General features: G+C 41.4%; 4 protein-coding genes and 7 long non-coding RNA genes across 19 annotated transcripts; 8 read left to right on the top strand and 3 right to left on the bottom strand.

Moving 5' to 3' along the window:
* The first annotated feature begins 8,903 nt into the window (after positions 1 to 8,903).
* On the top strand, positions 8,904 to 17,123 carry LOC123725650 (uncharacterized). Its single transcript, XM_045692123.1, has 10 exons — positions 8,904 to 9,203; positions 9,427 to 9,711; positions 9,898 to 10,209; positions 10,758 to 11,066; positions 11,655 to 11,717; positions 11,854 to 11,907; positions 12,149 to 12,196; positions 13,553 to 13,606; positions 16,800 to 16,847; positions 17,032 to 17,123. The coding sequence occupies exons 1-10, from the start codon at positions 9,128 to 9,130 to the stop codon at positions 17,121 to 17,123; spliced, it is 1,341 nt and encodes a 446-aa protein (XP_045548079.1). The 5' UTR covers positions 8,904 to 9,127.
* Positions 17,124 to 40,378: 23,255 nt separating this feature from the next.
* Positions 40,379 to 129,761, top strand: LOC106565146 (mucin-3A). 3 transcript variants are annotated; one of them, XM_045692016.1, is made up of 18 exons: positions 40,382 to 40,633; positions 40,979 to 41,005; positions 43,214 to 43,498; positions 43,769 to 44,050; positions 92,423 to 92,707; positions 121,598 to 121,909; positions 122,051 to 122,107; positions 122,631 to 122,693; positions 122,833 to 122,886; positions 123,386 to 123,439; positions 123,634 to 123,690; positions 123,819 to 123,905; positions 125,482 to 125,500; positions 125,609 to 125,640; positions 125,753 to 125,793; positions 126,455 to 126,521; positions 126,907 to 126,947; positions 127,212 to 129,761. In XM_045692016.1, the coding sequence occupies exons 1-18, from the start codon at positions 40,576 to 40,578 to the stop codon at positions 127,302 to 127,304; spliced, it is 1,914 nt and encodes a 637-aa protein (XP_045547972.1). In that variant the 5' UTR covers positions 40,382 to 40,575; the 3' UTR covers positions 127,305 to 129,761. The 3 variants fall into 3 exon arrangements, with proteins under 3 accessions (XP_045547973.1, XP_045547972.1, XP_045547970.1); XM_045692014.1 differs by lacking the exons at positions 40,382 to 40,633; positions 40,979 to 41,005; positions 43,214 to 43,498; positions 43,769 to 44,050 and adding exons at positions 88,511 to 88,786; positions 89,132 to 89,158; positions 91,323 to 91,610; positions 91,876 to 92,145 and having other exon boundaries at positions 126,907 to 129,761; XM_045692017.1 differs by lacking the exon at positions 92,423 to 92,707 and having other exon boundaries at positions 40,379 to 40,633; positions 126,907 to 129,761.
* LOC106565152 (uncharacterized) lies at positions 85,620 to 88,469 on the bottom strand. Its single transcript, XR_001319621.2, has 3 exons — positions 87,581 to 88,469; positions 86,862 to 86,972; positions 85,620 to 85,723 (listed from the first exon to the last, which is right to left on the bottom strand). It is a non-coding gene; the product is annotated as an uncharacterized lncRNA (long non-coding RNA).
* Positions 116,860 to 121,588, top strand: LOC123725597 (uncharacterized). The gene is made up of 3 exons (XR_006758138.1): positions 116,860 to 116,886; positions 119,132 to 119,419; positions 119,690 to 121,588. It is a non-coding gene; the product is annotated as an uncharacterized lncRNA (long non-coding RNA).
* A 1,674-nt stretch (positions 129,762 to 131,435) lies between the features above and the next one.
* LOC123725596 (uncharacterized) lies at positions 131,436 to 134,960 on the bottom strand. The gene is made up of 3 exons (XR_006758137.1): positions 134,190 to 134,960; positions 131,707 to 131,814; positions 131,436 to 131,489 (listed from the first exon to the last, which is right to left on the bottom strand). It is a non-coding gene; the product is annotated as an uncharacterized lncRNA (long non-coding RNA).
* Positions 134,961 to 135,029: 69 nt separating this feature from the next.
* Positions 135,030 to 159,832, top strand: LOC123725592 (uncharacterized). 5 transcript variants are annotated; one of them, XM_045692019.1, is made up of 17 exons: positions 135,030 to 135,331; positions 135,677 to 135,703; positions 137,950 to 138,237; positions 138,503 to 138,784; positions 139,063 to 139,347; positions 143,736 to 144,044; positions 144,760 to 144,822; positions 144,962 to 145,015; positions 145,513 to 145,566; positions 145,757 to 145,813; positions 145,942 to 146,028; positions 146,190 to 146,208; positions 146,317 to 146,348; positions 146,458 to 146,498; positions 147,147 to 147,213; positions 147,603 to 147,643; positions 147,884 to 148,258. In XM_045692019.1, the coding sequence occupies exons 1-17, from the start codon at positions 135,274 to 135,276 to the stop codon at positions 147,974 to 147,976; spliced, it is 1,857 nt and encodes a 618-aa protein (XP_045547975.1). In that variant the 5' UTR covers positions 135,030 to 135,273; the 3' UTR covers positions 147,977 to 148,258. The 5 variants fall into 5 exon arrangements, 2 of the variants coding, with proteins under 2 accessions (XP_045547975.1, XP_045547976.1); XR_006758133.1 differs by lacking the exons at positions 145,757 to 145,813; positions 145,942 to 146,028; positions 146,190 to 146,208; ... (3 more) ...; positions 147,603 to 147,643; positions 147,884 to 148,258 and adding exons at positions 155,435 to 155,491; positions 156,287 to 156,658; positions 156,766 to 156,870; ... (1 more) ...; positions 157,226 to 157,292; positions 157,840 to 159,832; XR_006758132.1 differs by lacking the exons at positions 145,757 to 145,813; positions 145,942 to 146,028; positions 146,190 to 146,208; ... (3 more) ...; positions 147,603 to 147,643; positions 147,884 to 148,258 and adding exons at positions 155,435 to 155,491; positions 156,287 to 156,870; positions 157,094 to 157,119; positions 157,226 to 157,292; positions 157,840 to 159,832.
* Positions 159,833 to 180,648: 20,816 nt separating this feature from the next.
* LOC106565149 (voltage-dependent calcium channel subunit alpha-2/delta-3) lies at positions 180,649 to 186,316 on the bottom strand. Of its 2 annotated transcripts, none has more exons than XM_014131946.2 (11): positions 186,206 to 186,316; positions 184,916 to 184,977; positions 184,660 to 184,704; positions 184,405 to 184,465; positions 184,240 to 184,310; positions 184,004 to 184,079; positions 183,566 to 183,606; positions 183,396 to 183,451; positions 183,148 to 183,265; positions 181,927 to 182,037; positions 180,649 to 181,286 (listed from the first exon to the last, which is right to left on the bottom strand). In XM_014131946.2, exons 5-11 carry the CDS (start codon positions 184,272 to 184,274, stop codon positions 181,058 to 181,060), a joined length of 666 nt encoding a protein of 221 aa, XP_013987421.1. In that variant the 5' UTR covers positions 184,275 to 184,310; positions 184,405 to 184,465; positions 184,660 to 184,704; positions 184,916 to 184,977; positions 186,206 to 186,316; the 3' UTR covers positions 180,649 to 181,057. The 2 variants fall into 2 exon arrangements, with proteins under 2 accessions (XP_013987421.1, XP_013987422.1); XM_014131947.2 differs by lacking the exon at positions 186,206 to 186,316 and adding an exon at positions 185,178 to 185,254.
* A 604-nt stretch (positions 186,317 to 186,920) lies between these two features.
* LOC123725598 (uncharacterized) lies at positions 186,921 to 190,686 on the top strand. 2 transcript variants are annotated; one of them, XR_006758139.1, is made up of 5 exons: positions 186,921 to 187,294; positions 187,843 to 188,151; positions 188,742 to 188,994; positions 189,236 to 189,283; positions 190,631 to 190,686. It is a non-coding gene; the product is annotated as an uncharacterized lncRNA (long non-coding RNA). The 2 variants fall into 2 exon arrangements; XR_006758140.1 differs by having other exon boundaries at positions 186,923 to 187,294; positions 190,634 to 190,686.
* A 3,197-nt stretch (positions 190,687 to 193,883) lies between these two features.
* Positions 193,884 to 194,311, top strand: LOC123725604 (uncharacterized). Its single transcript, XR_006758147.1, has 3 exons — positions 193,884 to 193,937; positions 194,121 to 194,174; positions 194,270 to 194,311. It is a non-coding gene; the product is annotated as an uncharacterized lncRNA (long non-coding RNA).
* Positions 194,312 to 195,147: 836 nt separating this feature from the next.
* Positions 195,148 to 195,555, top strand: LOC123725603 (uncharacterized). Its single transcript, XR_006758145.1, has 3 exons — positions 195,148 to 195,241; positions 195,404 to 195,422; positions 195,531 to 195,555. It is a non-coding gene; the product is annotated as an uncharacterized lncRNA (long non-coding RNA).
* Positions 195,556 to 197,392: 1,837 nt separating this feature from the next.
* LOC123725599 (uncharacterized) lies at positions 197,393 to 199,399 on the top strand. Its single transcript, XR_006758141.1, has 3 exons — positions 197,393 to 197,496; positions 197,802 to 197,842; positions 197,983 to 199,399. It is a non-coding gene; the product is annotated as an uncharacterized lncRNA (long non-coding RNA).
* Positions 199,400 to 224,634: the final 25,235 nt, after the last annotated feature.

The following is a 224,634-nucleotide window of genomic DNA, read 5'->3' as shown; positions in this document are numbered from 1 at the left end:
CTTCAATGACGAGCATTACAGCGGGGACCACACAGGTGATCAAAGCAGAGAGACCTAGTGACATGCTGATGACGTTGATGTTTAGTACTGTTTGTAACGACGACCAACCCCGCAAAGTAAGAGCTGTGAGAGAGCAACAGAGGGAGGTGTGTTGCATAAAGGAGTTGAGGAGGAGTTAGTTCATGTTCAGGAGTTAGTAGGCTAGACTCACTCGGACTTGTTGAGGGCCAGGCCGGTCCAGTAGGCCTCCAGTGGGGCTGTGACCACAGCATCAAACAACACCTCCTGGATCAGCTCTCTGTCACCTACGGCAGAGAGGGAGTGGTTCAGTCCTGGAAACACACTACCACGTCCTCTACAAACAGGATATAGGGTTAGGGTTAAGGGTTGGGGTTGAAGCGAGGGTTACGGTTATGGCTAGGTTATACGATTTTCCAGGATATATAATGAAACCCCCAGTAGCCTTTAGATCCCAGTGTGGTGTAACTTATATTTGATGTGTGGCTTGCGTCCGGTCAGGTAGAGTTTAATGGCCTGGATCTGGGAGAGGGAGCGGTGCTCATGGTGCTCATCAGTGTTGCAATACGTCCTGTCAAATTAATAGGTAGACACACACCCAAAACAGTTGAGGAGCTGATCAACAGAAACTAAAGTAAATAACAGAAAGACAAGTATACTTTACTTTTTATCCAGTAGTTCTGAAAGTAATGCTCACGACCAAAAAGTTCTCTGCGAAAATCGTGTACTACGTCACATGCAGTGCATTCGGAAAGTATTCAGACTCTTTGACTTTTTCAAAATTTCGTTATGTTACAGCCTCATTCTAAAATAAATAAATACAAATCCTCATCAATTTACACATAATACCCCATAACAGTTTTGGGGGAATTTTTTGCTAATTTATAAAAATGTAATGAACAGAAATATCTTATTTACATAAGCATTCAGACCCTTTGCTATGAGACTTGAAATTGAGCTCAGGTGCATCCCGTTTCCATTGATCATCCTTGAGATGTTTCTACAACTTGATTGGAGTCCACCTGTGGTAAATTCAATTAATTGGACATGATTTGGATAGGCACGCACCAGTCTATATATGTTCCCACAGTTGACACTGCATGTCAGAGCAAAAACTAAGCCGTGAGGTTGAAAGAATTGTCCGTAGAGCTCCGAGACAGGATTGTGTCGAGGCACAGATCTGGGGATGGGTACCAAAAAATGTCTGCAGCATTGAAGGTCCCCAAGAACACAGTGGCCTCCATCGTTTTTAAATGGAAGACGTTTGGAACCACCAAGACTCTTCCTAGAGCTGGCCGCCGGACAAACTTCGCAATCAGGGGAGAAGGGCCTTGGTCAGGGAGGTGACCAAGAACCCGATGGTCACAGAGCTCAAGAGTTCCTCTGTGAAGATGGGAGAACCTTCCAGAAGGACAACCATCTCTGCAGCACTCCCCCAATCAGCACTCCCGCTCTGTAAAATGCACAACAGCCTGCTTGGAGTTTGCCAAAAAGGCCCCTAAAGGACTCTCAGACCATGAGAATCAAGATTCTCTGGTCGGATGAAACCAAGATTGAACCCTTTCGCCTGAATGCCAAGCGTTACGGCTGGAGGAAACCTGGCACCATTCTTATGATGAAGCATGGTGGTGGCAGCATCATGCCGTGGGGATGTCTTTCAGCAGCAGGGACTGGGAGACTTGCCAGGATCGAGGGAAAGACGAATGGAGCAAAGTACAGAGAGATCCTTGATGAAAACCTGCTCCGGAGCACTCAGGACCTCCGACTGGGGCGAAGGTCTACCTTCCAACAGGACAACGACCCTAAGCACACAGCCAAGACAACACAGGAGTGGATTCGGGACAAGTCTCTGAATGTCCTTAAGTGGCCCAGACAGATCCCGGACTTGAACCACATCTCTGGAGAGTCCTGAAAATAGCTGTGAAGTGATGCTTCCCAACCAAGCTGACAGAGCTTGAGAGGATCTGCAGAGAAGAATGGGAGAAACTCCACAAATACAGGTGGCCAAGCTTGTAGCGTCATACCCAAGAAGACTCAAGGCTGTAATCGCTGCCAAAGGTGCTTCAACAAAGTATTGAGTAAAGTGTCTGAGTACTTATGTAAATGTGATATTTCTGTTTTCCTTCTTTTTTAAATGTACAGATATTTCTAGAAACGTATTTTTGCTTTGTCGTTATGGGCTATTGTGGATAGATTGATGAGAACATTTTTTTTAATCCATTTAACAATAAGTCTGTAAAGTAAGAAAATGTGGAAAAAGTCAAGGGGTCTGAATACTTTACTAATGCACCGTATGTACACATACTGTACATGCAACATGTCACTGCGCTCTCTCTCTCTCTCTTGCTCTGCTTTATGTGCATCTTGCTACTGTTCCCTCATATGGTGAGGGGCTGAAGCTCATTGGCTAGACCACCAATTGCTAGGAGGCTGACCCACGTGGGGGAAAATAGTGCAGCACAGCTTCCAGAAAAACAAACTAGGGATTTCATGGTTAATTGAGGTAAGACAGTAATTCTGCTCATAGATTATGCATGTATGAACTACACACTGACACATCCGGCCCAAAGCGGGAAGTAGTCGCTTAGTAGTCACAAAAGTTCCGGAACATGTCTTTAAAGGCAGCCATTTGTATCTTAATATCAAATCATTTCTGGGTAACAATTAAGTACCTTACTGTGATTGTTTTCAATTAAAATGTTCAAAAAAATGATAAAAAATAATTTTGTTAGGACTCTCTGGGAGGAGTTTGAGTGGGGAGGGGAAAACTGCAATGTACTATAGATGTTTAACCACTCCAGAGGTTGGTATGTGTAAAGGCTGTGCGGGTTAGGGTTAGTGCATTGTGGCAAGGCTCGGGTTAGGGACAGGGTTAGGGTCAGGGGTAGGGTCGCAAAATTCAGGCAACTTTCCCAGAATTCCCAGGTTTTCCAGAAATCCTGCTGCGACGATTCCTGGTATAAAGGCGGGAATAAGCAGGAAATCCTGAATCCTCTAACCATTATTTCTGAGGAAACCTTTGATTTTACAACCCTAGGCAGGGGACATAGTGTATGAGTGGGTTTTAAAGACAGTGTGTTACCAGTGGCTTCAGGTCCGGATGGGTCAGGATGTAGCTGTTGTTTGTGATGGCAAAGGCGTAACCGTGGATACCCAGCTGAAGGCACAAAAACAATATATAGAGATACTTACATTACATGAAATAGAGTACAGAACAACAGGAAATGACAAGGCATCTAATGGGTCATAAACATGGGTTAGAAAACCCAGTACCAGGTGTTTAGGGATGATCTTCATGAGTTCCTGAAGAGGAATGTCTGTGCCCACTACCCCTAGGAGAATACCCTGGTGCTTCTGTAGAGGAGAGAAGAGAGAATGAGTGAGTATAACACAGAAAGACAGACAGACAGACAGACAGACAGACAGACAGACAGACAGACAGACAGACAGACAGACAGACAGACAGACAGACAGACAGACAGACAGACAGACAGACAGACAGACAGACAGACAGACAGACAGACAGACAGACAGACACACACACTTACGGTCTCGTTCTTGGTGCTGAACACAGGCATGGCCACAGTGGTCATCAGGCTAGGGCCCTTCTTGTTTCTTTACTGAGATGGAACACAGTGACAGTGACAGACAGTGGCAAAGACCGATCTCGATTGCATACTCCTCGCGTCCTCTTTCCTTGTCTCCTTCTCAAAAGCCATTGGATAAGAAAGCCATGGTAATTTTTATTAAAATGTATGTTTATTACCAAATCAGATGTTTTTCACCTGAAATCATTTCCTAATACATTAATTAGTGTTTAACCTTGTAAACATGTTCTTAAGTAGGTACAGAGTTTAGTCGTATAAACTATTTTGAATTAAATAACCTACATCTTGCATTGGACATGTGTAGACCTCAGAATGACACAAAACCCACAATGACTTCCTGTGATAGAAAGGAGGGTGCAGTTCATGTCACGAGTTAGAGATTAGAATAGACAGACAGTTTGTTAGACTGGAGGATAAAAAGTCTCTCTCTTCTCTCTCTTCTTCTCCCTCTCTCTCTACTACAGGTGGATTCAGGAGATGCTGGAATCGATTCTCAGATAACTTCTGTATTGTTCACGTTCATGCCCTCAGGTTTGTCCCTCAGATCTCGGGACCATCTTCAAGTGCACAGCTACTGTACATGCTTAAACTTTGGGCCTAACCTTATCAACCATATCAAAACACATATATGACACTTATAACAGAAATGAATGTGTCAGAGCATCTGTGGAGCGTGAGAATAGAGCTGTAGATCTGCAGGGTGGTTTGAGTCATGAGGAGAAGTGTGAAATGACATCAAGCCTTGTTACTTGCACTTCTTCTATTTGGATGTTACCAACGCAATAGGGCAAACTCGACTAAGTAACACACATGCAATGTACACATGTAATATACACATGATCCCCCCTCAAACACACACTCATACATACATACACAACCTCTTACTCATGGAATTGTCTCTCTCTGTGATGTGCAGGTAATGTTGATGTGGATTCACAGGCATTTGCAAATTAACATGTAAGTACAGTACAAATGATATTGTTATATTATATATAGCATTGTTCTCACATGCAGACTGACTAGAGGATTAAAGTCTCTCTCTCTCTCTCTCTCTCTCTCTCTCTCTCTCTCTCTCTCTCTCTCTCTCTCTCTCTCTCTCTCTCTCTCTCTCTATCTCTCTCTCACTTCTGGGTCTCCCGAGTGGCGCAGCACTCTAAGGCACTGCATCTCAGTGCTAGAGGCGTCACTACAGACACCCTGGTTCAAATCCAGGCTGTTTCACACCCGGCTGTGATTGGGAGTCCCGTAGGCCGGGGAACAATTGTCCCAGCGTCGTCCGGGTTTGGCCGGTGTAGGCCGTCATTGTAAATAAGAATTTGTTCTTAACTGACTTGCCTAGTTAAAAAAAGGTCAAAACATTTTTTTTTTATCTCTCAATGTGTTTTATGACTTTCAGTTTAAGATTGGTGTTATATCCTCATAAAATACCCCTTATCAATTACATGTACTATTATGTCACCTGTGTTATACCTCCTTCCATAACGGTTGGATACAATTAATTTCCTATTGAGAAAAACATAATCCTAAACACAACCAAAACAATCTGCAAATGCATCCAACAGGTTTGTTGAGTTTCAAGCTTGATGTATTTATTGCGTGCAAGGAATATGGTACCAAAACACTAAATGTTTGACCACTTTAATACACTATACATGAATTTGTCCAAATGCTTGTGACTTCTTCAAATGGGGGGACTATATACATAAAATGCTTTTATTTCTAAATGGTAAAACATACACTGTCTTCAGAAAGTATTCACAGTCCTTTACTTTTTCCACATTTTGTTGTGTTATAGCCTGAAATTAAAATGGATTAAATTGAGATGTTTTGTCACTGGCCTCCACACAATACCCCATAATGTCAAAGTGGAATTATGTAAAAAATAAATAAAAGAGTCAATAAGTATTCAACCCCTTTGTTATGGAAAGCCTAAATATGTTCAGGAGTAAAAATGTGCTTAACAAGTAACGTAATAAGTTGCATGGACTCTGTGTGCAAAAATAGTGTTTAACATGATATTTTAATGACCTGATCTCTGTACCCCACACATTCAATTATCTGTAAGGTCGGTCTGTCGAGCAGTGAATTTCAAACACAGATTCAACCACAAAGACCAGGGAGGTTGTCTAATGCCTCATAAAGAATGACACTTGTCAGCAGATGGGTAAAAAAAGAAGAAGCATTCTGAATATCCCTTTGAGCATGGTGAAGTTATTAATTACACTTTGGATACTGGCATCATTCATAACTTAGTTGCCGGAGAGGAAGAAACCCGCTCAGAGATTTCACCATGAGCCCAATCATGACTTTAAAACAGTTACAGAGTTAAATGGCTGTGATAGGAGAAAACTGAGGATAGATCAAGAAGAAATAGCAAAAGAAAAATGGGCAAATGTTGCACAATCCAGGTGTGGAAAGCTCTTAGAGACTTAGAGACCCAGAAAGACTCACAGCTGTAATCTCTGCCAAATGTGCTTCTTCAATGTCACAACGTCTACAGAAGGTGGCGCCTCTCCCCGTTCGGGCGGCGCTCGGCGGTCGTCGTCGCCCGGCCTACTAGCTGCCACCAATCTCCTTTTCATTTTCATTTGGTGATGTCTGTTTTATGTAAGCACCTGTTTTGAGTTAGTTCGTTAGTGGGGGTATTTAGTCTGTCTGTTTAGGTTTGGGATTGTGCGGGATTATTTGTGTCTACTATTGTAAGGTTGGGGATTGGGTTTTTCTCTGCCGTTCATTTATTTTGGCATACGAGTTTCCTGGGCTGTGTTCCGACTCGGTTTGGGGGTTCTTGCCTATTGCTGGATTTATTGTTCCCTGCCTTGTATTCGGCATTTTGGACTGGTGTCTATTAAACGTGTTTTCACGTGCCTTGGTCTCCTGCGCCTGACTTCACCCCTCCTGCATGTATGGAGTTCCTTGACATACAAAGTATTGACTCAGGGGTGTAAGTACTTATCTAAATGAGATATTTCTGTATTTTATTTTCAATAAATTAGCAAAAATTACAAAAAATATGTTTTCAGTTTGTCATAATGGGGTATTGTGTGTAGATGGGTGAGTCATGTTTTTTTTTAAATACATTTTGAATTCAGTCTGTAACACAATAATAATAATAATTATAATAATAAGTCAAGGGGAATGAGAACTTTATGAAAGTATCCTAAAATAAAGGGGAAATTCTGTACTGTCACCTTATACGAAACATTCTATCTCAAATCTAAAATACTGGAGTAAAGCGTCAAATATATATTTTTGGTTTCACTGTCCAAATGCACATGGAGGAGAGTGTATGACCAATAAATTATTCTGATTATTCAGATACCCTTACTTCTGCAACATTAGCTCACACTTGCTGTATGAGACTGTTGTTTACGTTTCTGCTCTCTGTGGTTTTGTAGTGAACAAGCTCCACATCTGCTTCTCTATTCAAACAATCCTCGGACTCAGTCACACACCTTACTGTGAAGTCAGACTAACAGTATGTAGCTGTCTGACAAATGGCATTGTTCATCCCTGATATGGCTGGTCATCTGTTCTTGGTCATCCTCCTTTTTGGTGAGTTATTTCTACATTTCTACAGTTTCATCATCTGTTTGTGCTACAGGATATTCCTCTTCTTCTCTCCCCTCTTTTAGTCTTACTTTTTACTATTTTACTTTAGGAACTCTTGATATTTCTGAATCTCATGGCTATGATTAGTGTCTTGTATCTTATTCCATTCGTCATCATATTTATTTCTCTCTATCATTATTTTACATTTTGTTCAGATAAGAATGACCATTGCTTGATCCCCATTAATGCATTACAGTAGGTTATGCTACTTTACCAACTTGTGTGAAGTGTTCAGGTATCTCATGTAGAATTTATTTTTAGAATGTCAGACGATAACCTATTTTATAATTTCTAGATACCTTCCAATCCATCAAAGCCCAAGGTCAGTATCATTATTCTGAGTTTTTAGTTACCCAGTAAAAATATAATAATAATCATGGTATTTATTCTTATCATTCAAACATAACATTAGCTGATAACGTATCCACCTGACACTATGAATTCAAAAGGAATTACGGATAAATTTTTAATACAATACAGTGTTGAAGGTTGGCAGTTTAAATCCATATACAGTGAACCTACAGAAGTAAGTTCACTGTATATGTCCAAATTCAGGGTAAAAACAAATGTCTATAGCTGTAAACACTGCAAACACTCTACTGCTCAATTGGTCCTCTAGAAATACGTTATTATTGTCTTTTGGAAAGAGCCGTTGCATGAAGCAATATATTATATCACCTTTATTTCTCATACTATCGCTGGGAATTATTCTCAAAGATCTAGGGTTTGAAAAAACAAAGTGTGATTGTTTTATGTTTAACGGCTGACAGTACATTTCCCAAACCAGTAACAAAATACTCAGTTCCTCTGTCCTCTCAGATCTTCCTCAGCCCCGTCTGGAATATTTTTATGCATGATGTAATAAGCCATTACTTAAAACAATATATATTTCACATATTATCATTATATGAAGGAATGGGCCTTATTATCAAAATCCTTTAGTCTCAATAAGCATGAAGATAATTGTTTTTAAACATTAAATGTTGATAGATTTACTTGATTTTATAATAGACATGCATATTTAAATCCAATTGAATGGTTGTCAGTAAATTTCTCAAAACAAGTCAAACATTTTAAATACTCCTCTCTTCTGATCTTACAGGCCCTCCTCTTCCCAGGTTGACAGTGAGTCCTGCTTTCATCAGAGAGAGCGACTCAGTTCAGCTGAGCTGTGAGACTTCTCCATCCGTCTCCGTGTCTCAGTGTTATCTCTTCTACTGAGAAAAGAGACTTTAAACTCATCGTGTCGGCAGACACTCACAGGGACTGAGCTCCTGTCGTGGTCAGATCAAACGTTCACCTGCTTTGGTCAATGTGAGATGTTTCTACTATGCTATTGGTAGTCTTTCCCACATCCTCCTTGACAGCAACCCTGGCTCAGTCACTGTCCAAGGTAAGTAGGTTATTTACATAATTGTAAACATGACCCTCCTTTTGAATCTTAACATGTTATACATTCGGCAACAATGCACTCCTGCAACAATATTATTCTGATTTCAACGACTTCACTGTTTCACAAAAGGATGTTCACTGTCTTTTTAAAATCTAGAATTAATTTGAAGTGATGAGTCCATGCTCTTGAAATGCTCAGGTCTGTTACACATGAGGATTTTATGAACATAGCAATCCGTTGAATTTAGATTTACATACTATTTCTCTCTGAACTCACAGACCCACCTCCTCCCAGGTTGACAGTGAGTCCTGAAGTCATCAGGGATACAGACACAGTTCAGCTGAGATGTCACACTTCTCAATCTACCTCTGTGTCTCAGTGTTACTTCTACATAGAGGAAAGACAACATCTCCAACAAACCACATCCTGTCAACAGTCACTCACAGGGACCAAGCTGCTTGAATGGGCAGGTCAACGTAGAACCACCAAGGTCAACATGAGATGTATCTACTATGCTGTAGAGATGTCTATCTACTCTCCTTACAGTGACCCTGTCTCAGTCACTCTCCTGGGTAAACGGGGTAGTTTATGTATTATTATACCCTGTGTTTTTCTATTCTGGTCCAAGATTAACACACCAGATTATTGTATATTATTTATATAATATACATTTTAAATACTGACTGAAGCAATAAGAGATGAAGTTATGCACTTTTGGATTTTGAGGGATTTTTTCATGCAATGTATTTTAGCAAACTGTTAAAAGTGGTTTACTTCTTTATTCTGATATTACAGACCTCCCTCCTCCCAGGCTGACAGTGAGTTCTACAGTCATCAGAGAGAGAGACTCAGTTCAGCTGAGCTGTCAGACTCCTCCATCTGTCTCTGTGTCTCAGTGTTACTTCTACACAGAGGGGAGAGATCCTAAACCCTCACCCTGTACGAGGTCACTCACAGGGGCTGAGCTGCTCTTGTGGGCAGGTGAACGTTTATCTGCTGAGATCAAACTGAGATGTTTTTACACAGTAGAGGCTCACTATCCATCGACGCACAGTCATCCTGCTCCTATCACTATTCTTGGTAAAATAGTATTATTATTATGAATACACTGATCTGATTGGCTCACTGTAATCAGATTGGAATACGTAATGTCATGCTAACATACAAACTATTTATTTCTTACTCTTTTAGTTATCTAGTACAGAAAGAGGTTTGTTTTCTCATGAACCTACAGTATGGACAGTTATTGATGTGTTCTCCTCACAGGTGAACTTCAGAAACCAGACATTAGTGTCAATGACGAATCTTCTCATGACATCACCATTATTTGTGTACTTCCTGAGTCTGTCAGTGATGGTCATAGCTGTAACCTGTACACTGGAGACCAGACTCAGGCCTACAAAGAGGCTTGGGTCAGGAGATTTAACACAGCATTATCCAAACTATTCTGTACCTTCACTGTTACTAAGAATGATCTGTTCAGGCATCTGCAGTTGGAGAGAGATGTGAGCTGTGACTATAGAGTGAACACAGGATCACCCTCTCTGTCTCCCCGCAGTGATAAATACATTATTATAGGTAAGATACTTCCATAAAACTACAGAAATATGTATTGTATGTACATTTTTTAAGTGCAGACTTATAAGTATGGGCAAAAACTGTCTTTTCAACAAAAAATAGTTTTCCTTCTGATGACATTAAATCAATGTGGAAAATGTATTGGATTTGCTGAAATAATTTGGGGAATGTTTGTCTTTTTTTCACCCAACTTGAACCTCAATCCAATGACATGGCTGAAATGTTGTTGATTTCTCTTTGAATTCACATTATCTGACAACTCAATCAAATGTAAATCAACACTAGGTGTGGAACTGACGTCTGTGCCCATTGGACAAATACTTAATTTATTGCTAACTTATTTTGAACAAATCAATTAATTTTAATTAATGTTTTTAAATCACAGTCCAAGTTAATTCAAAATAGTTAAACAAATCACAAGTCCATGTTATGTTTATGACCATCATGATTTGAACTTGCATTGTGAAAGACTGTAGGCTCTACAGTATATTTTTATATGCAGAATAGTGTGCCTTGTACTTCATTAAGTCGTTGTCCTCTCCCAACAGGTCAGAAACCAAATATTACAGTCAGTCTGAAAGAGAACTTCATCATCACCTGTTTAATTCCTGGCTCTGTCAGTAATGACACCACCTGTAACCTGTATGTTGGAGAGCAGAGTAAGCGTATTTTTAGAGCACACATCAGGAAGAAGAAACACACAGATTCCAATTGCTGCTTCTGTCAATTCTCTGTGGTTGAGAGTGATCTGATCAGACGTCTTCAGACAGTGAAACGTAAGGAGGTGAGCTGTGACTACAGAGTGAGCTCAGGACCAAACTCTCTCTCTCCACGCAGTGATGGGTACAGCTTTACAGGTGAGTCATTATCTATACATTATAAGAATCTATCAGGGCTGCAGGTCTTCATGATCTGACTACCCTTTGATTTGTTTAATATGACTATATTAATTCTGACCCTCCCTCCCCCAATAACTCAATCACTCACTTTTGCTCGCTTCTTGGAGCATAGCACTTTGACATATGGATCTCCACACTGCCTTATTCTGGGCCAGATCCCAGGTTGATCTGGTATTGAGTCCCAGGTTGTGTAGTTTAAATTCTTTGTTGAACTGGTTCAGTGTTTAGATCGTATCTATGTGCTGTTATACTTCTGCTGTTAGATAACATGGTGACTTCATTCTAGGAAGCTGTCAACAACAATCAGCACCTTATCTGTCCTGAAAGACTTTATCACCTTATGAATTGGTCTTATCATCTCTATAATGAGGAGAAATATAATCTACCAGGACTAGAAGCAATCTGTCCGTAGTGATTTTTATAGTCTTACTTTGCCCACTTTGAAAAGACAAGTCATAAAGGAATTTAAAAAGGCCAACAACAACATGATAATCATTAATACGATCTTTAATAAAATGCTAATTTCATTAATATGTGTTATCTCAGTGGGTTTGACTCCAGGTCCTAGATCTACTTTGCCTCCCAGCACAACAGTGAGTCCTACAGAAGGTGTGTTGGGCCACTAAATTTCCATCTCTGCAAATAGTAATTATACAGTCGAGAGTTTAGATTACGGGCCTGTAAAATTAAGAGACGAACATTATGTAATACCTTATTCTTGTGTAATCATATTGCTTTCCACTAGTTTCAACTGTTACTTCTACTTTGACCCCAGACACCACAGTGACAGCAACTTCCAGTAAGTAGATCCACTAATTTTAACCTACATGTATATTTTTGTTCACATTAATTCACTAAAGCTCCATCCAACTTATGAATTGACCCATTCATTGCTGCTTGTAATTTCAGTCCAGATTTGTGTAATTTTAGTCCATCTGATTTGTAAGTAATGTGTAGTGTACTTCTCTCTTTCTGCTTATTGAATGACCTTAGATATGAAATTAATTTACATTTGTTCTTGTGTAATCTCTTCTCACCAGGTTTGACCTCTCCTTTGACCCCCAGCACGGCAGTGAACCCTACATCAGGTGTGTTAGTCATCTTTCTCTAGTTAGCATATAGGACCTAAACAAATAGACTAGATTTATTTTACCCAGGTTTTTCCTCTTAATTTCCCCTGATTAAAAAAAGAGGTTTATATCTCGTTAATTAAATCAACCCATTTAAATACCTTCATTTTTGTATAATCAGATCCAATGACTTTGCTTTGCACCAGGTTCAACTACTAGTTCTACTTTGACAACTGACACCCCAAAGTGGCCACATGATTTTAGTTTAGTGGCGTAATAAGTTGTGTTGTGTGTTAACTGTTATTAAACAGTCTCTCTCTTGCGTGTGCCCAGGAGGTCAAAGCTCCACAGAAAGCGTTCTGGTTAAGCATCCATCTCTAGCTGACTGTCTTTTCTCAGACAAATGAGACATTTCCAGGAAGGAAGTGAAGTTTACAATTAAAAATATTCTATATTATTCTCAGAAGATAAAACGTCGTCCCCCAACTCCCCTTACCATGTAGGTCCATTGCTTGTTCAAGAGGTGTTGATATCTGATAGAGTTTTGGTTAATACATCCCATGCCTCAATAGTATTTGCCAGAGCTTTGTTTATCATGGCCACTGATCGCTCTATACGACCAATATCTTGAAAATGTACTAACCATTTTTGAGGCAAGAGGATTGTAGGGGTAATCCACTAAGGATAAACTTTTTACTGCTGTTACGCCACATAAATGATTATTTTCTGAACCAGTTGCAGTACATATGAAGAGTTTCAGAGTTCAACAAAAATAAAGGTGGATCTTCACAGGGAAACACATTTTTGCAAGGAAATCTGAGACATGTGACCAGAACTGGGACACCACAGGACATTCCCAAAACATTAGTGTTCCAACAGCATTCATATGACATCTGTCACATATTGTAGTAGGAGTCAGCTTCATCTTAAAACTTCTAAATGTGGTTGCATAACTTCTATGTCTAAGCTTATAATGTATAATCTGGTGTGCTGGGTTTTTAGAGGTAAAAAATACATTTTCCCAAACGGTATCCCAGTTCAGGTCGTGCCCCAGCCCTGCATTTCACGGTTCCATACTAGAGTGACACCCAATGTAGAGCATTTAACAGACAGCAGGCAATCATAAGTGGCAGAGACTATTCTAGAAGTTAATGAAGGGAATATCCATGTAAGCATTATGTGGGATGTTAACGGGGCATCCCATGGTACACCATAAGCTTTTAAGGGTCTGGGTTTTAATAATAATATGCCAAATTATGAAATTGTGAACATTTCATCTTTCTACTGACTGAGTTGTGTTGTTCTCTATCAGAAATAATGAATACCTTTCTTCTTGTGTAATCAGATACATAATTCACTTGTATTACTTTCCAGCAGTTTCGACTGTTACTTCTACTTTGACCCCTGACATCACAGTGAGACCAACTAGTAAGTATCCCTTACTTTGCAATTGCATTGTTAGTTCACTCTAATTCACTAAAGCTCCAACAGGTTTACTCATAGACTTATTCATGGCTGCTTGTACGCTAAATTGTTCTACCTGTGTTAAATATGAATGGTGCCGGAGGGGATGGCTGCCGTTTTATGGGTTCCTAACCAATTGTGCTATTCTGGATGTTTTTTTGCGTTGTTTGTAATTTGTTTTGTACATAATGTTTCTTCCACCGTCTCTTATGACCGAAAAGAGCTTCTGGACATCAGAACAGCGATTCCTCGCTGGGCGAAGATTTTTTCTTTAATGAATTGAAGGAGAAAGATTTACGTCTCTTCACAGACCAGGCCCAAAGCCCCGTCATTCGCATGAAGAGGAGACGCCGATACAGGGGCCGCAGATCCTGATGCCTGGTGAGAATTCGTCTGCAAGTGGATAATCCTGCTTTACCATCCGTATCTTATGTTTCACCGAGTCATGGCTGAACGAGGACATGGATCATATACAGTTGGCTGGGTTTTCCCTGCATCGGCAAGACAGAACAATAAACCTCCAGTAAGAAGAAGGGTGGTGGTCTGTGTCTATTTGTCAATAACAACTGGTGCACAATCTCTAATATTAAGGAAGTCTAGAGGTTTTGCTCGCCTGAGGTAGAATATCTCATGATAAGCTGTAGACCACACTATTTACCAAGAGAGTTTATCTATATTTTTTGCAGCTGTCTATTTACCACCACAAACCGATGCAGGCACTAAGACCTCACTCAACGAGCTGTATAAGGCCATAAGCAAACAAGGGAATGCTCATCCAGAAGCGGCGTTCCTAGTGGCTGGGGACTTTAATGCAGGAAAACTTAAATCCATTTTACCTAATTTCTACCAGGATGTGAAATGTGCAACCAGAGAAAATAATCTCTAGACCACCTTCACTCCACAAACAGAGATGTGTACAAATCACTCCCTCGCCCTCCATTTGGCAAATCTGACCATAATTCTATCCTCCTGATTCCTGCTAACAAGCAAAAACTCAAGCAGGACTTACCAGTGACTCGCTCATTACGGATGTGGTCAGATGACACGCTTGCTAAGCTACAGGACTGTTTTGATAGCACAGACTGGAATATGTTTTGGGATTCATCCGATGGCATTGAGGAGTATACCACATCAATCACCGACGTCATCTGTACGTACATATGCCAACCAGAATCCATGGATTACAGGCAACATCCTGTAATAGAGCTGCCGCTTTCAAGTAGAGGGACACTTATCCAGATGCTTATAAGAAATCCTGCTATGCCCTCAGACGAACGATCAGACAGGCAAAGCATTAATACAGGGCTAAGATTGAATCCTACTACACTGGCTCTGATGCTCGTCGGATGTGGCAAGACTATTATGGATTACAAAGGGAAACCCAACCGTGAGCTGCCCAGTGACGAAAGCCTACCAAACGAGCTAAATGCCTTCTATGCTTGCATCAAGGCAAGCAACGCTAAACCATGCATGAGATCACCAGCTGTTTCGTACGACTGTGAGATCACGCTCTTCTTAGCCGATGTGAGTAAGACCTTTAAACAGGTCAACATTCACAAGGCCGCAGGGCCAGACAGATTACCAGGACACATGCTGAGAGCATGCACTGACCAACTGGCAAGTGTCTTCACGGACATTTTCAATCTCTCCCTGACTGAGTCTGTAATACCGACATGTTTCAAGCAGACCCCCATAGTCCCTGTGCCCAAGAACGCCAAGGCAACCTGCCTAAATGACTTCTGGCTCGTAGCACTCACATCTGTAGCCATGAAGCGCTTTCAAAGGTTGGTCATGGCTCACATCAACACCATAATCCCAGAAACTCTAGAACCCACTACAATTCACATACCGCCCCAGCAGATCCACAAATGATGCAATCGCTATTGGTCTCCACACTGCCTTTTCCCAACAGAACAAAAGGAACACCTGCATGAGAATGCTGTTTGTTGACTAAAGCTCAGCGTTCAACTCCATAGTTCCCCTTAAAGCTCATCTCTAAGCTAAGTACCCAGGGCCTAAAATCCTCCCTCTTCAACTGGATCCTGGAATTCCTGACGGGCCGCCCCCAGGTTGTAAGGGTAGGCAACAACAAAATCTGCCTCATTGATCCTCAACACAGGGGCCCATCAGAGGTGCGTGTTAAGTCTCCTTGTGTACTACCTGTTCACCCATGACTGCGTGATCATGCACGTCTCCAACACCATCATTAAATTTGCCGACGACACAATGGTGGTAGGCCTGATCACCGACAATGATGAGACAGCCCATAGAGAGGAGGTCAGATACCTGGCAGTGTGATGCCAGGACAACAAGCGCTCCCTCAGCACGCCCCCATTCACATAGACGGGGCTGTAGTGGAGCGGGTTTGAGAGCTTCAACTTCCTTGATGTCCGCATCACTAACAAACTAACATGGTCCAAACACACCAAGACAGTCGTGAAGAAGGCATGACAATGCCTATCCCCTCTCAGGAGACTGAAAAGATTTGGCATGGGTCATCAGATCCTCAAAAGTTATACAGCTGCACCATCGAGAGCATCCTGACTGATTGCATCACCACTTGGTATGGCAACTGCTCGGCATCCGACTTCAGAGGGTACTGTGTACGGCCCAGTACATCATTGGGGACAAGCTTCCTGCCATCCAGGACATCTATACCAGGTGGGGTCAGAGGAAGGCCCTAAAAATTGTCAAAGACTCCAGCCACCCAAGTCATAAACTGTTCTCTCTGCTACTGCATGGCAAGTGGTACAGGATTGCCAAGTTTAGGTTCAAAAGGCTCCTTAACAGCTTCTACCCCCGAGCCATAAGACTGCTAAACAGTTAATGAAATGACTAACCAGACTATTTGCATTGACCTCCTTTTTATTCTGCTGCTGCTCGCTGTTTATTCCCTATGTATAGTCACTTTTCATCTTCCTACATATACATATTACCTGAATGACCTCCTATATATAGCCTCGTTATTGTTATTTTATTGTGTTACTTTTTAAAATTTTATTTGTTTACTTACTTACTTAATAAAACGGCATTGTTGAAAGTAAGTGTTTCATGGTAAGGTTGTATTGTAACACCTGTTGTATTCGGCGCATGTGACAAAACCATTTTATTTTATTTGAAACAAATTTACATTTCTCTTCTCATCTCTTCTCACCAGGTTTGACCTCTCCTTTGGCCCCCAGCACAGCAGTGAATCCTACATCAGGTGTGTTGGTAATCTTTAGTTAGTAAAAAAATTGACTTATATTATCTTACCCAGGTATTTCTATTCTTTTTTTCATCACAAATGTGCCTAATTACTAGAAAAGAGGTTGATATTGGATTGATTAAATCATCCCATTAAGATACCTTATTGTATAACCAGATCCAATGACTTTGCTTTGCACCAGATTTGACTGTTAGTCCTACCTTGACAACTGACACCCCAAAGAGTCCAACTGAGAGTGAGTCTGGCCACACGATTTCTGTTTATTGGTGTTGACTAAGTTGTGATGTGTGTTAACTGTTAACAAACCGTCTCTATCTTGTATGTGAACAGGAGGTCAAAGCTCCACAGAAAGCGTTGTGAATTCAAACAGTCAAAAAGAGTTTTGGGTAAGTATCCTTATTTAGTAATCCCACAGCAAAAATACACTTGTCTTTTCCTTCTAGAACTGACTTTGCTGATAACTACTTTGTTGAGGGAAAATGTACTTGTTGTGATTGTGATATGTTGTTGCCTCACCAAGCTATCTTAAGAGGAATGCACTAATGTAAGTCACTCTGGATAAGAGCCTCTGCTAAATGACTAGTCGTGGAAATTTCCATCAGTGACACCTGAAGTCAATATTAAATGAATCATTCTTTATTATCAACAAGCTGGAGAGGTTCCAACAAACTTAATGTACCATAGTAAACATCGGTCGGGAGCTCCGCCGGAGAAGTCCCATTAGTTCTCTTATATAGTGCTTAAATAGACAAGTTATATTTGCAAGATTTAGCTTATTCTTTATTTATAATTAATTCATCATTAACGTTTGGTTCATGCATGTGACCAACCAATACCTCACGAGGCTTCTTCTCTTCAAGCTGAGACTTTGAAACTGATACACAGCCTTTCGGTTTTCAAAACAATGTTCTTGGCGTACTGCCAAATTGCTTATACTGATAGTGAGGATTCCTCCCAGTCACGATCAATCAGTCATTTACATGAACCCAGTCGAATTGGTTATTAGAAAAGCACAAACAACATTTTCCTTCACAGACTCAAATGTAAAACGCTTAGCTGACTAGCTGTCTTTTCTCACATATATGAAAACGGAAACGTTTACCAAGACTAATAATAATGTGGTATTCTAACACCTGTCTACCATTGAAGTATTTACATTTGGATTAAGAGATAATGACCTCTCCTGATGTCATCATGTCACCAAACAGCGGTGCAATTATGGCAGGCAGCAGTGGGTATGGCTTCTGGAGTGGGCGTGTTCCTGATGGGATTGACAGCTGTCTATCTCTGCAGGAGGACCAGTGAGTACTTCTGATTCTGCATAACAAATCATTTGCAAACATTTTCTTTCTCATATTAATGTAAGTGCCTTTGACATGGGTTAATCTTTCAACTCCTTTTGGTGATATTGTGTAGTGTAGGCTATATTCAACATCATTCATGTAGCCTAATTTGTTTTTCAGAGAAAACCAATTCTCAGAGGTAAGAATTCCCCTTGTGAATATGATGCAGATTGTATCAACCTTTAGTTCTGTACTGTCCATGATGAGATGTTCTTACCACAACCTTCTTATACTTTTATGTTGTACAGACCTACAGCCAGACAGGATGATCAGAGACAATGTATGTTCCAAACAAAATACATCAAACACTGCACACACTACTAACACAACTACACACATGCATGTACAAACACATATTCTAATTTAATTTTTATTTATTTTCTGTTGTAGGTGATTTGGTGATGGGAGCTATGAGCAGTGCAGGCATGTTGGATTCAAGGGATGCTGGGATCTATTCTCTCATCACTTATGTACCGTCCACGTTTTTGCCCTCAGGTGAGTTTGTAACAGAATGTCTTCTATACCCGTCTTCCTGACCTGGGATGTGAATTTGGGACCCTCAGCACAATAACACTTAATCACTCAATGCCAACCATACTGACCTACATTTTTCAGTCAGAGCATCTTGAAAGCGTGAGAACAGAGCTGTAAGCCTCCAGGGTGGTTTGAGTTCAGGAGGAGAAGTGTGAAGTGACATCAAGCCCTGTTATTTTAACTTCATCTGACCCCCCCCCCACCACACACACAGACACACAACCTCTTACTTTGTCTCTCTCTGTGAGATACAGGTCCTGTGCAGGTATCTACAAATGAAGATGTAAGTACAGTAAAAATAATAGCCTTGGATATAGATACATACTTGTTTTCAGACAGACAGACAGACAGTCTGAGGGATAATAAGGACCTGTCTCTCTCTCTTTCCTCCAGGCTGATTCAGAGAATGCAGGGGTCTACAGCCTGATCACTTCGGTACCATCCACATCTGTACCACCAGGTTTGTCTATTTAACTCTATCCCATAGATTCATATTGGTAGGGCTTTTTATAGGACTCAAAGTTGTTTAGGCTTAGATTTTGGTCTGAGGTAGTCATATCAGTAAGCATGTATGTATATAAGATAATGTGTTACAGCATGAGAATAGAGCTGTACAGGATGGTTTGAGTCAGGAGTAGAAGTGTGAAGGGACATTAAGCACAGCAAAGTGACACGCAGAACCACACCCACACTGACACGTGTGCACACACACACACACACACACACTCACTCAGGCTCCTTCTGTGTTGTACAGGTCCTTTTGAAGAAAATGGAAAGTCATCTGAAAACGACAATGTAAGTTTAGAATCACCCACTGTGTTTGGTGATTGTGAACGGCTCTCAGTTTCAGATTGATGTTACATCCTTTTAAATGACATTACATTTACAGTACTGTAGAATTAAAGGACTGAAGTTAAACTGTCTGTTTCTTTTCTCTAGTCTGATACGTACCACGTATACAGCTTTATCCCCGACAGACCAGCAACCTCAGCCCAGCCAGATGGGTTGTACAGTCTTCTGCAGACACACTGAAACTACACCACTGGCTCTCTGTATGTCTCACAGAAATACTCCTTCTTTCAGGATGTCCTTTATTTATCACACATCATGTTACTGTAAATAAGTATCTAATACATCTACTGCAGTGCCGTTTCTATTTATAAGCGACATACAGTAAGCAGCCGCTAGAGGCCCCTCCCCCCTCCAAAAAAACGTAGGATAGTAGAATACACAACGTGCAGTTTAGAAATGTGATTCTGCATCAGCAGTTTTCCTCTTGTTATGTCAGTCACTGACAGTCACTCAATTATCCCATGTCAGCTAAGATTTTATAGATTGCTAGGCAAGTTAGTCTCACCAGCTATCTAAGCCTTGTAGTAATGTCCAAATTACTGCCCAGGGGCCCTGACCTCCAGGGGGCCCCCAATGATTTTGTTAGTCACTCTCACTCAGATATCAAATGAACATGGCATAAGTCATGCCAAAATGTGTAGAATTGCAGGAAATTTGCTTTAAAACAGAATTTTATTATTTCAACGACAATGGCACAACGAGTTGAATTGCAGGAAATGTGCTTAATTACGTGCAAAGTTTTCTCCGCCCCATGGCAAAATGAGTAGAATTGCAAGACATTATCTTTAAAGCTCCAAATGTTTCTCTCGAGCGGGACCACTAAAATGTTTTGTCAGCGAGGTGGGCAAGTCTCGCTTAGGGCCCCCAAAATGCTTGGAACTGCCGTAATTTACTGTATCACACATGGACACCTGGCTTGTGTTACATGCCTATCCATAATATCTGTTAATGTGTTAGTATTTTTATTTGGGGATTTTGGAGGGGTCCGGGGCATACTACCCTTTAAACATTTTTAAGTAAATTCCCAAGTAAATATATACTGTATTTATATCTATTCTGTCATCTGTGTGATGTCTCCCTCCATAACGGTTTGATACAGTTTACTAAATAAAATATATTTGTGATCAAAATCGATAGATACAGACAATTTAAAATCAATAAATATATAACATATTCACACATAATGCAAAATGCAGGTAAATAGGAAATTAAGATAAATTAATTGAAATTAAGTTATTAAGATCCAAAGTGGTATTGCTAAGACATTTTTCTTGGTGAAATTCATCTTGCATTGAAATTTGCTTATAATATAAGCCAGATGCACCCAAAAAATCTGGGGAAAATGTCTAATGTTATTTTAACAATTTTGCGCAAAAGTTAGCAAACCCCAAAAACCTGATCTTGTAGCAAAAGTATTGATATTGATATTGCCCACATACTTTGTTACAAGCTGCAAAATATAACATTTCGGTTTTAAAAATGTTTACATTGTTGGCAACATCAGATCATCAAAACTGAAAAATATAGATTTCCTAAATGCTATTCAAATCTCCCAATTTCTCCATGTTTACTTGTTAACTTGTTATTTCCCAAGTTCCCAGTTGACTTTCAACTTACTCAGCACCTCAGTCACTCCATCAATGTGCAGTGTTATGGACACATTCTAGCCTTGAAGTCTAATGACTGCGGAGTGGTTTAGATGTAAATGGTGTGAGAACACAACTTCATTACATTTGTTTCCAGTTAACATGAGCTTATATTCTGTTTCGATGCACACTTGAGCCCAGCGGTCAGGATGGTCGATTATGCTATGGGGGACGGCTTTGTTTGTTGAAAAGGGGTGGCTCCCCCCTCACCTCCCATACACACTGTACATAGATCTTTCTATTGTGTTACTGACTATACGTTTGTTTATGTGTAACTCTGTGTTTTTGTTTTTGTCGCACTGCTTTGCTTTATCTTGGCCAGGTCGCAGTTGTAAATGAGAACTTGTTCTCAACTGGCCCACCTGGTTAAATAAATGTGAAATAAAATAAAATAAAAAATAAATCCCTCTTCTATAAGACCTGGCAAATTCAAATTCTATGTTTTTTTCTCTGTTTGAAATGCTCTCTTCTGTAAAACAAAAAAGTAAGCAGAATAAATTGACTTTTACCATTCCCTCATCTTTGTTAGTATTTTACATGATTTGATTTTGATCTTGATTATTCTAGATAATGCAACAACTATGTACTGTTGTCTATGTCACCTTTTTCTGGCCATTGGTGAAGATCAAGGTGCTATTTTCCTTAAATGTTTCTTTCAGTCCATATACAGTGCATTCAGAAAGTATTCAGACACCTTGACTTTTTCCACATTTTGTTACGTCAAAGCCTTACTCTAAAATTGATTAAATAGTCCCCCGCCCCCATTAAGCTACACACAATGCCCCATAATGACAAAGCAAAAACAGATTTTTAGACAGGTTTATAAACATAAACACTGAAAATGATATTTAAATAAGCATTCAGAGCAATTACTCAGTACTTTGCTGAAGCACCTTTGGCTGCAATTACAGCCTCAAGTCTTCTTGGGAATGATGCTACAAGCTTGGCACACCTGTATTTGTGGAGTTTCTCCCATTCTTCTCTGCAGACCCTCTCAAGCTCTGTCAGGTTGGATGTGGAGCGTTGCTGCACAGCTATTTTCAGGTCTCTCCAGAGATGTTTGATCGGGTTCAAGTCCGTGTTCTGGCAGGGCCACTCAAGGACATTCAGAGACTTGTCCCAAAGCCACTCCTGCGTTGTCTTCGCTGTTTGCTTAGGGTCGTTATCCTATTGGAAGGTAAGCCTTCGCCCCAGTCTGAGGTCCTGAGTGCTCTGTAGCAGGTTTTCATCAAGAATCTCTCTGTACTTTGCTCTGTTCATCTTTCCCTCGATTCTGACTAGTCTCCCAGTCCCTGCTGCTGGAAACATCCCCACAGTATGATGTTGCCACCACCATGCTTCACCATAGGGATTGTGCAAGGTTTCCTCCAGACGTAATGCTTGGCATTCAGGCCAAAGACTTCAATCTTGGTTTCATCAGACCAGAGAATATTGTTTCACATGGTCTGAGAGTCCTTAAGGTGCCGTTTGGCAAACTCTAAGCGGGCTGTCATGTGCCTTTTACTGAGGTGTGGCTTCCATCTGGCCACTCTACCATAAAAGCATGATTGGTGGAGTGCTGCAGAGATGGTTGTCATTCTGTATGCTTCTCCCATCTCCACAGAGGAACTCTGGTGCTCTGTCAGAGTGACCATCGGGTCCTTGGTCACCTCCAGGACCAAGGCCCTTCTCCACTGATTTTCCCAGAGACAGATAATGCTTAGTCCTGGACTAAAAATATTATTCAAAGGACATTTTAAAGATGATCTGTATTGTGGTTGGTTCTACTGTGAGGGAGGCAAAGTGGCCTACATTCTCCTGCAGCAGTCACAGAGTCTACAGATCACATACCAACCAGTACATGTATGCTGTCACGTATCCACACCTGCAAACAGGTGCACGAGTGCACACACGCACACGCACACACACACACACACACACACACACACCACACACACACACACACACACACACACACACACACACACACCACAGTAGGGTGGAAAGTTAGACGAGACTCTTACCGCATCCTGTCCTTCTGAAACTTCAGCCTATCATATTTCAGAGACTAGTTGTCCTGAGGAGATTGACAGAAGTACTGTTGAACCAAACCTCAGATACATCTAACTGAAACTGTGCATCTACTTTACCAGACATTTTTTGCAAGATATAAAAAAACGAAACTAAATTCCCCCTCCAAAAACACCAATATGAGAAATGTATTCATGCTTCTGACCATTACAACAAGCATGTCATGAGTAATGAAACCCCACTTGTCATGCTATATTTCCATGTAAATGTTCAATGTAGTTGTTTACTGCTTATGTATCTGCACCTCTATTATCTTATTAAGCTAATAACTACAGTAGATAGGAAAAATATTGCCTCTAATGCACAATGTGGAGAGTCATATGGAGCCACAGCAAGACTGTTTCTTATTTCTTGCTTTTGGATGTTGGCAATATATACTATAGTTGTACATGAAACCTGCTTTTTATTGTGCAGTGTAGTTAAAAAATTAAATATTGTTATTTCCTCTGACAGATAAGCAAATGGTTTTGGCTCATGTTAGGAGCAGGAGACATTTACCTCTAATCACACCAGTTGATGGACTTTCTATGTGGTTTTCCTGTGAGCAGGCTCCTCGTCTTCCTCTCTATTAAAAGCATTCTCTCAGTCACAGACACGGTACTTATTATGTAGTTTGTGATCGTCTGTTTCTCTGAAACATTGCGTTATTCACCCCTGATCTGGCTCGTCATCTGTTTTTGATCATCCTCCTTTGCTGTGAGTTATTCCTCTGATCCAACTCTTGCACTACAATATATACACTGTATACAGCTATATCGTTGGTATTGAGGGTCTAATTTGATCAATTTCATCATATTTCATTTGGATGTTGAGTATACAAAACATTAAGAACACATGGTCTTTCACCAATTTTATTAGATTTAGATGAAAAGCCGGGTGAAAAGAGATCAGTTTTCCAATCAGTTTTCCACATTGATTCAACGGAATCACATTGCATTTTTTGTTGAAATGATGTGGAAACAAAGTTGATTCAACCAGTTTTTACCCAGTGGGTAGTTACTAACATGATGTTACTCGTGCACTTTGACTGATGCTAATCGATACAAATGTTTGAACGTTTGTTCTCATGAATAATACCACACCATGTTTTAATTTCCTTTTCTCAGTCTTGAGTTCGGTCTCGATACCACATATTGAGTGTCTCGGTCTCGAATCCATTTTCATTCGGTCTTGACTTGGTCTTGGACAATGATTGAATTTCTTCCTTAAACCAGCTGAGTCTTTGGAGGTGGCAAAATGTTTTCTTTTGCAGTGACCTTTGCTGTTTTGGACCTGTAAACAGATCGTTTGCATTCAATAATGTTTGCTTTTTGCCTGAATATGCTGGACTGCCTTCGAATTCTGAAATATTGCCTACTCTAAAAAAATTATGAAAACTAAAGTAGGCCTACTTGCAGTGGCAGTCTACACACTTCAATGCAAAAGATCAACTGTCTGTTCAATTGACGAATTCTACTGTAGACCTGTGTTATCAACCATGCTCCCTTTCGGATGCATAGAGCAAAAACAAATGATGTAATATCCTGTAATAGATCTAATAGGCCCAATGAAATGAGATGTGCATGGTAATTTGTCGTATGGTTACTTCGTGAATGTGAACTCTTCATGGCCAGAAAAGGTGAGGAATTGATTATGCAATGGTTATGATATATGTATATATTATGTTTAGAAATTAATATTCTGCCCTACCAAGCAAAAAGGCAGTAACTACTCACAGTGTGGAACTGAGAAAAATGGCTTCCAAGTTTTTTAATTGTCCAGCCAAATGAATTCTGAGGAGATCATTTGAGATGTGGTGATCTGTTGCCTTACTATTAGTTAATATTTTATTCACGTTGACCCTGACCTCTGACATGACCTTTGACCCTTAAACAGCAGTTACTGCCTTCTTCCTTGGTATGATATGTTGCAAATGGCAGGGTAATACCAAAGCAAAGAGCAGTGTCTGCCATTTTCATTTGTTAGTTTACTATTCTTCTCATGTATGTTATTAATAAAAGAGCAGTGTAATTACTGACAGTGAAGCGGAGTTCAAACTGCATTCTTCGTGTGTCTTCCACTAAGATACCAGTTGCATTTACATGGAGATGTAGGTTCTGCGTCAGTCACATTACATACTGTGTTTTACAACTAGCCCATGTCTTGTTATAAGAATACATGTGAACAGCAGCACTGCAATTGTTTGAATTATATTCAATGATTACCTATCTTAAATAAATGATAAATGATGCATTAGAACATGGTAGAAGAATGACATAGGGTAATACTAATTATAAAAAATGACCATGAGATTGCAAAGTTAATGATTTGTGTACACTACCGGTCAAAAGTTTTAGAACACCTACTCATTGAATTTTTTTTTATTTTTTTTACCGTTTTCTACATTGTAGAATAATAGTGAAGACATCAAAACTATGAAATAACACATATGGAATCATGTAGTAACCAAAAAAGTGTTAACCTGTTAGGGCTAGGGGGCAGTATTGACACTGGATAAAAAACGTACCCGATTTAATCTGGTTACTACTCCTGCCCAGTAACTAGAATATGCATATAATTATTGGCTTTGGATAGGAAACACTCCAAAGTTTCTAAAACTGTTTGAATGGTGTCTGTGAGTATAACAGAACTCAAATGGCAGGTCAAAACCTGAGAAGATTCTGTACAGGAAGTACCCTGTCCGACCATTTCTTGGCATTCTTTGCCATCTCTATCCAAAACAAATGATCTCTGCTGTTACGTGACACTTCCTACGGCTCACATGGTCTCTCAGAAGGCGGCAAAAAGCTGAATCGTGGCTTTGCAGGCTCTGGCTGAAAAAAAGTAGCGCGTTTGGGTAGTGGCTGGTTACAGTACTGTGAGCTTAGGCGCGTGCCCGCGTCGACCGAATGCTTTGTTTTCTTTCCTCTGTTTACCTAAATGGAGATTCCCGGTCGGAATATTATCGCTTTTTTACGAAAAAATTGCATAAAAATGGATTTTAAACAGCGGTTGACATGCTTCGAAGTACGGTAATGGAATATTTAGAATTTTTTTTGTCACGAATTGCGCCATGCTCGTAACCCTGATTTACCATTTCGGATAGTGTCTGGAACGCACGAACAAAACGCCGCTATTTGGATATAACAATGGATTATTTTGGACCAAACCAACATTTGTTATTGAAGTAGCAGTCCTGGGAGTGCATTCTGACGAAGACAACAAAGGTAATCAAACTTTTGTAATAGTAAATCTGACTTTGGTCAGGGCTAAACTTGGTGGGTGTCTAAATGGCTAACCGTGATGGCTGGGCTATCTACTGAGAATATTGCAAAATGTGCTTTCACCGAAAAGCTATTTTAAAATCGGACATAGCGATTGCATAAAGGAGTTCTGTATCTATAATTCTTAAAATAATTGTTATGTTTTTTGTGAACGTTTATCGTGAGTAATTTAGTAAATTCACCGGAAGTTTGCGGTGGGTATGCTAGTTCTGAACGTCACATGCTAATGTAAAAAGCTGGTTTTTGATATAAATATGAACTTGATTGAACAAAACATGCATGTATTGTATAACATAATGTCCTAGGATTGTCATCTGATGAAGATCATCAAAGGTTAGTGCTGCATTTAGCTGTGGTTTGGGTTTATGTGACATTATATGCTAGCTTGAAAAATGGGTGTCTGATTATTTCTGGCTGGGTACTCTGCTGACATAATCTAATGTTTTGCTTTCGTTGTAAAGCCTTTTTGAAATCGGACAGTGTGGTTAGATTAACGAGAGTCTTGTCTTTAAAATGGTGTAAAATAGTCATATGTTTGAGAAATTGAAGTAATAGCATTTCTAAGGTATTTGAATATCGCGCCACGGGATTACACTGGCTGTTGAGTAGGTAGCCCACGATTTCGTCCCACCTACCCTAGAGAGGTTAGATACCTCCTTTGTCCCACCTCCCACACATGCGGTGACCTCACCCAGTATAACCAGCATGTCCAGAGATGCAACCTCTCTTATTATCACTCAGTGCCTGGGCTTACCTCCACTGTACCGGCACCCCACCATACCCCTGTCTGCACATTATGCCCTGAATCTATTCTACCATGCCCAGAAATCTGCTCCTTTTTTTCCTTTTTTTCTCTGTCCCCAACTAGACGAACAGTTTTGCTAGCCTTTAGCCGTACCCTCATCCTACTCCTCCTCTGTTCCTCGGGTGATGTGGAGGCTAACTCAGGCCCTGCGTGTCCCCAGGCACTCTCATTTGTTGACTTCTGTAATCGAAAAAGCCTTGGTTTCATGCATGTTAACCTGTTAGGGCTAGGGGGCAGTATTGACACGGCTGGATAAAAACCGTACCCGATTTAATCTGGTTACTACTCCTGCCCAGTAACTAGAATATGCATATAATTATTGGCTTTGGATAGAAAACACCCTACAGTTTCTAAAACTGTTTGAATGGTGTCTGTGAGTATAACAGAACTCATATGGCAGGCCAAAACCTGAGAAGATTCCATGCAGGAAGTGGCCTGTCTGACAAGTTGTGTTTTATCTTGGCTCTTTTTATTGAAGACTGAGGATCTTTGCAATAACGTGACACTTCCTACGGCTCCCATAGGCTCTCAGAGCCTGGGAAAAAGCTGAAGGATATCGAGGCAGGCTCTGGCTGAAACACTTTATCGCGTTTGGCAAGTGGCCGATCAGAGTACTGTGGGCTTAGGCGCGTGCCCGAGTCGACCGAATGCTTTATTTTCTTTCCTCTGTTTACCTAAATGCAGATTCCCGGTCGGAATATTATCGTTTTTTTAGAGAAAAATGGCATAAAAATGGATTTTAAACAGCGGTTGACATGCTTCGAAGTACGGTAATGGAATACTTGGAATTTTTTTGTCACAAATTGCGCCATGCTCGTGACCCTTATTTACACTTCGGATAGTGTCTTGAACGCACGAACAAAACGCCGCTATTTGGATATAACGATGGATTATTTTGGACCAAACCAACATTTGTTATTGAAGTAGCAGTCCTGGGAGTGCATTCTGACGAAGAACATCAAAGGTAATCAAACTTTTGTAATAGTAAATCGGAGTTTGGTCTGGGCAAAACTTGGTGGGTGTCTAAATAGCTAGCCGTGATGGCTGGGCTATGTACTCAGAATATTGCAAAATGTGCTTTCACCGAAAAGCTATTTTAAAATCGGACACCTCGATTGCACAAAGGAGTTCTGTATCTATAATTCTTAAAATAATTGTTATGTTTTTTGTGAACGTTTATCGTGAGTAATTTAGTAAATTCAACGGAGGTTTGCGGGGGGTATGCTAGGTCTGAACGTCACATGCTAATGTAAAAAGCTGGTTTTTTATATAAATATGAACTTGATTGAACATGTTGGTGCTGACATCTTCAGGACAGGAATACCGGTTTACTTAACGGAGGAATAAACACACATGTTCATCATTGGTGTTTTAACCAGAACGGGGGAAAATGCACTTTATTTATTTTCGCACATGCGCAGTCATACATCTCTCATAGGGCATGACTGTACGAGTGTAAGAACACAACTCAACAACATATTAGTCCACATGCCAACACCCCCACTTGCTCTTATACTGTACAAGTCGTATTCAACCTAACTTTATCAACACATTTAGCTTACAGTTATTCATCTCACAAATGTCAGTTTATATTCCAAACATGTAACCCAAGAATTTTTCATTTTTGAACTTCGTTACAGGTTTAGTCAAAACATCTGCAGCCATGTCTGCCGTTGGACAATATTCAATACTTATTTTACCATCACTGAGTGCAGATCGAATGAAATGATATCTGATGTCGACATGTTTACATCTCTGACGACATACTGGGTTCTTTGACAGAGCAATTGCACCTTGGTTATCTTCAAAGATTGTTACTGGTGTATATTGGCACTCACTATCCATCTCGCCCAATAACTGTACAAGGTACAAACTTTCTTGTGTAGTAGCAGCCAGTGCCATGTACTCTGCTTCACATGTAGATAAAGCTACTGTTGGCTGCTTCTTAGACCTCCATGAAATGACAGGTCCACATTTAGTTAAACTAAAACAATACCCTGTTATGCTTCGTCTGTCACTTTGATCTGCTGCCCAATCAGCATCACTATATGCTACGAGGTTGAGTTTTTCCACCCCCTTTTTTGTAACACAACTCCTGATTCATTGTTCCCTTCAAGTACCTCAACACATGTTTAGCTGTTATCCAGTGTTGCTCTTTTGGTTCTGATAGGTATTGTGACAGCTTGCTGACAATCCAACTGATATCCGGTCTTGTACATGTCATCACATATATCAAGCTGCCTATCACTTCACGATACCTTTTTGAATCAATAAGTTCACCATCACCATCAAAGTTTAGTTTTTGTTCACATGGTGTTGACCTTGTCTTACAGTCTGACATACCAAACCTTTCCAGTATCTTTGTTATGTACCTTGTTTGGTTCATCGTTATTTTCCCTTCACTTTGTGTAAAATCAATGCCTAGGAAATGTCCAAGCCTCCCAAGATCTTTCATCTTAAATTTTTCACTTAACATTTCTTTTACACTTGTGAGTGAGTCACTATCACTAGCAGCGATAATTAGATCATCGACCCAAATTATCAAAATGATCCTTTCTGTTGCAGTTTGTTTGTTATAAACACAGTGATCAGCTGGGTTCTGTGTAAAACCATTTTCACTAAGGTGATCATGCAACATTTTGTTCCAGTTCCTTCCTGACTGTTTCAGGCCGTACAATGACTTGTTCAGTTTACAGACTAGTTGCTCACCTGTATCTGACCTGACTTCGAAACCCTCTGGTTGCTCCATGTACACTTCACAGTCAATAGGAGCATGTAGATATGCTGTTTTGACATCCATCTGATGTAACTCTAAGTCATACTGAGCTGCTAGCTGCATCAAACAGCGTACTGATGTCATATTTGCAGTTGGAGAAAAAGTCTCCTTATAGTCTATTCCTGCCACTTGACTATACCCCTTTGCAACATATCTTGCCTTGTATGTCTCAGTCTCATCTGAATTGTTTTTGACCGCATAGACCCACCTGCCCCCCACTGCATTTTTACCCTCTGGCAGTGTGGTTAATGTGAATGTATCATTTTCCCTAAGGGAATCCATCTCCTCCTTCATAGCAGTAGCCCAAATCTCTGATTTTGGTGAAATCATTGCTTCTTTGAAGGTTTGTGGTGCATTGCACATTACTCTGTAGCAGTAGTCAACACTAGGTGGTATCTGGTCATCACATTTCACTTTACACTCATAGTCTTTTAAGTACTGGGGTTTCTTCCTCGCTCTGTCTGGATAGCATGGACTCTGACCATCTGAAGTCTCAATTTGCACATCTTGTGTCTCTTCTGAGTTTTGATCTGCCATCTTGGCTTTCGGCATGGGGTTTTCAAATCTCTCCCCATGAAGATCATCACTGTTTTCCAAATCTGTCTGAGTTTGGTGTTCGACTACACCTTTTGTAACACACTTGACTAATCTGTTTTTAAGAACTTTCCCAGTGTCTGGGTAGTAGACTAGGTATGCTGGACTATTTTTATCATACCCGACAAAAATACCCTTTTCACATCTTGAGTCTAACTTTTTCTTGTTCTGTCTATATGCATAGCAAACAGATCCAAATTCTTTCATCTTTGAAAGATCAGGCTTTCTCCCAGTAAACATGTAGTGTGGAGTCTGTCCTACACGCTTATTGTAACACCTATTGCGAATTACTGCAGCAGTCATTACAGCATATGTCCACAAGTTCTTTGGTAGGTTGCTTTCAAGTAGCATGCATCTTGCCATTTCGAACAGTGTTCTCCAATTTCTCTCAGCGGTCCCATTTTGATGGGGTGAGTAAGGGGCTGAAGTTTCATGTCTTATGGCGTTCTTACTGAGCAGTGACTGGAACTCTTTGGCTGTGAATTCTGTGCCATTATCTGACCTGACACACTTTATTTTCCCATAAGGGGCCACATCAGCAATAAACTTCTCAGTAGCTTTTACAGTATCACTCTTTGCTTTTAGGAAATACACAAAAACTGCCCCTGAATAATCATCCGTAAATGCTAGAGTATATCTGAACCCATCTTTCGCCTCTGGCTCAATAGGGCCAGCCAAATCAGTGTGCACAAGCTCAAGAGCCGCTTTTACCTTTTCATCAGGCTCTCTGTTTCTGCTCTGAACAAATTTTCCCTGAGTGCAGATTTCACAGTTGAGGGTAGATTTGTCAATCTTACCTGTGATTTTCATTCCCTCTGTCACATTTTCTAACTTTGACACATCCTCAAAATTACAGTGGCCAAGAATTTTGTGCCATGTGTGAATATCATAGCACCCATGACATCCATCATCATTTTCATCACTTACAGTGTTAAGATAGACTTTACTATCGTACTCCTTAATGTCAAAAGTGGTACCGTTCTTGTGGATGAGCTTGTTACACCCCTGTCGAAAGTTGACTGAAGCTCCGTTGGCTGTCGCTGCTTTAACAGAGAAAATGTCCTGTGGAAACGACGGCACGTACAGCGCCTTCGTCAGCGTTGTTTTTACCCGACGACCCGTGTTGTCTCTCAGGTAAACCTCCGCTGCACCTCTCCTCTCCGCGACACCATTCGTTCTTGTTCCGTCAGCCAGCTCCACGGAATGTTTTTCCGGTTTGAAAGTCTCGTCAAACTCCTTAAACTTCCCGATGTCCGTGACTATATGTGACGTTGCTCCCGTATCAACCATCAGCCCTTTCTGTTTCAGTCCACTAACCTGACAGTCACTTATTCTGAATGCAAATGTGTGGCTTTCAGCATCTGTTGCTTGTTTCACATTGTCTCTTCTTTTTCGTCTGCAATTTGCGTCAGTATGAGTGGATCTCTTGCAAAAACTACACCACTGTCTCCGTTCTTTGCGCTCTCCAGTAACGGTACATTCCCGGGCCTTGTGCCCTTTCTGGCCACAGTTGAAGCAGGTTATCTCGGTCCCTTTATCTCTCCCTCTTGGCCAGCTAACTTTAATGTTACTTGCCTTCATCACGTTGTCGTCAGTGGAAATGGCGCTAAACTTCTCGGTGCTTTCATAGCTCCTCAACTTGGTTTTGAACTTGCCAAAAGTTGTCGGCTCGTCACTCTGCGTAATGTGGATGGCAAACGGCTTAAATGATTCGGGCAAACCTTTCAGAATCATTGCAATCAACAGCCCATCACTTAAAGTCTCTTCAGCATTTCTCAGTGCTGTAATAGCCGTCTCAGCACGAATGATATAGTCCGTAACACTTTCGTCAGCGGCTTTCTGAAGAGAAGTTAGTTCAGTGTAGAGGCTAATCACACGTGGCTTCCCTTTACCTGCATAATGTTCCCTCAATATCTTTAACGCTTTTCTCCCATCATCTGCTGCTTCTCTCATTATCAGGGAAAGACTTTTATCATCCAAAACCTGTATCAATTCGGCGTAGGCTTCTTCATTTTTCTCTCCGTCTTCTTCATCTTCATCCACGCTCAATATGGCGGCCTTTAGCCCAAGCAAACGCAAGTGCCCCAAAAACTTTGTCTCCCATAACTCGTAGTTTTTTTCATCTCCGTCGAAATATAATCTATTCCATCGGCTTCCATGTTCCCTCCTGGGCCCATAACCTGTTGGTGCTGACATCTTCAGGACAGGAATACCGGTTTACTTAACGGAGGAATAAACACACATGTTCATCATTGGTGTTTTAACCAGAACGGGGGAAAATGCACTTTATTTATTTTCGCACATGCGCAGTCATACATCTCTCATAGGGCATGACTGTACGAGTGTAAGAACACAACTCAACAACATATTAGTCCACATGCCAACAGAACAAAACATGCATGTATTGTATAACATAATGTCCTAGGTGTGTCATCTGATGAAGATCATCAAAGGTTAGTGCTGCATTTAGCTGTCTTCTGGGTTTTTGTGACATTATATGCTAGCTTGAAAAATGGGTGTCTGATTATTTCTGGCTGGGTACTCTGCTGACATAATCTAATTATTGCTTTCGTTGTAAAGCCTTTTTGAAATCAGACAGTGTGGTTAGATTAACGAGAGTCTTGTCTTTAAAATGGTGTAAAATAGTCATATGTTTGAGAAATTGAAGTAATAGCATTTCTAAGGTATTTGAAAATCGCGCCACGGGATTACACTGGCTGTTGCGTAGGTGGGACGATTTCGTCCCACCTAGCCCAGAGAGGTTATCATCAGAAGCCTCCTCAAGTTTGTCTTTGCCGTGTCTGAATCCTGGCTTAGGAAGGCCAACAAAAATTTGGAGATTTCCATACCCAACTACAACATTTTCCGTCAAGATAGAACTGCCAAAGGGGGAGGAGTTGCAATCTATTGCAGAGGTAGCTTGCAAAGTTCTGTCATACTTTCCAGGTCTATGCCCAAACAGTTCGAGCTTCTAATTTTAAAAATGAATCTCTCCATAAATAAGTCTCTCACTGTTGCCGCCTGTTATAAACCCCCCTCAGCTCCCAGCTGTGCTCTGGACACCATATGTGAATTCATTGCCCCCCATTTATCTTCAGAGCTTGTTCTGTTAGGTGACCTAGACTGGGGATATGCTTAACCTCTCTAGGGTAGGTGGCACCAAATCGTCCCACCTACGTAACAGCCAGTGGAATCCTGTGGCGCGTTATTCAAATACCTTAGAAATGCTATTACTTCAATTTCTCAAACATATGACTATTTTACAGCATTTTAAAGACAAGACTCTCGTTAATCTAACCACACTGTCCGATATCAAAAAGGCTTTACAACGAAAGCAAAACATTAGATTATGTCAGCAGAGTACCCAGCCAGAAATAATCAGACACCCATTTTTCAAGCTAGCATATAATGTCACAAAAACCCAGAAGACAGCTAAATGCAGCACTAACCTTTGATGATCTTCATCAGATGACAATCTTAGGACATTATGTTATACAATACATGCATGTTGTGTTCAATCAAGTTCATATTTATATCAAAAAACAGCTTTTTACATTAGCATGTGACGTTCAGAACTAGCATTCCCACCGCAAACTTCCGGTGAATTTACTAAATTACTCACGATAAACGTTCACAAAAAACATAACAATTATTTTAAGAATTATAGATACAGAACTCCTCTATGCACTCGATATGTCCGATTTTAAAATAGCTTTTTGGTGAAAGCACATTTTGCAATATTCTAAGTAGATAGCCCGGCATCACAGGGCTAGCTATTTAGACACCCACCAAGTTTAGCCTTCACCAAACTCAGATTTACTATTAGAAAAGTTTGATTACCTTTGGTGTTCTTCGTCAGAATGCACTCCCAGGACTTCTACTTCAATAACAAATGTTGGTTTGGTCCCAAATAATCCATAGTTATGTTCAAACAGCGGCGTTTTGTTCGTGCGTTCAAGACACTATCCGAATGGTAAATAAGGGTTACAAGCATGGCACATTTCGTGACAAAACAAATCTAAATATTCCATTACCGTACTTCGAAGCATGTCAACCACTGTTTAAAATCAATTTTTATGCCATTTTTCTTGTAAAAAAGCGATAATATTCCGACCGGGAATCTGCGTTTAGGTAAATAGACGAAAGAAAATAAAGCACGGGATCGACTCGTGCACGCGCCTAAGCCCATTATCCTCTTATCGGCCACTTGCCAAAAGCACAAATGTGTTTCAGCCTGGGGCTGGAATGACATCATTCAGCTTTTTCCCGGCCTCTGAGAGCCTATGGGAGCCGTAGGAAGTGTCACGTTACAGCAAAGATCCTCAGTCTTCAATAAACAGAGACAAGAAGAACAAGATCTTGTCAGAGAGGGCACTTCCTGGTCAGAATCTTCTCAGGTTTTTGCCTGCCATATGAGTTCTGTTATACTCACAGACACCATTCCAACAGTTTTCGAAACTTTACGGTGTTTTCTATCCAAAGCCAATAACTATATGCATATTCTAGTTTCTGGGCAGTAGTAATAACCAGATTAAATCAGGTACGTTTTTTATCCAGCCGTGCAAATACTGCCCCCTACCCTAGAGAGGTTAAACTTCCAGGGAATAAAGAACCAGGAGCACCAGCGGACAGCAATGCTCTGGTTTGGGTACCTTTGAATATCAAACTGAAGACCCAATTAGTTCTTGCACCCCCATGTGGACAAACTGAAGTGGTACAACATGTTGCATTGCACCATTGTGGGCACTGACCCATAACAGAAAAGTTTTGAATAATTTCCCATAGCTTCATAGTTATGGGAAATGTTTGTTTTGAGATGGTTAGTTATAACTGCAAAGAAAGAATGCTACCACAAACCAGCAGCATCAAAAATTCCATGGTGGAGAGAACAGTGAAAAACCAGTATCAGGGCCGTCCCTCAGGAGACTGGTACCAAGATGTCATGTCCAGTGTGTTCCAAGCTCAGATGGATCTCAACCATCTGCACACTCACTGTACCAGATTATCCCAATGAATCGTGCCATGGTCATCAACCTATGGTGGATGAACAACAAAGTCCTGACTGTATAGAAAACAACTTAACCATCAACATTTTCCAGGAACCGGGAAGTCACTGTACTGGTGATGTAATTAATCTGGCAGAAGAGGGTACTGATTAAGCAGGTGCAAGAAATAAGAACTTAACAGATTTATATATATATATATATCTTGCATCAGTGAATCATTAAACATCTTTACAAACCCCTAGCCACCATCAACACTTATCTACATCTACAGGAAAAGTGGAGATTACATTTTACAGCAGTTAGGTCTACACTTAAATGCCACAAACAAGTAGTACAAAAACGGCTTTATTTAAAAACATATAAAGTGGATAAAAGGAGTGCAGTCACTCTTCTGCTGCCCCCATTGCCTCGTTTCCCTGGGGTTTTAGCTTCAGGAGCAGCAGTGTCCCCTTCATCACCCTCTGCAGGCTTCTGGAAAGCTTTGGCCTTTACACCCTTCTTGGCTGCCCCTTCACCCTTGGTAGTCTTCTGTGCTTTGGGTTGATCCTCAGCTGTCCCCTCTTCCCCACTGTCCTCTTCAACTTGGGCTTCTTAGCAGGGGGCACCTTGGAAGCAGATGCTTTTGCGGATTTCCTGAGGTTTGCATCCTGAAAGATGAAAATGACAGGTTTGCAATATAATACCCCATTTAAAATTTGAGATTCAATTTTACCATGATAAAGCCCAAATAGGGAACAGTACCCATGACAAAAGTGTAAAAAGAGTCCCTATACACCAAAACCACTTGAACAATGCCAATAGTCAGAACATTACTGAAACCACACTTGCCTCTGAAGGTTTCTCCTTCTGTGTTTTGGCTGTAGCCTTTTTCTTCTCAGCTTCTAGAGACAAGAGTTAGTGATGTGTGTGTATGCATGCAATCATGGACACCATGAGGAGAAGTGAGATACCCATACAAGTCATTGAATGAGCAATGTTAAATGTCCTCCATTGCAATGGGAGTAGCTCAATAACAATGATCCCATACAATTGGGCAGATTATAGGGTGATGTCTTAATCCTAGGAGTGATGAGCACAATCAAATCAGTGGATTCAGTTTACCGGCTTCCTTGTTCTTAGTCTTCTTGGCTCCAACCTTGGCAGCCTTCTCCACATTGGGATCAGTGTTCTCAGTGGCCTTTGGCTTGGGCTCCTTCACCCTACCCCTGACTGCAAGATGTCAAGGGAGGGTGAACACATATTGAGCTACATTATATTAAAACGCAAACCCATGTTCAATATGTTTGTCATATAATGTTGACTAATCTAATAAACACACCACTTTATATTCAGAACTGGTACCATGAAGTTTGGCTCATTTGTCAGGAAAGCTACTATCACATTCAGAAAATAAAGTCCATTCACCTTGGAACACATTTTTCTTGATTTAATTACTTGGGTTAACAAAGCCTAGTTGCCACAAGTAGCCTTTGAAGTAACTGTCCAGTGGAGTTCTCACTTTAAAAAAAGTTTATATTCTGTTAATTCGTACCCAAATAATGTTGTGGACTCATCCTGTATAGTGATGTTACGTTTGATGCCTGAGCTCTGAGGCATGCGTTGAAATCGCAGTGTGCTGATGCTCGTATCACTTTATCAGAAGCACATGATCATTGACGTCCAAAGCTTCGTTTCTTCGAACAACCACCTGATTGGTAGAAGACTAAAAGGCTACACTGCACACACTCTATGGGGTTTGGGACATAATCTATAATAATGTGGCTGCTCTATATTCTTTAGACCAGCAGGTGCCACTAGTGTGCACTTGATCAAAGCCTTGAGAATTTGACCTATTTCAGACAATTAGCTGGAAAATCTCAACGCTCCAGGAAGCTTTGTTTCCCCATCACTAATCCTATACTAGTATTTGTAGCCAAAGCATAATTTGAAATAAAACACAAAAAAAAAACATCTGAACTTGTAACAAAAACAGACAGTTTCGATAATGCTTGCCATTTCCTCATTAAACATTATATCATGTTGGGTCATTGGCTGAGCTGGCCAATCAGCAGTATACTTGATTTAATATTTTTTATAACAGGTATATGCCCACACCATTCTGTTGTTGGGGTACGTCCAGGGCCGGCTTAACAAAGGGGCTTCCCGGGGCTGAAGCCCCTGGGCCCAGAAGGCTGAAAAAAGTCACAAATATATACATACATTATACAGTACATATTAGATATGTAGTATATATTTTTACTGCAACCGCAAACCACAGGAGGATTCTGGAGCCCGCTATCAATGAGTGTAGACAGCTTCCTGCTGCCACTATGCTAATCACCAGATTGAAGGAGGAGAGGTATGGTCCCCATGTGGGTAAATGGGGGGCCCTGCCTTGATTGGGTAACTGAACAAATAAACTGCATAATAACTAAATGTGACTGGTCAATTATGTGAGTCAGGGGCTGGGCCCAAGAGGCAAAAAACAAATAACTTTTTTTATATCCAACCAAGGGAGCCTGTTGTCAATGTTCAAAATACACCAGAGAACATATTTAGCCACTGACGATCAATAGTTAGGCAACAGTGAGATACTTATTTTTGGAAAGGTGGATTTTTAAAAGAAGAAGCTCGAACTGTTTGGGCGCAGACCTGGATAGTATGACAGATCTCTGCAGTAGATTGCAACTCCGCCCCCTTTGGCAGTTCTATCTCGACGGAAAATCTTGTAGTTGGGGATGGAAATTTCAGAATTTTTGGTGGCCTTCCTAAGCCAGAATTCAGACACGGCTCGGGCATCAGAATAGATTCAGGGCATAATGTACAGACAAGGGTATTGTAGGATGTGGGGACAGTGGGGGTAAACCTAGGCATGTGTAACGATTGGAGAGCTTGCATCTCTGGAGACACCAGCTAAGCCAGATGAGGTCACCCTATGTGTGGGGTGTGTGACAAAAGAGCTATCTAAGGCATGTTGAGCTGGACTAGGGGCTCTACAGTGACATAAAACAATAACTAACCGAAACAGCAGAAAACAAGCCATATTGACATTAGAGAGAGGCATGTGTAGCCGAGTGATCATAGGATCCAATGATCAGCAATATGTGAGTCCGGGAGCCGTTCGGTAGTCGCTACTATGCTAGGCAAGTGGGAGGCATGGCATTCAGAAAGCTAGCGGGCCGGGGATAGCAGATGGGTCTTCGGTGACAACGCAACGGAAAGCCTGTTGAAACCACATCGGACAATTACGTCGGCAGACCAGTCGTGATGGATCGGCGGGGCTCCCTGTCGGCAATAAAGGGTCCAGGCAAATTGGCAAAAGAGGTATTGTAGCCCACGAATTAGTGGGTATACCTCTTCGGCTAGCCGGGAGATGGGCCTGGCTCGAGGCTAGCTCAAGGCCAACTGGTGCATTAGCCAGCGGTAGCCACACTATTGCAGCAAGCTAGCTGCGATGATCCGGTGTATTGGCCCAGAGCTTGCGGCAGGAATCCGGTGATGTGGTGGAGAAAAGCAGTCCGATATTGCGCTGTGCAGACTGGCAGGTATTGACCGAGCTAAAGCTGGCTGGTGACCGAGCTAAAGGTGAAGACGGTTAGCCGTGGCTAACAGTGACTACTAGCTAGTAGCTAGTTAGCTGGTTAGCTTCTGATGAAGGTTCCAGTTATAAAGTATAGAAATAGCAGATCCGTACCACATTGGGTGGGGCGGGTTGCAGGAAAGTATATTTAGATCGTAGGTGGAAAGTGAGATTAAAATATATTCAAAAAAACGATGAGACCAACTGTTTACATGGGATAAGACAAACACACGTCCGACTGCTACGCCATCTTGGATGACTCCTCTCCCCAGGACCCCAGATGGATATTTCTCTGTTATGTAGCCGTGAATGGCCTGCGATTAGACCCGCTTTCGAGAGTCCAAATCCTTCAGCGCTTCATTAACCATCACCATCGTACGTGGATGAAGAGGGTGTTTCCGTGCCACAGCAGGTGCTTTGCTGGATTCTAACAATGAAATTGACAAATGTATCAACCGTAATCTAACCAAATAGCCATAAAATTAGGCTACTCAAATTGGCCTAAACCGCACATGGTTTTACAAACCTGATTTATCTTTTCCCGACACTTTTTCATATTTATGGGCACGTCAGAAGATGAAGTTACTTCTTCGGCGGCTGCTGCTTTTTTTTTAGGAGGCATGATCAAACGGTTAATCTCAAAGTTAGGCTATATAAAAACGTTAGTTTAAAAACAGCAACTGCATTCTCAGACTACACACGTTCAATGTTATGCACTTCAAGCAACACCGCCACAACGCACGAGGTTTACATGAACAGGCGCTGATATTTAGGTACCAGTTAGAGCATTCAAGGTAAACTGATCAGTCCGAGTAGTGTGAACTCGCTTCTTCTTCTCTCCTCCGTTCCTTCCTTCCTTCCTTCCATCCTTTCCTTTACTGCGTTTATCAGTTTAGCTTCACTGCTCTGGCATATTATTAAACATGACTCACCAAACATAAATTAAATATGAAAGTAGAAGATAAATATTTTTCTCATACAGACAAGTTAGTTTGGTTTTAAAAATCGAATTGTCGGCAATAATGATACAAAATAACATCTGCTAAAGATAGATAGCTTGAGAACTTAAAAATAATGACCGATAAATGATTCTGAATGTTCAGCCTCCTTGTCCTCTGCAACATGACATTAGCCCACAGTTGTCATATGAGACATGTGGTTTTCCTGTGAACAAGCACCACATCTACTTTTCTATTGAAACATTTATTCTTTGTCCCAGTCACAGCCACCATCTTCTGTGAAGTCAGACTAACAGTATGTATGTAGCTGTCTAAATAATGACCTTGTTCATCCCTGATATGGCTGGTCGTCTGTTTTTGCTCATCCTCCTTTTCGGTGAGTTATTTTTCCGTTCCAAGTTCCATCATCTGTTTGTGCTACAGGATATTCCATTCTTCTTTCCCCTCTTTTAGTCTTTTACTTTAGGAACTCTTAATATTTCAACATATTATGGTTATAATAAGTGTGTCTTATTCCATTGATCATCCTATTAATTTATATTTCTCTGTCATTATTGTACATTTTGTTCAGATAAGAATGACCACTGCTTGATAACATGGCTGTGAATGCATTCCAGGCTATTCTGCTTCGCCAGCTTGTGTAAAGTGTTCCCATCTCATGTTTTCTTATTTTTCATAATGGCTAAAAGAGCATGATAATGACCCATTTTGTTATGTCTAGATACCTTCCAGTACCTCAAAGCCAAAGGTCAGTAGCATTATTATGAATTTAAAGCTGCATTATGGAACATTTTAGGCTACCAGACAAAACAACGGGTTAGCAAAATATTGAAATAGTGATTGAAATATTTTCAATAAAAACGTTATTTTGATGAATTCATCGGAGTCAACATTGGTCAGCATCCCCATGGAATGCTTTCGACACTTTGTAAAATCCATGCCCCGACTGTTTGGTATACTCCGTGTAGTCCCGACACAAATCTAGGGTTGGTACCCAAGCCAGCTGGTGGATCATTCTAAATGTTCCGTTGCCAGGATGACTGTCAATGTTCTTATCCCTAGCTTGCTAGCTAGGCAACTTCGGCTAACACAGTCACGTCAAACAGTGCAGCCAGAATAACAGCAAAGAAGCTGTATTTGCATTTGTTTAATCTGTTTTCTACAGATTTTGGGGGGGATACATCCATAACAATGAGCTAATGACTCGATGCGAGATTTCGCCTGGCATAGAAAAGGTGCTCTCTCTCCAGGACACTGTTCAGAGGAGCTAGCCAACTACAGTACACAGTTAACATAATCACTTTAAACTGAAGCTGGAATGACAGTAAACTTGCTGCATTTTGTGTTTTTCTATTGGCATTTCTTTGAATATATCCATAAAAATGATACTGATTCATGATTTTGACTGGCTTAGAAAACCTGCCAGACTGTCTCATCCCGACACATTCGTTCATTACTATGTGACAGCAGGAGATGATCGAATTTCAATATTGAAACAATGTTGCAAATATCAGAGACAGACAGCAAGGTTAATGCAAATCTCCGCTGTTGAAAACCAAATGCTAGTCTACAATAAATGGGATATAATATCTAAATGCTTTTTACAGTGGAGATCAGGTTTATAAATTGCCTGGCTGTGCTGATGAGATAGTGGACTGAGCAGTCAAATGGAATAGTGAATAGACCATTTTTTGTGTTTGCAAACGTTGCACGCATCGCCCTCGTGCGGCAACGTTTACAAACACAAAAAATAGTCTATTCACTATTCCATTTGACTGCTCAATCCACTGTGGTGACAGCACAAACAAAAGCCTCTATTTACATGTTGCATATGAGTCCATTTCACACTACTTTTGGATTATAATTGGAGTTTAAGGCTCGTATGAATGTCCTGCTTAATATAATGTTTGTCATCATTGCAAATCAACTGCATTATACTTAAAAATAACTTCAACTTCAACCAGTAAAATGGCTCTTTGGCTATCATTTGCTACAGCCTATGGCTATGTCAGTGAGTGTTTAGCATTCTAGCTAACAACTTGCTGCATCCAAAGATCATGACCAAATATAATCTTAGTGGCTGTTCAAGCAAGAATCAAAACATCATTGTTAGCGTAGGAGAGCCCCCAAAAGGTTATTTTGTTTAGAAGTAATAAAAACGTAAATCTAGGCTATGTTGAATGGGAGCAGATGGCGTGGCTTTCTTACTGCAGCCAAGAGTCACGCGCATCTGTACGTGATGTCAGTGTGTCGTGCACTGGAATGTATGGAATGCCATTTGGGTCTTCGCATTTCAAAAAAGATACACGAGAAATAACACTGTTTGATGTGTCAAATAACACTATTTGAAGCGTAAAATAAGCTTGTTGACCAATCAGGACCTGGATATGACTGCACGTCACAATCATTTAACACGTTCGTTACCTTTTTACGTAGTTATTACAGATTGATTACACTATCACTTGTATTTCATATGTCACAGCGATTCACCGATATGTATGATGCTGGTAAAGCGCAGACACACCTCCACAAGCTCTGGGACAGTTCTGGTCAGAACAAAATCCATCACTTCCGTTGTTTCGCTGTGCCCATATAGCAACGTTCCACAATGAGCATATGTCCTGGTGGAAGGATGAAAATAAAACACATTTACTCAGAACAATAATACGTCTTTAATGAAAGACATGTTCTTAATCTTTTGTTTAAATGTTGGCAACCGTTTTACAAAAGCAAAATGCCCATCGAAGCCGAGGATTATTGTGTGATAACTCCCTCCTAAGGGCTGTTCCTGCCACAGGTTCTCATTGTTTATTGTTAAATAGACAACAGTGTCTTAATTGTTTTCTCTTTCAAACTCATATAATATTAAGTGGTACATTATCTGTATGAGTAGTTAAACATTGAAAATGAATTTATAATTCAATTAAAAATACACTCCATCATCCCTCTGTCACAGATCTTCCTCAGCCCAGTCTGACAGTGATTCCTGCAGTCATCAAAGAGAGAGACTCAGTTCAGCTGAACTGTCAGACTCCATCTGTCTCTGAGTGTTACTTCAAAATGGAAGGGCAAGTGGAATTCACCCTACCATCACCCTGTCAACAGACACTCACAGGAACACTACTGGTGAGGTGGACAGGTCAGAGTTCACCAGCTGAGGTCAAAATACAATGTCAGTACAGTGCTACAGGTTCACAGTTTAGATCCATATACAGTGAGCCTTCAACAGTCACAATTCAGGGTAAGAAGACTATTTTAATGGTTGTAAACAATGTACTGGTGTGCCATCATTACCATGTTCCTCTTGTGATATGTTATCATACTGTTTGTTGTCATAAACTATTACATGAAGCATTCAAGGAATGTATTATATCTCCTTAACTTCCCATACTGTCGCTGCATGAGGTAATGGACTCAAGATCCTTAAGTGTGAAGTAACAAGGAGGGACTAGGCTATCAGTACATTTCTCAAAACCACAAAATGCTAAATGCTATATTCCCCTATTCTCAGACATTCCTCAGCTGACAGTGAGTTCTACAGTCATCAGAGAGACAGAATCAGTTCAGCTGAGTTGTGAGACTCCTCCATCTCGCCATGTGTCTAACTGTTACTTCTACATAGAGGTGGGGAAGAATTTTCCAAGGTCATTGTGTACGCAGACAATAACAGGAACTGAGCTGCTGAAGAGGGCAGGTCCAACATTTCCAGCTGTGGTCAAAGTGAAATGTTACTATGCTGTAGGGAGGTCTCACACATCTCCTTTAAGTAACCCTGTCTCAGTCACTGTTCAGGGTAAGTAGGTGGTTTATAAAATGATACACTTCACTGTTATACCGTATTAATTATGCTCGTTCTGAAAATGAGATCTTCTGTCGTATTTCCTAAACGTCTTCATTTGACATAATGATAGGATTTACTGTACTTTGTACAAACATAAATGCTGACATAGTTGAACATTTTATTAATGGATCTACCATACTGTTAGTATGTATGGATTAGCTGTAATGTTTTTAAATGCAACTTTCAAAGAGACACACCTCCTCCCAGGCTGGCCGTTCTACAGTCATCAGAGAGAGAGACTCAGTTCAGCTGAGCTGTCAGACTCCTCCATCTGTCTCTGTGTCTCAGTGTTACTTCTACACAGAGGGGAGAGATCCTAAACCCTCACCCTGTACGAAGTCACTCACGGGGCTGAGCTGCTCTCGTGGTCAGGTCAAAGTTCATCTGCTGAGATCAAACTGAGATGTTTTTACACAGTAGAAACTCACTTTCCATCGATGCAAAGTGGTTCTGTTTCGCTTACTATTCCCACGGAAAACAACCACAGAGACAGGCCAAAGTACAATCAAAGGTTCTTTATAAACTCAGCTTTACACAGAAATACACAGTATCACTACGGCCCTATTAGAAACGTATAAATAGGCTGGGATTTGGGGCTGTAGACTAACTAGAAGCAACGGGCCAAACTAACACAGAAGTTAATTCGCGATCGGTGGCCAATGTTCATTCGGGTCCTTCCGAGCAGGGTTTGTTCGTTCTGTTCTACCCGAGCAGGATCAGTTTGGCTCTACCCGAACAGGGTTCGGCTCTTCCTCCCGAGCAGGGATCGTTAGTTGATGGCTGGTCTGGTAGTCGATGCTGGTTTGGTGTTCAACGGCAGGTCACCTTCTGTCCCTCGCTCCTCACTGGCCTGGCTGCGTGGTAGAGTTGGGTGTAGCCTCTCAGCTGCGTCAGGCGTGTCCCCCGTGTCTGTAGTCGTGGGGGACAGAAAACATACAATTAGAGGATGTACTGGCCAACAATTGGGGACTGACTGTCACACTCACACGTTTGAAACAAGCACTTTCCTTTAGTAGTGCTGTAGAGAGCGTTGTGATTTGTGTCTTTCCTACAGCAGGGGACCAGCGGAGAGGTGCAGGGAGTCAGTTGAGAGGTCCCTGGTTCAGCTCCTTTTAACTCTAGTTCTGGGGCGTGTTTAGCAGTTGTTTGGGGAAGGAGGAGGTGATAGAGAATTGGCAACAGCTGTTTCAATGTCACTTTAGTCCATGCTAATCTGTGGAATCACAGCACACCATACAAGCAAGCAAAATAGTCCATGCGATTCAATTTGATTTCACACGTCAGAATGTAAGGAATTAAGTGAAAGGCAATCGTTGTAAACACACAGCACACATGATTAAATGGCACTCATAAATAGGCATGATATCAAATAAGACATGCTGATATGTAATATAAAGAGAATAGCAGGCTCTAGTTTAGTAAGAGTCAGTGTCACTTGTCACATATACATTACATTCAAATAGAGTGATGCAAAAAGGAGTCTCTGATGGGTACAGCTTTACAGGTGAGTCATTATCTAAACAAATCTATCAGGGCTGCAGGTCTTCATGATCTGACTCACTTTGATTTTAGCATCTTCTTAGTATGACTATATTCATTCTGACCAACAAACTAAATACCACATTTCAATCCCAAATGATTTCAGATCTGGTGGGAGTTCACATCAGTGATCCAACAACTGTACAGACACCTTCTACAGCAGGTAGGCCACACATTTGTGCTTTTATAGTGGCGCTGCTGTTATTTTAAAGCAAAGCACGTTTCAGCAATAAGAATAGTTGTGTTCATGTGTAAATGAAGCTGTTCTGTTAGATAATTAGGCTGTTCTGTAGATATGACACCAGCCTCAACACCAATGTCTGGGATCATCAGCACAAGTAATAGAATGTCTGTGTTCATCTAGTGGAGTGTTTAGATCGTATCTATGCTCTGTTAGGCTACTGCTGTTAGATAACATGGTGACTTCATTCTAGGAAGCTGTTGTAACGGGGTGAGTGACTGGTTGCCGGGAAGTCAGGCGCAGGAGAGCAGAGATGGGTGATAACAGGGGAACTTTTATATACACCCTGGCCCAAAGGCACAGGCGAGGCAGCACAAAGCACAACCACGGTAACGTGAACCGGATTAAACAAAACAAACAAACCTAGGGCAAGCCAGCCTGTAGCGTAACACCCTACACAAAGAACAATTCCACACACAGACATGGGGGAAACAGAGGGTAATATACATTTAGTATCAGACTAGGGAATGTGAGCCAGCTGTGCGTGTTGAGTCCCCTCGTGTACTCCCTGTGTAGTCTCCTCGTGTACTTCCCTGTTGACTCTCTATTGGTTACAAAGACTTTTGGCCTCCCATCCTATTCGAAACCACCTCTCGCCAGCTTTATATTCATGTTACCTGATGAAATTGCTGTACAATATGATCTTGTTGCCATCTGATGCACATTCAGATGCCATAATTCAGCACTGCAGAGCTCTCCCTGTCCTATGCAGTGCCCTGATTGTATTACTGTTGATGATATCTGGAAATGTGCATGTACACTCTGCCCCATCTACAGTTGCTAGCCCCAATTCTAACTTGTGCTCTGATATCTGCTTCACTGATTTCTGCTCTCGTAAAAGCCTGGGTTTTCTGCACATTAACTCTAGAAGCTTTTTACCTAAAATGTATAAATTGAAAGTGTGGATTCACAGCTCCAATCCAGATGTGTTGGTCATTACTGAGACGTGGTTAAGAAAGAGTGTTTTGAAAACTGATGTTAACCTTTCTGGTTATAACCTTTTTCGGTAAGACAGATCTTCTTACCGAAAAAGTAAATTTCTCTTCTCACCAGGTTTGACCTCTCCTTTAGCCCCCAGCACAGCAGTGAATCCTGCATCAGGTGTGTTGGTCTTCTCTTCAAGCTGAGCCCTTGAAACTGAGAAACCCCTTTCGGTTCTCAAAACAATGTTCTGGGCATACTGCCAAATTGCTTATACTGACAGTGAGGATTCCTCCCAGGCACGATCAATCAGTCATTTGCATGAACCCAGTCGAAATGGTTATTAGAAAAGCACAAACATAACATTTCCCTTCACAGACTCAAATGTAAGTGTAAAATGTTTAGCTGACTAGCTGTCTTTTCTCACATATATGAAAACGGAAACATTTACTCAGGCTAATAATAATGTGGTATTCTAACACCTGTCTATCCTTGAAGTATTTACATTTGGATTAAGAGCTAATGACCTCTTCTGATGTCATCATGTCACCAAACAGCGGTGCAATTATGGCAGACAGCAGTGTGTATGGCTTCTGGAGTGGGCGTGTTCCTGATGGGATTGACAGCTGTCTGTCTCTGCAGGAGGACCAGAGAGTATTTCTGATTCTGCATAACAAATAATTTGCAAACATTTTCCTTTGTCATATTAATGTAATTGCCTTTGGCATGGTTTAATCTAGCAACTCCTTTTGGTCATATTGTATAGGGTAGGCTATATTCAAAATAACAATAATGATATGGCCTAATTTGTTTTTCAGAGAAGAACAATTCCCAGAGGTAAGATTCCCCTTGTGAATATGATGCAGATTGTATCAACCTTTAGTTCTGTATTGTCCATGATGAGATGTTCTACCACCTTCTTATACTTTTATGTTGTACAGACCTACAACCAGACAGGATGATCACAGCCAATGTATGTTCCAAACAAAATACATCAAACACTGCACACACTACTAACACAACTACACACATGCATGTACAAACACAAATTGTAATTACATTTTAATTTAGTTTCTGTTCTAGATGATTTGGTGATGGGAGCTGTGAGCAGTGCAGCCATGTTGGATTCAAGGGATGCTGGGATGTATTCTGTCATCACCTTTGTACCGTCCACGTTTTTGTCCTCAGGTGAGTTTCATCCTGACCTGGGACGTGAATATTGGACCCTCAGCACAATAACACTTGGTCACTCAATGCCAACCATACTAACTTAAAATGTATTAGTCAAAGCATCTTAAGAGTATGAGAACAGAGCTGTAGGTCTCCAGGGTGGTTTGAGTCAGGAGGAGAAGAATGAAGTGACATCAAGCCCTGTTATTTTCACTTCTTCTGACCCCCCCCCGTCGTGTCTTTGGGGGTACCATTAAACTGAAGATATGTTTATCAATTAGCTCCCTGTAATTATTATCACGCGATTAAACTGATTAATCGTTTAATTGTAATTAACTAGGAGGTCGGGGCACCAAGGAGAATATTCAGATTACAAAGCTATAATTTTCCTAATATAACTTTCCTTTACTATAATATTATATTCTATTATAGTATAGGTCGATTATCTTCTAAGTTTAAATGGTGTATTTACCTCTAGTCCAGTCTCATTCCAAAACGTCGTAAATTGTATCTGCACGAACCCAGTCTTTACTAAAATCATCCATACATCAATTGTCTTAAAATCATTTATTTACTACACTAAGTAATTAACAGAAAAACATACAAACAGTAATTATCGTCAACAAAGGATTGGTATCGGAATGTGCCCTTGTGGGCTAAACAGGCTGGTCGGCCTGTTGAACAATGGGTCGTAAATGGTCAGCTGAGAAGTTTACACAGAGTTCATTAACAATTGAAGGCTCACTCATTCGGGAACAATTGCAATCAATATATATATTTACGCTCAGTGTGTCGTTCTGATTCTTGTTGGAGAGTAGTTCTGTTGGGGAGTTTTGTCCGCGTTCTCTCTCTCTCTCTCTCGGTTAGAATGGATCTTTCAGAGCGACATTCATTAATGTCGTCATAGAATGGTGGTTTCGTTGGTCTTCGCGTTCGATGATATAATTTACTTAGCTGCAGACTAATAATTAATATCAAAGACTTGTTCTTATTCTGTCGGTATCAATAGTCTAAAAGTTAACCACGTGGTATGGTTCACTTTCAGTAGAGGAATTGGAAGGTAGAACCTATGTGCCAACGGAGTGTAGGCCTGGTCTGGAGAAATGTAAATCAGGGAGTGTTTTATAGTGCACATCGAACAGGCTGGTCAAATGACGCCTGGTCCTGTATATGTCCCTGGGGCGTGCCTATGACTGAGTTAGAGTTGGTTACAGAAATACAATTCTATCACATTACATCAGTACATAGCATCTCAATGTCTTACAAAGGCTTTATCCTTATCAATACATTCCATACACCCATATGAGGCAAGTCTTAAACTGAGTCTATTATATAAACAGTTTTATGGTAATATGGCTATATTGTCTCTTCTGAGTATCACAAAATGGTACCAGCGGATCAGTTCGTAGCTGGATTCTTCAATTCTATGAGTTGGAAGAATTTCCTTTGTCTCTCTATGAAACATGGGGTAGGAGATTCTCCTCAGAGGGTTTTTTACAACCCTGGGTTGGGGGGAAGGTAAGTTGGGTGATGGTACAAAGGGGAGGGGGTCAACTGTCCTTCCTGTACCCAAAGAGGCCAACGTCATGACACCCCCACACACACAACCTCTAACTTATGGCTTTGTCGCTCTCTGTGAGATGCAGGTCCTGTGCAGGTATCTGCAAATGAAGATGCAGGGATCTACAGCCTGATCCCTTATGTATCATCCAAATCTATACTATCAGGTTTGTCTATTTAACTCTATCCCAAAGATTCATAACATGTGGGGCTTTTTATAGGACTCAAAGTTGTTTAGGCTTGGATTTTGGTCTGATGTAGTCATATCAGTAAGCATGTATGTATATAAATTATACATAAGATAATGTGTTAGAGTATCTTGAAAGCATGAGAACAGAGCTGTAAATCTGCAGGATGGTATGAGTCAGGAGAAGTGACATTAAGCACAGCAAAGTAACACACACAACCACACCCACACGTGCACACACACACAAACACTCACTCAGGCTCCCTACAGGTCCTTTTGAAGAAAATGGAAAGTCATCTGAAAATGAGAATGTAAGTTCAGAATCACCCACTGTGTTTGGTGATTGTGAACGACTCTTAGTTTTAGATTGATGTTACATCCTTTTACATGACATTACATTTACAGTACTGTAGAATCAAAGGACTGAAGTTAAACTGTTTCTTTTCTCTAGTCTGATATGTACCGCGTATACAGCCCAATCCTCGACAGACCAGCAACCTCAGCCCAGCCGGATGGGTTGTACAGTCTTCTGCAGACACACTGACACTACACCACTGGCTTTCTGTAGCTATGTATGTGTGTGTATGTGTGTATGTGTGTCTCACAGAAATACTTTTTCTTGCAGTATGTCCTTTATTTATCAAACATCATGTTACTGTAAATAAGTATCTAAATCATCTACTGCAGTGCCGTTTCTATTCATAAGTGAAATAAGCGGCCGCTAAAGGCCCCCCCTCCCCCCAAAAAAAGTTGGGAAGTCAGTCGGGGTCTCAACATACTGTTACTTAGGATAGTAGCATACACAACGTGCAGTTTCGAAATGTGGTTCCGCATCAGCAATTTTCCTCTTGTTATGTCAGTCATAGACAGTCACTCAATTAGCCCATATCAGCTAACATTTTATAGATAGCTGGCGAGACCAACTTGCCTAGCAATCTAAGCCTTGTAGTAATGGGCGAATTACTGCCCAGGGGCCTGACCTACAGGGGGCCCCAATTGATTTTGTTAGTCACTCTCACTCAGATATCAAATGAACATGGCATAAGTCATGGCAAAATGTGTAGAATTGCAGGAAATGATCTATAAAATGTCTAAAATGTCTCTCCATCCCATTGCACAATGTGTAGAATTGCAGGAAATTAGCTTTATAATTGCAACTTTCTCTCCGCCCCATGGCAAAATGAGTAGAATTGCATGACATTAACTGTAAAGCTGCACAGTTAAATTGATTTAAATTAAGTCATTAAGATCCAAGGTGGAATTTTCTAAAAACAAATGCAGAAATTCTCCATGTTTTTTTATGAAAAATATGAAACTGCTTGGCCATAATGACCATTGTTATGTTTGGAGGAAAAGGGGGAGGCTTGCAAGCCAAAGAACACCATCCCAACCGTGAAGCACGGGGGTGGCAGAATCATGTTGTGGGGGTGCTTTGCTGCAGGAGGGACTGGTGCACTTCACAAAATAGATGGCATCATGAGGCAGGAAAATTAGGTGGATATATTGAAGCAACATCTCAAGACATCAGTCAGGAAGTTAAAGCTTGGTCGCAAATGGATCTTCCAAATGGACATTGACCCCAAGCATACTTCCAAAGTTGTGGCAAAATGGCTTAAGGACATCAAAGTCAAGGTATTGCAGCTGGACTTGTACCTGGCAACCATCCACCCGGCTCCTTTGGGCCGTGAGAGGGTGTCCGCCCTCATCTCGTGCCTCATCGGGAAAGCAGATCGGGGTCTGTTGGTTCCATCCTCCTGCACCCAATACCCATGGGTACTCTCCGATACCCATGGAGCTGGGAGGGGCGGTGCGCAGGGAGACTGGAGGGGGTTCCAGCTCACTTTTTCCCCGCATTTTTCCCCGCATAAGGCGCTCGTTGATTCAGGTGCGTCTGGGAATTTTATAGATAGATCGTTCGCCCATAGTTTAGGGATCCCCATTGTTCCCGTGGCTGTGCCTTTCCCTGTTCATGCCTTAGATAGTCGACCATTAGGGTCAGGGTTGATCAGGGAAGCCACCGCTCCTCTGGGCATTGTGACGCAGGGGGGTCACAAGGAGAGAATTAGTCTCTTCCTTATTGACTCCCCTGCATTTCCAGTGGTGCTAGGCCTACCCTGGTTAGTTTGTCATGACACCACTGTTTCTTGGCCACATAGGGCTCTCACGGGGTGGTCGCGAGAGTGCTCGGGGAGGTGTTTAGGGGTTTCCATTGGTGCTACTACGGTGGAGAGTCCAGACCAGGTCTCCACCGTGCGCATTCCCCCTGAATATGCCGAATTGGCTCTCGCCTTCTCCAAAAAGAAGGCGACTCAATTACCACCCCATCGACGGGGTCATTGCGCGATAAATCTCCTGGTAGACGCTGCACTTCCCAGGAGTCATGTGTATCCCCTCTCACAGGCGGAGACGGAGGCTATGGAAACATATGTCTCCGAATCCCTGCGTCAGGGGTACATTCGGTCATCCACTTCACCCGCCTCCTCAAGTTTATTTTTTGTGAAGAAGGAGGAGGGAGGTCTGCACCTGTGTATTGACTATCGGGTTCTGAACCAGATCACTGTGAGGTATAGTTACCCGCTACCGGTCATAGCCACAGTCAATGTACGGGGCGCGCTTCTTCACCAAACTAGATCTCAGGAGCGCTTACAACCTGGTGCGTATCTGGGAGGGAGACGAGTGGAAGACGGCTTTCAGTACCAACTCAGGGCACTATGAGTGGGCCGAGATGTCACAGAACTCGCTTTGCCACTCCTCCACTAACCTGTCGCCCTTCCAGTGCATACTGGGGTACCAGCCGGTTCTGGCACCGTGGCATCAGAGTTAGACCGAGGCTCCTGCGGTGGACGACTGGTTCAGGTGCGCGGAGGAGACATGGGAAGCTGTCCGTGTTCACCTTCAGCGGGCCGTGCTGCGCCAAAAAGAGAACGTGGACCGCCACCGCAGTGAGGACCCGGTGTTCGCACCTGGGGACCGGGTCTGGCTCTCGACCTGAAACCTGCCCCTCCACCTGCCCTGCCGGAAGCTGGGTCCGCAGTTTGTGAGGCCATTTAAAGTCCTGAGGAGAGTGAACGAGGTTTGTTATAGGTTACAGCTTCCCCCCGATTACCATATTAACCCCTCGTTCCATGCGTCTCTCCTCAGGCCGGTGATGGCTGGCGCACTCCAGGAGTCTGAGGTGCGGGAGGTTCCTCCGCCCCCTCTGGACATCGAGGGGGCTCCGGCATACTCCGTTCGCTCCATACTGGATTCGAGGCGTCGGGCGAGAGGCCTTCAGTATCTCGTGGAGTGGGAGGGGTACGGTCCGGAGGAGAGGTGCTGGGTTCCGGTCGAGGACGTGTTGGACCCTTTAATGCTGCAGGAGTTCCACCGTCTTCGTCCGGATCACCCTGCACCTCGCCCTCCGGGTCGGCCCCAAGGCCTTGTCTTCTTTTGTCTTGTCTTCCCACACACCTGGTTTCAATCCCATCAATTACATGTTGTGTATTTAACACTCTGTTCCCCCCATGTCCTTGTCCGGTATTTTTTTCTGTAAGTGCTTGTGCACGTTCTGTCTGGTGTGCATCGTGTTATGTACCCAATTATTGATTGTTCTGTTTTCCGGTGGGTTTTTATTATTAAACTGCGCTGTTGGAAACACAGTTTTTGCTCTCCTGCGTCTGACTTCTCTGCCGCCAGTACGCACCCCTTACAGTATGTAAACTTCTGACCCACTGGGAATGCGATGAAAGAAATAAAAGCTGAAATAAATCCTTCTCTCCACCATTATTCTAACATTTCACATTCTTAAAATAAAGTGGTTATCCTAACTGACCTAATTTTTACTAGGATTAAATGTCAGGAATTGTGAAAAACTGAGTTTAAATGCATTGGGCTAAGATGTATGTAAACTTCTGACTTCAACTGTATATATTTTTCAAATGACACTTACATAGACAACAACTTTAAGAATTCATTTTAGACATATTTATATTTTCATATTCATAAGACGACACAAATGACATTTAGCTACAATTGATAAAATGCTGAATAGTTACACTTCATTTTTAAGTATCACTTCAATTTAATTTTTAAGTAAAACTTCTTCAGTGCTCTTCCATATCACTCCTCATCCTCAGCAATGCTGTTCACAGCCAAGGCATTCCAGAACTGCCTTCAATTTGCATGCATCAGAGGACACAGCTTGGTGATGATGTCCATCTTCTTGGACTCTTATAGCTCTATTGCTTATTTGGATTTGCATTTTACAGACCTACATTTTACAGACCTTGTTACTTTCATCCTCATTCTAATCACATTGGCCTACGTTAGCTCAACCGTCCTGCGGAGGGGGGCGGCACACCGATCCTGTAGAGGGCCTATAAGCTATTTTGCAAGTATGAAACCATCACAGTCAGGAAAGGTGAGGAATTTATTCTGCAATGATACAGTAGATGCCGATTTCCAATTATTTTAGAATCCAAAGATAAAATAAATAGGCCTAGACTTGACACTTCTCACTAAAGGCACATTATTTAGCTACCTGTTTTTTTGTTATGACTAAGAGTGACATCATAAGCTGAGTGTACAAAACATTCCTAATATTGAGTTGCACCCCCTTTTGGCCTCAGAGCAGCCTGAATTCGTTGGGGCATGGACTCCACAAGATGTCAAAAGTGTTCCACAGGGATGATGGCCCATGTTGACTCCAATGTTTCCCACAGTTGTGTCAAGCTGGCTATATGTTCTTTGTATCAATCCTGATACACACGGGAAACTGTTGAGCATGAAAAACCCACCTTTCCCAGTCAGAGGAATGCGGCAACTGCACAGAGTTCCACACACTAAATCACTTTATTTCCAGAGGATATATGAGATGAATGTGGTTCTGGACAGAGAATAATATGAATGAATATACTAATAAAAATAGCATGAGAATAAATGCGTAACAGCACATGAGCAATAATAAAGGACTGTATAATACACAGCATCAACTACTATTAACCACTAGGCAATAGTAATGAACAACAGTAAATGCACAAGTTTCAATAGCAACATCACTAACTTCTGTCCACGCACTCCATCACTCTTGTCTACTTGGAGAGAGACTGAGGAGGCTCTGACCTGAGCAGGCAGAACGAGTGTCAGGTGTCCTGCTCCCAAGCAACCTATTGGTTGCCTGGTAGCAGAGGTCACTAGGAGTTTGGGGAGACAGTTTGTGATCGCTTAGTCTCTCTGGCAACAGTGGGGGATGATGGGTGGAGTGAGCTGCATGAAGTTATAAAACTCACAGGCAGGGAAATCCGTAACAGTGGGAAGGAACATTGCTGAAGCCCAGATCTTCAGCCCTACAAATTAAATTGAGCCCCTTGATACCCTTGTTTCATTATTAGTTCCTCAAGAAAAAAAACGTTCAAAGAAAAAAATCATAATATATTTGCAAAGCTTCTTGGTATCTTCTAACAGACAGATTCATGAAAGCTTCGATTCATTTGAACAGAATGAATCAGATCACACACACACACACACACACACACACACACACGCACACGCACACGCACACAGAGAGAGAGACAGAGTTTGGGAGAAACTGATACATACCAACCAGTGTCCAGTTGCAAGTACTGTACGGTTTATGGTAAATAGTTAAGATACTGTAAAGCGGAAGATATCAAAATACTGTTGCTGTGATAAATAATGAAGATGCTTTTTTGTCACACCCTGATCTGTTCCACCTGTCTTGTGCTTGTCTCTACCCCTCACCAGGTGTCTCCCATTTGTCCCCATTATCTCCTGTGTATTTATACCTGCGCTTTCTGTTTGTCTGTTGCCAATTCGTCTTGTCACGTTAAGTCCTACCAGCGTGTTCCCGCATTTCCTGTGCTCTTGTTTTTGTTTTTCTCAGTCTTCCCAGTTGTGACCTTTCTACCTGTCCTGACCCTGATCCTGCCTGCCGTCCTGTACCTGCCTGACTCTGATTTGGATTACGACCCTTTGCCTGCCTTGACTTACCTTTTGCCTGTCCCTTATACTTAATAAACTCTGAGACTCATACTATCCGCTTCCTGTGTCTGCATCTGGGTCTCAGCCTGAGTCCTGATAGTACAAACTGGCCATGACTGAGCCAGCAGACTCGGACCAGCTCCGCAACTCTGTCTCCTCCCAAAGAGCCACCATTGGAAGACACAAGGAGATACTTCAAGGTCTTATGGAAGGATTCCAGACCTTGGCGGAACACCATGACTGTGCCTTCAATACATTGCTGGAGCAATTTCGCGGATTGTCTGCTAGGCAGCCCGCCACTACAGTAACCCCCCAGACTGTAAGTTACCCCGCGACCAGTGGCGCTTCTCCCCAATCTACTCTGGCTTCCTGAGAACCCTGCTTACCTCCTCCGGAGCGTTATTCTGGAAATCCAGGATCCTGCCGGGCATTTCTCTCCCAGTGTTCTCTCATCTTTGAGCTGCAGCATTCTTCATTTACCTCGGATCGCTCGAGGATAGCATACTTGATAACACTGATGTCTGGGAGTTCTCTCGCCTGGCATACAGCGGTGTGGGAGCAACAATCCACCGTTTGCCTCAGTCTGGAGGAGTTTGTGGCAGAGGTACGTAAAGTGTTCGATTCTTTGCTGTCCGGGGGAGAGGCGGCTCATAAGCTGCTCCAACTACATCAGGACTCCCGGCATGTGGCAGACTACGCTGTGGATTTTTGCACGCTGAGAGTGCCTGGAACCCGGAAGCCCTGTTCTCGTACCCCTCTCCATTCCCATGGACGTCAGAGTGCTGGATGGGCGCTCTATTGGCAGAGTCACCCACACTACGTTTCCCATTAACCTGAGAGTGTCAGGTAATCACAGTGAGTCTATGCAGTTCCTGCTCATTGAATCCCCTCATGTACCTGTGGTTTTGGGGTTTTCATGGCTCCAGAGGGACAATCCTGTGCTACTGGTTCTATCATAGATTGGAGCCTCTTCTGCCATGCGCATTGTCTGAAATCGGCGCAGCCTACCCCAGGACGTCTTCCTGCGGGCTTGGGAGAAGCCTCGGATCTCTCTGCCATTCCCGCGGAGTACCAGATCCTCCGGGAGGTTTTCAATAAGGCCCGTGCTACATATCTCCCTCTGCATCGACCCTACGACTGCGCAATCGACCTTCTCCCGGGCACTACACCGCCTTGCGGGCGGCTTTATTCCCTGTCGAGTCCGGAGACCAAGACCATGGAGAGGTAGATTGAGGATTAAGTTGCTGCACGGAGTATTCGTCCATCTGCCTCCCTCGCCGGCGCAGGGTTCTTCTTTGTGGAGAAGAAGGACAAAACCCTGCGCCAGTGTATCGACTACCGGGGCTTAAATGACATCACAGTTAAAAACCGTTACCCTCTACCAATCATCTCCATCTCCTTCGAGCGTCTCCAGGGGGTGACAATCTTCTTTAAGTTGGACCTTTGGAATGCCTACCATCTGGTTTGGATACGGGAAGGAGACGAATGGAAGACAGCTTTTAACATGGCAAGCAGGCCCTATGAGTACCTTGTTATGCCATTCGGACTGACCAATGCTCCTGCAGTGTTCTAGGCCCTGGTCAATGATGTGCTCCGTGATATGTTAAACCGGTTCATGTTTGCCAACCTTGACAACACCCTAATTTCTTCCTGGCCTGCTCAAGAACACGTCCTCCACGTCCAACAGGTCCTTCAGTGTCTCCTGGAAAATCAGCTTAAAAAAAAAAGTGAACTCTATCACTCCATCATCTCCTTCCTTGGGCACATCATTGCTGCTGGAAATATTCAGATGGACTCTGACAAGGTGAGAGCGGTGGTGGATTAGCCTCAACCCAACCCAAAAGTTGCATCCTTGTGCTTTCCTTTCTCATCGTCTTAACCCTGGTGAAAGGAACTATGATACGGGAAATGGAGAACTACTCGCGGTCAAGATGGTGTTGGAGGAGTGGAGGCACTGGATAGAGGGGGTGGAACATCTATTCATAGTGTGGACTGATCACAAGAACCTGGAATATCTCCTCACCGCCATGCGCCTCAACTCTAGGCAAGTGCGATGGGCCCTGCTTTTCACTCAGTTCAACTTTACCATCTCCTACCGCCCGGGGTCAAAGAATGTGAAGACAGATGCGCTCTAACACCGCTCTAGCCCCTCTGCTACACTGTCAGGCCCCGAAACTGTCATCCCTACCTCTTGTCTAGCAGCTGCACTCATCTGTGGTATAGAGAACCAGGCCCGGCTAACCGGATGTTTGTCCCGGACTCTGCCTGTTCCCCGGTCCTGGAATGGGCTCATTCCTCCAGACTTGCCAGCCATCCTGGCTCCCGTCGGACCCTGGCCTTCGCACGACAAAGCTTTTGGTGGGCCACCATGGTTCCTGATGTCTCCACGTTCATCGCCGCCTGCACTGTGTGTGCTCAGAATAAGACTTTGCGGCAAGCTCCAGCTGGCATTCTTCAACCATTCCCTGTGCCTCACCGCCCCTGGTCACATATAGATCCCTGGACTTCGTCATTGGTCTCCATCCATCAGATGGCAACAACACTATCCTTCCAGTGGTGGATAGGTTTTCCAAAGTCGCCCATTTCATTCCCCTTCCCAAGTTATCCTCTGCCAAGGAGGCTGCCCAGCTCATGGTGCAGCAAGTCTTCCGGATCCATGGACTTCCGGTGGACATGGTCTCTGACTGCGGTCCTCAGTTCTCTTCCCAGTTCTGGAAGGCGTTCTGCACCCTCATTGGGTCATCAGCCAGCCTGTCCTCCGGTTTTTACCCCCAGTCCAATGACCTGTCAGAGCGAGCCAGTCAGGACCTGGAGACGGCTCTTCGTTGCCTCGTCTCCGCCAACCCCACCACTTGAAGCCAGCAACTTGTGTGGGTGGAATACGCCCGCAACACCCTTCCCTTCTCGGCCACTGGTCTCTCGCCTTTCGAGTGTTCCATGGGATATCAGCCCCTGCTCTGTCCTGAGTAAGAGGAAGAGGTCAGCATGTCTTTGGCCCAGATGTTTGTCCGCCACTTGTCACCATACATGCAAGAAAACTTGGTTTGCTCTTCTCAAGACGCCCTACAGGTATCGGCAACAGGTGGACCGCCACCGGACCCCTGCTCCCCGCTATCGTCTCAGGCAGAGGGTATGGCTGTCCACTCGAGATCTGCGGAGGGTGGAGTCCTGTAAACTTTCCCCCCGTTTTCTCGGCCCTTTCCCCATCTCTAAGATCCTTAGCCCCTCTGCTGTTCGTCTTCTGTTGCCCCGCACTCTCCGTTTACATCCCACTTTTCATGTATCTAGAATTAAACCCCTGTCTCAAATCTCTTTGTCTCCTGTTTCCAGAATCATCTAGAAAGTCATTGTATGCTGTATCTTTAAAATGTCCCTTCACTGGAACTAAGGGGCCTAGCCTGAACCATGAAAAACGGCCCCAGACCATTATTCCTCCTCCACCAAACTTTACAGTTGACACTATGCATTGGGGCAGGTAGCGTTCTCCTGGCATCCGCCAAACCCTGATTCATCCATCAGACTGCCAGATGGTGAAGTGTGAATCACCACTCCAAAGAATGCATTTCCACTTCTCCAGAGTCCAATGGCAGCAAGCTGACACCTCCCCAGCCGACGCTTGGCATTGGGCATGGTGATCTTTGGCTTGTGTGCGTCTGCTCGGCCATTGAAACCCATTTCATGAAGCTCCCGACGCACGACGCAAAGTCATTGCGCTGACGTTGCTTATAGAGGCAGAAATTGGGGCAGCCCTAGCAGGGCAGAAATTTGACGAACAGACTTGTTGGAAAGGTGGCATCCAATGATGATGCCACATTGAAAGTCGCTGAGCTCTTCAGTAAGGCCATTCTACTGCCAATGTTTGTCTATGGAAATTGCATGAATGTGCACTCGATTTAATACACCTGTCAGCAATGGGTGTGGCTGAAATAGCCGAATCCACTAATTTGAAGGGGTATCCACGTACTTTTGGCGATGTAGTGTATTTATAAGTGACTATTTACCAGTTGTGCACTCATTCTTAGAGAGTCGGTTTTTGCTTGTTTGGGGGATGTCTACAAATGAAAGGAGTTGCAGGTTGGTTTTAAAAATGCCTTTTGTCCGGTATCTCACAAACACACTGTCAGCAGCGTCTTGAGCCAACTCCGAGCTGGGGTAGTTCATTTAAAGTCTAACCGTTTGAGAGAGTGGCACAGCCACAGGAAGTAGGGGTGCCCCCCCCAAAAAAGAAAATGTAAAAAAAAAATAATAATAATAACAAAATCTTGTCCTTAAACGTTGCAAAGTTATGGGCAAAGACACAAAACATCCACATCAAATTAAATATTTTTCTTGATCAAATAACATGGAAAATAACCACTTTTTGTTTAGTATTAATTTACCATCCTTACAAACCACTTAATGTAAATGTACATTACTGTATTGTACATAGGCTGGTCATCTAGGTGTGTACCTGTATACTTTCCATCACCATGAGGAAAAACAATGCACAATACAGTAATTGAGTACATTGAGACACCAAGTGGTTTGTGATGATGTGGCTCAGTTGGTAGAGCATGGTGCTTGCCATGCTAGGGTTGTGGTTCCGATTATCATGGGAGACCGGTATTTAAATGTATGCACTCACTACTGTAAATTGCTCTGGATAAGAGTGTCTACTGAAAATAAATTAATAGACCATTTTAGTTTTCAATAGTAGCATTTTCTGACTAGATCTTTCATTTAATCAGTAGCGGGCGTGGGTAAAATCATTGGGGAAGCCAATCCAGAAAAAAAGCCATATTGCAAACCTTGTGTTGTGATAATTGTGTTGTTTGCTCTATAACTATAATTGTGTTGTTTGCTCTTCATATGCCTTGCGTGTCACGTCCTGACCAGTATAAGGGTTAATTGTTATTGTAGTTTGGTCAGGACGTGGCAGAGGGTATTTGTTTTATGTGGTTCGGGGTGGTGTTTTATTTAGTGGGGCATTTGATTTGTGTATTCCGGGGTTTGGGCACTGTTTTGTATTCATGTATTTCAATGTTTGGTTAATTGGGGTGGGGACTCTCAATTGAAGGCAGGTGTTGTCTATTTGCCTTTGATTGAGAGTCCTATATATTAGGGGGTGTTTGTAATTTGTGGGGGATTGTTTCTTGTTTAGCGTGTGTGAGCCTGACAAGACTGTTTCGTTGATCGTGAGTTTGTCGTTATTATTATTTTGGTGTTCACTTTTGAGTTTAATAAACGTCAAGATGAGCATCCACATACCTGCTGCATTTTGGTCCTCCTTTCCCGACGACAACCGTGACATTGCGACTGTGATATATAGGCCTAAGGCTGAGACAATAAGACACAGTGGCAGAATAAATTCAATCACACCTTTGTTTCATCACAAAACCGGAGTAAACTCTGTCCAGTGAAGTATACAAGGCATATTGCATGTAACAAACAGTTACATGACCTACAGTATGGTCAAGTAATTAATGTTTCTGACATTTTTGGACTACTAAACAACTACGGATTTAGAACCACAGAGAGTTACCGCAAGTCACAAAGAAAACAGGAGCTGCCTCCACTATTCCAGCACCATTTCAACATCATCAAATCACCTATGCTTAGTCTAGTACAGTGACAACTAAAAGATACCAAAAACAATTTATTCCAATCAACGTAAGCTAAATATGATGTGGCTGTTCTGATTTGTGTGTGTGTGTGTGTGTGCGTGCAAGTACAAAAAACCTGTCAACTCACCCTGCTTGTAGAGAAATGCCAATGCCATCCTCCTCTCTTTCATGTTCATGAAACGTTCTATGACTGTCATACAGTACACGCTATTATTTTTTGTTGTCCTAGGCTGCCTGGATAAAATGCTAGCTAGCTCGCTAGACTAACTTCCTTTTATGGGCAACGTTAGCTAGTTAACACTAGCCTCCTATATCTCAAATCAAATTTTATTGGTCACATACACATGGTTAGCAGATGTTAACACGAGTGTAGCGAAATGCTTGTGCTTCTAGTTCTGACTATGCAGTAATATCTAACAAGTAATCTAACAAATACACAACAACTACCTTATACAAACAAATACACACAAATGTAAAGGGATGAATAGAATATGTACATATAAATATATGGATGAGTGATGGCGTGCGACATAGGCAAGATACAGTAGAAGGTTTTAGAATACAGTATATACATATGAGATGAGTAATGTAGGATATGTGAACATTATTGAAGTGGCGTTATTTAAAGTGACTTGTGATACCTTTATTAAGTCAATTTATTTAAGTGGCCAGAGATTTGAGTCTGTATGTTGGCAGCAGCCTCTCTATGTTAGTGATGGCTGTTTAACAATCTGATGGCCTTGAGATAGAAGCTGTCTTTCAGTCTCTCGGTCCCAGCTTTGATACACCTGTACTGACCTCACCTTCTGGATGATAGCGGGGTGAACAGGCAATGGCTCAGGTGGTTGTTGTCCTTGATGATCTTTTTGGCCTTGCTGTGACGTCGGGTGCTGTAGGTGTCCTGGAGGGCAGGTAGTTTGCCCCCGGTGATGCGTTGTGCAGACTTCACTACCCTCTGGAGAGCCTTGCGGTTGAGGGCGGTGCAATTGCTGTACCAGGCGGTGATACAGCCCAACAGGATGTGCTTGATTGTGGATTTGTAAAGGTTTGTGAGCATTTTAGGTGTCAAGACACATTTCTTCAGCCTCTTGAGGTACTATGGTGTTAAATGCTGAGTTATAGTCAATGAACAGATTTCTTACATAGGTATTCCTCTTGTCCAGATGGGATAGGGCAGTGTGCAGTGTGATGGCGATTGTATCGTCAGTGGACCTATTGGGGCGATAAGCAAATTGGAGTGGGTCTAGGGTATCAGGTAGGGTGGAGGTGATATGATCCTGGGGCGATAGTCATTTAGTTCAGTTACCTTAGCTTTCTTGGGAACAGGAACAGAGGTGGCCATCTTGAAGCATGTGGGGACAACAGACTGGGATAGGGTTTGGTTGAGTATGTCTGTAAACACACCAGCCTGCTGGTCTACGCATGCTCTGAGGATGTTGCTAGGGATGCCGTCTGGGCCGGCAGCCTTGCAAGGGTTAACACCTTTAAATGTTTTACACACGTTGGCCACAGTGAAGAAGAGCCCACAGGCTTTGGTAGAGGGCCGTGTCAGTGGCACTGTATTGTCCTCAAAGCAAGCAAAGAAGCTGTTTAATTTGTCTGGGAGCAAGACGTCGATGTCCGCGACGGGGCTGGTTTTCTTTTGTAATCCGTGATTGACTGTAGACCCTTTCACATATGCCTCGGGTTTGAGCAGTTGAATTGCGACTCTACTTTGTCTCTATACTGACACGTTGCTTGTTTGATTGCCTTGCGGAGGGAATAGCTGCACTTTTTTTGTATTCGGTCATGTTTCCGATCACCTTACTATGATTAATTAAAAGCGATTGTTCGCTCTTTCAGTTTTGCACAAATGCTGCCAACAGTGAAGAGGCGACTCCGGGATGCTGGCGTTCTAGGCAGAGTTGGAAAGAAAAAGCCATATCTCAGACTGGCCAATAAAAAGAAAAGATTAAGATGGGCAAAAGAACACAGACAGTGGACAGAGGAACTCTTCCTAGAAGGCCAGCATCCCGGAGTCGCCTCTTCACTGTTGATGTTGAGACTGGTGTTTTGCGGGTACTATTAAATGAAGCTGCCAGTTGCCAGTTGAGGACTTGGGAGGCGTCTGTTTCTCATACTAGACACTCTAATGTACTTGCTCAGCTGTGCACCGGGGCCTCCCACTCCTCTTTCTATTCTGATTAGAGCCAGTTTGCGCTGTTCTGTGAAGGGAGAGGTACACAGATCTTCAGTTTCTTGGCAATTTCTCGCATGGAATAGCCTTCATTTCTCAGAACAAGAATAGACTGATGAGTTTCCGAAGAAAGTTCTTGGTTTCTGGCCATTTTGAGCCTGTAATCAAACCCAGAAATGCTGATGCTCCAGATACTCAACTAGTCTAAAGAAGGACAGTTTTATTGCTTCTTTGAGCAGAACAACAGTTTTCAGCTGTGCTAACATAATTGCAAAAGGGTTTTCTAATGATCAATTTGCCTTTTAAAATGATAAACTTGGATTAGCTAACACAACGTGCCATTGGAACACAGGAGTGATGGTTGCTGATAATGGCCCTCTGTACGCCTATTTAGATATTCCATTAAAGATCAGCCGTGTCCAGCTACAGTAGTCATTTACAACATTAACAATGTCTACACTGTAATTCTGATAAATGTGATATTATTTTAATGGACAAAAAAATAGCTTTTCTTTCAAAAACAAGGACATTTCTAAATGACCCCAAACTTTTGAACGGTAGTGTATATCAAGCAAGTATTTTTATATTCCACAGGTATTATCAGATTAACTTTTTCTACAGATATTTATCAGACTCAAGTAAAAATGCTGGTAAACACACAAATACGTTTAGTAAAAAAGATTCTCACAAAAGTAGTGCACTGAGCCTTTACTAGTCTTGTAATAGCGGACCGATATAGATGTCTTCAACAAGGCTAACTACTTCCCCGTGGCTATGGAGAGTGGTGAATGTTCTGCTAATGAACTAATCACTGTTAATGATTCCACTCGTTCGCAGAGGCATGCACGATTAGAGCTCAGACAGATCAAAAATATAAGCGTTCTGAGCTTTGATCACAGCTGGGAGCAATATATAGATGTTGACCAATAATTGATTTTCTTTATTGTGTACAAAATATATATTTTTATTATTATGTATGTTAAAAAATAGAGGAAATTACAGAGGTCCGGACCTTGGTGTCCTCCTATGTTTTTACGGCCCTGCGGGGAGGGGTCTATATTAAAGAATTAATTTGTATTTTTCCCCAATTTCGTGACTATGATCTTTTCTCATCGCTGCAACTCCCTTACTGGCTCAGGAGAGGCGAAGGTCAAGTCATGCGTCTTTCAAAACATGACCTACCAAGCCACGCTTCTTAACACTCGCTTGCTTAACCCGGAAGCCAGCTGCACCAATGTGTCGGAGGAAACACAGTTCAACTGACGACTGGGTTCAGCCTGCAGGTGCCCAGCCCACCACAAGGAGTCACTAGAGCACAGTGAGCCAAGTAAAGCCCCCCCAGCCAATCCCGGACAACGTTGAGCCAATTGTGCGCCGCAATATGGGGAGGGCCGGTCACAGCCAGTTGTGATACAGCCTGGGATCGAACCCCAGTCTGTAGTGATGCCACAACACTGCGATGCAGCTCCTTAGACCGCTGTGCCACTCAGGAGGCCATTAAACAGCATTCTAAAAGAATCCCACCCTTTTAGTATGCCGTTCACTTGAGGATTCCATTGATCATTTGGTGTGTCTAAATACAAAGTGCCACTCAGTGTAACTCAATTTAATTGTGAGCAAAACGATAAATCATATTGATTTAGTCAATTATTTTTAAAGGGTAATTAACTAAAACGACCAAAACATTCTCATTGGTGTTACTCTACTGGAGGCACAATGTTACCATAATGGTAAACATGATTTAAAGTTATTAAGCCGCCATATCAGTTTATTTACAATGGGAAGATGTACCTAAATACATTTAAATTTATAAAAAAATCTACAAAAATGTATTAATGCCCAAATGCCACTGCAAATCAAGAACGTCCCTTGAAAATTCAAAGTGTCAAACGAAGAGTTGGTTGACTGCAGTTCCAGACAGACAGACAGGATAACTAAGATCTATTTTTCTCTCTGTCTCTTCCAGGTGGATTCAGGGGAAACAGGAAGCTACAGTTTGATCATTTCTGTACCATCCACATAAATGCCCACTGTTGGAGTGGATACGCAGGCATCTCAAAAAGTACAGCACAAATAAAAATGATAGCCATAGTTTGTCTTATTCACCATCACCCATGTGATTGTGTTCTGCACTTCTTTAAATTGTTCTTACCATATCATTTATATGCCAAACTGTCAAACTGTCTGTTTCTGTCTTGTTGTGTGATATGCACCACATGTACAGCTCAATCCCCGACAGACCAGAAAACTCTTAGTGAAACCACAACTGTCACTTTCTCTAGCTACAGATCCCAGAATACCCCTCTCATATAACGGCATATGTCTGTTCCGCTCAACAAGTTAAATGCTCGTCTCTCACAGGATGCTGTATATAGAGCATGTCTTGAGTTTAATGGTCAGACAATAAGACTTTCTGTTAAACACCTACCTATCTCTTACGCCTGTATCTGTGAATGTATTTTTGGTATTTCTATTTCTCATGTTTTTATTCTGATAAACTGAGGTGGCTTAATAAGTATATTGGCTATTTATTCATCTGTTTAGCTAATTCCATTAGGTGTCAGTTAAACAAACTGTAAAACAACACCAACATCCACCTTACACATAAAAGCAACTGTTGAAGTTGAACCAAACCTCAGAAACCTCAGATACCTTCAACTGACGCTATGGTTACATTTAATTAACATCTTTACCAGACTATTTCAGATATGAAAACCCAAACTAAATACGCCCTCTAAAAATACCAACATGAGAAACATATGAATGCTTCTGACAATTACTGTAAGCACCTCAAGATGTCAACAGAAATGTAGTGTTGTTGAGTTACAGAGCCAGACATGGAGTCACAGCCAGAATATTAACTTGTGGGTGTTGCCAATGCTGTACATTAACCTTACTTCTTTTTATCAGAGTTGTCACAGTCAAATAGGCCTCAAATAAAACATATGAATTTACTCTGACAGTGAAGCTAATGCTTTTGGGTTCATTTGATATTTTAGGAGCAAAATATAACTACAGAACATTGGCTGATTGACATTCCCCCAACCTCATGATGTGAGACACTACTTGATAGTTAATGGAGTTAATTTGTGGTTTTTCTGCGAGGAAGTTTCTCATCTATCTCTCTATTCAAACCGTTCTATCAGTCACAGACACCATACTCCTAGTAGTTTGTGAGAGTCTGTGAAAATGGTGTTGTTCACCCCTGATATGGCTGGTCATCTGTTTTTGGTCATCCTCCTTGTCTGAGAGTTATTCCTCCATTCCAAGTTATTGTAATAGTCTACAGCTATAGCTGTGGTAAGTTGATGTCTCATTTTATCAGTCCATTCTAATTTGATATGAATTTGTAATTTTTTGCCTAAAGGGGTATTGCCATTGCTACTAAATAACGTGAGCTCAATAAGATGTCTGATCTGAAGTAATAATGTCATGAACGTGTGTAAATAGTTACTAACATTATGTTACTATAGAACTGTGACTCATGCTAATCGATACTGGTTTTGAAAAAATGTGTCTCAAGATTTTCTTAGAATGGCTCATTTGCATAGTGACCCTTTTTTTATTTCTAGATACCTTCCAAATCAAAGCGCAAGGTCAGTATCATCGTGGTCAAATAACTCAAGCATAGTGTCACGGCTGTTATAAGAAGCGGACCAAAATGCAGCGTCTGTTTCGTTCCACATATTTGTTTGATCGTGAAACTAAATGCAAGTAACAAAGTAAACTTAATGCCAAAACAACAAACCGTGACACAGGATGAACAAACACACTCACAAAATATAATCACCCACAAACAGGAAGAGGAAAAACCCCTACTTAAATATGATCTCTAATCATAGGCAATGAGGATCAGCTGCCTCCAATTAGAGATCAACCCCAAACAATCCCAACATAGAAATAGACAAACTACAACTTAAACATAGAAATAGAAAACATAGAACAACCCAAAACACCCCCTGTCACGCCCTGCCCTACTCTACTATAGAAAATGACATCCTACTAGGGTCAGGACGTGACACAGATTGGTAACTCTTTTTCTAATTTGTCACACAGAAACGAGAGGCCATGAGTAATTGGTCAAAAAGAATGGCACCGATTGGTCTATAGGTGGAGCTGTTATAAGAAGACTCACTTAAACCCTCATTTCCACTGCCCCATTTGACCTAGAGCAGGAGTGTCAAACATACGGCTGGTTTGAGTGGGGAAAAACAAACTCAATATACAGTGCATTCAGAAAGTATTCTAAAAACCCGTTTTTCCTTTGTCATTATGGGGTATTGTGTGTAGATTGGTGAGTGAATTATTTTTAAATTCAATTTTAGAATAAGGCTGTAACGTAACAAAATGTGGAAAAAGTAAAGGGGTCTGAATACTTTTTGATTTCATTGTACTTTAAAGTGACTAAAATCAAATCTAAACTTTAGAAACAGTAATAGACCTACATTCATACAGTTTCTTTACTGTCTAGATTGCTTATAATCACCGAAATGAAAGCTAGACAGTCAGGGAGCTTAAACATTTTTTTAAACGATGGATAGAGGACTATTTAGGGACATTTTTCATGGCGAGGAAATATAAATAATTGTCATCGCTGTCCTCCGGACCTCGTTTATGACCGAATGCAGCCCCCGGGTTAACATTTGTTTAATGCCCCTGACCTAGATACTTGAAACTTTGTATGTAGGTGTCTGTCCTCATGCTGAACATATTCGCCTCAAGGACAGGGTAGATTTACCTCCATCTTGGAAATCTTTTCAAACCTTTGAAAAACGTATTCTCAGGAAGGGTCTAAATAACACCTAATTCGGTATGTAGGCCCATGGTACATCTCTTAATTTAGCTAAGCTAAGTGATTGGTTCAGAGATGGCTGAGTTATTGATAAATCAGGGAATCCGATTTTTCCTTTTAAATACTTCTCAAATTCACTTCACAATGACCTATCAACTTGACAATGTTTAGGGTAAACAAAGACATTACCAAGATAACTTAAAAAATAAGGAAAATATTAACTATTTATTTTATATTTCTTAGATCTAAAATGTCCCCTTGACATCCTTTTCTGGGAGATGTAGGCAAAGATTTGTATAACTAAACCAAGATAGACCACAGCCTGTCATTTCATATGGGAGCAAAATAATCCTAGTGGATCATAGTTGGGCAGAACAAGCAAGGAGGTGGGCAGAGCCAAGCATGAACTAGCGAGATCCTATTGGCGCGTTTTAGCATGTATTTGCATATTTCTGTTAGGGAACACCTACTCTGTAAAGTGCACGTGTGCAATAACTCAATATGCCCTTGCACTCCTTCTGAACAAAGCCTTTGCCAAAGGATAGTCTGCAAAACTTAGTCCACTCTGTTCATAACAGATTTTCGTTTTCGGAACAGAAAACTGTTTGAGATCAAACGTTTTATCGGTGATAAAAATTAGCAGAATAACAGAAAAAAATCCATTTCACTCCACCTTCTCAGTCAACATTTCCATGTGGGACCCATATCGGTTAATGAAGGGCTGTTCCACGGGCCCCATTAGAGAAACCCAACAGTGGGCCCACTAAGTTTTGTCCTCAGTATCCACGCTGGCCCCACATGTGGTTGCCATGTTGGTCTTTATGTCGGTTCATGTTGGTCTTATTGAGGGACCACAGTGGGCAAATGTATGATAACCCATGTGGGCCCCAGATTTTAACCCAAGTGGGTTAACCCTTCCTTAACACTTGAGCCCTTATAAAGAATAACCACAAGGGGCCCACAAAGGTTTGTCCTAAATAACCACGTTGGCCCCACATGTGGTTGCCATGTTGGGCTTCATAAGTTGTCCTAGCGGGCGAATTGAGGATTTACTTGCATGGGTCCCAGGTGTTTACCCAAATGGGTTACCCAGATGTAACCCATTTGGGTAAACACCTGGGACCCAAGTCCCCAATTTTCCCGCTAGGGCAATAAGTAGGCTGTAAATGTTGATTTCAAATGGGCTGTCAACCTGGGACCAAATTGGTTTTATTCTCAGTCTCCAAGCAGGCCCCAGATGTTGCTGCCCAAGCTTCTTTCTTAAGAGATGACAAAATCATAGTTTTCTTTAAAATAAAGTGTATTTATATCACATCAAATGCATTGTAGGAACTTCAATTAGAGGGATAGTTCAAAATAATTACACATTTACACACTGGTTTCCTTACCCTGTAAGCATCCTTTTGACAAGGTATGACAACAATCCATGCTTTGCTTTATTTACCTGGCTACTGTTTCCAAATGCTAACTTTTTACAATTTGTAGTACAAATCCAATGCAAATAAATGATACAAACTTAAGCATTTTTCGCGCTTCATGTCTAAATCATCTTAAATCAATAATACAGTATGTGCAGTGTGTATTTTCAAAGGTCTAAAGTGAAACTGCCTGTTTCTTTCCTCTAGTCGGATATGTACCACGTATACAGCTCAATCCCCGACACACCAGCAACCTCAGCCCAGCAGGACAGCCTACTGATGTAGTTATGAAACCACAACTATGACTTTCTCTACAGTGCCGTGAAAAAGTATTTTCCCCCTTTCTGATTTTCTCCATTTTTGCATATTGTTGATACTGAATGTTATCAGATCTTCAACCAAAACCTTATATTAGATAAAGGAAACCTGAGTTTACAAAAACAATATATATACTTATTTTATTTATTTAATGAACAAAGTTATGCAACACCCAATTCCCTGTGTGAAAAAAAATTGCCCCGTTACACTCAATAACTGGTTGTACCACCTTAAACTGCAATGCCTGCAACCAAACGCTTCCTTGGTTTTCATCAGACATAATGGGACCCATCTCGTCCAAAATGTTGACTCAAGTTTGCCAAAAAGCACCTGGAAGTACCTGGATGATCATCAAGACTCTTGGAAGAATGTTCTATGGACAGATGAGTTTAAGTAGTATAACTTTTTGGACGACATGGGTCTCATTATGCCTGGCGAGACCTTATAACAACGGTCAATCATGGTGGTGGTAGAGTGATGGCTTGGGAATGCTATGCTAATAGAAGGAACCATGAATTCTGCTTTGTATCAGAGAACTCTACAGGAAAATGTCAGGCCATCTGTCTGTGAGCTGAAGCTAAAGCACAGCTGGGTCATGCAGCAAGACAATGATCCAAAACACACAATCAAGTGAAAATGGCTAAAAAGCAACAAATGTGAAGTTTTGGAATGGCCTAGTCAAAGTCCAGACCTAATTCCAATTGAGATGTTGTGGCAGGACTTGAAACGAGCAGTTCATGCTTGAAAACCCACAAATGTCACTGTGTTAAAGCAGTTCAGCATGGAAGAGTGGGACAACAATCCTCCACAGCTTAGAGACTGATCAACAATTACAGGAAGTGTTTGGTTGGAGTCATTGCAGCTAAAGGTGGCACAACCAGTTATTGAGTGAAAGGGGGCAATTATTTTTTCCCACAGGGGTATTGGGTGCTACATAACTTTGTTTCTGAAATAAATTAAATAAATATATAATTGTTGTGGTATTTGTTCACTCAGGTTTCCTTTATCTACTATGAGGTTTTTGTTGAAGATCTGATAACATTCTGTATCAAAAATATGCAAAAGTAGAGAAGATTTGAAAGGTGAAAATTATTTTTCACCGCACTGTAGCTACTGATCGTAAAATGTCTTATGTCTGCACCTCACCCTTTGAGCCTCTTACAGGATGTTGTATGTAGAGAATGGCTACAGTATTATCACTGCTCTCTATTATCACCTGGCTCCGTGATTGTATTTATACTTATTTTATGTTTTGCTAGTTCTCATGTTTTTGTGTACGATCATTATGATAAACCGTAAGGGTTAAATACAGTAGCTTTTTTATTCATTTGCTTAGCTAATTCCATTAGGGTAACTGTAAATCAACACCCACATCAATGCAACTGTTGAAGTTAAGTAAAGAATTAGAGCTGAAAGACAGATGATAGAAAATAGGTATTTGTGTTTATTTAGATAGTAGCAGTGTCCTCAAACATAGGGGTTTGGGATCGGGGTAAGCATTAAGGGTTATAGGTTACAATAAAAATGTAAAACATGCAAATGTTCATATTTTCAGTTTACAGACAGAGCTCTGAACTTTATTCCTTTCCCGTAACTTACATTTTTTATTTTTTTTATTTATTTAACCTTTATTTAACCAGGAAGGGCTCATTGAGATTTAAAATCTCTTTTTCAAGAGCGTCCTGGCCAAGATAGGCAGCGCCAAGTCATTACAAAATTTACAGACAAACAACATAAAAAACTACAATTAATCTAGTAAAAACCATAGAATTTACAAAGAATACAACAAAATCAAAAACAGCAAATTAAAAACATTGACATGTCAGGGAATCAGTCTCCAGATCATTCATCAGTGATTTAAAAATACCAATCGGGACACGTTCTTCCAGTTTAAAAGTATTTTGTAAGGCATTCCAAGACGATGGCGCAGAGTACATAAAAGCCCTCTTACCAAATTCAGTTCGGACATTTGGAACAGTTAGCAGGATAAAGTCCCGCGAACGAAGAGAGTACCCACCACATTTCTGAACAATAAAATGCCCAAATAAAAAGGTAGTAGACCCAAAATGGCTTTGTAAATAAAAGTATACCAGTGACTGAGCCTACGAGTGACTAGAGGAGGCCAGCCAACCCTGGTATACAAAGTGCAGTGGTGCATAAGGGTTTTGCAATTTAAAATAAATCTCAAAGTACCATGGTAAAGGGTGTCAATTGATCTCAAACACTGAGCGGAAGCATTCATATATTAAAATATCCCCATAGTCTAGTAAAGGCAGAAATGTAGCTGATACTAGCCTCCTTCTGGCTTCAAAAGAAAAACAAGCCTTATTCCTAAAATAAAATCCTAATTTCAGCTTCAATTTTTTTGTAAATTGTTGAATATGCATTTTAAAAGAGAGGCCATCATCAATCAAAATTCCAAGATATTTATATGAGGTTACAACCTCAATCTCCTTGCCCTGACAGGTAGTAATAGGTGAAAGGTTCAGAGGTCTATTTCTTGCTTTAGAAAACACCAATAGTTTAGTTTTGTCAGTATTGAGGATAAGCTTCAATTGAGACAAGGTATGTTGAACAGTATTAAAAGCAGTTTGCAAGTTCTGGAAAGCTTTTGTAAGAGATGAAGCACAACAGTAAATAACAGTATCATCAGCATAAAAATGAAGTTGTGCATTTTGGACATTTTTGTCTAAATTATTTATATTAATAGTGAATAAGAGAGGACCAAGTACAGAGCCTTGGGGCACACCATTTAAGACAGACAATTTAACAGACCTAAGCCCATCAAATTGAGTGCACTGAGTTCTATCAGACAGATAGTTAGCAAACCATGCAACTGCATGCTCTGAAAGACCTACACTCGACAATCTCTGCCTTAGTATAGCATGATCAACTGTATCAAAAGCCTTAGAGAGATCAATAAAAAGTGAGACACAATGCTGTTTTTTGTCAAGAGCTTCAGTGATATCATTTAAAACCTTCATGGCTGCTGTAATTGTGCTATGCTTCTTCCTGAAACCCGATTGGTACATTGATAAAATAGAGTTAGTAAATAAAAACTATTTTAGCTGTTCACTCACAAGGGTTTCAAGTATTTTCACCAGGGGTGACAGCTTTGAGATTGGCCTATAATTATTTAAAAGAGTTGGATCTCCCCCTTTTAAAAGTGGCAGGACAAATGCTGATTTCCAGATCTTTGGAATTTCATTACATTCCAGGGTTAGATTAAACAAAAATGTAAGTGGTTCAGCTATGAAATCAGCTGCCAGATTTAAAAAGCAGGGATCCAAAAGATCAGGACCTGCAGGCTTCCTCTGATCTAAGGATTTCAGGGCTTTATGTACCACCTGCACTGAGAATGGCAAAAAACTAAAAGTTTGACCAGCTCTCACTGGTTCATCCACACAGGGTTGTACAGAGACAGAGGACACTGAATCAAACAGCCTACCAGATGATACAAAGTGCTCATTGAAACAATTCAGCATTTCAGTTTTGTCATATATAGCAACAGAGTCCTTCAATACACATGACGGTAATTCATTTACATTACTGTTACCAGACATAGACTTAATAGCCTTCCAAAACTTTCTAGGGTCATTCAGGTTATCAGTGGTAACAGACATAAAATATTCAGACTTGGCCTTCCTAAGAAGAAAAGAACACTTGTTTCGTAACTGCCTAAAAACAAGCCAATCAGCATCAGAACACGATTTCCTTGCTTTAGCCCAGGCTAGATTACGGTCGTGAACAATGCAAGAAAGCTCAGACGAAAACCATGGATTATCCCTCCCTTTAACCCTGAACCTGCGGAATGGAGCATGCCTGTTTACTATTTGGAGAAAACCATCATGAAAGAATTTCCAGGCAGTTTCCACATCACGGATAAACTCAATCTTGCTCCAGTCAAAATAAAACAAATCATGAAAGAAAGCCTGCTCAATGAAACACTTCAGATTTCTCTTACGAATAAAACGCGGGTTAGACTTAGAAATCTTAGTATTTCTAATAGCAACAACAGCACAATGGTCACTTAAATCATTACAAAAAACACCAACCGCAGAATATTTATGAGGAACATTTGTCAATATCAAATCAATCAGGGTAGATTTATCTGGGCATTTTAGATTTGGGCGAGTGGGTGAGTTAATCAACTGGGTAAGATTCATAGAATTACAAAACATTTTTAAATCATCAGACACCGGCATTAACCAACACCAGTTGAGATCACCAATCAAAATCATTTCACTGTAAAGAAGTTTAGACATGAGGTGCGTCAAAGAAGAAAATGCATCACCGAGAGCAGAGGGGGGTCTATAACAGCCAATCACAGTTATAGAAAGACCCTTTGAAACCTCAATATTCAAAGCAAGAAATTCCAACTGTTTTTACATATATAGCCACAACCCTTTCTTAACCCGATCAGTGCGATAAACATTGTAACCAGTTATACAAATATCCGTATCAAGAACAGACTTGCTGAGCCAGGTTTCAGAAAACACAATTATATCAGCATCAGTTGATTTAGCCCAAATCCTAACCCCATCCATTTTTGACAACAGGCTGCGTACATTTAAATGAAAAATACCAAGACCAGATCTTGATTTAAAATCAGAGGGGGTTTGGAGGCATTGCATTTCAGGGCCAGGGTTAGGCTGCACGTTACCTGATATCAACAATAGAAGAATAACTAGGCACCTCTGTTTAATAACTTTGCACAGCTTCTCTTTTTTAAGAGACCTACTGCAAGCGAAGTCTACAAGTGAGTTTCCAGACAATACAAAACAGTCATTTAAAACCATTAGACTTTGGTAGTGACACAAATTCGTAATGTTAACATCATGCCACAAATACATCGGCACTTGGACGAGTGGAACGAGTGAAAAAGAGCGAGTTCCTACAAACAAAATGTCCAATGGACGGGAGAGCACATTGTCAGATGTACTCACCCAGCGACAATGTTCGTTTTCTCCAGATCTCGTTAAAGTCAGTGCACAAAGCAATAACACGAAAATTGTCATTTTCTCTAACAAATGTAAATAATAGAGCCCAATGAAGGTAAGGGGAGAGAGGGGCAGCGTATATGTAAGTCTGAATGTGAGTATTTGCACGTGTGAGTAGATTGGGTGTTGAGGTCGATTGAGAGAGCGGGTTGGGGATTGTTGAGCTGCCACTGACAGCCAGACGAAGAGCAAAAAGGAGCGGCTTAGACGAGACACTCCGTGGATGAAGAAGGAACTCAGGCCAGCCAGAGATAGGGTTACTTTGGTAAACTTCAGTGCCGAGTTGAAGTGCCAAGTTGAGGAAGACCCGTGATCTTTACAGCAGCAAAAATAAAATAGTTTGCACTAGACAACAAGGAAGTTACTCAGCCATAAATAAATAGGTTATTAGTAGGTTAAAATGTACTAGTCACAGACAAACGACTTGACATGCTACCATCTTGGATGTCATAAATGTATTTTTTTTATCCTACACATGCATCTTTTTAATCTGTTTAAGATGTTCTCTGCTGTAATATTTAAAGCAGGCAGAATAAATTGACTTAAACCATCCTCTCGTCTCTGTTATTTTACATGATCCCTTCCATATCCCAAAAGACAGAATAATATTTGTCAAAATAAAGCTACAAATATTTACCTCTAAAATCGTATAATCGCGTCTCTATACCATCTTTTTTTACAGTTTCTTTTCAATTGTATAGTACTCTTTTTTTTAAAGCTGGAATTTTTTTTGTTCTTTTAATTCATATAACTACGTTGACCTAACTCTTGTTATTTTCTACAGTGCATGTACAGTAGTACACAGGGATATTGGTTTCTTTGCTCTGGCATCCACAGAGGGGTCTGTAATGTGCTCAGGATCTCATCATTGCTGTCACATTGCTTTCTCATCCTTTATTAGTGATCCAGAGCGAAGCTGTGAAACCTTTTGTTATTCTTACATTTTTTACCCCTTGACATGGTCAAATAACTCAAGCATAGATTGATAACTGTTTTCTAATTTTGCACACAGAAACTAGAGTAACTTGGTAAAAAAGAATGGCACTGATTGGCCTATAGGAGGCGCTGTTATAAGCAGTCTAACTTAAACCTTCATATCTGCTGCCCCGTTTCACCTAGAGGCAGGAAACTTTGTATGTAGGTGTCTTTCCTCATGCTGCACACATTTTCCTCAAGGACTCATAATGTCTGTTAGGATAGATTTTCCTCCATCTTGGACATTTAGGAAAATCTTTGAAAAAGGTAATCTCATGAACCATAGGTCCAAATAAAACCAAATTCAGTGTGTAGGCCCATGGAACATTGTTAAATTTAGGGTTATTGATAAATCTTGAAATCAGACTTTACATGTCCATTTAAATCCTTTGTAAATCCACTTCACAATGGCCTATCAACGTCAAACATTTTAGGGTCATCAAAGACATTATTGTGATGATCCATGTTAAGTTCCTGTAGCACATTGTCAAGACAACCATGAGACCAGACATAACCCTGGTCTCAGAGTCCACAAAGACCATCATTATTTTGGAGCTGTCAGTCCCTTGGGAAGATCGTCTTCAGGAGGCGTACAAGAGGAAGAGGGCAAAGTATGAGGGACTGGTCATCGACTTTCAGAAGCAGGGTTGGAAGGCTAGGTGTATGCCTATCGAGGTAGGCTCCAAGGGTTTTGCTGGGCAATCCCTCTACAGAGCCTGCAGCGCACTTGGCATCAAGGGAGTGAAGAGGAGAAGAGCCATCAGCAGCACAATGTCCCTGGATCAAGAGAGGAGATCCATTGGGAGCAGCGTAATGCTACCTGGAGACAAGTCAGGATCTGATCAACCTTGGTTGGGTCGCCTGTGCAAGGGTGTGTGATGTTGACCCGAAACACCCTATGACTCCAGGTTACATCACTGATTATGTGACCAGGAGCATCAAAATATGTATTCATTTGATTAAAAAAACAAAGAAACAATTAACAATTCCCTGTTCCTTATCTGTCGTGATTGGTTTTGAGGCTTCTTTGGTGCGTGACGTCACTCTGAGCCCTTCCCAAAACACCAAACATGGCGGAGAGTTTTAATCGTCATCTGAAACCAGTAGTGACCACCAACTTCAATGACAGTAAATAGCATTGCTGCTGAGGAGGCCTAGCTAGCTAGCTACAGTGTTTGCATAATCTCAGCCGTTTCCTTGTAAAACAGAAATAGCATTTTGCTAGCTAGCTAATGCGTTAGCTAAACTGCTTCTAGATTTGGGATCTCATGGGGGCTTCAGGAGCCAGCAGGTTTAAATTTAAAACTAGATCCGTGTTTAGACACCTGTGCACATGTGTTGCTATTCCTTGCTAGCTAGGGAGTTATTTGCCCAGTTATAGCGGATTTTTGGTCATCAAACAGGGTTTGTTTGGTCAGGAAATGTCAAGCGGGCTGTTGCTCAAGGAGAGAGAGACATTGCAGCAGCAGGTAGGCTAGCCTATAGAATAAACAATAATAAATAGATAGCCAATTCAAATCATATAATGTAGCCTAGTCTGGCTACTTACGTCGGTGTTTAACTACACTGAACAAAAACATAAATGCAGCATGTAAAGTGTTGGTCCCATGCTTCTTGAGCTGAAATAAAAAAAATCCTAGAAACTTTCTATACACACAAAAAGCTTATTTCTCTCAAATTTTGTGCACAAATTAATTTACATCCCTGTTAGTGAGCATTTCTTCTTTGACAATATAATCCATCCACCTGACAAGTGTGGTGTATCAAGAAGTTGATTAAACAGTATGATCATTACACAGGTGCACCTTGTGCTGGGACAATAAAAGGTCACTCTAATATGGGCAGATTTGTCACACAACACAATGCCACAGATGTCTAAAGTTTCGACGGAGCGTGCAATTGGCATGCTGACTGCAGGATGGTCTGTCCACCCAAGCTGTTCACGGAGAATTGAATGTTAATTTCTCTGTTTTAGAGAATTTAGCAGTACGTCCAACCGGCCTTTAGCAACACAGACCACATGTATTGCATTGTGTGGGCGAGCGGTCTGCTGATGTCAGCGTTATGAACAGAGTGCCCATGGTGGTGCTGGGGTTCTGGTATGGGCAGGCATAAGCTACGGACAACGAACACAACTGCATTTTTATCAATGGCAATTTGAATGCACAGAGATACTATGATGAGATCCTGAGGCCCATTGTCGTGCCATTCATCCACCGCCTTCATGTTTCAGCATCATAATGCACGGCCCCTTGTCTCAAGGATCTGTACACAATTCCTTGAAGCTGAAAATGTCCCTGTTCTTCCATGACCTGCATACTCATCAGACATGTCACCCACTGAGCATGTTTGGGATGCTCTGGATCAACGTGTACGACAGCGTGTTCCAGTTCCCGCCAATATCCAGCAATTTCGCACAGCCATTGAAGAGGACTGGGACAATATTCCACAGGCCACAATCAACAGCCAGATCAACTCTTTGCGAAGGAATCGTGTCGCGCTACATGAGGGAAATGGTGGGTTGCACCACATAGTTTAAGGTTTTCTGATCCATGCCCCTACCTTTAAGGTATCTAGATAGATTAGGGCTTAATGAATTCATTTCAGTTGACTGATTTCCTTAAATGAACTGTAACTCAGTAAAATATTTGTAATTGTTGCATGTTGCGTTTATATTTTTGTTCAGTATATTTAGCCATTAGCAGAATGTATTATTGTCATGTCCTATGTTCTGTCCCTGTTTTGCTGTATGATCTCACTCTCTCTCCCTACTTTGTGCGCGGAGTGAAGGGAGAGACTCATTCTGAAAGTGCAAGCACATGACAGTTGAGCAAGATTTCAAAATGTAATCGCAGCTTAAACACTGTTTTTAAAACAACTACTGTTACTGTTTTTAAAGAGAGGAGAGTCTTAGCTTTCGGTGAGTAGAAATATTACATTTAAACGTTCAATGTCATGTCAGATGTCCTCTTTTGTTGGCCTAGTCTTGTTAAATGTTTTTAAAATATAACGTAGGGTATGTGGGGCGAACAGAAAGAGGATTCCAGACTGCGTAGCTCAAAGTAGGGGGTTCTATGAATTTAGTAGGTCACCTAGCATTTCATGCACCCTGTCTTATGAAATGGTGTCGTTAATAAAGATCATTGTTTTCTATATCTGTGTTGAGTGTTGGTGTCCTAACCTCGCTGGACCATACCATACCGGTCAAACAAAGATGGTGGCTAACAGTACTCTGCTCAATCCAGTACTTGCCCCACCTATCAGGTGGTCTAGCGAGCTTTATTACACTTGTGGGATATACACTATATGTCAGACCATGAGGACACAAACTTAGGCACAGGTGCGGCCCAGATTGCAGCCCCCGTCCCATATAATGGTCAGCCCCTTCCCCCCAACATGCAGTCGGTGCACCCTGTCTTTATGCCAGAAACATTTACTGGTATGGGGCTGGAATGGTCTGTTTGGGCTGGACAAAAGGTAAACAATTGGAATTATGGGCTCAAGTTAAAATATGTCTTTGTTACTATCGGGGCGGGCTCGAGACATTTCTAGCGGTCTCTCCGTTGAGGATAGAAGTGACTACACACAGTTGAAAAATGCTATTGGGAAATGTTTAGACCCTTGTGACAGTCACAATGGGAACTGTGCTAACTTCCTGGCTAGGAGGAGGCTGCATAACGAAACAGCCCGTGAATTTGGTAATGCTCTACGTCGGTTAATGGAGAAAGCGTACCCAAAAGCAGATGCCACTACTCTGGATATGTTTACACGTGATCATTTTATTGATTATGTATGTAGTGGGGACTGGCGTGTCAGTCTTCGGTCTGCTAGGCCCGCTACTAGGGAACAAAGCGGGTTTGCTTATGACCGAGTGAACAGAGGCCGAAGCAAATTCTGCTAGGAATGTGGATGTAACCGTCATATGAGAAGAAACTGCCCCTACCTGCCGGGAAACTAGAGCGGGTGTGCACGGCAGGCCAATTGCTCGCCCCCCTTCCTCCTTCTTCTAGACTGGCCTCTCCATGTGACAAGAACTAAGCGGGTGGGACTATCGTCTACCAGTTGATACCGGGGCTCAAGCTTCAATTGTTTCCATACCTAAAAATAACTAATGGAGACACTGAGTTGATGGGATACCAGGGCTAAGTTGCTGTAGCTAATGGGTGGGAAATTGAGATCCTGAGCCGTTGGCAGACCATTTGTCAATTTGAGTCTTTAGCTGTAGTTACTGAATTCTTATGGTGGATATCCTGCCCTAAGACATTTTGCTTGGCACTGACTTTCTAGCTACATTTGGGGATGTGATTGATATGGAGGAAGATGATACCGACTAATGGGAAAGAAGCTACCTCTCTTGTTGTTGTATGATGCTAACCAACCCAAACTTGTTACTGTTCACTATGATACAGTAGTCTCAACCCACTGCGAAGTAATTATCCCGTGGGCAGTTGAAGGTCTTCCCAAGAAGTACACCAAAGGTATGCTGGAACCCTCTTCCTCTTTGCTCAACCATTGTGATGTCAAGGTGGCTCACGTCTTGTGTACAATTGACCAGGGGGTTATGCCAGTACGTGTAATTAATATGACTGATGAGAACCAGATTCTAAAATGGGGCATGGAAATTGCCACTCTGTTCACTGAGGTGGAGGTAGATAGTGAAACAGTGGACTTCGAAAAGCGGAGTGAAGAGGGCATCACCCCTTCCTGGTCTGTAAACACCATTGTGGTGCAATTTAGTTTGGAAAAGAGAGGTTTTAAATGCGCCGAACTTCATTCCATTCGTGAACTGCTCCATCGGCACACTTCTGTTTTTAGTACAGGAGATACGGATCTAGGGCAAACTCACCTTACGATGCATCAGATAGATACCGGTAACGCAAAACCCATTAAAATGGCCCCGTGCAGGATCCCCCTCCAACTGCGACAGGAAGTCGTAGACAACATTTAGCAGATGCTAAAGCACGGCGTCATCCGCCCCTCATGTAGCTCCTGGACAGCCCCTGTCATTCTGGTAAAAAAAAGAGACTCAATGATGTCACTGAGAAAGATGCTTACCTGCTCCTGAGAATTGACGATGCTCTTGACAGTTTGAACAAGGCTCGCTGGTTCTCCACCATCGAGACAGTCGGGTTGGACCCCAAAGACAGATCAAAAACGGTGTTTCCTACCAGATGGGGCTTGTTTGAATTCAATGTTTTCTGTTTTGGTTTATGCAATGCACCTAGTACCTTCCAGAGGATGATGGATGTAGTCCTAGCAGATTCACAGTAGACCACCCGTTTAGTTGATTTGGATGACATTATTGTGTCCGGTCGTACCGTTCAAGAACAACTCCTCTATTTGGATGAAGTTCTTTCCGAGCTGCACCAGGTAAATCTTGCCCCTCTCTGCATCAGCTTACTGAGAAAGGAAGACAGTTTCAATGGCGGGAAAACTGCCAGCGGGCATTCACGCAGTTGAAAGCTAGCCTCACTACTGCATCAGTCGTGTCCTACCCAGATCCTAACAAGACCTTTAGCCTAGATACCGATGATAACAATGAAGGAATAGGAGCTGTACCATATCAAAGAAGAAAGGATTGGAGTGTGTGGTAGCATATGCTTGTCGAGCTCTGACAAAGCAAGAATGCAAGTATGCTACAACGAAGAAGGAGCTGTTGGGCATGGTTACTTTCAAGAAGATACTTCAAACATTACCTCTTAGGCAAAGAGTTCATTCTGCGTACAGACCACATCTCCCTACAATGGTTGCACAACTTTCAAGGTTTAGAAGGGCAGCTAGCTCGGTGGGTGGAACAGTTGGCCAATTTTCAGTATAATATTGTGCACTTTCCTGGAAAGCAGCATGCGAGTGCAGACACCCTGTCGAGGCTACCAGCATTCTCTGCCGTGCCCTGTGTTGCGTCAAGCCCTCCCTCTGATCAGTGCCCTGTGGTTTGCGCATTGATGCATGTCAACCAGCTGGCATGGCTAGAACAGGAAGCAGGGGTGGGGGATCACATGGCAGAAGCCCAACAAGAAGACGCGGAAATACGCCTTCTCCTCTAGCTTACAAGAAGTACAGTATAGGGGACAAGCGCAGGGAGGTAGAGTAATCAAGCCTTAATATGCGCCAGTATGGGATCAGCTTCAGGTGCAAGGGCTGAGTTTAGTGCGTCCCCCCTTGCCTAATTCTGATGCCATTTGTAAGATACAAGTTGTCCTCCGCAAACCTGTGGCGCCTACAGTTTTGGACATGCTACAAAGCACAACAATAGGGGGTCATTTAGGAGTGCAAAAGCTATAGGGGAAAGCCAAAGATCGTTTCGACTGGCCGGGGTGGTTTGACAATGTAGAAAAATGGTGTAAGGAGTGTGTGGACTGCACGTCCCGTAAACCCCAAGGGCGGCCGTCCTGTGCACCCCTAAACCTGTCTGTCACCTCTTGGCCGTGTGAACGTATAGCAGTGGATATCTTGAGTCCCCTCACTAACACCGCCAACGGGAAAAGTGCATCCTGGTAGACTGAGATTATATCTCAAAATGGACAGAGGAGTTTGTGGATGTGTTGAACATCCATAAATCTCGAACCTCTGCTTACCATCCCCAGTCAGATGGGTTGCTCACGCGCATCTAGCACACGAGAGAGGTCATCTGGCCTCCAGCATCCACGAGAGGGGTCTTCCGGTCTTCTTCAGCAATGGGAGGCGCCAGCAGCGTCTCCTTCAATGGGAGGGAGGTCAACGGTAGCCCAACTTTCTCGGGGAGCACGAGCAGTGCGAGACCGGAAGCCACTAGCGTGGTCCAAAGTTACCACATGGCTTCGGAGTGACTCATGGACGGTCTTTTCCATCCAGGATGGGGGACAATGTGTTGAACTGGGATGTTCTTCTACCGTATGTCATGATGGTCTATCATAGTAGTGTTCATGCAAGTACCGGGTTCAACCCATTCAAAGTGCTGTTTGGTAAAGAAATTGTTCTTCTAGTCGATGTGATGCTTGACATAGATCACAGGAAAAATGTAACATCTGTCAGTGGATATGTATTGTGGCTGGATGACACTTTGTCTACATTAGTGCGGTCAGTGAAAAGACACCAAGCTAACTTTGATTTTCGTGCCAATTATCTATATTAATCAGTGGTTGAATTGGTTTGGGTTCGAAATAAGGCTAAGAAGCGTGGGGTATGTCCTAAGTTACAGAGGTGCTACAAACAACCTTTCCAAGTGATAGAGCAGGTTTTAGATGTCCTCTGCCGTATAGAACTGGATGGAGAGAGGTCCTGAAACTGTGGTGCATTTCAAACAACTCAAACCCTTTGTTCCTTGATCATTTGCAGAGACTCCAGTACGACCCGGCTGGGTGGGAGAGAGAGAGAGATTTCCTGCCCAACCTCGCAGGCCTTCCCGCCGACTGGAGGTCAACCCATGACCCAGTTGGGTTATCACAGGCCGGGGTTCCAGTCGGCTGTGGATTGTCCCGGAGAGAGGCTGTTCTGCATCCAGGGCTGCTGTTGCCAGCTGCATCTAGCACACGATAGGCGTCATCTGACCTCCAGCATCTATGAGACGGTACTTCCGGAATTCTTCAGCAATGGGAAGCACCAGCAGCATCTCTTTCAGTGGGAGGAAGGTCAACGGGAGCCCAACTGTCTCGGGGAGCATGACCAGTGCAAGACTGGCAGCCACCAGCGTAGTCCAAAGGTACCACATGGCTTTGGAACAACTCAGGGATGGTCTTTTCCACCCAGGATGGGGATAGTGTGGTGAAGCTGTAGGACAGCTTGTAAGGGAAGATATCACTAAATCATTAACTAATTGCTCACACCTGTGCCTGCTTACAAGACTCTGACCAAAACTCTGAGAAACTGATATAAGACAGAGCCGAGAGTGCAGGCAGGTCGTGGCAGGGGAGCTGTGCTTTGATGAACGCTGGACTTGTAGCCTTTGCAATTATCTGCATTGTACTCACCTTAACAGAGGGAGGTTTTGGCCAGTTCTCCTTAACCGTTCGGACAAGTAAAAAAATCTGTCTTACTTGTCTGAAGGACAAGTGGCAGAAAAAGTTAATGTCAAGCCCTGCAGATAATTCCACCATGGGCAACTGGCAACAAGAACTGAGCCGATGGACAAGGGGCAATGAAATGTGGTATGTAAACCTTATGTATGTCCTTAGAAGCTATGTGAATATAAAGTCACTGCAACCTTAGATGGCTGCACCAGACCAAATGGTGGCACTATAGATATCATCGTCACCAGTGCCACCATATGATACTAGAGCAATAACTATTGATCAAGTGGACTTTGTCTCATGCAAATAAATTATGTCAAATATTGTGATTAGTATATCTGTATAATCACATATCGTTGCCCATGTTAGGGAAAAGTGGATCTTTTATTCTGTAAAATCCTGTCCTGCCGCTTGCAGTCAGCGTACTACAGCTGTGAGAGTGTATTGAAGTATTTAGGAACGCTAATGTGGAGTGAACCAACTGAAATTTAAATCAACATGGTAATGCTTTTACTGACTGCACATAAAGGAAGATAGATCCTACATCACAGAGGGCTGGCTTTGTTATCCAACTGATCTTGTGTCCTTTCTGTCATCCTGTGAAACCCGTTCATTGCTGCTCGCAGGTATCTTTTTTCTGTCTAATGTCCATATTGTTTTCCCCTTGGAATATTGTTCTGTTTCTCTTGCACAATGTCTAATTTTTTATTTCTCTGCTGGTCAGGGAGATGCTTTACAATTGGTCTGTCTCTCTGTTGGTAATAAGCAACTCAGTTAGTTGTGAGCAAGTTCTTCTTGTTGGCGAGGCTCCCTGTGCGTTGTCAGCATTTGATGGTGCGCCTGTCTATCAATCTCTCCAGTGTTAGGTCTAGTGTTGGGTCCAGGACGGTGGGCCTCAAGGGTGGTGTGGTCACCTGCTAATGAGAGTGGCCAGTAGGGGGAGCAGTGCTGCTGTAAGGGGGGCAGAGAGGCCTGCTGCTCCTCCACACTCCATGGCATTCTCCTGCATCAGACACATGGGGCATCACAGGAGTTTCAGACCATAGAAATGAATTAATACATACACTATATATCTATATGCTTCAGACAATATACAGATGGTCACATATATGCTTAATGTCATGTTATTAAACACTCATAAACAGGCGTTCTTGTACTTTCCGTGTAATCACAGAATTGTGACGCAGACGCACACATATCTACACACTGCGTACCTCGGGGTGAAAAGGATGACACGATTCTGGCCGCTTTCTGTCTTTCTGAAACTTCAGCCTATCACATTTCAGAGACTCATTGTGTGCAGAGGGGTTAAGGATAGAAATACTGATGATGAACCACACCTCAGACACCTCAGATACATTTAACTGATACTGTGGTGACCGTTTCTGCAACATCATTCTAGCATGATGAGACAACCAAACCGTAATGCACGCTTCATAAATACCTACATGTATGAGAAATGTATTAATACCTCTGACAATGAAGAAGCTATTCACGCTCTCAGAACACTAAAGTCTAACTTCAGAGTTCACTTACAGTTAACTTACAAAACCCATCTACTTACAAAACATTTATACTAAAAAACACTCACAAAAGCTTTGTACTAAAAATACACTCAAACTTATTGAGGGTTAGTAAAGGATATACATCATCTCAATGGGATCCATGGAAACCAGGGGGGCAGAGCTGCAGTCACACTTGTTGTCCACGACAACCATGAAGAGATTACTGCTGGGAATCTGCTGAATTACAAAAGATCTGAGTTGATTCAGTTGATGCTTTTAACATAAGGCTAGTCCCCTATTTTCTCCACTTCCTATCTGACTGACGTGCCCAAAGTAAACTGCCTGTTGTTCAGGCCCTGAAGCCAGGATATGCATATAATTGGTACCATTGGAAAGAAGACACTTTGAAGTTTGTAGAAATGTTAAAATAATGTAGGAGACTAACACAATAGATATGGTAGGACAAAATCCATAGAAAAAACAATGTTTTTTTTTTAGAGAGCCCATGCTATTACAATGGAGCGTATAGGGAAATAATTAAATCTAGCTCCCAGTATGCAATTCCTATGGCTTCTACTGGGTGTCAGTAGTCTTTGTGTCACATCCTGACCAGCAGAGGGAGCAATTGGATTAGTTTTGGTCAGGATGTGGCAGGGTTTTTGTGTGTGTGAATGGTTGTGTTGGTGATTAGGATTCCCAATTGAAGGCAGGTGTGTTGAGTTGCCTTTGATTGGAGTCCTATATAGGAGTGTGTGTTTGTCTTTGGGGTTGTGGGTAATTGTTTCTTATTTAGTGTGGTTGCACCTGACAGGACTGTTGGCTGTCAGTTTCCTTGTTTTTGTAGAGTGTTCTTTCTATTAAATTCAAGATGACGAACACTAACTCTGCTGCATTTTGGTCCTTTCCTGAAGACAGCTGTGACACTTTGTTCAAGGTTTCAGGCTTGTTTCTTCCTATCTTGGCATGTTGAACGAGTGGATTACTCAAATCAATGGCGCCAACTAAAAATACTTTTTGGGATATAAAGAAGGATTTTATCTAACAAAATGACACTACATGTTATAGCTGGGACCTTTTGGATGACAAATCAGAGGAAGATTTTCAAAAAGTACGTGAATATTTAATATGACAGTGCAGTTAGATTAACAAGAATTTAAGCTTTCAACTGATAGACGCTTGTATGTACCTAAATGTTTAATATCCATAATGTTTATGATTATTTATTTGAATTGCGTGTCCTCCAGTTTCACCGTAAATTGTCCCGCTAAAGTGGCACCTATCTCAGAACTAACACATGAAATTACCCTGTATTGTGTATACACAATCAACACACAGGTTAAGTGAGTTTATCGGTGCCTAATACACAGGTAAGGGAACTGTGTTACAAGTACCTGGCACAGCCCTCACAGTCGATGTTTCCCGTGGTCTCTTCGATGGTACGCTCAGAGACGAAGGCAGGGTACTCCGTGTCACATGGCACCATCATGGTCTTTCCCCTCGACCTTGTTGTGTTGTGGCCATAGACACAATACATCGATTTTTGGAACCTCTTACCCTGGCAATTTGAGTGGTAACTCATGGGTACACTAGCAATGGATGCCAGTCCTGATTAAAAGGGAACTGCCGTCCATGGATTATATGTATATATTTGGTTGCAGTTGTCTGTTTGCACATGTCAAAACAAAAATCTTGGGAAAAAACAGTTTGTAAACCAAATGCCTACTGCTGAAAATAGAAGACTGACTGTAGAACCAATATAATTCTCAACTCCCATTTTTTAGTGACCAGCAGCACTGTTTTTCAAAGTAGCTCATCTTGAGATAGGCTATTGCCAAGAGGAGCGCATTGGCCCTCACCGTGAGTAGTAGCCTATGGCTTCATCATTACGTGAGTCAGTGTGCCACTGGAAATTGTATGTAATTGCTCAATGTAGTAATATATAAATAAAAAACACAATTCAAACAGGAAAGCTGCTTTAACATACTCAATTAGAATTGTTGGGAAGGAAAACCATTTCACTCATGTTGTAAATTATAGGTCATATTTCATAGAAATCTGGAAACACTGGGCATTTACTTTAAGAAGATTTAGACATGCATGGGTCACTTACCCGAAACCTCCCCTGTGCGCCGTTTGCTATCGAGTTGGTGTCCTCACCAATACCCCGCCCTCGGTTCCTTTTTTGGGGGTCTTGTGTGTCATGTACTTCAACCTCATCAGGTCCACAGATGGATATTTCTCTGTTATGTAGCCGCGAATGGCCTGCGATGAGACCATTCGAGAGTCCAACTCGCTTCTTTAACCATCACCATCGTAGGTGGATGAAGAGGAGTTTTCCGTGCCACAGCAGGTGCTTGTTGGATTCTAACAATGAAATTGACAAATGTATCAACCGTAATCTAACCAAATAGCCGTTACTTCTTCGGCGGCTGCTGCTTTTTTTTAGGAGGCATGATCAAACGGTTAATTTCAAAGTTAGGCTATATAAAAACGTTAGTTTAAAAACAGCAACTGCATTCTCAGCCTACACACGTTCAATGTTATGCACTTCAAGCAAAGCACGCGGTTCATCTGAACGGGCGCTGACATTTAGGTACCAGTCAGAGCATTCAAGGTAAACTGATCAGTCCGAGTAGTGTGAACTCGCTTCTTCTCTCCTCCGTTCCTTCCTTTCCTTCGCTGCTCTTGCATATTATTAAACATGACTCACCTAACATAAATGAAATATGAAAACCCTTCTACATTTTAGAGATCATCAAACTCTCCACTACAAATGCAGGGTTTTTGTAGTTAAACTTTGTGCAGCTGTAAAAAAGGTGAAACAAAAAGTCGAAGATAAATATTTTTCTCAGACAGACAAGTTAGTTTGTTAGTTTTAAAAATCGAATTGCCGGCAATAATGATACAAAATAAAATATGTTAAAGACAGTTAGCTTTAGATCATATTGTAAAGTGGTTGTTCCACTGGATATTATAAGGTGAATGCACCAATTTGTAAGTCGCTCTGGATAAGAGCGTCTGCTAAATGACTTAAATGTAAAAATGTAAATGTATAATGACCGATAAATGATTCTGAATGTTCAGCCTCCTTGTCCTCTGCAACATGACATTAGCCCACAGTTGTCATATGAGACATGTGGTTTTCCTGTGAACAAGCACCACATCTACTTTTCTATTGAAACATTTATTCTTTGTCCCAGTCACAGCCACCATCTTCTGTGAAGTCAGACTAACAGTATGTATGTAGCTGTCTAAATAATGACCTTGTTCATCCCTGATATGGCTGGTCGTCTGTTTTTGCTCATCCTCCTTTTCGGTGAGTTATTTTTCCGTTCCAAGTTCCATCATCTGTTTGTGCTACAGGATATTCCATTCTTCTTTCCCCTCTTTTAGTCTTTTACTTTAGGAACTCTTAATATTTCAACATATTATGGTTATAATAAGTGTGTCTTATTCCATTGATCATCCTATTAATTTATATTTCTCTGTCATTATTGTACATTTTGTTCAGATAAGAATGACCACTGCTTGATAACATGGCTGTGAATGCATTCCAGGCTATTCTGCTTCGCCAGCTTGTGTAAAGTGTTCCCATCTCATGTTTTCTTATTTTTCATAATGGCTAAAAGAGCATGATAATGACCCATGTTGTTATGTCTAGATACCTTCCAGTACATCAAAGCCAAAGGTCAGTATCATTATTATGAATTTAAAGCTGCATTATGGAACATTTTGGGATACCAGACAAAACAACGGGTTACCAAAATATTCAAATAGTGATTGAAATATTTTCAATAAAAACGTTATTTTGATGAATTCATCGGAGTCAACATGGGTCAGCATCCCAATGGAATGCTTTCGACACTTTGGAAAATCCATGCCCGACTGTTTGGTATACTCCGTGTAGTCCCGACACAAATCTAGGGTTGGTACCCAAGCCAGCTGGTGGATCATTCTAAATGTTCCGTTGCCAGGATGGCTGTCAATGTTATTATCCCTTGCTTGCTAGCTAGGCAACTTTGTCTAACACAGTCACGTCAAACAGTGCAGCCAGAATAACAGCAAAGAAGCTGCATTTGCATTTGTTTAAGCTGTTTTCTATAGATTTTGTTGGGGGATACATCCATAACAATGAGCTAATGACTCGATGCGAGATTTCGCCTGGTATAGAAAATGTGCTCTCTCTCCAGGACACTATTCAGAGGAGTTAGCCAATTACAGTACACAGTTAACATAATCACTTTAAACTGAAGCTGGAATGACAGTAAACTTGCTGCATTTTGTGTTTTTCTATTGGCATTTCTTTGAATATATCCATAATAATTATACTGATTCCTGATTTTGACTGGCTGAGAAAAGCTGCCAAACTGTCTCATCCCGACACATTCGTTCATTACTATGTGACAGCTGGAGATGATCGGATTTCAATATTGAAACAAGGTTGCAAATGTCGGAGACAGACAGCAAGGTTAATACAAATCTCCGCTGTTGAAAACCAAATGCTAGTCTAAAGTAAATGGGATATAATATCTAAATTCTTTTTACAGTGGAGATCAAGTTTATAAATTGCCTGGCTGGGCTGATGAGATGGTGGACTGAGCAGTCAAATGGAATAGTGAATAGACTATTTTTTGTGTTTGCAAATGTTGCACGCATCGCTCTCGTGCGGCAACGTTTACAAACACAAAAAATAGTCTATTCACTATTCAATTTGACTGCTCAATCCACTGTGGTGACAGAACAAAAAAAAGACTCTATTTACATGTTGCATATGAGTGCATTTCACACTACTTTGGATTATCATTGGAGTTTAAGGCTCGTATGAATGTCCTGCTTAAAATAATGTTTCTGTCATCATTGCAAATCAACTGCATTATACTTAAAATAACTTAAACTTCAACCAGTAAAATGTCTCTTTTGCTATGGCTTTGTCAGTGAGTGATTAGCATTCTAGCGAACAACTTGCTGCATCCAAAATAGTTATTTTACAAAGATCACAACCAAATATAATCTCAGTGACTGTTCAAGCAAGAATCAAAACATCATTGTCAGCGTAGGTGAGCCCCCCAAAAGTTATTTTGTTTAGAAGTAATAAAAACGTAAATCTAGGCTATGTTGAATGGGAGTAGATGGCGTGGCTTTCTTACTGCAGCCAAGAGTCACGCGCATCTGTACGTGATGTCAGTGTGTCGTGCACTGGAAAGTATGGAATGCCATTTGGGTCTAATAACACTATTTGAAGCGTAAAATAAGCTTGTTGACCAATCAGGACCTGGATATGACTGTACGCCACATAATCATTTAACACGTTCGTTAGTTTTTTACGTAGTATTACATATTGATTACACGATCACTTGTTTTTCATATGTCACAGCGATTCACCGATATGTATGATGCTGGTAAAGCGCAGACACACCTCCACAAGCTCTGGGACAGTTCTGGTCAGAAAGAAATCCATCACTTCCGTTGTTTGGCTGTGCCCATATAGCAACGTTCCACAATGAGCATATGTCCTGGTGGAAGGATGAAAATAAAACACATTTACTCAGAACAATAATACGTCTTTAATGAAAGACATGTTCTTAATCTTTTGTTTAAATGTTGGTATCCGTTTTACAAAAGCAAAATGCCCATCGAAGCCGAGGATTATTGTGTGATAACTCCCTCCTAAGGGCTGTTCCTGCCACGGGTTCTCATTGTTTATTGTTAAATAGACAACAGTGTCTTAATTGTTTTCTCTTTCAAACTCATATAATATTAAGTGGTACATTATCTGTATGTGTAGTTAAACAATGAAAATGTATTTATAATTCAATTAAAAAATACACTCCATCATCCCTCTGTTGTCACAGATCTTCCTCAGCCCAGTCTGACAGTGATTCCTGCAGTCATCAAAGAGAGAGACTCAGTTCAGCTGAACTGTCAGACTCCTTCATCTGTCTCTGAGTGTTACTTCAAAATGGAAGGGCAAGTGGAATTCACCCTACCATCACCCTGTCAACAGACTCTCACAGGAACACTACTGGTGAGGTGGACAGGTCAGAGTTCACCAGCTGAGGTCAAAATACAATGTCAGTACAGTGCTACAGGTTCACAGTTTAGATCCATGTTCAGTGAGCCTTCAACAGTCACAATTCAGGGTAAGAAGACTATTTGAATGGTTGTAAACAATGTACTGTTGTGCCATCATTACCATGTTCCTCTTGTGATATGTTATCATACTGTGTGTTGTCATACGCTAGTACATGAAACAATCAAGCAATATATTATATCTCCTTAATTTCCCATACTGTCACTGCATGAGGTAATGGACTCAAGATCCTTAAGTCTGATATAACAAGGAGGGACTAGGCTATCAGTAAATTTCTCAAAACTGCTAAATGCTAAATTCCCCTATTCTCACAGACCTTCCTCAGCTGACAGTCATCAGAGAGACAGAATCAGTTCAGCTGAGTTGTGAGACTCCTCCATCTCTCCCTGTGTCTCACTGTTACTTCTACATAGAGGGGAGGAAGAATCTTCCAGACTCATTGTGTACGCAGACAATAACAGGAACTCAGCTGCTGAAGAGGGCAGATCAAACATTTCCAGTTGTGGTCAAAGTGAAGTGTTACTATGCTGTAGGGAAGTCTCACACATCTCCGTTTAGTAACTCTGTCTCAGTCACTGTTCAGGGTAAGTAGGTGGTTTAAACAATGATACACTTCACTGTTATACCATATTAATTATGCTCGTTCTGAAAATGAGAAGAAAAAAAATAGAAAATGAGATGTATTTCCTAAACGTCTTCATTTCACATAATGATAGGGTTCACTGTACTTTGTACAAACATAAATGCTGACATAGTTGAACATTTGATTAAAGGAGTATCCATACTATTAGTATGTATGGATTACCTGTAATGTTTTTTAAATGCAACTTTGAAAGAGACACTATTCTCCTGATCTCACAGACCCACCTCCTCCCAGGCTGACAGTCAGTTCTACAGTCATCAGTGAGAGAGACTCAGTTCAGCTGAGCTGTGACTCTCCTCCATCTGTCTCTGTGTCTCAGTGTTACTTCTACACAGAGGGGAGAGATCCTAAACCCTCACCCTGTACGAAGTCACTCACGGGGACTGAGCTGCTCTCGTCGGCAGGTCAAAGTTCATCTGCTGAGATCAAACTGAGATGTTTTTACACAGTAGAAACTCACTTTCCATCGATGCACAGTGGTTCTGTCTCTCTATCTATTCTTGGTAAGAAATTAATATTCAGATTGTCTTGAATGATTCTGTTAAAATCACAATTTCACCCAATGTCATTTCAAAATAGTTGTTGTGAAGACAATAAATCCATATAATATTTGAAATGTATATGTCAAAAGTAGAGTTCTAAGATCCCTCAGGAAACAACCACAGAGACAGGCCAAAGTACAATCAAAGGTTCTTTATAAACTCATCTTTACACAGTAATACACAGTATCACTACGGCCCTATTAGAAACGTATAAATAGGCTGGGATTTAGGGCTGTAGACTAACTAGAAGCAATGGGCCAAACTAACATAGAAGTTGATTCGCGATCGGTGGCCAATGTTCATTTGAGTCCTTCCGAGCAGGGTTTGTTCGTTCGGTTCTACCCGAGCAGGATTAGATTGGCTCAACCCGAGCAGGGATCAGCTCTTCGTCCCGAGCAGGGATTGTTAGTCGATGGCTGGTCTGGTAGTCGATTGCTGGTTTGGTGTTCAACGGCAGGTCACCTTCTGTCCCTCGCTCCTCACCGGCCTGGCTGCGTGGTAAAGTTGGGTGTAGCCTCTCAGCTGCGTCAGGCGTGTCCCCCGTGTCTGTAGTCGTGGGGGACAGAAAACATACAATTAGAGGATGTACTGGCCAACAATTGGGGACTGACTGTCACACTCACACGTTTGAAACAAGCACTTTCCTAGTAGTGCTTTGTGATTTGTGTCTTTCCTACAGCAGGGGACCAGGGGTCGAAAGGTCCCTGGTTCAGCTCCTTTTAACTCTAGTTCTGGGGCGTGTTTAGCAATTAGTTTGAGGAGGGAGGAGGTGATAGAATATTGGCAACAACTGTCTCAATGTCACTTTAGTCCATGCTAATCTGTTGAATCACAGCACATCATACAAGCAAGCAAAATAGTCCATGCGATTCAATTTGATTTCACACGTGAGAATGTAAGGAATTAAGTGAAAGGAAATAATTGTAGACACACAGCACACATGATTAAATGGCACTCATAAATATAAATGATATCAAATAAGACATGCTGATATGTAATATAAAGAGAATGGCAGGCTCTAGTTTAGTAAGTCAGTGTCACTTGTGACATATAAACTCATCAAAAAAGAAATGTCCCTTTTTCAGCACCCTGTCTTTCAAAGATAATACGTAAAAATCCAAATAACTTGCAGATCTTCATTTTAAAGGGTTTAAACACTGTTTCCCATGCTTGTTCAATGAACCATAAACAATTAATGAACATGCACCTGTGAAACGGTCGTTAAGACACTAACAGTTTATGGTTCATTGAACAATGCTCCGTTCATTGAACAAGCATGGGAAACAGTGGTTAAACCCTTTACAATGAAGATCTGCAAGTTATTTGGATTTTTACGTATTATCTTTGAAAAACAGGGTCCTGAAAAAGGGCAAAAAAATATTTTGCTGAGTTTATATGTCACAAGTGAAGCAATTAAGGTCACAGTTAGGACACTAAAGAACTTGGACCTTTCTACTGACTATGTGTCATGCCCTGGCCATAGAGAGGGTTTTTATTCTCTATTTTGGTTAGGCCAGGGTGTGACTAGGGTGGGCATTCTATGTCCTTTTTTCAATGTTTTTGTATTTCTTTGTTTTGGCCTGGTATGGCTCTCAATCAGGGACAGCTGTACATCGTTGTCGCTGATTGGGAGCCATACTAAGGTAGCCCTTTTTTCCCACCTTTCCTTGTGGGTAACTTTGTTTGTGGCACTTTGCTCTGTAAGCTTCACAGTCGTTTTGTAATGTTTATTGGTTTTGCTGGCGTTATTTCAATAAAGAGGAAAATGTAGGCTCACCACACTGCACCTTGGTCTACTTCATCCGATGGTCGTGACAGAACTACCCACCTTCAACGGACCAAGCAGCGTGGTAAGGAGGAGCAGAGGGTTCAGGACTCCTGGACTTGGGAAGAGATACTGGACGGAAAGGGATCCTGGAGACAGGCTGGAGAATACCGCCGCCCGCCAGAGGAGATAGAGGCAGCGAATGCAAAACGCCGTTTCTGGGAGGATCGGCTGGCACGGCAAGAGGAGGAAAGGCAGCCCCAAGATTTTTTTGGGGGGGAGGCACACGGGACGGTCGGCGGAGCCGAGGATGGAACCAGAGCCAGTCGGGGTGAAGTTGGAGGTGAGCGAAGGGAGCGAAGCAGAGACAGTGAAGGAGTTGATGGGGAGATTTGAGGAGAGAGCTATGAGACAGCTGCTGTGTTGGTGCATGAGGCACAACATTTGACCTACGGAGCGTGTCCTTGAATTGATGTCACCTGAGTCAGCTCTCCATACTCATCCTGAGGTGCGTGCTAGCCGTCTGGTGAAGACTGTGCCAACCCCACGCACCAGGCCTCCTGTGCGCCTCCCCAGCCCTGCACGTCTTGTGCTAGCTTTGCGCTCCAGACCTCCAGTGCACCTCCACAGCCCGGTGAGTCCTGTGCCCGCTCCACGCACAGTTTCCCCAGTTCGCCTGGAGAACCCAGTGCGGCTTGAGCCAACTCCCCGTGTTTACCGTGGCGAGCATTTGACTGGTCAGGCCCCGTGCTATGGGGTGATGCGCACGGTGTCAAGGCCGAGCATCCACAGGCCAGTGTGCTCGGTGCCAGCGTCCTGCATTTGCCGGGGGGAAGCGGGCACCCAGCCAGTAGGGGTGGTGCCAGTCCTGCGCTCGTGACCGCAAGTGTGCCTCCACGGCCCAGTGTATCCGGTGCCGTGGAGGCTCCCAGAGCCAGGCCTCCTGCAAGTCTCCCCAGCCTGGTGAGTCCTGTGCCTGCTCCCAGAGCCAGGCCTCCTGCATGTCTCTCCAGCCGGGTGTGTCCTGTGCCTGCTCCCAGAGCCAGGCCTCCTGCATGTCTCTCCAGCCTGGTGAGTCCTGTGCCTGCTCCCAGAGCCAGGCCTCCTGCATGTCTCCCCAGCCTGGTGCATCCTGCGCCAGAGCCGTCTGCCTGTCCAGAGCTGCCAGAGCCGTCCGCCTGTCCAGAGCTGCCAGAGACATCTGCCTGTCCGGCGCAGCCAGAGTCGCCCGCCTGTCCGGCGCAGCCAGAGCCGTCCGCCTGTCCGGCGCAGTCAGAGCCGCCCGCCTGTCCGGGGCATCCAGAGTTGCCCGCCTGTCCGGCACAAGTTAGGCAATTAAGGTCACAGTTATGAAAACGTAGGACACTAAAGAGGCCTTTCTACTCACTCTGAAAAACAGCAAAAGAAACATGCCCAGGGTCCCTGCTCATCTTTGTGAACGTCCCTTAGGCATGCAGCAAGGAGGCATGAGGACTGCAGATGTGGCCAGGGCAATAAATTGCAATGTCCGTACTGTGAGACGCCTAAGACAGCGCTACAGGGAGACAGGACGGACAGCTGATCCGGGATTGGTACATCCAAACATCACACCTGCGGGACAGGTACAGGATGGCAACAACAACTGCCAGGGTTACACCAGGAATGCACAATCCCTCTATCAGTGCACAATCCCTCCATCAGTGCTCAGACTGTCTGTAATAGGCTGAGAGAGGCTGGACTGAGGGCTTGTAGGCCTGTTGTAAGGCAGGACTTCACCAGACATCACTGGCAAAAATGTTGCCTATGGGCACAAACCACAAAAGCTGTTCTATTAGATAATTAAGCTGTTCTGTCGATATGACACCAGCCTCAACACCAATGTCTGGGATCATCAGCACAAGTAATAGAATGTTTGTGTTCATCTAGTGTAGTGTTTAGATCGTATCTATGCGCTGTTATACTCCTGCTGTTAGATAACATGGTGACTTCATTCTAGGAAGCTGTCAACAACAATCAACACCTTATCTGTCCTGAAAGACTTTATCACCTTATGAATTGGTCTTATCATCTCTATAATGAGGAGAAATATAATCTACCAGGGCTAGAAGCAATCTGTCCGTAGTGATTTTTATAGTCCTACTTTGCCCACTTTGAATAGACAAGTTATGAAGGTATTTCAAAAGGCCAACAACACCATGGTGATCATTAATACGATCATGAATAAAATGCTAATTTCATTAATATGTGTTTTCTCAGTGGGTTTGACTCCAGGTCCTAGATCTACTTTGCCTCCCAGCAAGACAGTGAGTCCTACAGAAGGTGTGTTGGGCCTCTAAATGACCATCTCTGCAAATAGTAATTATACAGTCAAGAGTTTAGATTACGGGGCTGTAAAATTAAGTGTCCCAAATGTGAATGTAAAACCTTATTCTTGTGTAGTCATATTGCTTCCCACTTGTTTCAACTGTTACTTCTACCTTTACCCCAGACACCACAGTGACACCAACTACCAGTAAGTAGATCCACCAATTTTAACTTTTTTGCAAATACAATATCTTTGTTCACATTTTCACTAAAGCTCTGATCGGTTAACAAATAGATGTATTCATAGCTGCTTGTAATTTCAGTCCAGATTTTTAACCACTTTTAATCCATCTGATTTGTAGGTAATCTGTAGAGTACTTCTCTCTTTCTGCTTATTGAAAGACCTTAGATATTACATTAATTTACATTTGTTCTTGTGTAATATGAGTAATCTCTTCTCACCAGGTTTGACCTCCCCTTTGACCCCTAGCACGGCAGTAAATCCTTCATCAGGTCTCTTAGTCATCCTTATCTAGTTAGCATATAGAATAAAACAAATAGAGTAGCTTTATCTTCTCCATGTTGAGTTTTTTCCCATCACAAATTTGCCTCATTACAAAAAGAGGTTGATATTTGATTGATTAAAATCAACCCATTTAGATGTATTTTTGTATAATCAGATCCAATGATTTGCTTTGCATCAGGGTCGACTGTTTGCTGTACTTTGACCACTGACACCCCAGCGAGTCCAACTGAAGGTAAGTATAGCCAATAGATTTAATTTAGTTTGCTTAATGTTTGTGTCTACTAAAGCATAAACCAGTTTTGCAAATATAGCCAAATGTAAATTCAGTCAGGGCTTTAGGATTAATCAAACAATTTGTCTCTTCTTAGAAATATTTACTTAACTCTGTAATTAAACTGTCCTTCTCTCTTGCATGTGCCCAGGGGGTCAAAGCTCCACAGAAAGTGATGTGGAATCAAACGGTAAAGAAAGCATTCTGTGTAAGTATCCTTTTCTAGCTGTCTTTTATCACACATATGAAAACAGAGCTGTGCACCTTTTCTTAGAAGAACAATAATGTGGTCCAAGAGCTAATGACCTCTCCCGTTGTCATCATGTCACCAAATAGTGGGGCAATTATGGCAGGCAGCAGTGGCTTCTGGAGTGGGCGTGTTCCTGGTAGGATTGACAGCTGTCTGTCTCTGCAGGAGGACCAGTGAGTACATTTGATTCTGCATAACAAATCATTTGCAAATTTACCGTGCTGACAATAATGTAAGTTCCTTTGGCATGGGTTAATTTGTCAACTCATTTTGATCATATTGTATAGATTAGACTATATTCAATATAATTAATTTAGCCTCATTTGTTTTTCAGAGAAAACCAATTCTCAGAGGTAAGAATTCCCTTGTGAATATGATGCAGATTGTATCAACCTTTAGTTCTGTATTGTCCATGATGAGATGTTCTTACCACAACCTTCTCATACTTTTATGTTGTACAGACCTACAACCAGACAGGATGATCACAGCCAATGTATGTTCCAAAACTAAATACATAAAACATACACACAGATACGACTTACAGAACTATATACACGCATTTACAAACACTGTAATTCCATTTTCATAGTGTTTCTGTTGTAGATGATTTGGTGTCTATGGGAGCGGTGAGCAGCGAAGTCATGGTGAGTATTCTACATTACAGTGGTATCTGTACACATATACCCCTCTGACAGAGGAGGCTGGTGGGATGAGTCATAGGAGGATGGGCTCAGTGTAATGATTGGAATGGAATTAATAGGACGGAGGCAAACAAATCAAACACATTAAAACTACGTGTTTGACTCCATTCCATTCATTCCATTTCAACGATTACAATAAGCCTGTCCTCCTATAACTCCTCTCACCAGCATCCTCTGCCCTCTGACTGTCTGATCTGAGGATCAAGACCTTAATGTTTCATTAGTAGTGCTTCAACATATGAATGTTCAAAGTTTCAAACCAACAGCTATATTTATTTACATATTTATATGGTCATTTATATTTATTACCAAATAATAAATGATTTCTTAATACATTAATTCATGTTTAACCTTGTAAATGTGTTCCTAAGTAGGTACAGAGTTTAGTCGTATGACTATTTTTGATCAAATAACCTACATCTTGCATTGGACATGTGTAGACCTCAGAATGACACAAAACCCACAAACACTTCCTGTGATACAAAGGAGGGTGCAGTTCATGTCACAAGTTAGAGATTAGAATAGACAGACAGTTTGATAGACTGGAGGATAAAAAGTCTCTCTTCTCTCTCTTCTTCTCCCTCACTCTCTACTACAGGTGGATTCAGGAGATGCTAGAATCGATTCTCAGATCACTTCTGTATTGTTCACGTTCACGCCCTCAGGTTTGTCCCTCAGATCTCGGGATCATCTGCAAGTGCACAGCTACTGTACATGCTTAAACTTTGGGCCTTACTTTATCAACCATATCAAAATGCATATATGACATTTAAAACAGAAATGAATGTGTCAGAGCATCTGTGGTGTGTGAGAATAGAGCTGTAGATCTGCAGGGTGGTTTGAGTCATGAGGAGAAGTGTGAAATGACATCAAGCCCTGTTACTTGCACTTCTTCTGTTTGGCTGTTAGTAACGCAATAGGGCAAACTCGACAAAGTAACACACATGCAATGTACACATGTAATATACACATGATCCCCCCTCAAACACACACTCATACATACATACACAACCTCTTACTCATGGAATTGTCTCTCTCTGTGATGTGCAGGTCCTGTTGATGTGGATACACAGACATTTGCAAATGAACATGTATGTACTGCACAAATGTCCTATTCATTGTATTATATTATATTGTTATATTATTATTATACATAGCATTGTTTTCACAGACAGACTGACTAGAGGATAAAAGTATCTCTCCTTCTCTCACTGTGTTTCATGACTTTCAGTTTAAGATTGGTGTTACATCCTCATAAAATACCCCTTATGAATTACATTTACAGTATTGTAGATTCGAAGCCCTAAAGTAAATATTTGTATTTTCTCTAGTCTGATACGTACCACGTATACAGCTCAATCCCCGACAGACCAGCAACCTCAGCCCAGCAGGATGGGTTGTACAGTCTTCTGCAGGGACACTGAAACTACACCTCTGGCTTTCTGTAGATACGTCTCTCACATCTCACACAAATACATTTTTTTATCATATGATATCCTTTGTTTATCACACATCCAGTTACTGTAAATAAGTTGCTTAACAGGTAATATATCTACTGTATTACACATGGACCACTGGTTTCTGTTACATATCTATCCATAATATCTGTTACTGTGTTAATATTTTTATTTGGGGTTTTTTGGAGGGGTCCGGGGCATACTCTCCTTTGAGCATTTTCTTATTTCTTTTCCCTAGTAAATGCTGAATCTACTGTATGTATGTCTATTATGTTGACTGTTTGATACCTCCTTCCATATTGAAATTAATTGTTGGATACAATTAATTTCCTATTGGGCAAAACATAATCCAAAACACAACCAAAACAAACTGCAAATGCATACAAACTCAACTTTGTTAAGTCACAAACTTGATGCATTTATTGGGTGCAAAGAATATAGGACCAAAATACATAATGTTTGACTATGTAATACAATATAAATGAATTTGTCCAAATAACTTCTTGAATTGGGGGGACTATATACATAAAGTGCTTTTATATCTAAATTGTAAAACATACAATACCTTCAGAAAGTATTCCCACCCCTTGACCTTTTCCAATTTTTATGTTAGAGCCTGAATTTAAAATATATGAAATTTAGATTAAAAATGTTGTCACTAGCCTCCACACAATACCGCATAACGTCAAAGTGGAATTATGTAAAACAATATTTTTTTTTAAGTGTCAATAAGTATTCAATTCCTTTATGCAAATCCAAAATAAGTCGAATAATACGTTGCATGGACTCACTCTGTGTGCAATAATAGTGTTTAACATGATTTTTAATGACTACCTCATCTCTGTACCCCACACATACAATTATCTGTAAAGTCGGTCAGTCGTGAAGTGAATTTTAAACACCAGATTCAACAACAAAAAAACAGGGAGGTTGTCTAATGCCTCACAAAGAAGGAAACTTATTGGTAAAAAGAAAGCAGACATTGAATATCCCTTTGAGCAAGGTAAAGTTATTAATTACACATTGGATGGTGTATCAATATACCCAGTCACAACAAAGATACTGGCATCATCCCTAACTTAGTTGCCGGAGAGGAAAAAAACCCCACTCAGAGATTTCACCATGAGGCCAAATCATTAAGGGACTGGGGAGTTTTTCAGGATAGATAAGAAATTTAACAGAGCTAAACACAGGCAAAGTCCTAGAGGAAAACCTGGTCGAGTCTGCTTTCCACCAGACACTGGGAAATGAATTCACCTTTCAGCAGGATAATAACCTAAAACACAAGGCTAAATCTACACTGGAGTTGCTTACCAAGAAGACAGTGAATGTTCCTGAGTGGCAGAGTTACAGTTTTAACTTGAATCTACTTGAAAATCTATGGCAAGACCTGAAAATGGTTGTCTAGCAATGACCAACAACCAATTGGACAGAGCTTGAAGAAATTTGAAAAGAATGATTGGCAAATGTTGCACAATCCAGGTGTGGAAAGCTCTTAGAGACTTAGAGACGCAGAAAGACTCACAGCTGTAATCGCTGCCAAAGGTCCTTCTACAAAGTATTGACTCAGTGGTGTAAATACTTATCTACATGAAATATTTCTGTATTTCATTTTTATAAATTAACAAAAAATTACAAAAAACATGTTTTCACTTTGTCATAATGGCGTATTGTGTGCAGATTGGTGAGATTGTTTATTTATTTAATAGATTTTGAATTCAGGCTGAATTAAATCTAAAATACTGGATTATGCAGCCAAATATATTTTTTGGGCTTCACTGTCCAAATGCTTATGAAGGAGAGTGTATGACCAATAAATTATTCTGATTATTCAGATACCCTTACTTCTGCAACATTAGCTCACGCTTGCTGTATGAGTCTGGGGTTTAGGTTTCTGCTCTCTGTGGTTTTGCTGTGAACAAGCTCCACATCTATGTCTCTATTCAAACAATCCTCTGACTCAGTCACACACCTTACTGTGAAGTCAGACTAACAGTATGTAGCTGTCTGACAAATGGCATTGTTCATCCCTGATATGGCTGGTCATCTGTTCTTGGTCGTCCTCCTTTTTGGTGAGTTATTTCTACATTTCTACAGTTTCATCATCTGTTTGTGCTACAGGATATTCCTCTTCTTCTCTCCCCTCTTTTAGTCTTACTTTTTACTATTTTACTTTAGGAACTCTTGATAGATCTGAATCTCATGGCTATGATGAGTGTCTTGTACCTTATTCCATTCGTCATCATATTTATTTCTCTCTATCATTATTTTACATTTTGTTCAGATAAGAATGACCATTGCTTGATCTCCATTAACACATTACAGTAGGTTATGCTACTTTACCAACTTGTGTGACGTGTTCAGGTATCTCATGTAGAATTATTTTTTTTTGAATGTCAGACGATAACCTATTTTATAATTTCTAGATACCTTCCAATCCATCAAAGCCCAAGGTCAGTATCATAATTATGAGTTTTTAGTTACCCTGGAAAAATATTATAATAATCATGGTATTTATTCTTATCATTCAAACATAACATTAGCTGATAGCAAATCCATATGACACTATGAATTCAAAAGGAATTACGGATAAATGATTAATACAATACAGTGTCGAAGGTTGGCAGTTTAAATCCGAATACAGTGAACCCTCTTCTGTCCAAATTCAGGGTTAAACAAATGTCTATAGCTGTAAACACTGCTAACACTCTACTGCTCAGTTGGTCCTCTAGAAATACGTTATTATTGTCTTTTGGAAAGAGCTGTTGCATGAAGCAATATATTATATCTCCATTATTTCCCATACTATCGCTGGGAATTATTCTCAAAGATCTAGGGTTTGAAAAAACAAAGTGTGATTGTTTTATGTTTAACGGCTGACAGTACATTTCCCAAACCAGTAACAAAATACTCAGTTCCTCTGTCCTCTCAGATCTTCCTCAGCCCAGTCTGGAATATTTTTTATTTATGTTGTAGTAAGCCATTACTTAAAATATATATTACACATACTATCATTATATGAAGGAATGGACCTTGTTATCAAAATCCTTTAGTCTCAATAAACATGAAGATAAATGTTTTTAGAAATCCATCGACGCAGAGTCACCCTGCGCCTATCACTATTCTTGGTAAAATAGTATTATTATTATGAATACACTGATCTGATTGGCTAACTGTAATCAGATTGGAATATGTAATGTCATGCTAACATAAACAAACGATTTATTTCTTACTCTTTGAGTTATCTAATACAGAATGAGGTGTGTTTTCTCATTAACCTACAGTGTAGACAGTTATTGATGTGTTCTCCTCACAGGTGAACTGCAGAAACCAGACATTAGTGTCAATGACGAATCTTCTCATGACATCACCATTGCCTGTGTACTTCCTGAGTCTGTCAGTGATGGTCATAGCTGTAACCTGTAAACTGGAGACCAGACTCAGGCCTACAAAGAGGCTTGGGTCAGGAGATTTAACACAGCATTATCCAAACTATTCTGTACCTTCAGTGTTACTAAGAATGATCTGTTCAGGCATCTGCAGTTGGAGAGAGATGTGAGCTGTGACTATAGAGTGAACACAGAATCATACTCTCTGTCACAGTTGTCTAAAGGATCGGACCAAAGTGCAGCATGGTTGTAGTTCCACATATTTATTTAATCCGTGAAACTTTGTAATACATAAATAACTGAATAAACAAAACAACAAACCGTGACGCAGAGAGAAATGAACACTACTCAAAAGATAACAACCCACAAACACAAGTGGAAAAAAACCCTACTTAAATATGATCTCCAATTAGAGACAATGAGGACCGGCTGCCTCTAATTGGAGATCATCCCAAAAACCCCAACATAGAAATAGAAACCTAGAATAACCACATAGAAATATATAACATAGAAAACCACCCAAAAACACCCCCTGTCACGCCCTGACCTACTCTACTATAGAAAATGACATCTTACAAGGGTCAGGACGTGACACTCTCTCTCCCCCGCAGTGATAAATACATTATTACAGGTAAGATACTTACATAAAAAAATACAGAAATATTTATTATATGTAAATTTTTCAAGTGTAGAATGGTACGGGCAAAAACTGGTTGAATCAATGTTGTTTTCTTGCCATTTCAACAAAAAATTTCAACGTTTCCTTCTGATGACATTAAATCAATGTGGAAAATGTATTGGATTTGCTGAAATAATTTGGGGAATGTTTGTCTTTTTTTCACCCTACTTGAACCTCAATCCAATGACATGGCTGAAATGTTGTTGATTTCTCTTTGAATTCACATTAGCTGACAACTCAATCAAATGTAAATCAACACTAGGTGTGGAACTGACGTCTGTGCCCATTGGAAATATGCTTAATTTATTGGTAGTTTGTTTTGAACAGATCAATTATCTTTAACAAATGTTTTTAAACCATAGTCCAAGTTCATTAAAAATAGTTATACAAATCATATGTCCCTGTCATGTTTATGACCATCATGATTTGAACTTGCATTGTGAAAGACTGTAGGCTCTACAGTATATTTTTATATGCTGAATAGTGTGCCTTGTCCTTCATTAAGTCGTTGTCCTCTCCCAACAGGTCAGAAACCAAATATCACAGTCAGTCTAAAAGAGAACTTCATCATCACCTGTTTAATTCCTGGCTCTGTCAGTAATGACACCACCTGTAACCTGTATGTTGGAGAGCAGAGTAAGCGTCTTATAAGAGCACACATCAGGAAGACGAAACACACAGATTCCAAATGCTGGTTCTGTCAATTCTCTGTGGCTGAGAGTGATCTGATCAGACGTCTTCAGTCAGTGAGGAGTAAGGAGGTGAGCTGTGACTACAGAGTGAGCTCAGGACCAAACTCTCTCTCTCCACGCAGTGATGGGTACAGCTTTACAGGTGAGTCATTATCTAAACAAATCTATCAGGGCTGCAGGTCTTCATGATCTGACTTCCCTTAAAAAGATTTAGTATGACTATATTCATTCTGACACTCAGTCACTCAGTCACTCATCACCACCAGTCACTCACTCACTCACTCACTCACTCACTCACTCACTCACTCACTCACTCACTCGCTCGCTCCTTTTGAGCATAGCATCTCCACATATGGTTTTCCACACTGTGTTCTTCTGGGCCAGGTCCCAGGCTGATCTGGTGTTGAGTCCCAGGTTGTGTAGGTCGTCCCCCAACTGGTCGGACCACCTGGCTCTCTGTCTTCCTCTTGGGCGTGGCCTGTTGGGGGATGGCTCCTTGAGGATGAGGGCAGGCAGGGAGCTACTGCCAGCAAATAACATTCTGACCCACAAACTATAGACCACATTCCAATCCTAAATGGTTGTAAATCTAGTGGGAGTTCACATCAGTGATCCAACAACTATACAGACACCCTCTAACGCAGGGAGACAAAGGGGTTTAGCTTTGGTAATGTGTAAGTATAACTGTTGGAGTGGCTTACTCTGTAATTCATTGTGTTGATGATGGAGGATGTTGTTTAGAACACTTTACATTAGAAACCTTATGTAATTTTGTTCATAGATATGAAACCAGTCTCAACACCAACGCCTGGGAGCACTACCACAAGTATTACAATTTCTTTGTTGAACTGGTTCAGTGTTTAGATCATATCTATGCGCTGTTATACTTCTGCTGTTAGATAACATGGTGACTTTATTCTAGGAAGCTGTAAACAACAATCAACACCTTATCTGTCCTGAAAGACTTTATCACCTTATGAATTGGTTTTATCATCTCTATAATTAGGAGAAATATAATCTACCAGGGCTAGAAGCAATCTGTCTGTAGTAGATTTCATAGTCCTACTTTGCCCACTTTGAATAGACAAGTTATGAAGGTATTTCAAAAGGCCAACAACACCATGATGATCATTAATAAAATGCTAATTTCATTAATATGCCTCTAAATTACCATCTCAGCAAATACCAATTGTACAGTCAAGGTTTAGATTACGGGCTGCAGGGCCAATGGATTACCAGGACACATACTAGAGCATGCACTGACCAACTGGAATGTCTTCACTGACATTTTCAATCTCTCCCTGAATGAGTCTGAATACCAACATGTTTCAAACTGACACCATAGTCCCTGTGCCCAAGAACACCAAGGTAACCTGCCTAAATGACTACTGGCCCGTAGCACTCACATTGGTAGCCATGAAGTGCTTTCAAAGGTTGGTCATGGCTCACATCAACACCATCATCCCAGAAACCCTAGAACCCAATATAACTCACATACCGCCCCAACATATCCACAAATGACGCAATCGCTATTGGTCTCCACACTGCCTTTTCCCACCTGGACAAAAGGAACACCTATGTGAGAATGCTGTTTGTTGACTAAAGCTCAGCGTTCAACACCATAGTTCCCCTTAAAGCTCATCACTAAGCTAAGTACCCAGGGCCTAAAATCCTCCCTCTGCAACTGGATCCTGGACTTCCTGACAACAACACATCTGTCTCGCTGATCCTCAACACAGGGGCCCGTCAGAGGTGCGTGTTGAGTCAACTCATGTACTCCCTCTTCACCCACGACTGCGTGGTCATGCATGTCTCTAACACCATCATTAACTTTGCCGACGAAACTATGGTGGTGGACCTGATCACCGACAATGATGAGAAAGCCTGTATGGAGGAGGTCAGAGACCTGGCAGTGTGATGCCAAGACAACAAGCGCTCCCTCAGCATGCCCCAATTCACATCGACGGGGCTGTAGTGGAGCGGGTTCGAGAGCTTCAACTTCCTTGGTGTCCACATCACTGACAAACTATCATCGTCCAAACACACCAAGACAGTCGTGAAGAGAGCACAACAAAGCATATTCTCCCTCAGGAGACTGAAAAGATGTTGGTATGGGTCCTCAGATCCTCAAAAAGTTCTTCAGCTGCACCATCGAGAACAGCCAGACTGATATCGTCATCGCTTGGTATGGCAACTGCTCGGCATTCGACCGCAGAGGTTAGTGTGTACGGCCCAGTACGTCACAGGAGACAAGCTTCCTGCCATCCAGGACCACTATATCAGGTGGGGTCAGAGGAAGGGCCTAAAAATTGTCAAAGTCTCCAGACACCTAGTTATAAATTGTTCTCTCTGCTACCGCATGGCAAGCGGTACCGGAGGGCCAAGTCTAGGTCTAAAAGACTCCTTACCCAGGTCTTTGTATTCTTTTTTAATCACATATGTGCCTAATTACTAGAAAAGAGGTTGATATTGGATTGATTAAATCATCCAATTAAGACACCTTATTGTATAACCAGATTCAATGACTTTGCTTTGCACCAGATTTGACTGTTAGTCCTACTTTGACAACTGACACCCCAAAGAGTCCAACTGAAAGTGAGTTTGGCCACACGATTTCTGTTTATTGGTGTTGACTAAGATGTGATGTGTGTTAACTGTTAACAAACCATCTCTATCTTGTATGTGAACAGGAGGTCAAAGCTCCACAGACAGCGTTGTGAATTCAAACAGTCAAAAAATAGTTTTGGGTAAGTGTCCTTATTTAGTAATCCCACAACAAAAATACACTTGTCTTTTCCTGCTAGCTCTGACCTTGCTGATAACTACTTTGTTGAGGGAAAATGTACTTGTTGTGATTGTGATATGTTGTTGCCTCACCAAGCTATCATAAGATGAATGCACTAATGTAAGTCACTCTGGATAAGAGCCTCTGCTAAATGACTTGTCGTGGAAATTACCATCAGGGACACCTGAAGTCAATATTAAATTAATCATTCTTTATTATCAACAAGCTGGAGAGGTTCCAACAAACGTAATGTACCATTGTAAACGTCGGTCGGGAGCTCCGTCGGAGATGTCCCATTAGTTGTCTTATATACTGCTTAAAAACAGACAAGTTTTACTTGGAAGATTTAGTTCATTCATTATTCATAATTAATTCATCATTAACGTTTGGTTCATGCATGTGACCAACCAATACCTCACGAGGCTTCTTCTCTTCAAGCTGAGACCTTTAAACTGAGACACCCTTTTCGGTTTTCAAAACAATGTTCTTGGCGTACTACCAAATTGCTTCTAATGATCATTACTGGGAGGAATCCTCACTATCCATCAGTCACTTGCATGAACCCAGTCCAATTGGTTATTAGAAAAGCACAAACATAACATTTTCCTCCACAGACTCAAATGTAAAATGTTTAGCTGACTACCTGTCTTTTCTCACATATATACAATAAAGGGGTATTCTAACACCTGTCTACCATTGAAGTATTTACATTTGGATTAAGAGCTAATGACCTCTCCTGATGACATCATGTCACCAAACAGCGGTACAATTATGGCAGACAGCAGTGGGTATGGCTTCTTGAGTGGGCGTGTTCCTGATGGGATTGACAGCTGTCTATCTCTGCAGGAGGACCAGTGAGTACTTCTGATTCTGCATAACAAATAATTTGCAAACATTTTCCTTCTCATATTAATGTAAGTGCCTTTGACATGGGTTAATATTTCAACTCCTAAACAAAACGGCGCTATTCGGATATAACGATGGATTATTTTGGACCAAACCAACATTTGTTATTGAAGTAGCAGTCCTGGGAGTGCATTCTGACGAAGACAACAAAAGGTAATCAAACTTTTATAATAGTAAACCTGATATTGGTGAGTGCTAAACATGCCGGGTGTCTAAATAGCTAGCCCGTGATGCCTGGGCTATGTACTTAGAATATTGCAAAATGTGCTTTCACCAAAAAGCTATTTTAAAATCGGACATATCGAGTGCATAGAGGAGTTCTGTATCTATAATTCTTAAAATAATTGTTATGCTTTTTGTGAACGTTTATCGTGAGTAATTTAGTAAATTCTTAGTGAATTCGCCGGAAGTTTGCGGGGGGTATGCTAGTTCTGAACGTCACATGCTAATGTAAAAAAATGGTTTTTGATATAAATATGAACTTGATTGAACAAAACATGCATGTATTGTATAACATAATGTCCTAGGGTTGTCATCTGATGAAGATCATCAAAGGTTAGTGCTGCATTTAGCTGTCTTCTGGGTTTTTGTGACATTATATGCTAGCTTGAAAAATGGGTGTCTGATTATTTCTGGCTTGGTACTCTGCTGACATAATCTAATGTTTTGCTTTCGTTGTTAAGCCTTTTTGAAATCGGACAGTGTGGTTAGATAAAGGAGAGTCTTATCTTTAAAATGCTGTGAAATAGTCATATGTTTGAAAAATTGAAGTTTTTGTATTTTTGAGGAATTTGTAATTCGCGCCACGCCTATCATTGGATATTGGAGCAGGTGTTCCGCTAGCGGAACGTCTAGATGTAAGAGGTTATTGCAGTCCTTAATCCAGATGCTTGAGGTCTTTCTCTTGTGGCAGGATTGGGAAGGTAAACAGCTGGCATGTTGATGATCGACATGGCTAGTGACTTCACCCTTTTTTTGCTCTCCTTTTCTCTCCACCCAAAATCTCTTTCGTTTCTCTCTTTAACCCTAAAATCTCTCCTTTCTCCCTTTTCTTACTCCCAATATGGTCTCTTCCGTGTTTGTCTTCCTCTGCCCCTCTTCTCAATCACCCCAATCTTTGCCCATTTCACCAAATCGCTCTTCTTTCTGGGAGGATTAATGTGACTAGCTACAGTGCACTGCTGTAGACAAAATCGAATTCATCACTGGATCAAGCAAGTGATGGGTTCTTTACTTGTTTCTATTGGACGAGCTAAACGCGACGTTGGGCTTGATTGGATCAGGACTGAGTCGGAATATGCTCTGCTTGAAGCCCCGTACTCTTGGCCTGGCCTGTTGGATCTGGCCCTGCTGAGACTATAAACTAATCTATAAACTGAATGAACATACTTGAAGAGCTGTGAAGCTGCTCAGTCTTTCAGTGCTTCCGTACTGTTTCTATTAGTGCCAATGAAATATCAACTTTTTTTTAAAACAAATAAACATGCAGTTTTAAAAATGAAGGATTGAGTTAACACACCCAGTTTCTATTTCAACCTCATGTTTTTGATGTGTAGAAAATATTGCCTATATTGACAAGCTAGTCGAGCTCTAACAATGTCCTCAAAGATGGAAGGCAGGCGAGACCTTTCTAGCCAATGAGGGCAGATAAGTGTGACCGAGTCATAGATTCCAATTCCAAGATGGCGTAGCAGTGCAGAGGTGGTTTGTTGTCCTCTCGTTTACTTTTTGTATTTTTCGTGTTTTTTGTATATCCTCTCTAGGGTATGTGGGCCGAAATCGTCCCACCTACTCAACAGCCAGTGGAATCCCGTGGCGCGTTATTCAAATACCTTAGAAATGCTATTACTTCAATTTCTCAAACATATGACTATTTTACACCATTTTAAAGACAAGACTCTCGTTTATCTAACCACACTGTCCGATTTCAAAAAGGCTTTACAACGAAAGCAAAACATTAGATTATGTCAGCAGAGTACCTAGCCAGAAATAATCAGACACCCATTTTTCAAGCTAGCATATAATGTCACATAAACCCAAACCACAGCTAAATGCAGCACTAACCTTTGATCTTCATCAGATGACAATCCTAGGACATTATGTTATACAATACAGGCATGTTTTGTTCAATCAAGTTCATATTTATATCAAAAATCAGCTTTTTACATTAGCATGTGACGTTCAGAACTAGCATACCCACCGCAAACTTCCGGTGAATTTACTAAATTACTCACAATAAACGTTCACAAAAAACATAACAATTATTTTAAGAATTATAGATACAAAACTCCTTTATGCAATCGCTATGTTCGATTTTAAAATAGCTTTTCGGCAAAAGCACGTTTTGCAATATTCTGAGTAGATAGACCCCTAATTTGACACCCACCAAGTTTGGCCCTCACCAAACTCCGATTTACTATTAGAAAAGTTTGATTACCTTTGCTGTTCTTCGTCAGAATGCACTCCCAGGACTTCTACTTCAATAACAAATGTTGGTTTGGTTCAAAATAATCCATAGTTATGTTCAAATATCCTCTGTTTTGTTCGTGCGTTCAAGACACCATCCGAATGGTAAAGAAGGGTGACGCGCCCAATGCGTTTCGTGACAGAAAATTCTAAATATTCCATTACCGTACTTCGAAGCATGTCAACCACTGTTTAAAATCCATTGTTATGCGATTTTTCTCGTAAAAAAACAATAATATTCCGACCGGGAAACCCTGTTTACGTTCAAAGACGAAAAAATAAAAACATGGTGTCGCCTCGTGCACGCGCCTCAGTCTCATTGTTCTCTGATCGACCATTATCCAAATGCGCTACTGTTTTTCAACCAGGGCCTGCAAAGACATCATTCAGCGTTTTGCCACCTTCTGAGAGCCGTAGGAAGTGTCACGTTACAGCAGAGATCCTCAGTTTTCAATAAAGAGAGTGTAGAAGCCCAAGAAATGGTCAGACAGGCCACTTCCTGTAAGGAATCTTCTCAGGTTTTTGCCTGCCATATGAGTTCTGTTATACTCACAGACACCATTCAAACAGTTTTTGAAACTTTAGGGTGTTTTCTATCCAAAGCCAATAATTATATGCATATTCTAGTTTCTGGGCAGTAGTAATAACCAGATTAAATCAGGTACGTTTTTTATCCAGCCGTGCAAATACTGCCCCCTACCCTAGAGAGGTTAAACTTCCAGGGAATAAAGAACCAGGCGCACCAGCGGACAGCAATGCTCTGGTTTGGGTACCTTTGAATATCAAACTGAAGACCCAATTAGTTATTGCACCCCCATGTGGACAAACTGAAGTGGTACAACATGTTGCATTGCACCATTGTGGGCACTGACCCATAAGACTAGTTTTGAATAATTTCCCATAGCTTCATAGTTATGGGAAATGTTTGTTTTGAGATGGTTAGTTATAACTGCAAAGAAAGAATGCTACCACAAACCAGCAGCATCAAAAATTCCATGGTGGAGAGAACAGTGAAAAACCAGTATCAGGGCCGTCCCTCAGGAGACTGGTACCAAGATGTCATGTCCAGTGTGTTCCAAGCTCAGATGGATCTCAACCATCTGCACACTCACTGTACCAGATTATCCCAATGAATCGTGCCATGGTCATCAACCTATGGTGGATGAACAACAAAGTCCTGACTGTATAGAAAACAACTTAACCATCAACATTTTCCAGGAACCGGGAAGTCACTGTACTGGTGATGTAATTAATCTGGCAGAAGAGGGTACTGATTAAGCAGGTGCAAGAAATAAGAACTTAACAGATTTATATATATATATCTTGCATCAGTGAATCATTAAACATCTTTACAAACCCCTAGCCACCATCAACACTTATCTACATCTACAGGAAAAGTGGAGATTACATTTTACAGCAGTTAGGTCTACACTTAAATGCCACAAACAAGTAGTACAAAAACAGCTTTATTTAAAAACATACAAAGTGGATAAAAGGAGTGCAGTCATTCTGCTGCTGCCCTCTTGCCTCGTTTCACTGTGATTTTTAGCTTCAGGAGCAGCAGTGTCCCCTTCATCACCCTCTGCAGGCTTCTGGAAAGCTTTGGCCTTTGCACCCTTCTTGGCTGCCCCTTCACCCTTGGTAGTCTTCTGTGCTTTGGGTTGATCCTCAGCTGTCCCCTCTTCCCCATTGTCCTCTTCGACTTGGGCTTCTTAGCAGGGGGCACCTTGGAAGCAGATGCTTTTGCGGATTTCCTGAGTTTTGCATCCTGAAAGATGAAAATGACAGGTTTGCAATGCAATCCCCCATTTAAAATTTGAGATTCAATTTTACCATGATAAAGCCCAAATAGGGAACAGTACCCATGACAAAAGTGTAAAAAGAGTCCCTATACACCAAAACCACTTGAACAATGCCAATAGTCAGAACATTACTGAAACCACACTTGCCTCTGGAGGTTTCTCCTTCTGCTTTTTGGCTGTAGCTTTTTTTTCTCAGCTTCTAGAGACAAGAGTTAGTGATGTGTGTGTATGCATGCAATCATGGACACCATGAGGAGAAGTGAGATACCCATACAGGTCATTGAATGAGCAATGTTAAATGTCCTCCATTGCAATCTGAGTAGCTCAGATTTAATTACTTGGGTTAACAAAGCCTAGTTGCCACAAGTAGCCTATTGAAGTAACTATCCAGTGGAGATCTCACTTAAAAAAAAAGTTTATATTGTGTTAATTCGTACCCAAATAATGTTGTGGATTCATCCTGTATAGTGATGTTACGTTTGATGCCTGAGCTCTGAGGCATGCGTTGAAATCGCAGTGTGCTGATGCTCGTATCACTTTATCAGAAGCACATGATCATTGACGTCCAAAGCTTCGTATCGTCGAACAACCACCTGATTGGTAGAAGACAAAAAGGCTACACTGCACACACTATGGGGTTTGGGACATAATCTATAATAATTTGGCTGCTCTATATTCTTTAGACCAGCAGGTGCCACTAGTGTGCACTTGATCAAAGCCTTGAGAATTTGACCTAATTCAGACAATTAGCTGGAAAATCTCAACGCTCATGGAAGCTTTGTTTCCCCATCACTAATCCTATACTAGTATTTGTAGTCAAAGCATAATTTGAAATAAAACAACACAAAAAAAACATCTGAACTTGTAACAAAAACAGACAGTTTCGATAATGCTTGCCATTTCCTCATTAAACATTATATCATGTTGGGTCATTGGCTGAGGTGGCCAATCAGCAGTATACTTGATTTAATATTTTTTATAACAGGTATATGCCCACACCATTCTGTTGTTGGGGTACGTCCAGGGCCGGCTTAACAAAGGGGGCTTCCCGGGGCTGAAGCCCCTGGGCCCAGAAGGCTGAAAAAAGTCACAAATATATACATACATTAAACAGTACATATTAGATATGTAGTATATATTTTTACTGCAACCGCAAACCACAGGAGGATTCTGGAGCCCGCTATCAATGAGTGTAGACAGCTTCCTGCTGCCACTCTGCTAATCACCAGATAGAAGGAGGAGAGGTATGGTCCCCATGTGGGTAAATGGGGGGCCCTGCCTTGATTGGGTAACTGCATAATAAACTGCATAATAACTAAATGTGACTGGTCAATTATGTGAGTCAGGGGCTGGGCCCAAGAGGCAAAAAACAAATAACTTTTTTTATATCCAACCAAGGGAGCCTGTTGTCAATGTTCAAAATACACCAGAGAACATATTTAGCCACTGAGGATCAATAGTTAGGCAACAGTGAGATACTTATTTTTGGAAAGGTGGATTTTTAAAAGAAGAAGCTCGAACTGTTTGGGCGCAGACCTGGATAGTATGACAGATCTCTGCAGTAGATTGCAACTCCGCCCCCTTTGGCAGTTCTATCTCGACGGAAAATCTTGTAGTTGGGGATGGAAATTTCAGAATTTTTGGTGGCCTTCCTAAGCCAGAATTCAGACACGGCTCGGGCTTCAGAATAGATTCAGGGCATAATGTACAGACAAGGGTATTGTAGGATGTGGGGACAGTGGGGGTAAACCTAGGAATGTGTAACGATGGGAGAGCTTGCATCTCTGGAGACACCAGCTAAGTCAGATGAGGTCACCCTATGTGTGGGGTGTGTGACAAAAGAGCTATCTAAGGCATGTTGAGCTGGACTAGGGGCTCTACAGTGACATAAAACAATAACTAACCGACACAGCAGAAGACAAAGCATATTGACATTAGAGAGAGGCATGTGTAGCCGAGTGATCATAGGATCCAAGGAGCAGCAATATGTGAGTCCGGGAGCCGTTCGGTAGTCGCTACTATGCTAGGCAAGTGGGAGGCATGGCATTCAGAAAGCTAGCGTGCCGGGGCTAGCAGATGGGTCTTCGGTGACAACGCAACGGAAAGCCTGTTGAAACCACATCGGACGATTACGTCGGCAGACCAGTCGTGATGGATCGGCGGGGCTCCCTGTCGGCAATAAAGGGTCCAGGCAAATTGGCAAAAGAGGTATTGTAGCCCACGAATTAGTGTGTATACCTCTTCGGCTAGCTGGTAGATGGGCCTGGCTCGAGGCTAGCTCAAGGCTAACTGGTGCATTAGCCAGCGGTAGCCACACGATTGCAGCAAGCTAGCTGCGATGATCCGGTGTAATGGCCCAGAGCTTGCGGCAGGAATCCGGTGATGTGGTGGAGAAAAGCAGTCCGATATTGCGCTGTGCAGACTGGCAGGTATTGACCGAGCTATAACTGGCTGGTGACCGAGCTAAAGGTGAAGACGGTTAGCCGTGGCTAACAGTGACTACTAGCTAGTTAGCTGGTTAGCTTCTGATGAAGGTTCCAGTTATAACGTATAGAAATAGCAGATTCGTACCACATTGGGTGGGGCGGGTTGCAGGAAAGTATATTTAGATCGTGGGTGGAAAGTGAGATTAAAATATATTCAAAAAAACGATGAGACCAATTGTTTACATGGGAAAGACAAACACACGTCCGACTGCTACGCCATCTTGGATTCTTGGAATACTTCAATCTCACCAGGTCCAAAGATGGATATTTCTCTGTTATGTAGCCGTGAATGGCCTGCGATTAGACCCGCTTTCGAGAGTCCAAATCCTTCAGCGCTTCATTAACCATCACCATCGTACGTGGATGAAGAGGGTGTTTCCGTGCCACAGCAGGTGCTTTGCTAGATTCTAACAATGAAATTGACAAATGTATCAACCGTAATCTAACCAAATAGCCATAAAATTAGGCTACTCAAATTGGCTTAAACCGCACATGGTTTTACAAACCTGATTTATCTTTTCCCGACACTTTTTCATATTTATGGGCACGTCAGAAGATGAAGTTACTTCTTCGGCGGCTGCTGCTTTTTTTTAGGAGGCATGATCAAACGGTTAATCTCAAAGTTAGGCTATATAAAAATGTTAGTATAAAAACAGCAACTGCATTCTCAGCCTACACACGTTCAATGTTATGCACTTCAAGCAATACCGCCGCAACGCACAAGGTTTACATGAACAGGCACTGACATTTAGGTACCAGTTAGAGCATTCAAGGTAAACTGATCAGTCCGAGTAGTGTGAACTCGCTTCTTCTTCTCTCCTCCGTTCCTTCCTTCCTTCCATCCTTTCCTTTACTGCGTTTATCAGTTTAGCTTCACTGCTCTGGCATATTATTAAACATGACTCACCAAACATAAATTAAATATGAAAGTAGAAGATAAATATTTTTCTCATACAGACAAGTTAGTTTGGTTTTAAAAATCGAATTGTCGGCAATAATGATACAAAATAACATCTGTTAAAGACAGATAGCTTGAGAACTTAAAAATAATGACCGATAAATGATTCTGAATGTTCAGCCTCTTTGTCCTCTGCAACATGACATTAGCCCACAGTTGTCATATGAGACATGTGGTTTTCCTGTGAACAAGCTCCACATCTGCTTTTCTATTGAAACATTTATTCTTTGTCCCAGTCACAGCCACCATCTTCTGTGAAGTCAGACTAACAGTATGTATGTAGCTGTCTAAATAATGACCTTGTGCATCCCTGATATGGCTGGTCGTCTGTTTTTGCTCATCCTCCTTTTCGGTGAGTTATTTTTCCGTTCCAAGTTCCATCATCTGTTTGTGCTACAGGATATTCCATTCTTCTTTCCCCTCTTTTAGTCTTTTACTTTAGAAACTCTTAATATTTCAACATGTTATGGTTATAATAAGTGTGTCTTATTCCATTGATCATCCTATTAATTTATATTTCTCTGTCATTATTGTACATTTTGTTCAGATAAGAATGACCACTGCTTGATAACATGGCTGTGAATGCATTCCAGGCTATTCTGCTTCGCCAGCTTGTGTAAAGTGTTCCCATCTCATGTTTTCTTATTTTTCATAATGGCTAAAAGAGCATGATAATGACCCATTTTGTTATGTCTATATACCTTCCAGTACCTCAAAGCCAAAGGTCAGTAGCATTATTATGAATTTAAAGCTGCATTATGGAACATTTTGGGCTACCAGACAAAACAACGGGTTACCAAAATATTCAAGTAGTGATTGAAATATTTTCAATAAAAACGTTATTTTGATGAATTCATCGGAGTCAACATGGGTCAGCATCCCCATGGAATGCTCTCGATACATTGTAAAATCCATGCCCCGACTGTTTGGTATACTCCGTGTAGTCCCGACACAAATCTAGGGTTGGTACCCAAGCCAGCTGGTGGATCATTCTAAATGTTCCGTTGCCAGGATGACTGTCAATGTTCTTATCCCTTGCTTGCTAGCTATGCAACTTCGGCTAACACAGTCACGTCAAACAGTGCAGCCAGAATAACAGCAAAGAAGCTGTATTTGCATTTGTTTAAGCTGTTTTCTACAGATTTTTGGGGGGGGATACATCCATAACAATGAGCTAATGACTCGATGCGAGATTTCGCCTGGCATAGAAAATGTGCTCTCTCTCCAGGACACTATTCAGAGGAGCTAGCCAACTACAGTACACAGTTAACATAATCACTTTAAACTGAAGCTGGAATGACAGTAAACTAGCTGCATTTTGTGTTTTTCTATTGGCATTTCTTTGAATATATCCATAAAAATGATACTGATTCATGATTTTGACTGGCTTAGAAAACCTGCCAGACTGTCTCATCCCGACACATTCGTTCATTACTATGTGACAGCAGGAGATGATCGAATTTCAATATTGAAACAATGTTGCAAATATCAGAGACAGACAGCAAGGTTAATGCAAATCTCCGCTGTTGAAAACCAAATGCTAGTCTACAATAAATGGGATATAATATCTAAATGCTTTTTACAGTGGAGATCAAGTTTATAAATTGCCTGGCTGTGCTGATGAGATAGTGGATTGAGCAGTCAAATGGAATAGTGAATAGACCATTTTTTGTGTTTGCAAACGTTGCACGCATCGCCCTCGTGCGGCAACGTTTACAAACACAAAAAATAGTCTATTCACTATTCCATTTGACTGCTCAATCCACTGTGGTGACAGCACAAAAAAAGCCTCTATTTACATGTTGCATATGAGTCCATTTCACACTACTTTTGGATTATAATTGGAGTTTAAGGCTCGTATGAATGTCCTGCTTAATATAATGTTTGTCATCATTGCAAATCAACTGCATTATACTTAAAAATAACTTCAACTTCAACCAGTAAAATGGCTCTTTGGCTATCATTTGCTACAGCCTATGGCTATGTCAGTGAGTGTTTAGCATTCTAGCTAACAACTTGCTGCATCCAAAGATCACAACCAAATATAATCTTAGTGGCTGTTCAAGCAAGAATCAAAACATCATTGTTAGCGTAGGAGAGCCCCCCCAAAATTATTTTGTTTAGAAGAAATAAAAACGTAAATCTAGGCTATGTTGAATGGGAGCAGATGGCGTGGCTTTCTTACTGCAGCCAAGAGTCACGCGCATCTGTACGTGATGTCAGTGTGTCGTGCACTGGAATGTATGGAATGCCATTTGGGTCTTCGCATTTCAAAAAAGATACACGAGAAATAACACTGTTTGATGTGTCAAATAACACTATTTGAAGCGTAAAATAAGCTTGTTGACCAATCAGGACCTGGATATGACTGCACGTCACAATCATTTAACACGTTCGTTACCTTTTTACGTAGTTATTACAGATTGATTACACTATCACTTGTATTTCATATGTCACAGCGATTCACCGATATGTATGATGCTAGTAAAGTTTTTGGTCTTGCGCACCTACCGCTTCAGTACAAGCGCAGACACACCTCCCCACGCTCTGGGACAGTTCTGGTCAGAACAAAATCCATCACTTCCGTTGTTTGGCTGTGCCCATATAGCAACGTTCCACAATGAGCATATGTCCTGGTGGAAGGATGAAAATAAAACACATTTACTCAGAACAATAATACGTCTTTAATGAAAGACATGTTCTTAATCTTTTGTTTAAATGTTGGCAACCGTTTTACAAAAGCAAAATGCCCATCGAAGCCGAGGATTATTGTGTGATAACTCCCTCCTAAGGGCTGTTCCTGCCACGGGTTCTCATTGTTTATTGTTAAATAGACAACAGTGTCTTAATTGTTTTCTCTTTCAAACTCATATAATATTAAGTGGTACATTATCTGTATGAGTAGTTAAACATTGAAAATGAATTTATAATTCAATTAAAAAATACACTCCATCATCCCTCTGTCACAGATCTTCCTCAGCCCAGTCTGACAGTGATTCCTGCAGTCATCAAAGAGAGAGACTCAGTTCAGCTGAACTGTCAGACTCCTCCATCTGTCTCTGAGTGTTACTTCAAAATGGAAGGGCAAGTGGAATTCACCCTACCATCACCCTGTCAACAGACACTCACAGGAACACTACTGGTGAGGTGGACAGGTCAGAGTTCACCAGCTGAGGTCAAAATACAATGTCAGTACAGTGCTACAGGTTCACAGTTTAGATCCATATACAGTGAGCCTTCAACAGTCACAATTCAGGGTAAGAAGACTATTTGAATGGTTGTAAACAATGTACTGTTGTGCCATCATTACCATGTTCCTCTTGTGATATGTTATCATACTGTGTGTTGTTATAAGCTATTACATGAAGCAATCAAGGAATGTATTATATCTCCTTAACTTCCCATACTGTCGCTGCATGAGGTAATGGACTCAAGATCCTTAAGTGTGAAGTAACAAGGAGGGACTAGGCTATCAGTACATTTCTCAAAACCACAAAATGCTAAATGCTATATTCCCCTATTCTCAGACATTCCTCAGCTGACAGTGAGTTCTACAGTCATCAGAGAGACAGAATCAGTTCAGCTGAGTTGTGAGACTCCTCCATCTCGCCATGTGTCTAACTGTTACTTCTACATAGAGGGGGGGAAGAATTTTCCAAGGTCATTGTGTACGCAGACAATAACAGGAACTGAGCTGCTGAAGAGGGCAGGTCCAACATTTCCAGCTGTGGTCAAAGTGAATTGTTACTATGCTGTAGGGAAGTCTCACACATCTCCGTTTAGTAACTCTGTCTCAGTCACTGTTCAGGGTAAGTAGGTGGTTTAAACAATGATACACTTCACTGTTATACCGTATTAATTATGCTCGTTCTGAAAATGAGATCTTCTGTTGTATTTCTTAAACGTCTTCATTTGACATAATGATAGGATTTACTGTACTTTGTACAAACATAAATGCTGACATAGTTGAACATTTTATTAATGGATCTACCATACTGTTAGTATGTATGGATTAGCTGTAATGTTTTTAAATGCAACTTTCAAAGAGACACACCTCCTCCCAGGCTGGCCGTTCTACAGTCATCAGAGAGAGAGACTCAGTTCAGCTGAGCTGTCAGACTCCTCCATCTGTCTCTGTGTCTCACTGTTACTTCTACACAGAGGGGAGAGATCCTAAACACTCACCCTGTACACGTTCACTCACGGGGACTGAGCTGCTCTCGTGGGCAGGTCAAAGTTCATCTGCTGAGATCAAACTGAGATATCTTTACACAGTAGAAACTTACTATCCATCGATGCACAGTGGTTCTGTCTCTCTTACTATTCTTGGTAAGAAATGTTATATTCAGATTCTCTTGAATGATTCTGTTTAAATCACAATCTCATCCAATGTCATTTCAAAATAGTTGTTGTGAAGACAAATATTTGAAATGTATATGTCAGAAGTAGAGTTCTAAGATCCCACGGCAAACAACCACAGAGACAGGCCAAAGTACAATCAAAGGTTCTTTATAAACTCATCTTTACACAGTAATACACAGTATCACTACGGTCCTATAAGAAACGTATAAATAGGCTGGGATTTAGGGCTGTAGGCTAACTAGAAGCAACGGGCCAAACTAAACCTTCCGAGCAGGGTTTTTTCGTTCGGTTCTACCCGAGCAGGATTAGTTCGGCTCTACCCAAACAGGGTTCGGCTCTTCCTCCCGAGCAGGGATCATTAGTTGATGGCTGGTCTGGTAGTCGATTGCTGGTTTGGTGTTCAATGGCAGGTCACCTTCTGTCCCTCGCTCTGCACCGGCCTGGCTGTGTGGTAGAGTTGGGTGTAGCCTCTCAGCTGCGTCAGGCGTGTCCCCCGTGTCTGTAGTCGTGGGGGACAGAAAATATACAATTAGAGGATGTACTGGCCAACAATTGGTGTCACACTCACACGTTCGCAACAAGCACTTTCCTTTAGTAGTGCAATAGAGAGCATTGTGATTTGTGTCTTTCCAACAGCAAGCGACCAGCGGAGACGAGAAGCTTGTCGGTTGAGAGGTCCCTGGTTCAGTTCCTTTTAACTCTAGTTCTGAGGCGTGTTTAGCGATTGGTTTGGGGAGGCAGGAGGTGATAGAGAATCATCTCAATGTCACTTTAGTCCATGTTAATCTGTGGAATCACAGCACACCATACAAGCAAGCAAAATAGTCCATGCGATTCAATTTGATTTCACACGTGAGCATGTAAGGAATTAAGTGAAAGGAAATCGTTGTAAACACACAGCACACATGATTAAATGGCACTCATAAATAGGAATGATATCAAATAAGACATGCTGATATGTAATATAAAGAGAATGGCAGGCTCTAGTTTAGTAAGAGTCAGTATCACTTGTGACATATACATTACATTCAAATAGAGTGATGTAAAAAGGAGTCTCTGTCCTTTCCTAACAGATCCAAAACCAGACATTACAGTCCATTTTGATGGGGACTTCACCATCATCTGTTTGATTCCTGGATCCGTCAGTCCTGACACCACCTGTAACCTGTATGTTGGAGAGGAGAGTCAGCCATCCTTCACAGCAAAGATCAAGAAGAGAAAAGCCAACTCAGCATCCGGAGAGCCGTTCTGTCAATTCACTCCAAATCATAGTGATCTGATCAGTCGTCTTCAGTCAGTGAGGAGTAAGGAGGTGAGCTGTGACTATAAAGTGAGCTCAGGACCAAACTCTCTCTCTCCACGCAGTGATGGGTACACCTTTACAGGTGAGTCATTATCTAAACAAATCTATCAGGGCTGCAGGTCTTCATGATCTGACTCACTTTGATTTTAGCATCTTCTTAGTATGACTATATTCATTCTGACCAACAAACTAAATATCACATTTCAATCCCAAATGATTTCAGATCTGGTGGGAGTTCACATCAGTGATCCAACAACTATACAGACACCTTCTACAGCAGGTTGGCTACACATCTGTGCTTTTATAGTGGCACTGCTGTTATTTTAAAGCAAAGCAAGTTTCAGCAGTAAGAATAGTTGTGTAAATGAAGCTGTTCTGTTAGATAATTAAGCTGTTCTGTAGATATGACACCAGCCTGAACACCAATGTCTGGGATCATCAGCACAAGTAATAGAATGTCTGTGTTCATCTAGTGGAGTGTTTAGATCGTATCTATGTGCTGTTATACTTCTGCTGTTAGATAACATGGTGACTTCATTCTAGGAAGCTGTCAACAACAATCAGCACCTTATCTGTCCTGAAAGACTTTATCACCTTATGAATTGGTCTTATCATCTCTATAATGAGGAGAAATATAATCTACCAGGGCTAGAAGCAATCTGTCCGTAGTGATTTTTATAGTCCTACTTTGCCCACTTTGAATAGACAAGTTATGAAGGTATTTCAAAAGGCCAACAACACCATGATGATCATTAATACGATCATGAATAAAATGCTAATTTCATTAATATGTGTTTTCTCAGTGGGTATGACTCCAGGTCCTAGATCTACTTTGCCTCCCAGCAAGACAGTGAGTCCTACAGAAGGTGTGTTGGGCCTCTAAATGACCATCTCTGCAAATAGTAATTACACAGTCAAGAGTTTAGATTACGGGCCTGTAAAATTAAGTGACCCAAATGTGAATGTAAAACCTTATTCTTGTGTAATCATATTGCTTCCCACTAGTTTCAACTGTTACTTCTACCTTTACCCCAGAAACCACAGTGACACCAACAACCAGTAAGTAGATCCACCAATTTTAACTTAGTTTGCAAATACAGTATCTTTGTTCACATTCATACACTAATGCTCTGACCGGTTAACTAGTAGATGTATTCATAGCTGCTTGTAATTTCAGTCCAGATTTTTAACCACTTTTAGTCCATCTGATTTGTAGGTAATCTGTAGAGTACTTCTCTCTTTCTGCTTATTGAAAGACCTTAGATATTACATTAATTTACGTTTGTTCTTGTGTAATATGAGTAATCTCTTCTCATCATGTTTGACCTCCCCTTTGACCCCCAGCACGGCAGTGAATCCTTCATCAGGTCTCTTAGTCATCTTTATCTAGTTAGCAAATAGAAGTAAAATAAATAGAGTAGCTTATCTTCTCCATGTTGAGTTTTTTCCCATCACAAATTTGCCTCATTACAAAAAGAGGTTGATATTTGATTGATTAAAATCAACCCATTTAGATGTATTTTTGTATAATCAGATCCAATGATTTGCTTTGCATCAGGGTCGACTGTTTGCTGTACTTTTACCACTGACACCCCAGCGAGTACAAATGAAAGTAAGTATAGCCAATAGATTTAATTTAGTTTGCTAAATATTTTTGTCTATTAAAGCATAAACCAGTTTTGCAAATATAGTCAAATGTAAATTCAGTCAAAGGTTAAGGATGAATCAAACAATTAATTTGTCTCTTTATAGAAATATTTGCATAACTCTGTTATTAAACTGTCCTTCTCTCTTGCATGTGCCCAGGAGTTCAAAGCTCCACAGAAAGTGATGTGGAATCAAACAGTCAAGAAAGCATTCTGGGTAAGTATCCTTTTCTAGCTGTCTTTTGTCACACATATGAAAACAGAGCTGTTCACATTTTTTCAGAAGAACAATAATGTGGTCCAAAAGCTAATGACCTCTCCCGTTGTCATCATGTCACCAAATAGTGGGGCAATTATGGCAGGCAGCAGTGGCTTCTGGAGTGGGCGTGCTCCTGGTAGGATTGACAGCTGTCTGTCTCTGCAGGAGGACCAGTGAGTACATTTGATTCTGCCTAACAAATCATTTGCAAATTTACCGTGCTGACATTAATGTAAGTGCCTTTGGCATGGGTTAATTTGTCAACTCATTTTGATCAAATTGTATAGCCTGTTTGGGATAGGGGGCAGTATTTTCACGGCCGGATGAAAAAAACGTACCCGATATAAACTGGTTACTACTCTTGCCCAGAAACGAGAATATGCATGTTAGTAGTAGATTTGGATAGAAAACACTCAGAAGTTTCTAAAACTGTTTGAATGGTGTCTGTGAGTATAACAGAACTCATATGGCAGGCAAAAACCTGAGAAGATTCCAAGCAGGAAGTGGCCTGTCTGTGAAATTGTAGTTCTTCTTTTGGTTCTCTATCGAAACTACAGTATCTGAGCTGTTACGAAGCACTTTCTAAGGCTTCCATTGGCTTTCTAAAGCCTTCAGAAAGCGGATTGAGGTGTCTCCTGTCACTGGTTAGAGTATGGTAGCACAGTTTGTCAGTGGTCTGCCTGGTGACAAAGAGATTATGCTGTTTTTTATTTTCCTCTTTGAATGAATACACTATTGTCCGGTTGGAATATTATCGCTATTTTACGAGAAAAATACCATAAAATGTATTTTAAACAGCGTTTGACATGCTTCTAATTACGGAAAAGGAACATTTTGAATATTTTTGTCTCGAAATGCGCTCGCGCGTTACTCTTTGGATAGTGACCTGAACGCACGAACAAAACGGAGGTATTTGGACATAACTATGGATTATTTGGAACAAAAACAAAATTTGTTGTGGAAGTAGCAGTCCTGGGAGTGCATTCTGACGAAGATCAGCAAAGGTAATACAATTTTTCTAATAGTAATTCTGAGTTTAGTGAGCCCCGAACTTGGCGGGTGTCAAAGTAGCTAGCCGTGATGGCTGAGCTATGTACTCAGAATATTGCAAAATGTGCTTTCGCTGAAAAGCTATTTTAAAATCTGACATAGCGATTGCATAAAGGAGTTCTGTATCTATAATTCTTAAAATAATTGTTATGTATTTTGTCAACGTTTATGATGAGTAATTTAGTAAATTCACCGGAAGTTTTGGGTGGGAATGCATGTTCTGAACATCACATGCTAATGTAAAAAGCTGTTTTTGGATATAAATATGAACTTGATTGAACAAAACATGCATGTATTGTATAACATAATGTCCTAGGAGTGTCATCTGATGAAGATCATCAAAGGTTAGTGCTTCATTTAGCTGTGTTTTGGGTTTATGTGACATATATGCTTGCTTTGAAAATGGCTGTGTGATTATTTTTGGCTGTGTACTCTCCTAACATAATCTAATGTTTTGCTTTCACTGTAAAGCCTTTTTGAAATCGGATGATGTGGTTAGATTAACGAGAGTCTTGTCTTTAAAATGGTGTAAAATAGTCGTATGTTTGAAAAATTGAAATTATAACATTTTTGAGATTTTTGTATTTTGCGCAACGCACTACCATTGGATATTGGCGAGGCGTTGGCGAGGCGTCTGTCCTCAACAGGATAGGTTAGACTATATTCAATATAATTCATTTAGCCTCATTTGTTTTTCAGAGAAAACCAATTCTCAGAGGTAAGAATTCCCTTGTGAATATGATGCAGATTGTATCAACCTTTAGTTCTGTTTTGTCCATGATGAGATGTTCTTACCACAACCTTCTTATACTTTTATGTTGTACAGACCTACAGCCAGACAGGATGATCACAGACAATGTATGTTCCAAAACTAAATACATCAAACATACACACACACACACGACTTACAGAACTATATACATGCATGTACAAACACTGTAATTCCATTTTTATTGTGTTTCTGTTCTAGATGAATTGGTGTCTATGGGAGCGGTGAGCAGAGGAATCATGGTGAGTATTCTACATTTACAGTGGTATCTGTACACATATACCACCTGACAGAGGAGGCTGGTGGGATGAGTTATAGGAGGATGGGCTCAGTGTAATGACTGGAATGGAATTAATGGGACGGAGTCAAACAAATCAAACACATTGAAACTACGTGTTTGACTCCGTTCCATTCATTCATTTCAACGATTACAATGAGCCTGTCCTCCTATAACTCCTCTCACCAGCATCCTCTGCCCTCTGACTGTCTGATCTGAGGATCAAGACCTTAATGTTTCATTAGTAGTGCTTCAACATATGAATGTTCAATGTATCAAACCAACAGCTATATTTATTTACAGATTAATATGGTAATTTGTATTTATTACCAAATAAGATGTTTTTACCCAAAACAGTTTCTTAATACATTCATTATTGTTAAACCCTGTAAATGTGTTCCTAAGTAGGTACAGAGTTTAGTCGTACAAATAAATTTTTTAAATCAAATAACCTACATCTTGCTTTGGACATGTGTAGACCTCAGAATGACACAAAACCGACAAACACTTCCTGTGATACAAAGGAGGGTGCAGTTCATGTCACGAGTTAGATTAGAATAGACAGACAGTTTGATAGACTGGAGGATAAAAAGTCTCTCTCTTCTCTCCCTCTCTCTCTACTACAGGTGGATTCAGGAGATGCTGGAATCGATTCTCAGATCACTTCTGTACTGTCCACGTTCACGCCCTCAGGTTTGTCCCTCAGATCTCGGGACCATCTGCAAGTGCACAGCTACTGTACATGCTTAAACTTTGGGCCTAACCTTATCAACCTTATCAAAACACATATATGACACTTAAAACAGAAATGAATGTGTCAGAGCATCTGTGGAGCATGAGAATAGAGCTGTAGATCTGCAGGGTGGTTTGAGTCATGAGGAGAAGTGTGAAATGACATCAAGCCTTGTTACTTGCACTTCTTCTATTTGGATGTTACCAACGCAACAGAGCAAACTCGACTAAGTAACTCACATGCAATGTAGACATGTAATATACACACGATCCACCCTCAAACACACACTCATACATACATACACAACCTCTTAATCATGGAATTGTCTCTCTCTGTGATGTGCAGGTAACGTTGATGTGGATACACAGGCATTTGCAAATAAACATGTAAGTACAGCACAAATAATTGCATGGAGTATTCTTATATCGGTTGTACTATTCATTGTATTATATTGTTATATTATTATTATTATTTATAGCATTGTTTTCACAGACAGACGGACTCGAGGATACAAGTATCTCTCTTTCTCTCACTGTGATTTGACTTTCAGTTTAAGATTGGTCTTACATCCTCATAAAATACCCCTTATGAATTACATTAACTGTACTGTAGATTCGAAGCCCTAAAGTGAATCTGTTTCTTTCCTCTAGTCTGACACTTACCATGTATACAGCTCAATCCCCGACAGACCAGCAACCTCAGCCCAGCCGGATGGGTTGTACAGTCTTCTGCAGACACACTGACACTACACCTCTGGCTTTCTGTAGCTATGTCTCACACAAATACATTCTATCTCACACGACATCCATTGTTTATCACACATCCAGTTACTGTAAATAAGTTGCTTAACAGGTAATATATCTACTGTATTACACATGGACAACTGGTTTCTGTTACATGTCTATCCATAATATCTGTTACTGTGTTAATATATATATATATTTTTTTAGGGGTCCAGGGGGCATAGTCCCCTTTGAGCATTTTTCTTATTTCTTTCCCCTAGTTAATGCTAAATCTACTGTATTTATGTATTTTACGTTGACTGTGTGATACCTCCTTCCATAGCGGTTGGATACAATTAATTTCCTGTTGGGCAAAACATAATCCAAAACACAACCAAAACAAACTGCAAATGCATCCAACAAGTTTGTTGAGTCACAAGCTTGATGTATTTATTGGGTGCAAAGAATCAAGGACCAAAATACAAAATGTTTGACTACCTTAATACACTATAAATGAGTTTGTCCAAATACTTGTGACTTTTTCAAATGTGGGGACTATATAGATAAAGTGCATTTATATCAAAACGGTAAAACATACAATGCCTTCAGAAAGTCTTCACACCCCTTGACGATTTCCACATTTTGTTGTGTTACAGCCTGAATTTAAAATGTATGAAATTGAGATTTTTTTTGTAACTGGCCTACACACAATACCCCATATCGGGGTGGCAGGTAATCCAGTGGTTAGACCGTTGGACTAGTAATCGAAAGGTTGCAAGATCGAATTCCCGAGCTGACAAGGTAAAAATCTGCCGTTCTGTCCCTGAACAAGGCAGTTAACCCACTGTTCCTAGGCCGTCATTGAAAATAAGAATTTGTTCTTAACTGACTTGCCTAGTTAAATAAAGGTAAGGTCAAAGTGGAATTATGTAAAAAAAAAAGAAGAAAAAAAGTGTCATTGAGTATTTAACCCCTTTGTTTTGGAAATCCAAAATAAGTTCAGAAGTAAAATTCTGCTTAACAAGTCGCATAATATGTTGCATGGACTCACTCTGTGTGCAATAATAGTGTTTAACATGATTTTTTTAATGGCCTCATCTCTGTACCCCACACATACAATTATCTGTAAAGTCCATCAGTCACGTAGTGAATTTCAAACACAGATTCAACCAAAAAAACAGGGAGGTTGTCTAATGCCTCACAAATAAGGACACTTATTGTTTAAAAAAAGCAGACATTGAATATCCCTTTGAGTAAGGTGAAGTTATTAATGGATGGTTTATCAATATACCCAGTCACAACAAAGATACCGGCATCATTCCTAACTTAGTTGCCGAAGAGGAAGAAACCTGCTCAGAGTTTTCACCATGAGGCCAATGGTGACCTTAAAGCAGTTACAGAGTTTAATGACGCTCAGCAGCACCTTCTCCACGCTGCTCTTCGTCGTCCTTCTCGCCTTCCTGTGGAGGAACTGGGAGGTCATCTCGCAGTACCTGGATCTCCTCCTGATGTCCCCGAGTCGACCTACACGGGTGGGGCTCTCTTAATGAGTGACGAAGGGAGGTGATGGTGGGGCGGGGCTCCCTGAACAATGAGGGACAGAGGCAGGGACTGGTGTGTGGGGGGGGGACTAACTAACAAACCCGTACACTGCCTCTGATGCATGTGGTGGAGCCAGGCAAGTACAAAGGGTGGGCTTAGCGGAAAGGAGGAGGATGATGAGGTGCCAGGAGATCTGCACACTTACTTATCTCTCTCTCAGAACTGTGAAATTGTTTACACGTGGAAGATGTTTTCTTGATTTAGAATTGATTCAAGTGGTATTGAATTTGTTTCTTCTTCTTATTGCAGTCATTAATGCAAATGCTTGAGGGCTTTCTCTTGTGGCAGGATTGGGAAGGTAAACAGCTGGCATGTTGATGATCCACGTGACTTCACCCTTTTTTTGATCTCCTTTTCTCTACGTCCAAAATCTCTCTTCCTTTTCTCTCTTTAACCCTAAAATCTCTCCTTTCTCCCTTTTCTTACTCCCAATATGTTCTCTTCCATGTTTGTCTTCCTCTGCCCCTCTTCTCAATCACCCCAGTCGTTGCCCATTTCACCAAATCGCTCTTCTTTCTGGGAGGATTAATGTGACTAGCTACAGTGCACTGTTGTGGACAAAATCTAATTCATCACTGGATCAAGCAAGTGATGGGTTCTTGACTTGTTTCTATTGGACGAGCTAAATGCGACGTTGGGCTTGATTGGATCAGAACTGAGTCGGAATATGCTCAGCTTGACGCCTTGCACTCTTGGCCTGGCCTGTTGGATCTGCCCCTGCTGAGACTATAAACTAATCTATAAACTGAATGAACATACTTGAAGAGCTGTGAAACTGCTCAGACTTTCAGTGCTTCCGTACTGTTTCTATTAGTGAAAATGAAATGTAAACTTTTTATTTTTTTAAACAAATAAACATGCGGTTTTAAAAATGAAGGATTGAGTCAACAAACCCAGTTTCTATTTCAACCTCGTGTTTTTGATGTGTTGCAAATGTTGCCTATATTGACAAGCTAGTCGAGCTCTAACAATGTCCTCAAAGATGGAAAGCAGGCGAGACCGTTCCAGCCAATGAGGGCAGATAAGTGTGACTGGGTCATAGATAGGCCTCATCTGTGACAGCTTCAATGGCGTTGTCTATACTCTCAAATTTAAAGTATTCAATTTTCTTTAATGGCAGATTTCTCCTGACTCGTAGGTATTCCCACCCAGTTGACTATGTTAAAATAGTGAAAGCCCTCCATGGCAATGTCTATGCTAAAATGGGTTATCCATAAGTATCACAACAGGCACAACTCCAATATGAAGTCGTTTTTTCAGTTGCAGAAATGCCACGAGTCCACAACCTAACAATTACAAAACTTGGATTCGATCAAATAACCCCCATGTAGCAAATTGGCAAATATTTGTTGATCAAATAAAACTCATTGACCTCCATATGAATTGCAGGGAATAAAGAACCAGGAGCACCAGCGGACAGCAATGCTCTGGTTTGGGTACCTTTGAATATCAAACTGAAGACCCAATTAGTTCTTCCTCTCCGTTGTGGACAAACTGAAGTGGTACAACATTTTTTATTGCACCATTGTGGGCACTGACCCATAACAGACTAGTTTTGAGTAATTTCCCATAGCTTCATAATTAACAGCGAAAAAACAGTATCAAGGCCGTCCCTCAGGAGACTCGTACCAAGATGTCATGTCCTGTGTGCCGAATTGTTCCAGACTCAGATTGGTCTCAACCATCTGCCCACTCACTGTACCAGATTATCCTAATGAATCGTGCCATGGTCATCAACCTATGATGGATGAACAACAAAGTCCTGACTGTATAGCAATACTCTGGTTTGGGTACCTTTGAATATTAAACTGAAGACCCCTGACGTTAGCCATCAATATTTTTCACTGTACTAGTGATACAATTAATCTGGCAGAAGAGGGTACTGATTTAAGCAGGTGTAAGAAATAATAACTTAACAGGTTTTTATATATATAAATATCTTGCATCAGTGAATCATTAAACATCTTAACAAACCCCTAGCCACCATCAACACTTATCTACAGGAAAAGTGGAGATTTTACTGCAGCTAGGTCTACACTTAAATGACACAAACAAGAACTACAAAAAACAGCTTTATTTAAAAACATACAAAGTGGTTAAAAGGAGTCCAGTCATTCTGCTGCTGCCCTCTTGCCTCGTTTCACTGTGATTTTAGCTTCAGGAGCAGCAGTGTCCCCTTCATCACCCTCTGCAGGCTTCTGGAAAGCTTTGGCCTTTGCACCCTTCTTGGCTGCCCCTTCACCCTTGGTAGTCTTCTGTGCTTTGGGTTGATCCTCAGCTGTCCCCTCTTCCCCATTGTCCTGTTCGACTTGGGCTTCTTAGCAGGGGGGCACCTTTGGAAGAGGATGCTTTTGCGGCCTTCCTGAGTTTTGCATCCTGAAAGATGAAAATGACAGGTTTGCAATACAATCACCCATTTAGAGATTCCATTTAACCATGATAAAGCCCAAATAGGGAACAGTACCCATGACAAAAGTGTAAAAAGAGTCCCTATACACCAAAACCACTTGAACAATGCCAATAGTCAGAACATTACTGAAACCACACTTGCCTCTGAAGGTTTCTCCTTCTGCTTTTTGGCTGTAGCCTTTTTCTTCTCAGCTTCTAGAGACAAGAGTTAGTGATGTGTGTGTATGCATGCAATCATGGACACCATGAGAAGTGAGATACCCATACAAGTCATTGAATGAGCAATGTTAAATGTCCTCCATTGCAATGGGTGTAGCTCAATAACAACGATCCCATACAATTGGGCGGATTATAGGGTGATGTCTTAATCCTAGGAGTGATGAGCACAATTAATTCAGTGGATTCAGTTTACCGGCTTCCTTGTCCTTAGTCTTCTTGGCTCCAACCTTGGCAGCCTTCTCCACATTGGGATCAGTGTTCTCAGTGGCCTTTGGCTTGGGCTCCTTCACCCTAACCCTGACTGCAAGATGTCAAGGGAGAGTAAACACACATTGAGCTACATTATATTAAACAGCAAACCCATGTTAAATATGTTTGTCATATAATGTTGACTTATATAATAAACACAAAACTTTATATTCAGAACTGGTACCATAAAGTTTCGTTTCGTCGAACAACCACCTGATTTGTAGAAGACTAAAAGGCTACACTGCACACACTCTATGGGGTTTGGGACATAATCTATAATAATTTGGCTGCTCTATATTATTTAGACCAGCAGGTGCCACTAGTGTGCTCTTGATCAAAGCCTTGAGAATTTAACCTATTTCAGACAATTAGCTGGAAAATCTCAACGCTCCAGGAAGCTTTGTTTCCCCATCACTAATCCTATACTACTATTTGTTGCCAAAGCATAACTTGAAAAAACAAAACAAAAAAATACTTAAACTTGTAACACAAAACAGACAGTTTCGATAATGCTTGCCATTTCCTCATTCAACATTATATCATGTTGGCTCATTGGCTGAGCTGGCCAATCAGCAGTATACTTGATTTAATATTTTTTTGTAACAGGTATATGCCCACACCATTCTGTTGTTGGGGTACGCCCAGGGCCGGAATAACAAAGGGGCTTCTCGGGCTGAAGCCCCTGGGCCCAGGAGGCAGAAAAAAAGTCACAAATATATACATACATTATACAGTACATATTAGATATGTAATATATATTTTCACTGCAACAGCAAACCACAGGAGGATTCAGGATTCCACTCTCAATGAGTGTAGACAGCTTCCTGCTGCCACTCTGCTAATCATCAGATGGGGGGGGAGGAGAGGTTTGGGTAAATGGGGGGCCCTGCCTTGATTGGGTAACTGAAAAAATGAATTGCAATATAACTAAATGTGACTGGTCAATTATGTGAGTCAGGGGCTGGGCCCAAGAGGAAAAAACATTTTTTTAACTTATTTTATAACCAACCAAGGGAACCTGTTCTAAATGTTCAAAATAAACCAGAGAACATATTTAGCCATAGAGGATCAATAGTTTCTCAAAAATAACTGGATTAAATGTTATCACAAGCGCATGCAGGTAACTGCCAATATAAAGAAAACGCCAACAAAGTGTCTTAAAAAGGGTGTTTGGCCTTAACCAGCTGCAAGAACAGCTTCAATGCTCCTTGGCATAAATTCTACAAATTGACCTAAACAGTGGCAGTAAAACACACCCCACACACACACTATAAACTTTGTCCCTCATTTACTCAATTTTTTCCTTGATTTCGGCAGTTTCTGGTTGCCTACTGTCGGGAAGGCTGCAATTTGGGCAGCATGATCAGCTTGTTGTGTTGTGGCCATAGACATAATACATCGATTTTTGGAACCTCTTACCCTGGCAATTTGAGTGGTAACTCATGGGTACACTAGCAATGGCTGCCAGTCCTGATTTGAATGGGAACTGCCATCCATATGTATATAGTTGGTTGCAGCTGTCTGTTTGCACATTTCAAAATAAAAATCGCGGGAAAAAACATAGTTTGTAAAGCAAATGCCTACTGCTGAAAATAGAAGACTGTCTGTAGAACCAATATAATTCTCAACTCCCATTTTTTTGTGACCAGCAGCACTGTTTTTCAAAGTAGCTCATCTTGAGATAGGCTATTGCCAAGAGGAGCGCATTGGCCCTCACCGTGAGTAGTAGCCTATGGCTTCGTCATTACGTGAGTCAGTGTGCCGCTAGAAATTGTATGTAATTGCCCAATGTAGTAATATATAAATAAAAAACACAATTCAAACAGGAAAGCTGCTTTAACATACTCAATTAGAATTGTTTGGAAGGAAAACCATTTCACTCATGTTGTAAATTATAGGTCATATTTCATAGAAATCTGGAAACACTGGGCATTTACTTTAAGAAGATTTAGACATGCATGTGTAGCGTGGTTCGTTCTGCGTTGTGTATTTTTATTTAGGACACTGCCACAACTGGAATTCTGTTGGTAGAATCATTTTTATTCGACCTGCACACGAAGAGACAACACACAATATGTTAGCCCTCGGTGCAGTCACAGCTCTCGGGCACCTTGCTAGCTGAAGGTCCGGCAAAAGAGAACGATAAAAGGGTACGTAAGTACGGATAACCGCGATGGACCAAACCAAAATATACCAACTTTTACAATTAGGTGTATTTACAATATAGATATCAAAAAAAAAATGTACACCGAAAAATAACATTAACTATGCTGCTGTAATTAAATAAAGAAAACACATTGAATTATTATTATTGTTATTAACTTATTAACATCCCCTCTTGACCTGGCCTACTTGAACTGTCCTTGTGCGCAACTTGGTGCATAATCTAGGGGAACAACATCACTCTACTACACATGGGTCACTTACCCGAAACCTCCCCTGTGCGCCGTTTGCTATCGAGTTGGTGTTCTTACCAATACCCCGCCCTCGGTTCCTTTTTTTGGGGTCTTGCGTGTCATGTACTTCAACCTCATCAGGTCCACAGATGGATATTTCTCTGTTATGTAGCCGCGAATGGCCTGCGATGAGACCATTCGAGAGTCCAACTCCTTCAGCGCTTCTTTAACCATCACCATCGTAGGTGGATGAAGAGAAGTTTTCCGTGCCACAGCAGGTGCTTGTTGGATTCTAACAATGAAATTGACAAATGTATCAACCGTAATCTAACCAAATAGCCGTTACTTCTTCGGCGGCTGCTGCTTTTTTTTAGGAGGCATGATCAAACGGTTAATCTCAAAGTTAGGCTATATAAAAACGTTAGTTTAAAAACAGCAACTGCATTCTCAGCCTACACACGTTCAATGTTATGCACTTCAAGCAAAGCACGCGGTTTATCTGAACGGGCGCTGACATTTAGGTTCCAGTCAGAGCATTCAAGGTAAACTGATCAGTCCGAGTAGTGTGAACTCGCTTCTTCTCTCCTCCGTTCCTTCCTTCCATCCTTTCCTTTCCTTTACTGCGCTTATCAGTTTGCCTTCACTGCTCTGGCATATTATTAAACATGACTCACCAAACATAAATTAAATATGACAAGCCTACTACATTTTAGAGATCATAAAACTCTCAACTACAAATGCAGGGTTTTTGTAGTTAAACTTTGTGCAGCTGTAAAAAAGGTAAAACAAAAAGTAGAAGATAAATATTTTTCTCAGACAGACAAGTTAGTTTGGTTTTAAAAATCGAATTGCCGGCAATAATGATACAAAATAACATCTGTTAAAGACAGTTAGCTTTAGATCATAAAAATAATGACCGATAAATGATTCTGAATGTTCAGCCTCCTTGTCCTCTGCAACATGACATTAGCCCACAGTTGTCATATGAGACATGTGGTTTTCCTGTGAACAAGCTCCACATCTGCTTTTCTATTGAAACATTTATTCTTTGTCCCAGTCACAGCCACCATCTTCTGTGAAGTCAGACTAACAGTATGTATGTAGCTGTCTAAATAATGACCTTGTTCATCCCTGATATGGCTGGTCGTCTGTTTTTGCTCATCCTCCTTTTCGGTGAGTTATTTTTCCGTTCCAAGTTCCATCATCTGTTTGTGCTACAGGATATTCCATTCTTCTTTCCCCTCTTTTAGTCTTTTACTTTAGGAACTCTTAATATTTCAACATGTTATGGTTATAATAAGTGTGTCTTATTCCATTGATCATCCTATTAATTTATATTTCTCTGTCATTATTTTACATTTTGTTCAGATAAGAATGACCACTGCTTGATAGCCTGGAATGCATTCACAGCCATGTTATTCTGCTTCGCCAGCTTGTGTAAAGTGTTCCCCTCTCATGTTTTCTTATTTTTCATAATGGCTAAAAGAGCATGATAATGACCCATTTTGTTATGTCTAGATACCTTCCAGTACATCAAAGCCAAAGGTCAGTATCATTATTATGAATTTAAAGCTGCATTATGGAACATTTTAGGATACCAGACAAAACAACGGGTTACCAAAATATTGAAATAGTGATTGAAATATTTTCAATAAAAACGTTATTTTGATGAATTCATCGGAGTCAACATGGGTCAGCATCCCCATGGAATGCTCTCGATACATTGTAAAATCCATGCCCCGACTGTTTGGTATACTCCGTGTAGTCCCGACACAAATCTAGGGTTGGTACCCAAGCCAGCTGGTGGATCATTCTAAATGTTCCGTTGCCATGATGGCTGTCAATGTTCTTATCCCTTGCTTGCTAGCTAGGCAACTTCGGCTAACACAGTCACGTCAATCAGTGCAGCCAGAATAACAGCAAAGAAGCTGTATTTGCATTTGTTTAAGCTGTTTTCTATAGATTTTTTTGGGGATACATCCATAAAAATGAGCTAATGACTCGATGCGAGATTTCGCCTGGCATAGAAAATGTGCTCTCTCTCCAGGACACTATTCAGAGGAGCTAGCCAACTACAGTACACAGTTAACATAATCACTTTAAACTGAAGCTGGAATGACAGTAAACTAGCTGCATTTTGTGTTTTTCTATTGGCATTTCTTTGAATATATCCATAAAAATGATACTGATTCCTGATTTTGACTGGCTGAGAAAAGCTGCCAAACTGTCTCATCCCGACACATTCGTTCATTACTATGTGACAGCTGGAGATGATCGGATTTCAATATTGAAACAATGTTGCAAATGTCGGAGACAGACAGCAAGGTTAATACAAATCTCCGCTGTTGAAAACCAAATGCTAGTCTACAATAAATGGGATATAATATCTAAATGCTTTTTACAGTGGAGATCAAGTTTATAAATTGCCTGGCTGGGCTGATGAGATAGTGGACTGAGCAGTCAAATTGAATAGTGAATAGACAATTTTTTGTGTTTGCAAATGTTGCACGCATCGCTCTCGTGCGGCAACGTTTACAAACACAAAAAATAGTCTATTCACTATTCCATTTGACTGCTCAATCCACTGTGATGACAGAACAAAAAAAGCCTCTATTTACATGTTGCATATGAGTGCATTTCATGCTACTTTGGATTATCATTGGAGTTTAAGGCTCGTATAAATGTCCTGCTTATTATAATGTTTCTTTCATCATTGCAAATCAACTGCATTATACTTAAAATAACTTAAACTTCAACCAGTAAAATGTCTCTTTTGCTATGGCTTTGTCAGTGAGTGTTTAGCATTCTAGCTAACAACTTGCTGTATCCAAAATAGTTATTTTACAAAGATCACAACCAAATATAATCTCAGTGACAATTCAAGCAAGAATCAAAACATCATTGTCAGCGTAGGTGAGCCCCCAAAAGGTTATTTTGTTTAGAAGTAATAAAAACATAAATGTAGGCTATGTTGAATGGGAGTAGATGGCATGGCTTTCTTACTGCAGCCAAGAGTCACGCGCATCTGTACGTGATGTCATTGTGTCGTGCACTGGAAAGTATGGAACGCCATTTGGGTCTTCTCATTTCAAAAAAGATACACGTGAAATAACACTGTTTGATGTGTCAAATAACACTATTTGAAGCGTAAAATAAGCTTGTTGACCAATCAGGACCTGGATATGACTGTACGTCACAATCATTTAACACGTTCGTTACCTTTTTACGTAGTTATTACAGATTGATTACACTATCACTTGTATTTCATATGTCACAGCGATTCACCGATATGTATGATGCTAGTAAAGTCTTTGGTCTTGCGCACCTGCCGCTTCAGTACAAGCGCAGACACACCTCCCCACGCTCTGGGACAGTTCTGGTCAGAAAATCCATCACTTCCGTTGTTTGGCTGTGCCCATATAGCAACGTTCCACAATGAGCATATGTCCTGGTGGAAGGATGAAAATAAAACTCATTTACTCAGAACAATAATATATATGTCTTTAATGAAAGACATGTCCTTCATCTTTTGTTTAAATGTTGGCAACCGTTTTACAAAAGCAAAATGCCCATCGAAGCCGAGGATTATTGTGTGATAACTCCCTCCTAAGGGCTGTTCCTGCCATGGGTTCTCATTGTTTATTGTTAAATAGACAACAGTGTCTTAATTGTTTTCTCTTTCAAACTCATATAATATTAAGTGGTACATTATCTGTATGTGTAGTTAAACAATGAAAATGTATTTATAATTCAATTAAAAAATACACTCCATCATCCCTCTGATGTCACAGATCTTCCTCAGCCCAGTCTGACAGTGATTCCTGCAGTCATCAAAGAGAGAGACTCAGTTCAGCTGAACTGTCAGACTCCTTCATCTGTCTCTGAGTGTTACTTCAAAATGGCTGGGCAAGTGGAATTCACCCTACCATCACCCTGTCAACAGACACTCACAGGAACACTACTGGTGAGGTGGACAGGTCAGAGTTCACCAGCTGAGGTCAAAATACAATGTCAGTACAGTGCTACAGGTTCACAGTTTAGATCCATGTTCAGTGAGCCTTCAACAGTCACAATTCAGGGTAAGAAGACTATTTGAATGGTTGTAAACAATATACTGTTGTGCCATCATTACCATGTTCCTCTTGTGATATGTTATCATACTGTTTGTTGTCATAAACTATTACATGAAGCATTCAAGCAATATATTATATCTCCTTAATTTCCCATACTGTCGCTGCATGAGGTAATGGACTCAAGATCCTTAAGTCTGAAATAACAAGGAGGGATTAGGCTATCAGTAAATTTCTGAAAACTACTAAATGCTAAATTCCCCTTTTCTCACAGACCTTCCTCAGCTGACAGTGAGTTCTACAGTCATCAGAGAGACAGAATCAGTTCAGCTGAGTTGTGAGACTCCTCCATCTCTCCCTGTGTCTCACTGTTACTTCTACATAGAGGGGAGGAAGAATCTTCCAGACTCATTGTGTACGCAGACAATAACAGGAACTGAGCTGCTGAAGAGGGCAGGTCCAACATTTCCAGTTGTGGTCAAAGTGAAATGTTACTATGCTGTAGGGAAGTCTCACACATCTCCGTTTAGTAACTCTGTCTCAGTCACTGTTCAGGGTAAGTAGGTGGTTTAAACAATGATACACTTCACTGTTATACTGTATTAATTATGCTCGTTCTGAAAATGAGAAGAAAAAAAAATAGAAAATTAGATGTATTTCCTAAACGTCTTCATTTGACATAATGATAGGATTTACTGTACTTTGTACAAACATAAATGCTGACATAGTTGAACATTTGATTAAAGGATTTTCCATACTGTTAGTATGTATGGATTACCTGTAATGTTTTTTAAATGCAACTTTCAAAGAGACACTATTCTCCTGATCTCACAGACCCACCTCCTCCCAGGCTGACAGTCAGTTCTACAGTCATCAGTGAGAGAGACTCAGTTCAGCTGAGCTGTGACTCTCCTCCATCTGTCTCTGTGTCTCAGTGTTACTTCTACACAGAGGGGAGAGATCCTAAACCCTCACCCTGTACGAAGTCACTCACGGGGACTGAGCTGCTCTCGTCGGCAGGTCAAAGTTCATCTGCTGAGATCAAACTGAGATGTTTTTACACAGTAGAAACTCACTTTCCATCGATGCACAGTGGTTCTGTCTCTCTATCTATTCTTGGTAAGAAATTAATATTCAGATTGTCTTGAATGATTCTGTTAAAATCACAATTTCACCCAATGTCATTTCAAAATAGTTGTTGTGAAGACAATAAATCCATATAATATTTGAAATGTATATGTCAAAAGTAGAGTTCTAAGATCCCTCAGGAAACAACCACAGAGACAGGCCAAAGTACAATCAAAGGTTCTTTATAAACTCATCTTTACACAGTAATACACAGTATCACTACGGCCCTATTAGAAACGTATAAATAGGCTGGGATTTAGGGCTGTAGACTAACTAGAAGCAATGGGCCAAACTAACATAGAAGTTGATTCGCGATCGGTGGCCAATGTTCATTTGAGTCCTTCCGAGCAGGGTTTGTTCGTTCGGTTCTACCCGAGCAGGATTAGATTGGCTCAACCCGAGCAGGGATCGTTAGTCGATGGCTGGTCTGGTAGTCGATTGCTGGTTTGGTGTTCAACGGCAGGTCACCTTCTGTCCCTCGCTCCTCACCGGCCTGGCTGCGTGGTAAAGTTGGGTGTAGCGACTCAGCTGCGTCAGGCGTGTCCCCCGTGTCTGTAGTCGTGGGGGACAGAAAACATACAATTAGAGGATGTACTGCCCAACAATTGGGGACTGACTGTCACACTCACACGTTTGAAACAAGCACTTTCCTAGTAGTGCTGTAGAGCTTTGTGATTTGTGTCTTTCCTACAGCAGGGGACCAGAAGAGAGGTGCAGGGAGTCGGTCGAAAGGTCCCTGGTTCAGCTCCTTTTAACTCTAGTTCTGGGGCGTGCTTAGCAATTCGTTTGAGGAGGGAGGAGGTGATTGAGAATTGGCATCAGCTGTCTCAATGTCCCTTTAGTCCATGCTAATCTGTGGAATCACAGCACACCACACAAAAATAGTCCATACCGATTCAATTTGATTTCACACGTAAGAATGTAAGGAATTAGGTGAAAGGCAGTCATTGTAAACACACAGCACACATGATTAAATGGCACTCATAAATATAAATGATATCAAATAAGACATGCTGATATGTAATATAAAGAGAATGGCAGGCTCTAGTTTAGTAAGTCAGTGTCACTTGTGACATATAAACTCAGAAAAAAGAAATGTCCCTTTTTCAGGACCCTGTCTTTCAAAGATAATACGTAAAAATCCAAATAACTTGCAGATCTTCATTGTAAAGGGTTTAAACACTGTTTCCCATTCTTGTTCAATGAACCATAAACAATTAATGAACATGCACCTGTGAAACGATCGTTAAGACACTAACAGCTTATGGTTCATTGAACAATGCTCGTTCATTGAACAAGCATGGGAAACAGTGTTTAAACCCTTTACAATGAAGATCTGCAAGTTATTTGGATTTTTACGTATTATCTTTGAAAAACAGGGTCCTGAAAAAGGGCAAAACAATATTTTGCTGAGTTTATATGTCACAAGTGAAGCAATTAAGGTCACAGTTAGGACACTAAAGAAACTTAAGACACTAAAGAGACCTTTCTACTGACTATGTGTCACGCCCTGGCCATAGAGAGGGTTTTTATTCTCTATTTTTGTTAGGCCACGGTGTGACTAGGGTGGGCATTCTATGTCTTTTTCAATGTTTTTGTATTTCTTTGTTTTGGCCTGGTATGGCTCTCAATCGGGGACAGCTGTACATCGTTGTCGCTGATTGGGAGCCATACTTAGGTAGCCCTTTTTCCCACCTGTCCTTGTGGGTAGTTAACTTTGTTTGTGGCACTTTGCCCTGTAAGCTTCACGGTAGTTTTGTAATGTTAATTGGTTTTGCTGGCGTTATTTCAATAAAGAGGAAAATGTAGGCTCACCACGCTGCACCTTGGTCTACTTCATCCGACGGTCGTGACAGAACTACCCACCTTCAACGGACCAAGCAGCGTGGTAAGGAGGAGCAGAGGGTTCAGGACTCCTGGACTTGGGAAGAGATACTGGACGGAAAGGGACCCTGGAGACAGGCTGGAGAATACCGCCGCCCGCCAGAGGAGATAGAGGCAGCGAATGCAGAACGGCTTTTCTGGGAGGATCGGCTGGCACGGCAAGAGGAGGAGAGGCAGCCCCAAGATTGTTTTGGGGGGGAGGCACACGGGACGGTCGGCGGAGCCAAGGATGGAACCAGAGCCAGTCGGGGTGAAGTTGGAGGTGAGCGAAGGGAGCGAAGCAGAGACAGTGAAGGAGTTGATGGGGAGATTGGAGGAGAGAGCTATGAGAGAGCTGCTGTGTTGGTGCATGAGGCACGACATTTGCCCTACGGAGCATGTCCTCGAATTGATGTCACCTGAGTCAGCTCTCCATACTCATCCTGAGGTGCGTGCTAGCCATCTGGTGAAGACTGTGCCAGCCCCACGCACCAGGCCTCCTGTGTGCCTCCCCAGCCCTGCACGTCTTGTGTTAGCTTTGCGCTCCAGACCTCCAGTGCGCCTCCACAACCCGGTGAGTCCTGCGCCCTCTCCACGCACGGTTTCCCCAGTTCGCCTGGAGAACCCAGTGCGGCTTCAGCCAACTCCCCGTGCTTACCGTGGCGAGCATTTGACTGGTCAGGCACCGTGCTATGGGGTGATGCGCACGGTGTCGAGGCCGAGCATCCACAGGCCAGTGTGCTCGGTGCCAGCGTCCCACATTTGCCGGGGGAAGCGGGCACCCAGCCAGTAGGGGTGGTGCCAGTCCTGCACTCGTGACCGCCAGTGCGCCTCCACGGCCCAGTGTATCCGGTGCCTGCTCCCAGAGCCAGGCCTCCTGCATGTCTCTCCAGCCGGGTGAGTCCTGTGCCTGCTCCCAGAGCCAGGCCTCCTGCATGTCTCACCAGCCGGGTGAGTCCTGTGCCTGCTCCTAGAGCCAGGCCTCCTGCAAGTCTCCCCAGCCTGGTGAGTCCTGTGCCTGCTCCCAGAGCCAGGCCTCCTGCATGTCTCCCCAGCCTGGTGCGTCCTGCGCCAGAGCCGTCTGCCTGACCGGAGCTGCCAGAGCCGTCCGCCTGTCCTGTGCCGCCAGAGCCGTCCGCCTGTCCTGTGCCGCCAGAGCCGCCCGCCTGTCCGGCGCAGCCAGAGTTGCCCGCCTGTCCGGCACAAGTTAGGCAATTAAGGTCACAGTTATGAAAACGTAGGACACTAAAGAGGTCTTTCTACTCACTCTGAAAAACAGCAAAAGAAACATGCCCAGGGTGCCTGCTCATCTGTGTGAACGTGCCTTAAACATGCAGCAAGGAGGCATGAGGACTGCAGATGTGGCCAGGGCAATAAATTGCAATGTCCGTACTGTGAGACGCCTAAGCCAGCGCTACAGAGAGACAGGACGGACAGCTGATCCGGGATCGGTACATCCAAACATCACACCTGCGGGACAGGTACAGGATGGCAACAACAACTGCCAGGGTTACACCAGGAACGCACAATCCCTCCATCAGTGCTCAAACTGTCCGTAATAGGCTGAGAGAGGCTGGACTGAGGGCTTGTAGGCCTGTTGTAAGGCAGGTCCTCACCAGACATCACTGGCAAAAATGTCGCCTATGGGCACAAACCCACCGTCGCTGGACCAGACAGGACTGGCAAAAAGTGCTCTTCACTGACGAGTTGCGGTTTGGTCTTACCTGGGGTGATGGTCAGATTCGCGTTTATCGTGAAGGGACGAGCGTTACACCGAGGCCTGTACTCTGGAGCGGGATCGCTTTGGAGGTGGAGGGTCCGTCATGGTCTGGGGCGGTGTGTCACAGCATCATCGGACTGAGCTTGTTGTCATTTCAGGCAATCTCAATGCTGTGCGTTACAGGGAAGACATCCTCCTCCCTCATGTGGTACCCTTCCTGCAGGCTCATCCTGACATGACCCTCCAGCATGACAATGCCACCAGCCATACTGATGGTTCTGTGCATGATTTCCTGCAAGACAGGAATGTCAGTGTTCTGCCATGGCCAGCGAATAGCAAGGATCTCAATCCCATTGAGCACGTCTGGGACCTGTTGGATCGGAGGGTGAGGGCTAGGGCCATTCCCCCCAGAAATGTCCGGGAACTTGCAGGTGCCTTGGTGTAAGACTGGGGTGACATCTCGCAGCAAGAACTGGCAAATCTGGTGCATTCAATGAGTAGGAGATGCACTGCAGTACTTAATGCAGCTGGTGGCCACACCAGATACTGACTGTTACTTTTGATTTTGACCCCCCCCTTTGTTCAGGGACACATTATTCCATTTCTGTTAGTCACATGTCTATGGAAGTTGTTCAGTTTATGTCTCAGTTGTTGAATCTTGTCATGTTCATACAAATATTTACACATTGCTGAAAATATATGCAGTTGACAGTGAGAGGACGTTTCTTTTTTTGCTGAGTTTACATTACATTCAAATAGAGTGATGTAAAAAGGAGTCTCTGTTCTTTCCTAACAGATCCAAAACCAGACATTACAGTCCATTTTGATGGGTACTTCACCATCATCTGTTTGATTCCTGGATCCGTCAGTCCTGACACCACCTGTAACCTGTATGTTGGAGAGGAGAGTCAGCCATCCTTCACAGAAAAGATCTGGAAAGAAAAAAGCAAAGCTTCCAAACAGTGGTTCTGTAGATTCACTGTAACTGAGAGGGATGTTATCAGAACTCTACAGTATGTGAGACGTATGGAGGTGAGCTGTGACTACAGAGTGAGCTCAGGACCAAACTCTCTCTCTCCACGCAGTGATGGGTACAGCTTTACAGGTGAGTCATTATCTAAACAAATCTATCAGGGCTGCAGGTCTTCATGATCTGACTCACTTTGATTTTAGCATCTTCTTAGTATGACTATATTCATTCTGACCAACAAACTAAATACCACATTTCAATCAGAAATTCAGATTTCACGTCTGTGATCCAACAACTATACAGACACCTTCTATAGCAGGTTGGCTACACATTTGTGCTTTTATAGTGGCGCAGCTGTTATTTTTAAGCAAAGCAAGTTTCAGCAATAAGAATAGTTGTGTTAATGTGTAAATGAAGCTATTCTGTTAGATAATTAAGCTGTTCTATAGATATGACACCAGCCTCAACACCAATGCCTGGGATCATCAGCACAAGTAATAGAATGTCTGTGTTCATCTAGTGGAGTGTTTAGATCGTATCTATGTGCTGTTATACTTCTGCTGTTAGATAACATGGTGACTTCATTCTAGGAAGCTGTCAACAACAATCAGCACCTTATCTGTCCTGAAAGACTTTATCACCTTATGAATTGGTCTTATCATCTCTATAATGAGGAGAAATATAATCTACCAGGGCTAGAAGCAATCTGTCCGTAGTGATTTTTATAGTCCTACTTTGCCCACTTTGAATAGACAAGTTATGAAGGTATTTCAAAAGGCCAACAACACCATGATGATCATTAATACGATCATGAATAAAATGCTAATTTCATTAATATGTGTTTTCTCAGTGGGTATGACTCCAGGTCCTAGATCTACTTTGCCTCCCAGCAAGACAGTGAGTCCTACAGAAGGTGTGTTGGGCCTCTAAATGACCATCTCTGCAAATAGTAATTACACAGTCAAGAGTTTAGATTACGGGCCTGTAAAATTAAGTGTCCCAAATGTGAATGTAAAACCTTATTCTTGTGTAATCATATTGCTTCCCACTAGTTTCAACTGTTACTTCTACCTTTACCCCAGAAACCACAGTGACACCAACTACCAGTAAGTAGATCCACCAATTTTAACTTTTTTGAAAATACAATATCTTTGTTCACATTCATTCACTAAAGCTCTGACCGGTTAACTAAAAGATGTATTCATAGCTGCTTGTAATTTCAGTCCAGATTTTTAACCACTTTTAGTCCATCTGATTTGTAGGTAATGTGTAGAGTACTTCTCTCTTTCTGCTTATTGAAAGACCTTAGATATTACATTAATTTACGTTTGTTCTTGTGTAATATGAGTAATCTCTTCTCACCAGGTTTGACCTCCCCTTAAACCCCTAGCACGACAGTGAATCCTTCATCAGGTCTCTTAGTCATCTTTATCTAGTTAGCATATAGAATAAAACAAATAGAGTAGCTTATCTTCTCCATGTTGAGTTTTTTCCCATCACAAATTTGCCTCATTACAAAAAGAGGTTGATATTTGATTGATTAAAATCAACCCATTTAGATGTATTTTTGTATAATCAGATCCAATGATTTGCTTTGCATCAGGGTCGACTGTTTGCTGTACTTTGACCACTGACACCCCAGCGAGTCCAACTGAAAGTAAGTATAGCCAATAGATTTAATTTAGCTTGCTTAATGTTTGTGTCTACTAAAGCATAAACCAGTTTTGCAAATATAGCCAAATGTAAATTCAGTCAAGGCTTTAGGATTAATCAAACAATTGGTCTCTTCTTAGAAATATTTGCATAACTCTGTAATTAAACTGTCCTTCTCTCTTGCATGTGCCCAGGAGGTCAAAGCTCAACAGAAAGTGATGTGGAATCAAACAGTAAAGAAAGCATTCTGTGTAAGTATCCTTTTCTAGCTGTCTTTTATCACACATATGAAAACAGAGCTGTGCACATTTTCTTAGAAGAACAATAATGTGGTCCAAGAGCTAATGACCTCTCCCGTTGTCATCATGTCACCAAATAGTGGGGCAATTATGGCAGGCAGCAGTGGCTTCTGGAGTGGGCGTGTTCCTGGTAGGATTGACAGCTGTCTGTCTCTGCAGGAGGACCAGTGAGTACATTTGATTCTGCATAACGAATCATTTGCAAATGTACCGTGCTGACATTAATGTAAGTTCCTTTGGCATGGGTTAATTTATCAACTCATTTTGATCATATTGTATAGATTAGACTATATTCAATATAATTCATTTAGCCTCATTTGTTTTTCAGAGAAAACCAATTCTCAGAGGTAAGAATTCCCTTGTGAATATGATGCAGATTGTATCAACCTTTAGTTCTGTATTGTCCATGATGAGATGTTCTTACCACAACCTTCTTATACTTTTATGTTGTACAGACCTACAGCCAGACAGGATGATCAGAGACAATGTATGTTCCAAACAAAATACATCAAACATACACGCGGATACGACTTACAGAACTATATACAGACATGTACAAACACTGTAATTCTATTTTTACTGTGTTTCTGTTGTAGATGAATTGGTGTCTATGGGAGCGGTGAGCAGCGGAGTCATGGTGAGTATTCTACATTACAGTGGTATCTGTACACATATACCCCTCTGACAGAGGAGGCTGGTGGGATGAGTCATAGGAGGATGGGCTCAGTGTAATGATTGGAATGGAATTAATGGGACAGAGTCAAACAAATCAAACACATTAAAACTACGTGTTTGACTCTGTTCCATTCATTCCATTTCAACGATTACAATGAGTCTGTCCTCCTATAACTCCTCTCACCAGCATCCTCTGCCCTCTGACTGTCTGATCTGAGGATCAAGACCTTAATGTTTCATTAGTAGTGCTTCAACATACGAATGTTCAAAGTATCAAACCAACAGCTATATTTATTTACAGATTTATATGGTAATTTATATTTATTACCAAATAATAAATGATTTCTTAATACATTAATTCATGTTTAACCTTGTAAATGTGTTCCTAAGTAGGTACAGAGTTTAGTCGTATGACTATTTTTGATCAAATAACCTACATCTTGCATTGGATATGTGTAGACCTCAGAATGACACAAAACCCACAAACACTTCCTGTGATACAAAGGAGGGTGCAGTTCATGTCACGAGTTAGAGATTAGAATAGACAGACAGTTTGATAGACTGGAGGATAAAAAGTCTCTCTCTTCTTCTCCCTCACTCTCTACTACAGGTGGATTCAGGAGATGCCAGAATCGATTCTCAGGTCACTTCTGTACTGTCCACGTTCATGCCCTCAGGTTTGTCCCTCAGATCTCGGGACCATCTGGAAGTGCACAGCTACTGTACATGCTTAAACGTTGGGCCTAACCTTATCAACCATATCAAAACACATATATGACACTTAAAACAGAAATTAATTTGTCAGAGCGTCTGTGGAGCTTGAGAATAGAGCTGTAGATCTGCAGGGTGGTTTGAGTCATGAGGAGAAGTGTGAAATGACATCAAGCCCTGTTACTTGCACTTTTTCTATTTGGATATTACCAACGCAATAGGGCAAACTCAACTAAGTAACACACATGCAATGTAGACATGTAAAATACACATGATCCCCCCTCAAACACACACACACTCATACATACATACACAACCTCTTACTCATGGAATTGTCTCTCTCTGTGATGTGCAGGTAACGTTGATGTGGATACACAGGCATTTGCAAATGAACATGTAAGTAATGCACAAATGTCCTATTCATTGTATTATATTATATTGTTATATTATTATTATACATAGCATTGTTTTCACAGTCAGACTGACTAGAGGATAAAAGTATCTCTCTTTCTCTCACTGTGTTTCATGACTTTCAGTTTAAGATTGGTCTTACATCCTCATAAAATACCCCTTATGAATTACATTAACTGTACTGTAGATTCAAAGCCCTAAAGTGAATTTGTTTCTTTCCTCTAGTCTGATACGTACCACGTATACAGCTCAATCCCCGACAGACCAGCAACCTCAGCCCAGCCGGATGGGTTGTACAGTCTTCTGCAGACACACTGAAACTACACCACTGGCTCTCTGTAGCTATGTCTCACACAAATACATTCTTTCTCACATGATATCCTTTGTTTATCACACATCCAGTTACTGTAAATAAGTTGCTTAACAGGTAATATATCTACTGTATTACACATAGACAACTGGTTTCTGCTACATGTCTATCCATAATATCTGTTACTGTGTTCATATTTTTATTTTGGGGTTTTTGGAGGGGTCCGGGGCATACTCTCCTTTGAGCATTTTTCTTATTTCTTTTCCCTAGTAAATGCTGAATCTACTGTATTTATGTATTTTATGTTGACTGTTTGATACCTCCTTCCATATTCAAATTAATTGTTGGATACAATTAATTTCCTATTGGGCAAAACATAATCCAAAACACAACCAAAACAAACTGCAAATGCATACAAACTCAACTTTGTTAAGTCACAAACTTGATGCATTTATCGGGTGCAAAGAATATAGGACCAAAATACATAATGTTTGACTACTTTAATACACTATAAATGAATTTGTCCAAATAACTTCTTGAATTGGGGGGACTATATACATAAAGTACTTTTATATCTAAATGGTAAAACATACAATACCTTCAGAAAGTATTCCCACCCCTTGACCTTTTCCAATTTTTGTTATGTTAGAGCCTGATTTTAAAATATATGAAATTTAGATATTTTTTTTGTCACTGGCCTACACACAATAGCGCATAACGTCAAAGTGGAATTATGTAAAAAGAAAAAAAAAGTGTCAATAAGTATTCAATTCCTTTGTTATGGAAATCCAAAATAAGTCGAATAATACGTTGCATGGACTCACTCTGTTTGCAATAATAGTGTTTAACATGATTTTTAATGACTACCTCATCTCTGTACCCCACACATACAATTATCTGTAAAGTCGGTCAGTCGTGAAGTGAATTTTAAACACAGATTCAACAACAAAAAAACAGGGAGGTTGTCTAATGCCTCACAAAGAAGGAAACTTATTGGTAAAAAGAAAGCAGACATTGAATATCCCTTTGAGCAAGATGAAGTTATTAATTACACATTGGATGGTGTATTAATATACACAGTCACAACAAAGACACTGGCATCATCCCTAACTTAGTTGCCGGAGAGGAAAAAAAACCCACTCAGAGATTTCACCATGAGGCCAAATCATTAGGGGACTGGGGAGTTTTTCAGGATGGAAAAGAAATGTAATGGAGCTAAACACAGGCAAAGTCCTAGAGGAAAACCTGGTCGAGTCTGCTTTCCACCAGACACTGGGAAATGAATTCACCTTTCAGCAGGATAATAACCTAAAACACAAGGCTAAATCTACACTGGAGTTGCTTACCAAGAAGACAGTGAATGTTCCTGAGTGGCAGAGTTACAGTTTTGACTTGAATCTACTTGAAAATCTATGGCAAGACCTGAAAATGGTTGTCTAGCCATGACCAACAACCAATTGGACAGAGCTTGAAGAAATTTGAAAAGAATGATTGGCAAATGTTGCACAATCCACGCGTGGAAAGCTCTTAGAGACTTAGAGACGCAGAAAGACGCACAGCTGTAATCGCTGCCAAAGGTCCTTCTGCAAAGTATTGACTCAGTGGTGTAAATACTTATCTAAATGAAATATTTCTGTATTTCATTTTTTATAAATTAGCAAAAAATTACAAAAAACATGTTTTCACTTTGTCATAATGGCGTATCGTGTGTAGATTGGTGAGATTGTTTATTTATTTAATACATTTTGAATTCAGGCTGAATTAAATCTAAAATACTGATTTATGCAGCCAAATATATTTTTGGGCTTCACTGTCCAAATGCATATGAAGGAGAGAGTATGACCAATAAATTACTCTGTTATTCAGATACCCTTACTTCTGCAACATTAGCTCACACTTGCTGTATGAGTCTGGGGTTTAGGTTTCTGCTCTCTGTGGTTTTGCTGTGAACAAGCTCCACATCTACGTCTCTATTCAAACAATCCTCTGACTCAGTCACACACCTTACTGTGAAGTCAGACTAACAGTATGTAGCTGTCTAACAAATGGCATTGTTCATCCCTGATATGGCTGGTCATCTGTTCTTGGTCGTCCTCCTTTTTGGTGAGTTATTTCTACATTTCTACAGTTTCATCATCTGTTTGTGCTACAGGATATTCCTCTTCTTCTCTCCCCTCTTTTAGTCTTTTACTTTTTACTATTTTACTTTAGGAACTCTTGATAGATCTGAATCTCATGGCTATGATGATTGTCTTGTATTTTATTCCTTTAATCATCTTATTTATTTCTCTCTATCATTATTTTACATTCTGTTCACATAAGAATGACCATTGCTTGATCCCCATTAATACATTACAGTAGGTTATGCTACTTTACCAACTTGTGTGACGTGTTCAGGTATCTCATGTAGAATTTATTTTTTAGAATGTCAGACGATAACCTATTTTATAATTTCTAGATAGCTTGAAATCCATCAAAGCCCAAGGTCAGTATCATAATTATGAGTTTTTAGTTACCCTGGAAAAATATAATATAATTTATTCTTATCATTCAAACATAACATTAGCTGATAACAAATCCATATGACACTATGAATTCAAAAGGAATTATGGATAAATGGTTAATACAATACAGTGTCGAAGGTTGGCAGTTTAAATCCGTATACAGTGAACCATCTTCTTTCCAATTTCAGGGTTAAACAAATGTCTATAGCTGTAAACACTGCAAACACTGTACTGCTCAGTTGGTCCTCTAGAAATACGTTATTATTGTCTTTTGGAAAGAGCTGTTGCATGAAGCAATATATTATATCTCCATTATTTCCCATACTATCGCTGGGAATTATTCTCAAAGATCTTGGATCTGAAAACACAAAGTGTGATTGTTTTATGTTTAACGGCTGACAGTACATTTCCCAAACCAGTAATAAAATACTCAGTTCCTCTGTCCTCTCAGATCTTCCTCAGCCCAGTCTGGAATATTTTTTATTTATGTTGTAATAAGCCATTACTTAAAATATATATTACACATACTATCATTATATGAAGGAATGGACCTTATTATCAAAATCCTTTAGTCTCAATAAACATGAAGATAAATGTTTTTAGAAATCCATCGACGCAGAGTCACCCTGCGCCTATCACTATTCTTGGTAAAATAGTATTATTATTATGAATACACTGATCTGATTGGCTAACTGTAATCAGATTGGAATATGTAATGTCATGCTAACATATACAAACGATTTATTTCTTACTCTTTGAGTTTTCAAATACAGAATGAGGTGTGTATTCTCATTAACCTACAGTATGGACAGTTATTGATGTGTTCTCCTCACAGGTGAACTGCAGAAACCAGACATTAGTGTCAATGACGAATCTTCTCATGACATCACTATTATTTGTGTACTTCCTGATTCTGTCAGTGATGGTCGTAGCTGTAACTTGTATACTGGAGACCAGCCTCAGGCCTACAAAGAGGCTTGGGTCAGGAGATTTAACACAGCATTATCCAAACTATTCTGTACCTTCAGTGTTACTAAGAATGATCTGTTCAGGCATCTGCAGTTGGAGAGAGATGTGAGCTGTGACTAAAGAGTGAACACAGGATCACACTCTCTGTCACGGTTGTCTATAGGATCGGAAACGTTGCAATACATAAATAACTGAATAAACAAAACAACAAACCGTGACGCAGAGAGAAATAAACACTACTCAAAAAATAACAACCCACAAACACAAGTGGAAAAAAACCCTACTTAAATATGATCTCCAATTAGAGACAACGAGGACCGGCTGCCTCTAATTGGAGATCATCCCAAAAACCCCAACATAGAAATAGAAACTTAGAATAACCACATAGAAATAGATAACATAGAAAACCACCCAAAAACACCCCTTGTCACACCCTGACCTACTCTACTATAGAAAATGACATCTTACAAGGGTCAGGACGTGACACTCTCTCTCTCCCCGCAGTGATAAATACATTATTACAGGTAAGATACTTACATAAAAAAATACAGAAATATTTATTATATGTACATTTTTTAAGTGTAAAATGGTACAGGCAAAAACTGGTTGAATCAATGTTATTTTCACGCCATTTCAACAAAAAATTACAACGTTTTCCTTCTGATGACATTAAATCAATGTGGAAAATGTATTGGATTTGCTGAAATAATTTGGGGAATGTTTGTCTTTTTTTCACCCTACTTGAACCTCAATCCAATGACATGGCTGAAATGTTGTTGATTTCTCTTTGAATTCACATTAGCTGACAACTCAATCAAATGTAAATCAACACTAGGTGTGGAACTGACGTCTGTGCCCATTGGACAAATGCTTAATTTATTGTTAATTTGTTTTGAACAGATCAATTATCTTTAACTAATGTTTTTAAATCATAGTCCAAGTTCATTCGAAATAGTTAAACAAATCAAAAGTCCATGTCATGTTTATGACCATCATGATTTGAACTTGCATTGTGAAAGACTGTAGGCTCTACAGTATATTTTTATATGCTGAATAGTGTGCCTTGTACTTCATTAAGTCGTTGTCCTCTCCCAACAGGTCAGAAACCAAATATTACAGTCAGTTTGAGAGAGAACCTCATCATCACCTGTTTAATTCCTGGCTCTGTCAGTTATGACACCACCTGTAACCTGTATGTTGGAGAGCAGAGTAAGCGTATTTTTAGAGCACACATCAGGAAGACGAAACACACAGATTCCAAATGCTGGTTCTGTCAATTCGCTGTGGCTGAGAGTGATCTGATCAGACGTCTTCAGTCAGTGAGGAGTAAGGAGGTGAGCTGTGACTACGGAGTGAGCTCAGGACCAAACTCTCTCTCTCAACGCAGTGATGCGTACAACTTTACAGGTGAGTCATTATCTATAAAATAATAATTTATCAGTGCTGCAGGTCTTCATGATCTGACTTCCCTTAAAAAAATTGAGTATGACTATAAGCATTCTGACCCTCACTCACTCACTCACTCACTCACTCACTCACTCACTCACTCACTCACTCACTCACTCACTCACTCACTCACTCACTCACTCACTCACTCACTCACTCACTCACTCACTCACTCGCTCCTTTTGAGCATAGCATCTCCACATATGGTTGTCCACACTGTGTTCTTCTGGGCCAGGTCCCAGGCTGATCTGGTGTTGAGTCCCAGGTTGTGTAGGTCGTCCCCCAACTGGTCGGACCACCTGGCTCTCTGTCTTCCTCTTGGGCGTGGCCTGTTGGGGGATGGCTCCTTGAGGATGAGGGCAGGCAGGGAGCTACTGCCAGCAAATAACATTCTGACCCACAAACTATAGACCACATTCCAATCCTAAATGGTTGTAAATCTAGTGGGAGTTCACATCAGTGATCCAACAACTATACAGACACCCTCTAACGCAGGGAGACAAAGGGGTTTAGCTTTGGTAATGTGTAAGTATAACTGTTGGAGTGGCTTACTCTGTAATTCATTGTGTTGATGATGGAGGATGTTGTTTAGAACACTTTACATTAGAAACCTTAAGTAATTTTGTTCATATATATGAAACCAGTATCAACACCAACGCCTGGGACCATTACCACAAGTATTACAATTTCTTTGTTGAACTGGTTAAGTGTATAGATCATGTCTGTGCACCGTTAAGCTTCTGCTGTTAGATAACATGGTGACTTCATTCTAGGAAGCTGTCAACAACAATCAACACCTTATCTGTCCTGAAAGACTTTATCACCTTATGAATTGGTTTTATCATCTCTATAATGAGGAGAAATATAATCTACCAGGGCTAGAAGCAATCTGTCCGTAGTAGATTTTATAGTCCTACTTTGCCCACTTTGAATAGACAAGTCATGAAGGTATTTCAAAAGGCCAACAACACCATGATGATCATTAATAAAATGCTAATTTCATTAATATGTCTCTAAATTACCATCTCAGCAAATACCAATTGTACAGTCAAGGGTTTAGATTACGGGCTGCAGGGCCAGATGGATTACCAGGACACATACTGAGAGCATGCACTGACCAACTGGCAAGTGTCTTCACTGACATTTTCAATCTCTCCCTGAATGAGTCTGTAATACCGACATGTTTCAAACTGACACCATAGTCCCTGTGCCCAAGAACACCAAGGTAACCTGCCTAAATGACTACTGGCCCGTAGCACTCACATTGGTAGCCATGAAGTGCTTTCAAAGGTTGGTCATGGCTCACATCAACACCATCATCCCAGAAACCCTAGAACCCAATATAACTCACATACCGCCCCAACATATCCACAAATGACGCAATCGCTATTGGTCTCCACACTGCCTTTTCCCACCTGGACAAAAGGAACACCTATGTGAGAATGCTGTTTGTTCACTGAAGCTCAGCGTTCAACACCATAGTTCCCCTTAAAGCTCATCACTAAGCTAAGTACCCAGGGCCTAAAATCCTCCCTCTGCAACTGGATCCTGGACTTCCTGACAACAACACATCTGTCTCGCTGATCCTCAACACAGGGGCCCGTCAGAGGTGCGTGTTGAGTCAACTCATGTACTCCCTCTTCACCCACGACTGCGTGGTCATGCATGTCTCTAACACCATCATTAACTTTGCCGACGAAACTATGGTGGTGGACCTGATCACCGACAATGATGAGAAAGCCTGTACGGAGGAGGTCAGAGACCTGGCAGTGTGATGCCAAGACAACAAGCGCTCCCTCAGCATGCCCCAATTCACATCGACGGGGCTGTAGTGGAGCGGGTTCGAGAGCTTCAACTTCCTTGGTGTCCACATCACTGACAAACTATCATCGTCCAAACACACCAAGACAGTCGTGAAGAGAGCACAACAAAGCATATTCTCCCTCAGGAGACTGAAAAGATTTTGATATGGGTCCTCAGATCCTCAAAAAGTTCTTCAGCTGCACCATCGAGAACAGCCTGACTGATATCGTCATCGCTTGGTATGGCAACTGCTCGGCATTCGACCGCAGATGTTAGTGTGTACGGCCCAGTACGTCACAGGAGACAAGCTTCCTGCCATCCAGGACAACTATATCAGGTGGGGTCAGAGGAAGGGCCTAAAAATTGTCAAAGTCTCCAGCCACCTAGTTATAAATTGTTCTCTCTGCTACCGCATGGCAAGCGGTACCGGAGGGCCAAGTCTAGGTCTAAAAGACTCCTTACCCAGGTCTTTGTATTCTTTTTTAATCACATATGTGCCTAATTACTAGAAAAGAGGTTGATATTGGATTGATTAAATCATCCCATTTAGATACCTTATTGTATAACCAGATCCAATGACTTTGCTTTGCACCAGATTTGACTGTTAGTCCTACCTTGACAACTGACACCCCAAAGAGTCCAACTGAGAGTGAGTATGGCCACACGATTTTTGTTTATTGGTGTTGACTAAGTTGTGATGTGTATTAACTGTTAACAAACCGTCTCTATCTTGTATGTGAACAGGAGGTCAAAGCTCCACAGACAGTGTTGTGAATTCAAACAGTCAAAAAATAGTTTTGGGTAAGTGTCCTTATTTAGTAATCCCACAACAAAAATACACTTGTCTTTTCCTGCTAGCTCTGACTTTACTGATAACTACTTTGTTGAGGGAAAATGTACTTGCGATATGTGATATGTTGTTGCCTCACCTAGCTATCTTAAGATGAATGCACTAATGTAAGTCACTCTGGATAAGAACCTCTGCTAAATGACTTGTTGTCGAAATTACCATCAGGGACACCTGAAGTCAATATTAAATGAATCATTCTTTATTATCAACAAGCTGGAGAGGTTCCAACAAACTTAATGTACCATAGTAAACGTCGGTCAGAAGCTCCGCCAGAGATGTCCCATTAGTTGTCTTATATACTGCTTAAACAGACAAGTTTTACTTGCAAGATTTAGTTAATTCATTATTCATAATTCATTCATCATTAACGTTTGGTTCATGCATGTGACCAACCAATACCTCACGAGGCTTCTTCTCTTCAAGCTGAGACCTTTAAACTGAGACACCCTTTTCGGTTTTCAAAACAATGTTCTTGGCGTACTACCAAATTGCTTCTACTGATCATTACTGGGAGGAATCCTCACTATCCATCAGTCACTTGCCTGAACCCAGTCCAATTGGTTATTAGAAAAGCACAAACATAACATTTTCCTCCACAGACTCAAATGTAAAATGTTTAGCTGACTACCTGTCTTTTCTCACATATATACAATAAAGGGGTATTCTAACACCTGTCTACCATTGAAGTATTTACATTTGGATTAAGAGCTAATGACCTCTCCTGATGACATCATGTCACCAAACAGCGGTGCAATTATGGCAGACAGCAGTGGGTATGGCTTCTGGAGTGGGCGTGTTCCTGATGGGATTAACAGTGAGTACTTCTGATTCTGCATAACAGATAATTTGCAAACATTTTCCTTCTCATATTAATGTAAGTGCCTTTGACATGGGTTAATCTTTCAACTCCTTTTGGTGATATTGTGTAGTGTAGGCTATATTCAACATCATTCATTTAGTCTAATTTGTTTTTCAGAGGTAAGAATTCCCTTGTGAATATGATGCAGATTGTATCAACCTTTAGTTCTGTATTGTCCATGATGAGATGTTCTTACCACCACCTTCTTATACTTTTATGTTGTACAGACCTACATCCAGACAGCATGATCACAGCCAATGTATGTTCCAAAACAAAATACATCCAACACTGCACACACTACTAACACAACTAGACACACACGTACAAACACATATCTAATTTAATTTTATTTTGTTTCTATTCTAGGGGTTTTGGTGGTGAGAGTTATGAGCAGTGCAGGCATGTTGGATTCAAGGGATGCTGGGATCTGTTCTCTCATCACTTATGTACCGTCCACGTTTTTGCCCTCAGGTGAGTTTGTAACAGAATGTCTTCTGTCCCCGTCTTCCTGACCTGAGACATGCATTTGTGACCCTCAGCACAATAACACTTGGTCACTCAATGCCAGCCATACTAACTTAAAATGTACTAGTGAGAGCTTCTTGAACCCCCCCCCCCCACACACACACACACACAAACACACACAGACACCAAACCTCTCACTTGTGGCTTTGTCTCTCTCTGTGAGTTGCAGGTCCTGTGCAGCAATATGCAAATGATGTCAGTACAGCAAAAATAATAACCCTGGATATACTTACATACTTGTTTTTTTACAGACAGACAGTCTGAGGGATAATAAGGACCTTTCTCTCTCTCTTTCCTCCAGGCTGATTCAGAGAATGCAGGGGTCTACAGCCTGATCACTTCTGTACCATTCACATCTGTACCACCAGGTTTGTCTATTTAACTCTATCCCATAGATTCATATCATGTAGAGCTTTTTATAGGACTCAAAGTTGTTTAGGCTTGGATTTTGGTCTGAGGTAGTCATATCAGTAACCATGTATGTATATAAGTTATACATAAGATAATGTGTTAGAGCATGAGAATAGAGCTGTACGTCTACAGGATGGTTTGAGTCAGGAGTAGAAGTGTAAAGTGACACGCAGAACCACACCCACACTGACGCGCACAAACACACACACACACACACACACACACACACACACACACACACACACACACACACACACACACACACACACACACACACACACACACACACACACACACAGGCTCCCTCTGTGTTGTACAGGTCCTTTAAAAGAAAATGAAAAGTCATCTGAAAATGACAATGTAAGATCAGAATCACCCACTGTGTTTGGTGATTGTGAACGACTCTCAGTTTCAGATTGATGTTACATCCTTTTAAATGACATTACATTTACAGTACTGTAGAATTAAAGGACTGAAGTTAAACTGTCTGTTTCTTTTCTCTAGTCTGATACGTACCACGTATACAGCTCAATCCCCGACAGACCAGCAACCTCAGCCCAGCCAGATGGGTTGTACAGTCTTCTGCAGACACACTGAAACTACACCTCTGGCTCTCTGTTTGTCTCACAGAAATACTGTTTCTTTCTTTTTTTAAATAAAGGATGTCCTTCATTTATCACACATTGTGTTACTGTAAATAAGTATCTAATACATCTACTGCAGTGCCGTTTCTATCTGTAAGCGACATCCAGTAAGCAGCCGCTAGAGGCCCCTCCAGAGAAAAACGTAGGATAGTAGAATACACATGTGCAGTTTAGAAATGTGGTTCTGCATCAGCAGTTTTCTCTTGTTATGTCAGTCACTGACAGTCACTCAATTATCCCATGTCAGCTAAGATTTTATAGATTGCTTGGGAAGTAAGTCTCGCCAGCTATCTAAGCCATGTAGTAATGTCCAAATTACTGCCCAGGGGCCCTGACCTCCAGGGGGCACCCATTGATTTTGTTAGTCACTCTCACTCAGATATCAAATGAACATGGCTTAAGTCATGGCCAAATGTGTAGAATTGCAGGAAATCATTTATAAAATGTCTCTCAATCCCTTGGAAAAATGTGTAGAACTGCAGGAAATTAGCTTTAAAACTGCAAAGTTCTCTCCGCCCAATGGCAAAATGCGTAGAATTGCAGGACATTAACTTTAAAGCTCCAAATGTTTCTCTCCGCCACCATGAGCGTGGCCACTAAAATGTTTTGTCTGCGAGGTGGGCAAATCTCGCTTAGGGCCCCCAAAATGCTTGGAACTGCCGTAATTTACTGTTTCACACACGGACACCTGGCTTGTGTTGCATGCCTATCCATAATATCTGTTAATGTGTTGGTATTTTAATTTGGGGATTTTGGAGTGGTCCGGGGCATACTCCCCTTAACATTCTTAAGTGTATATATTCTGTATTTATATCTATTCTGTCATCTGTGTGATAATTCCTTCCATTATGGTTTGATACAATTTACTAAATAAAATATATTTGATCAAAATCGATAGATTCAGACAATTTTAAATCAATAAATAGATAACATATTCACACATAATGCAAAAAACAGGTAAATAGGAAATAAAGTTAAATTATTGAAATTAAGTCATTAAGATCCAGAGTGGAATGTCATTTTTCTGGGTGAAATTCATCTTGCGTTGAAAATGCTTATAATCTAAGCCAGATGCACCACAAAGAAATGGGGGAAAAGACTAATGTTAATTTAACAATTTTTGTGGCAAAAGTTGGCAAACCCCAAAAGCCCGATCTTATAACAAAAGTATTGATATTGATATTGCCCACACACTTTGCTACAAGCTACAAAATATAACATTTCGGTTTTAAAAATGTTTACATTGTTGGCAACATCAGATCATCAAAACTGAAAAATATAGATTTCCTAAATACAATTCAAATCTCCCAATTTCTCCATGTTTACTTGTTATTTTCCAAGTTCCCAGTTTAATTTCAACTTACTCAGCACCTCAGTCGCTCCTTCAATGTGCAGTGTTGTAGACACATTCTAGCCTTTTAGTCCAGTGACTGCGGAGTGGTTAAGATGTAAATGGTGTGAGAACACAACTTCATTACATTTTTTTCCAGTTAACATGAGCTTACATTCTGTTTCGATGCACACTTGAGTGGTCAGGATGGTCGATTATTCTATGGGGGATGGCTTTGTTTGTTGAAAAAGGGGTGGCTCCCCCTCACCTTCCATATACACTGTAAACACTGTACATAGATCTTTCTATTGTGTTTTCTGACTGTACGTTTGTTCATGTGTAACTCTGTGTTGTTGTTTTGTCGCACTGCTTATCTTTATCTTGGCCAGGTCGTTGTTGTAAATGAGAACTTATTCTCAACTGGCCTAACTGGTTAAATAAAGGTGAAATAAAATAAAATAATGTATCCCTCTTGTATAAGACCGTTAAGGTACAGTAAATACAAATCCAATGTTTTGCTCCATTTGAAACGCTCTCTTCTGTAAAACAAAAAAGTACGCAGAATAAATTGACTTCAACCATTCCCTCGTCTTTGTTAGTATTTTACATGATTTGATATTGATCTTGATTATTCTAGATAATGCAAAAAAAATATGTACTGTTGTCTTTGTCACCTTTTTCTGGCCATTGGTGAAAATCAAGATGCTATTTTCCTGAAATGTTTCTTTCAGTCCATATACAGTGAATTTGTAAAGTATTCAGAACCCTTGACTTTTTCCACATTTTGTTACGTTACAGCCTTATTCTAAAATGGATTAAACAGTCCCCCCCATTAATCTACACACAATGCCCCATAATGGCAAAGCAAAAACAGATTTTTAGGCATAGGTTTTTAGAAATAAAACCTGAAAATTTACATTTAAATAAGTATTCAGACCCATTACTCAGTACTTCGCTGAAGCACCTTTGGCAGCGATTACAGCCTCAAGTCTTCTTGGGTATGATGCTACAAGCTTGGCACAACTGTATTTGGGGAGTGTCTCCCATTCTTCTCTGCAGACCCTCTCAAGTTCTGTTAGGCTGGATGGGGAGCGTCGCTACACAGCTATTTTCAGATCTCTCCAGAGATGTTTGATTGGGTTCAAATCCGGGTTCTGGCTGGGCCACTCAAAGACACTCAGAGACTTGTCCCAAAGTCACTCCTGCATTGTCTTGGCTGTGTGCTTAGGGTCGTTATCCTATTGGAAGGTGAATCTTCGCCCCAGTCTGAGGTCCTGAGTGCTCCTGAGCAGGTTTTCGTCAAGGATCTCGCTGTACTTTGCTCCGTTCATCTTTCACTCGATCCTGAGTAGTCTCACTGTCCCTGCCACTGAAAAACATCCCCACAGCATAATGTTGCCACCACCATACTTCACCATAGGGATTGTGCAAGGTTTCCTCCAGACTTGTTGCTTGGCATTCAGGCCAAAGACTTCAATCTTGGTTTCAACAGACCAGAGAATCTTGTTTCTCATGGTCTCAGAGTCCTTAAGGTGCCTTTTGGCAAACTCTAAGTGGGCTGTCATGTGCCTTTTACTGAGCAGTGGCTTCCGTCTGGCCAATCTACCGTAAAAGCCTGATTGGTGGAGTGCTGCAGAGATGGTTGTCCTTCTGGATGGTTCTCCCATCTCCACAGAGGAACACTGGTGCTCTTTCAGAGTGACCATCGGATTCATGGTCACCTCCCGGACAAAGGCCCTCCTCCCCTGATTTTCCCAGAGACAGAAAATGCTTAGTCCTGGACTAAAAATATTATTCAAAGGACAATTTACAGATGATCTGTATTGTGGTTAGTTCTACTGTGAGGGAGGCAAAGATGCCTACATTCTCCTGCAACAGTCACAGACAGTCTACAGATCACATACCAACCAGTACATGTATGCTGTCACGTATCCACACCTGCAAACAGGTACACGAGTGCACACATGCACACACACACAGACACACACACCACAGTAGGGTGGAAAGTTAGACGAGACTCTTGCCGCATCCTGTCCTTCTGAAACTTCAACGTATCATATTTCAGAGACTAGTTGTGCTGAGTAGATTGACGGAAGTACTGTTGAACCAAACCTCAGATACATTTAACTGAAACTATTAATCTACTTTACCAGATATTTTTAGCAAGATATAAAAAAAACTCAACTAAATTCACCCTCCAAAAACACCAATATGAGATATGTATTCATGCTTCTGACCATTACAACAAGCATGTCATGAGTAATGAAACCCCACTTGTCATGCTATATTTCCATGGAAATGTTCAGTGTCGTTGTTTACTGCTTATGTATCTGCACCTCTATTATCTTATTAAGCTAGTAACTACAGTAGATAGGAAAAATATTGCCTCTAATGCACAATGTGGAGAGTCATATGGAGCCACAGCAAGACTGTTTCTTATTTCTTGCTTTTGGATGTTGGCAATATATACTGCATTTGTACATGAAACCTGCTTTTTATTGTGCAGTATAGTTAAAAAGAAAGCCTGAATAAAATATTGTTATTTCCTCTGACAGATAAGCAAATGGTTTTGGCTCATGTTAGGAGCAGGAGACATTTACATCTAATCACACCAGTTGATGGACTTTCTTTGTGGTTTTCCTGTGAGCAGGCTCCTCGTCTTCCTCTCTATTAAAAGCATTCTCTCAGTCACAGACACGGTACTTATTATGTAGTTTGTGATCGTCTGTTTCTCTGAAACATTGCGTTATTCACCCCTGATCTGGCTCGTCATCTGTTTTTGATCATCCTCCTTTGCTGTGAGTTATTCCTCTGATCCAACTCTTGCACTACTATATATACACTGTATACAGCTATATCGTTGGTATTGAGGGTCTAATTTGATCAATTTGATCATATTTCATGTGAATATTGTACACTCAGTATACAAAACATTAAGAACACATGGTCTTTCACCAATTGTATTGGATTTAGGTTTTCTATAATTGATTCAACGTAATCACATTGCATTTTTTGGTTGAAATGATGTGGAAACAAAGTTGATTCAACCAGTTTTTGCCCAGTGGGTAGTTACTAACATGATGTTACTTGTGCACTTTGACTGATGCCAATCGATAAAAATGTTTGAATGTTTGTTCTCAAGAATAATATCCCCACCATGTTTTTCATTTCCTTTTCTTAGACTCGAGTTCGGTCTCGATACCCCATGTTGAGTGTCTCGGTCTGGGATCTATTTTCACTCAGTCTTGACTTGGTCTTGGACAATGATGAGTGAATTTCTTTCTTAAACCAGCTGAGTCTTTGGAGGTGGCAAAATGTTTTCTTTTGTAGTGACATTTGCTGTTTTGGACCTGTAAACATTGATCCTGTAGAGCAGGGCTGCCCAACCCTCTTCCTGGAGATCTACTGTCCTGTAGGTTTCCAGTCCAACCCTAATTTTGCATATCTGATTCAGCTAGTTAAGGTCTTGTTGAGTAGCTAATTAGTAGAATCAGGTGTGTTAAATTAGGGTTGGACTGAAAACCCACAGGATGGTAGATCTCCAGGAAGAGGGTTGAGCAGCCCTGCTCTAGAGGGCCTATAAGCTATTTCGCAAGTATGAAACCATCACAGTCAGTAAATGTGAGGAATTTATTCTGCAATGATCATGGAAATGAAATTAACAATAGGAAATAGATGCCGATTTCAAACTATTTTAGAATCCAAAGATGAAATAAATAGGCCTAGATTTGAACTCTTCTCATTAAAGGCACATTATATTTAGCTACCTGTTTTATTGTTATGAATAAGAGTATCATCACACAGTGTACAAAACATTCCTAATATTGAGTTGCATCCCCTTTTTCCCTCAGAGCAGCCTCAATTCGTTGGGGCATGGACTCCACAAGGTGTCGAAAGCTTTCCACAGGGATGCTGGCCCATGTTGACTCCAATGCTTCCCACAGTAGTGTCATCCCAGAGTCGCCTCTTTACTGTTGACGTTGAGACTGGTGATTTGCGGGTACTATTTAATGCCTAGGCTGGATGTCCTTTGGGTGGTGGATCATTCTTGATACACGTGGTAAACTACTGAGCATGAAAAACCCACCTTTCCCAGTCAGAGGATTACGGCAACCGCACAGCGTTACTCACACTAAATAACTTTATTTCCAGAGGACATATGAGATGGATGTGGTTCTGGACAGAGAATAATATGAATAAATATACTAATAAACATAGTTTGAGAATAAATGAGAAACAGCACATGAGCAATAATAATATTAACTGTATAAGGAGATAGTGACAAAAGCAAAGGACTGTATAATACACAGCATCAACTACTATTAACCACTAGCAATAGTAACAACCAACAGTAAATGCACAACGTTCAATAACAACATCACTCACTTCTGTCCACACACTCCATCACTCTTGTCTACTTGGAGAGAGACTGAGGAGGCTCTGACCTGAGCAGGCAGAAGGACTGTCAGGTGTCCTGCTCCCCTAGCAACCAATTGGTGGCCTGGTAGCAGAGGTCACTGGGAGTTGGGGAAACATTTTGTGATCGCCTAGTCTCTCTGGCAGCAATTCCTCAACTGTCAGCTTCATTAAATAGTACCAGCAAATCACCAGTCTCAACGTCAACAGTGAAGAGGCAACTCTGGGATGCTGGCCTTCTAGGCAGAGTTGCAAAGAAAAAGCCATATCTCAGACTGGCCAATAAAAAGAAAAGATTAAGATGGGCAAAAGAACACAGACACTGGACAGAGGAACTCTGCCTAGAAGGTCAGCATCCCAGAGTTGCCTCTTCACTGTTGACGTTGAGACTGGTGATTTGCGGGTACTATTTAATGAAGCTGCGAGTTGAGGACTTGTGAGGTGTCTGTTTCTCAAACTAAACACTCTAATGTACTTGTCCTCCTGCTCAGTTGTGCCCCGGGGCCTCCCACTCCTCTTTCTGTTCTGATTAGAGCCAGTTTGCGCTGTTCTGTGAAGGGAGTTGAACACAGCGTTGTATGAGATCTTCAGTTTCTTGGCAATTTCTCGCATGGAATAGCCTTCATTTCTCAGAACAAGAGTGGACTGACCATTATGAGCCTGTAATCGAACCCACAAATACTGATACTCCAGATTCTCAACTAGTCTAAAGAAGGACAGTTTTATTGCTTCTTTAATCAGCTCCACAGTTTTTAGCTGTGGTAACATAATTGCAAAAGGTTTATCTAATGTTCAATTACCCTTTTAAATGATTATCTTGGATTAGCTAACACAATGTGCTACTGGAACAAAGGAGTGATGGTTGCTGATAATGGCCTCAGTAGATATTCCATAAAGAATCAGCCGTTTCCAGCTACAAATATCATTTACAACATTAACAACGTCAACACAGTATTTCTGATCAATTTCATGTTACTTTAATAGATTAAAAATGTGCATTTCTTTCAAAAACAAGGACATTTCTACTTGACCACAAACTTTTAAAAGGTAGTGTAAATTAAGCAAGTATTTTTATATTCCACAGGTATTATCAGATTATCTTTTTCTTCAGATATTTATCAGACTCAAGTAAAAAAATATTGTAAACACACAAATACTTTAAGTAAAAAAGATTTTCACAAAAATATAAGCGTTCTGAGCTTTGATCACTGCTGGGAGCAATATATATAGATGTTGACCCATAATTGATTTTCTTTATTCTTAACACCCGCTTGCTTAAACTGGAATCCAGTTGCACCAATGTGTCAGAGGAAACACCACTCAACTGACGAACAGAGTCAGCCTGCAGGTGCCCGGCCCACCACAAGGAGTCGCTAGAGAGTGATGAGCCAAGTAAAGCCCCCCCAGCCAAACTCCCCCAGCCAATCCCGGACAACGCTGAGCCAATTGTGCGCCGCCCTATGGGACTGCCCGGTCACAGCTGGTCGAACCCCAGGCTGTAGTGACGCCGCAACACAGTGATGTGGTGCCTTAGACCGCTGCTCCACTCAGGAGGCCATTAAAGAACATTCTAAAAGAATCCATCCGTTTTAGTATGCCGTACACTTGAGGATTCCATTGATCATTTGGTGTGTCTAAATACGAAGTGCCATTGGTGTAACTCAATTTAATTGTGAGCAAAACGATTAATCATAACGATTTAGTCAATTATTTTGAAAGGGTAATTACCTAAAACGACCAAAACATTGTCATTTGTGTTACTCTACTGGTGGCACAATGTTACCATGATTTAAAGTCATTAATCTGCCATATCAGTTGATTTATAATGGGAAGATGTACCTAAATACATTTAAATTAATAAAAAATCTACAAAAATGTATTAATGCCCAAATGCCACCACAATTCAAGAACGACCCTTGAACATTCAAAGTGTCAAACCAACAGTTGGTTGACTGCTGTTCTAGACAGACAGACAGGATAACTAAGATCTATTTTTCTCTCTCTCTTCCAGGTGGATTCAGGAAGCTACAGTCTGATCATTTCTGTACCATCCACATTAATGCCCACTGTTGGAGTGGATACGCAGGCATCTCAAAAAGTACAGCACAAATAAAAATGATAGCCATAGTTTGTCTTATTCACCATCACCCATGTGATTGTGTTCTGCACTTCTTTAAATTATTCTTACCATATCATTTATATGCCAAACTGTCAAACTGTCTGTTTCTGTCTTGTAGTCTGATATGCACCACATTTACAGCTCAATCCCCGACAGACCAGCAAACTCATAGTGAAACCACAACTGTCACTTTCTCTAGCTACAGATCCCAGAATACCCCTCTCATATAATGTTATATGTCTGTTCCGCTCAACAAGTTAAATGCTCGTCTCTCACAGGATGCTGTATATAGAGCATGTCTTGAGTTTAATGGTCAGACAATAAGACTTTCTGTTAAACACCTACCTATCTCTTACGTCAGTCTCTGTGATTGTATTTTTGGTATCTCTATTTCTCATGTTTTTATTCTGATAAACTGAGGTGGCTTAATAAGTATATTGGCTTTTTATTAATCTGTTTAGCTAATTCCATTAGGTGTCAGTTAAACAAACTGTAAAACAACACCAACATCCACCTTACACATAAAACCAACTGTTGAAGTTGAACCAAACCTCAGAAACCTCAGATACCTTCAACTGACGCTATGGTTACATTTAATTAACATTTAACATCTTTACCAGACTATTTCAGATATGAAAACCCAAACTAAATACACCCTCTAAAAATACCAACATGAGAAACATATGAATGCTTCTGACAATTACTGTAAGCACCTCAAGATGTCAACAGAAATGTAGTGTTGTTGAGTTTCAGAGCCAGACATGGAGTCACAGCCAGAATATTAACTTGTGGGTGTTGCCAATGCTGTACATGAACCTTACTTCGTTTATCAGAGTTGTCACAGTCAAAAAGGCCTCAAATAAAACATATGCATTTACTTTGACAGTGAAGCTAATGCTTTTAGGTTCATTTTATATTTTAGGAGCAAAATATAACTACAGAACATTGACTGATTGACCTTCCCCCAACCTCATGATGTGAGACACTACTTGATAGTTAATGGACTTTGTTTGTGGTTTTCCTGCGAGGAAGTGTCTCATCTACCTCTCTATTCAAACCGTTCTCTCAGTCACAGACACCATACTCCTAGTAGTTTGTGAGAGTCGGAGGATCTGTGAAAATGGTGTTGTTCACCCCTGATATGGCTGGTCATCTGTTTTTGGTCATCCTCCTTGTCTGAGAGTTATTCCTCCATTCCAAGTTCTTGTAATAGTCTACAGCTATAGCTGTGGTAAGTTGATGTCTCATTTTATCAGTCCATTCTAATTTGATATGAATATGTAATTTTTTGCCCAGAGGGTTATTGCCATTGCTACTAAATAACGTGAGCTCAATAAGATGTCTGATCCGAAGTAATAATGTCATGAACTTGTGTAAATAGTTACTAACATTATGTTACTATAGAACTGTGACTCATGCTAATCGATACTGGTTTTGAAAAAATGTGTCTCAAGATTTTCTTAGAATGGCTCATTTGCATAGTGACCCTTTTTTTATTTCTAGATACCTTCCAAATCAAAGCGCAAGGTCAGTATCATCGTGGTCAAATAACTCAAGCATAGTGTCACGGCTGTTATAAGAAGCGGACCAAAATGCAGCATCTGTTTCGTTCCACATATTTATTTGATCGTGAAACTAAATGCAAGTAACAAAGTAAACTTAATGCCAACTCAACAAACCGTGACACAGGATGAACAAACACACTCACAAAATATAATCACCCACAAACAGGAAGAGGAAAAACCCCTACTTAAATACGATCTCTAATCAGAGGCAATGAGGATCAGCTGCCTCCAATTAGAGATCAACCCCAAACAATCCCAACATAGAAATAGACAAACTAGAACTTAAATATAGAAATAGAAAACATAGAACAACCCAAAACACCCCCTGTCACGCCCTGCCCTACTCTACTATAGAAAATGACATCCTACTAGGGTCAGGACGTGACACAGATTGGTAACTCTTTTTCTAATTTGTCACACAGAAACGAGAGGCCATGAGTAATTGGTTAAAAAGAATGGCACCGATTGGTCTATAGGTGGAGCTGTTATAAGAACACTCACTTAAACCCTCATTTCCACCGCCTCATTTGACCTAGAGCAGGAGTGTCAAACATACGGCTGGTTTGAGTGGGGAAAAACAAACTCAATATACAGTGCATTCGGAAAGTATTCTATAAACCTGTTTTCCCTTTGTCATTATGGGGTATTGTGTGTAGATTGGTGAGGGAATTATTTTTAAATTCAATTTTAGAATAAGGCTGTAACGTAACAAAATGTGGAAAAAGTAAAGGGGTCTGAATACTTTTGATTTCATTGTACTTTAAAATGACTAAAATCAAATCTAAACTTTAGAAACAGTAATAGACCTACATTCATACAGTTCCTTGACTGTCTAGATTGCTTATAATCACCGAAATGAAAGCTAGACAGTCAGGGAGCTTAAACATTTTTTTAAACGATGGATAGAGGACTATTTAGGGACATTTTTCATGGCGAGGAAATATAAATAATTGTCATCGCTGTCCTCCGGACCTCGTTTATGACCGAATGCAGCCCCGGGGAAACATTTGTTTAATGCCCCTGACCTAGATACTTGAAACTTTGTATGTAGGTGTCTGTCCGCGTGCCGAACATATTCGCCTCAAGGACAGGGTAGATTTTCCTCCATCTTGGAAATCTTTTCAAACCTTTGAAAAACGTATTCTCAGGAAGGGTCTAAATAACACCTAATTCGGTATGTAGGCCCATGGTACATCTCTTAATTTAGCTAAGCTAAGTGATTGGTTCAGAGATGGCTGAGTTATTGATAAATCAGGGAATCCAATTTTTCCTTTTAAATACTTTGCAAATTCACTCCACAATGACCTATCAACTTGACAATGTTTAGGGTAATCAAAGACATTACCAAGATAATATTTTCCTTATTTTTTAAGTTAACTATTTATTTTATATTTCTTAGATCTAAAATGTCCCCTTGACATCCTTTTCTGGGAGATGTAGGCCAAGATTTGTATAACTAAACCAAGATAGACCACAGCCTGTCGTTTCCAATGGGAGCAAAATCATCCTAGTGGATCATAGTTGGGCAGAGCAAGCAATGAGGTGGGCAGAGCCAAGCATGAACTAGCGAGATCCTATTGGCGAGTTTTAGCATGTATTTGCATATTTCTGTTAGGGAACACCTACTCTGTAAAGTGCACGTGTGCAATAACTCAATTTGCCCTTGCACTCCTTCTAAACAACGCCTTTGCCAAAGGATAGTCTGCAAAACTTAGTCCACTCTGTTCGTAACAGATTTTCGTTTTGGGAACAGAAAACTGTTTGAGATCAAATGTTTTATCGGTGATAAAAATTAGCAGAATAACGGACAAAAATCCATTTCACTCCACCTTCTCAGTCAACATTTCCATGTGGGACCCATATCGGTTAATGAAGGGCTGTTCCACGGGCCCCATTAGAGAAACCCAACAGTGGGCCCACTAAGTTTTGTCCTCAGTATCCACGTTGGCCCCACATGTGGTTGCCATGTTGGGCTTCATAAGTTGTCCTAGCGGGCAAATTGAGGATTTACTTGCATGGGTCCCAGGTGTTTACCCAAATGGGTTACCCAGATGTAACCCATTTGGGTAAACACCTGGGACCCAAGTCCCCAATTTTCCCGCTAGGGCAATAAGTAGGCTGTAGATGTTGATTTCAAATTGCTGTCCACCTGGGACCAAACTGGTTTTATTCTCAGTCTCCAAGCAGGCCCCAGATGTTGCTGCCCAAGCTGCTTTCTTAAGAGATGACAAAATCATAGTTTTCTTTAAAATAAAAAGTGTATTTATATCACATCAAATGCATTGTAGGAACTTCAGTTAGAGGGATAGTTCAACATAATTACACATTTACACATTGGTTTCCTTGTCCTGTAAGCATCCTTTTGACAAGGTATGACAACAATCCATGCTTTGCTTTATTTACCTGGCTACTGTTTCCAAATGCTAACTTTTTACAATTTGTAGTACAAATCCAATGCAAATAAATGATACAAACTTTAGCATTTTTTCACGCTTCATGTCTAAATCATCTTAAATCAATAATACAGTATGTACAATGTGTATTTTCAAAGGTCTAAAGTGAAACTGCCTGTTTCTTTTATCTAGTCTGATATGTACCACGTATACAGCTCAATCCCCGACACACCAGCAACCTCAGCCCAGCAGGACAGCCTACTGATGTAGTTATGAAACCACAACTATGACTTTCTCTACAGTGCCGTGAAAAAGTATTTTCCCCCTTTCTGATTTTCTCTATTTTTGCATATTGTTGATTCTGAATGTTATCAGATCTTCAACCAAAACCTAATATTAGATAAAGGAAACCTGAGTTTACAAAAAAAAAAAAATATTTAATGAACAAAGTTATGCAACACCCAATTCCCTGTGTGAAAAAAAATTGCCCCGTTACACTCAATAACTGGTTGTACCACCTTAAACTGCAATGCCTGCAACCAAACGCTTCCTTGGTTTTCATCAGACATAATGGGACCCATCTCGTCCAAAATGTTGACTCAAGTTTGCCAAATAGCACCTGGAAGTACCTGGATGATCATCAAGACTCTTGGAAGAATGTTCTATGGACAGATGAGTTTAAGTATAACTTTTTGGATGACATGGGTCCCATTATACCTGGCGAAAACCAAACACTACATTCCACAGTGTTTGGACTTGATAACAACGGTCAAGCATGGTGGTGGTAGTGTGATGGCTTGGGAATGCTATTCTACCTCAGTACCTGGACGACTTGCCTTAATAGAAGGAACCATGAATTCTGCTCTGTATCAAAGAACTCTACAGGAAAATGTCAGGCCATCTGTCTGTAAGCTGAAGCTAAAGCACAGCTGGGTCATGCAGCAAGACAATGATCCAAAACACACAATCAAGTGAAAATGGCTAAAAAGCAACAAATGTGAAGTTTTGGAATGGCCTAGTCAAAGTCCAGAACTAATTCCAATTGAGATGTTGTGGCAGGACTTGAAACGAGCAGTTCATGCTTGAAAACCCACAAATGTCACTGTGTTAAAGCAGTTCAGCATGGAAGAGTGGGACAACAATCCTCCACAGCAACGTGAGAGACTGATCAACAATTACAGGAAGTGTTTGGTTGGAGTCATTGCAGCTTAAGGTGGCACAACCAGTTATTGAGTGAAAGGGGGCAATTATTTTTTCCCACAGGGGTATTGGGTGCTACATAACTTTGTTTCTGAAATAAATTTAATAATTATATAATTGTTGTGGTATTTGTTCACTCAGGTTTCCTTTATCTACTATGAGGTTTTTGTTGAAGATCCGATAACATTCTGTATCAAAAATATGCAAAAGTAGAGAAAATTTGAAAGGGGAAAATACTTTTTCACGGCACTGTAGCTACTGATCGTAAAATGTCCTTTGTCTGCACCACACCCTTTGAGCCTCTTACAGGATGTTGTATGTAGAGAATGGCTACAGTATTATCACTGCTCTCTATTATCACCTGGCTCCAAGATTGTATTTATACTTATTTCATGTTTTACTCGTTCTCATGTTTTTGTGTACGATCATTATGATAAACCATAAGTGTTAAATACAGTAGCTTTTTTATTCATTTGTTTAGCTAATTCCATTAGGGTAACTGTAAATCAACACCCACATCAATGCAACTGTTGAAGTTAAGTAAAGAATTAGAGCTGAAAGACAGATGATAGAAAATAGGTATTTGTGTTTATTTAGATAGTAGCAGCGTCCTCAAACGTAGGGGTTTGGGATCGAGGTAAACATTAAGGGTTATAGGTTACAATAAAAATGTAAAACATGCAAATGTTCATATTTTCAGTTTACAGCCAGAGCTCTGAACTTTATTCCTTTCCCGTAACTTAAATGTATTTTTTTATCCTTAACATGCATCTTTTTAATCTGTTTAAGATGTTCTCTGCTGTAAAATTTAAAGCAGGCAGAATATATTGACTTCAACCATCCTCTCGTCTCTGTTATTTTACATGATCCCTTCCATATCCCAAAAGACAGAATTATATATATATAAAGCTACAAATATTTACCTCTAAAATCGTACAGTTTCTTTTCAATTGTATAGTACTCTTTTTTTAAAAGGTGGATTTTTTTTGTTCTTTTAATTCATATAACTACCTTGACCTAACTCTTGTTATTTTCTACAGTGCATGTACAGTACACAGGGATATTGGTTTCTTTGCTCTGGCATCCACAGAGGGGTCTGTAATGTGCTCAGGATCTCATCATTGCTGTCACATTGCTTTCTCATCCTTTATTAGTGATCCAGAGCGAAGCTGTGAAACCTTTTGTTATTCTTCATTTTTTTACCCCTTGACATGGTCAAATAACTCAAGCATAGATTGATAACTGTTTTCTAATTTTGCACACAGAAACTAGAGTAACTTGGTAAAAAAGAATGGCACTGATTGGCCTATAGGAGGCGCTGTTATAAGAAGTCTAACTTAAACCTTCATATCTGCTGCCCCGTTTCACCTAGAGGCAGGAAACTTTGTATGTAGGTGTCTTTCCTCATGCTGCACACATTTTCCTCAAGAACTCATAATGTCTGTTAGGATAGATTCTCCTCCATCTTGGACATTTAGGAAAATCTTTGAAAAAGGTATTCTCATGAACCATAGGTCCAAATAAAACCAAATTCAGTGTGTAGGCCCATGGAACATTGTTAAATTTAGGGTTATTGATAAATCTTGAAATCAGACTTGACATGTCCATTTAAATCCTTTGTAAATCCACTTCACAATGGCCTATCAACATCAAACGTGCAGCAAGACAATGATCCAAAACACACAATCAAGTGAAAATCAAGTGAAAATGTGTGCAGCATGAGGAAGGACACCTACATACAAAGTTTCCTGTAGCACATTGTCAAGACAACCATGAGACCAGACATAACCCTGGTCTCAGAGTCCACAAAGACCATCATTATTTTTGAGCTGTCAGTCCCTTGGGAAGATCGTCTTCAGGAGGCGTACGAGAGGAAGAGGGCAAGGTATGAGGGACTGGTCATCGACTTTCAGAAGCAGGGTTGGAAGGCTAGGTGCATGCCTATCGAGGTAGGCTCCAAGGGTTTTGCTGGGCAATCCCTCTACAGAGCCTGCAGCACACTTTGCATCAAGGGAGTGAAGAGGAGAAAAGCCATCAGCAGCACAATGTCCCTGGATCAAGAGAGGAGATCCATTGGGAGCAGCGTAATGCTACCTGGAGACAAGTCAGGATCTGATCAACCTTGGTTGGGTCGCCTGCGCGAGGGTGTGTGATGTTGACCCGAAACACCCTATGACTCCAGGTTACATCACTGATTATGTGTCCAGGAGCATCAAAATATGTATTCATTTGATTCAAAAAACAAGGAAACAATTAACAATTCCCTGTTCCTTATCTGTCGTGATTGGTTTTGAGGCTTCTTTGGTGCGTGACGTCACTCTGAGCCCTTACCAAAACACCAAACATGGCGGAGAGTTTTACTCGTCATCTGAAACCAGTAGTGACCACCAACTTCAATGACACTTAATAACATTGCTGCTGAGGAGGCCTTGCTAGCTAGCTACAGTGTTTGTGGAATCTCAGCTGTTTTCTTGTTAAACAGAATTAGCATTTTGCTAGCTAGCTAATGCGTTAGCTAAACTGCTTCTAGATTTGGGATCTCATGGGGGCTTCAGGTGCCAGTGGGTTTGAATTTAAAACTAGATCCGTGTTTAGACACCTGTGCACATTCGTTGCTATTCCTTGCTAGTTAGTGAGTTATTTGCCCAGTTATAGCAGATTGTTGGTCAGCAAACAGGGTTTGTTTGGTCTTGAAAGTCGAGGGGCTGTTGCTCAAGGAGAGAGAGGCATTGCAGCAGCAGGTAAGCTAGCCTATAGAAGAAATAATAATAAATAGATAGCCAATTCAAACCATATAATGTAGCCTAGTCTGGCTACTTACGTCAGTGTTTAACTACACTGAACAAAAACATAAAGGCAACATGTAAAGTGTTGGTCCCATGTTTCATGAGCTGAAATAAAACAAATCCCAGAAACTTTCCATACACACAAAAAGCTTATTTCTCTCAAATTTTGTGCACAAATTAGTTTACATCTCTGTTAATGAGTATTTGTCATTTGCCAATATAATCCATCCACCTGACAGGTGTGGCGTATCAAGAAGTTGATTAAACAGCATGATCATTACACAGCTGCACCTTGTGCTGGGACAATAAAAGTCCACTCTAAAATGTGCAGTTTTGTCACACAACACAATGCCACAGATGTCTAAAGTTTTGAGGGAGTGTGCCATCGTCATGCTGACTGCAAGATGGTCTTTCCACACAAGCTGTTTACAGAGAATTTAACATTAATATCTCTGTTTTAGAGAATTTAGCGGTACGTCCAACCGACCTTTAACAACGCAGACCACATGTATTGCATTGTGTGGGTGTGCAGTCTGCTAATGTCAGCATTGTGAAAAGAGTGCCCCATGGTGGCGCTGGGGTTATGGTATGGGTAGGCATAAGCTACGGACAATGAACACAATTGCATTTTTATCGATGGCAATTTGAATGCACAGAGATGCCATGACGAGATCCTGAGGCCCATTGTCGTGCCATTCATCCACCGCCTTCATGTTTCAGCATCATAATGCACGGCCCCTTGTCGCAAGGATCTCTACACAATTCCTGAAAGCTGAAAACGTCCCAATTTTTCCATGGCCTGCATGCTCACCAGACATGTAACCCACTGAGAACGTTTGGGATGCTCTGGATCAACTTGTACGACAGCGTGTTCCAGTTCCGGCCAATATCCAGAAACTTCGCACAGCCATTGAAGAGGAGGGGGACAATATTCCACAGGACACAATCAACAGCCTGAACAACTCTATGCGAAGGAGATGTGTCGCGCTACATGACGGAAATGGTGGTTGCACCACATAGTGAAAGGTTTTCTGATCCATGCCCCTACCTTTAAGGTATCTGTGACCAACATATGCATATCTGTATTCCTAGTCATGTGAAATCCATAGATTAGGGCTTAATGAATATATTTCAGTTGACTGATTTCCTTATATGAACTGTAACTCAGTAAAATATTAGAAATTGTTGCATGTTGCGTTTATATTTTTGTTCAGTATATTTAGCCATTAGCAGCATGTATTATTGTCATGTCCTATGTTCTGTCCCTATTTTGCTGTGTGCTCTCACTCTCTCTCCCTACTTTGTGCACGGAGTGAAAGGAGAGGCTCATTCTGAAAGTGCAAGCACATGACAGTTGAGCAAGATTTCAAAATGTAATCGCAGCTTAAACACTGTTTTTAAAACAACTACTGTTACTGTTTTTAAAGAGAGGGGAGTCTCAGCTTTCGGTGAGTATAAATATTGCATTTAAACGTTCAATGTCATGTCAGATGTCCTCTTTCGTTGGCCTAGTCTTGTTAAATGTTTTTAAAATATAACGTAGGGTATGTGGGGCAAACAGAAAGGGGATTCCAGAGTGTGTAGCTCAAAGTAAGGGGTTCTATGAATTTATACGGTCACCTAGCATTTCACGCACCCTGTCTTATGAAATGGTGTCGTTAATAAAGATCATTGTTTTCTATATCTGTGTTGAGTGTTGGTGTCCTAACCTCGCTGGACCATACCATACCAATCAAACAAAGATGGTGGCTCACAGTAATCTGCTCAATCCAGTACTTGCCCCACCTATCAGGTGGTCTAGCGAGCTTTATTACAGTGGTGGGATATACAGTATGTCAGACCATGAGGACACAAACTTAGGCACAGGTGCGTCCCAGATCGCAGCCCCCGTCCCATATAATGGTCAGCCCCTTCCCCCCAACATGCAGTCGGTGTGCCCTGTCTTTATGCCAGAAACATTTACCGGTCTGGGGCTGGAATGGTCTGTTTGGGCTGGACAGTTGGAAATGGCTGCCAAGGTAAACAATTGGAATTACGGGCTCAAGTTAAAATATATGTCTTTGTTACTATCGGGGCGGGCTCGAGACATTTATAGCGGTCTCTCCGTTGAGGATAGAAGTGACTACACACAGTTGAAAAATGCTATTGGGAAATGTTTAGACCCTTGTGACAGTCACAATGGGAACTGTGCTAACTTCCTGGCTAGGAGGAGGCTGCATAACGAAACAGCCTGGATAACGAAACAACATGTTTACACGTGATCATGTTATTGATTATGTATGTAGTGGGGACTGGCGTGTCAGTCTTCGGTCTGCTAGGCCCGCTACTAGGGAACAAAGCGGGTTTGCTTATGACCGAGTGAACAGAGGCCGAAGCAAATTCTGCTAGGAATGTGGATGTAACCGTCATATGAGAAGAAACTGCCCCTACCTGCCGGGAAACTAGAGCGGGTGTGCACGGCAGGCCAAATGCTCGCCCCCCCCTTCCTCCTCCTTCTAGGCTGGCCTCTCCATGTGACAAGAACACTTCTAGGGTGTACCTCAATGCTAAACTAAGTGGGTGGGACTATCGTCTACCAGTTGATACCGGGGCTCAAGCTTCAATTGTTTCCATAGCTAAAAATAACTAATGGAGACACTGAGTTGATGGGTTACCAGGGCTAAGTTGCTGTAGCTAATGGGCGGGAAATTGAGATCCTGAGCCGTTGGCAGACCATTTGTCAATTTGAGTCTTTAGCTGTAGTTACTGAATTCTTATGGTGGATATCCTGCCCTAAGACATTTTGCTTGGCACTGACTTTCTAGCTACATTTGGGGATGTGATTGATATGGAGGAAGATGATACCGACTAATGGGAAAGAAGCTACCTCTCTTGTTGTTGTATGATGCTAACCAACCCAAACTTGTTACTGTTCACTATGATACAGTAGTCTCACCCCACTGCGAAGGAATTATCCCGTGGGCAGTTGAAGGTCTTCCCAAGAAGTACACCAAAGGTATGCTGGAACCCTCTTCCTCTTTGCTCAACCATTGTGATGTCAAGGTGGCTCACGTCGTGTGTACAATTGACCAGGGGGTTATCCCAGTACGTGTAATTAATATGACTGATGAGAACAAGATTCTAAAACGGGGCATGGAAATTGCCACTCTGTTCACTGAGGTGGAGGTAGATAGTGAAACAGTGGACTTCGAAAAGCGGAGTGAAGAGGGCATCACCCCTTCCTGGTCTGTAAACACCATTGTGGCGCAATTTAGTTTGGAAAAGAGACGTTTTGAACGCGCCGAAATCATTCCATTCGTGAACTGCTCCATCGGCACACTTCTGTTTTTAGTACAAGAGATACAGATCTAGGGCAAACTCACCTTACAATGCATCAGATAGATACCGGTAACGCAAAACCCATTAAAATGGCCCCGTGCAGGATCCCCCTCCAACTGCAACAGGAAGCCGTATACAACATTTAGCAGATGCTAAAGCATGGCGTCATCTGCCCCTCATGTAGCTCCTGGACAGCCCCTGTCATTCTGGTAAAAAAAAAGAGACTCAATGATGTCACTGAGAAAGATGCTTACCTGCTCCTGAGAATTGACGATGCTCTTGACAGTTTGAACAAGGCTCGCTGGTTCTCCACCCTCGAGACAGTCGGGTTGGACCCCAAAGACAGATCAAAAACGGTATTTGAATTCAATGTTTTACTTTTTGGTTTATGCAATGCACCTAGTACCTTCCAGAGGTTGATGGATGTAGTCCTAGCAGATTCACAGTAGACCACCCGTTTAGTTGATTTGGATGACCTTATTGTGTCCGGTCGTACCGTTCAAGAACATCTCCTCCATTTGGATGAAGTTCTTTCCGAGCTGCACCAGGTAAATCTTGCCCCTCTCTGCATCAGCTTACTGAGAAAGGAAGACAGTTTCAATGGTGGGAAAACTGCCAGCGGGCATTCACGCAGTTGAAAGCTAGCCTCACTACCGCATCAGTCGTGTCCTACCCAGATCCTAACAAGACCTTTAGCCTAGAGACCGATGATAACAATGAAGGAATAGGAGCTGTACCATATCAAAGAAGAAAGGATTGGAGTGTGTGGTAGCATATGCTAGTCGAGCTCTGACAAAGCAAGAATGCAAGTATGCTACAACGAAGAAGGAGCTGTTGGGCATGGTTACTTTCAAGAAGATACTTCAAACATGACCTCTTAGGCAAAGAGTTCATTCTGCGTACAGACCACATCTCCCTACGATGGTTGCACAACTTTCAAGGTTTAGAAGGGCAGCTAGCTCGGTGGGTGGAACAGTTGGCTAATTTTCAGTATAAGATTGTGCACCGTCCCGGAAAGCAGCATGCGAGTGCAGACACTCTGTCGAGGCTACCAGCATTCTCTGTCGTACCCTGTGTTGCGTCAAGCCCTCCCTCTGATCAGTGCCCTGTGGTTTGCGCATTGATGCATGTCAACCAGCTGGCATGGCTAGAACAGGAAGCAGGGGTGGGGGATGACTTGGCAGAAGCCCAACAAGAAGACGCGGAAATACGCCTTCTCCTCTAGCTTACAAGAAGTACAGTATAGGGGACAAGCGCAGGGAGGTAGAGTAATCAAGCCTTAATATGCGCCAGTATGGGATCAGCTTCAGGTGCAAGGGCTGAGTTTAGTGCGTGTCCCCTTGCCTAATTCTGATGCCATTTGTAAGATACAAGTGGTCCTCCGCAAAGCTGTGGCGCCTACAGTTTTGGACATGGTACATAGCACAACAACAGGGGGTCATTTAGGAGTGCAAAAGCTACAGGGGAAAGCCAAAGATCGTTTCGACTGGACGGGGTGGTTTGACAATGTAGAAAAATGGTGTAAGGAGTGTGTGGACTGCACGTCCCGTAAACCCCAAGGGCGGCCGTTCTGTGCACCCCTAAACCTGTCTGTCACCTCTTGGCCGTGTGAACGTATAGCAGTGGATATCTTGGGTCCACTCACTAACACCGCCAACGGGAAAAGTACATCCTGGTAGACTGAGATTATATCTCAAAATGGACAGAGGAGTTTGTGGATGTGTTGAACATCCATAAATCTCAAACCTCTGCTTATCATCCCCAGTCAGATGGGTTGCTCGCTCGCATCTAGCACACGAGAGAGGTCATCTGGCCTCCAGCATCCACGAGAGGGGTCTTCCGGTCTTCTTCAGCAATGGGAGGCGCCAACAGCGTCTCCTTCAATGGGAGGGAGGTCAATGGGAGCCCAACTTTCTCAGGGAGCACGAGCAGTGCGACGCCGGAAGCCACTAGCGTGGTCCAAAGTTACCACATGGCTTCGGAGTGACTCATGGACGGTCTTTTCCATCCAGGATGGGGGACAGTGTGTTGAACTGGGATGTTCTTCTACCGTATGTCATGATGGTCTATCATAGTCGTTTTCATGCAAGTACCGGGTTCAACCCATTCAAAGTGCTGTTTGGTTAAGAAATTGTTCTTCTAGTCGATGTGATGCTTGACATAGATCACAGGAAAAATTGTACATCTGTCAGTGAATATGTATTGTGGCTGGATGACACTTTGTCTACATTAGTGCGGTCAGTGAAAAGACACCAAGCTAATGCCTCCGGTCAGCAGAAAGTTAACTTTGATTTTCGTGCCAATTATCTATATTAATCTGTGGTTGAATTGGTTTGGGTTCGAAATAAGGCTAAGAAGCGGGGGGTATGTCCTAAGTTACAGAGGTGCTACAAACACCCTTTCCAAGTGATAGAGCAGGTTTTAGATGTCCTCTGCCGTATAGAACTGGATGGAGAGAGGTCCTTAAACTGTGGTGCTTCCTAACCCTTTGTTCCTTGATCATTTGCAGAGACTCCGGTACGACCCAGCTAGGTGGGAGAGAGAGAGATTTCCTGCCCAACCTCGCAGGCCTTCCCACCAACTGGAGGTCAACCCATGACCCAGTTGGGTTATCACAGGCCGGGGTTCCAGTCGGCTGTGGATTATCCCGGAGAGACGCTGTTCTGCATCCAGGGCTGCTGTTGCCAGCTGCATCTAGCACACGATAGGCGTCATCTGACCTCCAGCATCTATGAGACAGTACTTCCGGCATTCTTCAGCAACGGGAAGCACCAGCAGCATCTCTTTCAGTGGGAGGAAGGTCAACGGGAGCCCAACTGTCTCGGGGAGCATGACCAGTGCAAGACTGGCAGCCACCAGCGTAGTCCAAAGGTACCACATGGCTTTGGAAAAACTCAGGGATGGTCTTTTCCACCCAGGATGGGGATAGTGTGGTGAAGCTGTAGGACAGCTTGTAAGGGAAGATATCACAAAATCATTAACTAATTGCTCACACCTGTGCCTGCTTACAAGACTCTGACCAAAACTCTGAGAAACTGATATAAGACAGAGCCGAGAGTGTAGGCAGGTCGTGGCAGGGAAGCTGTGCTTTGATGAACGCTGGACTTGTAGGCTTTGCAATTATCTGCATTGCTCTCACCTTAACAGAGGGAGGTTTTGGCCAGTTCTCCTTAACCGTTCGGACAAGTAAAAAATCTGTCTTACTTGTATGAAGGACAAGTGGCAGAAAGAGTTAATGTCAAGCCCTGCAGATAATTCCACCATGGGCAACTGGCTACAAGAACTGAGCCGATGGACAAGGGGCAATGAAATGTGGTATGTAAACCTTATGTATGTCCATAGAAGCTATGTGAATATGAAGTCACTGCAACCTTAGATGGCTGCACCAGACCAAATGGTGGCACTATAGATCTCATCGTCACCAGTGCCACCATATGATACTAGAGCAATAACTATTGATCAAGTGGACTTTGTCTCATGCAAATAAATTATGTCAAATATTGTGATTAGTATATCTGTATAATCACATATTGTTGCCCATGTTAGGGAAAAGTGGATATTTTATTCTGTAAAATCCTGTCCTGCCGCTTGCAGTCAGCGTACTACAGCTGTGAGAGTGTATTGAAGTATTTAGGAACGCTAATGTGGAGTGAACCAACTGAAATTTAAATCAACATGGTAATGCTTTCATTGACTGCACATAAAGGAAGATAGTTCCTACATCACAGAGGGCTGGCTTTGTTATCCAACTGATCTTGTGTCCTTTCTGTCATCCTGTGAAACCCGTTCATTGCTGCTCGCAGGTATATTTGTTCGGTCTAATGTCCATATTGTTTTCCCCTTGGAATATTGTTCTGTTTCTCTTGAACAATGTCTAATTTCTTATTTCTCTGCTGGTCAGGGAGATGCTTTACAATTGGTACGTCACTCTGTTGGTAATAAGCAACTCAGTTAGTTGTGAGCAAGTACTTCTTGTTGGCGAGGCTCCCTGTGCGTTGTCAGCATTTGATGGTGCGCCTGTCTATCAATCTCTCCAGTGTTAGGTCCATTGTTGGGTCCAGGACGGTGGGCCTCAAGGGCGGTGTGGTCACCTGCTAATGAGTGTGGCCAGTAGGGGGAGCAGTGCTGCTGTAAGGGGGGCAGAGAGGCCTGCTGCTCCTCCACACTCCATGGCATTCTCCTGCATCAGACACATGGGGTATCACAGGAGTTTCAGACCATAGAAATGAATTAATACATACACTATATATCTATATGCTTCAGACAATATACAGATGGTCACATATATGCTTAATGTCATGTTATTAAACACTCATAAACAGGCGTTCATGTACTTTCCGTGTAATCACAGAATTGTGACGCAGACGCACACATATCTACACACTGCGTACCTCGGGGTGAAAAGGATGACACGATTCTGGCCACTTTCTGTCTTTCTGAAACTTCAGCCTATCACATTTCAGAGACTCATTGTGTGCAAAGGGGTTATAGAAATACTGATGATGAACCACACCTCAGACACCTCAGATACATTTAACTGATACTGTGGTGACCGTTTCTGCAACATCATTCTAGCATGATGAGACAACCAAACAGTAATGCACGCTTCCTAAATACCTACATGTATGAGACATGTATTAATACCTTTGACAATGAAGAAGCTATTCACGCTCTCAGAACACTAAAGTCTAAGTTCAGAGTTCACTTACAGTTAACTTACAAAACCCATCTACTTACAAAACATTTATACTAAAAAACACTCACAAAAGCTTTGTACTAAAAATACACTCAAACTTATTGAGGGTTAGTAAAGGATATACATAATCTCGATGGGATCCATGGAAACCAGGGGGGCAGAGCTGCAGTCACACTTGTTGTCCACGACAACCATGAAGAGATTACTGCTGGGAATCTGCTGAATTACAAAAGATCTGAGGGAGAGTTGAGTTGAAGGAGAAAGAAAGAGAGAGAGAGAGTTGAGTTGATTCAGTTGATGCTTTTAACATAAGGCTAGGCCCCTATTTTCTCCACTTCCTATCTGACTGACGTGCCCAAAGTAAACTGCCTGTTGTTCAGGCCCTGAAGCCAGGATATGCATATAATTGGTACCATTGGAAAGAAGACACTTTGAAGTTTGTAGAAATGATTAAATAATGTAGGAGACTAACACAATAGATATGGTAGGAGAAAATCCATAGAAAAAACAATGTTTTTTTTGAGAGAGCCCATGCTATTAAAATGGAACGTATAGGGAAATAATGAAATCTAGCTCCCAGTATGCAATTCCTATGGCTTCTACTGGGTGTCAGTAGTCTTTGTTCAAGGTTTCAGGCTTGTTTCTTCCAAAACGAGTAAGAATAATGAGTTTTACTACAGGGACACAGACTTGGAAATTCGTGTATAATTTAATTCGATTTTAGGGTATCTGAGGATTAAATAGAAACTTATTTTGACTTGTTGAAACAAAGTTTAGGGGTAGATTTTTGGATTCCTATCTTGGCATGTTGAACGAGTGGATTACTCAAATCGATGGCGCCAACTAAAAATACTTTTTGGGATATAAAGAAGGATTTTATCTAACAAGACGACACTACATGTTATAGCTGGGACCTTTTGGATGACAAATCAGAGGAAGATTTTCAAAAAGTACGTGAATATTTAATCGCTATTTGTGAATTTATGAAACCTGTGCCGGTGGCAAAATATTTTGATGTGGGACGTCGTCCTCAAACAATCACATGGCATGCTTTCGCTGTAAAGCCTACTGTAAATCGGACAGTGCAGTTAGATTAACAAGAATTTAAGCTTTCAACTGATATAAGACGCTTGTATGTACCTAAATGTTTAATATCCATAATGTTTATGATTATTTATTTGAATTGCGCGTCCTCCAGTTTCACCGTAAGTTGTCCCGCTAGCGGGGCGCCTATCCCAGAACTAACGCATGAAATTACCCTGTATTGTGTATACACCATCAACACACAGGTTAAGTGAGTTTATCGGTGCCTAATACACAGGTAAGGGAACTGTGTTACAAGTACCTGGCACAGCCCTCACAGTCGATGTTTCCCGTGGTCTCTTTGATGGTACGCTCAGAGACGAAGGCAGGGTACTCCGTGTCACATGGCACCATCATGGTCTTACCCCTCGACTTTTGGGCTGGAAATGGGACATGTAAATCTTAACATAATAAAGACACGAAAGACTCACACACACACATGCATGTGTACAAGCACTCACACACACACACACACACACCACCTCAAGGTATATTCTTGCACACACTGACCTTTGACTGAGAGATCAACATGCCACCAGCTGTAAAGGTTGAACTCCAGCAGGAAACTGATGAGGAAAACACAAACATACATTGATATAATAATACAATAATATGTACTGTGGTTGATAATCAGTGCATCTCATTTTATCGTATCAAGGTGATTATTTTATTATTCTCACATGACAAGTTTGGTCAGGAGCCATTTCACTATGGAGAAGGGCTGGGAGAGAAGACATTAAATAATTAGTATTGACTGGATGTATGTAAGTCTGATGAGTAGTTTCGGGACAGTACGTACACGTGATACTATTTAGGGACAGTACTTACATGTGAAAATATTTAGGGACATTACTTACATGTGAAAATATTTAGGGACAGTACTTACATGTGAAAATATTTAGGGACAGTACTTACATGTGATAATATTTAGGGACAGTTCGTACATGTGATAATATTTAGGGACAGTACGTACATGTGACAATATTTAGGGACAGTACTTACATTTGACAATATTTAGGGGCAGTACTTACATGTGATAATATTTAGGGGCAGTACTTACATGTGAAAATATTTAGGGGAAGTACTTACATGTGATAATATTTAGGGGCAGTACTTACATGTGATAAAGAGCGTGCGCTGTCACTGCTGCCAGCATACTCTCTACAGAGAGCCTGGTAGTCATACAGAGTGATCCTAGAGAGAGGAGAAAATAGACCATTCATTGTGTGTGTGTGTGTGTGTGTGTGTGTGTGTGTGTGTGTGTGTGTGTGTGTGTGTGTGTGTGTGTGTGTGTGTGTGTGTGTGTGTGTGTGTGTGTTCAGGGTAATGACTGTAACATGATTTCTCCTCTAACCTTTTGAAGGAGCCCATGAGAAGCAGCTTGTTCATAACAGCACTCTCCACCTCTCCAAAGAACAGCCCCGTCTGAGGAAGAAGATGTTTATTTAAAGGCAAATACTAAGAACCAGGGGAGCTACAGGACAATACGCACACATATTTAGTATATTATTAATGGTACCTGAGAGTAGTCCTCTGACCAGAATAAATCCGTTGTTGTCTATAAGGTAACACTTAATGTCCTGTTAGATAGAAAGAAAGGAACATTAATTCAGATCTTCAAAGCATGACATCATTTAATAATTCAATACTGAGAGGAAACAGAGAAAGGTCGCAGACAGTACAGACAGGAAGTAGAAAAGCTGAGACACGGACAACGGGCTAAGAAACAGGAAGTAGCATGAGTCAGTGACAGACACCTACTGTCTGGTCTTACCTCATTATCACAGCTAATGGTGCACTTCCCATCCAGAGCAGCACACTGGATCGAATCAATAAGATGAATAAATTATTAGAATAATCCATAAAGCATGTCTCACAGCACTGGATATTGTGTGGTGTGTGTTGTGTGTGTGTGTGTGTGTGTGTGTGTGTGTGTGTGTGTGTGTGTGTGTGTGTGTGTGTGTGTGTGTGTGTGTGTGTGTGTGTGTGTGTGTGTGTGTGTGTGTGTGTGTGTGTGTGTGTGTGTCTACCTGTCTACTAGCGGTCCAGAACTTCCTCTGAAAGAAATCCAGCTTCATCTGAATCCCAACGGCTATAGTGGGTTTTAACAAAAACACAAACAGAACACAGTCAGCACACTGTTCATCTAGAAGAGGAATTAAACATGTATTAAAGAGTTTCTTCACATGTCTTCAGAGGGGGCTTTATAGTTACAAGCCTATAACAGGTACAGTAGCTCTCTATGTTAGGGAGAAGTTAAGGGAGAAGTTAGGGGCTTTTCAGGGAGCTTACAAGCAACAATAGGTGACTTCCTGTCATCCAGCAGTTGTATGGCAGTGCTGGCCAAAACCACGCTCTTATTCTCATTTCCTGAACATTAGCCTCAATCAACAAATGTTTTGTAAATGGAAAATAACAATTCCTACTATTTCAATAGATCTTATAAAATACACTATATATTCCATTCCACCCTCAGCACCTCAGCATAATCACAACTGGAAAACCAAGTCACAGAAACAAAAGGGAATAATCATTTTCTAGCCAAAAGATGGCGCCATACCCACAGCCTTCAGCAGGCAATAGCAACCCACAGCACTACACTCAGTGATGGAATCCCATCAGTAGTCTACAACCAGGATGTTAGAAGTGATTCTGACACAGAGAGAGGGATGTGTTCTTATGAAATAAAAACCTGTTCTGGTACTAGCACTACAGAACCTCTGGGGACAGGGATTGTTGGAGGAGGTTATAGTATTAAACAGGGGAGGTGACAGTAAAGGAGGGATATTTTACAACAGACTAAGTGATGACAGCAGTTAGAGGAAGGTAGAGGCTGGTAGACAACAGGGAACAACAGTGAGATCCTGATCCTCTCTTTCCCTCAGTGGGAAGAAAGTGGGGCACATTAATTACAGACAGCAGTGAGAGAGATGAGCTGTACAACAACCCAGCTTCTCTAATATACAATAGCTCACTCTCCCTAACTTGTGGTTGAATTTCATCTGTAGCCTATTTTCCACCCCCACACCCCACTCAATAGATATCTTTAGTTAACCCTGTGTACTGTATCTCTGTGGGTTGTCATGGCGATTCAGTGTGTCTCTGATAGGTTTTACCATGACGATTCGGTGTATCTGTGTCTCTGATATAGGGTGTAGTTAGCCTCTTCGCTCAGTGAGACTTGTACACATTAATCTAGTCTCCTGTCAGTGCAGGTGACATCCCGTACCCCGAAAACATATTAATCAGCCCCTCTGATTGACCTATTTCCGTGAAACCTTTCCAGTCACAAGACAAATCTATAATACGGAATGCCTTACCGATCGGTACGGGCTATAAAATGTGTGAACTGTGGTAAAAATAAACGTTTAAATCCACATTTTCCAGAAGTCACTCCCTTGTCCCCATACTCCGTAGTAGTCGCCATGCAAGATTACCGCGTGATCTCAGCTGGCAACAAACCTTTGGCTTTAGGGTGTGTGAGGGATCAGCCGGGTCAAGTGGTCCGACTCCGCCCTCTGCTGGAGGTGGGCCACAGTACAGCCACTACTGATGAGCTCACCTGAGGCCAATTGACTGGTTATTGTTTGTGCTCCCTGAAGGGGCAGAGGGGGGAGAGTGGTTATGAGCCAGAGACTATGACTATGATGAATTCCAGGACAGTAGGATTCCCTGTTATAGGTTTAGCACCAACTGTTATTTTATTATTTATATTATTTTTTTGAGAGCCATTACCCTGGCCTTTGTTTGTACGGTCCCGGGGAGAGTTGAAAGAAGAACACCGATTACAGTGTCCTTCTTTTTGTTGAAGTCACGTCTCTGCGTCTGACATCAAACTGAGATGTCATTACACAGTAGAGACTCACTATCCATCGACGCACAGTCATCCTGCGCCTATCACTATTCTTGGTAAAATAGTATTATTTTTATGAATACACTGATCTGATTGGCTCACTGGAATCAGATTGGAATATGTAATGTCAAGTTAACATATACAAACGATTTGTTTCTTACTCTTTTATTTATCTAGTACAGAAAGAGGTTTGTTTTCTCATGAACCTACAGTATGGACAGTTATTGATGTGTTCTCCTCACAGGGGAACTGCAGAAACCAGACATTAGTGTCAATGACGAATCTTCTCATGACATCACCATTATTTGTGTACTTCCTGAGTCTGTCAGTGATGGTCATAGCTGTAACCTGTACACTGGAGACCAGACTCAGGCCTACAAAGAGGCTTGGGTCAGGACATTTAACACAGCATTATCCAAACTATTCTGTACCTTCAATGTTACCAAGAATGATCTGTTCAGGCATCTGCAGTTGGAGAGAGATGTGAGCTGTGACTATAGAGTGAACACAGGATCACACTCTCTGTCTCCCCGCAGTGATAAATACATTATTATAGGTAAGATACTTCCATAAAAATACAGAAATATGTATTATATGTACATTTTTTAAGTGCAGACTTGTTAGTATGGGCAAAAACTGTCTTTTCTACAAAAAATAGTTTTTCTTCTGATGACATTAAATCAATGTGGAAAATGTATTGGATTTGCCAAAATAATTTTGGGAATGTTGGTCTTTTTTTCACCCAACTTGAACCTAAATCTAATGACATGGCTGAAATGTTGTTGATTTCACTTTGAATTCACATTATCTGACAACTCAATCAAATGTAAATCAACACTAGGTGTGGAACTGACGTCTGTGCCCATTGGACAAATACTTAATTTATAGCTAACTTATTTTGAACAAATCAATTAATTTTAATTAATGTTTTTAAATCACAGTCCAAGTTAATTCAAAATAGTTAAACAAATCACAAGTCCATGTCATGTTTATGACCATCATGATTTGAACTTGCATTGTGAAAGACTGTAGGCTCTACAGTATATTTTTATATGCAGAATAGTGTGCCTTGTACTTCATTAAGTCGTTGTCCTCTCCCAACAGGTCAGAAACCAAATATTACAGTCAGTCTGAAAGAGAACTTCATCATCACCTGTTTAATTCCTGGCTCTGTCAGTTATGACACCACCTGTAACCTGTATGTTGGAGAGCAGAGTAAGCATCTTATAAAAGCACACATCTGGAAGACGAAACACACAGATTCCAAATGCTGGTTCTGTCAATTCTCTGTGGAGGAGAATGATCTTTTTAGAAGTCTACAGTCAGTGAGGAGTAGGGAGGTGAGCTGTGATTACAGAGTGAGCTCAGGACCAAACTCTCTCTCTCCACGCAGTGATGGGTACAACTTTACAGGTGAGTCATTATCTATACATTAAGAATCTATCAGTGCTGCAGGTCTTCATGATCTGACTACCCTTTGATTTGTTTAAAATGACTATATTAATTCTGACCCTCCCTCCACCACTAACTCAATCACTCACTCACTTTCGCTCGCTCCTTGGAGCATAGCACTTTGACATATGGATCTCCACACAGCCTTATTCTGGGCCAGATCCCAGGCTGATCTGGTGTTGAGTCCCAGGTTGTGTAGTTTAAATTCTTTGTTGAACTGGTTCAGTGTTTAGATCATATCTATGCGCTGTTATACTTCTGCTGTTAGATAACATGGTGACTTCATTCTAGGAAACTGTCAACAACAATCAACACCTTATCTGTCCTGAAAGACTTTATCACATTATGAATTGGTCTTATCATCTCTATAATGAGGAGAAATATAATCTACCAGGACTAGAAGCAATCTGTCCGTAGTGATTTTTATAGTCTTACTTTGCCCACTTTGAAAAGACAAGTCATAAAGGAATTTAAAAAGGCCAACAACAACATGATAATCATTAATACGATCTTTAATAAAATGCTAATTTCATTAATATGTGTTTTCTCAGTGGGTATGACTCCAGGTCCTAGATCTACTTTGCCTCCCAGCAAGACAGTGAGTCCTACAGAAGGTGTGTTGGGCCTCTAAATGACCATCTCTGCAAATACAAATTGTACAGTCAATGGTTTAGAATATGGGCCTGTAAAATTAAGAGACCAACATTATGTAATACCTTATTCTTGTGTAATCATATTGCTTCCCACTGGTTTCAACTGTTACTTCTACTTTGACCCCAGACACCACAGTGACAGCAACTTCCAGTAAGTAGATCCACTAATTTGAACCTACATGTATATTTTTGTTCACATTAATTCACTAAAGCTCCATCCAACTTATGAATTGACCCATTCATTGCTGCTTGTAATTTCAGTCCAGATTTGTGTACTTTCAGTCCATCTGATATGTAGGTAATGTGTCGTGTACTTCTCTCTTTCTGCTATTTGAATGACCTTAGATCTTAAATTAATTTACGTGTGTTCTTGTGTAATCTCTTCTCACCAGGTTTGACCTCTCCTTTGACCTCCAGTACAGCAGTGAATCCTACATCAGGTGTGTTAGTCATCTTTCTGTAGTTAGCAGATAGGACCTAAACAAATAGACTAGATTTATTTTACCCAGGTTTTTACTCTCAATTTCCCCTTATTAAAAAAAATAGGTTTATATCTCGTTAATTAAATAAACCTATTTAAATACCTTCATTTTTGTATAATCAGATCCAATGACTTTGCTATGCACCAGGTTCAACTACTAGTTCTACTTTGACAACTGACACCCCAAAGTGGCCACATGATTTTAGTTTAGTGGCGTAATAAGTTGTGTTGTGTGTTAACTGTTATTAAACAGTCTCTCTCTTGCGTGTGCCCAGGAGGTCAAAGCTCCACAGAAAGCGTTCTGGTTAAGCATCCATCTCTAGCTGACTTTCTTTTCTCAGACAAATGAGACATTTACAGGAAGGAAGTGAAGTTTACAATTAAAAATATTCTATATTATTCTCAGAAGATAAAATGTCGTCCCCCAACTCCCTTACCATGTAGGTCCATTGCTTGTTCAAGAGGTGTTGATATCTGATAGAGTTTTGGTTAATACATCCCATGCCTCAATAGTATTTGCCAGAGCTTTGTTTATCATGGCCACTGATCGCTCTATACGACCAATATCTTGAAAATGTAATAACCATGTTTGAGGCAAGAGGATTGTAGGGGTAATCCACTAAGAATAAACTTTTTTGCTGCCACATAAATGATTATTTTCTGAACCAGTTGCAGTACAAATGAAGAGTTATCATTCAACAAAAATAAAGGTGGATCTTCACAGGGAAACACATGTTTGTAAGGAAATCTGAAACATGTGACCAGAACTGGGACACCACAGGACATTCCCAAAACATTAGTGTTCCAACAGTATTCATATGACATCTATCACATATTGGAGTAGGAATCAGCTTCATCTTAAAATGTCTAAATGTGGTTGCATAACTTCAATGTATAAGCTTATAATGTGTAAGCTGGTGTGCTGGGTTTTTAGAGGTAAAAAATACATTTTCCCAAACGGTATCCCAGTTCAGGTCGTGCCCCAGACCCGCATTTCACGGTTCCATACTAGAGTGACACCCAATGTAGAGCATTTAACAGACAGCAGGCAATCATAAGTGGCAGAGACTATTCTAGAAGTTAATGAAGGGAATATCCATGTAAGCATTATGTGGGATGTTAACGGGGCATCCCATGGTACACCATAAGCTTTTAAGGGTCTGGGTTTTAATAATAATATGCCAAATTATGAAATTGTGAACATTTCATCTTTCTACTGACTGAGTTGTGTTGTTCTCTATCAGAAATAATAAATACCTTTCTTCTTGTGTAATCAGATACTTAATTCACTTGTATTACTTTCCAGCAGTTTCGACTGTTACTTCTACTTTGACCCCTGACATCACAGTGAGACCAACTAGTAAGTATCCCTTACTTTGCAATTGCATTGTTAGTTCACTCTAATTCACTAAAGCTCCAACAGGTTTACTCATAGACTTATTCATGGCTGCTTGTACGCTAAATTGTTCTACCTGTGTTAAATATGAATGGTGCCGGAGGGGATGGCTGCCGTTTTATGGGTTCCTAACCAATTGTGCTATTCTGGATGTTTTTTTGCGTTGTTTGTAATTTGTTTTGTACATAATGTTTCTGCCACCGTCTCTTATGACCGAAAAGAGCTTCTGGACATCAGAACAGCGATTCCTCGTGGGCGAAGATTTTTCTTTAATGAATTGAAGGAGAAAGATTTACGTCTCTTCACAGACCAGGCCCAAAGCCCCGTCATTCGCATGAAGAGGAGACGCCGATACAGGGGCCGCAGATCCTGATGCCTGGTGAGAATTCGTCTGCAAGTGGATAATCCTGCTTTACCATCCGTATCTTATGTTTCACCGAGTCATGGCTGAACGAGGACATGGATCATATACAGTTGGCTGGGTTTTCCCTGCATCGGCAAGACAGAACAATAAACCTCCAGTAAGAAGAAGGGTGGTGGTCTGTGTCTATTTGTCAATAACAACTGGTGCACAATCTCTAATATTAAGGAAGTCTAGAGGTTTTGCTCGCCTGAGGTAGAATATCTCATGATAAGCTGTAGACCACACTATTTACCAAGAGAGTTTATCTATATTTTTTGCAGCTGTCTATTTACCACCACAAACCGATGCAGGCACTAAGACCTCACTCAACGAGCTGTATAAGGCCATAAGCAAACAAGGGAATGCTCATCCAGAAGCGGCGTTCCTAGTGGCTGGGGACTTTAATGCAGGAAAACTTAAATCCATTTTACCTCATTTCTACCAGGATGTGAAATGTGCAACCAGAGAAAATAATCTCTAGACCACCTTCACTCCACAAACAGAGATGTGTACAAATCACTCCCTCGCCCTCCATTTGGCAAATCTGACCATAATTCTATCCTCCTGATTCCTGCTAACAAGCAAAAACTCAAGCAGGACTTACCAGTGACTCGCTCATTACGGATGTGGTCAGATGACACGCTTGCTAAGCTACAGGACTGTTTTGATAGCACAGACTGGAATATGTTTTGGGATTCATCCGATGGCATTGAGGAGTATACCACATCAATCACCGACGTCATCTGTACGTACATATGCCAACCAGAATCCATGGATTACAGGCAACATCCTGTAATAGAGCTGCCGCTTTCAAGTAGAGGGACACTTATCCAGATGCTTATAAGAAATCCTGCTATGCCCTCAGACGAACGATCAGACAGGCAAAGCATTAATACAGGGCTAAGATTGAATCCTACTACACTGGCTCTGATGCTCGTCGGATGTGGCAAGGCTTGCAAACTATTATGGATTACAAAGGGAAACCCAACCGTGAGCTGCCCAGTGACGAAAGCCTACCAAACGAGCTAAATGCCTTCTATGCTTGCATCAAGGCAAGCAACGCTAAACCATGCATGAGATCACCAGATGTTTCGTACGACTGTGAGATCACGCTCTTCTTAGCCGATGTGAGTAAGACCTTTAAACAGGTCAACATTCACAAGGCCGCAGGGCCAGACAGATTACCAGGACACATACTGAGAGCATGCACTGACCAACTGGCAAGTGTCTTCACGGACATTTTCAATCTCTCCCTGACTGAGTCTGTAATACCGACATGTTTCAAGCAGACCCCCATAGTCCCTGTGCCCAAGAACGCCAAGGCAACCTGCCTAAATGACTACTGGCTCGTAGCACTCACATCTGTAGCCATGAAGCGCTTTCAAAGGTTGGTCATGGCTCACATCAACACCATAATCCCAGAAACTCTAGAACCCACTACAATTCACATACCGCCCCAGCAGATCCACAAATGATGCAATCGCTATTGGTCTCCACACTGCCTTTTCCCAACAGAACACAAGGAACACCTACATGAGAATGCTGTTTGTTGACTAAAGCTCAGCGTTCAACACCATAGTTCCCCTTAAAGCTCATCTCTAAGCTAAGTACCCAGGGCCTAAAATCCTCCCTCTTCAACTGGATCCTGGAATTCCTGACGGGCCGCCCCCAGGTTGTAAGGGTAGGCAACAACAAAATCTGCCTCATTGATCCTCAACACAGGGGCCCATCAGAGGTGCGTGTTAAGTCTCCTTGTGTACTACCTGTTCACCCATGACTGCGTGATCATGCACGTCTCCAACACCATCATTCAATTTGCCGACGACACAATGGTGGTAGGCCTGATCACCGACAATGATGAGACAGCCCATAGAGAGGAGGTCAGATACCTGGCAGTGTGATGCCAGGACAACAAGCGCTCCCTCAGCACGCCCCCCATTCACATAGACGGGGCTGTAGTGGAGCGGGTTTGAGAGCTTCAACTTCCTTGATGTCCGCATCACTAACAAACTAACATGGTCCAAACACACCAAGACAGTCGTGAAGAAGGCATGACAATGCCTATCCCCTCTCAGGAGACTGAAAAGATTTGGCATGGGTCATCAGATCCTCAAAAGTTATACAGCTGCACCATCGAGAGCATCCTGACTGATTGCATCACCACTTGGTATGGCAACTGCTCGGCATCCGACTTCAGAGGGTACTGTGTACGGCCCAGTACATCATTGGGGACAAGCTTCCTGCCATCCAGGACATCTATACCAGGTGGGGTCAGAGGAAGGCCCTAAAAATTGTCAAAGACTCCAGCCACCCAAGTCATAAACTGTTCTCTCTGCTACTGCATGGCAAGTGGTACAGGATTGCCAAGTTTAGGTTCAAAAGGCTCCTTAACAGCTTCTACCCCCGAGCCATAAGACTGCTAAACAGTTAATGAAATGACTAACCAGACTATTTGCATTGACCTCCTTTTTATTCTGCTGCTGCTCGCTGTTTATTCCCTATGTATAGTCACTTTTCATCTTCCTACATATACATATTACCTGAATGACCTCCTATATATAGCCTCGTTATTGTTATTTTATTGTGTTACTTTTTAAAATTGTATTTGTTTACTTACTTACTTAATAAAACGGCATTGTTGAAAGTAAGTGTTTCATGGTAAGGTTGTATTGTAACACCTGTTGTATTCGGCGCATGTGACAAAACCATTTTATTTTATTTTATTTGAAACAAATTTACATTTCTCTTCTCATCTCTTCTCACCTGGTTTGACCTCTCCTTTGGCCCCCAGCACAGCAGTGAATCCTACATCAGGTGTGTTGGTAATCTTTAGTTAGTAAAATAATTGACTTATATTATCTTACCCAGGTATTTCTATTCTTTTTTCATCACAAATGTGCCTAATTACTAGAAAAGAGGTTGATATTGGATTGATTAAATCATCCCATTAAGATACCTTATTGTATAACCAGATCCAATGACTTTGCTTTGCACCAGATTTGACTGTTAGTCCTACCTTGACAACTGACACCCCAAAGAGTCCAACTGAAAGTGAGTTTGGCCACACGATTTCTGTTTATTGGTGTTGACTAAGTTGTGATGTGTGTCAACTGTTAACAAACCGTCTCTATCTTGTATGTGCACAGGAGGTCAAAGCTCCACAGAAAGCATTGTGAATTCAAACAGTCCAAAAAGAGTTTTGGGTAAGTATCCTTATTTAGTAATCCCACAGCAAAAATACACTTGTCTTTTCCTTCTAGAACTGACTTTGCTGATAACTACTTTGTTGAGGGAAAATGTACTTGTTGTGATTGTGATATGTTGTTGCCTCACCAAGCTATCTTAAGAGGAATGCACTAATGTAAGTCACTCTGGATAAGAGCCTCTGCTAAATGACTAGTCGTGGAAATTTCCATCAGTGACACCTGAAGTCAATATTAAATTAATCATTCTTTATTATCAACAAGCTGGAGAGGTTCCAACAAACTTAATGTACCATAGTAAACATCGGTCGGGAGCTCCGCCGGAGAAGTCCCATTAGTTCTCTTATATAGTGCTTAAATAGACAAGCTATATTTGCAAGATTTAGCTTATTCTTTATTTATAATTAATTTATCATTAACGTTTGGTTCATGCATGTGACCAACCAATACCTCACGAGGCTTCTTCTCTTCAAGCTGAGACTTTGAAACTGATACACAGCCTTTCGGTTTTCAAAACAATGTTCTTGGCGTACTGCCAAATTGCTTATACTGATAGTGAGGATTCCTCCCAGTCACGATCAATCAGTCATTTACATGAACCCAGTCGAATTGGTTATTAGAAAAGCACAAACAACATTTTCCTTCACAGACTCAAATGTAAAACGCTTAGCTGACTAGCTGTCTTTTCTCACATATATGAAAAAGGAAACGTTTACCAAGACTAATAATAATGTGGTATTCTAACACCTGTCTACCATTGAAGTATTTACATTTGGATTAAGAGATAATGACCTCTCCTGATGTCATCATGTCACCAAACAGCGGTGCAATTATGGCAGGCAGCAGTGGGTATGGCTTCTGGAGTGGGCGTGTTCCTGATGGGATTGACAGCTGTCTATCTCTGCAGGAGGACCAGTGAGTACTTCTGATTCTGCATAACAAATCATTTGCAAACATTTTCTTTCTCATATTAATGTAAGTGCCTTTGACATGGGTTAATCTTTCAACTCCTTTTGGTGATATTGTGTATTGTAGGCTATATTCAATATCATTCATGTAGCCTAATTTGTTTTTCAGAGAAAACCAATTCTCAGAGGTAAGAATTCCCTTGTGAATATGATGCAGATTGGATCAACCTTTAGTTCTGTATTGTCCATGATGAGATGTTCTTACCACAACCTTCTTATACTTTTATGTTGTACAGACCTACAGCCAGACAGGATGATCACAGCCAATGTATGTTCCAAACAAAATACATCAAACACTGCACACACTACTAACACAACTACACACATGCATGTACAAACACAAATTCTAATTTAATTTTTATTTATTTTCTGTTGTAGGTGATTTGGTGATGGGACCTATGAGCAGTGCAGCCATGTTGGATTCAAGGGATGCTGGGATCTATTCTCTCATCACTTATGTACCGTCCACGTTTTTGCCCTCAGGTGAGTTTCATCCTGACCTGGGACGTGAATATTGGACCCTCAGCACAATAACACTTGGTCACTCAATGCCAACCATACTAACTTAAAATCTATTAGTCAAAGCATCTTAAGAGTATGAGAACAGAGCTGTAGGTCTCCAGGGTGGTTTGAGTCAGGAGGAGAAGAATGAAGTGACATCAAGCCCTGTTATTTTCACTTCTTCTGACCCCCCCCCCCCCGTCGTGTCTTTGGGGGTACCATTAAACTGAAGATATGTTTATCAATTAGCTCCCTGTAATTATTATCACGCGATTAAACTGATTAATCGTTTAATTGTAATTAACTAGGAGGTCGGGGCACCAAGGAGAATATTCAGATTACAAAGCTATAATTTTCCTAATATAACTTTCCTTTACTATAATATTATATTCTATTATAGTATAGGTCGATTATCTTCTAAGTTTAAATGGTGTATTTACCTCTAGTCCAGTCTCATTCCAAAACGTCGTAAATTGTATCTGCACGAACCCAGTCTTTACTAAAATCATCCATACATCAATTGTCTTAAAATCATTTATTTACTACACTAAGTAATTAACAGAAAAACATACAAACAGTAATTATCGTCAACAAAGGATTGGTATCGGAATGTGCCCTTGTGGGCTAAACAGGCTGGTCGGCCTGTTGAACAATGGGTCGTAAATGGTCAGCTGAGAAGTTTACACAGAGTTCATTAACAATTGACAATTGAAGGCTCACTCATTCGGGAACAATTGCAATCAATATATATATTTACGCTCAGTGTGTCGTTCTGATTCTTGTTGGAGAGTAGTTCTGTTGGGGAGTTTTGTCCGCTTTCTCTCTCTCTCTCTCGGTTAGAATGGATCTTTCAGAGCGACATTCATTAATGTCGTCATAGAATGGTGGTTTCGTTGGTCTTCGCGTTCGATGATATAATTTACTTAGCTGCAGACTAATAATTAATATCAAAGACTTGTTCTTATTCTGTCGGTATCAATAGTCTAAAAGTTAACCACGTGGTATGGTTCACTTTCAGTAGAGGAATTGGAAGGTAGAACCTATGTGCCAACGGAGTGTAGGCCTGGTCTGGAGAAATGTAAATCAGGGAGTGTTTTATAGTGCACATCGAACAGGCTGGTCAAATGACGCCTGGTCCTGTATATGTCCCTGGGGCGTGCCTATGACTGAGTTAGAGTTGGTTACAGAAATACAATTCTATCACATTACATCAGTACATAGCATCTCAATGTCTTACAAAGGCTTTATCCTTATCAATACATTCCATACACCCATATGAGGCAAGTCTTAAACTGAGTCTATTATATAAACAGTTTTATGGTAATATGGCTATATTGTCTCTTCTGAGTATCACAAAATGGTACCAGCGGATCAGTTCGTAGCTGGATTCTTCAATTCTATGAGTTGGAAGAATTTCCTTTGTCTCTCTATGAAACATGGGGTAGGAGATTCTCCTCAGAGGGTTTTTTACAACCCTGGGTTGGGGGGAAGGTAAGTTGGGTGATGGTACAAAGGGGAGGGGGTCAACTGTCCTTCCTGTACCCAAAGAGGCCAACGTCATGACACCCCCCACACACACAACCTCTAACTTATGGCTTTGTCGCTCTCTGTGAGATGCAGGTCCTGTGCAGGTATCTGCAAATGAAGATGCAGGGATCTACAGCCTGATCCCTTATGTATCATCCAAATCTATACTATCAGGTTTGTCTATTTAACTCTATCCCAAAGATTCATAACATGTGGGGCTTTTTATAGGACTCAAAGTTGTTTAGGCTTGGATTTTGGTCTGATGTAGTCATATCAGTAAGCATGTATGTATATAAATTATACATAAGATAATGTGTTAGAGTATCTTGAAAGCATGAGAACAGAGCTGTAAATCTGCAGGATGGTATGAGTCAGGAGAAGTGACATTAAGCACAGCAAAGTAACACACACAACCACACCCACACGTGCACACACACACACACACAAACACTCACTCAGGCTCCCTCTGTGTTGTACAGGTCCTTTTGAAGAAAATGGAAAGTCATCTGAAAATGAGAATGTAAGTTCAGAATCACCCACTGTGTTTGGTGATTGTGAACGACTCTTAGTTTTAGATTGATGTTACATCCTTTTACATGACATTACATTTACAGTACTGTAGAATCAAAGGACTGAAGTTAAACTGTTTCTTTTCTCTAGTCTGATATGTACCGCGTATACAGCCCAATCCTCGACAGACCAGCAACCTCAGCCCAGCCGGATGGGTTGTACAGTCTTCTGCAGACACACTGACACTACACCACTGGCTTTCTGTAGCTATGTATGTGTGTGTATGTGTGTCTCACAGAAATACTTTTTCTTGCAGTATGTCCTTTATTTATCAAACATCATGTTACTGTAAATAAGTATCTAAATCATCTACTGCAGTGCCGTTTCTATTCATAAGTGAAATAAGCGGCCGCTAAAGGCCCCCCCTCCCCCCCAAAAAAGTTGGGAAGTCAGTCGGGGTCTCAACATACTGTTACTTAGGATAGTAGCATACACAACGTGCAGTTTCGAAATGTGGTTCCGCATCAGCAATTTTCCTCTTGTTATGTCAGTCATAGACAGTCACTCAATTAGCCCATATCAGCTAACATTTTATAGATAGCTGGCGAGACCAACTTGCCTAGCAATCTAAGCCTTGTAGTAATGGGCGAATTACTGCCCAGGGGCCTGACCTACAGGGGGCCCCAATTGATTTTGTTAGTCACTCTCACTCAGATATCAAATGAACATGGCATAAGTCATGGCAAAATGTGTAGAATTGCAGGAAATGATCTATAAAATGTCTAAAATGTCTCTCCATCCCATTGCACAATGTGTAGAATTGCAGGAAATTAGCTTTATAATTGCAACTTTCTCTCCGCCCCATGGCAAAATGAGTAGAATTGCATGACATTAACTGTAAAGCTGCACAGTTAAATTGATTTAAATTAAGTCATTAAGATCCAAGGTGGAATTTTCTAAAAACAAATGCAGAAATTCTCCATGTTTTTTTATGAAAAATATGAAACTGCTTGGCCATAATGACCATTGTTATGTTTGGAGGAAAAAGGGGGAGGCTTGCAAGCCAAAGAACACCATCCCAACCGTGAAGCACGGGGGTGGCAGAATCATGTTGTGGGGGTGCTTTGCTGCAGGAGGGACTGGTGCACTTCACAAAATAGATGGCATCATGAGGCAGGAAAATTAGGTGGATATATTGAAGCAACATCTCAAGACATCAGTCAGGAAGTTAAAGCTTGGTCGCAAATGGATCTTCCAAATGGACATTGACCCCAAGCATACTTCCAAAGTTGTGGCAAAATGGCTTAAGGACATCAAAGTCAAGGTATTGCAGCTGGACTTGTACCTGGCAACCATCCACCCGGCTCCTTTGGGCCGTGAGAGGGTGTCCGCCCTCATCTCGTGCCTCATCGGGAAAGCAGATCGGGGTCTGTTGGTTCCATCCTCCTGCACCCAATACCCATGGGTACTCTCCGATACCCATGGAGCTGGGAGGGGCGGTGCGCAGGGAGACTGGAGGGGGTTCCAGCTCACTTTTTCCCCGCATTTTTCCCCGCATTCCCAGCATAAGGCGCTCGTTGATTCAGGTGCGTCTGGGAATTTTATAGATAGATCGTTCGCCCATAGTTTAGGGATCCCCATTGTTCCCGTGGCTGTGCCTTTCCCTGTTCATGCCTTAGATAGTCGACCATTAGGGTCAGGGTTGATCAGGGAAGCCACCGCTCCTCTGGGCATTGTGACGCAGGGGGGTCACAAGGAGAGAATTAGTCTCTTCCTTATTGACTCCCCTGCATTTCCAGTGGTGCTAGGCCTACCCTGGTTAGTTTGTCATGACACCACTGTTTCTTGGCCACAGAGGGCTCTCACGGGGTGGTCGCGAGAGTGCTCGGGGAGGTGTTTAGGGGTTTCCATTGGTGCTACTACGGTGGAGAGTCCAGACCAGGTCTCCACCGTGCGCATTCCCCCTGAATATGCCAATTGGCTCTCGCCTTCTCCAAAAGAAGGCGACTCAATTACCACCCCATCGACGGGGTCATTGCGCGATAAATCTCCTGGTAGACGCTGCACTTCCCAGGAGTCATGTGTATCCCCTCTCACAGGCGGAGACGGAGGCTATGGAAACATATGTCTCCGAATCCCTGCGTCAGGGGTACATTCGGTCATCCACTTCACCCGCCTCCTCAAGTTTATTTTTTGTGAAGAAGGAGGAGGGAGGTCTGCACCTGTGTATTGACTATCGGGTTCTGAACCAGATCACTGTGAGGTATAGTTACCCGCTACCGGTCATAGCCACAGTCAATGTACGGGGCGCGCTTCTTCACCAAACTAGATCTCAGGAGCGCTTACAACCTGGTGCGTATCTGGGAGGGAGACGAGTGGAAGACGGCTTTCAGTACCAACTCAGGGCACTATGAGTGGGCCGAGATGTCACAGAACTCGCTTTGCCACTCCTCCACTAACCTGTCGCCCTTCCAGTGCATACTGGGGTACCAGCCGGTTCTGGCACCGTGGCATCAGAGTTAGACCGAGGCTCCTGCGGTGGACGACTGGTTCAGGTGCGCGGAGGAGACATGGGAAGCTGTCCGTGTTCACCTTCAGCGGGCCGTGCTGCGCCAAAAAGAGAACGTGGACCGCCACCGCAGTGAGGACCCGGTGTTCGCACCTGGGGACCGGGTCTGGCTCTCGACCTGAAACCTGCCCCTCCACCTGCCCTGCCGGAAGCTGGGTCCGCAGTTTGTGAGGCCATTTAAAGTCCTGAGGAGAGTGAACGAGGTTTGTTATAGGTTACAGCTTCCCCCGATTACCATATTAACCCCTCGTTCCATGCGTCTCTCCTCAGGCCGGTGATGGCTGGCGCACTCCAGGAGTCTGAGGTGCGGGAGGTTCCTCCGCCCCCTCTGGACATCGAGGGGGCTCCGGCATACTCCGTTCGCTCCATACTGGATTCGAGGCGTCGGGCGAGAGGCCTTCAGTATCTCGTGGAGTGGGAGGGGTACGGTCCGGAGGAGAGGTGCTGGGTTCCGGTCGAGGACGTGTTGGACCCTTTAATGCTGCAGGAGTTCCACCGTCTTCGTCCGGATCACCCTGCACCTCGCCCTCCGGGTCGGCCCCAAGGCCTTGTCTTCTTTTGTCTTGTCTTCCCACACACCTGGTTTCAATCCCATCAATTACATGTTGTGTATTTAACACTCTGTTCCCCCCATGTCCTTGTCCGGTATTTTTTTCTGTAAGTGCTTGTGCACGTTCTGTCTGGTGTGCATCGTGTTATGTACCCAATTATTGATTGTTCTGTTTTCCGGTGGGTTTTTATTATTAAACTGCGCTGTTGGAAACACAGTTTTTGCTCTCCTGCGTCTGACTTCTCTGCCGCCAGTACGCACCCCTTACAGTATGTAAACTTCTGACCCACTGGGAATGCGATGAAAGAAATAAAAGCTGAAATAAATCCTTCTCTCCACCATTATTCTAACATTTCACATTCTTAAAATAAAGTGGTTATCCTAACTGACCTAATTTTTACTAGGATTAAATGTCAGGAATTGTGAAAAACTGAGTTTAAATGCATTGGGCTAAGATGTATGTAAACTTCTGACTTCAACTGTATATATTTTTCAAATGACACTTACATAGACAACAACTTTAAGAATTCATTTTAGACATATTTATATTTTCATATTCATAAGACGACACAAATGACATTTAGCTACAATTGATAAAATGCTGAATAGTTACACTTCATTTTTAAGTATCACTTCAATTTAATTTTTAAGTAAAACTTCTTCAGTGCTCTTCCATATCACTCCTCATCCTCAGCAATGCTGTTCACAGCCAAGGCATTCCAGAACTGCCTTCAATTTGCATGCATCAGAGGACACAGCTTGGTGATGATGTCCATCTTCTTGGACTCTTATAGCTCTATTGCTTATTTGGATTTGCATTTTACAGACCTACATTTTACAGACCTTGTTACTTTCATCCTCATTCTAATCACATTGGCCTACGTTAGCTCAACCGTCCTGCGGAGGGGGGCGGCACACCGATCCTGTAGAGGGCCTATAAGCTATTTTGCAAGTATGAAACCATCACAGTCAGGAAAGGTGAGGAATTTATTCTGCAATGATACAGTAGATGCCGATTTCCAATTATTTTAGAATCCAAAGATAAAATAAATAGGCCTAGACTTGACACTTCTCACTAAAGGCACATTATTTAGCTACCTGTTTTTTTGTTATGACTAAGAGTGACATCATAAGCTGAGTGTACAAAACATTCCTAATATTGAGTTGCACCCCCTTTTGGCCTCAGAGCAGCCTGAATTCGTTGGGGCATGGACTCCACAAGATGTCAAAAGTGTTCCACAGGGATGATGGCCCATGTTGACTCCAATGTTTCCCACAGTTGTGTCAAGCTGGCTATATGTTCTTTGTATCAATCCTGATACACACGGGAAACTGTTGAGCATGAAAAACCCACCTTTCCCAGTCAGAGGAATGCGGCAACTGCACAGAGTTCCACACACTAAATCACTTTATTTCCAGAGGATATATGAGATGAATGTGGTTCTGGACAGAGAATAATATGAATGAATATACTAATAAAAATAGCATGAGAATAAATGCGTAACAGCACATGAGCAATAATAAAGGACTGTATAATACACAGCATCAACTACTATTAACCACTAGCAATAGTAATGAACAACAGTAAATGCACAAGTTTCAATAGCAACATCACTAACTTCTGTCCACGCACTCCATCACTCTTGTCTACTTGGAGAGAGACTGAGGAGGCTCTGACCTGAGCAGGCAGAACGAGTGTCAGGTGTCCTGCTCCCAAGCAACCTATTGGTTGCCTGGTAGCAGAGGTCACTAGGAGTTTGGGGAGACAGTTTGTGATCGCTTAGTCTCTCTGGCAACAGTGGGGGATGATGGGTGGAGTGAGCTGCATGAAGTTATAAAACTCACAGGCAGGGAAATCCGTAACAGTGGGAAGGAACATTGCTGAAGCCCAGATCTTCAGCCCTACAAATTAAATTGAGCCCCTTGATACCCTTGTTTCATTATTAGTTCCTCAAGAAAAAAAACGTTCAAAGAAAAAAATCATAATATATTTGCAAAGCTTCTTGGTATCTTCTAACAGACAGATTCATGAAAGCTTCGATTCATTTGAACAGAATGAATCAGATCACACACACACACACACACACACACACACACACACGCACACGCACACAGAGAGAGAGACAGAGTTTGGGAGAAACTGATACATACCAACCAGTGTCCAGTTGCAAGTACTGTACGGTTTATGGTAAATAGTTAAGATACTGTAAAGCGGAAGATATCAAAATACTGTTGCTGTGATAAATAATGAAGATGCTTTTTTGTCACACCCTGATCTGTTCCACCTGTCTTGTGCTTGTCTCTACCCCTCACCAGGTGTCTCCCATTTGTCCCCATTATCTCCTGTGTATTTATACCTGCGCTTTCTGTTTGTCTGTTGCCAATTCGTCTTGTCACGTTAAGTCCTACCAGCGTGTTCCCGCATTTCCTGTGCTCTTGTTTTTGTTTTTCTCAGTCTTCCCAGTTGTGACCTTTCTACCTGTCCTGACCCTGATCCTGCCTGCCGTCCTGTACCTGCCTGACTCTGATTTGGATTACGACCCTTTGCCTGCCTTGACTTACCTTTTGCCTGTCCCTTATACTTAATAAACTCTGAGACTCATACTATCCGCTTCCTGTGTCTGCATCTGGGTCTCAGCCTGAGTCCTGATAGTACAAACTGGCCATGACTGAGCCAGCAGACTCGGACCAGCTCCGCAACTCTGTCTCCTCCCAAAGAGCCACCATTGGAAGACACAAGGAGATACTTCAAGGTCTTATGGAAGGATTCCAGACCTTGGCGGAACACCATGACTGTGCCTTCAATACATTGCTGGAGCAATTTCGCGGATTGTCTGCTAGGCAGCCCGCCACTACAGTAACCCCCCAGACTGTAAGTTACCCCGCGACCAGTGGCGCTTCTCCCCAATCTACTCTGGCTTCCTGAGAACCCTGCTTACCTCCTCCGGAGCGTTATTCTGGAAATCCAGGATCCTGCCGGGCATTTCTCTCCCAGTGTTCTCTCATCTTTGAGCTGCAGCATTCTTCATTTACCTCGGATCGCTCGAGGATAGCATACTTGATAACACTGATGTCTGGGAGTTCTCTCGCCTGGCATACAGCGGTGTGGGAGCAACAATCCACCGTTTGCCTCAGTCTGGAGGAGTTTGTGGCAGAGGTACGTAAAGTGTTCGATTCTTTGCTGTCCGGGGGAGAGGCGGCTCATAAGCTGCTCCAACTACATCAGGACTCCCGGCATGTGGCAGACTACGCTGTGGATTTTTGCACGCTGAGAGTGCCTGGAACCCGGAAGCCCTGTTCTCGTACCCCTCTCCATTCCCATGGACGTCAGAGTGCTGGATGGGCGCTCTATTGGCAGAGTCACCCACACTACGTTTCCCATTAACCTGAGAGTGTCAGGTAATCACAGTGAGTCTATGCAGTTCCTGCTCATTGAATCCCCTCATGTACCTGTGGTTTTGGGGTTTTCATGGCTCCAGAGGGACAATCCTGTGCTACTGGTTCTATCATAGATTGGAGCCTCTTCTGCCATGCGCATTGTCTGAAATCGGCGCAGCCTACCCCAGGACGTCTTCCTGCGGGCTTGGGAGAAGCCTCGGATCTCTCTGCCATTCCCGCGGAGTACCAGGTCCTCCGGGAGGTTTTCAATAAGGCCCGTGCTACATATCTCCCTCTGCATCGACCCTACGACTGCGCAATCGACCTTCTCCCGGGCACTACACCGCCTTGCGGGCGGCTTTATTCCCTGTCGAGTCCGGAGACCAAGACCATGGAGAGGTAGATTGAGGATTAAGTTGCTGCACGGAGTATTCGTCCATCTGCCTCCCTCGCCGGCGCAGGGTTCTTCTTTGTGGAGAAGAAGGACAAAACCCTGCGCCAGTGTATCGACTACCGGGGCTTAAATTACATCACAGTTAAAAACCGTTACCCTCTACCAATCATCTCCATCTCCTTCGAGCGTCTCCAGGGGGTGACAATCTTCTTTAAGTTGGACCTTTGGAATGCCTACCATCTGGTTTGGATACGGGAAGGAGACGAATGGAAGACAGCTTTTAACATGGCAAGCAGGCCCTATGAGTACCTTGTTATGCCATTCGGACTGACCAATGCTCCTGCAGTGTTCTAGGCCCTGGTCAATGATGTGCTCCGTGATATGTTAAACCGGTTCATGTTTGCCAACCTTGACAACACCCTAATTTCTTCCTGGCCTGCTCAAGAACACGTCCTCCACGTCCAACAGGTCCTTCAGTGTCTCCTGGAAAATCAGCTTAAAAAAAAAGTGAACTCTATCACTCCATCATCTCCTTCCTTGGGCACATCATTGCTGCTGGAAATATTCAGATGGACTCTGACAAGGTGAGAGCGGTGGTGGATTAGCCTCAACCCAACCCAAAAGTTGCATCCTTGTGCTTTCCTTTCTCATCGTCTTAACCCTGGTGAAAGGAACTATGATACGGGAAATGGAGAACTACTCGCGGTCAAGATGGTGTTGGAGGAGTGGAGGCACTGGATAGAGGGGGTGGAACATCTATTCATAGTGTGGACTGATCACAAGAACCTGGAATATCTCCTCACCGCCATGCGCCTCAACTCTAGGCAAGCGCGATGGGCCCTGCTTTTCACTCAGTTCAACTTTACCATCTCCTACCGCCCGGGGTCAAAGAATGTGAAGACAGATGCGCTCTAACACCGCTCTAGCCCCTCTGCTACACTGTCAGGCCCCGAAACTGTCATCCCTACCTCTTGTCTAGCAGCTGCACTCATCTGTGGTATAGAGAACCAGGCCCGGCTAACCGGATGTTTGTCCCGGACTCTGCCTGTTCCCCGGTCCTGGAATGGGCTCATTCCTCCAGACTTGCCAGCCATCCTGGCTCCCGTCGGACCCTGGCCTTCGCACGACAAAGCTTTTGGTGGGCCACCATGGTTCCTGATGTCTCCACGTTCATCGCCGCCTGCACTGTGTGTGCTCAGAATAAGACTTTGCGGCAAGCTCCAGCTGGCATTCTTCAACCATTCCCTGTGCCTCACCGCCCCTGGTCACATATAGATCCCTGGACTTCGTCATTGGTCTCCATCCATCAGATGGCAACAACACTATCCTTCCAGTGGTGGATAGGTTTTCCAAAGTCGCCCATTTCATTCCCCTTCCCAAGTTATCCTCTGCCAAGGAGGCTGCCCAGCTCATGGTGCAGCAAGTCTTCCGGATCCATGGACTTCCGGTGGACATGGTCTCTGACTGCGGTCCTCAGTTCTCTTCCCAGTTCTGGAAGGCGTTCTGCACCCTCATTGGGTCATCAGCCAGCCTGTCCTCCGGTTTTTACCCCCAGTCCAATGACCTGTCAGAGCGAGCCAGTCAGGACCTGGAGACGGCTCTTCGTTGCCTCGTCTCCGCCAACCCCACCACTTGAAGCCAGCAACTTGTGTGGGTGGAATACGCCCGCAACACCCTTCCCTTCTCGGCCACTGGTCTCTCGCCTTTCGAGTGTTCCATGGGATATCAGCCCCTGCTCTGTCCTGAGTAAGAGGAAGAGGTCAGCATGTCTTTGGCCCAGATGTTTGTCCGCCACTTGTCACCATACATGCAAGAAAACTTGGTTTGCTCTTCTCAAGACGCCCTACAGGTATCGGCAACAGGTGGACCGCCACCGGACCCCTGCTCCCCGCTATCGTCTCAGGCAGAGGGTATGGCTGTCCACTCGAGATCTGCGGAGGGTGGAGTCCTGTAAACTTTCCCCCCGTTTTCTCGGCCCTTTCCCCATCTCTAAGATCCTTAGCCCCTCTGCTGTTCGTCTTCTGTTGCCCCGCACTCTCCGTTTACATCCCACTTTTCATGTATCTAGAATTAAACCCCTGTCTCAAATCTCTTTGTCTCCTGTTTCCAGAATCATCTAGAAAGTCATTGTATGCTGTATCTTTAAAATGTCCCTTCACTGGAACTAAGGGGCCTAGCCTGAACCATGAAAAACGGCCCCAGACCATTATTCCTCCTCCACCAAACTTTACAGTTGACACTATGCATTGGGGCAGGTAGCGTTCTCCTGGCATCCGCCAAACCCTGATTCATCCATCAGACTGCCAGATGGTGAAGTGTGAATCACCACTCCAAAGAATGCATTTCCACTTCTCCAGAGTCCAATGGCAGCAAGCTGACACCTCCCCAGCCGACGCTTGGCATTGGGCATGGTGATCTTTGGCTTGTGTGCGTCTGCTCGGCCATTGAAACCCATTTCATGAAGCTCCCGGCCGCACGACGCAAAGTCATTGCGCTGACGTTGCTTATAGAGGCAGAAATTGGGGCAGCCCTAGCAGGGCAGAAATTTGACGAACAGACTTGTTGGAAAGGTGGCATCCAATGATGATGCCACATTGAAAGTCGCTGAGCTCTTCAGTAAGGCCATTCTACTGCCAATGTTTGTCTATGGAAATTGCATGAATGTGCACTCGATTTAATACACCTGTCAGCAATGGGTGTGGCTGAAATAGCCGAATCCACTAATTTGAAGGGGTATCCACGTACTTTTGGCGATGTAGTGTATTTATAAGTGACTATTTACCAGTTGTGCACTCATTCTTAGAGAGTCGGTTTTTGCTTGTTTGGGGGATGTCTACAAATGAAAGGAGTTGCAGGTTGGTTTTAAAAATGCCTTTTGTCCGGTATCTCACAAACACACTGTCAGCAGCGTCTTGAGCCAACTCCGAGCTGGGGTAGTTCATTTAAAGTCTAACCGTTTGAGAGAGTGGCACAGCCACAGGAAGTAGGGGTGCCCCCCCCAAAAAAAGAAAATGTAAAAAAAATAAATAATAATAACAAAATCTTGTCCTTAAACGTTGCAAAGTTATGGGCAAAGACACAAAACATCCACATCAAATTAAATATTTTTCTTGATCAAATAACATGGAAAATAACCACTTTTTGTTTAGTATTAATTTACCATCCTTACAAACCACTTAATGTAAATGTACATTACTGTATTGTACATAGGCTGGTCATCTAGGTGTGTACCTGTATACTTTCCATCACCATGAGGAAAAACAATGCACAATACAGTAATTGAGTACATTGAGACACCAAGTGGTTTGTGATGATGTGGCTCAGTTGGTAGAGCATGGTGCTTGCCATGCTAGGGTTGTGGTTCCGATTATCATGGGAGACCGGTATTTAAATGTATGCACTCACTACTGTAAATTGCTCTGGATAAGAGTGTCTACTGAAAATAAATTAATAGACCATTTTAGTTTTCAATAGTAGCATTTTCAGACTAGATCTTTCATTTAATCAGTAGCGGGGCGTGGGTAAAATCATTGGGGAAGCCAATCCAGAAAAAAAGCCATATTGCAAACCTTGTGTTGTGATAATTGTGTTGTTTGCTCTATAACTATAATTGTGTTGTTTGCTCTTCATATGCCTTGCGTGTCACGTCCTGACCAGTATAAGGGTTAATTGTTATTGTAGTTTGGTCAGGACGTGGCAGAGGGTATTTGTTTTATGTGGTTCGGGGTGGTGTTTTATTTAGTGGGGCATTTGATTTGTGTATTCCGGGGTTTGGGCACTGTTTTGTATTCATGTATTTCTATGTTTGGTTAATTGGGGTGGGGACTCTCAATTGAAGGCAGGTGTTGTCTATTTGCCTTTGATTGAGAGTCCTATATATTAGGGGGTGTTTGTAATTTGTGGGGGATTGTTTCTTGTTTAGCGTGTGTGAGCCTGACAAGACTGTTTCGTTGATCGTGAGTTTGTCGTTATTATTATTTTGGTGTTCACTTTTGAGTTTAATAAACGTCAAGATGAGCATCCACATACCTGCTGCATTTTGGTCCTCCTTTCCCGACGACAACCGTGACATTGCGACTGTGATATATAGGCCTAAGGCTGAGACAATAAGACACAGTGGCAGAATAAATTCAATCACACCTTTGTTTCATCACAAAACCGGAGTAAACTCTGTCCAGTGAAGTATACAAGGCATATTGCATGTAACAAACAGTTACATGACCTACAGTATGGTCAAGTAATTCATGTTTCTGACATTTTTGGACTACTAAACAACTACGGATTTAGAACCACAGAGAGTTACCGCAAGTCACAAAGAAAACAGGAGCTGCCTCCACTATTCCAGCACCATTTCAACATCATCAAATCACCTATGCTTAGTCTAGTACAGTGACAACTAAAAGATACCAAAAACAATTTATTCCAATCAACGTAAGCTAAATATGATGTGGCTGTTCTGATTTGTGTGTGTGTGTGTGTGTGCGTGCTTTCGTGCAAGTACAAAAAACCTGTCAACTCACCCTGCTTGTAGAAAAATGCCAATGCCATCCTCCTCTCTTTCATGTTCATGAAACGTTCTATGACTGTCATACAGTACACGCTATTATTTTTTGTTGTCCTAGGCTGCCTGGATAAAATGCTAGCTAGCTCGCTAGACTAACTTCCTTTTATGGGCAACGTTAGCTAGTTAACACTAGCCTCCTATATCTCAAATCAAATTTTATTGGTCACATACACATGGTTAGCAGATGTTAACGCGAGTGTAGCGAAATGCTTGTGCTTCTAGTTCTGACTATGCAGTAATATCTAACAAGTAATCTAACAAATACACAACAACTACCTTATACAAACAAATACACACAAATGTAAAGGGATGAATAGAATATGTACATATAAATATATGGATGAGTGATGGCGTGCGACATAGGCAAGATACAGTAGAAGGTTTTAGAATACAGTATATACATATGAGATGAGTAATGTAGGATATGTGAACATTATTGAAGTGGCGTTATTTAAAGTGACTTGTGATACCTTTATTAAGTCAATTTATTTAAGTGGCCAGAGATTTGAGTCTGTATGTTGGCAGCAGCCTCTCTATGTTAGTGATGGCTGTTTAACAATCTGATGGCCTTGAGATAGAAGCTGTCTTTCAGTCTCTCGGTCCCAGCTTTGATACACCTGTACTGACCTCACCTTCTGGATGATAGCGGGGTGAACAGGCAATGGCTCAGGTGGTTGTTGTCCTTGATGATCTTTTTGGCCTTGCTGTGACGTCGGGTGCTGTAGGTGTCCTGGAGGGCAGGTAGTTTGCCCCCGGTGATGCGTTGTGCAGACTTCACTACCCTCTGGAGAGCCTTGCGGTTGAGGGCGGTGCAATTGCTGTACCAGGCGGTGATACAGCCCAACAGGATGTGCTTGATTGTGGATTTGTAAAGGTTTGTGAGCATTTTAGGTGTCAAGACACATTTCTTCAGCCTCTTGAGGTACTATGGTGTTAAATGCTGAGTTATAGTCAATGAACAGATTTCTTACATAGGTATTCCTCTTGTCCAGATGGGATAGGGCAGTGTGCAGTGTGATGGCGATTGTATCGTCAGTGGACCTATTGGGGCGATAAGCAAATTGGAGTGGGTCTAGGGTATCAGGTAGGGTGGAGGTGATATGATCCTGGGGCGATAGTCATTTAGTTCAGTTACCTTAGCTTTCTTGGGAACAGGAACAGAGGTGGCCATCTTGAAGCATGTGGGGACAACAGACTGGGATAGGGTTTGGTTGAGTATGTCTGTAAACACACCAGCCTGCTGGTCTACGCATGCTCTGAGGATGTTGCTAGGGATGCCGTCTGGGCCGGCAGCCTTGCAAGGGTTAACACCTTTAAATGTTTTACACACGTTGGCCACGGTGAAGAAGAGCCCACAGGCTTTGGTAGAGGGCCGTGTCAGTGGCACTGTATTGTCCTCAAAGCAAGCAAAGAAGCTGTTTAATTTGTCTGGGAGCAAGACGTCGATGTCCGCGACGGGGCTGGTTTTCTTTTTGTAATCCGTGATTGACTGTAGACCCTTTCACATATGCCTCGGGTTTGAGCAGTTGAATTGCGACTCTACTTTGTCTCTATACTGACACGTTGCTTGTTTGATTGCCTTGCGGAGGGAATAGCTGCACTTTTTTTGTATTCGGTCATGTTTCCGATCACCTTACTATGATTAATTAAAAGCGATTGTTCGCTCTTTCAGTTTTGCACAAATGCTGCCAACAGTGAAGAGGCGACTCCGGGATGCTGGCGTTCTAGGCAGAGTTGGAAAGAAAAAGCCATATCTCAGACTGGCCAATAAAAAGAAAAGATTAAGATGGGCAAAAGAACACAGACAGTGGACAGAGGAACTCTTCCTAGAAGGCCAGCATCCCGGAGTCGCCTCTTCACTGTTGATGTTGAGACTGGTGTTTTGCGGGTACTATTAAATGAAGCTGCCAGTTGCCAGTTGAGGACTTGGGAGGCGTCTGTTTCTCATACTAGACACTCTAATGTACTTGCTCAGCTGTGCACCGGGGCCTCCCACTCCTCTTTCTATTCTGATTAGAGCCAGTTTGCGCTGTTCTGTGAAGGGAGAGGTACACAGATCTTCAGTTTCTTGGCAATTTCTCGCATGGAATAGCCTTCATTTCTCAGAACAAGAATAGACTGATGAGTTTCCGAAGAAAGTTCTTGGTTTCTGGCCATTTTGAGCCTGTAATCAAACCCAGAAATGCTGATGCTCCAGATACTCAACTAGTCTAAAGAAGGACAGTTTTATTGCTTCTTTGAGCAGAACAACAGTTTTCAGCTGTGCTAACATAATTGCAAAAGGGTTTTCTAATGATCAATTTGCCTTTTAAAATGATAAACTTGGATTAGCTAACACAACGTGCCATTGGAACACAGGAGTGATGGTTGCTGATAATGGCCCTCTGTACGCCTATTTAGATATTCCATTAAAGATCAGCCGTGTCCAGCTACAGTAGTCATTTACAACATTAACAATGTCTACACTGTAATTCTGATAAATGTGATATTATTTTAATGGACAAAAAAATTGCTTTTCTTTCAAAAACAAGGACATTTCTAAATGACCCCAAACTTTTGAACGGTAGTGTATATCAAGCAAGTATTTTTATATTCCACAGGTATTATCAGATTAACTTTTTCTACAGATATTTATCAGACTCAAGTAAAAATGCTGGTAAACACACAAATACGTTTAGTAAAAAAGATTCTCACAAAAGTAGTGCACTGAGCCTTTACTAGTCTTGTAATAGCGGACCGATATAGATGTCTTCAACAAGGCTAACTACTTCCCGTGGCTATGGAGAGTGGTGAATGTTCTGCTAATGAACTAATCACTGTTAATGATTCCACTCGTTCGCAGAGGCATGCACGATTAGAGCTCAGACAGATCAAAAATATAAGCGTTCTGAGCTTTGATCACAGCTGGGAGCAATATATAGATGTTGACCAATAATTGATTTTCTTTATTGTGTACAAAATATATATTTTTATTATTATGTATGTTTAAAAATAGAGGAAATTACAGAGGTCCGGACCTTGGTGTCCTCCTATGTTTTTACGGCCCTGCGGGGAGGGGTCTATATTAAAGAATTAATTTGTATTTTTCCCCAATTTCGTGACTATGATCTTTTCTCATCGCTGCAACTCCCTTACTGGCTCAGGAGAGGCGAAGGTCAAGTCATGCGTCTTTCAAAACATGACCTACCAAGCCACGCTTCTTAACACTCGCTTGCTTAACCCGGAAGCCAGCTGCACCAATGTGTCGGAGGAAACACAGTTCAACTGACGACTGGGTTCAGCCTGCAGGTGCCCAGCCCACCACAAGGAGTCACTAGAGCACAGTGAGCCAAGTAAAGCCCCCCCAGCCAATCCCGGACAACGTTGAGCCAATTGTGCGCCGCAATATGGGGAGGGCCGGTCACAGCCAGTTGTGATACAGCCTGGGATCGAACCCCAGTCTGTAGTGATGCCACAACACTGCGATGCAGCTCCTTAGACCGCTGTGCCACTCAGGAGGCCATTAAACAGCATTCTAAAAGAATCCCACCCTTTTAGTATGCCGTTCACTTGAGGATTCCATTGATCATTTGGTGTGTCTAAATACAAAGTGCCACTCAGTGTAACTCAATTTAATTGTGAGCAAAACGATAAATCATATTGATTTAGTCAATTATTTTTAAAGGGTAATTAACTAAAACGACCAAAACATTCTCATTGGTGTTACTCTACTGGAGGCACAATGTTACCATAATGGTAAACATGATTTAAAGTTATTAAGCCGCCATATCAGTTTATTTACAATGGGAAGATGTACCTAAATACATTTAAATTTATAAAAAATCTACAAAAATGTATTAATGCCCAAATGCCACTGCAAATCAAGAACGTCCCTTGAAAATTCAAAGTGTCAAACGAAGAGTTGGTTGACTGCAGTTCCAGACAGACAGACAGGATAACTAAGATCTATTTTTCTCTCTGTCTCTTCCAGGTGGATTCAGGGGAAACAGGAAGCTACAGTCTGATCATTTCTGTACCATCCACATAAATGCCCACTGTTGGAGTGGATACGCAGGCATCTCAAAAAGTACAGCACAAATAAAAATGATAGCCATAGTTTGTCTTATTCACCATCACCCATGTGATTGTGTTCTGCACTTCTTTAAATTGTTCTTACCATATCATTTATATGCCAAACTGTCAAACTGTCTGTTTCTGTCTTGTTGTGTGATATGCACCACATGTACAGCTCAATCCCCGACAGACCAGAAAACTCTTAGTGAAACCACAACTGTCACTTTCTCTAGCTACAGATCCCAGAATACCCCTCTCATATAACGGCATATGTCTGTTCCGCTCAACAAGTTAAATGCTCGTCTCTCACAGGATGCTGTATATAGAGCATGTCTTGAGTTTAATGGTCAGACAATAAGACTTTCTGTTAAACACCTACCTATCTCTTACGCCTGTATCTGTGAATGTATTTTTGGTATTTCTATTTCTCATGTTTTTATTCTGATAAACTGAGGTGGCTTAATAAGTATATTGGCTTTTTATTCATCTGTTTAGCTAATTCCATTAGGTGTCAGTTAAGCAAACTGTAAAACAACACCAACATCCACCTTACACATAAAAGCAACTGTTGAAGTTGAACCAAACCTCAGATACCTCAGATACCTTCAACTGATGCTATGGTTACATTTATTTAACATTTAACATCTTTACCAGACTATTTCAGATATGAAAACCCAAACTAAATACGCCCTCTAAAAATACCAACATGAGAAACATATGAATGCTTCTGACAATTACTGTAAGCACCTCAAGATGTCAACAGAAATGTAGTGTTGTTGAGTTACAGAGCCAGACATGGAGTCACAGCCAGAATATTAACTTGTGGGTGTTGCCAATGCTGTACATTAACCTTACTTCTTTTTATCAGAGTTGTCACAGTCAAATAGGCCTCAAATAAAACATATGAATTTACTCTGACAGTGAAGCTAATGCTTTTGGGTTCATTTGATATTTTAGGAGCAAAATATAACTACAGAACATTGGCTGATTGACATTCCCCCAACCTCATGATGTGAGACACTACTTGATAGTTAATGGAGTTAATTTGTGGTTTTTCTGCGAGGAAGTTTCTCATCTATCTCTCTATTCAAACCGTTCTATCAGTCACAGACACCATACTCCTAGTAGTTTGTGAGAGTCTGTGAAAATGGTGTTGTTCACCCCTGATATGGCTGGTCATCTGTTTTTGGTCATCCTCCTTGTCTGAGAGTTATTCCTCCATTCCAAGTTCTTCTAATAGTCTACAGCTATAGCTGTGGTAAGTTGATGTCTCATTTTATCAGTCCATTCTAATTTGATATGAATATGTAATTTTTTGCCTAAAGGGGTATTGCCATTGCTACTAAATAACTTGAGCTCAATAAGATGTCTGATCTGAAGTAATAATGTCATGAACGTGTGTAAATAGTTACTAACATTATGTTACTATAGAACTGTGACTCATGCTAATCGATACTGGTTTTGAAAAAATGTGTCTCAAGATTTTCTTAGAATGGCTCATTTGCATAGTGACCCTTTTTTTATTTCTAGATACCTTCCAAATCAAAGCGCAAGGTCAGTATCATCGTGGTCAAATAACTCAAGCATAGTGTCACGGCTGTTATAAGAAGCGGACCAAAATGCAGCGTCTGTTTCGTTCCACATATTTGTTTGATCGTGAAACTAAATGCAAGTAACAAAGTAAACTTAATGCCAAAACAACAAACCGTGACACAGGATGAACAAACACACTCACAAAATATAATCACCCACAAACAGGAAGAGGAAAAACCCCTACTTAAATATGATCTCTAATCATAGGCAATGAGGATCAGCTGCCTCCAATTAGAGATCAACCCCAAACAATCCCAACATAGAAATAGACAAACTAGAACTTAAACATAGAAATAGAAAACACAGAACAACCCAAAACACCCCCTGTCACGCCCTGCCCTACTCTACTATAGAAAATGACATCCTACTAGGGTCAGGATGTGACACATAGATTGGTAACTCTTTTTCTAATTTGTCACACAGAAACGAGAGGCCATGAGTAATTGGTCAAAAAGAATGGCACCGATTGGTCTATAGGTGGAGCTGTTATAAGAAGACTCACTTAAACCCTCATTTCCACTGCCCCATTTGACCTAGAGCAGGAGTGTCAAACATACGGCTGGTTTGAGTGGGGAAAAACAAACTCAATATACAGTGCATTCAGAAAGTATTCTAAAAACCAGTTTTTCCTTTGTCATTATGGGGTATTGTGTGTAGATTGGTGAGTGAATTATTTTTAAATTCAATTTTAGAATAAGGCTGTAACGTAACAAAATGTGGAAAAAGTAAAGGGGTCTGAATACTTTTTGATTTCATTGTACTTTAAAGTGACTAAAATCAAATCTAAACTTTAGAAACAGTAATAGACCTACATTCATACAGTTTCTTTACTGTCTAGATTGCTTATAATCACCGAAATGAAAGCTAGACAGTCAGGGAGCTTAAACATTTTTTTAAACGATGGATAGAGGACTATTTAGGGACATTTTTCATGGCGAGGAAATATAAATAATTGTCATCGCTGTCCTCCGGACCTCGTTTATGACCGAATGCAGCCCCCGGGGAAACATTTGTTTAATGCCCCTGACCTAGATACTTGAAACTTTGTATGTAGGTGTCTGTCCTCATGATGAACATATTCGCCTCAAGGACAGGGTAGATTTACCTCCATCTTGGAAATCTTTTCAAACCTTTGAAAAACGTATTCTCAGGAAGGGTCTAAATAACACCTAATTCGGTATGTAGGCCCATGGTACATCTCTTAATTTAGCTAAGCTAAGTGATTGGTTCAGAGATGGCTGAGTTATTGATAAATCAGGGAATCCGATTTTTCCTTTTAAATACTTCTCAAATTCACTTCACAATGACCTATCAACTTGACAATGTTTAGGGTAAACAAAGACATTACCAAGATAACTTAAAAAATAAGGAAAATATTAACTATTTATTTTATATTTCTTAGATCTAAAATGTCCCCTTGACATCCTTTTCTGGGAGATGTAGGCAAAGATTTGTATAACTAAACCAAGATAGACCACAGCCTGTCATTTCATATGGGAGCAAAATAATCCTAGTGGATCATAGTTGGGCAGAACAAGCAAGGAGGTGGGCAGAGCCAAGCATGAACTAGCGAGATCCTATTGGCGCGTTTTAGCATGTATTTGCATATTTCTGTTAGGGAACACCTACTCTGTAAAGTGCACGTGTGCAATAACTCAATATGCCCTTGCACTCCTTCTGAACAAAGCCTTTGCCAAAGGATAGTCTGCAAAACTTAGTCCACTCTGTTCATAACAGATTTTCGTTTTGGGAACAGAAAACTGTTTGAGATCAAACGTTTTATCGGTGATAAAAATTAGCAGAATAACAGAAAAAAATCCATTTCACTCCACCTTCTCAGTCAACATTTCCATATGGGACCCATATCGGTTAATGAAGGGCTGTTCCACGGGCCCCATTAGAGAAACCCAACAGTGGGCCCACTAAGTTTTGTCCTCAGTATCCACGCTGGCCCCACATGTGGTTGCCATGTTGGTCTTTATGTCGGTTCATGTTGGTCTTATTGAGGGACCACAGTGGGCAAATGTATGATAACCCATGTGGGCCCCAGATTTTAACCCAAGTGGGTTAACCCTTCCTTAACACTTGAGCCCTTATAAAGAATAACCACAAGGGGCCCACAAAGGTTTGTCCTAAATAACCACGTTGGCCCCACATGTGGTTGCCATGTTGGGCTTCATAAGTTGTCCTAGCGGGCGAATTGAGGATTTACTTGCATGGGTCCCAGGTGTTTACCCAAATGGGTTACCCAGATGTAACCCATTTGGGTAAACACCTGGGACCCAAGTCCCCAATTTTCCCGCTAGGGCAATAAGTAGGCTGTAAATGTTGATTTCAAATGGGCTGTCAACCTGGGACCAAATTGGTTTTATTCTCAGTCTCCAAGCAGGCCCCAGATGTTGCTGCCCAAGCTTCTTTCTTAAGAGATGACAAAATCATAGTTTTCTTTAAAATAAAAAGTGTATTTATATCACATCAAATGCATTGTAGGAACTTCAATTAGAGGGATAGTTCAAAATAATTACACATTTACACACTGGTTTCCTTACCCTGTAAGCATCCTTTTGACAAGGTATGACAACAATCCATGCTTTGCTTTATTTACCTGGCTACTGTTTCCAAATGCTAACTTTTTACAATTTGTAGTACAAATCCAATGCAAATAAATGATACAAACTTAAGCATTTTTCGCGCTTCATGTCTAAATCATCTTAAATCAATAATACAGTATGTGCAGTGTGTATTTTCAAAGGTCTAAAGTGAAACTGCCTGTTTCTTTTATCTAGTCTGATATGTACCACGTATACAGCTCAATCCCCGACACACCAGCAACCTCAGCCCAGCAGGACAGCCTACTGATGTAGTTTTGAAACCACAACTATGACTTTCTCTACAGTGCCGTGAAAAAGTATTTTCCCCCTTTCTGATTTTCTCTATTTTTGCATATTGTTGATACTGAATGTTATCAGATCTTCAACCAAAACCTTATATTAGATAAAGGAAACCTGAGTTTACAAAAACAATATATATACTTATTTTATTTATTTAATGAACAAAGTTATGCAACACCCAATTCCCTGTGTGAAAAAAAATTGCCCCGTTACACTCAATAACTGGTTGTACCACCTTAAACTGCAATGCCTGCAACCAAACGCTTCCTTGGTTTTCATCAGACATAATGGGACCCATCTCGTCCAAAATGTTGACTCAAGTTTGCCAAAAAGCACCTGGAAGTACCTGGATGATCATCAAGACTCTTGGAAGAATGTTCTATGGACAGATGAGTTTAACTTTTTGGACGACATGGGTCTCATTATGCCTGGCGAGACCTTATAACAACGGTCAATCATGGTGGTGGTAGAGTGATGGCTTGGGAATGCTATGCTAATAGAAGGAACCATGAATTCTGCTTTGTATCAGAGAACTCTACAGGAAAATGTCAGGCCATCTGTCTGTGAGCTGAAGCTAAAGCACAGCTGGGTCATGCAGCAAGACAATGATCCAAAACACACAATCAAGTGAAAATGGCTAAAAAGCAACAAATGTGAAGTTTTGGAATGGCCTAGTCAAAGTCCAGACCTAATTCCAATTGAGATGTTGTGGCAGGACTTGAAACGAGCAGTTCATGCTTGAAAACCCACAAATGTCACTGTGTTAAAGCAGTTCAGCATGGAAGAGTGGGACAACAATCCTCCACAGCTTAGAGACTGATCAACAATTACAGGAAGTGTTTGGTTGGAGTCATTGCAGCTAAAGGTGGCACAACCAGTTATTGAGTGAAAGGGGGCAATTATTTTTTCCCACAGGGGTATTGGGTGCTACATAACTTTGTTTCTGAAATAAATTAAATAAATATATAATTGTTGTGGTATTTGTTCACTCAGGTTTCCTTTATCTACTATGAGGTTTTTGTTGAAGATCTGATAACATTCTGTATCAAAAATATGCAAAAGTAGAGAAGATTTGAAAGGTGAAAATTATTTTTCACCGCACTGTAGCTACTGATCGTAAAATGTCTTATGTCTGCACCTCACCCTTTGAGCCTCTTACAGGATGTTGTATGTAGAGAATGGCTACAGTATTATCACTGCTCTCTATTATCACCTGGCTCCAAGATTGTATTTATACTTATTTCATGTTTTACTCGTACTCATGTTTTTGTGTACGATCATTATGATAAACCATAAGGGTTAAATACAGTAGCTTTTTTATTCATTTGTTTAGCTAATTCCATTAGGGTAACTGTAAATCAACACCCACATCAATGCAACTGTTGAAGTTAAGTAAAGAATTAGAGCTGAAAGACAGATGATAGAAAATAGGTGTTTGTGTTTATTTAGATAGTAGCAGCGTCCTCAAACATAGGGGTTTGGGATCGGGGTAAGCATTAAGGGTTATAGGTTACAATAAAAATGTAAAACATGCAAATGTTCATATTTTCAGTTTACAGACAGAGCTCTGAACTTTATTCCTTTCCCGTAACTTACATTTTTTATTTTTTTTATTTATTTAACCTTTATTTAACCAGGAAGGGCTCATTGAGATTTAAAATCTCTTTTTCAAGAGCGTCCTGGCCAAGATAGGCAGCGCCAAGTCATTACAAAAATTACAGACAAACAACATAAAAAACTACAATTAATCTAGTAAAAACCATAGAATTAACAAAGAATATAACAAAATCAAAAACAGCAAATTAAAAACATTGACATGTCAGGGAATCAGTCTCCAGATCATTCATCAGTGATTTAAAAATACCAATCGGGACAAGTTCTTCCAGTTTAAAAGTATTTTGTAAGGCATTCCAAGACGATGGCGCAGAGTACATAAAAGCCCTCTTACCAAATTCAGTTCGGACATTTGGAACAGTTAGCAGGATAAAGTCCCGCGAACGAAGAGAGTACCCACCACATTTCTGAACAATAAAATGCCCAAATAAAAAGGTAGTAGACCCAAAATGGCTTTGTAAATAAAAGTATACCAGTGACTGAGCCTACGAGTGACTAGAGAAGGCCAGCCAACCCTGGTATACAAAGTGCAGTGGTGCATAAGGGTTTTGCAATTTAAAATAAATCTCAAAGTACCATGGTAAAGGGTGTCAATTGATCTCAAACACTGAGCGGAAGCATTCATATATTAAATATCCCCATAGTCTAGTAAAGGCAGAAATGTAGCTGATACTAGCCTCCTTCTGGCTTCAAAAGAAAAACAAGCCTTATTCCTAAAATAAAATCCTAATTTCAGCTTCAATTTTTTTGTAAATTGTTGAATATGCATTTTAAAAGAGAGGCCATCATCAATCAAAATTCCAAGATATTTATATGAGGTTACAACCTCAATCTCCTTGCCCTGACAGGTAGTAATAGGTGAAAGGTTCAGAGGTCTATTTCTTGCTTTAGAAAACACCAATAGTTTAGTTTTGTCAGTATTGAGGATAAGCTTCAATTGAGACAAGGTATGTTGAACAGTATTAAAAGCAGTTTGCAAGTTCTGGAAAGCTTTTGTAAGAGATGAAGCACAACAGTAAATAACAGTATCATCAGCATAAAAATGAAGTTGTGCATTTTGGACATTTTTGTCTAAATTATTTATATTAATAGTGAATAAGAGAGGACCAAGTACAGAGCCTTGGGGCACACCATTTAAGACAGACAATTTAACAGACCTAAGCCCATCAAATTGAGTGCACTGAGTTCTATCAGACAGATAGTTAGCAAACCATGCAACTGCATGCTCTGAAAGACCTACACTCGACAATCTCTGCCTTAGTATAGCATGATCAACTGTATCAAAAGCCTTAGAGAGATCAATAAAAAGTGAGACACAATGCTGTTTTTTGTCAAGAGCTTCAGTGATATCATTTAAAACCTTCATGGCTGCTGTAATTGTGCTATGCTTCTTCCTGAAACCCGATTGGTACATTGATAAAATAGAGTTAGTAAATAAAAACTATTTTAGCTGTTCACTCACAAGGGTTTCAAGTATTTTCACCAGGGGTGACAGCTTTGAGATTGGCCTATAATTATTTAAAAGAGTTGGATCTCCCCCTTTTTAAAAGTGGCAGGACAAATGCTGATTTCCAGATCTTTGGAATTTCATTACATTCCAGGGTTAGATTAAACAAAAATGTAAGTGGTTCAGCTATGAAATCAGCTGCCAGATTTAAAAAGCAGGGATCCAAAAGATCAGGACCTGCAGGCTTCCTCTGATCTAAGGATTTCAGGGCTTTATGTACCACCTGCACTGAGAATGGCAAAAACTAAAAGTTTGACCAGCTCTCACTGGTTCATCCACACAGGGTTGTACAGAGACAGAGGACACTGAATCAAACAGCCTACCAGATGATACAAAGTGCTCATTGAAACAATTCAGCATTTCAGTTTTGTCATATATAGCAACAGAGTCCTTCAATACACATGACGGTAATTCATTTACATTACTGTTACCAGACATAGACTTAATAGCCTTCCAAAACTTTCTAGGGTCATTCAGGTTATCAGTGGTAACAGACATAAAATATTCAGACTTGGCCTTCCTAAGAAGAAAAGAACACTTGTTTCGTAACTGCCTAAAAACAAGCCAATCAGCATCAGAACACGATTTCCTTGCTTTAGCCCAGGCTAGATTACGGTCGTGAACAATGCAAGAAAGCTCAGACGAAAACCATGGATTATCCCTCCCTTTAACCCTGAACCTGCGGAATGGAGCATGCCTGTTTACTATTTGGAGAAAACCATCATGAAAGAATTTCCAGGCAGTTTCCACATCACGGATAAACTCAATCTTGCTCCAGTCAAAATAAAACAAATCATGAAAGAAAGCCTGCTCAATGAAACACTTCAGATTTCTCTTACGAATAAAACGCGGGTTAGACTTAGAAATCTTAGTATTTCTAATAGCAACAACAGCACAATGGTCACTTAAATCATTACAAAAAACACCAACCGCAGAATATTTATGAGGAACATTTGTCAATATCAAATCAATCAGGGTAGATTTATCTGGGCATTTTAGATTTGGGCGAGTGGGTGAGTTAATCAACTGGGTAAGATTCATAGAATTACAAAACATTTTTAAATCATCAGACACCGGCATTAACCAACACCAGTTGAGATCACCAATCAAAATCATTTCACTGTAAAGAAGTTTAGACATGAGGTGCGTCAAAGAAGAAAATGCATCACCGAGAGCAGAGGGGGGTCTATAACAGCCAATCACAGTTATAGAAAGACCCTTTGAAACCTCAATATTCAAAGCAAGAAATTCCAACTGTTTTTACATATATAGCCACAACCCTTTCTTAACCCGATCAGTGCGATAAACATTGTAACCAGTTATACAAATATCCGTATCAAGAACAGACTTGCTGAGCCAGGTTTCAGAAAACACAATTATATCAGCATCAGTTGATTTAGCCCAAATCCTAACCCCATCCATTTTAGACAACAGGCTGCGTACATTTAAATGAAAAATACCAAGACCAGATCTTGATTTAAAATCAGAGGGGGTTTGGAGGCATTGCATATCAGGGCCAGGGTTAGGCTGCACGTTACCTGATATCAACAATAGAAGAATAACTAGGCACCTCTGTTTAATAACTTTGCACAGCTTCTCTTTTTTAAGAGACCTACTGCAAGCGAAGTCTACAAGTGAGTTTCCAGACAATACAAAACAGTCATTTAAAACCATTAGACTTTGGTAGTGACACAAATTCGTAATGTTCACATCATGCCACAAATACATCGGCACTTGGACGAGTGGAACGAGTGAAAAAGAGCGAGTTCCTACAAACAAAATGTCCAATGGACGGGAGAGCACATTGTCAGATGTACTCACCCAGCGACAATGTTCGTTTTCTCCAGATCTCGTTAAAGTCAGTGCACAAAGCAATAACACGAAAATTGTCATTTTCTCTAACAAATGTAAATAATAGAGCCCAATGAAGGTAAGGGGAGAGAGGGGCAGCGTATATGTAAGTCTGAATGTGAGTATTTGCACGTGTGAGTAGATTGGGTGTTGAGGTCGATTGAGAGAGCGGGTTGGGGATTGTTGAGCTGCCACTGACAGCCAGACGAAGAGCAAAAAGGAGCGGCTTAGACGAGACACTCCGTGGATGAAGAAGGAACTCAGGCCAGCCAGAGATAGGGTTACTTTGGTAAACTTCAGTGCCGAGTTGAAGTGCCAAGTTGAGGAAGACCCGTGATCTTTACAGCAGCAAAAATAAAATAGTTTGCACTAGACAACAAGGAAGTTACTCAGCCATAAATAAATAGGTTATTAGTAGGTTAAAATGTACTAGTCACAGACAAACGACTTGACATGCTACCATCTTGGATGTCATAAATGTATTTTTTTTATCCTACACATGCATCTTTTTAATCTGTTTAAGATGTTCTCTGCTGTAATATTTAAAGCAGGCAGAATAAATTGACTCTCGTCTCTGTTATTTTACATGATCCCTTCCATATCCCAAAAGACAGAATAATATTTGTCAAAATAAAGCTACAAATATTTACCTCTAAAATCGTATAATCGCGTCTCTATACCATCTTTTTTTACAGTTTCTTTTCAATTGTATAGTACTCTTTTTTTTAAAGCTGGAATTTTTTTTGTTCTTTTAATTCATATAACTACCTTGACCTAACTCTTGTTATTTTCTACAGTGCATGTACAGTAGTACACAGGGATATTGGTTTCTTTGCTCTGGCATCCACAGAGGGGTCTGTAATGTGCTCAGGATCTCATCATTGCTGTCACATTGCTTTCTCATCCTTTATTAGTGATCCAGAGTGAAGCTGTGAAACCTTTTGTTATTCTTACATTTTTTACCCCTTGACATGGTCAAATAACTCAAGCATAGATTGATAACTGTTTTCTAATTTTGCACACAGAAACTAGAGTAACTTGGTAAAAAAGAATGGCACTGATTGGCCTATAGGAGGCGCTGTTATAAGAAGTCTAACTTAAACCTTCATATCTGCTGCCCCGTTTCACCTAGAGGCAGGAAACTTTGTATGTAGGTGTCTTTCCTCATGCTGCACACATTTTCCTCAAGAACTCATAAGGTCTGTTAGGATAGATTCTCCTCCATCTTGGACATTTAGGAAAATCTTTGAAAAAGGTAATCTCATGAACCATAGGTCCAAATAAAACCAAATTCAGTGTGTAGGCCCATGGAACATTGTTAAATTTAGGGTTATTGATAAATCTTGAAATCAGACTTTACATGTCCATTTAAATCCTTTGTAAATCCACTTCACAATGGCCTATCAACGTCAAACATTTTAGGAATCGTGTCGCGCTACATGAGGGAAATGGTGGGTTGCACCACATAGTTTAAGGTTTTCTGATCCATGCCCCTACCTTTAAGGTATCTAGATAGATTAGGGCTTAATGAATTCATTTCAGTTGACTGATTTCCTTAAATGAACTGTAACTCAGTAAAATATTTGTAATTGTTGCATGTTGCGTTTATATTTTTGTTCAGTATATTTAGCCATTAGCAGAATGTATTATTGTCATGTCCTATGTTCTGTCCCTGTTTTGCTGTATGATCTCACTCTCTCTCCCTACTTTGTGCGCGGAGTGAAGGGAGAGACTCATTCTGAAAGTGCAAGCACATGACAGTTGAGCAAGATTTCAAAATGTAATCGCAGCTTAAACACTGTTTTTAAAACAACTACTGTTACTGTTTTTAAAGAGAG

The sequence above is a fragment of the Salmo salar genome, chromosome ssa12 (genome assembly GCF_905237065.1).
Source record: "Salmo salar chromosome ssa12, Ssal_v3.1, whole genome shotgun sequence".
Lineage (NCBI taxonomy): Eukaryota > Metazoa > Chordata > Actinopteri > Salmoniformes > Salmonidae > Salmo > Salmo salar.
The sequence above is the reverse complement of the archived record's forward strand: the minus strand, read 5'-3'. Positions and strand labels throughout refer to the sequence as shown.

Coding starts and splice junctions, on each gene's coding strand:
- LOC123725650 (XM_045692123.1), top strand. CDS start 9,128: ATGAGATGTATCTACTATGCTGTAGAGATGTCTATCTACTCTCCTTAC. Junction 9,204..9,426: donor TGTCTCAGTCACTCTCCTGG/GTAAACGGGGTA, acceptor CTGATATTACAG/ACCTCCCTCCTCCCAGGCTG. Junction 12,197..13,552: donor GGCAGTGAACCCTACATCAG/GTGTGTTAGTCA, acceptor ATTACTTTCCAG/CAGTTTCGACTGTTACTTCT.
- LOC106565146 (XM_045692014.1), top strand. CDS start 88,729: ATGACCTTGTTCATCCCTGATATGGCTGGTCGTCTGTTTTTGCTCATC. Junction 91,611..91,875: donor TTCAACAGTCACAATTCAGG/GTAAGAAGACTA, acceptor CTATTCTCACAG/ACCTTCCTCAGCTGACAGTC. Junction 122,887..123,385: donor CACAGTGACACCAACAACCA/GTAAGTAGATCC, acceptor GCTTTGCATCAG/GGTCGACTGTTTGCTGTACT.
- LOC123725592 (XM_045692019.1), top strand. CDS start 135,274: ATGACCTTGTTCATCCCTGATATGGCTGGTCGTCTGTTTTTGCTCATC. Junction 135,704..137,949: donor CCAGTACATCAAAGCCAAAG/GTCAGTATCATT, acceptor CTGATGTCACAG/ATCTTCCTCAGCCCAGTCTG. Junction 144,045..144,759: donor TGATGGGTACAGCTTTACAG/GTGAGTCATTAT, acceptor GTGTTTTCTCAG/TGGGTATGACTCCAGGTCCT.
- LOC106565149 (XM_014131946.2), bottom strand. CDS start 184,274: ATGAACAAGCTGCTTCTCATGGGCTCCTTCAAAAG. Junction 183,607..184,003: donor GCGCACGCTCTTTATCACAT/GTAAGTACTGCC, acceptor CTTCTCTCCCAG/CCCTTCTCCATAGTGAAATG. Junction 181,287..181,926: donor ATGGATCCCATCGAGATTAT/GTATATCCTTTA, acceptor TGTCTGATGCAG/GAGAATGCCATGGAGTGTGG.